The sequence below is a fragment of the Mugil cephalus genome, chromosome 19, assembly GCF_022458985.1.
Source record: "Mugil cephalus isolate CIBA_MC_2020 chromosome 19, CIBA_Mcephalus_1.1, whole genome shotgun sequence".
Taxonomy (NCBI): domain Eukaryota; kingdom Metazoa; phylum Chordata; class Actinopteri; order Mugiliformes; family Mugilidae; genus Mugil; species Mugil cephalus.
The window spans coordinates 8,105,935-8,343,824 of NC_061788.1; the positions used below are offsets into that span (position 1 = coordinate 8,105,935).

Here is a 237,890-nt window from a genome sequence, read left to right on the forward strand (position 1 = left end):
GTGCAGCCTCAACAATAAACATGTGTGGGCAAACCACTTTTTCCTGAAATCCTGAAGACTCAGCTATGAATGCTTACATCACAGTGCTATGTTCTTTCTCACGCACAGTTTTTAAATAGTTAAGCTCAAATTGCCGAGAGGGTTTGCAAGAGGCGGCTCACCAGAGGTTACCCAGGGTGAGGCACAATTCACTGGATCTGTAGCTCCATTATCATCATTATACGTGGGTAATAGTGTTCAATGCTAATTCTTTTGTGAACTGTGGCAACGAAAATCTGTCCATAGAGCAACAAAGAAGCATATTTATCTGACTCGACTCATTATATTTTCTATAATAATAACAGTAGGAATTCAATACAATTTACTCTTCTGTGGTCAGCCTATAGTCTATATAGTATAAGTAATGTAAATGTGGCTGAGAATAGTCAGCTTACATAAGATTTAACCAGATAAGTTTAATTCAAGCCCTACTTACCATCTTGTCTTTAGACCTACTTCTACAAGCCTTCACACAGCAGCATAGCACATACTGTACAGTACTGTTGTTTGGCTGGTCTTTCTATAACTGTGACCGCACTTCCAAATTCACTAGATACCAAACTGATCAAGTATCACGCTCAGAAGGTCCATGTCCATTCTCTGATGAGTCACAACTGCTTTGGAGGCACAAGAGAGACCTGCACAATATTAAGACTGTTTTTACATTCATAAAAAACAGAACTGTATGCTGTGACATGCTGAACTAAGGGTTGTGACATAATAAGCCAACTATGGCATGTTTAGCGACTGTTATGTGTCTTTAATCGTGGGCACTAGTTAGATGCCTGCCCCCTGTGGAAGAAGATGGATCGATCGGTTTAGAATGTGGCAGAAGACAAACAGAAGTGACAAAAGTAAACACTTTACATCTTTATCTGTATATTCAAATACACAAATGTGCTCTGATGATCATCTAGAATGAATACATTTACGGCCATACCACCCTGAACACACACGATCTCCTCTGATCTTGGAAGCTAAGCATGGTTGAGCTTAGCTAGCTCAGTCAGTAGAGCATGAGACATTTAATCTGAGGGTCATGGGGTCAAGCCCCACATTGGGTGCCATTTATGTAACGTAACTAAAGACCAACACATGTGTAATGTTTAAATTTAACTGGGCTCCAAACAGACAATTAAGTCTATCATTTAAAATCTCAGGGTAGAGAAAACACATTTAAGGCTTAAAGGAAAAAACAATTCTGCTACAAAAGAAATGAAGACAAAAAATCATTTATGTGCCTTTTGTCTTTTCTTTAACCAAACGTTCAGGGCAACCGAAATATAGGAAACACTTAAGGACAAGATTTACACCGACAATAACACTAACTCGTCAGGATGAATAGGGAGAGGCTTTTTATCTTGTAGCCTCCCAGCTAATAGGCGCTCTCTCTTTCACATGAGCAGACAGAGTTGAGGAGGTACCTCTGAATGACTCATGACCAGATGCATGATCTGCACACTTTATTTTTTATTTAAAAAAAAAAAAAAAGGATGGTTATCGGCTGTTTCTCGGCTAATTATCACACTAATTATAATATAATTGTGTGTTATTAATTATAACTATGACAGTTATAAATAATACTTTCTGATATCAGTCCTTGACAAGGCATGGCTATAAACTGTCATCAAAAAACAAATATTCTAATCCAGCATGTGAAGCCGAATAACAATTTTAATAATTAATGGTATAGGGAAAAAGGTGCATAACAGAGGTTACTGCTGCCAGGTTTCTCTGTTTGTTTTCACGGCTTGCCTCCCTTTTCCATATGCAATGTCAAACCAGGGTGTAATGAATACATTAGTAGGTCTAACTCCCAGCTCGCACCTGTCAACGAAGCTAAAACAAAATGTCTGTCATCCCGGTTCTCCTTTGTCACTTCCTTCCACTCCCTGTCAGTCATGTATGTTCACATTTAGGATTACTGGGAGTTAGCTGCTTTGAAATAAGTCTGAAATAATCATGCAGATTTGAGCTTGGCCCTCACTGATCCAGCAGTAATTCAAGGTTAACAAATATGATAGCTAGCTTATGTTATGTGTTATGTTTTGTCTCTTGAGTTCTTTGCATTAATCCACCTATGCGGCAATTCTGTGAACTTCAGTTATTACACTGAGGGAGAGCACATGCCTTCTCCTTGGCATGACCATGAAATGACTTGTGACCTACAACTAAATATACTTGTCCTTTAGATTGATGTTATCCAGTAGATTAAATTTATTTAGGGCTGCACATGTTTGATTTAACCTGCAGTACTAGGGTCAACAGCCGTATAAGTTAAATTATACCAAGGACGGCGAGGTGCAGTACGGAGCAGACACTGGCTGCATGTTTTTACTGGTAACCAGCAGCCTGAGAGTTAGTTTAGAATAACATAGACACAGGAGAGTCCTTCTGAAACAGTAGGAATTCAAAATGTCATTACTTTCCCATTTAGATAATGACTCCGTACCACAAGAGGTCATAACTTTTGATTTATTTGACAGCAGTTCACGGTTTATCAAGAGCTTAATGAGACACTCGGCTTACACTGCACCACGAACTTAACAGGGCTTCCACACATTATTTCCTGGAACCCTTTGAACTCCGGGAGGTGCACAAAAGCACAAAGAGCATATTTGCTCCACATGATGTTTGCTTCAGTAATTTAATGTAAAACCCTGTAGCTTCTCACCACAAAATTATACAGTCTGAACACTTCTGGTTGTGTATGTACTTAAATAAAACCAACTTAATATATGGCTTTAAAGTTGAATCAACAGCAGTTTCATTCACTTTATGTCATTTCTATTTATATATTCCTTTTTTGATCCATCGTTTCTCTGCATTTAATACATACATCCATTCTGTCAGTCAGCACTGTGTACGCTGTAGTTACATTGCCCTGCGATCTTTAGCTCTATAATAACAATACATACGCTTGTGAGAGATGGCCACGCAACTAGCAAGTGACAAATCTTGCGTTTCCTTCGTCCATTCCAGCCAAAACAATGCGTTGAAATATGCTAACCAGTGTTTACAGGCTATAGCGTTTGAGATCTTTTGCCTCCAGCTAAGCCCCGCCCCTCAAAATATGTCACATCGTTTACAAGCTGTGAAGGGGTCTATACACGTGGTAGTGATGAGGTGTTTTCTTCTTTTTCAACAGCTGACCAGTCATGCGAGTTTAATGTTCACTATGTGAGAACTCAGGTGGGAAAAGGTGTTTCCATCTCCCATTGATTGCATCAATTATTATGTAAAAAAAAAAAAAAAAAAACTAACCACTTTGCGAGAGTGTGAAAAAATTTTGGCCCACTTTTTGCAATTTTTCCCAAATGTACTATAATGCTTAAAAATAGGCATCATTACATAAAAACAGCTAATGTGCTCCATTTTAATAAAAGCCATATTATCTTTTGATGCTGCAAAAAACTTTTTGATGTCATAAATACATAAGGCTAATCAAGATAAAGCAATAACTGTACTGCCATGAATTTGGTTTTCTGTGACATTGGCACTAGTTAAGTATAATGTTACAAACTGCCAGATGCTCTCCATTTATCCTTGTCTGACACTGTGCTCATGTAATCAATTACCACGCGCACATCAACACCACAAACAGGCAACCCCTCCAGTTTTACCCCCTCTGTGTCGCTGTGATTGGATTTCATCAGGCTGGCCGAATCAATGCGAGCTTTAGTTCCTTCCCTCCGTTTCATTTTTAGTAATCACCTCGAGACATTCGTAACATTAAGAAACGAGTGATTGTCCTCACGTACAGCAAGGTCATATCCACCAAGAGACGATCGCAGTAATCCACGAGGTAATTTAATTTTTTTATTTTGTTGGAGGCGTTCTGATTTTAGATTCATTTTGGACTCGTCCATAGACGTCGCCTAATTATTATTCTTCTGTCCCACGGTCACTCGCCTGCTTTCATATCCGATATTTCCTCCCATCGTCCTGAGTCAGACTCAGCGTGTGTGCGTGCAAGCACAGACGAGATGCACTTTGTCCTGGGCCGCTGGGTGAGAGCCTTCTGGGAGCCAAAACAGGGGACTGATTACAATGCAAGAGTCGACCTGCTGCTGTTTGGCCTCTTCCTCTGCTGCTTTGTCTCCATCTGCCCACCCTGTTTGGCCAAAGCTCTCTCTCTCACACACACACACACACACACACACCAGCCAGTCTCTTTATTTATATGTGTTTTTTTTTTTTTTTTAACTTTGCTCTCTGGTATAAATGTCAGTGGGAGGAAAAACGAGATAAAACATGAAATAATCTTTGCATAATGAGAGTAAATATGTGGAAAGCAAGAACATCTACCCCTTAAAACTAGGTCAGAATAGTAATTCTTTTCTATTAATATGCTTAACCTGCCAGTGATGCTTTCTTAAAGATATGAAACTGTTAAAAAGTCTAAATGAAAAAAGAGAAAAGATTACGTGGCTAAATTCAGATAAACCCCTTAAACAAATATGGACAGCAAAAAGTCGGAGTTTATGCTCCGCAGCGGAAATCAGGAGTCATCACGTCACACATAAGAGGACACAGCAGGGGTAGGACCTGGGCTCAATATGGAAGTCTGCAGCAACAGAAAAGTCGATCGAGATTAGCCCAGTGAGGCGTCTGTCTGCCCTTCACAGGAGGCCGTTCTCAATATGGGGGCAGTTGTTCGGCCACGCAGAAATGGAAATTTGGAGAGCCTCGATCCCGGTTTGTGTTTAGAAACCTCCAGGGTCATAATTGCAACGTGAATTTTAAACTACGCAGCCAAAAGATTTCACATTTTCAGTGTCATTTAATGGCTTCGGATGGGATCTCATCCAGCCTCTGTAACTCAAGATAATCAGTTACTGAGCATTTTGAGAAAAAAAAAATAAAAGTTTCCATTTCATTTTCCTGGACAGATGTTTAGGAAAATTCAGCTCATAAATATAGGTTTCCCAAACCCCAAAATCTTTCTATCCTGCGGTTTCAGGAACACGTCTGAACAAGACGTGACCTCTCGACATGCTCGTAACCTCCCCTCTCCTGCTGAACTATCCTTTAATCCACAGTGCTCCACGGCTTAGTGGAAATACTGTTTGTACTGAACAAAACGATATCAGATTTAGATTAAAGGATTATTAGATTAATTAGACGCATACTTTTGCATACGCCACTGAGCTCTTGTACATGATGGATATGGGAGATTTGGGCGGGACTGCCGCTTTGTCCTCCGTCTGCCGACACATCTAGTTGCCGTAGCGTCAAATTTATATATATTGTATAACTTTGCGCTGCAGAATCTTTACTGAAATTAGGCTTTGTTTTGTGGCAGATGTGGATTATTTTATGGAGACAATTGCAGGATTAAATATTTCACATTTTTATTGTTTTACCCTGGACGGTTTCCAGCTAAAGAGAACTCAAAAAACCTCCAAACCTTTATCCTGCACTGATGAAATTGACAAAATAGCACATTTGTATTTTGCCATTGAGTCAAAAGCTGGTGAATCTTCCACCGCATGGATTTCAGAACACTCAGGAAACACACACATTTTGGTTTGAGCATACACACAATGGAAATCCACTGCACCCAGCGGACTCACAGCCTCACATTATGCACAGGCTACGTTCCACACAAGGCTGTCATCCATAAAAGGTGACAGTCGGGTCGCGAGTTGATGAAGCGAGCGGTAGTTTGCCACGCCAACGTGTACGTCAGCAAGACAAAAACATTGCAGGAGGACGGTGGGTGGGGTGTCTGAACTGAGGCTGAGGAATAGGCACCGTCCGTGATTTGAAACTGGTTTGACTATAAATCACCCGACACAGCACAGCCCATAGGAGAAATAATTGCAGATGGGTTGATGGAGGCTCTGTCTCCCCAGGGCCTGGAAGGAGGTGCGCATGACAACCGACAGTGGTTGAAACATGGTGCACACTGCTAAGTTACGATATTGAAATCCTCCGTCCTTGAACCAGTGCTCACATATTTTACTATAGTTAAAGTAGCAATACAAATATGCAAAATATACCTAAATATTTTATGTACCTTAACATATTGTATTTACTTTTATATAGTTTCTCTTGTCTCATCTTATTCTATTTATTTGTATTTCCACTGTTGCTCCCTGATGCTATAACATGTTAATTTCCCCATGGGAATAAATAAAGTACCCCTTTCACTTATCTTATCTAATCTTAAAGTACTCATTTTGCAGAATATATTACATTACATTACAGAATTAATTAAATGTTAATGGATAATGCATTAATATATCACGTAAATGCTGCTGCATGATGTTTTTTTCATTGTTCAGATGATCACAAGTATGCAAAATACATAAAAGCAGATGATCAGATGGAAACCCTCCTCTAATTTCCTAAAGAAAACCATCTTGTTTTAACTTTTGTGCCCTTGATTTTCTTTTTTATTATGTTTTGCTTGCTGATATGTTTAGCCATTAAATTGAGATGTACTATAGACCCCTTCATGGCCTACGTCCCAATGACGTCACAGTGACATCACGGTGTTACAGAGGGAAACTTGAGGCGTACGCCGTCACTGTAAACCAGAGAAATTTTGTCTTGCTGTATATTTGGGGGCCAAAACGGAAGCAAACTTTCAAGCAAACTTGAAATTTTATCATGTGCCAGCCACTGCCTATTGTAGATGACCTTGGTTGAACGCGATTAAAAGAAAGGATCAACAACTCTCTGTTTGCAGTCAGAGTCAACTTTTTAAAATAACTCTTATGGTCTCGGAGAGTGAATGTGTTAGTACATTCTCTAAAATATGTGTTTTCCTCATCCATTCACAAGCTGTTTACAAGCTACAGTGTTTGCAGTGAGATTTTTTTGCCTCCAGCTAAGCCCCGCCCCTAAAAAACACATAAGCCAGGCCCAAGGGGATAAGGAAACTATAATGTTCTTTCAATTCATACATGACACAAGTACATACTCTATCATGTTTTCTATCTTTGCAAGTGGCTAACATACTAGCACAACCTCAATAAACCAACTCCTAATATTTGCATAGCAATAGAAAATGGAATAATGAATTCATTTGCATTTTGCTTTGCTCATTAGTGGAACTGTGCTAAAATTTGTAACAGCGCATGAAACCTAGACTAACAGCAATTATATGGAAAAAAAAAATAAAATAAAAAAAAAAACATGTAACCTGCAAATAATTTGTTGACAATTAAACTGATTTATTTTTAACTGACTGAGCAATTGATCACTGCAGCGCCATGACAAGAGCTCTTCATATAACGGGAGACTTCTCCGTCACTTCTGTGTGGTACCCAGATGTTCTCTGAGTCCCTTTAACCTTTTACTGCAAACCTTGCTATCACATAGTGTTTAACCTCAGATATGACGGCTGGATGTCTGTGTTGACCTCATGGTAGAGGTTAGAGGCTGCTTGTTATGTTGTGAAGCATGCATAGACTCCCACACCTGCGCAGACACACACTTATATATATATATATATACACACACACACACACACACACACACACACACACACACACACACACACCTATCAGCCACAACATTAAAACACCACAGGACACCCTCAGAAGGCCCACGTCCATTCTCTGATGAGTCACAACTGTTTTGGAGGCATAGACCTAGACGATATTAGGAAGGTGGTCATGTGTGAGCGGTGTATGTGTGTGAATAATACCTTCACATCTACAGCTTTCACAAAAGCATTTTGAGAAGACAGCTTGCCTCGGAGAGAGTCTCACAGAAATGAAAGACGACTTGAGGGAGACACGAGGTAAAATTAAATGTCTCTTTATCTCCAGGGCCTTCATGTTTCTGATTCGGCTTTGCCTTCATCACTCAGAGGCCTATTGATGAACTGTCACTAGGTGGTGTTTGTCATCGCCTTCATACAGCTACACTTGGAGGCTTTTTCTTGGACATTCCTTCATCTCTATTCTCCCCTCTTGTCCTCCCTATAGCCCCCAAATCGACTGCCAGCAGCGTCAAAGGGGGAATAATAACAGAGCGCATGCAAAGTCAAGAATCCTTCAAAAGTGCGACTGAATTTATTGACGGCGAGGCCTTTACCGAGATCAAATAATGTGAGTTTATTCAAAAATAACAGGAAAGAAATGCAAGTCCTTGTGGGACTGTGAAGAAGGCAGCGTGTACGGGCCTGATTCATTTATTGTTCAACAATACACAACATTAGAAATCCGCCAACATCTAGGCAAATTAAAGTATCAACATGCGCCCACGAGAGGACTGAAATGATTAGAAAGTCAGGTTTGTCTCAATCCAATTGTGTTTCACAGACGTAGAAACTGATGACTAACTGCAAGGAGAATGATACCAAAGACGTTATTACATTTATTGAAAATGCTGGCTTTGTAGCTTTTCCAGTTACATTCATTACACAAATACAATTAACCCTCAGGCAACCTTTGGGACGTTTTGGTCCATTTGGGCAAAATTTTCATTTGGCTGTCATTTTGGTTGTTAGTGGATACAGGACAATTTTTTGTAACGAACTCTGTCTCTACACCAATTTTGAAATAATAACAAAAAAAAAAAATAATAGGTCAACAGAGCACTGTGAAAAAAATTTAAGACCCGCTCATAACAAAAACTGCTATAAAAACTTAACTCATTAATTTTTTTCTGCATAAATCTTTTAAACCACTTTAGCACTTTACAAAACTACCAAAAATTCAATCATTTTGAGGATTTTAATCCTTTAAATGCCAGTTTGATTACTTGAAGTCACTTTTTGAAGTCACAGTTTTTTTTCCCTAAATGTAAATAAAAATGAAAAAATTAACTATTTTCCATAAATCTAATGTGGCTGGGCCATTTTTTCCAGATCAGTCTTGGCTATGACCAAAATTATCTAAAATATTTACTTGCCTGCATTATTATTTTTGTGTAGCATCAGATTTAAAATTTACTACCCTCTTGTGGCCTTTAGCGGACAAAAATGTCCCATTGACTTCCATCATTATGACATCTTCCAGCCATGGCACCATAAAATCATTCATTACGCAACATTAGGGCTTTATGCTCAGGTTAGAGAATTATGCTCAGGTTTGTCATTTTTAGTGTTCAAAACTTTTTTTCATAAAAAACAACAGTAACTTTAAATAACCAAACTGGCATTTAAAGGGTTAAGATTTTATAGCAGTTTTTGGACGCATTTTTGTCCACACAAAGGGGTAGTAAATAAAACAGATGCCTGAGCCGTCATCTCCTCTCAGCCTTTGACACGAACTACGTTATGATCACACATTTTATTCAAATATCCTTGTTTTGTGCTTTTTCAACTCCACTACTTCAGCATCTTATCAGAATCCCTCTTGCCTGAACGACTCTTGCCTCACGCGCAGCGATCGTCCTCTTAAGGGGCCTCGATGTGCAGATTATCTCATAGCCGCATCAAGGACAACATACACCGTCCCATCACCAGACCCACTCTTCCGCTCTCCAACATTAATCCGTCTGAACAAACCAGGATTAACACTTTCCCAGAAATGCCAGCCTACAATATGAACAAGTAAAGGGACAAAAGGAAACCTGACCTGCCGTGGATCAGCCGGTCGGGGGTCTGGTATGCAACAGATATTGCACACAGATATGTGCTGTGAGAATGTCGTACAGCATGGGTCTTCAACGGGAGGTTCGCGCCCCCTATGGGTTCCGCTTAGGTACTGTAGGAGGGGGTCGCAAAGTCTTTGGTTGATTAAACATTCTTTATATACTTTTTTGTATTTCCCCCCACAAATTTAAATTTCTTTAAATACACATTAACCTGAATCCAACATATTTTAGTAAAGGGAAAAGGAATAGCTTAATATTGAATGCAAAATGATAATAATAATAATAATGATGATGCGTATTTATAAATAGCACTAGGCCAAGTTTAATATAGAACACATAATAGGGAGGGGCTCCATTTTTACAGCAGTTTGCTCCGATATTTTGTCTTCTTGCATACACAATGTAGAAATGTCGACCTCACCTCCATGTGCATAATGTAGAAAAGATCGTGCTGTGTGCAGACGGGAGTATTATTGAAGTATTCACCTTTGGATGCCATGTTAACAGCCTATTATGAATGTTCTTTTTCACAAAAGGAGAATATGTTTCTGTAACTTTTTCCTCCACATATACACATACATATTCTCTTATACTGTATATTCTCAGGTTAAAAATGTTACACTTCAGCCACAGGCTCTATAATCAGCCTTTACATTCAATATTATCCAAATATTTCTAGTCATCTCAAAACAAAATGTCCCTACACATTCTAGCGCGGTGCCAGACTGAGTGCAGCATGAGGTGCAATTAGCTCCAATATCCCAGGCGTCGCTGCGACGTGACACACAACACGCGCCGCTCTCCCCATCAGGAGTCTCTGCATCGTCAGTAATTTTGCAGCATAATGAGCTTCCACTTAACTGTGGAGAGGATATGTGTAATAATTAATTTCTGGATTTGTCATTAGGATGAGGGAGCACCACACACACACACACACACACACACACATACGCACAAAGGTTACTGACAGTTTCAGAAGATGAATGGTCATCCTGATTGGATTGCCAAAGTGGTAATCAGTTTACACAGTGTGGATTGTCTGGACTATTATATTAGACAACTTTTCTGTGCAAACATCGCAAACTGTATGAGAGGAAAGGCGTGACAGCGCACACATTATTTTGTGTCTTGACCTTCTTGCATCAGTGATGTATAAAAAAAATCTGCTGAAAGACGTTTATCATCATGGTACGTTGGTGAATACAGGTTTTGGATATTATACCAAAACTATTTTACAAGAAGTCACTGTTGCAATTCATCAGTGTAGGTAAATGAGTAATACATTTAAAAACTGTGCATGATCTGCCAAGTCAGTGTAAACACAATGAAGATGCTGCAGATATTCCTGAGGTCTACAGGTTTCTCTGTTAAACATAATTTAGGGTCTGGTAACCCTTTAGCAGTGGGTGCCCAGTTTAGTGGCTACCTACTCCATAGCCACTCAACACAAACCCCCTCTAACAACCTTCACTAGATACCAGAAATCCACCTTATTTGAAGAGATACACTCTCCAATAAAACTCTTGAAAGTTTGAACTGAAACTAATGTCAATGTGAATGTTGGGCGCGAGACAAAACTGTGATTAACTCGCTAAACAACGGCGATTACACCCAAACGAGACTCCTAGCTTGCATCAAACCACCAAAAATCCTCTGAAAACAATGGGAATAGGGAACTTTGATTCGCTGTTTACGGGAACACCCTAAGATTCTGGTATTTTTTAATCACGGATGACCAAGTGTAATACACCCCAAGGTCACTATCAAAACAACAGAACAATTGAAAATGATTGATTTTGGACTAATTCATGCAAGAAGAGTGACTGCACTAAATTGGAAAAATGTTGAACCACCATAACTTGGAACATGGAAGAAGGAGCTGATGACAGGTCTTTGGACTGGAGAGGCTGACGTGCTTTGTGAAAGGCAAACAGAGTTTTTATATATTTGGGACTCAATACGAACAATGCGAACTGAAAGCAAAACTTTTATGGACAATCTTTTTGACCTTGCCTTTTATTTTATTTTATTTTATTTTATTTTATTGCACCCAACAGCTTTGGTGTCTGTTGTTAATATTCATTTTATTTATTAATTTATATATTATTTATTTAATTATTTTAAATTATGAATGTTTTTTTTACGTACGTTCTGATATGCATTTGCAAAATAAAAAAATAAATAATATATTGTTAAAAACAAACAAACAGACGGTGGGAACAGGGGAATACGCCACGAAACTAAGCAAAAGAAAAAAAACTCAGCAGAATCTCAAGCAGGAAGTAACTGAAGTAAACAGTCGACGTCCTACCTTTGATAAGCGGCGATCCTCTGCGTTTCAAAACAACCATTTGGAAAGTTGCTGCAGGCCGAAGAGAAATCCGAAACCTGAAGAGAAGTTTCATCGTGCACCGCTCACCTGAAGCTGGAAGGAAAACCAAAAAAAAAAAAAAAAAGTAACACCCGCGGAATTAATGTATCCATCCGCCTCGTGATGATCGATCGCAGGTCAGGTGAGTTTTCTCATGACACATGATCCAGAAGAGTTAGTTAGCAGCCGGTTAGCAACATAGCATCAGCTGTGCAGCAGCAACAAGTGGCAGAAACTGCTGCAATAGCACTGTTTATCAGGTATCTGAAACTAAACTAAAATGAAATAAAATATTCATTCAGTTCATTATGTTTTTAATGTAAAATTAAAGCTATTTTGGAGAAGTCAACTGTGTGGTATTTTCAAGTGTTTAGTATCTATTCTACCTGTCAATCAATACAATACATTTGTTCAGTGGCAGCTTCTAAAATAATCATTTAGCTGAATCTGCACCAAATCAGCTTTACCGGAAGTTACTGCAGGACTTATTATTCTGCATTCATTTATCTATCAATCTGAACTGTTACAAATGTATCAGGAGAGCAACCTGAACGGTTGCAGGTTACTTTTTTTGAATTCAGACTAAAATCGACAGGGAATTATAATGGGTTGGGTGCAAATTAGACAACCGATCGATTCCCGGAGGGGAGTCACACGTGCTGCGGAGGCCCTGATGGTGCGGGAGCAGACTGGAGATGGATGGGAGATGCAGGGCGTGAGCACAGAGGTCAGCTTTTATATCCTGGAAGCTTATTTTCTGTCTACCGTTGAAGGATTCATTCATCCGTTAACTGCGACCGCTTGTCCTCTGGAGGGTCGCGCTGGGCGAGACGCAGACAGGCTGAGGGACCATCGCAGGGTTAACGCTTAGAGACGAACAACCGTTCTCACCCTCTACAGCTCTTTTCTTTGAACTGATTATCAAAAAAATTGCACATTGGCTTATTATTTGTTGGTTAACTAACCATTTCAGCTCCAGTAGGAGCCACGAGAACATTGTTCTCATTAGCTCTAAATTTATAGCTCTAATTATGTCGCTGTGAACAACAAGCAATTGACTTGCCCTGCTCAGCAGAAGTGTCAGATCACATGCGTGAGGAAAAATAGTACAAGTAAAAAGTCTGTGATTCAAAAGTAAACGACTGAATAAATGCGCCGTCTGATTTAATCCTATTTTGTAAGCGGATCGTATATTTTGCTGGTAAAATCTGTTCAGTTTAGACTGGTGCATCCTCACATCATCATATTCAGAGTGTATTTCCTGGCTCAAAAGACTATATCTTTACGCGTGATGTTTACACTTTGCCAGGATGTGCACTTGGCTCTAATGCAGGGAAAAAGGAAATTACACGGGATTACATAATTGCACCACAGATCATGACATTGTGTGGGTTACATCATGTGTTTACAAAGGAAAAGAGCAGCCGGTTGTTTAGGCCTTTTGAATCTTTTGCCGTTGGAGGACTGCTTACACTGTTTTAACAGCTACGGATGCAATGTCTGAATCTCATGTGAAAGGTCATATTATTTTGCTAATCTGCAAAGGAACGTACATCTTTAACGCTAGGATTTGCATGTTTTATTTCTCCTCCTTGGTTCGTGGACAGCTTTAAACAAACAATATTTTCTGGACACTTTGCTTGGCAGAAGTGTAGTGAGCCGCCCGTTTCCATGCACATGGCAGTGTCATTATGTCTGCGAAATGATGCTGCTTTGGAATTGAATTGGAAATGTGAGCACTCTGCTCCAGCTTATAAATGCGCAGCGTGGCCATGGCTGCTCTCTCTCTTTCTGTGTGTGTGTGTGCGCGAACGATTGCATTTGCAGGAACGCCGCGGTTATGAATTCGGTTCCATTTTGTGCCACAATGGACTCAAAGCCCGGTCATTCAGCAGGAGTTAGTCATCACTAAAGTAAACCGTAATCTGGTCAGCTGGAGGGCAAATGGATGTCAGAGGTTTCCCTCTGTAGAGTCCTCTTCCCATCCTAGACTCCACGGACATGTGACACCTTAAGCCTCCTGCGTAACAGTAAATAATCCAGCCATCGTTAAACCCAACCAGATTAAAGCAAATCCCTTATGAATTGACTTTTTGTTGTAGTTTCCATAACCACATTAATGATAATATTATGATTCGCCCCTCGTCTTCTCTTCTGTGCATCATCAGGACGGGAACGCGAGCGGGTTGCGTGCAGAGCGGGCTCGGGCCGCGTCACCTCGGAGGGGCCGGCGTGGACGGGCGGACCTCAAACCCGAGTGACATGGCGTGCTCGCATGTACGAAATATGTATTTGCAATTTAATGGATTAAGGAGCGAATGACCTCCGCAGCCCGTTAAGTCTAAGCTGCAGAATCCTGAACCGTCTGTTAGACGACATAAGCTTTTATTTTATTTTTTCCTCTCAAATAAAATAGGAAAGGGATCTGATGTAATTCTATTATGGTGCCGCTATGGCTGCGAGTTCCCGTGCTAGTGCAATTACTACTAATACATCTGCTGCTTCTTATGTCATGAACGCGACTGCTGTGTACCATCTTTCCTGGAATAATTAACTCCCTCCGATGTTAATAATGTTCACTTTTTTTTTTGTATCCTCCTAATGCACGGGGGTCTTTAGTGACTCCACAGCGGCCGCAGATGACAGATCTGATCTAGGAAGATGCTGATGAGCGGCCTGAAATGTGTGATATTGTATAACGCAGTAACATAATACATTGCTTTAAAGGGAAATTCTTTATGTCCAGGTCCTCGGCGAGTTCAGACTCCGGGCTGAGCTGTAGAAAGTCGCTGCTGCAGAGGGGAGGAAGGTACACGGAGGGAGCAAGGTGTTCGTCGCTTCGCACGTACACTGTGTTCTAATGGCTCTGCAGTTCATTGACACCGTGTGTGGGAGGGACAGCGGGCACAGTTTCCTCTGGCTTCAAGTCAGCGTGCATGTAAAGACATTTGATGCACGCCTGTTTAAACCAGAAATGCTTTTTATTTTTTTTATTTTTTCAAAAGGCTTCCCAAAGTAGACGCTTCCTCCTCGGATAACTCCCCTTTATTTCTGTTTTAGTGTGTCAGACGCATCTTACGACCGTCTCCCTCCACATCTTAAGTCAACAGATTCATTTCCTTCTCCTGCGACACTCGCATATTGTTGCGGTTTGCTCGGCTCCGTGCGTGGCAGATGTCTCCTGTAATCCTGAATATAATCTGGCTTTAAGGACGGACCAATAGAGATTTTGTTTTTTTTCCCCCAAAAATTAGTATTGTCATTGTTTTAAGTAGTTGAGATGTGGGGCATATTTTGTGCTCAAGCCCCAGATTCAGAGGAAGATTTTTTATCCTTCCCACAGTCACCGTAACCTGAACTCTGCTGTTAGGGACACTGAGCTACTCTTAAGAACAATGAACATTATATGTTAATCAATTATTTATATTTTTATAATAAATCATTTCATAGGATTGTAATTTCTATAGAAACATTGTGAATATATTGCTTTTTTCTTGTGCAGATGCTGGTTTATTTTAATATTTGTGAATCTAGGTACGAATCAATCAGACTGTAATCTCAAAAACTTTTTTTTATATTTTTAGGAAACTCATAACTGCTCCCTCAAATAAGGTTGGGGCCTCACAAGGGACATGAAAGCCTTTAAGCTCAAAACACAGAAAAATTATCCATCTGCATAACCTGATATCACCGGCATGTTGCAGGGCCTGCCCTCCGCTGCCCTCCGTCAGAGGCGATGCGATAATCAAATGGGAGCAAGTGTTACATCACAGAGCGAACGGGCACGTACAGATGTGGTGGGGAAAAAAGTAGCCAAGCAGACACTTACGATCAGCCCGAAGTAATAACGCAGCGGGCACACTGAGTGGCCATGTGGCTGTTACGCAGTCGGTCACGGCGCGTCAGCAAAGTTGCATCACTGAGAAGCCTGAAGTTCATTAAACCGCGGTTTTAAGTTTTAAGTGGATCACTTTTTTTTTAATGATCATCTAGGATTGTTAATAGAAATGTTGATTAAAAAAAAATGCAGATTACTTCACAAACATGCAGCTACAGAGCGTCAGAACAGTAAACCCCCGAGTCCCCGGTTCTGTGTCACCACCCGATCCCCACCCCGTCTGTTCAGATGGAACCGAGTGTGCCCTGACGATTTATGCAGCTGACACGTGGCAGCCATTAATCAGGTATGAGGTGGAGGTTGGAGGGGGTTTTGCTTTTTTTTTGTGTGTGTGTGTGTGTGTGTGTGTGTGTGTGTGTGTGTGAGATGCGGCTTCCCGGAGGGTTACCGGGCTTCTCGACATACACCGTGTCCCCAGCCTCACATGACCCGAACACGCTGAGCTGTGCTGCAGAGGACAAATTGGGTGATAAGCAGTAGACAAGGACGCTAAGCTTTAATTAATTGCATTATTCAACATGTTCTCTTTTTTTTTTTTTTTTTTTCCTCGCCCTTGTTGAGAATCACCTGAGCAGCACTCTAATCTATGTTTGTCTTGTTGGCTTACTTAAAACATCCTGACTAGTTTTCCTCTGAGGTGACTCAAGTCTTAACTTTTTTATTATTTTTTTGGATTATGCACAGTCAGAACTTGGTTTAAATCGCATTTGAAAGCTTTGGTTCAGCTACAAGAGAAGCAAAAAATAAATGGAAAAAAAAAACAAACACAGAGCGATGATAAAAGGAAGCAGTAAAACCACATATATAGTGTTTTGCTCATCTCCTGTAGCCTTGCAGGTTCGCAGTCGGGCGCTAGTGGAAGTTCCAGGCTCTTGTTGCCTAGGTAACCCTCTCCTTGTATATTGCCCACCCCAAGTGACTCCGAGCGGAAAAAAGCAGAACATAAAAATATTGCTAGTTCACTGATCTCTACATGAAAATACCATCAACGCCGTCGCTCCGGCTTGGTTCGCCGACTCTCTGAACCTGCTTATCAGGACGGTGAATTTGTAGAAGGAACCTGAGATGTGGACGGTGTCTCCCCTTGTGCCTCCAAAACGGCTGTGACTCATCAGAAAATGGACATGGGCCTTCTGAGGGTGTCCTGCGGGGTCTGGCAACAAGATGGTTGTTAGTCGGGGCCTTTGGGTGCGATTTGTTGAGGTGAGCGGCCTCTGTGGATGAAGCTTGTTCCAGTGCGTCTCGTGTCCAACGTCCATCTCAGGCAGCATAGTCAGTATTTTTTGTCGTGATTATTTAATTTCTGTGCGATTGGCTAGCTAAAAGCTCTTCTCTTGTTTATTCTCTTGTATGTTAAAGCTGTGGTCTTCAACGTTTTTCAGACCAAGGACCCCCAAACTGATGAGAGAGTAATTAGGGACCCCCTACCTACTATATGTGTTCTATGTTAAACTCGACCTAGTTAAACTAGACCTAGGCATCATTTTGCATTCAGTATTAAGCTATTCAAATAATACACAGGTTCAAATATTATTTATTTATTTTTATTTCAAATGTACAACAGTAAAGTGACCTTTATTTAAAATATAATAAAATATAAATTAAAAATATATAAAAAATGTCTAATCAACCAAAGATTTTGCGATCCCCGCAGCAAAGCTCAGTTTATTGTTAACAAAGCTATCAAGCTATCAATTACAGGTGTTTATTTACATGTTTTAGAATGTAGCCTTTATGCCTTTTGTCCTTAAACAGTCATGGGGGACAACCCGTGAGGACGCAGCGGAGGACAGAATATCATTAGCTCTAAACATAATGGTTCAAAGTCCATAAACAATATTAGAGTCAAGATTAAAATCATTTGGCATTTTGCCAGCTGAATATGTTGGCCAGAAATGCAGAGAGAGCTAAATAAATCAAATATCAGGCTGGCCACAGAGATAAAAGTAGCAGTGCATCATCTACCCCTCTATTTGCCCGGCAGTTACATTGCAAAGGGTCGTGGGTTTCTCAGCTCCGTCCAGCAGCCGAATCCTGATCAGAGCTCTCGCATGATTTTTATAGCAAACGAAGTTAATACCCTGGTCTATGATTGCTTAGACATTTCCTTCTCCTAGATCTGTTTCCCTATTTACAGCTTATAGTATCCTGACTTTTGCACAGAATTATTATTAATGATGACAATTTTGTAGTGATTTACGCTCGTCATTATGAGCGGGATGGAGATGCTTCATCATAACCCGCCCGTAAACACCGAGCGCTGGTGGAAGCGAAGCCACTCGAGGTCTTTCGAGGCCTCGTTTTCTCGTCTGTTTTCCGGTCTCCATTGTAACACACGCGACATAACTCAGAGCCCGTTCTGTCTCCTGTTATCGGCTTGCTCAGCAAAGTGCACAGGACGATATCCATTTTGTTCCTGTCATCTTAAAATTGGACAGAGGGTTATAGAACATAAAGCCCGCATGCCTTCGGGCAGAGCGTGAGAGAGGTGACAGTGTTTGTGCCGAGCTGAATGTGTGTGTGGCTCAGATTTAATAATGCCTCCTTCTTCTGAAATTCCAACAATAATGTAACTTTAATCATAGACTTGTAAGCGCCCAACTTAAAACTGTAGTTCAGACAGTGACGGTCATGCCAGTGCCTTGTGGTGCTAATAAAAGTTGCCTGGTTCAATCACTAAATAATCATCCTAATTAAATCATCAAGATAAACTAGCTAAGAATCTAAATATATAATGGAATAAGAAACAGCTGCTGAGTGTTTTCTTTGTCAAATTTTTTTTTTTTTTATGATTCACACACTGATCAGCCACAACATTAAAACCACTGACTTGACCATCTTGTGACAATACAATGTTCTGCCTGGAAACTTTAGGACCTGGCATTCATTCGTGTGGATGATACTCAAACATGTACCACCCACCTAGACCAGACCTAGACCAGACACCACCACCCCGTAGCACTGACACTCCTTGATGGCAGCACACACAAAAACGGTTTAGGAACAACTCAAAAAAACGTGAAAAACAGCATGAGGTGTTGACCTGGCCTCCAAATTCACTAGATCCCAAACTGATCATATATCTGTGTGATGATCCACAGAGGCTCCTCCCTTCAATCCATAGAAAGTCTCTTATTTTTTGTTTAGTAACACATATGGTCTTTGCTGAATGACAGTTGAACTGCAGCAAAACTGAAGCAGACACAACATCTGATCTACCCTTCAATGTGTAAAAGGTTAGAATGCGACTGGATCTCTGATAGTCAGAGTTGCTAGATCAAATCATATTTTGCTGGTAAAGATAAAATTGGACGGGTGAAATTTGGCCTATTTTGGGATAATTTTTTTATTTTTTTCTGCTTATTTTTTTTTAATGCTGATTTGAAATGAAACCAAAGTGCATGTATTTACTCTTTCCAAGACTGTGTGTGTGTGTGTGTGTGTGTGTGTGTGCGTGTTAAACTCAAAGGACTGAACAAAATATTAATCTAATAGTCTGGTCAGACATGCAGTTTTTTACGGTTGTAGTGGCTGATGTAACCCTGTGTCGCTGACCTCAAGCAGAAAACAAACAGTGTGAAGCTGAGGTCTGATAACCTTTTTTTATTTTTAAACTTTCAACAGCCCTTAATGCATTTCGCCAGATTTATTACAGCTCAGTGGAACCACTAAAAGGATTTATACACTTACACTTTTATAACAGTGCCTGAAAAAGACCATTTTCCTATATTTTATTTTATTTTATTTCAGCAATACGTTTTGCTCTGTGTCATTTTTATTTTTTCTGTATTGACTCTATTTTCTATAGCATGCAGATGTTCCCTATCCCAGTGCAGAAAATAATAGAATAAAAGAAGCTCCGTGCCCTCAGTCCCTCCGTGCCATAAGTCAATTTGATGCTGAATTGAATTTTGATGACCAGATAAAATGAAAGGGGGTCTTTTTTTTTTGTGCTGACACGGTGAAAACCAATCATGCATTCTTCTCTTGACCGCTGATTTACAGCCTCAGCCAATCTCATGGGGTCTCACTGTTGCAGCTGCAGCTGGACCTGGAATGGACGCAAAGTACCTCTCAACTATTTTTTTTTATTTGACTTTTTCTGCGTTATTTATGTCATTTTAAAATGTTACGAAGGACCAAGGAGAACAAATCTTTTCACGCTGTCATTGCTCGGTATGCGCCCCGCCCTGTTCCTTCCCTGTCATGTTCTGAATTTCAAGTTCGTCACCAGGCCTCTGTCCTTGAGCCTCACTCTTGGGTGATTAAATTAGCAGGATGACATGTGCGGGTGCATCAACCAATTCATCTCAAAAGTTAACAGTCCTCCAGTTGACCGGCGCTATTTGCTAATCAACTTTGCGCGGAGCTTAGAACGTGCACTGCCCCAGACGACCACCCCGGTGGAATAAAGAACAGCCTCTGTCCCTTTTTTTTATTTATTTCATTTCCTGTCCGAGCAAGAAAACATCTCTGTAGATATGACACAGCAGTATCAGATCATCATTAATTTCTCTCTTATACGGTTTTATTCCACTTGGTGCTGGTTCCCCTCGCCTTGTTAAAAGGCTGTTTGTGCGTAGGGAGGAGAAAAACTATTTCGCTGCTTATGAATTCCATTACATTTTCTGCTCCATCTCCCACATTTCAGCACGTCACCTGAATTATTGCCGTCCTATACCGAGCAAAGCGAATCACGCCACAGAGAAAGTCATTAATAAATGATAAACCAGCAGCTGTGAGTGTCAGCATTATGCAATCATGACCGACTCGTGTGTGCGCAAATGTGTGTGAAAAGGAGGGAATAGAGGGTGCGATGACTTGGCTGAAAAGCATCCAGGAAGCCAGCGACAAGGCTTCTGGAGAGTTATCCATATTGATGCCGTGTTTACCCCCACCGCCTCCCCTGATTGCCCTGAGACTTACTGTTTTAATGCATTATTGAAAAGGACTGAGGCCCCCAGGTGTTCTGGCCAGTATATAGGCTATGAGAAGGTTTTTCATATTTTATGCTTCGGCAGCATCCAGGCAGAGCACATATTTACCGCGTCATGCTTGCGCTTTTAAAGGGTTTTAAAGGCTACTCGATCAGGAGGAATGCCGGGAGTGTGAGACGCTTAACGTGAAACGCGATGTCCGTTGGGGCGCCGCGAGAATTGTGTATCGCGTGTGAAATTCACGACGCCATTGACGGAAAATCGAGTAACAGCCACTTGGTTAACCGACGCTGATGTAAAATATCAGTTGTTCCTCGCGTCGCATCAGTTGTCAGCGTCGGCCCGCTGTGGAAGAGGAGGAAATGACTGTAATAGTCGCAATTCAGAGGGTTTTCTATACAGTAGATTCGGGTCAATTTGCATTCTTTGCCACAGGACTATTAAGGCTGATTGTAGTCATTATGCTCCAGTTGTATTTACTGACCGGGGGTGTTTCCTGAAAGATGGGCGCATTTAATATTACTTGTGTTTGTGTGCTTTGGACCATGCTTTTTATTCCTCCATTTTAATTTTATGTTAAGTTTGCTTCATAACGAAATACGTCATAATTTAAAGTTTAATTTTTAAAATTTAAAAAAAAAGAAATTTGAACCTGTGTATTATTTGAATAGCTTAATATTGAATGCAAAATGATAATAATAAGGCTGAAATATCCTAACAGCCACTGGATGTTATAATATTCGAATGCATGATACCCAGAGGATGAAATCCAACGACTTTGGTGATCTCCCGACTTTCGCCCTATCACCAGCAGAGAGTCGTTTTTCATCAGCAGATGGTTTTAAGGTTTACGGTTCCCGCGGACAATCAACCCTAATGACTTCAGTGATCGTGATAAACATTTTTGTTTTGGAGGAGGGGAAACCTGACAAAAGCGGGACGAAGCTCTGAGCCTTGGCGCCTGTTGACGTTGCAGCAGGGAATGTTGGCTCTCTCCTGCAGAAGAGTCAACAGCACAAGAGGTTGTTATCTATTTATCGATGCACTCAAATGGCTTCCTAGTCAAGTCAAGCCAGCTTAGATTGGTGGAAATTTCAAGATGCCAAATGCATGCAGGATTCAGGACCACATTAATGATTATTCTTGTGTGACCGTAGCAGAGGACTTTTTCCTTAATGTGTCACTTGAACCTGGATTGAGGCCACGTGTCATAACTGATTATGGACAAATTGCTGTGATTGATTGAATGAGTCCCTGTCCGCCGGTCCCAGTTTGGGGTTGATATGTGTCGTGGTCGTATGAGCACAGCACGTAAAACCTTTCATTTGGACTCAGGCCCATATGATATTATGTCATACCAGATACACATTGTCGGATCTGTTACATAGCGGGAGCGGTTCGCTTGAGGATACTCCCTTCCTTCTTGGACCCCAGCAGCATTTGTCCCAATTGAGAACGTCCGGAGACTGTGACACAGCTGGACAGGGACCCACACATTCTGAGAAACGTTGAGCCGCGGCCACCACCTACACAGTCTTTCTGTTTACTTCGCTACCAACTGTTGCCACTGTACTGACATTTAAAATCTATGACTAACCAATCACGGACATTTCTCGTGGGTAAATCAATCAAAACAAGAAAGCCGTAACACGAACAATGATTGACAACTCGGCCGGCTCATGTGAAATGCAATCAGCCGACACAGTCGTCAGATGACCTCTCAGACAGGTTGAATCGCGCTGCCTGGCGCTATTCTGCATGAGCATGAGAACAACTACTGAAGAGTGAGCTGGAACGACAACACCTGACCTAAGTAGATGTTGTAATGTGCAAACCTGTTAAAAGCTCTTGGCAATAATCATAGTATCGGGCTTTGCAAGTGTTATTGATGAAAGCTGCCAGTCAGCTGTCGAGGTTATCTACAGGCTGCAGGTTCTCTACGCCAGCAGCCAAGTAAAGTATTTTCTCTCATTCTCAGATTTCTAATATCTGAACGTTTCATGTATACAGAGTTTCTTTTTGCAAAGCACCTCAGTGAAAGTAAACCTGCAATAGACACACTCTATATAGCTATGTGCCATTCATTTTAAAGGCAGGAGGAGCTTTGCACTCAGAAAATTAAGACTAATATGAACTTGCTCCAATAGCCAAAGGTCTAATTGTCAGACTTTTGGCAGTGGAAGTAGTTGGCCACCCTCCATACAACCATTAGCCTGTCAAAGTACAGCAGAGCAACAGAGAAAAGATTGCCTTCTAGATATTGTTTATCTGCAGCAACAAAGTAAAACTGAGCCTTGAGCTTACAAGGACAGTGCTGTCTTCTTTCTTAGAAACTAGAAAGAAGGGGAATTAACCAGATTTAAGTCTGCACAGTTACTGCAGGGGGTCGCAAAATCTTTGGTTGATTAGACATTTTTTATATATTTCTTTAAATAAAAACAAATTTCTTTAAATACAAATCAAACCAACATATTTTAGTAAAGGGATGAATGGAGGCAGAAGACATGATCTTTCTTTCAGCACTTCACTTATTTAGTGATACGGGAGCTGCCTCAACAGCGCACTGTTTCACTCAGAGCGCCACACTAGCCGAGACCTGCCAATCTAAGCCTTCTGTACACAGTAGGCCCCGCCCCTATCACTGCTGAGCCAATCACGAGGCTGCATATTACACACTGACTCTGTCAGGTTCCCCACATTTGGTCTATTCAGTCCTGAGGGGAAATCCCAGATGCACGCTGCTGTGTTTATGTCAGGTGTGTTTAGGTTTATGGCAGCTGGCCACCCTACTGTTGCACATGCTTGAAAAATTTGGGATTGGGAAGAAGTGAGCTTGTATCTGCTCGAGACTATTAGCTCAATGTGGTAGATCCCAGATTTTAATAATATTAATTAAAAAAAAGATCAGTGCGGCCGCCTTTTAATGCTACTTGTGATTATGACACAGGAAGTTGTGTACACTGTCTAGGAAACCGTCGGAGGAGCCAGTAGGAAAAAAAAAGTGATTAAGTTAATGTGGAAAAATGCAATGGAATAATGATAGAATGAGACCGTTGGGAATATCAAGATTATTACTTAGACATATTATAAACTTGGATGCATGTGGACATTTTTTGTGCACACACTCCCATCTGAAGGCACCAGATATATCTTGTTATTGTTGTTGCAACTGTCCATGAATATTTTAGACCCACCTAAAAAGTATTCCTGACAGTGAGGATACAAAATTAATGGATCCAATACATCATCATTTGATGTTTGTGCACAGGAAAATATCAAAACTTATAAAATGTGCATTAAGACACACAAAACTCTTGAGTATACAAAGCTTGCATACGTACAGAGAATACAACCTCCCTGGCTGTGTACAGTAATTGGAGATGCAATGATTCCCTACAGTAGGAAAGTCAATAGTACTAGCACACGCAGCTTCAAGACGAGACGGACAGGGAGGTAACCCATCCGGAGGCAGCACCCTCACCTTTGTGTTTACAGCTTGCCAAGAACGATCACTGTAGCAGTGAGAGGTGCGCCTCCGTGTGTGCGGGTCAACCTTAAAGCAGCCTCACAAATCAAACCGGTCCGCTCTGTTCTCCACAACTTAATCTTCTATAAACAGTTGCTTGGATGGAGAACCACCGGGGACAATCATAGTAACAAATGTGCATAATAATAGCTTCTCCTCTAAATTGTGAGGCTAGGTGAACCGGTGCGTTTTGCCAAAAACTAGGCCATAAATTCACTGATGCCCCGGCCTAATGTTTCAGAACAGATTTTAATGATGATGAGCCGTGCTCCCAGACTGTGCTGGCTCAGATCACTGCGTACAGTATTCTTTATGTACTTTTCTTCTAATTGTTTAGGTTATCACTTCTTTAACTTCATTTACTTGTTATTTGAAAGAGGAGAAATATTCTGTACGGTGCGTGTAGATCCAGATCGCATTTTTGTACGATTCTTAACGAGTGATTTGAAATGTCGCATCAGTGTTAAGGGCCTCCCGGAGAATAATAATCCTTTTTATTCACATTCCTCCCGCATGGGTTGCCACAGTCCAGCCATCTGCTCCTTGGCTCTTTATTTCAGCGCTTCCAAATCAAGCAATACAAAGCACAACCTTCGCGTCTAAATAAATTAAACCATCCATCTGACATGGGAACTGCCAACAGTCCTGTCAGTCATTTTACTGGATAATAAGAAAATGCACATCAATTAGAACAAATATTTGGTTTTTTACGACTTATTTTTTTTCTTCACCAGTCACCAGCACCATACCTACATGAACAAGTATCTGTACCCGATAGATTAAGATGTAAGGATGACTTCAAGGAGGGTCACGCTGAACGGCCCATGTGTCTTTGTGCATGTGTGTCTTTTAAGAGGAGGTGGTAAAAATGAGCCATGGGACCCAGAGGAGGGGGGGAGATGTAACAGCGAGGAGGGGCGGTGAAATGTGGCCGCTTCAAGGACACCGCACTGAGGTTATATTTATTGATTGCAGCTCCACAGTGGGGGCACACGAAGTAACATGCACCGAAGACGGAGTAAATTCCAATCTCCCCGTAATTGGTACTGCAGTTGTTGTTTTTTGTGTGTCTGTAGTAATCAACGGTGGGGAAATGCTTTAAATCGGCTTAGTCCAGATTTTGACCGTGTTCTCACGGACGCTGTGAGATTGTGGGCCTCAGACAAACAAATACAAATGAATACGACGCCTTTTGTTTTGTGAACTGAAGCGATGTTCTTTCGGACCTCGGACGTGCGTCGGGGCTCGTGCTTGGCTCCACGCGGAGACTCCTTATCCCAGGATCCCTTCCGTGTGGATGGGCATGTTTACAGCGGCAGCAAGGCTCCCTTGCGCAGCACATCTCCTTACACCTTGCGTGACTCACCACCGAACAGCTGGTGCAAGTGAGGAACGGGGAAGCAGGGAGAGCCACCGTGACATGTGGAGGGGGAAAATCGCTCTTGCTGAGATGACGGCAAGAAAACTCTATATTAACCTGCTGCCGTAACAGTGGGCAGCACAGCGGCGGAGGTTGTGCTCCGCTGGTCCTGCTTTGCCTTCCTGATTGGGTAACTATATATCATCCACACATGATATGTAGTGGAAAAACAAATATCCCAAACACCTTAAGAAGAGCTGCCTTCACAAACGCTATAAAACAAGGAGAATGTTTCCAGCAATAAGGAGTCGCGGTTGTTTGTTCGACAATGTGGAGCATTTTGCAGCCATTTGTGATTTTCCAGAGCCAAAACGAGCTCAAATGTATTTAAGGGTTATCCTCCACGTTGCCTACTCTCCGTGCCGTTTGATCGAGCACCAGAAATAGACCTAAACATCCAAATTTAATTACATCTTCCCTACTTGCTTGCGAGACTTCGAAGGCAGCTCCTCGCATCTACCGGAGACGACCAGCTCAACTGTAGATCGAGTAGGTGCCAGATGCTAAAAAAAAAGGAAAAAAAGGAAGAACACTGGATGCTCATAATGATGGAACAGATGCTTTCCGTTCAAGGGTGAACATCGGCCGGAAGTCTTGTGACCGCCGCTGTGAAAGCAGCAGCAACTGTTGGCATCAAGAGGCCGCAGAGGCTAACAGTTTAGCAAGACAGCAAGCAGACAGAGATGTAGAAATGTAATAAGAAAACTCATAAACTGCTTAAATTACATATTTCCTCCGCTTTCCTCAATCCTACCCATCCTACCGAGCCAAGACCCCCACCCCCACCCCTTATCGTTACCTTTTCATTAGTTATTATCTTTTCTGTTGTGCTCGTCTATTTCCAACCACTGAATAAAACAGGAAAAAGTTAAAGATAGTAGTAAGATACACACAGAATTAAAAAGAACATTTTGGAGATCTGAACAGGTAAAAGGATTAATAACTTATACAGCACATAGAGAGAAACTGAAGCTAAAATACTGACTAAAGAGACACCGTGTGATGCTGTGTATTAAAGCTTCGCCGACAATCCGCTGAAAAAAAAGCTTGTGGGAAGCAGAGTGACCTTGAGACTAAACACAACCCTCGGAGGAGAAAGTCACAGGTTTGATTCATGTAACGGTGAATGCGTCACTGGCGTTCTTTTTTTTTTATTTATTCATTTTTTTTTCTCAAAATGCGAAAGTATTCCTTTTCACTCTCCTCAAGTAAGTCTTTTGTTCCCCAAGGAGCGCACGAATGTGTCGGCGATGCAGGCGGTTAATATTTCTAGTGAGCTCAAACTTGCTGTGGCTCTCTCTCAGTCCCGTCTGGGCATGTGCAGAGCGGCACTGCAGTGCTGCACTGTGAGGATAGAGACAGACAGAGAGGGAGAGGGGGGGGGGCGGTTTGACAGTGGGGAGCTCATTCCCTGCAATATTCTCATTGTCGTCCCTTGTTTGAGGGAGTATTTAGAGGATAAAAGACTGTATATGTGTGTAGTCCTCTGCCGCAGCCCTGAATTACAAAGAATCCATTAAGCACGAGAAAGGTTAACGTCAATGTCAGCATCCGACAAAGCACCGAATCACTTTTCTTGGCACGTGGCGTAATTGCACAGCTCGTCAGTGTGCCGGGGCATGTCTCTTTTCAGGTTTTTTTTTTTCCTGCCAAACAAAAATAACAGAGTCCGTTTTGGTGCACTAAAAACCTTTAAAACTATCTTTTCCGCCCTTCTCCAGTTCAATTCAGGCCCTTTTTTCAGCCTCAGGGACAGAAACTTAAACGAGAGTAACAATCAACCTGTCCTTTCAGAAATAGTTTTATTCTCCCTGATTGTTTTTTTTTTCCATCTCCTCCACACAAAACCTCTGCCCACTGTGTTTCCTTTGTTTTTCTCTTTTACTTCATTTTGGGTCAATTTGTTCTCTTGCAGGTACTTATTCCGTCCAGGCAATGAAGACAGAGTAAGAAACAAGTTGTTGGGTAAGAAACTAAACGTGTTACTGGGAGTGGATTCTACAGCCGCATAAGTACGGATGTAAACAGAGTTTAAGGCAAAGATAACGGATATCGAGAGCGACGTAAAACAAGGTTAAATACTCATACACGGCGGCCTCACTGCAAAGCATTCATTTTAAAGTGACAACAAACTACTAAACTAAGCACTAAGTGGAACAAAGTACAGGATAAAAATGCTTCCTCTGTTGTTCTGTGTTGTTTTCCAGAAAGTGATGACCCGCCTCGAAGATAATTATTCCATATTTCTAAGGTAGATAAATGTTGTGAGTGAGGTTATTAGCCCGGTAGCTTTGATACAGTATCAGGCCGCGGCATTAATTGGGTGCTTGTGCTTCTGCAGGCATGATCTTTCTCTGCCTCTCGGGCTGCTGAGGCATCAAAACAGGTGGAACATAAATGGCACAGCATGTGCACCTCAGAGTCGTGACGCACCCTGGTATTTCTAAAAGCTGTCATCCATTTTGTGGGCAATGATGACGATACTGGCGAAAGCAAAGGGGAGGGGGGGCGGAGTGGGGTGGGAGTGGGAGGGGGTGGGAGGGGAAGAGGGTGGTTGGTTGGGGCGGATCTCTTGGTTGAAAGGGCCATCAAGTGGCCGGGAACTGAACTGCACCTTCAGAGGGGAAATGAAGCCAGCAGACCGGTGAAACACTGCTTTCCCTTGAACTGTAATGGTCACGGTTGAGCGCAGCCTTTGAATCCCGCTGCTAAATGACACAGGCAGAGGTGCAGCTCCCAGTCTCCAATAGAAAAAAAAAACTTTAATATCATAAGAGCCATTTTGTTGAATTTCTCCCGACACTCGGGCCATTGTCGCGGCCCTAATACCCCGAATAATGTTAAATCACACCTGCCTGACCTCACAGATAGAAAAGCTGCCATAGTGGCTGTAAGTGACACCGCGGTCCTCCTGTTTCACCGAGATATCCTTTACAGACTCCTCACTGACTCCGCTATCCAACTCCCTGTAATGACACACTGCATTCCTGAGAAACTGAAGAACTCTTGAGTTCTGCAGGTGCCGGCGAAACACTGTTTGTGCTCAGATAAGGCTCCGCCGGCGAAGGTCGCATCTGGGTCAAGGTCTTTCGGGACTAAAGTCAGCACCGTCACGAGGCTAGGATTTCTCCCCCCAGCCTCTTAGATCACTTAACCCAAAGCGTGGGCAGGATGGAGAGGTGAGCTTAATTTAGCAGAGAGTGCATCAGTGCAACAGCTTAATGGTGAAAAAAATGTAATAATAATAATAATAAAAAAAAACTAAATGGATTCAAAACAGTTCTGTTCATACATCTGTTCATACATCATTCACAAACTGTTCTCTTTCAACCTGCTGCTCAGCTTTGTTTGCGATGACTTGGGGGATGTAAATCCCCAATGTTCTGACACAGTGAATCGGTACGGTGATTTGTTTTGCACTACATGCATTTCCTCTCAGCTTCTGTATGTATAAGGTAATGAGATGCATGAACTGTGAGTTCAGTAGATCCGAGCAAATGACACTTTTTTTTTTTTTTTACGAAGTAGTCCACCATGTAAGTATTTGTTTTTAACGTCGTATTTTTCATTGTATTAAATTTTTAAGTAAATCCAGAGCAACTTCTCAATATTATTTTTTTAGCAAATAACCTGTTTTTAATTCTCCTGCTGGTTATAGCATTCTTTTTACTTTATGTAATGATGTTTGTCCCGCGGGGCTTCACAAACTCTGCTATTCTCTTTCAACCTGCTGCTTAGCTTTGTTTGTGATGACTTGGCGGATGTAACCCCCCTGTGTTCTGACACAGTAAATTAGTGCAGTAATTTGTTTTGCGCTACAGTCATTTCCTCATGGTTTCTGCAAGTATAGTACCTAATGAGTAGCATGAAATGTGACTGACTTAATTAGGTCTAAATGAACACCACTAGCTTATTTGACTAATTGGGAAATTGTAGACATTTTGCCAAACAGTAAAATAAAAAAAAACTCTAACTTCACCAGACATCAAAAGATGAAAACAGGAGTCAGATTACGTTTGAACACTATATCCAAGTAGTTATATTATATATATAAATATAAATACTTATATTTTGAACAAACTTTATTTTAAGCATTACCTGTCTATAAGTGTCTTGCAGTTAAGTATTACTCTGTAACATTGTTTTGGTATAAAATCACAAAAGCATACTGTTGCCACAACATTTAGTTTCATCTCTCTGCTGTTCTTACAATAGATTTTCGAACATTAAGTCCACAAATTCAAGTCTAGTCTTGTCTAGTCTTGTCTTGTCTTGTCTTGTCTTGTCTTGTCTTGTCTTGTCTTGTCTTGTCTTGTCTTGTCTTATCTTATCTTATCTTATCTTATCTTATCTTATCTTATCTTATCTTATATTAGCTTAACTTAGCTTGTCAACTAACACATTTGTGCCATCAATTCTGACTTCATTAAAGTTTAATAATTAAGTTTGAGAAGCAATTTATGTGCTTTATTGAATCTCACGCTGTATTTGGTCATTTCTGAGTAGTAACAATGAACAGTATTACACTGTTACAGAAAGGTGCTTCTTTTATTTAACATACGCTCATTAATAAAATGTGAGAGGTCTAAACAAAAGGAGCAACTCAGCCTGCACAAACGCTCACTGGATCATTAAGCAGACTCAAGAAAGTAAATACATTCTATTATAAGAGTCCTGCATTAAATCTTAGCTTCATGGACGTTAATGATATTCAGCATTTATTTAAAAATAACTGAGAAAACTGTTAATTCAACTGCATTGTGTTGCACATGTTTCTGGCTTCTGCCATTTTAGTCAGTGGCTGAGTAACAACAAACACCAAACTACATTATCCAACAATAATGATTGAATTGTAATGATTGAAGTTGAAATTACCTCCTTCCTTATGCAGCAGTCACGAAGGGGACGTTTAGGGCAAGACTGTTAAAGCAGAATGCATTCGTTTTCACGAGTGTACCTAATGTTTTGGCCAAGGTGTCGTTTTACTTACAGCCGCACGGTGGCAGCAAAGCTCGTGTCGCACACCGCGCGTCGACCACCGACACGAACTACTTCTTCGGGTGAGCGTGTGCGTGTGAAACGTACGTGCGCGTGTCCGCGTAATTGAGCGTTAAATTCTGTAACGGTTCTTTTTTTTTTCCAGGTCGGTTTTCATTGGTTTTTCACCGAGGAAATTTCCACGAGGTCTGTCTAGCCTGCTTATCTCGTTTCATGTTTAATTATTGATAAGTTCAAAATATTTGGTTTCTTAAGCCTCGTGGACTACAAAGGCAAGGGGGTTAGGGTGGTTTATTTATTTATTTTCACTTTTCTTGACAACTCGAGCTGTCACTGTCGAGATGTTCTCATAAGCTCAGTAGAAGTGAGTGGAAGTGGGAGGGTCTGTGTCTGCGTGTGTGTGCTACAACCACTTAACGTGACTCTGAAGTTGTATCTGCGGGGAGATAATCATTACAAGCGTGGACTCTCGACAGGAGCCGGGGTGAGTGGACCGGTGAGATGCTGTTGAAACACCACAGAAGCCCTCTTCTGCTCACCGTCACCTGCATGTGCTTCTCAGGAGGTCTGCTCTGGTCCTACCAAGAAGAGGATGCCAGCGACGGGTAATTTGACAGGGAGGACATCGCCGCATTCAGAGTGACTTGAAGTGCTTTATTTGATTTTCGCAAAAAATGCTTGTTTCACAGAGAGAAGTGCTCCGAGAATAACGTCTCTACCACGAAGTACCCCTGCGTGAAGTCGACCGGGGAGGTCACGACGTGCTACAGGTAGTCTGCGTGGTGATTGGTGTGAATGGATGCTGTGATACTGTAAAGACTGTCCCTGCCGCTGAGAGGAGCTCCACATGATGTCCAAGTGGACTTATTCATAGCAGTGCGAATAGAAAATGAACTGAAGTGAAAAGATAATTCGGCACAGCTCTGCCATAATGACAGTTTTAAAACAAAAATATTTGGTTCTTATGTCCCGTAGAGTAAATCTGTGGTTGGTTGATTAATGCTGGGAAACATCGAAACATTAGAAAATGTATTGTATATAAAAACTATATTTGTTGAAATGAATTATCAGAGATGAATGTGGCTTTTCCTCTTGACCGCCATCCTTATCGGATCATCCCAATCTTAATGTCCAGATTGGCCCGTTGCACTCGGATGCTGGCTTTAATCTTGACAGTTCGCAGACACCGTGGACACAGCGTCGCCCCGCAGCAGAACTCCTGTCAGAGGCCACGGATTAAGTTGTTAGAGCCTAATCTGTCTTCGCTGCATGGGGCTGCCTCGCAGGCATAATGAGAAAAGACTTGTAAATGCTGACTTTAAAGTTCTGGTGTTCATTCAACACTCGAATACAGCCTCTATTTATTGTATGAAGTCTGAATGACTTTGTGAACCGTGTGCCAAACAGTATAGATTTACAAGTACTGTGAGTCGCACACAAAGTCAAATCATTTGATTAAAAGTGCTGCAAACTTACGCTCTCATATCACAGTCCTGAAAGTCCTGAACTAAATTCCCTTTCATGACCGCTATGATGTTCAATTTACCATGAAAACACAGTAGAAAAGGTGGTTATTCAACTATAAGATCATTTCAGAGGATGTATTTTAACTTTTTTTTTAACTAAGCTAATATTTAACACAGGACTGTTATGTAAGAATGCATTCGTTTTCACTAGCATACCTCACAAACCAGCAAGTGAGTGTACTTAATTTTGCTAGAATTTATTGCTCTAATTTTAAGCACATTGTCATTTTTGTGGATGACTTTGCCGTTCTGAGTTTGGGAAACAAAATTGTAAAAACCTATTTAGGGAACAAATTCCAAACATTTTGTCAATTATCTTGATTTATAGCAAATCTATTTCTGCACATCCTTTTATGAGAGAAAGAAATGACAGCTCGTTGGATATTTACTCTGAGAAGTCTTTAAAATCTTGGCTGCGAACGGTTTCGATTTTGCATCTCTTGACACACTGCTGGCCCCGGTTCAAGCACACAGTGACATCCTCTTTGATCTTCAAGTCTCAAACACACTCTTAACATAATGATGTTGGTTTATGGTTATTGGCTGCAGCCGCAGTTGTTTCCCACAATGTTTATTTAAAGAAGAAAAATGGTTTCAGTTCAGAGCTAAGATAATGTTCCTGGGTGCATGTCAGTTCACCTGCACAGCGCGAGCCAATGAATGGTCAGCATGGACATTTTACTGAAGTTTCGAAAAACTGTTATAATAACTGGAATTTCGTAAGCTCAATGCAGACTATGCATACTGCATTTATCTTAAAATGCAGACACATACCAGTGCTATTATGCCTTGGCATGGCTGAGATGTTGTTCAAAGGGAACCAAGGGTGATTTAAGTTGGCAAGATTCAGTTGCCAAAGGAAAATATAGGCTTGAGGCGCTCATTAGGTGCTCTGTAAAATATCAGGGCGCCGGCACATCTCGGAATGTTTTGTTACCGTTACAACAATTAGTGTAAAAGTAATTGTTAGGTGGGCATCAGTCTACTGCTAAAGCTAACAATGCTCGTGGTGTGGGCTGCCTTTCATTGCAGGGTGCAGATGTTGTTATTAGCTCTTAGTAAAGACGTTTTCCTGCGCAGTTTATTTAAAGGATCCATCACCATGAATTTTGTTTTTGGAAACATTTGATAAATTTGACATGAAAACACGCACCTTCTGGTCATGGCATGCCACTGTGTGCGCAAGTTAACACTCATCCTGGGGGCATTTATCATATTGGGAAAACAGCACCAGAGGAGACACAGGAGACCCAGAGAACATATGTCACCATACGAGAGAAGTACCAGACCTTCAGAGAACGTATCTGTCTCAGTGCCAATGCAGGCGCTGTTTGAGTTGTTTGGCATGCTCATTGTCATATTTCAACTGGTTTAAAGGCCCTGTGTACAAGGATTCCACTTGTATATGTATTTCTACATTTTCGTTTTTCCAGGTCGTGGGGTTTAATATGCTTGGCTCATAATAAGATGTGAAAAGCTGCGCAGGGGTTTTTGTTCCAGGAGTTGTACTTAAATCACAAATGCCTGTGATTGCAACATAAATGCTTCGCTAAAAGCCAGAGAAGGGTTTGATTGAAATGATAAGCTATGAGCTGTTTGTCCCAATTTGGCAACATCTTCACTGGTCACGGCTGTGGTGCTTTTCCAATGTATCGCCCGGAGATCAGTTTATAATCAGCACTGCCAGTAGAATGACTTATCTCAGTAAAAATAGTTTCTGTTGATAGCTATCTTTTCTTTGTTGGCTTGCCTGGTGGTCATGGCTGACTCTGCTAACCCTGCTGTTTTTCTTGTAGTATATTGATCCTCAAACAACAGTTACTGCTGCAGAAAACATGAACCCATATCCTTCTGTGTCCAGAGAGTTTCCTTTTTGTGGCTTGTGTCACAAAGCTGGATTACTGTATTAGCTGAACGACAGAGTATTTTATATCAATGGGGATTTAAAGGTCTTCCAGGTTTCACTTAGTAGGTATCCAGCTAACTTGGCTTCTTGCTGTGTGAGACAGACCCCCTGAGGAAAACATACCTGGCAGCAGCTCTTAGCAAACTGCAAATGAAGCTTTCACATACTACTATACTGAGTCACCGAGTTGGACTTTTTTTATGTCGTTTAATTATGCTCGTTAAATTTCATACAGTCGAGTTGTTGACATTTTTTTCCCTGGCTGAGATTAAGTATCATATCTGACAATCCGAGATGAGAGCCAGATACACTGCGTTAACCATCGTAGGATCGAGACACATTAATAATCTTTGTTTATAACTCTTCTTAGGTGACAAGAGGCTACATGAAACAGTGATTACATTGGCTTGATTTATTGTGTATACAAGGGCGGCCTTACCTACCCCGTAAAGGAAATGCTTTTCTTGAGGAGAAGCAGAGCGCAGGCAGAGTGAGCCTACTTTCCACTCTACTGCTGTTACACATAATGTGTGGCATGTGTAAATTGTTGCTTTGTTATTTTTCCAAATAATTCTGGTGGTAGTAAGCGTTTTGTTGTGTTCTCCCCCACTTTCTTTTCTGCGTCCTCCTCCTCCTCCTCCTCCTCCTCCTCTCCTCCTCCACCTCCTCCACTCTGGAATTCAGAGGAATCTGGGGTTTACACAGTAACTTCACTGAGGATAACATTTCTTCAGCTTCCCTTTGAGACGTGGTAGTGATGACACATGCACTTGCCTGATCCAAAACAGCATTGTTTGCGTCCTAAATATACTTAATCATTTCCACTGCACTGCCCTGGAGTTTGTTCAGTTGTCCTTTAAGTGTACTCATTCTATTAACATTGTATATTTTGTCAATTTAAAAGATTTTGAAATTTGTCGAAAGCAATTACTAAGACTTTCCATTCACTGCGTAACTAGTAATTGGTTTATGTTGTAAATTCCAGTAGGACTCAGACACAGTGACTACTGCTCCCTTCCAGTGAACTGATCACGTCGGTGTTATTATTCAGCTTGGCTACGAGACCCAAAGTCTCTCTAGTTTCCTTTGTTTTCAGATCTGTTTTTCACATCACATTTAAATGTATTCTGCACCTTGGAATAATCCTCTCAGTTGGACCTCTGTTCCCTGTCCCAATTCAAATAACTTTCAACACACTCTGGAGTTCTTCCTTGCCATACTGTCGTCCCTCCTGTGATTGTAGCTCCATGAAGTATATACGTTGTGGCACGTCTTGAAGAGTTCAGCAGGCCCCAGTTATATTATGCTTTGTCCTTTTGGGCTACTACGTTTTTTGATGCTACTATAAATAATCTGGCCTGAAAAACAGAATCTAGCCTAGATTTATGGACAACATGTGTGTGAAGCATCTTTTAGGGGAACTTCATGGTGGAAAAACATGTAATTCATGATGTTACAAAGTGAAAGTCAACTCAGTCATTGGCAAACATCCACTATTGTAAAATACATTTACGTAATAGGCTTGAGTCCTCAAAATAGTTGCCATACTTACATTTCCCAATACTATGAATGACTGCTGATACTGAGGTGAAGCTGAACATACAGTACATTAATACTATTTGATGTCAGTGATTGCACAATAATTATTACGGGATAAGAGTCTGGAAACCCTCTGGTCTGGAAAAATGATGAAGGAGATGGAAAATATTGGACTATTTAAAACATTCAGTCTCGCTTTCCATAAATGTGTTTTTTATTACTTACTAACCACAGTTATCAAATACCTTATGTGTATTACTGGATATGCATCAGAGAAGGAGTTTATAGACTTGATCAGCTTACATGTCAATTCTATTTCACTTATTTATAGCCAAAAGAAAAATCACCAGTACAATCCTTGTTTTGAATGGAGCTCTGAAGCAAACCATTTTGGTTTAGCTTTCATTGGTTTCCAGACATATTTTTAGAGAGTCAAACCTGGTTACCCCAATAAAATATTTCAAGATTTGGGTTAAACCCATAATAACTTTTTAGGTATGAAAAGACAAAAATGCATCATGATAAAAGAAATAAGCTGTCTGAGGGATAAGCATGAAATAAGTCCAGGCTGTTTCTCAACAGGCCTGTGTGTAAAACAAGAATTTACTGGAATTAACCTCAGTAGATGCAGGATGAGATAACACAGTTGAAAACCGTGCCAATCAAAGATGCCTGAGATGACTTCGAGTACTTGGCGCCGTCTCCCTGCATAGTGATGTGCTGAGTAACAAGAGAAAGGCATATTTTCATCTTTTGGTGTCGCTCTATTGTTAAAATCCTCGCTTTTACATAGTACGGAATACATGCGCTGAAACAACTGACCCCGCTTTAAGGCTGTGGTCGGATATTTAACATAATCACAAACTAGGTCCCTAAAACGATACATAACATGCTGTCAGAGACATCTGTTTTCTATCAATACTCAGAAAGAGGATGTGAAGCATGCTAATAGAAGTATTACAGATACTGTTGTGTGGACTTGACATGAACATTTGGTTTTGCTCCTCAGTGACAGCTCCCACACTGTTGAACATTAAAAGTCACAGAGGAGGAGGTCAGCTGCCACGTTCAGCTAAAAATCCCCGTCTGATTTAAACGATGTTGTGAATCGAGTGAAGAAATGTATACAAATGTGTAGTGAAATACCGATAATCATTAGGTTAGTTATGTATTAAATTATATTTAACTTTGTTTGTCCTCGTTTTACTCTTGATCTCGACAGGGTGCAAAGTCTTCCTCCTCTGAAAATGACCTTTTACTGAATTTTTCCAAATAGATCAATTCAGTGTGTCAGCAGAGGTCAATGTTCCTTTTTCCCTTCACTTCTTCCAAATAACTATCCAGAACGAAGTATAAGCATCTGATCTGGCACCTTTATCAACAGGACAACAGTTTTATTTAAGTGTAATTCAAAGCCTACAAATCTTTACCAAACAAAATACATTTTAGGTTGTTCTTTCCCAGACTTGATGTGGTTAGGAGATAACAATGGTTTGGATTTCTGGTTAAAGTCGGAAAAACGTGTTGGTTTGGGTTGAAATTACTTCTTTGTTACATTTAGGAAACTTTGATGTTGTAATAACAATAATAACCTCTCGATTAAGGGCAAGTATTGACCATGGCTGTAGATAACAGAAATCTGTGCTCTCTATTGTGGGAAAAGGAATCAAAGAGAGGTTTGCTCCTACAGAGTCATAACTCCTACACCTGTGCCGATGTGTGATCTCGTGGAACTGTTTGAAAACAATTGCGCTTCGGGCATGTTTTACATGTAATTTCTATGGATTTTAATCTGTTCACATGATTTTAAGGGTAGAGATGGTTAGGGTCAGGACTCTTCACCTCAGTGTGTCAGACAACAGCACAAATAAATGGATATATTCATATTTCAGACCTTTGTGTTTGTGTATGTACAGCTCTGTATTAAAGGCCCAGAGCCTCCAAGTTCAATTTATACAGCTTCATCCACAGACATCAAATCGTACTGATGCTTTTCTGGTTTAATTGTGAGTCAGGTGCTTGTTTGGTATTAAGTTACTCTGATTCTGATTGATGCTTTTAATTCATGTTGTGTTGTTTGCCTCAAAACTATTCTAAATTTACTAGCTTTATTTTATTTGTAACATCTCTAGTAAGTCAGTCAGAGGCTGTTTTGTCTCAGTTCTTTCCACCAATACACCTACCTGTCAGGAAGTCAGTTGTTGCTTATATGGAAACTTGTAACAATCAGGTTATTGTGTCCATATCTCCGTTGTCTGGCTGCTTATTGTTCATTTACAGTCTCGATTAATTATCTCCTTGCGTGCCCGTGTGCATGCCCTACTTTAGTAAATACTCTTGTGCAGGTGGGACTGTTTGCACCTGTATACTGTGCAGTTCTCCCTTTGTAAATACATCATTACTTAGGAAAGGCTGTACTCATTATGGACTTCCGTTTTGATCTTTCGTTGCTGTGCTGCACTGCAGCAGGAACATTATGATTTCAGCGTTATTAATATTTATTTTAAAGCTTGGGATGAAATCACATATTTTTCCCAAATGCCATCAGTTTCCTCATCTGCTCTAGTCCATTTTCACTGTCCCATAGAAACGTTATTTATGCCTATGTAAATAATTCATACCACATTAATGTGTGTCACTGTAATGATGACACTTTGCAGCACATTGTGAATAATGTTCAAGAAGTAGAGCCAGTTGGCTGTGAGTGACTTCTGGATGTCCTGTCCTGTGTTAACATATAACTGTAATTGTGCTGTTGGACGTTTCTCACAGTCTGTGAGTCGAACTGAGTTGTTAGGGGGAAGTTTTTGCTTCACAGTCATTAACATATTTGCTCCCATAGGGGGTGATATTTTCCAAAGCATTTTAAAAGTTACTTTTAATGTTATATTTGGTTTTTATTTAATTTAGCGATGAATTATCTTCAGTCATACTCTTGACAACAGTTGATCTGACTTGCCCTATTAGGAAACGGATGAGTCCCTCATCCCATTCCTTAGCACTGAGGTCGATACAGTTGAGTCTAAGTTATCATGTTTAGAGCAGGGGAGGACATGTTAGTGTTAAGGAGCATACTTTAGTGACAGATGTGGAACACAAACAGCAACAAGCATCCGATCTCTTATTTCTTTGGTGGCTGAATTAAAGTGTTATGTCAGAAGCGTAGCTGCTAATAATTTAACCACTTCAGAAAGTCAAGCATCAGAACATTTAATCTTTCTATATGGTCAAATATCATTAAGTTCTCAATTAAAATTAGGAAAATCAAAGGCGTCCTTTTGTTTTCTTTGCTTTCTTTCATTTGTCTTCTTTTTCAACATTTTCTGCATTACTGGACAGCAAGTAATTTGATTTGGTTCCTCACATGCGTTTTGCCATCTGTTTCCATTTGGAAGCAGACTGTAATACAAAACATGCCTTTACCGGAAAGATCAAGACTTCAAATTCTTTGTAATGTGTCTTAAAGCTTCACATTGTTCAGGATAGGTTGACAATTGTGGAGAATTTCAACATATTGTAAACACTTCACTTACTGCAACAATACGCTGTAATTGGCAGGTTTAAAGCATAAGGAGGACATTTTCCTCTATCAAAGCCTAAAGATCAACATGTGCACAGTGCAAAACTGAAAGTTCACCAGGACATTATACCCTAGCTATGTTTTTCCTATAGTGTATTTCAAATCACGGTTAAAGAATTGGCCATTGTTTCCAATGATGAGGAGTGTTTTGATATTCACAAAATGTCATTAAATATATGTTTTTAATACACTCTAAATGGCAGCGCATACGTATAATGATTTGTGATGATTTATCTGGTGATCTCTGAGACCTTGTGTGGTCTGTTTCACATTCAGCTTCAGGTCACAGGCACTTTTTCCTTCTCTAAACCATGCATCAACAACTTTTTTTCTCTCGATATTTTGGTTTTCTTAAAAGAAACTCTTGTTTCTTTTGGCTGATGCTCCTTCACCCATCTGTTTTTTTCCGTGGAGAACTGTAGTGTGGTCACGCTTCGGTCATGCTTTGGTTTTGCAATGGTTAAGGGATGTGGTGATAAGTACACCACAGACTGCGGGTTTTCTGCTTCCATGCGTCTGCTCTGTAAATGTGCTCTAGTTTTATTCATCATGTTTTTTTTATCCAGAAACATGTATTACAAATGATACTATGGCTGATGGCTGTACTGTGCATAAAAACAATATTTGTACACGCATTCCAGTGAAATTACTTGACAAGTTAATCAACTAATTGAAATCAATTGGCAATGTGTCTCAACGTGATGTCGTTTTTTTTTCACAGCTATTTGTTATTCATCGTTGGTGAATATAATAACCTGCTAAATGTTCTGTCCTGAAGGACTGCAGCTAGCCAAAGGACGGGTCCCGCCTGCATCAGTGAACACACATTCATATACCATTTGAGTCATTTCAAATTGTAAACAGCTGGAACACTCATTGTTAATAACACAGTTTTGAAGAGCGGGTTCAAGTTTGGAGGTTTTTAAGCAGCACAGATGTTTCTCTTCCCATTGAGAATTTTGCTGCTGAATTTCGATGTCTCTGAGTCACTTGTAATTCTGTTTAACGATATTCACCACTATCAACAACATCAGGCCACATTATGCATTATGCCCTAATTTTTATGTGTAGTCCCTGGATACAATATAATATTTCACTACTACTTTAAAAAATAACATAAAAACACACAAAGCCCCATGTGGGCATGCGTTACTGTATGTCACATACCACAGTTAATCACTGCTTGTCATGAGAACATGAATGAATGAAACACAATATCAGATCTTTCACATCTACACACAATTACATTACAGAGCTTGTGTTACATTGGTTCTGGTCACTCAGTTACAGTCTGGAGTTTGAATCATAGATGAATCACGTTACTTCAAGACAAAACAAGGCACAGATGTTTACATGCTGGAAAACCTCAGTCAGAATATAGTTTACTTGTCACTTCACCTTATGTTTACGTGTAAGTATACACACAAACGAATTACCATCACATCGCATGGTTATCAGGCACTAAAAAGATTGTGTTAAGGTTTATACCTTATATAAATTTGGGCCAATCTGTTCTGACTGAGGTGGTTAAATGACTATGTCCATGTCAGCGCAGCATGTGACCTTGCTAATATCCTGATGTTTAGTAGCTATAAAGATACCACGTTGGTTTGATGAGTTCAAATGCTTCTAACAAAATACGTTAAATGTCACACGTATGGACCAAAGTGACAAACAGAAAGAATGACGTGGCCAATGAGAGCATGGCACATGCCAAATACTGTAGGCCCAATGACAAAACATGAACATTGGAGTCATAGATGTCACAATTATGCTAGATTTTGAGGACTCTGAATTATTCAGTAAATAAACTGTATTGACTCTTGCATGTACTGGCTTGAAGCCCGATGTTACTGTAAACAGGTTATTGAATAACTGAGAGGTCGTCTTTGATTTGAGAGACGTTTCATTGTACAGTATTTCTTGTTAAAACATCAGGAGGAGGTAGTAACACAGGACACCAAGAAAAGAACATCTGCTTTCGGCATCAAAATCTTTATGAGTTTTGTCGACCTTCATTCCTACAGTGGGATGAAAGATATTCCCCTTTAATGTGTCATAAACTACTGTTGATTTTAGATCACCTTTCAGGAGGGCAGGTCCTCGGGGACCACTTTTCTGAAAATACATTTTTCTTTGATTTTTTTTTTTTTTTTTTGGATCATTTACATAGTGTGGCAGTATTTATATAACGGTGTTTACTTTTTCGGAAGTATTTTTCCACACTGTTAACGCAATGAGCTGTTAAATCTGTGAGTAATAACAAAGGAATTAAATTACTAATAATCCCTTCAGGATTCTTTTAGCATTTCCCCAAAGTGGTATTTGCACAATTTCATATTAATCACAGTGTTTGAAGGGGATTGGTAATATCTGGCCTGCATCCAGCAGAATGGTTTTAGTTAGAAACACATGGAAGAGCCGCTGATGGTTGACTGTAACAGGCCGCAGACGGCCGTGCTCTGTGTAATTTCCTGAGGTGTCGGCATCGCACACATCTGCACTTGTCGTCATCTTAAGTGAAAGTTTATATAAATGGAAAGAAGAGTTTCTAAACGCAAAAGCGGAAAGATTTCTTTATCACGAGAATTAGTCAGAAAGTGCGTTGATTCTGTTACTATCAAGTGGAAGCTGAACACAGGGTCAGTTAACCTCATCGGAAAAAAAATTAAATGGATATTTAAGATTTGCATATTCCAACACAGCATGAATGCTGTACATAGTCAGTCAGAGAAGTCCGTACAGTATTTTAACAGTATTTTAGTACATATGACTGCATATTGTTAAGGCAGACACAACACTGGCAGGTACATCCTGTCACTGCTAGGGATTTTTGACCAAATCAGGTTTTTTTTTCTTTTAAGGTTTAGAAGGTTTAGAAGGTTTAGAAGGGTAAGGGTTAGGATTTGCAAGAAGATCATGCGAAGACACTGCTTGTCAATGTGGACATTAGTTGAATTATAGCAGAAGCTTGGACAATCTGGAGTGAACTGATGCTACCACTTTCACTGCAGACCATTTGATCCAATGGATCCCAAATAGAACTGCTGGTCAAGTCACAGCGGTTCTTTGTTGGTCAAAAATGACTATGTGTTGTATGTATGTGAGACAGTAGTTGGAGACTTTTTTCTCATTCCAATTGAAGGTTTCAGATCAGCTGTTTACATGTGAGGTGATCTTTTCCGATCTGATGTTTACATGCGCCACTACTTTCAATCAGAACGGCCGTTTACGGACGTGTGACATGTGCAGATTGTTCTCACACTATAATTCTTGAAGCAACACCTTGTTTTGAAAAGTCTGTGGGGTCATATTTGCTTTTGCGTTGCATTTTGTGTAGCCGGTCTTCAAGGTTTTCCAGCGGTTCCGAAATCGTTCCGGCTTCAGTCTATCCCGGCTTCAATTAATTTTTGATGGACCTTCTTAAACAGTTCAATATTTCTATTTTTTCTGCTGTCTAAGCGTGCGATAATATAGCTGTATTAAAAACAAACTCAGCCGTAGACTAGGAAATGTCACTCGAACATCACTGTGCACATCAAGACAGAGCATGTGTAGACAGAACGGAGCCTGACTTCATTCTGAAACTGAATGAAATTTCATTTGGTTTGGACCTGTCTGTCTATCTATCTGCATATTTAAGTCAGATAAGAAGATACCACTTTCATATATTTTTTTAGATGAAGTTGTAGACAGGAGAGAGAGCTCCTTAGTATAAAACCCAGAAATAAAAAGTCTGCTTGGAGTGTTTTTTACACATGGTTTTTGTTGTACAGACAAGTTCTTCCCTTTTTCCAGTCCCTGTAAACTCAAAGGTCTGCTAACTGTAGCTTCATACTTGAATATGCAGACATGAAAGGGATATCAATCTTCCCAAGTGGGTAAGTGAACTTCTCAAAATGTTGAATTTTTCCTCTAATAGACTATTAACCACAATGACACACGTTTACACAATTAACAGCAACGCATTGTTTTGCTACACACTTTGACAGCACATTTTCCTTATTTTTTTCCTGTAACATTTACCGGACCTTTCTGTTACCATTGTGTCACAAGAGAGAAAATGAAAACAAAAGGGAAGGAATTAAACGCAGGGTTTTAAATTAGTTACATTAAATTAAGCGATGCATTTGCACAAATTCAAACCAGACTGCTTGCTTGTTTTAAAATGAGAGGCCTTACCAAGGTACCAGATCTGTGCGGACTAAGAGCACAGAGTTCAAACTGTCATTAACCAATAGGTTGTGTTAATGTACCATGCCAGTGATCAAATGAGGCACCATTACTTTTCCGAGCAGACATACAGTATATGCACTCACCCTGGATACAGACAGAAACCGCACTGCAAAGAGCAGTTCATTTTAAAAGGAAGAGAGAGGATTTTATTCAAGTAATTCATGTAAAAGGTCCAGTAAATCTAGTCCTTGCAGTTTCTTGGTTTGTTGCTTGCTTTCTACATTTTATTTATCATACTACTGTGCCCATTCGCATTTATTTTTCTGACCTATCCTTTAAAAACGTAAAGTTGCATTTCCGACTTTGAACATAATTCAGTTTTTTGATATAATTCCACCGGATGTCTAGAATTTAGCTCAGTGTGAATGCAGGTTTCAACACTCCCCGTAAGCTCTACATTGTGCAGAATGTTTCTGAATTTTATAAATCTACCGTATATTGAGTTCTCCTACTACAAAACAACCAGACGACTGCATTTAATGTTCAAGGAGTCACTTGCTGAGATCACATGTTAGATATATGCTCATACTGTCCAAAAATGCATTGATGCTTTTCCAAGTGAATCCTTAAAAAGCAAATAACTCTATAAGCTTTCAGGTGTATATTGACTATAATATAATATATAGTAGTAGTTTTGTGTATTCCTACAGTATATATACTACAGTATAGTCGTATTTTAATATCTTCTGCAATAATCACTTCTGCACATCTGTCTTCTTAGTAAGAGTCCAGAAATGATGATTTATTTTATTCATGTTGCAGAGCATGAGGCTCTTAAACAGCTGAGTTATGTTTTGGACACAGAAGCCTATGAAATGGCCTTTTATTCTCTACAGGGATTTATGTTGCTAAGTGTTTTGGGTTTATCGCTGTTGTCTATAATGGCCTGCTTCCACCAGACAGATATCAGCGAGTGGACAAGCATATTTTTCCAACATACTTTATGACATTGCTAAACAATTGTCCATAATTACATTATAATTACTGATAATAATGGGACAAAATGTAGCAGAGCTGTAGCAACAACAACACGTTTAAAAGAGGAATGACTGAACTATGTCTAAGAGTCTGGTGTCTGGTCTGAACTGTTCCTGTACAGAAACTGGTGTTTTACAGCAACTCCTTAGAATTTCTGACTGTATTTTTTAGCAGAATAAGTCACCTCTCCAGAGTGTTTTGGTTCCTCTGCGTGGTGGTTTGGAAAAGCACAAAGGTATCCAGGCATTCGGAAGATGATCCCTCTGTAATTTTTTATGTGTTCCAATAAAATTTATTTCCTCCTTGGGTTGTTTTTTTGGACATAGTACTGGCAGACTTAACTGTCCCTTTTAACGCACTATTGTCTTGTCTAGCTCTGGAATCACCAATGCGTTGCTTAACTTTATTCCCTGTTTGTTATGACGACCGGTATGTCCTTACAGAAATAGGCACGTTTTGACGTGATGGTGTTTTTTTCTAACTGATATAATGTGAATCACGCTTGAATGTCCAGACCAGGGGGTCTTACAAACTGCGGAGCACCTTTGTGCTCCTTGAGGGAGTATGATGTTTTATCTTGTGTGTCTGCGCTAGTGTGGATGGGTTTGGCTGCATTTGTTTTTTGAGCACAACACTCTGAGGAGCACGGTATTCACATGGACTATAAAAAGCTGGACAGATGTCTTTGTTTAATCTGAAGTTTCTCTTCGTGTTTGGTTCCAGACCGATATTTTTTTTTCTTTGATATTACTCATCAGCCAGAAAAACGTATTCTGGTGTTTGAGTTTAACTTGCAATAGTTCATATGGAACATTAGGCATAATAAACCACAACAAAGTGTATGAAAACATCCCATAATTATGTCATGTTATTCCAGCTGGAGGAGAATCAACAGTTATGTTCATTATCAATACATATGATTATCTTTGTGGTTACTCAGTGTCTTGTTTGGTCTGACCATTATCTAGAATAGTTTACAGATGAGTATGAGCCTGTGTTCTTTTTTTTATTTAGCTGTGGAGCTTTCATAAGAGCTAGCATGTATCAGGATATACCGTCCAGGATGTATTTGCAGCACAAGGGCCAAACATCTGCTGTAACCGTAACTGTGCTGTAAAACTTGAGCTTAAATGTAAGGTCAAGTACAGATCACACACTGTGAACAACTCTGAAAGAAGAGGAAAGAAATCACTTCAGTTTTTCCTACTCTGGGTGCACTTTGTGTAGAGGTCATTTGTAGTAACTAAACAAGCTTTAAGGACTTTCTGATAACTGAGTACTGTAGCTGATCCAAGATGATCCAAAGAAATCTAACGATAAATAGCAGACATGTCATCTCACTCGACAGTCATGACCTAAAACATTCCTCAGAACGACAATCATTCCCAACAGTTCCCCACAGTAACATTAATATTGACATTACCTGCCATAGTCTTCTATGTTATTATCTCCGACTGCTAACTTGCCAGAATTATTACTCTCTTTGTGACACAGCAGGCAATAATTTACTAAGCTCTGGCTTTCTTCAAGATAAGTGTTAAGCGTGGTGAGCGTTACGCTGGTTGCACAAGATCATCGGGTTGATAAGTTTGTGACACAATTCTTGAGTTTCTACACTACCACCAATAAATTACTGATATCTGACTTTAGTATATTTTAAAAGATTGGAACACGATCTGAGCACCAATTGATAAAAGTGATATACAGCGTAAAAACAGGAGATAACATCTGGATAAGGTGTAGAAATTGGATGCTGGCAAGGAACGTAACTACAAGACACTTAAACAAGAATTTCAATGGTAATTTTCTAAAGCTCATACCAGATACTTAGACACCATATGTTTGCAAAAACGATATTAACAGCCAAGTTAGTATAAAGAGCGACAAGGTAATTGCTCTATTGTTTAGGCAACTGAACTATTCCAAAAAATAACGATTTGATCATAATAATCATTAAGCGCTAGCTACAAGGACAAATTTGTCAATCTGCAACGATCTCTGCCACTTTCTTGGCTATAACGGTGACTCCCCCCACCGCCACAATCCAGGATAGAGGAAAGCAAAGTTACGCAAACAGTTGTTTCAGGCGCCTTAAAAATTCAACTAGAAGTGCCATTTTTTTTCTTTTGAGGATCTATTAATAGAGCCAAGTTAAGAAAGACAAGAAAACGGATGTCTGAGCCCGAGAGGACCTTGAAACGAGACTGTGCAAGGTCAATAAACTTTTCAGCCAAGAAGCCACTGATAAATGGTCCTCACAATTTCCCAATACCTACATTTAATTCTCTGTTATTTTATTCATACTCTGTTGGAAACCTTTGCTTAAAAGTCTTGGAGAAATTAATGAGCTAATTAGTTTAATTTGGGGGAAATTAAGAGCATACAGTAGAAACTGAATACTTACACTACAAATGCTGAGTATGGAGATGTCTAGATTAGATTGTCTGGTTGCATAAGTGTTTAAAATGTAAAGCTTTTTAGCTTCTCATATTGTCAACATACTGTATATATTTTTTAACATAGTTATCAGGGCAGGACATAAGGCCATGCAACTACCTCTCGTTATAATATAATTTATAAAAAAATAAATGCTATTCATAACTTTTAAACCCCATAGAGATCTCTTATATAATATTACTGATTTAGTCCGAACACCTCTCCAAATGTATAAAACTCAGTATCTTCTACGCCCCAACAAATCTGGGTGTCCTCTCCTCCCGGACAAAACATCTTGTCTTGTGTGGAATGCAGACATGTTATTGTATATCACTGCCAGCAATGCTAGACAAATAAGCCTCCACTGAGCAGACCGCACGTGTTGTCTCACAGCTGTGTGCTTGTGTGTGTGATACCATTTAGTTTGGTTATTGTTATCCCTGTTAGTGAGAAGAGCGTGCTTGGACACGATGAAGAGCACGTATCTGTGTCTTCCTCATCCTTCCGCACGTTTCGCCTTCTGTGAAGCAGTGCGTTTAATTACAAGACAAAGCCAGGCCGAGCTGGTCCACCATGTTGGTTCACGGGAGGGCCTTTGTTTATAAGGTAGTTAGAGTGCTTATGGGTCGCACCGGGGTAACAGAGGTCAGACTACTCTATGTCTAGATTTCAAGGGGCCCCTTGTAAAATGATATGCATCCCTGACAAAATTAAATAACCCCAAGGTGAAAAAAGGCACAGGTGACAAAACAAACAAAATTGTCTGTGATGTCCGAATCACTCTGAACAAGTGCAGGCCTCATAGTCTTGTGTGTCTGAAATCAAACGTCAATCACAACGTGCTGGTAGTGTGTGTGCAGACATGTGTCTCTGCAAACTCATTGGTATTCTTGTAGAAAAGTGTCATGAAGGCTTTAGGGAAATCTTCCCTCCCTTGTTCTCTCGCTCATGAATATGAATGAAATCCACATGTGTTTTGAATTTGTTTGCTGATTTGCATGAAATACAAGAGCAAACAAGATGCTTGCACAGGATTGTATTCAGAGCTGTTTTTATGGAGGATGCTATCGTCATAACTCAGTGGGATTTCATTTTGTGTGTTGAATATCATAAAATGTTTCATCTCTAATTGCCACAGCATATTTTCTGTCTCAGTGTGGAGCGGGAGACAGGAGCTGAGGTGGATTGTTCAATAGCTTTTGGGGATTTGGTGCCAGATATTGTCTCTGAACACGTATCCGCTGCTATTTGGAAAGAATTAAAAGAATTAAAAACATTTCGACATCAGCATTAATGAACTAACTTCCTGGCAGTTTCACACTGTTCATTTATGCTATATTTATACATAAAAAAAAGTTCCTTCTGTAACAACTTGGTCTTTGTTATGGGGAAACACTGCTAATTTATCCCAAGTGGCTTAAGCAGCTACCGTTCTGGACTACACACTGGAATCACAGCCGTAACTATGACATGACAAAAACAACCTGACAAACATGAACCATATTAGTCTTTCTTCTGACTGGACAATTAGCGTTTATACAAACAAAAATACATCACTACCACCACTGTGATATATTATAAACTGTAGAGCACCTACTACACTATATGTAGAGAATGCTATTTTCATGAATAAGTAGTTGATCTCTAAGACCTCCCGTGACAGATTTTCCACCTCCAGGACATAAATTCTGATTCAGATTATAAATTATTGCTTTCGTGCACTGGCCTTCACCTAAGTATCCATCACACCGTGTCTTTACTGGCCATGTTGTTTTAACTCATTATCGTCTTGTTTCTCTCTTGGTTTGACAGTTTTCATGGCTGTGAGTGTCAAAATGTCAAAGGTTAACAATGGGGCATGTAAGAAATGTGAAATTAAATTGATTTATTTAAATGGAAAATGAAATATAAAACTATTATTTTATCTAAAAAACTGTTTTAATCTGCAAAGTAATCCAATACATTACATTTAAAACGTTGGATATCTTATGTACTAACATAATGACGGACAATACAATAAGGTAGAATATTACAGAGCTAATGAGCATTTCCCCGAATAATAAGGATGATAATAATAATAAAGATACAACCCAGGAAAAATGAACAGATTTGGATCCGGATTCCCTGGGATGTTGTTGCCTCTTTCATGATCCTTTCGAGACGGACACAGATGTTTGTTTTCTCATGATTGTTCAGCTAACACTGGTTATTTTGCTAAGCTGCTTATTTACTATAAGTGCCTCCTGTCCTCATGAGGATGTTATTGTGACATGAAATATTGGATCACACAGGAAACTATCCTAAAATCAACCCTCTCATTCCAAGATATAGCATCTCCCACCAACATACAGTTTAAAAATAAAACAAAAGCCATTTAAAAACATGCAATTCTTACCTGCTTCAGTGCATAGGTTACAGTTATAAAACTATAAAGGGTGTTACTAACCTTGAAAAACTACCTTACAGTGCATCATTCTGCAATTTCCCCATTGTGGGACAAATAAAGTTTTCTATTCTATAAATAAAACACATATGAAAGAGCCTCTTAACAATATTGTGGGTTTATAATCCCAGTAGCAGGTGAATTTGGAGTTGGACTCCAAGACCTTGGGCATATTTGTCCCCAAATTCACTCCTTTTCACAACCAGCGTTGAAATCCAGTCAGGATCTCACCAATTTTTAACAGATTTTTTGTGGTAATATGTTCACAAAATCGACTGTAAAACCTCCTGAACTGCTGGCATAATCATTGATACTGCCCCTACTCATACAGATTTTGTTTCAGATTTAGGATGTTTTGTTTAGATTTAGAAAAATGATGGTGCTTTGTCTGACTTCCAGACGCTAGCGTTTTTGCTTGCATTTGATTTAGTTAACATTTGGGGGGTGGTATACCAAATATAGCAGTGTAAAAATTAGGAATTACTGTCTGTCAACAAATATGTGATAGTATAATAAATATGTCTTCCCAACAATTGCTAAGAGAGGGGCACATCCAAAACATATGTCCTATTGAAGAAGGCTTATGATTACATCTCGGACAACCAGGGTTAGAATTCGGAAAGATTTTTGCTAGTGAATGCGGGTTAGGCTCTCTTCCCATGCCTCTTCTGAAATAGCCATACCCAGATTTCACTCCCAAGTGATGTCTAGTTTTATCCCATGTAACAGGCATTCATTCTTGTAGTTTTATATAAATTATAGATACCCGTTTCTTCTCAAATTCCAAAATTGAAAAAAATTGGTTGCTGGGTATGTTATGGTCCTGCCACAGCACAAATGTTACAAAATTACACTGGGTCACATCCTGTAATGTGAGCTACGCTAATATTTCCAAATCATGTGTGCAAGTTTGTGATTAGAGAAAGGAGTATCTGTGAAGTTTCCCCTGAAGTCTGTGATGCAAAATGATTTCAGCATGAGTCAACTATAGTCTGAGCCCAGCTTCAGGTTGCCAGATGCTGACATGGTCCTTCTGACGTGACAACGTTAACATGTTTAACATGTATAATATATACCACATTAACCATCTTAATCACCAATGCCAACAGATTACAGCTGAAGCTAGGAGTCTGTTAATGGCTAATGGCATAAATTCATACATATATCCAGCACACATGGCCTCCTCTCAAATCATCAAGGGCCTCCAGTGGTTTCTTTCCTACCCGCAATACCCACAGCTGCTGCATTAGCTGAGGTGTAGAGTGTCAGCAAAGACTTAAAATGTGATTGCTGCAGGTTAATATTCTTCAGTATGAGAAGTCCTTGTGGCCCCTTTTCAGGTAGTAAATGTGCAGTCGAGGGAGCGAATGACTACTTGGTTTCTGCATTTCCTGTACCCATCAAAATGATGTAAAAACAGTGGACTGCAGAGGGCAGATCTCAGGAGAATGCTGTGGGGCAGAGTCAGTGATTTACTTTGTTTTACTGGGACTATATTACACGATTTATGACCTTTTAGAGATGGTTCATTGATCCATAAATAAAACTGGAAGTCACAAATGGAAAATATTACTGTAATATGATGTAATAAGACAAACTGAAATTAAGAAATCGTTGGTTTCACAATTACTGTAATACACAGTGATCCTGCTCAAAGACTAATGGGCTGTTTAAGAGGGAGACCTCAGAAACAAATGACCCTCAATGGATAAGTGTTTCTTACTTTTTCCTAAATTCCAAACCTCTGTTATTATCCAACCATTTCCTTGTGTGTCTTCCCATGTGCATCTGTTTGTACTAACAAGCAGAGCCCGATGGTATTTCCTTTATGACCACTATGAGGTTTGTTTTGAGTTGAGTAAAATTAGACTCTTTACTCTGGTGTCCTGTTAGACAACCAGACCGAGTGCAGGAGTCAGTTTAGTTAACATAAAATTTGTCAATAAATTTAATCAGTTGTGCTTTAATGCTGGTGAGAAAAAGATTGAGAACTTTCATTATATGAAATATCCAGGGAATACCCCTGTCATTATAGCTGCTTCTGAAACTAAGCTGTAACGCATTATACCGTAATCGTTTTTCAGTACCTCTATCAAAGGCTTTGGTGCTATGACTTCATGGTGTAATTGGATTGTTCTATCATCCCCTCTTTGGAGCTAACACATGGTAGCACTTTTCCTTAGAGCTAAGTGTGATCAAGGAATGATAATACCTTATGATGACATGTCTTGTGTCATGATAAAATACTGCAGAAGATGCATGGACATGGTATTAATAAAACTAAACTGAAGGTGTAAGTGGAAATCCCACTGTTTTGTTGCTTCAGTTTTTCCAATGAAGTTGTTTCCTAGCACCAAAAAATGTGCATTTAAGACATTTAAAAAAAAGGAGAGAAAAAAAAGTAATTGTTTTGTGCCGTATATATAACATTTGTGACAGGAATCAGTTTTAGAAGTGAAGTCCAATTTTAAATGTTAGCTCTGCAATGAGGGAATCAGAAGTTTTAAGAGATATGGGAAACAACACAGTCAACTCAGTGGGGGATTTTAACTGTAATTCAGAGGATTGCTATCAGACATGAAGGAACACGCAACAACTCGTGTGTAAGTGTATTCTGGCAACGTTGTGAAGATTTCCCACAAGCGTAAGTGTGAAAGCAGAGCTAATCTCTGTTACACTTTCTGATTCGTACGTGTCAGGAAGTATGTGACCTGTCATATGAATCCTCAAGCATTATGAATTTGCCTTCTTATGTTCATGTCTATGTCTGTTTTACAGAAAGAAATGTTGCCAGGGCTTCAAGTTTGTTTTGGGCCAGTGCATTCCTGAAGGTAAGAAAAAAAAAACTGGATGTCTCTCTTGTGTTTTTGTGATGATTTTGGAAAATCAGGTCTTTAGTTCCATGATAAATAATAATATTTCACTCAACTTTCTGTTGTTGCCTGTTTTGAGTTAAAACACTGTAATGGATGTGAGATTATGTTTTGTGTTTTCCTCTGTTTACATTGATGAGATTTGTTTCCACAGACTATGACGTGTGTGCTGGCGCCCCCTGTGAGCAGCAGTGTACTGACCATTTTGGTCGAGTGGTGTGCACCTGTTACCCCGGCTACCGCTATGACCGTGAGCGCCACAGAAACAGAGAGAAGCCCTACTGCCTCGGTGAGACCTTTCAACGGGTCATCTGTAAAAATCCTGTTACAAAATAAGGCAATGCTTGACATTCCTTAGATTTGTTATGAGTAAAAAGTTCAGTTTTGACTTTCTGTCGTTCAGCAATTCTTCAGTACAAGTTGTCAAATTGTTGCACACAATGCAATATTGGCTTAGTCTCTTTATTTCCCAAAAGTCAGTTTGGCAAAATGCCTGTAAAAATATTACAGCAGTCAGATTGAATAATGTGCAGCTGTATGTTAAACTTAAATGTTGAAGCCTTTATTTCCTTAACTGCTTTGGACGTAACCAGTTCTGTAATAAGTAAATGGGACTGAATGTAGATATTATTTTTTTTTAGTTAATTTTGTTTTTAATCCGTTGGTGGCTAATATGTTTTAACTGTATTACCTGCTTTGTTTGTTATTCAACACAAAAATTAAAAACCATAGCAATTTTACATGCTGTTACCGTTTTCTAATATGTCAGTTTTATTTTTTGCATATTGTTGGTAATCTAGATTTATGGGATCTGCTGTCTATTTTCTCTTCCCTGCATCATATAGACATTGATGAATGTGCAGACAAAAACACCAGCGCCTGCTCTCAGACCTGCATCAACTCCGTGGGGAGCTACAGGTGTGAGTGTGAGAAAGGCTATTTCCTGGAGGAAGATGGGAAAACATGCACCAAGGGGGAGAGAGGTGAGAGTAATGTTTTTGCTGACATTTTCTCTTAGGTTTGAGGGCACATCGCATCTGACCGTGATGTGGAGCTGACCACACATTGTTATTTCTGCGTGTGCGTTTGAGAGATTGAAAGGGACGAGTGGGGGGTACTGCAAACATAGACACCTGGTAGTCATTAGGCATCCCTGCCCCTTGAGCATTTAGGTTCTGTCTCCCAAACATACTGCTGCCCCTGTGACTCCTGGTCTTCTCCGATTTGCTGGATGCACTTGAGGAAAACATCACAAATGGTCCAGGCGATATAAACCATCTTTGCGCCCTAGATTCAGTTGCCAACAAAGCGGTGAGGGGCTGCAGATTTGCTACTTCCTCCCATGAGTTTGTCTTCCATTACCCACTATAACATTTCAGGAGAAGCAGGAGAGTGAGAAACTGTGGCGCATATAATCATGTTCCTGGTTTATGTCCTGTTGATTTGTAACATAGTGGGGAAAATAGTGTCCAGACATTCACCTATCTATTAAATACTTCTTGTGTTTGAGGTGGACTCATTCAACCAGGAAAGGGGGGAGTGATTGCTGTGCTTTTTGAGTTGTTTTCTTGCTGTTAGATGGTTTATTGATTAAATGTCAGTGTTCTAGTGGGTGGGAAATGAGCAGAAAAGGACGTACAGTGATGTTTGAGTGTGGAAATTGGTTAGAAAATTGTAGTTTTAACTGAAGCAGAGAAAATCGATTTTTGTTGTGCACATTTACAGACTCTTCAAACTACCACTGAAGGTGCACAAAGCTATTATTTTTATCAATTTACAAAATGCAAAGCGAGTGAACAAAAGGAAAATCTAAATCACATCAATATTCGGTGTTACTAACCTTTGCCTTCAAACCAACATCAATCCTTACAGGTACACTTGCACAATGTAAGGGATTTTGTAGGTTTGTAGATGCAGTGGTCGGCAAAGGAAATTTAGTGCAGCAGATGAAAAACACATCAAACGTATTTCCCTTCGAAATCAGAAGATGTCCAGCAGTGCTTTCAGCTCAGAACTGGCAGAAACCACTGGAACCCAGGTACAGCCATCGACTGTCTGAAGAAGTCTGGCCAGGAGGAAGAGTTGCAGCCAAAAATCCAACCCTCTGACATGGAAACAAGATCAAGCAACTCAACTATGCACGAATTGGAACAGAGGAACTAGGATGTAGAAACATAGCAGCAGGTGCTCTGGACGGAGGACTCAAAATTTGAAATATCTGGCTGTAGCAGAAGGCAGTTTGTTCACCGAAGGACTAGAGTGTCTGCAGGCAACAGTGAAGCACGGTGGAGGTTCCTTGCAAGTTTGGGGCTGAATTCCTGAGTTCCGTCAAAAACTGCCTGCCTAACAGTACTGTATGTTTTAAGTAAGAACTTAAAACAAACTTGCCCAAAACATGGCAACTAGTGGACATATTTAGTAAGAACAGGGAGTCTCTGCTTTTCCTTTTTGCTGACAGTTTTCTGGTAACTCGTGTGACGCAAACATGTTTCCCATTTCCAGCAGTGCATCTCTTTGAGAAGTCCGATAAGGTCATGAATGCTGGAACATGCTCAGCCACATGTGATGATTTCCACCAGATCAAGATGTCCGTCCTCCAGCTTAAACAGAAGGTAAAGTAACTAGAAGGCGAAACGATCAGGCCTAACATTATGACCACTGACAGGAGAAGTAAATAACATTGATCATCTCGTGACAAAACAATGTTCTGCCGGGACATTTTTGGACCTGACATTGGAGTGGATGTTATTTAGACATGTTACCACCCTCAGCATTTACACTCCTTGATGGCAGCGACCATCCCCAGCAGGATGCAACCTGACACAGACACACACACAAAAATGGTTTAGGAACAACTAAAAACACATGACGAACAGCACAAGTTGTTGACCTTCAAATTCACTAGATCCAAACTGATCAAGTATCTGGAATGATCCACAACCACATTCTGTTGCCGGACACCACAGGACAACCTCAGAAGACCCATGTCCATTCTCTGATGAGTCACAGCTGCTCAACAGAGGCTCAACAGAGACCTACACAATATTAGTCAGGTGGTCATAATTTTATGCCTGATACACCTTCTCACTAGACTGTACTTTTCTAGTTTGCTGTGGTTGACCACAAAAATCCCCAATTAAACATCTCTTCTTGATAAAGGTGTATTCAGTAACTATTTCTCCTCTTTATCATCAGCCACAGGCTTCACTTTATCTTAAAAGACTTTATGCCTGACAGCGTATCAGAAGCAACAGCAGACAGGTTTTTACAGGTCTGTTGAGAAACATAATTGCACTTTATTCCCTAATAAAAAAAAATGGACTGAACCTGGTAGATTTCTTTGTCCATAATGGTGTATTGATGTAAAACTCAGCAGTGGACATACATTTCCCTCTGTGTAATTGCATACGTCTAAACCTAAGTTAGTCAGAACCTGTCAACAGTGGCATTCAACACCCTCCACTGTAACTCATGATATATTACTTCCAGCTGTGTGGTCTAGGTGCTCCCAAAGCCTTACTGTATATACTAAGAAAACAAAATGAAAACATGGTATTTGCTGCTCACTGTATGTTTTTACAGTATATGAATAAGTGTTTTCCCATTCTTCATATCACAGGACGTTAAAGTGTGAAATTAGGAACCCCCTGCAGGTCAAACACCTGTTCCCAAGGTCACAGGCTGCAGTCTTGCATAATTCTTACAGATCAGCAGGTGAACCTCAACCTTGCAGTGGACATATGCTTCATCATCCCGTGTGAATTCTGATTTGTAGTTCTCTAGGGCATAGTGAGGTCTTTCACGTGTTCCCCACGGGGATTGTCAGATCCACATGATGTTATACAAAGATCAAAGATAACTTTTCCCAAGGATGCCACTTAGCATACAGAGCAGGAACCCTCTTGGTCATGCTGAATAATGCAGAGGGGTTGCCTGGCCTTCCATCTGGCTGTGGAGTGTGGTGCAGATAGAAGATCAACTTTCATCTTTGACAGGGTGTACGGTTTTAGCATAATCTTACTTGATGTTGGCCCGCCAGTGTTTAATGTTCCTGTCCTGTTTGACATTGCAGACCTTTATGAATCGCGGTATACAAAGCCGAATGGTTACATTTTAACGGGAAAAACAGATTTTCAGTTTGATGTTTTTAATCTGTATTTGGTTTATAATTAATTTTTGTAATTTATCTATTTTCTATTTAGTCTTCTTCCATGTTTTTTGTTCACATCTCCTTTAAGATGGCTGTGCTGTCAAACAGTGCTGATGTCCCTGAGCAGATGACGAGTGAGAAAACTTTGACGTCTCCTATATTTTTACCGGGGCCTCCAGGTTCCCCTGGACCTCCAGGTAAGCTGACTAGAGCATCATCATTACAGAATGATGCAGACACACAAGGGCACAAATGTAAATGCTTAGTCATAGTGTGCTGAGGCCTAGGCTCTGTGTAGACCTGTTTCAGGTTTGTAAACTGAGCCTAAGAGTCAACAGTCGTACAGTATCATACTTAGACACAGATATACTTAGATGTAAATGCTAATATCAGCTTCCTAACATGTTGACACAGCGTGTGTGTGTGTGTGTGTGTGTGCGCTGATATTTGATTATTACTAGTAAAGAAAAAGCACAGAAACTGACATTATTTGTCTGTGAATCAAAGTATTGAACAAACTGAACTGACATTGGTGCTAGATAATAAGTGATCAGATTACAGCTTATCAGTTATTAGATAAATACAGGAGTGACTGCCCAGCATTGTACAAATACCACTAGCTGTTTGGGGATTACTTCAGTTGTCCTGCCCATATTGTTTTAGGTGACCCAGGACCACAGGGCCCTCCAGGACTTACAGGACGTTTGGGGGCCCCTGGCCCGCCTGGTCCCCGGGGATTGATGGGACCTGTTGGACCCACACCAGACCTGTACCACATCAAAAGAGGCCCCCGAGGACCTGTGGTGAGTTCACGTATACCTGTTTCTTAATAATTATGAATCACCTTTCCACTGAAAGTAAAACCTCTGGTCGTACATCAAAAGGATTCCATTTCACAGTTTGTGGATCATTTGTGCTATTTCTCATGTGTGAGAATGTGGCCTTCTAAAAAACAAATATTTTTGTCCAAAATGTGACCTCTTAATAATAAGTTGGAACACCTTCCCTTTGTTTTCTTTTTAATCACAGCTGTGCTTTGTGTCACAAGGTAAAATATTTAAATGAATATGAAAAGCAGTAAATCCTGCATATTCTCATTTTTATTCTTTTTTACTGTACTGCAGATTTTATGGGGTTCTGGTTTTTACTCACTAAAATTATTCAGATAATTTAGTAATCCTGCATCGTGAGACAGGCCCCCAGAGAAACACAAAATACATCCCATCACGCACCCCTCATAAAGACCTTAATTTCTGGAAAGTGAAAAAGGATGACACATGGTAATGGCAACAGAGAGGACGGAATCCATTTACAGCTTTAGTTGTTTTCTTTGGCTCTCTGCGTTATTGTGCAGCACTCAGACTTGCCTGCGAATGTAAAGCCTGCGTCATAATGTGTGGGATCTGAATCAAGAATGTGCAGGATGTGGCCATTGAGACGTATTCCTACTTGTGAAAGGTTTTCCATTTATTCAATCTTATTATTGATAAGTCTGACTATCAACACTTGTAATCTGTCAGACCATGAGCTGCATTAAGTGAAACTAAGAAGTCTGGAACCGTGTTTTTACAGTAGAAAGTGGTCTATTGCTTTGTGTGTGAGTGTTTTAATTCACACCCTTTATACTGACCAGAGCTCATGCTGGTGAGGTCTGACTAAGAGGGAGTTGTCCACTCTTCTCACAAAAAAAAAAAAACGATTCGATTCTAAGCACATTTATGAGGTTTGGCCACCAGGTCACATGTGTTTGACTGCGTGTCAGAGTTTCAGAGATGATGAATGAGTGACTCAGAGGTAATGATCTGAATATTGGCACTACTCCCTAGGTGATGTCTTCACACTTCTTAAGAGATAATTATCTCAAGGAACAGATCAAAGCGCTCTCTACTATTGATCTGAAGTCTCTCAGAAATGGCCCGGAGGCTGGTTCATCTCCCTGGATGTAGTTTTGCATTTAGGGGTTTTGGTAAATTGTTTTCCCGAGAAAATACTGAATGAAGCATTAACATGTTTTTGTTTGGATGCGAGGCCAGAAGGCATCAACAAGTTGGTTATATATACTGTGTTGTTGCCAGGCTAACATGAAAAAACGGACTATTCATTAATCAATGTACACATATTAACAATAGTTTTTTATTTCACAGGGGCCGCCAGGAGCACCAGGAAAAGATGGAATAAAGGTGAGGTCAGATGGTATTTTCTTACTTAATCAAGTTTCTTCTATGTATTTTAAGATACAACTTTCCTGTAAGAGGCAGATACTCTGGACAAGATTTGAGCTGCGTAGTACATTGCCCTTGAGGCAGCGGGCGTTCTTGGCAGTGGAAGCTTTACTCTTGGAAGGGAAAGTAGTAAAAGTTGTTGCATAAACTGCCAACGTACCAACTAAACAGACTTGCCAAATACTGTGCCTGTCAAAAGGCATCTCTCAATAGCTTAATTGGTTTTCAGTTGCTCCAGATGTGAAGTGAAATGAGCAACATAAGTGCCAGGATAGTTGCAGATCCTCCGCCGGATGGTGCACAGGCTGAGTTTGACCCTTCTGATGTTAGGATGACTTAACCGCAAGTTGCTACAAGTTCAGAGAGCAAAATCTCAAGCGTGCCAAATGACAGTTTGCACAATATTATTGTTGCATGTTTAGCCATGTGTAGATTCAGATAATTTGTTTCAAGTTAGGTAGTTTCAATTGGCTATGATTCAAGTCAAGAGATTTCTTCAGCATCCTGAGTAAGAAGTGATCCAGTTCACAAGGCCATCTCCCTGCCAATGCTAGAATATTAAGTGCTAACTCAGTCACTTCTTCCTGACCACCAGGGTGGTTGTCTGATATCTCAAGGATTTCGTGAACGGTGCCTTTAGATTGGCCTGGAGTTAACAGTTTTTCAAAGGACTAACTGGTATGTTTTGTTCCTCCTTTGCCTCCTTGGGAAGCCAAAGGCAAAGAGTTTGACCGAGGCTTCAGCCGAAGGTTAAGACTCAGTTTAAGGAGACACAGTGCATGTTTTTGCACTGTTCACATTTTTTGCATTAAAACCATAGACAGAGAATCAAAGAACAGCCAGGTCAGACGGAAACAGTGACATCTTGTTCTTTTGATCTTATGCAGTGTGTTTGAATCGCTTGCAGCTGAGTTTGTCCACTCTCGTTTAGCACTCTTGACACAAATTAGTTTCAAGAGTTGTTGAACTGTTGTTTTCATCAGTTATTGCATCAATTTGAAATGACTTCCATTACTTAAGACTGCTGCTGATAAAACGTTTAGCCACAAAGCAAAAGCCTGTCAGTCTTTGAGCTGACCCTCATCTGTGATAAGTATGGCAGGTCAGTGGTGCTGTGAATGAGGGGATGTTTCTTTACTTTCAATGGGAAGCTGAAGCTTCCTGTTCCTGCAGGATGTCAGAATCAATTTAGAGCAGCCAGCCGAGGTCGTTCTGGCAGGTCGTATCCAGACAATTTTGAAACGATATCAGACCTAACAGCAATGTGATTAGATAAGAGGTTTTGATGATGCCTCCTTTTCGAGCCTTAAAATTTGCAGACACGAGGTATTAAAGCATAAAAGATTCATTAAAAGATATTGTACTGCGGCTCACATCATCAAAGCCTTGTTTGCTTAGCTTGTGGACCGAATGCATGGAACGACTTAGGTGCATCTGCCCCTTTGACACAATACCTTGGTATTCTCTCAGCACGGCTCGGATGTTTGTGTGGATAGATTGGAGGGTGGTGGTAATCTGTCTCACTGAGTAACAAATCCAAACCATCTGCCAAAACACTCACAGCCTCAGCTTGACCCTGGGCCTGACGAACAACCACAGTAGTCAAGAGCAATGTGCATCAGTAAATAACATGCTGCCATGACACCTGATAGTCCATCTAACAGCGTTGAGTGTTTTGTATAGTGGGTGCAGTCTCTTGAGGAAATAGTTCAATATTTTAAGCTATAAACTTTTTTTAAATTTTTTATCTTGAATAAGTTAGACTGATTCACGATTTGGGTCCTTACACTGGATACATGGGAAACAGTTCGCCTGTGTCTCTCAGTTTAAAAATATACCCACTAACATTTTCATTGGTTCCAACTACAAATTGTGGTTTCACGGGAAGTTATGTCCTGGAACGGTTTCTCTGGCTCAGTGAGCAGTTAATAAGATATAGCTGTACCACCACTTAACTTTGTGTAAAGCCCCAGCTTGTGTTTCTGGGTAGGATTAAGTATATTAGATGCAAAATGTTATTTGTGAGATTTAGATGTTAGAGTTTTGTGCATTTGTCAACTTTACAGAGAGCTGTTCCCACCTGATTCTTGTTTTTATGCTAAGAAAAGCTAATAAGCAGCAATACAGCATGACACGCACAGATGAAAGCAAAGTTGTTCTCTCACCAAAAACACACAGAAGCCAGTCACCAAAAGCATTACGTCAAATGACCAAGGTAATAATATAAAATAGAATTACCCAGAGTGCATGTTTCTTTGAACTGTGTTCCCTGTTTAATCCATAAGGTATTTGCGGTTACTCTCATCCTGAGCTCAGTTCTCTCTCCCTTCTTTACACTCCTTCGAAAAGTTCCCTAAACAGAAAATAATGAATTTTTCTCATGCTTTTTCCCCCTCCACTGTAATTCATCTAAACTAAATGTTTGCTTTGTTTCCCCAGGGGGATAGAGGAGCTCCTGGGCCTGCCGGACCACCAGTAAGACTATGGCTATCTATACTGATGCCCCACTACTCTAACATGTAGCTATTAGCCAGAACAAGCATTAAACAGATTCAGACTAAATAGTATTATATATTAAATAGTCACTAAAGAGTATTATGTATGAAATTGTCACTATTATCCACTTAGATAAACTCTCATAATGCTAACATTAACAAATGAGAAAAAGCCCTGTGGCTAGGCCACTGATCAGCTGGACCCCTGCTGTGATCAACTCAGTGATTACTGAGTAAATACAGATCAGCAGAAGAAAGGCCATTGAATTCTATAAAAGTGAGATTCATATTACTTTAATTTCCCTTAATAATTCATAGGATAAAAATATAAATATTTGATAAATCTTTCTTTTTTTGACTTAACCCCCAGGGCCCTCCAGGCTCCTTTGACTTCCTGCTACTGCTGATGGCAGACATCCGTAATGACATCGCCGACCTGCAGAGCAAAGTGTACGGCCGATCGATCCAGTCTCCAGAGGAGGACTTTCCCGAGGTCCCCGACAGCTGGAGAGATGCCCAGGACGGCGTGGATACAGGCTCAGGCGAAGACTATAAGGAAACTCCACCTCGAACAGGTCTAGGGTCCAAGAGGAACAGGAAGAGGAAACCAGCGCGAGAGAGAACAGACTGAACAGACTATGTATGTATGTATCTATGTATGTATGAAGAGGGTGGATTTAAATATTTTATGTCAGGTGTAAATATTGCAGAGATTTGCCTTTTTTATTTAACTGATCTGAAACAGAACGTACTGTAATGCCGTTTGATCACAGATGTTTATTTTTGTATGACATATTATGTGTGATTGTTCTTTAACATAAATGCGCCGATGCACATCTCTGCACACACAGCACATTAAACAAGTCTCCCATGAAAGCCTTATATTATTACTTTATGACATGGTGTTATTCTTTCCCACGTAAACCGTAACCCAAACTGAGCCGACTGATATCCAAAAAACAAACATAATCAAGCTGAAGAGAATTCACATGTGGTAATAAAGCAGCACGAATGTTTGAATGGAGCGTTTAAAATTAATGCTCTAATGCAATCTATATTGCATTGTTGTCACGGCAACAGGGTAAAGATAAAAAGGAAGGAAACATTGAAGTGGTGCCTGAATTGGTCTCAGTTTGTAATTAATCTTTTAGTCACACATATTTATATGGAGCAGTAGCAGACGTACTTTTGGAACCTAGATATAGTCAGTCACTCGTTATGAGAATATGGAGACAAGTGATGTTGCAAGAAATCAGCCATTTGTCAGCAGTCAGAATTATCCAAGAGTTTGGATCGTTCAGATTTGCGTGGATGATTGACTCTTTCTCTCCACCAGAGGGAGACATTCTCACAGCCAATGCTACAAAGAACCAACATTTACAGGTTAAGTCAGTCAAGAGATGACTGACTTAATTATTAAGCACAAGAAGATCGTATCATTTAAACATGATTTAAAAAAGTCACATAGTATAACAAAGACAAATAAGTACAAATCTGACTCGTGCAGAACATTTACAAAACAGTTGGTCAAACAGGCCAAGCAGGTGATTAATTATATGTGGATGATTGGATCCAGGCTAAAGCCAAATTACTAATTAAAGGTGCAACTGCCACGCCTCCTGTAACCATTTATTTCAAGATACAGTTCATCTCTTTGATGGGTTTATTTCAAATCTTATATCGTGTTGAGAATGAAACAATTGCTATGCTATGAAAAGTGTTTTAAAAAATATGCTTAGAAATGTTGTTCTAACTCGATTTATACTCGGATTATATAGCGTAACATAACTCTAGTTGCTGCCATTACTGTTTGATGAAGTCATTGCTGGAACAGACTGGACGTGCTTGGATTGCTTTAGGTTAGACTGAGGTTTTGACGTTGGCCTTCCAGCTGAGTTTTGGACGTGTTACAGGCTTTTCAAAGCATAAACTTTGTTGTTTCATCCTTTTTTTTGTTGCCCTTTGTGTCTGGTACTCATAATTTCTTTACATCGGTCTTTATTTGGAACAAGTGAAGTTGCCATTGTAATCTTGGGAGCTTGACCAAAACAAGGTGATGTCATCTTTGTTTTCATCAATAACAAGACTAAAGCACCGAGGACGAGAAAATCTGGTCTGAGGCTTTAATATCGCTGTGTTTCCACGTTCTCCACCAACTGCTACAGCAGATCATCACAGCTGTCAAGTGAGTGTGAGAGCATCACGTCCCTACATTAAATCACTTCAACATCCGACACTTGTTTATTATTATTTAACGATGGCTTATTATTTTTATAAGTCACTCTTGTATGATATATTCACGTACCAAGCGAAATGATATATATGTCATAAATGGTTGTCAGGTTTTATGTTTCCACTCTGTCTCTGACTGGGTACCAAGCCAGTGTTATATTTGAAATCACCACCAGATGTGTCAGTTAGAGTCAAAGATGCCGGCATAAGGAGAGGTGAGCGAGTCCAGCAGTTGTGGAGCATGTGGATCCATACTTTGTAGTAGATGGCATCCTGTGTGGTGATGGTGACCGCTTTTCCAGTGGTAATCTTCTAGGCTCTCTCACAGATGGTTACACAGGTTACACAGATGCCAAAATAATCAGTTACCTGAAACTGAAGTTATCAATTATTGGCATTCTGCAATATCAAGGTGTTGAACTGAACCTACATGAGACGAGAGCTGTATAACTCATGTCTTTAGCCCATGTACTGATCAGTCATCTCTCATGTGCTCAACCACAGTCAACTACTCTGGGTTTATATGTTTTTGACATGTTTTAGCAGCCACATTTAGAAATGTGCTTTTTATTGTCACTCTTCTGCTCAAATTCATAAATGAAGTTCTGTTTGTCATAACACATGTTTATACACATGATACACACATGATACACACTACTAATTTTACTAATAATAGGTGTTAGCCCTGATGCCTCCCAGGCTCGGGCCTTTCTGGGTGGAGTTTGCATGTTTTCCCTGTGTCTGAGTTAATTTTCTCCAGGTACTTCGGTTTCCTCCCACCTCCAAAGACATGCTCGTTAGGTTAATTGGTGATTCTAAATGGTTGTTTGTGTCTGTGTTAGCCCTGCGATAGACTGGCCACCTGTCCAGGATGTACCCGATGACAGCTGGGATAGGCTGCAGTAACCCCCACAACCCTAGTGAGAATTATAACAGTGCAGCTGCATCCAATGTCTGTCTGAGTCCACTAGGTGGCAGTAGGTAGTCATTATACTGTGTGACTACAGTTTTTAAATGATGTTAGTGAACTCATTAAACTTTGGAGTGTAGTTCAGCAAATGCAGATAATCCAAATACAGACATGAACAAGGTTGTGGGAATATTCTCTCATGCTGTTTTCTTGTTTATTTTGGGACTTGTCCTGACACTATAATAGATCCTTGTTATATTCTTAAAAATGAATGTCTCTTTGAGAGTAATTAACCATTTTGTTATTGTAAGCACCTAAATCCACTTTACAGTAAATTATAGTAAAATAACATCCACAGTATTTGATGCCTACATTAGAGCGGTGATAATTATCAATGATATCACTCTCTATCATCATCATCTATGCCAGTTACAGAAAAACAAAAACAGACCTGCACGTTTTTTTCAGCACGCCGCCTTCATTAAATCACGCGTCATTGTTTACAATACACCATCGATCCCATTTTCAGAGAACAGTGCACGTCAGGATTCGCATTTGATTAAAGAGCGACCGATATTAAAGTGCTTTTGCGCATCCTTTTAACAAGCTGGGGTCGTCTCGTCCAGGAAAAGGCCGAAAGAAAAAAAAAACTTGGCAATATATTTCTTCAATATCCCTCCTGGAAGTAATTAATCACCGTCGTCATACAAGGACAAGCCTTAAAAAGATTTCAAATATTTACTGAAGTGCCCCCTTGTTCCCAATTATATCTCCCTGCTAGTCCCTCTCATTATTTAGAACTACCCACAAAAAAAAAGATGCAACACTGAATGGGAACACATACAGCAGCCCCTCCCTTCCCTCCAAAGAAAATGTTTAATAGAAAATGAATGAGTGAGTTACTGTGCTGCAATGCAGGCCCTAATGAGGTAATTTTATTAGTAGTGGCTTCCCAGAACTGTTGGAAACAGATGGAGGAAACAAACAGAGAGAGACAGAGTAGAGAAAATTAGTGCTACCCAATTCATTAATTAATGCATTAGTATGGGCAGCAAATTAACTGCCCCAAAAATCTTCTATTCAATGCAGATTATGAGGGGGGAAAAAAAACACATTGTTGCCCTTCAACGTAATTACAAGACAGTGCAAATTCAATTCTAATGAGGCGAAAGGCACCCCCTTAACATACATCCCCTATTTCCCCCCTCTAAAAGGGCTCGCTCTTGTTGAGGCCTAAGTTTAAGGAAGTATTGAGAGTGAAGGAGACAATAATGAGAGATCGGCCTGGGACTAAGTGCTTTATACGCTGCAAACAGGTAGAGAGGATTGAATGGCTCTCTTTCTGGGACTCCTGGGGGGCCTGTCTTCCCAGCACAACAACACTTGGCCCTGAGAAAAGGGTTCACTGAGGAGCCCGGGGAGTGAATGGACCTGTGCCGCAGTGGGTCAAACTCAATAGCCACAAGTTCTTCAGTGATTAAAAACTGTGTTGTGCCGGCCCGGGGGCTCCACACATGTACACAAACACACACACACACGCACGCACCTATGAACGGGCGCGCACAAAAAAACACACATGGCCAGCCCCTCGCCCTTCCACCTCTCCCTCTCATTGAGTTATCTTTACTCAGGCTTTGTCTCCTCTAATTGGAGCTGATGAGTGACTAATTGGTAGCTTTTTTACAACACCCAGTACTTAAGCCGAGGGAGGCAGCATGAGCGGAGTTAATGAGAGGCTTTGCACAAATAAAAGCTTTAAAATGGGCCTGTTTCACAGAATGGGAGAAAAGGAAAGTTGAGGATATCCTTTGTGTCCCCCACATCTTTCACTTACGTGCAGGTATCTAAAAAGAAGAGGGAGCGGGGAAGGGCGCCCAGCGGTTGCTGAAACGTTGAGCACTTGTCCGCATAAAGGGATCTGTTCTGTATTGTTTGGGGCCCATCGTTTAGTGTGTCTGTTAATAATGAGAAAGGGCTGCTCCTCAAATGAATGTGGCAAGTCCTTAGTGGACAATAAGTGTCCTCTCTAGCCTGGACCACACTGGACTGTGTTGAAGCAATCTGAAATAAAGGTTTAGTCCTTGCGACATTGTTCGGGGTGAGTATGTGGCCTGTGCGCACGGAACTGAGCCAAGAAATAAAACGGCAGCACAGCCGGTGTGGAGTAATCATTATCGTCTCAAATGATCAGGAATTGGATAGGATTGAGCTTCCTCGTCTCAAATTACGTTAATTATGTGTGATTTTACAGGTAAACTGTAATAAAACCAGACCCAATGGATGGTTTAAATGTAAAAATCACGCTCCTCTGATGGAAGTTTTGCATCATGGTGGTAAGAGCACAGCGGGTTCAGCCACAGGACGTTTCCTCAGCATGCTGTCGCCCCAGCAGACTTTCAGCTGATTTGATAATGGAGGGCTTTGTGCTTTTCAGGTATGAATAAACACAGCGAAGCAACAGGCTTCGTTTAACTCAGCCACTGTGACACACCAGGAGGTGACAAGCCACTCTCCCTTTCCCCCTAATGCGACACGGGTAATACAAACATCTTTAGATGCCCAAATCCCCCAGGGGACGACACAATGGGTATTTGTTTTATCCGTTAAGGCCAGTTTAGTTTAGGACTGATAAATCTCAAGAAGTAGTAAGTAAAATGAATAAATAAATAAATAACTGCCGGCTCAAACCCCGTTCTGACACTAGAGGCTCCAGTAAATGTCAGGTTCCAGTCACGTCCTGGATTACATTTACTACAGCATCGTAATCCACTGGCCAAATATTTGTGCTGACTCATGTGATGGGCTATTCACAGTTTCAGTGACCCATTAACATCCTACAGGTTGCGATTGTCCCCCTCTAAATGGATCCATTAGCATCGCCATTGTTATTCAAATCCTACGTTTCCTAACAAAGAGTGTGGTTTAACTCTCTAATGAGGACTTCCTCAGACAAAGGACAGAGGCCTCTATTTTCTGTGCCCCGCTGCTAGATTTCATGATAATTTTGCTATCACTCATCACCACTCCACTGGGCTTTTTGTGGCGTCTTTTAAGACTTTGCTTACCCCATTTCATGTTTCCTTTCTTTACAGGATTTGTTTATTGGCGCACCATCATAATATTTCAGTTAAGAGCATTCCTTTTCTAATGCTTTCCCTGTATGACTGTGTGCCCCAAAGCACCTGTGAGAGACGCAAGTATGTGCACAAGCGCCATGTTACATTCCCAACATCGCATGGAACTGGTTTGACGAGAATTAGCCACGTAACATTCATAACCGTCATAGATTGAATTCCATTATTGTGATGATGTCGAGAGGAATCAGTGTTTCCAGATGACAAGAAATATCACTAAACGTTTAAGGGATTGTTTGTTTTTGCATCGTTTTAATTTAGCATAAAAATGTTTGATGTGTAAAAATAACACATCAAAATAACAAAAAAAATGCAGCTATTACGATAGCGAGTGAGAAGTGAGTATAAAAGGCGATGTTTTTTTGGCTCGGTTAAAACTTTATCTGTTCATATGTGCATCTAAAAACCTGGACACTGAGTGTGTCTCCACTGTGGTTTTGTAAAGGCGCCAAAATGATCAGTGGTCCTCTTCCAATCAACAGGCCGTCTCCGTTCGTGTATGTTGCATGACTAAATAAACCTTCTCACATGTGCAGCTCAATTCTTGCCATTTGCTAAACATTTGTCTAAATAGATAAAATCCCCAGATTAGCGTCGCCACAAAAGCTTGTTTTGTTCCTGAACCCGTAATCATCAGTGACGCTGCACCTCCACAAGCAACAGGAGGAAGGTTGGGGAAAGTAAATAAAAAGCCAATAGCACATAATTGTGTCATCTCCCATCTCCCACTGAGGCTTTCAGGCTGCAGTGAAAGCTCTTGGAGCCACCACCTAACCTTTCACTGACCCTTTGCAGACTCCAGAAAAACTCAGAAAGTTCATCAACCAATGGGACTGAAGAACTAAAATCACATGGACAAGGTTTTTTTTGCAAGTTTTCTGCTAATTTTAACATTTTAGGATAAAACAGCCAGGTTTGAATGTTAACTTAAACTCATTATATCTGTCTAAAAAGGTCCTTACGCTATTATTTTAGGTGTATTTATGACAAGTAATAGCCTCTAAATTACCACCAATGACATATATTTTGGCTTTTATGTATGAAATGTATTACAGTTTCTCATTATTCATTGAAATTTCTCAGTTTTGGATGAATAAAGTTTCTATCTACTCAAGTGTCGAGCTGAATCAGGCCGGGCTCTGGACCTGGAACAGTTTTCAGAAGTGACCACATATGGAAAATATATTTACCATTCACTTCCACCATTTTTAAAATATCAGTGAAATTGTCCAGAAACGTCCATAGAACTTAAGAACCACAACAAGACCCGAATCATTTGGAGCGCAATACTCATGAGCACAATAAAGAGGACATAATGTAAATGTAGCTTCAGGCTACTTCTATGATCACTGTTTTGCATTAACATGCAAAATGTGTTCACATGTTGCATATCCCTAAATAAACATAGGGACTGTATCCCTGTACAGGATCGATTATTATGGGTTAAATAATGAAGCTACCACGGTGGTTAATCACAACGCATAAGAGATAATAATAGCTTTTTATTTTACCCTAGAGGCTGCTAATTGGTGGACTCACATTTGTGTATATGTGTGTGCATACCACACAAATCACACATTGCCTTCCTGTGTTAATATAATCCATCATAGATACTAAACTAATGAATTGGCTATATTCATATTATGCAATATATGTGTCATATATAAATATACTACTATTATATATCACCACAAAATACCAAAGTAGCAGTGCTCTTTTTTTTTTTGCTTTTTTGACTCTCCTTCCTCTTCTCCTTTACGAACATGTACTTCCTTCAAGACTTGATATTCACCCACACAACACAACAAACCCTTAGACACACAGTCACCCACACACACAGTGTGTACAAACAGCACATAACCTTCTATGTTTTGTAGATGTTCTGTACCAGTTATTTTGCCCCTTCTCTAAGTCTGCCTGCCTACCTACCTAGCTACCTACCTAGCTACCTACCTAGCTACCTACCTACACGATGGTAGTGTAACTGCTTTGATTGACAGTTGGGGGTTATCCGAGGTCACCAGCTGCCTGTCTGGGCGTCACCTGCCTCACAGCTCCATTCATGCTTCACGTCTTTATCCGTTTTTAATTAAGCAAGAATTAGGCAGAGCAAGACTCTCAGGTATGTATTTTTAAGCCAATTAAAACAAACACACAAAAACATTGCAAAATAATTCAGCTTTTTGTGCGTAACCATTTCCTGGTTACTACTGCAGTCTTTACAATTTTTTAAAGGCTATTATATATATATATATTTATTTATTTTTAACTCTGTGGTTATTGCATTGCATTGCATTTATTTATATACTAGAGGTTTCTTTCTCCATGTCTCTTATAAAGGCAATGATGCAGACAAGTGGGGGAGGAAGGGGGAGGGAGTTAAGGACAGGACTCAGGAGTCGACCAATGAGAAAACGCCCTGTTGGCCCTACAGGCTTCCCGTCATGCTCGTGGACTCAGCGCTACGTCAGCAGTGATACAGAAACATGGCGGTGTCCATAGCCCTGCGCCGGGCTACTAACCCTCCTCTCTTCTTATTAACTTTTCTCACCACGTTAATATTTCACCCCAGCGTCGCCGACATCTCCACGAGTGCCTCGACCACAGAAGAGTTCCCTCACCGCCGCTTTGAGTACAAATACAGCTTCAAAGGACCCCACCTGTCTCAGGCGGACGGCAGTATCCCCTTCTGGATCCACACTGGAAGTAAGTTTGTCTCCAGCTGTCAACATCCCCAGAACCGCTGCTCATCAAATGCACCGAACGCTTAATTAAAGTCGCGTCTCGTAATGTCACGTAGACACCTGAGGTGGGTTGTGTGTGCAGTTTTTGAAACTGACGCGTTTCCGCTCAGCGTGTTCGCAAGTGACAGCGCTTTGCTTTGTTCATTCAAAAGTACGTTAAGAAATGCTCGGATTTTGGCCAACCTTAGTAACAGTGGTACGTGGTCTTAAAAACATTGCATTAAAGGCACTGACTGGTGAGAGGGGTTGTGCAGACACACATTGCTACAGTATTGAACTCTCCCCTTGCAAAAAAAAAAAAAAAAAAATGGGCCTTTGGATTCTTGCATCACACAGTGAGCTGTCCAGTCCACTGATATGAGTGTTCAATGAGAGCTTGCACGAGATTACGGCACATTCATTCACTATCCGGCAACATTGATTTAGGACTGTGAGAATGATCAGTCTGCAGACTAATGTGTCACTGGTCTATCCTTTACAAGTTCCAAGAGTAGCAAGTAGCAAGGCACAGATGACCGTGTAGATCAGATTAGATTAGATTAGATTAGATCACAGATAGATAAACATAGAGGGAACAGTGATGCGAGTGGCCAGAGTCAAACTGAGACACTGTGACCGTAGTTGTTTGTTTTGACTAACTAACTGCTCCAAATCCTCCAAGGAATAACAGCAAATCCTCCCAATTTAAAATAGGAACTAAGTAATGTTTGGCAAGCTTGAATGTAAAAAAAAAATGTCTAGAACCCAAGATATAATGATGAAATAGAATACTTTTACAGAAAAAAAAAATCTTTTGCACTTTGTGATAAACAAGTTTCATCATTTAACTCACCCGCTGTCCTCTCCATTCCAGATGCCATTCCAAGTGCAGACCAAGTGCGCATCACGCCATCCCTCAGGAGTCAGAGAGGATCTGTGTGGACAAAAAACAAAGTCAACTTTGAGCACTGGGAGGCCGAGGTGACCTTCAGAGTATCTGGAAGAGGCAGAATGGGAGCAGATGGTTTGGTAAGAAGGGCTCAGACTTTGGTGTTACCCTTTCTGGGGATATAGGGTTGTAATATTTACCCACCCTGGCTCTTTAGCTGTGCACAGCTGTGTCAAGCTATGATGTGCATATCCATAGATTGCTGCAGCGTTACAGCCAGTTGTAACCGTGTTGGAGACCAAAGACAAATCTGTTTCTGTAGCTGATGAAGGAGTTACCGAAAATACAATGTGTTTACCACAAAATTAGGATGATTGCTTATTAACCATTTGTCAGTCTAATATAAATACAAAGTCTTGAAACCACATTAAGCCTCTAGGAAATGGAAATTAGTACTGAACGGCTGCTCATCGTATATCATATTCCCCAAACTGTAATCGTTTGGTCACAGGAATGAATTGGCTTATAAAAGTAAGATCCTGCTGTCGAACCCTAAATTCAATAATGTTACAATGTGCTTATGTGAAAAATACTCTGTGGATTTACTTGGAACCGACCTATTTCTGTCAGTACGGTTACATGCATGCGGAAAAATCAAATCTGACTTTACCTGGACAACTTACATGCATGTGAACACGTTACTCCTCTTAATTCTCCTTAGCTGATTGACATCTAACATCCAAGAATTCCGGTCGCAGAAGAAGAAGGTAAACAGAGCCGGTAGAAGAAACACCTGAGGGATACCGCGAATCTTATCTGCACCAAAAAGTAGCCGCGCACATTACGTACGAGTTTAAAAAAGCTGAGCTATTATCCATCTTGTTGTTGTTTGAAATGCCAGTCTTGGAAGACACGTATCGGCATCTAGTGTGGAGAAGGAGATGTTCCCGTCAGTTATTCGATTTTCTCCTTTGCATATAAACTGGGTCAAGCATGCACAGCGTAAACACACTGTGTTATAATATATGTCATGTTACACTGAGCAGGGCCACTTGAATGTGGAGAAACCTGCATTTAAATGGAAGGTGTACATTGCATTTTAAGAGGTGTGTCTTACCCACAGGCTGACATGACAAGCAATTTGTCAACCGACAAAGAACAGTTCAAACTTGTAAAGTTTGCTTATAACAGACTTGTTAAACGTCACTGGGCAGCCATGAATTATTATCATTTTTTTGTAACTCTCAGTCAGCCCTGGTTGTCATTAATTATGATTAAAAACTCAGTGAGTGAAGTCGGTTATTAGCCATTTTCAGGGTAAAACACATATGGTAGAGACGACCTAGTGGTCACTAAGGCTGCAGTGATAAATGGGCCAAACCAGTATATCTGTAGACATTAACTTATTATCATCTGTATATTTAAGTCATTTAAAAGTATATTTGAGTCATTTAAAAGTATACAATTTTTCCATCAGAGTGCTCAGATATGTTTTTAAAATTTAAAATGTCTCCATTAGTATGAATTATGGCTACATTGTGGCTACTACGGCTAAATATACACTCTCATTTTCTGTCAAACCAACACCTCCACACGTGTTTATTAAAGAATGATAAAAAAAAGCATGTGTATAATAGTTGTTCCATGTTTTTCTTTGTGTAACAGGCGGTGTGGTTCACCACTACACAAGGCCTGGATGGTCCGGTGTACGGAGCTGCTGATCAGTGGAATGGATTTGGCGTCTTCTTTGACTCTTTTGACAATGATGGAAAGGTTGGTGTCAACTTCTCAGTTCGAGTCAATGTTTACTCTTCACCATTAGTGAGTCTGAGGATTCTTTACATTTTTTAAGAGGAGGTTGTGTATACTTCACGTTTTTTTAAAAACGCCGGCTGCTGAGAATAACCCCTAAAGGTGAGAGAGTGAGAGGGAAGCATGATGGGAATTAACCAGCACAGAAGCCACATTGAAAAGTAAAAGTAAAAGCGATATTTCCATAAAGTACAATTGCGCTTTGTACTTGTTTCCATTCAAAGGTGTTTTGCGAATGAGCTGTAAGTCTAAAGTATAGTCTCACAGTATCCCATATTTCTCATCAATTCTCATCATGTGAGACTTAACTGTGGACGTAAAATTAACTGGTGACATAATCTCCTGAGTCAGTGCTAATGGGGAAATACGAAAAAAGTTTTTCTGTCACACTTTTATATCCTTTTATATCTTTATGTCTGAAAAGCCACTTCATGAGAGCATACCAGTGTTTTAGCTTTAGATATTTGACAGGTTTTTCAAAATGTAGGCGTTTCCAAGTTATAAGTTGTGCATTTCTCAAGGGAATAACTACAGCAGAGTGGAAAACAAATAACAAAGAACACACAAGTGCAAACAAGAATAGCACGGAAAATGGCAACATATTCAATTTTGCTTTTTCTCAAGCAGCAACTTCTGCCAATAAAAAATGCATCTTAAAAAATTGCAATTCCGCGAATGGCCACTTAAGGCGCACTCAACAAAGCGAGTTGATCCCCAATGACCGAATACTGTGTTTAACAGCAGAAATAACAACTTACTCATTTAAATTATATCAAGTTTTAAGGTTATTCACGAGTAAGGATGTTGATTCGTCACACTCTGTCACCATAGCGACGGCCAAAACCTCCACACTTGAACGTCTAAACTGTTTATCTTCAAAGAATTTCACTGTTTGGTCTTTAACACAGCAGGAGCGATGCTAACAGACACGCAAAAACACAAACAAGAGAAGCCTCCGCTTTCGGTTGTTCTGCGTATTCTTGACACTGCCCCCAAGTGGCAGCAGATAGGTACAGCAGGATGACCTACACCTGACACAGCCAACTTTAAACAAACAAATTTGATCATTGCCAAAACAATTTATTATAATTTATTTGCACATGTGCGGGATTGTTTTTTTTTTATATGATTACCTAAAATGCCACCTCCCGTCTTCAGATGACAAAAGGATTAATGTGTTTCTTTGTTTTTTTTTTTCATCCCAGAAAAACAACCCGGCTATAATAGTTGTTGGGAACAATGGAAACCTTGTTTATGACCACCAAAAGTAAGTAAACATTTCTTTTGCTCCGCTCTGACGTCACCCCCCAACTCAAATTTGAACAACTTAAAGAAGATTAGGAAATATGATTATATTTGCTTGGAAAGTAAATAATCCTCCATCTTTCCTAATCTCCCCCGAGCGAGTGAAAGCTTTAAATCACTTTTTCAGTGCCATTTCAGTTGTGTCTTAGAATTCATGGGTTTTACTGCTCGGCTAAGTAAGTGTTTACGAAAACATACACGGGCATTAATGTGATTCACTTATCTAATAAACTTGTATTTTCTCCACTTTTGAACAATGTTTACGTGGATCAGAGTGGTATGTGTAGATGTAACAGGTGTATGTTTGTCTTAAAATGTTGTTTTCATCCAGTGACGGCAGCACACAAGCCCTCGGCACATGTTTACGGGACTTCCGCAACAAACCCTATCCTGTCAGAGCCAAAATAACGTACTACAAGCGGACACTGACGGTAGGAGATGACAAAAACACACACATTTAGACCATAAAATGTATCTCATAGTTTATCTCCCTAATGTTTTTTTTATTACTGAATCAGTCATCAGTGCTTTGAATATACTTCCTCAGATCCTGATCAACAACGGTTTCACTCCAGACAGAGAGGACTATGAGTTCTGCACAAAAGTGGACAACATGATCATTCCTAGCGAGGGCTTCTTCGGCATTTCAGCCGCTACCGGTGGTTTAGCAGGTATTATTTAGCTTGTTGTGTTAAAAACTCAGAAAATATATAAAAATATACACAGGTCTTCAACAGGGTGTCCTATATATATATATATATATATATATATATATATATATTTCTTGTTTTTTTTTAAATTTTTCCCCCACAAATCTAAATTTCATTAAATACACATTAACATCAATCCAGTATATTTTAGTAAATAAAAATTGAAATAAAATTGTTTTTAATAATCTAAATTTAACTCTACAGTCCATATTGAATCAGTCACATTAGTTAATTGAATTAATTCTCTAGGCCCAGGTACCGGGTTTAGAGGCTCATGAGTCAAGAGAAATGATTGACTTTAGTTTGTCATTTTCGGAAAGAAGTGTTTGATGTGGCACAAGAATAACATCTTTGATATTTATCTTCTGCTGAAAAAAGAAGAATTGTATTAATATTATGTGGAAATACGTTATAATTTCCTGTATTATTTCCCCACGTATGTTAATATTATTATATTATCTTTACTTTTCTCTCTTTTTCAATTGTATATGCAATTCTTTCTTTTTAGTGTTCGAAATAAACAAACTTTATTATTACTAGTCTTTGAAGACATTTTACCAAATTAAAATCCTTAAAGATTTTAAGACTGTTTATAATCTTGTTAAAAGATATTTCTGTGTAAAACTTTTTGAATAATAGCCTAATATTTCTTAGCAACACAACCTAATTATTGTGCGACAGAGATTTTAACCCCATTATTTGTATTTTACGACCTGACAGTTTTCATTGGAATTTATTTTCATTGTCTTTGATAAAGTATTATCACCACATTGCGTTATCGCAGTGACGTAATGTAATCAGCTGCTGTATTTAAATGTTTTCATTTCTATGTGTTTCTACGTGACACTAATTCAGAATCTCTTTCCTCCGTCAGATGACCACGATGTTTTGTCCTTCTTGTTATTCAGACTCACAGAGCCGGGCCAGCAGCCGGTAACTACATTTTCCTAGAGCTCCTAAAACCTTTCCAATCCTGTGTGTGTGTGTGTTTGTGTGTCAGTGTGTTCTTTTCTCTCCAGTTGTGTGTGTGTGCACATGCATGTGCGTGCACGATATAGCCTAAGCGTAGCCTCCATTGAATTCAGTTTTTTTTTCCTTTTTTTTTCTTTGTCTTTCCCATTGAAGCCTCCAGTCGATTCTGAGATTCCTAAAGAGGAGAAGGACAAGTACCAGGAGGAATTTCAGAACTTCCAGCAAGAGCTCGATAAAAAGAAAGAGGAGTTTCAGAAAGAGCACCCAGACGTCCAAGGAGAGCCGAGTTAGTTTCCTAAATAAAAATACCCCAAACAGTGACGTAAAATTACAGCGAGTGTGTTAAACTTAAAACTATGAATTCAGCTTTATAGAGAATGTGTTGAAAAAAATAACAGGTCCAAACATTATGTTGTTTACTTTTACATCATGACAGGTCATCATGTAGATTTAACTTTTTAATCTTTTTCTAATGTTTGTATTCTCTTCAGTCGAGGATTTGTACGAGAGCGTGAACGACCGGGAGATCCGTCAGGTGTTTGAAGGCCAGAACCGGATCCATCTGGAGATCAAACAGCTCCACCGGCAGCTCGCTATGATTCTGGATGAGCAGCGTCGGTACGTCTCCGCCATCACGGACGAGGTCGCCAAGAAAGGGACGAACGCTGAGTCAGGACAGGTGAGAACATCATCGCAGGGAATCCAGCTCACACATGAGGCAAGAGATGTAGAGTTAAGGGCTACACGTTATCTCATGTTCTGTGTGGGTTTTGGGATTAAACATCCAGAAATGCACGTTTAATGTTTTGCATAAATGGAGATATGTGTTACACGCTGTATTTCCCTCTCAGGCGGATTCTTCCAGTCAACAGCTGGGCTCCATCCTAGCAACACAACAGGATGTCCTCAGAAATCTGAACGAGCTGAAGTAAGTGACAACGTTGTTGTTGTTGCCCATTGTTTCTTCTTAAAAAACTAGCTGTTGTTTTTGCAGCACGCGCATAGAGAAATGTGTGATACTTGAGGAAAACAAGAGAAATCCTGCCTGTTAAATCCCTCAAATCATATTTAATCTCAGGATGCGGTGGCGGCGACATCACAGGTGTCTGCCGGGCTGATAATCCAGCTGCTGCCACGGTTTCCTCCACAGAAAGTCGACTGAGTGCACGGGCTCACGACTAAATGGGAAAATCATCACTATGAATGGATCTTACCTCTGTTTTATTTCAGTTTGTTTCTATTGAGTCACCAATAAAATGTAGTGAGAGAAAAAGAAAACGTGGAATAATAAGAAAAACAAACAAAAGAGCCAAAAGGCACAATAGATACAATATACATATGCATATGTCACATATGACATATGCATACATACAAGTTTTTGCTAACGAAAAGTTTTTTGAGGCTTTTCACCTGAATCATGTATCTGATTTTTTCTAACTTAACACAAACCCAACGTGAATGGGCTCACTGTTACTACGGGTAACCCTGAATACTGGGATAACCGGATCCGGTTTAATTCTTTTTTGTTTTTTTATACAAATATAAAAGAATGTGCTGAAAATCTCTAACCAGAATGTGTGGAGCAAGTCCAAAACATATGTCCCAGAGTAGCAGGAGCCTGATGGCACCTGATGCAGTTTGAATCTGGGCCAGTCTGACTCCACAGAGGTGCAGGTCCTTAAACACAAATTGAGTTTGTGTGTATTCTTTTTAATAGCTTTTTGCCATGTTTCCTCAGAGAGCTCCATGTTCAGGTCTTTTCCCACCCTTCTTTCAGATGGTGGAGAGAATTACCTTCCATAGCCTGGATAGTACTGTATAACTGAGACACACTCTTTTATTACGAATGTGTTACACAATGACTTTTTCTCTTTTACAAAACTTTGTACGTATAGCTTTTTAGCCTCCCATTTATCGAGGACACATCAAGTATGGTTCTGTTCCGATTACAGAAAGACAATTCTGTGTCCTACAGTTTGTCCCTTGGAGTTTTAGATTTCTCATCTCCATGAATAAGACTCGTTTCTGATACATCCTGTAATTGCAGTCTGATAGATGTAGTAATATCCATCTGTAATCACCTGCTTCTTTAACTGTAAAAATAGTTTCCCTTTCCTCTCTCAGACGACCGAGCGCACACGTTCTTAGTGTTAAGATAAAGCAGTTTTAAGACATTTTATCATAGTTTGTCTCCATGACTAAAGTCTATAGTGACTGTTTAATATTGATCTCACAGTAAGCCTGATTAGGTCTACACAATGTAATCGCCATAAAAAAAAACCCTACTTATAGATTAGATTTTTCAAAGTTTGCATATAATTAATGTGTAATTTATCTAACTAGTTTCACTAATTTATTTACCTCCAGCTCTGCTACCAGTTGTGTTGAAAAATAAGGTCTTAGTTAATTCATTTGCTAAAGTACTGTGTCGTAGTCGTTCTGGAGGGACAAATGTGTCTTAATTTCAACACACCATCTGCATAAAGAATTAATCAGAATCACAAGATATTAAAGATTTTATTTTATGTAACATTAATCTCTCAGCCTCGTGTATCATAAAAGAATCAAGCTGTTTGTATGCCCTAAATCCAACAGGACATTGGTCCTCAAAAGATTTTGCATGCATGATTTTCTTTATTGTATCGCTGACCCCAAACTGACACGAGCCTAGACGCCGCGCCGCCCACGTGCAGCCTCCGAATTCTGTAAGTGAATTAAATCCCACAGCGAGCAAGTGACAATTGGGTTTCTGTGATGATTTTTTAAGAAAGCACGTTAGCGGAGTGGTAATTTTAAGTCAATATGGCGCAAAGGAGTAAGTTGACGGACGCGGTAAATGCGTTCAGATGCTGGCAAAAGGCTGCAGCTGCTCCGTCTAATGTGCTAATGTGAGCGACTGATCTGTATTACTTTGTAGATTAAGTCCTCAGTTTATCCTGACCCGTCTTTTAGCGCAGAGTTCAGGATGAGACTTCATCTCAGACTCTAAACGTACAAAGAAGGCTTTCTGCTCATAAATGGGTCACTTGTAGTGAATGAAGATTAGACGTAGGGTTTAATAAACGCTCACTTACTTTCTCAAGGGAGATTTTATTTTTTCCCCTCTCTGTGAAACAAATTAGATTTTGTTTATATGTCATCCCTGTTTCAGACCTTGGCCATGTGGCCGAGCAAGAAAAGGCCACATCTTAGCACCATTTTCTCCTCATCCGATTAGCAGTCTTTAAATACATCTGTCATACACAAGCAAAACATGCTTTCCCTCCAAATCATTTCTTGTCACAATCATCCGTCCCGAGAGTCTTTCCTCGTACTCGGCTGGAGCTCTGCTCATTTGTCAATTCACTTTTTTTTTTCTTAATCGTCTTAGATGTGTTTAAGATGATAAGAGAAACATATTGCTTTCTCCCTGTCAGTAATCAACTTTAAGAAATTTAATTTTGTTGAGAATTGTGATCCAGGCTTAGGTATTCATTCTCTACCGAGAGTGATCTACACTGTACTGTACTTTAATTTAATTTACTGGTGAAATTAAAAGTGGAAGTACTGGATTTCACATTCAGTAACTGTTGAGGCGGAGCAGTTGTATATTTTGACATCTGTTGTGAGCTTTTTTGGGTAAATTTGTATTAGTAAATTGTGATTTATGCATCCAATCCTATAGTTCCAGTACAAAATGGTTTATTTAACTCACTGGCAGCCTCTTAAAATCTAAGTGTTTTCTGAAACATAAATGTAAAGAAGAAGAGAATCATGTGAGATCCATGGGTTCTTCTCTTCTTTACCTCTGTGACACTAACTGAAAAGCTAAAAGTCACTGAACAAAGAGTTAGAACATAAATATTTTTTTAATACTCAGAACAGAAGTACAAATCATAACCCCCCCCACCGCCCCCCTGTGTAGGCTACGACATAGACTTTGCGTGTATCTGTTGCTGGAGTATAAAACAAGCTTCCTTATTATTCTTTAAGTCTCCTCTGACTCTCATGAAAACATGTACCTTGTGGCCTTAAACTGCATCACTTTTCCCCTCTAAAGCTTCTTAACTCAAATATAGAATGTAGCACATTCAGAGGGGGCCGCATTTATTATGATTCCAGCCATCGAGCGCTTTGTTAAAAATTTTCAATCAACATTTTAATTTCATCTTTAGCCTCATAGCTAGCCTCTTATAGATTTCATAATCCCGATAGTGCTCCCCTGTTTCTTAACCTACTGTACTTGTAATCTGTTGTAAGAACATGTTTTTATCAGGGATTAATTTAGCAATCATGACCTCTTTTATCAGATGGTAATTTTCTGTTTTTTGAACTTTGAGAACATGTAGCCTCCAGTGAATAGGGATTAAAGGATTAATTTTTGGTCACTTTATGTTACTGTAAATAAACAATACCGAACAGCATATTTTTTTTTTGTCTATCTTATGGTTTCTGCTTTTGGCTGCATTAGATTCCATGATACATGATGCCACTAAGTTTGTCTTCTCTTTGTCTCTGCAGAAACTCTTTTCATGACTCGCTGAAACAGATCGGCTCTGTCCAGCATCAGGGTAACGCCGGTGGACTGGGGTCGTACGAGACTATTCAGCACTTCAACGACATTAAGGAACATCTGCACACAGTCAAGAGAGACGTGGAGCACCTGGTCCAGCGTAACGCTCAGGTAGTTTGGAATTTAATGTCAAGCAGCGATATATATACACTCACCAGCCACTTTATTAGGTACACCTCGCTAGTAAAAGGTTGGACTTTGGCCTCAACTCTTTGTGGCATACTATCAACAAGGTGTTGGAATATGGGTCCACTGTGGTTATAAAGGGATGGACATGGTCAGCAACAATACTCAGGTAGGCTGTGGCATTTAAACCATGCTCAGTTTGTACTAAGGGGCCCAAAGTGTGTCAAGAAAATGTCCCCCACATCATCACACCACCACCACCAGCCTGAACCGTTGATACCATTTCTATCATCTCCAACCAGTCTGCTCATTCTCCTCTGACCTCTCACACCAACAAGGCATTTTCGTCCACACAACTGCCTCTCACTGGATATTTTCTCTTTTTCTGAACATTCTCTGTAAAACCCTAGAGATGATTGTGTGTGATAATCCCAGTAGATCAGCAGTTTCTGAAATACTCAGACCAACAACCATACCACGTTCAAAGTCACTTAAATCCCCTTTCTTCCCAATTCTGATGCTCGATTTGATCTAAGGCAAGTTGTCTTGATCACCTCTACATGCCTAAATGCACTGAACTGTAGCCATGTGGTTGGCTGATTAACTATTTATCTTAACAAGCAATTGAACAGGTGTACCTAATAAAGTGGCCAGTGAGTGTGTAATAATTAATTTATATAATTCATTTGGCTGATTCTCTTTTTTTTTTTCGTGAGCAGAATCCTGCTGAAAAGGTCATGAAATGCCCCGAGGTGCCTCCCATGCCCTCCTGTTTATCCACTGTTCATTTTGCGATCTTTGTCGTCATCCAGTCAGTCCTGTTCTTCTGCTACGTCATGTACAAGTAAGACATCGTTTCTTTTGTTTATCTTTGTAGTGGATGTTAATGACCAATTTGTCTAATCCTTTGCGTCTCTTTTCTGTTTTTTTCTCGTAGAAGTCAACAAGAAGCAGCGGCAAAGAAATTCTTTTGATGAAATGCGTTTATTAAACAAGCCTGTGTGAATGAGGGAATGTCCATTTTTCATAATTTTTTTTTTTTTTTGATTACTTTCAGATCGTAAGTTATTGTACTTGAAAATAATTGGTTTTGTTGAATACGTTTGTTTTAATTCATTGAAGAATTTTAATTTGATCAGGATAATGTGTATGAATACCAGCGTGAAATTTGTTGTTCTGGATTTTCAACAAGATGTGACATGTTCTTTACAGTATTTCTGGCTGGTCAGGTCCATTAGATTTTGTTTGCAAAAGCTGATTTCTGCCACAGTCCTATTTCACAAAAGTAAACCGACAACAAAAGAACCTGTGTTTTTGAAATGTGCAATTTTGTATAAAGTATTACAAAAATGCTGGTGGTGACGACCCAGACATCGGATTTCTGCCTCTGTTTATATGTTGTGATTCAGTCAAACATCCTCCATCTGAACAATTTACTTAAACAGTAAACACAAATTCCTCCAGTCTGTGCTTTTTGTTTGATTAACTGAGAAACATGGCACTCATACTGCGTCTTTTTCAAATTACTTTTGCACGTTACACGACATTCGTCATTGCTCCGAGTATTTTATTGAAAAGCCACACTGAAGGCAAATTGCACCACTAGAGCAGCTGTTCAATATGTTCATTTATTATTATTATGTATTTACACATGACACACCTTGCATTTACAAGCAGGATATAGACATTTTTGTATGACAAATTATGGTGGAGTGTGTTGATATGACTAAAGTTATAGGAACAGATAAAAAGCACAATCGTTATATGATTAAGAAACTTCCTGAGCACCCTGGACCCTGTTCTTTTTTCTTTTCTCAGATAAAAATGTTTATTCCTGTTTTTCTCAGTCCCTATCTTTTGCTGCATTCATAACTGATGGATTACAAATTAGAATGACAGCTGCATAAATACACACATATATGGATGGAGTCGTAGAAGAAGACGGCAGAGAGTCAAAAGAAGGAGAAGAAGAGACACAGAAAGGTGTCTAGTGACGGCGACGCTTCAGAAGATTTGGAAAAGCAAGACCTTCCCCATCCATTGCCTAATTTAAGAGAATTGATAGATGTTATCGCTCTAAGAATGATTCAAATGCGTGTTTTAACCTAAAATCCACGAATTTCTGCCGTTCAAGCACACAGAGCTGTTAAAACCAAAGCTGTTCAGTCTAGATTATTCTGTCAGAACTTTTTTTTTTCCATTTTGCAAGATTATCAATGGATGTATTGTTTCATTAATGGCAAAAAAACTTTTTTACAAAGTATATTTCAGAGCCTGTATTTTCTTATAGTGGTGTTCGATACCACCGATTTCCTTTCCGAGACGATACTGATTAAAATTCAGGCTGGTGTCAAGCGATACCAATCTGATATTTATTGTAAATACAGCCCAATGTGTTTGGTTAACCTAAAAACAGTCATTTTAGTAATTAATTTATTTTAAACTGTTTGAAACTATATTGAGGTAGTGGCTTCATTTACTATTTTGCCGAGCTAATACCAAAAAAAAAGAGGACACAATCATACAAAATATGTGAAAATGTTGTTTTAACTCTGAAAAAAGTCAAGTAAAATTATAAGACCATTAAAATAAATTATTGTTTAACTATTTAGAACTACTAGAAAATGAAAACTTGCATCTTAATTCTGATACTGGCCTCCTCATAAATGCCTTGTATTGTGTGTTGTGGTTTAACCTGAGGTGTTGTACCTGAGGTTTGTTGTGTTGCTACAACTCAACCGTTTAGTTACTTTCCACTGTGTTCTTCCATTACCTCAAATGACTGAAGTATCGAAGGTATTATTGATATTTTTATTTGAGAAACAATTTTAGAGCTTAAAGACCTGGTATCGGAAGTATCGATATTTCAGTATCGACCCACACACCGCTTCTTTCTTATTTTTACTTGAGTAAAGGAGTTGAATCAGTACTTTTACTTACTTAACCAGAGTATTTTTCTTTTTACACAAGTATCCAGACTTTTACTTCTGTCCATTAAATAGTTTTTGAGATATTTCACTAAAACCCCAAATGTGAGGCCGTGAAGTCAGTTGAGAAAAAGTCAGAGCGCTACCAGATCATCTTCTGGGACCATTGAATAATCAGCAGGGAGCCGTGGAGGTTGGCAGGGCGGTTGCAAAATCTTTGGTTGATTAGATACTTTTTGTATATGTTTTTTATTTTCCCCTAAAAATTTAGACAATTTAAATACACATTAACATGAATTCAACATATTTTAGTAAAGGGAAAAGGATGCATGCAATGCAGTCCTCTGGACAAAAAGAGATTAATTAAAAAGTAAGAAAAATATATGTTTTAGATCTTGTTTGTTTGCAGACCATCAAGTTTGGATATGTTTGATCGCTCCAAAATCTACAGGTTCCCCACCAAACCAGATACGATGGTGATGGTGACTGTGGGAGTTGTCTCCTCCCATCAATCATCCTCCCACTGAACAATAGCACTGCATGCAGGATGGCTTCATGGGGATAAACAAGCCTGTAATCCCACTCCTCTCCCTCCACTCTATTGGACTCAGCAGTGTAAGCTGCGCACGGGGCGGCCCGTACTTCACTAATATGATTAAGCAGCAGTGGGCGGAAGCAACACATGTGTGGCCACAAACCGAGGATTCACGTCTCCAAAAGTTTTTTATGACGTGCCCTGCTCCAAGTTTTGCCAAGAAAATGCAGAAGGAGTTAAAATAACACAAATATGATATTGACAAAAATGTCTGCATGATTTCAAAATAGAGAGAAAACAGGCCATCTGCCTCTTAGCATAGCGGAGTAGGGAGGATTAAATCCAGATTATGGCCGAGGCAAAACGTGTGTGTGAGTTTTTAAGTGCGTGTGTGTTTGTGTCTGTTGCTTGTCGTCAGTGTGTCCTTGGCTCTATGGACAAGCAGCAGGTTAGCTAGAGAGCTACCGCTGGACTTGAACGGCTATAGGAATCCACAGCGAACGGCGCCATAAGAGAAGCGGCATCATTTTCCATCTACAAAAACAATCCTCGTCCTCGCAGATTAGACAGTCACACAACTCGAGATGGCTTTCTTGATCAAGAGCATGATTGGGAACCCCCTGTCGGGAATGGGTCTCGGCGGCGGAGGCGACAAAGAGGAGGAGGCCACCCCCTCGGATCCAGCCAAAGCGGCGGGGATGACACGAGAGGAGTATGAAGAGTACCAAAAACAATTGGTGGAGGAAAAGTAAGTAGCAACGCGGACCGTACTCCATTTTGAATCGATGCCATTGGCCCATTGAGAGCAGTGTGGCCGCACACTCTGACCTTGAAAAGCTGCTTTCTGTCCCATCACAGTTTTCTCCATTTTCCCTCTTTATTTCATAGTTTGTTTTTGTTTTTCAAATCTAAACTGAACTAAAAGTACCAGACAATGTGTTTTTTTTTTTATCTGTGTAAGTTTAAAATCAATGAGCTGTGTTTTCGGCCGATGCATTTGTTGCTGAAGGTCACAGCAGAGCCACCACAATAGTGGATTCTTTATTTTTTCCACAATTTTCTACACAATAATCCACTGGGGCTAAATGTCACACTGAGGCCGGATCTATAATCCATCGTCCGTTTGTTTATCTTGTCCTGAATCATTAATTTATTGCTATTAAAGTCATCATTTTTTTAAAGGATCTACTTCATTCTTTCCTCACTATCATTTAAACACTGAAGAATTTTACTATCTAACATTTTATTTCTAATATTGCACTTTTATTTCTTTATTTCACTTCTTTTCACATAATTTAAATATTTTAAGCGGTGCTATACCGTGAAATAATTCTAAATGAAATAAATGAATAAAATATTTGCTTTTGAAAATGAATAAATGTGAACTAAAGCAGAGTAGATCCAGTAGCTTTGAGCAGATCCATTCAGTCTGTGTTGCATAACAAGATTAATCCTGCCTCTCTACTCCCCCGTATTTAAAGATTTAATTTGTTTGTTTTAGAAAATGACATTAATGTCATATGAGTGTGTGTTTCTCTTAATGAATTCAATTTGGCAGCCAAAAAAAACAACAATAAAATAATTGTCTGACTTTTGATTTAGACCAATAAAAGAGAACAGGAAAGATGGTTTCTCCCTTCTACAAACAGACGGTCCAGGAGTCTGTACAATCTGACTATAAAGAACATTTTTACAAATGTTTTTGTATTTTTTTTTTTTCAAAACTTCAATACATCGTTGCGTTGTTGTTGTTGTTTCACTATAGTTCAAGTTACAGTGTCCTGGCTTGATTTCAAATCTGCTTGACTCAGTCTGCCCTAATAATCCCATCTTTAATTGGCTATGGGAGAGTACGTGAGCGGCCTGTTCACGTAGCACAATTTACAGGACAGTAATCACTGATGGTGTTTACGGGAGAGAGTTGCCTTTGGCCGTTTGGAATCAAGATTCAAACACTGAAGCATGTTTGATCAGAAGAGAAGTTATATGCTATTTCTGTCAAACATTGCTTTTCCTATTTAACATATCTGCAGCCTTAGTGTGCACTTTATGATTCATGGATATGTACCTGAAATAAAACACTATGTCTGCAAACATGACAACGTCAACATGGATGTTCACAATACAGGTTTGTGTGTCAATAAAAAAAAACATGTAATGTAACCGTAATGCTAAAAGGAAAAATTACAATTTCACAGGAGAAACTGAAATTTGCTGTGACTGTGCTCTGGAAAAATACAGGTTTAACTCAACGTTAATTTGTTTTTTTTGTTTGTTTTTTACTAATATATCATCTTTGTCTGTCCAGGATGGAGAGAGATGCAGATTTCTTGCACAAGAAGGCGGAGAGGGCAACGCTGAGAGTGTGTCTGAGAGAAAAATACAGGCTGCCTAAGGTAATTAATCACATCCCTATAGGAGTAGTTTATTCAGCACGGGTAATTAATAAACTCCAAGATATAATGTTATGATGGTTTATTGTTGTCAAGGTAGCACTTCACTTTAAAACGCTACATTTAATTACTTAGCATTTAGCTATTTAACATGCTATTAATGTTAGCATAGGACTTTATGCTTGAATTTCTCATTTCAAATCCTTAGTGGCTTCAATAATACATTTTTAATTTAACATGATAATGTATTAATAATCAATCATAAGGACATGACAAATGGTCTATTATGTATTATATTATTATAACTATTAATCAAAAATCCCCCTATGATTGCACATTTTAACGACACATGACAAGAACTATAAAATGTATATTTTTATAATATTATAAAGCATTACTTAAATGCTTGTATACTATTTTTAAGTCATGTCACGATTCGCATTTATTAGTCATATAACGAAGACTGCTAATAATAATTGGCAGTGCTTTATTAATTGGATGTACCCACCAGTGGCAGAAGAAAGCTGAAGTGGATGAGCTCCCTGTCTGTGCAGGTAGAAATAGCTGCTTCACGGTTAGTGGAGGTTATCTTAATCTAACAGCAGCACTTGGCAGCTGCAGGTCAGACAACAGGAGGCAGAAGCCATGCCAGCAGATTAGCGCGAAAGACCGACGTCCTGGAGACGTTAGCCTACACGTCCCATATTGCACCTTCAGTCGCACAAAGCCAAATGCCACTGAGCAGGTGTCCCAGGCTCATTAGGCAGCGCCGGTCAGGGTGAACTGGCTCTGAGAAACTACGAAATCTACTTTAGTGGATGTAAACTGAGCAATTCGAAGATTTTAAACAATGGAGGGAGCGACAAAGGTATGTACGGATTTCATGTAAGCCGCTTAAAGAAGGTTCATAGATAGATTTCTGGAATCTAATGGTGAACTACGCAACTAATCGAGCTGTGCATTGTTATGGTGAATAGGAAAATCTACGGAGAGATGACCTTGTCTGCGGCTGGATTGGTGTCTTTTTGTTCTGCACTCTGTTTTAAACAATAGGCGCATTTGTTTTCACAGTTTTTCTTTTAAATAGAAACCGCACATACATTGTGGGGGTGACTGCTGGTAGCAACACATACAAATCTAATTATCTTCCTCACAATGATGTTTACATTGTGAGTCAGGCTGAAAGGGAAATGACAAACAAATGACAGAGGCCAAAGTGTATTCATTAGAGCGGGAATCTGCATTTTAAATTGATTTTTCTCTAACAATAGGGCCGCAAAAGGGATCCCATTATGCTCTTTTATATGAATGGGTAGGTGGTTGAGAACATATATATATATATATATATATATACTACCAGTGTGAGTCAAAAAAAAGATATATACATATATATACGGTGTGAGAATAAACAGGAAGTTGGTGTTGTTCGTGTAATGGAATTAGGGTCTCGTGCAGCACTATAGAAGATCTCTTTAGACTATCGTTGGGATTGGAAGAGGAAATGCTAAAGCAGGTCTGAGTTAATCCCACAGATTGAAGTTTAAAGTAGTCACAGTCCTGTGCCTACTGCAAGACCATTCCTGATATTAAGTGATTAGATTCGGTCCGTCGAAAAGCCTTTAAATTTAGCTTTTCTATGATGCAGTGACGCAAAAAATTGTGGCTGTGCGGATAATGAAGTCGGCGGAAAGTCGTACGCGCTTCACAAATGTTCAGAAAACCCAGGGCGCAGGAATATCCTCGAGTGCGGTTACTTGAACGTAAGGATTAAGACAGATCACAGAGTTCATCTACAGTATTTGCTCGCTGGCTTATTTGCTTCATCATATAAATTGTACCCATTCGGACGGATTAAGCATAAGTATTAAATATAAGTTTTGAACGTGTCAAATCAAAATAAAATCTACCATTTTTTAGCAATAGCTTGGCTCCAGACTTGATTCTAATCAAACTATGGCAGTCAAGCTACACATTAATCCTGTAAAAGGCCTTCAAGACATGCACAGTATTTGTCACACTCATGGTAGCGACAAAATATTGTCAGCCTTTGTGGTACTGGATTTTGTTGATGATTTATAGACCCTACAAATACTGCAAAAAAAAGAAGGTATCATTCTGTTCAGTCATTTGAAAAAGTGAGATTTCATATTGTATCAGTGAAGATTTTGACCTGAAGAAACATGTCTGAATATATTTTTATGAACGAGTTTAGGTTCTTCTTTGGTCTGACCTTTGTTTTCCGCCCCCGTTGTTGTCGCCCGCAGAGCGAGCAGGACGAGAACATGCTTGAGATGGCCGGGGACGACGTGGATGTGCCGGAGGAGCTGCTCAAGATGGTGGACGAGGACGCCACGGAGGAGGAGAGCAAGGAGTCCCTCATGGGCCAGATTCAAAACTTGCAGAACATGGACATGGACCAGCTGAAGGAGAAGGCCTCGGCCACCGTCACCGAGCTGAAGAGCAAAGCAGAGGAGAAGTGCTCCGTCATGTGAATGGTCGTGTGTGTTTGCAGAGAAGAAGACGAGAAAGTGATGCTTCCACCACTTTGTGGGAATCTACACATCAAGCTGTGGTAAAAATATCTCGGATTCAGTCACACTGTAAAATGCAAAATCCTATTTATGTAACGCAAAATAAATCTGGCGTCACCAATCTGTATCCAATGAACAATCTACTGTAACGTTTCCCTGTTAGCTTGTTACTAAATATAAAAGAAATCATGGCCATGGTGCCATATCTCTGTCACATTATTGTTTTTTTTTTGTTTTTTTTTTTAGTTGGTGATGTAAAAAAAAGTGAGTTTCCCTGACACATAACCACAAAGTTCTTATGGTCCACAATGATCTTTACAATTCTAATTATTTATGATATAATTTTCACATTGTTCCTCTATCTGTCACGAGATGAGACAATGTCAAAACGGTCTTATGGAAAACAAATCCTGTCTGAGTATTTCCTTTCGCTTCCATGGTTATTCTAGTTTTCTTTTGTACGTGGTGTTTGAGTGAGTTTTGACAGTTAGCTTCTTCTTCTCTTTTTTTTTTCTTTCAGTGTTACTACAAAGCAGGTAATCTTCACAACTTTTGACATATACATTTTAAAGGTAATAAAAACTGTTGAGCCTGAAATGTTTGCAGAGACATTTGCAGATTTGCACAAATCCTAATTTAAAAATACTGACTGAAATAAAAACGATGTACATAAACAATGACAATATATATATACATGGTGGTACTTCACACTAATAAAAACAAATGTATTGTTCAAATAAAGATGTATATTGAATACAAGCAATGTGTTGGTTTGTGAACCTCCCGAGACCCCGCGTCCTCATATGGGGATGTCAAGTTTCAGGTTTGTGGCAGATTATTGTGCTTCATTTAAACTTTTATTCTCATAACTAGATACTAGTTGATGTAAATACATGAGCAATCACGTTATAGCAGCTATAACTTTGCTAATTAGCAAGTACTCGATTGAGGAATTCATTATTTGCAATTCTCGTTTTGCACAGCAGTGTTCAGATATGAGAATTAACAGTTTTCTATTTTGTTACATATTGATGTAACATTTATATTAATATAATTATATGAAATAATCCGCTCATGAGGACATATTTTTTTCCAAAATCGACTTCCTGTTCAAAGACGTTGCTTAGATTTTATAGTTCGTAGGTCCTGCTAATCCCAAATAAAGAGAAATGGAGAAATTATAAATGCATAGCAAGCAACAGCTCAGGTCTCAGGATGTTAAGGTAATGTTTCTTCATGTGTCACTCATATTCTTTCTAGTTTTGGAAAAAAAAAATACGGCATGCTATAAATGTTATCATGCAGCTTTATGTTTGGATTTCTCATTTCAAATCCTTAGTGGCTTGAAATGGTCAGTCACACTCGAATTCAGCTGTACAGCCATTAAATATTTAAGCTTAAGTAACAATTAATCCTATCTACCTGAATCAGGGTTAATGCACTAAGTAAAGAAATGGGTCTTAATTTAATTGAGCATTATCCAAACAGTTTGTAATGATTAGGATGAATGCAATAGGGGTGGAGGGGGGACGGGGAGCTGCAACCTTCAGAGTTTCACATGAACCAAGTTTAAACGGCTGTGGATTTGTAAAGTCTGGAGATTACATCTAATAGGATCAACCCAGCCAAGGTTGTCAGCCTGTGTCCTCTCTCTGCGTCTCTCTCTGTCTTTCTCCCCAGATCATAATATCACAGGACAAACTAATGTATGCCAACAATAAATATATGATTTTTTTTTATTTATTTTTTTTTTTTTACTGGAAAATGAAATGCAAGGTAGGCAACTTATACAGTGGTGTTATATTTACCTATGTGAAACAAGTACTGTCTCTTTTATAAAACTGCAAAAGGTAATTGCAGTTTAAATAACATTCATTCTTATTCATGGTTCGGTGAATGAAATGGATAAGGGTATAAATAATCAAAAACATTTCAAATTAAAGTTAGCAGTAATGTACTGTGTACGTTAATTAGCCAAATGTAGCATTACAACGGTTAATAGTTTAGTGATGAGTAATAGATAAACAGTTTAAATGTAGGTAAAAAATAGATTCATGTGATGGATAAATGAAAATAGCTTGTCTGCTGTAACACAATAAAGGTTGAAATCGCTAGTTAAATTAACAAACTGTTAAAACAGTTTATGAATAAACTGTATGGGTTAAAGTAGAGAATAAATGAAATAACTTGCCCGTTGCAATGAATAAACCGTTGCTAGCTAAAAGTAACGTATACAGCTAAAATATTTAGCTAAAATGAACGGATAAATCAACTGTTGTATCTGTTCATTTTAGCTAGTAACTTAACTTACATGGTGTAGTGTTGCTAGCTCGAAGCATAAACAGTTCATACATTTTTCAAAAAGATTATGAATATGTTGAAACAACTTAAAACGACTAGAAATGGATAAACAGCCCAAAGAGTTAACCAAAAGTAAAACTCTAAGCTAGTTAGCTAACTGCTAACAGGTGGAAAGACTTCGCTAAACGTAAATGATAAAACAGTTCAAATAAATTACATAATTTATCATTTAAAAAGCTGATGACATTTGAAATTGTTAGCTAAAAGTAATTGAAATTACTTGAAACAATGGATAAATGTACAAATTTGATTTTAGCGTTACCTTTGGATAAAGCCAGGGTTGCCTCTGTTTAGCTTTTATGCTAAGCTAAATTACCTCATATTTACCATGCAGATGTGAACGTGTATTTTCTCAGCAAGAAAAACAAATTGCCAACTAATCCTTTTGAGTTTCGGGGTAAAGCTTGGCAATTTATTACTTATTTGTAAGATAAGTAGGAAAAACTCTCAAACAGTTGCAAAAAAAAGTTTGAGAAACCTTTGTCTTAGTGCTTTATTCCTTAGACATTAACACATTTGTCTTTCATTATTGTCCTTGTATTAGTGGTGACACTAATTCACATCACCACTAATGAGAAGCCTCATTCAAGCTGTGTGCAATCAGCTGTCAAGAGCTAATGAGAAATGAACTGAACATTCAGCTTTTGCCACAGGTACTAACTCAGGGACCTAAAAGAAAAGCAAACAAACAAGGTCCTGTTTCACAAAAGTGATGTAGAACATTAGAGCAAAAAACATGTTTACAAATAACAATCATTCACACGTACTGACAAATTTGTGAATTCTTCAACCCAACCTCAGCCATATCTTTAGTGTTTGATGAGTTAAAAGCATAAGATTCACAATTTCCCATTTTCACAGCACACACACAAAAAAACAAAAAACAAAACATGTGTCTCTTTAATATTTCATATAAGGTTTTGCGTACACTTGCTATGTTAGGTTTTACCTTAAATTCGGTTGGATCTCTGTGCGCCCTCCCTCCTCCTCTCTTGGGCAAACAAAGGATAAGGTCACCTTCTTTAATTAGGAAAAGCTAAATAGTTTTAGGGGTTTTAACTCTTTTGAGTAAAATAATGTAATCCCCTTAAGCAGGATTACCACACTGCTGCCAATCTTTGTTTGGTGTTAAGTGGCTGTAGCTCAAAATTGTTATTTTTTTTGGCCTTTGTTACCCTCTTTGACTCAACACCTATAAAAGCTGATTTCAAAAAATAATAATAATTAAAGTGATTCATGAATGTAAGTCATTTAATTAATTTATTTTTATGAACTCGTTAAAGTGACTATGCTGTTATTCAACATGTACTTAGAAGAGCACAGTCTTCCTTTTACAGTAGGTCATGATTCCTCAACTAAAATCTATTCATTTTGGCAACAATATCTTGACGCTTTGATTAAATATTAAGCTGCCATCTTGCAATCTCTGTCCCTCACCCGAAATCTTGTAATTATGATTTTGTTGTACCTTAATCTGCGGGCCTAATCTTCCTCATTTTTTTTTTTTTTTTTTTTTTTTTTCAGAGACTGACATGAACATGACATCTGGAGGAGTGGAAAGATGGTTTTAAGATTTATGTAAGTAGGTTTAGAGCCAGCACGGACTGATGCACTTGAGATGGGGAGGAGTTTAAGGGAGGGGTGTGGGAGGCTGGTTGCCTGTTTGGGCGCACAGATACCCCCCCTAAATCCAGCAGGGTCAAATCCAGCAGGACGTCCCTTCTCTGACGTGCAGCGGGGGTGCCGCATGAGCAGGGGGTCTTACAGCGGCCGCCACTTTAAAAGCCGCCTCGGAAGATGCTCCACAACCATTACGCAAGACACTGGCCAGCTCAGACAAGTTTGCCAGCATCATTTTTAGCCTGGTTCCTCGTGTAACTACAACTTTGCGAAGTGTGTGTAATTTTTTTTTCTTTTCTTTTTTCAAATTTTCTCTGGACTTTACCAACCAATGTGGCTCCTTGGATCAGCGTCCCAAGTGATGATGATGGATGAGCGCATGTCTCCCTCCGCACGCTCGGTCCAGAGCCCGGGGAACAACCCGTCCACAGTCCACAGCATAGAGGCCATACTGGGATTTAAAGAGGACACGCTTTTCCACAAATCGTCCTCCTACGGCATGACGGGAAAAAGTCTGGTGAAAGATGCTGAGCGCAGTGGGGATGTACTTGTTGCGCAAATGAAGAAAAATCACTACTCGGAGGGTTGTGACAGTAAGTAATTCAGTCAAAGCCGATTTAGTTTGTTTCCTCCGAGATTTATTACCTATAACTTCCGAATTCTCCTTTTCTTAAAAAAAAAGTAATTATATAAATACATAATAAATAAAGTTACCCATTAGCCCATTATTAATTCTAAGAATCGTATTTGAAGTTGGAGAAAACTTTTTTTAAACTTTTTTTTTTTCTTTGCGTCCTCACGCCACATCTTCTCCTCCTGCAGTTGTGTGTTGCGGCGGCAGCATCGGTGAAGCCTCCGTGTGTCCGGACTCACCGGACAGGGACGGCAAACTGTCCGACGACGAGAGCCACAAGAAGAAGCACCGCCGGAACCGGACCACGTTCACCACCTTCCAGCTCCACGAACTGGAGAGGGCCTTCGAGAAGTCCCACTACCCGGACGTGTACAGCAGAGAGGAGCTGGCCCTGAAGGTCAACCTGCCGGAGGTCCGAGTGCAGGTACACAACTTACTGTGTTTTTATTAGATCGCTTTTAGTTCGTCCAACAAGACAAACATGATGATGCGTGCTCATATACATTCAATATGTGCATTATATATATATAAATCGAAGGAAAAATATGTATATTTGGACAAACAAAGTAGATTTTTTATTGAATTATTTCATGTTTATTTCACTTTGCTATAAAACGCTGACTCTGCAGACTTTTATTCACACGTGCAATGATTTTTTTTATTTTATTTATTTTTTTTTTGTTGAAACTGCTGCTGCGGAACAACAATTCTACATTTTTATTTCTTAGGATTGTAAATAAAGGATAACACAAATCTGATTTATAACTTTTCTATTAAATGCTGAATCTGCAGACGTTTATTCACAAGTGCAGTGGGAAAAAAAAGTTAATTTTTTTTTAGTTTTTGTTGAAACTGCTGTCATAGAACAAAAATTCTACCTTATTTATACAAAGGATTATACAAAACTGATTAATTTGACATTCATAAATATATGTATATAATAAATATTAACTTAGGTGTTTAATATTTGTTGGGCGTGAATGTTATATTTGTTAAAATTTAGTGAATTTAATACAAATAATAATAAAAATGTTCATAAAGTGTTATATTTTACACATTAAAGGTTATTGTTTTTTGAATTTACTGTCTTAGGATGGATTTCTTTTTTTCTCACAGTGAAACCTACTTTTGCTGGAATAAACATTAAACTCAACTTAACTGAAAATTTAAAAGACTCCTTTTTTATTCTTCCTTTTTTTAGGTGTGGTTCCAAAACCGGCGGGCCAAGTGGCGTCGGCAGGAGAAGCTGGAGGTGAGCTCCATCAAGCTCCAGGACACCACCTCCTCCTCCCTGCTCTCCTTCACCCGCTCCCCCGCCGGCTCCCTCGGCTCCGGTCTGCAGCTGGACCCCTGGCTCTCGGGCCCCATCACCTCCTCCACCTCCCTGCAGTCGCTCCCGGGCTTCATCGGCAGCCCGCAGGGCCTCCCGGGCACTTACACCCCTTCCCCTCCCCCATCCATGCCGTCTTCCCTGCCGGCCTCCTTCCTTGGCTCCCCGGCCCTGGGACACAGCTCTCACCTGCCCCACATCGGTTCTATGTGCCCCCCGCCCCCGGCGTACCAGTGCTCAGCCGATCCAAGGAACTCCAGTATTGCCTCACTGAGGATGAAGGCCAAGGAACACATTCAGTCTATCGGCAAGTCGTGGTGATGCTGAGTGGAGTTAAAAAACGGACACCAAGAGCCAGCGTACGTCTTACTGAATCTTCTAAAGAGCTGGCTGCATTCATAACGACGGGATTGTAAAATTATGGATGTCTGTGTGAGCTCCGGTCGCCCTGTGGGATTTGAGACGACATCTTTCAGGAAAGATGTGACAGTAACGGTGAACTTTCTGTAAAAATGTGAAATTCATTCATAATGTTCTTGTGTTTTTTTGGTTTTTTCCCACTTTATCTCCTCTGAAAACAGTTTGTACTGTAAAGTTTTACATCCAGTCATCCCACTCTTGTCCAGTGATATATTACCAGTATAACAAATTCAAACTCCACTGGAAACCCTTTATTGTAAATGGAGCTGCATTTGTTTAGATTTTCTCCAGCTTCTCGATCTCGGTCATAAAAGGTGTATCAGACATGATTATTTTCTCTATACAATAAACAGTTTGTGTAGAAATCCGTTAACAAGCGTTTGAATACCATGGTTTTCCTTGAGAACTTGTGGAACATGTGATAGATTTGACATTAACGTCTGACACAATGGAAACGGGACAGAAACTTGTATGATTATATCAAGAATAAACGGCGCAAGAGAAAATATAATGAGTATGATATAATGTATCATTCTGCATATAAAAGACTACACAAAATCTGTACATTTTAAAAATCGAATTTTAAAAATAGCACCCCTTAGTGGTGGAAAATAAAAAGCATTTAAGTGTTTGTATTTTTACACTGGTGAAAATCTCTTTTTAACTCTTCATGCAAACATTTCATCCTGGAGGAGCCTGAGTCAACATGGTGGTGGTGTTATAAAGAAGCAGGCTTAAACTTCCAGACTTCCTCTCTGCGTTTTTTTTTTTTTTTTTTAGTGAATGCTTTTCTCAACCCATTTATTTCCTCCTCATTAACTCCTGTAAACTTTATCCCATTCGCCCCTGGGATTATACCCATAATGGGGGTGAAAGTGGCTTGTACCTCCATTGTCCGCCGATCATCCGTGACAAATGAGTAAAGAGAGACTGGAGTGAAAAGTTTCCTTTGGCTTTAAGAGAAAGATGTGTGTCACCAAATTGTTTCAATTAGCATTTCCTATTCCGTGCAACCCCTGAGGGCTAATAATAGCCTGCTCATCATTCACGCATCTTTCGTAAGCAGGCAGACAGTGGGGTGTTTATTTGTTTGTGTGTGTGTATGTGTGTAATGAACAAATTAAACTATTAACAATTTCGATATGTAACTGTGAACATGTTAAGATACTCATATGAAAGAGAGAAAAACCAAAAAGAAACCACATGCTCTTAAAATTGTGAAATATTTGGCGCCATCTAGCGGTATAAAGTAGTTACTACAAAACAATCAAAATCAAAGGTCACTGTTGTGTGCAAAGCATGATTTGACATCCACAGTGCAGTTATGACAATGTTGAATTTATTACAGGTTCTCAGCTCATGGATCACAACCTTCAGCCATCAAAATGCCACACGATAGAGAAACTTGACTGATAAACTAATGTTTGGTTCTTACAGCAGAGAAAAAAAAATATATATACATATTATGTGGATATGTGATTACAGAGCACCCAAAAATGATGACAAACAGAACTTGGTCTTGCATTCAGATGGAGTCACTGTCTTGCAGTTTCAAAGCCAGAAGGACACGGTCTGACATCTACAGAGCAGTGAAAATGGTTATTTATTCTTTACAGTTTGCACAATTACTAATAGAAAGAGAGGTGAAAAAGAAAGAAAAAAAAAAGAAAAATGCACGCACTGACCTCTCTCGGATACTTCCCTCTGTCCTCTTGTCTCCAGCTGCTGTGGAGCCGGTGCAGCCTGTTTGCAGTTTGTGGCGGCGCCTGTCTCTGGTTCTTTGGTTGCATCACAGCCTCCATCAGGTGCTCGTATCGGTCCAGCCCCGTGAGCCTGGCTGTTTCTGAGGGTGTGAGGTAGTCGGGGTTTGCCTCCTGCAGCTCAGGCGGGCTCTCAATACTCTTCTTTCCCATCAAATGACCTGTGACACGACGGGATGCATCAACCTCTCAGTAATAAATTTTCCAACTTTTTAACCAAAACCTGCCAATGATCTGTCACTGCACTGAAATTTCTATCACATTTTCAGTGCATTGCAATGCGATAAAATTAATTATCCTGATAATATAATTATTGTTGTGTGTAATTTTTTTAAAGCAATATTTTTAAAATAATTTAAAATCCTTCAGCATATTATCTGATGTTCTCTGTATGCATACTCTAAATAAATACAGTCTAAATGAATTAAAAAGATTTTAGGAAAAAGTTTCTCTTACCTACTGCCCAGTGATTGCCTCTTGGGTACATTTTTCCAACTACTGCTGCAGGACTCTCTAAGCAGTGCAACATACAGGGCACTGCAGCCAGAATAATGAAAACTGGCCACACTGGTCTGCAAGTGCACGAATAGCATAAACACACTCCGCCCATGTTATCAGGGGAAAATACCAGATCTAAACAGAGAAAAGGAGAGAAGAAAGAACAATAATCCTTCAGCTGCACGTCGGTTTAGGCTCTCGATTTAACTTGAGAAGATCTCCACCATAGTCGACTTTTATTTGGTGTGAGCCGATGCGGACTTGTTGAAGTTACGCTGCCGGTGCCTTTGATGGGAATGACTAATGATCAAAGTTAAATGCCCCTCCTGACACAGCTGCACGTCAGCGGCGGGGTTTAAAAGTATCACAGCAAGGCACCGAAATCAAAAAGGGACGATGGCAAATTATCATGTGTGGCCTGTAATTATTGATCGCCACTGTTTGTCCAGAGATTGCAGTGTGATTGCTGGACGTGTCAGCGTCATTTCTGAGACTAATTGCCTCCGTCACAACGAGCCGGTGGGGGGGAAGCTCAACGCAAGTTACCAGTAACCTAAAAAAAAAACTAGTTTGTAGTGTTATTGTTAAAATGTAGTGAACTAGAAGATGATTAAACCTGGACTACCTACAATTAATACATGAATAAAACTTAAAGACTACCCCACCTACTTATTTCGTTCCTCTATCACAATATAGGCATATATTATATTTTATTTCTTAAAAAATAAATAAAAGGATTGTTGTTGATCCCTTATTTCCCTGTGGTACAAACTCTTGCCTACATTAACCACGATGCATTGGGCCAAACAGTTTGATGTCAGGTGCAGGTGCAGCGTCGATGGGTGTTCGTGCATTCTGTCTGATCAGTATCATAAAACATCCTATAATGTATAATAATTTCCGTTATTTCAACAGTTTATTTTGTAAAACTTCTTCTTCAAATGGTTTTGGATATTTTGCGAATGGTTTATGGTACTTTACCGCCCCCTACTGTGGAGTGTGGATCGGTCGCGACATACAACGGTGGACTATATTCTCCTGAAGCTCATTCTCATTTCGCTTTAATAAAGCCCACGTGTGTGTAAACCTCCAGCTTCTGAGTGAGTTAACCAACCCACTTCAAAAAATGTTTGACAAATTATATACACTAGTCAAGCATGACATTATGACCACCTTCCTGATATTGTGGAGGTCTCCCCTTGAGCCTCCAAAGTAGTTGTGGCTCATCAGAGAATGAACATGGGGCTTTTGTGGGTGTCCTGTGGTGTCTGATGGTTGTTAGTGGGGGTCGATGGGTCCTATGGGTAGAAGCCCGGGGGCTCTGTCACAGATACTTGATCAGTTTTGGATCTAGTGACTTTGGAGGCCAAGTCAACACCTTGTGCTGTTTTTCATTTGTTTCTAAACCATTTTTGTGTATGTGTGTGTGTCAGGCTGCATATCCTGCTGGGGATGGCTGCCGAATTTGTTTATTTGTCACTCCACAGCTCCAAATTATTTTCATTTCAATCTTAGCTAACGAATCACACAGACGTCAACACACCAGACGGAAGCCCACAGACCCAGACAAACTCATGGGACAACCCGAAGACAAACGTCTGGGGTGCAGTTTACGTAGTCCTGATGTGTGTGTTATAAATGATTGTGTGCTGTCTGATGCATGACTGGGAACACTTTGGGGTGCTCAACTTTATTTTTGGCTCTAGAATCCCATTTGAATACAAGAGAAGTTTTAGCTAGTAACTAGTTAGCCTGGATTGGCTACTTAATTCACCACAATATCAGTTAATTTATTTCTGTATTTCCCTCTGTTATCTTTTAACTGCACTACACAAACTCTTACGGTCATATTCTAAACACTGCAATGTTTCTGAGCAAAGGAAATTACGCAGAAGTAAAGTTCCTGTAGCCAACACTTGTTCTTTGCTCAGCTACAAGAGTGTGCGACAATACGACATATGTCGTCTGGTTATGCTCAGTCCACACCATTTGTTGGCACTTATTATTACGGGACATTTGTGTCTCTGGAAAGGTCAACAGCAGTGTGAATTAAAAAGTCCTCGAAGAGCGCGGGCCGCCCTCGTACGAGCCCGTGTGAAATTCTCATAGTTGACTGATTGCTTTCATGACTATATTGACACACCGATTGCTGGAGGAAGAGAACAGACGAGGACAGATAAGAGTTGTACGCGGGTAAGTAACATTTTGTGCTGGAAAGGTTTCCTCCGCGTAACTTTCAGGTCAGAGCCCGAAACGCATCGCAGCCGGATATTAAGAGTCGCAACGTATCATGTCCTCGGCCAAGGGTGACCTTAACAAAACAGGATGAGTAACCTATGTTCAAAGGGCAGCAGCAAAGGTTTATGGGAAACGAGAAGATCTGGTGCCTTGAGAAACCATTAAAAACCAGAAATATATTATATTATATTATAGGTTTCTTTTAGTTTCAAAGTTTTACTCTATTTTACTCCGAAAATGTTTTCTTTTGGTTAATTATAACATTTCACAGTGAAGGTATAATCTTTTCCTGCATATTGACCAAGAGGCTTTTTTTTTTTCTCGTTCAGAGCCACTCACATCTGATTACCTGCCTCGGATCACCTGGAGGCCACTTAATTTTTATTCTCAGAATGCTTAATTAAAGCAAGCGTGCAATTTGCTGCGTCACTCATCCACGTTCAAGGTGCCAATTATAAGTTCTGAACGGGGATTTTAGTTTCATGCGGCCAACTGTAAAACTCTGCTCCCCGCGGAGTGAAAACAGCAGGTGGCAGTGTGGGGTGAATGTGACGGAGGCTGTGGTGAAAAACCTAATTCCTGCTAATCAAGCTAAAAATAACGCCCTCGTATTCTCTCTTTCTCGTGCCATTCATTCTTTTCAGACGTCACATGACACGTTAAGTGGTGCCGCGACATGCAATAACACCGACGTTATGATGAGTAAAAAAAAGAGAAAGGGAGACATTAAGGGAGGCCTTTCAGCCGGAGAAGTGTCAGTTCAAATGGATGATGTGCCATTATCAGGTGTTGGTCATTGAACGGGCAAGGAGATGGAAGGAATATTATTTTATTGTTTGGGTTTAGGTTGTTTTCTTCAAAATAAAATGTGGTTCATTTAACTTATTTGACTGAATAGCATCAGTTTCTACATATTGATCCGATCAAAAGGGATCGAAGGGGTTAAATTTGTGACCTTGATCTACCAGAGGGAGCTCGAGAAAAAACTGAAGGCTTAGAGGATGATGAAAAAAGAATTCTCATTTATTTGCCAGTTTCTTCTAAAATGCTGAACACATCGACCCCTTTCTTGCAGTCCCGTGGGAATGGTTTGCAACGAACTGGGCGCGATGGTGCCTTAGGGGCGTATGAGGAAACGGCCGACGCTCATCCACATGCTACACTGATACTGTATGTGAAAAAACGAATAAATAAATAAAAACAGGGAAACCCTAGGACATTTTCCAGCCTCCGAAGTGGCTGTGTTCAGCTTTCGAGTGATTTTATCAGGCAGGAAATGGGCCGAAGAAAGAGGGGACGTCCAGCTTCCAGTAGCTCCAGCATGAATGGGGGCAACGTGACGTCATGCGACTCGGTCCGTGTTAGGGGTGGGGAGCAACCTCAGCCTCCTCTCTCTGCACCGAGTCTGTCAGAGGCAGCACGGGGGTGGGGAGGGGTGGGTGGGGGCCTTTGTGTCAGTGTCGGCTCCGGCTTACCTTTGCAGTGTGTAAAGCAAATTTGTGTTTTGGTCTGATGAATAAAAATCTGCCGTGGTCCTTTGCACAATCCAGGTCAATTTACGCCGCACCACTCGCCTTTGGCAGATCTGCCTGATGTAACAAGGACTGGTAGGAGGCCAAGTAGAGTCAGTCTTACCCTTCTGAAAGCCTCTCTCTGCAGTCTCCCAGGTAGGTTATGAAATATTTGATATTTCTGTGTTGTATAGGCCGTGCTTTAGTGGCGTTAGCGTTTGTGTTAGCCTGTTTCTGTGTCTGTATGTTACTCTGTGGGCTATAAGGACAATCAACTCAGGGCAATTTATGTCATGTTTGCAGGCCACCATCGCACGTGTGAGTGAATCGTATCTTTACATGTGTGTTACGTCAAAAGAAGCAATCTTTGCCCTTTTTTTTTTTTGCTGTTATTTGCAAGCATACTCTAAAGTGACCTTCACATACACGTCATGAGGACAAACAAATGGGCCTAAACGGAGGCCTGTGCTACGTACACATTATGTTTACGTCATTAAATAGATGTGCAGGGCCGAGATTAGCTCATGTTTTCTGATGTGGCCTCAAATATGAACACAGTGTGCAGCAGATACGGGCCCGTGTTGTACACCTCTCCCGCTCATTTCCTTTTCCTCACATCTCCTTTGTCTCCCCCCCACGTCCTTCTTCTGTCCCTCTCTCTCTCTCCTTTCTCTGCACCAGCTGCTCCAGAACCTGAGTGGAGAGTCCCCCTCACACACCACCACCGCCCCCCTCTCCTCCTCCTCCTCCTGCACAGACAGAGACAAAAGGCCTGATTCGCCTGCTGAACACTGCCCCCTTTTCTCCGTCCATCCCTTCGTGCACAGCCGCGGCGGCGGCGGCGGGGGCTTCGGGAGAAATCGAGGCCTGGACTGGGACTAAAAAAACCAGGACTGAGTGGAGGAGAGTGGGAAGAGGTGGGGGACGGGAGGGGTAGGAGGAGGAGGAGGAGGAGGATGGATGGAGGCGGGAATGGTTAAGTGAAGGCAAGTGCCGAGGCCTCTGCAGGAAGACTTATACCCCTGAATATCTCTCAGAGTGGGAAACAAACCTGACAAGGGTATGCCACGTTTAACTCTATATGTGCATGGAAGTGCATGTTTACGTGTGTCTCTGTGTGGGGGTGTGCGTGGGCGAATAGTGGTGGGATGGGCTGAAAGTGGGGATCTCTGGAGGGAGGCGTGTGAATGGCCTGTGTTTGCACATGTCAGATCGTTGTCTTCTATTTATAATCTTCGCTGCAGAGACTGGGGAAACGCTGCACGTGTGGGTTTTAAGGTTTCAAAGAGACCACTGTCTTGTTTGAGGTGAAAGGGCTGGGACTCGGAAACAGGCCGAGGTATGAGGCCGAGCCTGTGCCACCATCACCATCATTTCTTTTGTTCAATGTATCCTGTTCTTATCATTACTTTTTCTTTTTTTAACAATAAATATTCTTCTGTTTATATGTGTCATTTTGTAAAATTTTCCCATTTGCAACCTGTATACCGCTTCATTGTTTGTATTTTTGTGGCCTAATTTCAAGGAGGTGCAGGTGACTAGACTTTTTTTTTTTTTTTTTTCTTTTACATGCCAGTATGCACCTAGCTTAGAGAGGACTGTTGCAGTGCTTCCTAGGAGGTGTTGCACACTGCTTCTGCTTGTGTGTTCCCGAGGCCGTGCTGCAGCAGCACAGGGCTTTATGTTTGGTGACCGGAACCAGCTGAAACCGGTTTGAGGCAGACGGAGGGCTGACGGGAACAATGCCGCCTCTGTGCTCCACGGGGATAGAGATAGCCGAGGCTGCTCCATGGCAGCCCTCCTTAGCTCAGCCCCTGGCTAACATGGCACAGGCCCTGCTGCTGTTGCTGCTGCTGCTGCCGCTGCTGCCGCTCACGCCGTCCCCGTACGCTGCTGCCTGGACGTTGGAGCGCTATGCAGCATGGCTCACTGTTCGGGGAGCAGGGAGATCTGGGAAGAGACGAGGGCAGGGGGACGTGGCTGCCTGGAAGTCTATGAATCTGCAGCACACACACACACACACACACTCACACACATAAACAGGAGCATGATCTATCTGTCTGTTAATATGTCTCTGTGCTGCTAGAGGTGCAGAGAATGACTAAGGACGATCCATACCAGGACCAACACCACCACTCACCAGATCCCTGGCTGTAACCTGACTCTTTATTCGGGGCCTTTGCGTGGTTGGGAAGAAACAAGGCTTTTTTTTTTTCCCAGGCAGGGTGGGGTGGATGTCTTTTGAGGGTTAGTAGTGTTGTGACTCTATTTGTTGCAGGATGGAAGGAAGGAAGGAAAGAAGGTTTGGCTAGTGGCTGGAGAGGGACGGAGGCTAAGAGGGTGAGGAGTTGCTGATTCACTTGCATGCTTCCACCATTATTTCACATACACTTTGCTGAGGCTGTAGTGGTCTTGCACATCGTGTGTCAGTTTCAGGTGCTAAAATGCATGTGCATTAAACTGCTGCCACTGAGAGGAGTCCTGCGTTGTGTGATTTTCATATTTGTCTGCATTTAATCTTCATTTCTGCTCCATGTCAGGCTGCTCTGGCTGTCATGGCTGTGACTAGCCGTTCTCTCCACCAGGCCTTTCTCTCTCCTCTGCTGCAGCCACACACAGCTCAGCAGCCATTTTTTCCCCCCTCTCACTGCATTTGTCGTGCTCTCTCCCCTCTCTGTCCATATCATGTCTCCTTCTTTTATGTCTGCCTCATGTTTGCAGCTATCCAATCATCTGGACTGAATTAAGGTCTCTCTTTTTTTTTTTTCTTTTTCTTTTTGCTTTCTGAAACCAAAGCTGAGGAAATGAGCTATTGGTCTGTGTGTGCAGATGTGGCTGTCAGGCATTTGGATCAAAGAGCAGCACTGGTGTAGCTGCACGTACGAGCAGGGCAGCTCCATGACTGTGGCTTTTGTCCCAGACAACAAAGACTATGATAATCCACATTATATCTGATGCTCAATAAAAACAATTGTTTGCAGAATTAACTATCAAGCACTTGCTCTCCATGCTAGCAGTTCATTCATACACTTCACATTTGATTCAGCTGAAATGACGTTTGCTTTTCATATTTGCCAATAAATTTAGCCGATGAGCGCCTATGTCATGATGGAAAAAGTACAGTAATGCCAATAATTTTCTTGACTATGTATCAGAAAATATGCATTCAATAAGTCTACATCGCTCTGATGTAGACAAGAATGATTGCTGCCATGTTGCACCAGCAGCTTTTGGAGAAAAGTATTATTTCATTACCTGGTGTTTTTCTCTGTGGAACAGGTCAGTGACTCTTCCTGATCACAATGTGCCAGTAATTGCACATACTCTTAAGTACATAATGTGTGTAATGTTTTTCAACTGAGCACACTTTGATTTGAAGAGGGAGAAAAAGAAAAGAGGACTAAATGCAATATCTAGCATCAGAAAGCAGTGACTCATACATTACCATCGTTGACTAACAGCATTGACTAATTAAGGGAACACTAGACTGCCATGTGGGAGCAATGAAACTGCGAAACTACAGTGTTGCCACAGTTACCTTGAAAAAGTAATCCGATTAGTGATTACTCCTTTAAAAAGCAACTTAGTCACTTTACTGATTACTTGATTTAAAAATAACTAAATTAGATTTCAAGTTACTTTATTAGTTACATTCAGCAAATGCCCCCAACCAAAAAAACTTTAATCTGATTACTGGTTTGGAAATAGTAATGTGTTAGATTATTCGTAACTCGAAAAAAGATGTTAGATTAGAGTAATGTTACTAAGTAATGTTACTAAGTAACCTGTTACAGATATCACTGCAAAACTACTGCTTGATTGTATGTTTCTGTGCTTTGACCTGCAAAGTTCACTCCCTATTAGAACTGTTCCTTTCCAGTGTGTCTGTTTCTATTGCAGTCGAGCACTATTAATATTTTATAGTGACTGTTACCGTGTTAGAGTGTATATCCACCCTCTAACATTAAACCTAGCTTTGAAGGACTGTTGTGTTTGTTACCTCGCTGGCACTAACAGTTTTATTTGTTCTTTTATCATCAAAAATGCACATGCAGATTTCTGCATTCTTGCCTTTAAGTCTCAGCATCGTGCTCCTTGAGATAAAATCTCAAAAGCTAAAAGGCTGTAAACAGAACCAAATCTTGATGAAGGCAAGAGTGTGCTTCCAGCTTGGCGAGCATTACATGGAGACTTTTCTTCAAAATATCAGCAGTGGTACAATATAAATCAGAGTAAATTTCTGGTCTCAGCATGAATTTTTTTGTAATTTACTATCACTAAAAGAAAAGACCTTATTTAAATCTAACCTTCACATTGCGTTTTACACTAGTATCAGGGTTTAAAGTTTGATGTGAATTATCCATTCAATTCCAAAGGCTTGGACATGTGGTTCAAGGATTTTTGTTGCGTGACAAATGATATGTTGACCATATTTATACCAACAACAATATCAACCTTTCCGCTGTGAAAAGTATGACCAATGCATTTCTGCAAAACCGAGGGTTAAGAGGTCAACTTTACACATGGGACATCTGAATAAAAAGAAAACCATTTAGCACCAATTCAGAAGGCATCAACCTTTAGTGTCAGTAGACTGTGTTGATCTATTATGTTGATGTTTTACAGAGATAAGTCAAACCTATTTTTTGTTATGAGACAGCGTTTGGTAGCAAAAATAATACACCCACACTAAATTCTATCTTTTTTCCATCGATTTGTTGCATTAGATTTTTTTAATCAAATACAAACTATTACACAGTGTGTGTGTGGGTGAAAAAGACTTACTGAGACTCCCATAATTAATACTTTTTTTTTAAATTTTTGTTTCCCAGGCGATCTCCTCACGGGAACAGGAGCAGGAACATGGGAGATATGAAGACGCCGGACTTTGACGACCTGCTGGCCGCCTTCGACATCCCTGACATGGTGGATCCTAAAGTCGCCATTGAATCTGGCCACCAAGACGACCATGATGGACAACCCAAGCAGCCCACTAGTAGTAGGGCAACGACCAATGAAGACAAGGCCCACAACCCATCAACAGCGCATGACATTGGCGTTAGTGTCATTGTTAAGAACATCCGAAGTGTAGACACTAGTGAATATGGTGGAACTGTATCAGAGAAGGATGGGCCTGTCCACTCCCGTTGCCTCTCCCATTTTGTTGGCAATGGACTTTACAATGGCTTCCTGCCTACAATACTACCCAGTGTTAATTATAGCAAGAATGGATGGAAATCTCGCAGAGAGGAAGGACAGATAATGATCAACCAGTCATCTACCTTCAATCAGTTCAGCCCAATCTCTAGTGCTGAAGAATTTGATGATGATGATGATAAAATTGAGGTAGATGACCCTATGGATAAGCAGGGTGGTAAGACTTTCTTTAAGCCTAAGAGGGAAGACCGGAGTCCCAAACCTACAGTAGTGGATTGTGTGTCTAAACCCAGAACAAAAAGAGGTCAAAAACCAGATAAAAATAACAACAACAACAACGACACTGTCACTGGTTGTAAGTCCAACAATCCATCTCAAATAACTCTGCACGAGGAGGAACTCAAGGACACTGTCCTCAAGTCTCAAAGTAAAGAGTGCAGGGAATCTGAGGAATCATCCGGACTTGCTAATGTGACCAGCGTCCCACAGGTAACAGCTAAGTCCTCTACAAAACTTTCCTCTTGTATTGCAGCCTTAGCAGCACTCAGTGCCAAAAAGGCAAGTGCTGCAGATCTGGGTGGTCCGGACTCTCCAGCAATACAGACCAGTGAAAACCCCAGAGCTACAGAGAAGGAGCAAGAGTCAGTAAAGAGGCAGCTGGCTGTACAGCTGGACAGTCCATCTAGTTTCACCAGTGAAGGCAGCAGCAAAGGTTCCCCGGCCTCCACCACAGACACCACCCCAGTCATCCCAAAAGTTAGGATCAAAACAATCAAAACCTCATCTGGACAAATCAAACGAACTGTCACACGAGTCCTCCCAGAGTTTGATCCTGAGGGTCAGAAAAAAGGAGAGAATAGTCCAACAGTCATGGCAACCGCCAGTGCAATATTCTCATCAACCTCAAGTCCCTCTTTGCCAGCGACAGTAGTGGCCACCACAGGAGGTCCTTCAATCGAAATAACCAAGCAAATGACTATTAAACCCGTAGCAACGGCTTTCCTGCCAGTCTCAGCAGTCAAGACAGCAGGTTCACAAGTCATCAACCTAAAGCTGGCGAACAACACAACAGTCAAAGCAACAGTCATCCCTGCTTCATCGGTGCAAAGTGCCAGCAGTGCCATCTTGAAAGCTGCTAACGCCATCCAGCAACAGACTGTCATGGTACCTGCCTCCAGCCTGGCAAATGCCAAACTTGTGCCAAAGACAGTCCATCTTACAAACCTCAATCTTCTGCCTCAGACAGTATCCTCTGCTGCCTGTGATCTCCAAAAGGTGCTGTCCTCCAAACAGCCCCAGAATCAACAATCCCAAGTCAAACAGCAGATGATTCTCGCAGGCCAGGCCTCAAAGAAAGTCTCCAGGGTTCAAGTTTTCACAAGCTCTCAAAGCTCTGTGGTGGATGCCTTCAACAAAGTCCTGAGTAGCATGAATCCTGTGCCTGTGTACGTCCCAAATCTCTCTCCGCCAACGTCAGCCTGTATCAATCTACCATCGCGTGGCTACAAGTGCCTGGAGTGTGGAGACTCATTCGCGCTCGAGAAGAGCCTGACACAGCACTACGATCGTCGCAGCGTGCGGATCGAGGTCACCTGCAACCACTGTGCCAAAAGTCTGGTGTTCTACAACAAATGCAGCCTCTTGTCTCATGCTAGGGGCCACAAGGACAAAGGGGTAGTCATGCAGTGCTCACACTTGATCCTAAAACCCATCCCCGCAGACCAGATGATCAGTACATCAACTTCATCAGGACCACCGAATGCAAACAGCACCACCTGCTCCACCTCCTCCTCCACCTCTCAAGCACAGACACCTACAAGTCAAAGCCAGCGGAAAGTTTCAGGCGGTGGTGGACCCAAAACTGCAGTGATTTCAGCCCCTTGCAGTGCTCCTCTTGTAGCAGCCATGCCATTGGAGGATGATGCATCAAAGCTCTGCAGGCACAATTTAAAATGCTTGGAGTGTAACGAAATGTTCCAGGATGACAGCTCACTAGCCATGCACTATCAACAAGCGCTGGAGTCCAGTAGTCAGGTGGGTGTACATGTAAACCTCTATGTAGCTACGGCTAATATAAATCATTACATATGATGATACATAAATCTAAAGCTATCTGCACATAATTCCCACTAGAACTATGTTCTTCTGTTTGCTTGATATTATTCTTTTTGTTAAAATGGTTGGTTACATACTTAATATAAACATTTCAAGACTTAATGAGATTTTTTTAACTTCTTGTTTTTTATTTCTTCTTTATTTGCCCCCTAGAAAACGTGCACTATTTGCCAGATGCTTCTCCCAAACCAGTGCAGCTTTCTGTCACACCAGAGAATCCACCAGCACAAGTCTCCTTATATCTGCCCTGAATGTGGTGCCAGCTGCCGCTCCGTCCACTTCCAGTCGCACGTCACCAAGAACTGTTTGCATTACACCCGGAGAGTCGGCTACCGGTCAGTCTATCTCAGTTTTTATGTTGAGATATAGATTCTGAAGCTTGAGAACTTTAATTTACAAACTATTTCTTAAGCTGAGGCAATTGTTTGGGTAAATCTGATTAAAACACATTGAGTCATGATTTTCTCTAAGTGGCCACACCCTGCCTTTAATGTCTCTTGTTCTTGCTTTTCTTCCAATCTGCCACTCAAAGTGTCATTTTAATTACACTAATTATCACATTACAGTGACAATCCCATATCTCTGATACAAAACATATTGGGAGAGAGTCACCCAAAAAGCAATAAAGCAATCTAATTAATTTGATCAATTATGGCCCAATTATAATCTCGTAGTCTATCAAATGTTTGGAAATGAACAGCACATCTTCAACTGTTACGCACTTATAGAACATTTCAGATTTTAATTTAAGACATATCATGGATATTAAGACATACCCATGAAAAACATGAAATTATCCAGTCAAAATTATTAACACAAGTCCATATACTATGTTCTTATAATATATTCTTGCAGAGAGTTAGAAGTTAAAAGTGAACACCGTAGTCTTACTTGCACCTAGCATGAGCAGCTGGTTAACTCAGCATAACAATTAGCTTAGCTATGGCCCACATGCTAACTGGTGTGTCTAGTGTGAGCAGCTGGCTAGCTCAGCATAGCAACTAGCTTAGCTATGGTCCACATGTTAACTGTTGTGTCAAGTGTGAGCAGCTGGTTAGCTCAGCATAGCAACTAGCGTAGCTATGGCCCACATGCTAACTGGTGTGTCTAGTGTGAGCAGCTGGTTAGCTCAGCATAGCAACTAGCTTAGCTATGGCCCACATGCTAACTGGTGTGCCAAGTGTGAGCAGCTGGTTAGCTCAGCATAGCAACTAGCTTAGCTATGGCCATTGTTAAAAATAATAAAAACTGCTTACCTACATGAGAAGTTCAAACATGTTAACTTGTGGTTGCAGGGACATTTATTTTCCTTCTACTGGAGCCAAGCTAGCTGTTGCCCCATGCTTTCAGTAAATGTGTTTAGCCAAGCTAACGATCCCCTGGAGCTATAAAAAAATACAACTGATTTTTGATAAAAAAAAAAAAAAAAGTGAGTTTAAGCCTCTCTAAGGTTTAATCCTTGTTCATCAGCATGCTAGACTCTCATAGCAGCAACCAAGTAAACGAAAATAGTATTTTTAAATTGAATCAACAAGCTGCCTCAGCCAGTGGTATGGGATAAATTAGTTTTTTTTTTAATCAGTTAAATGTTATTTAAGCCTGACTTTTACTAACTCCCACTTTCCACTATAATTGCTGTCCCCAGCTGTGTCCACTGTAGCGTGATCTTTGCTGATCTGGCGACTCTGAAGTCCCACATCCAGAGTACACACTGCGAGGTCTTCTATAAATGTCCTCTCTGCCCCATGGCCTTCAAGTCTGCGCCTGGAACACACTCGCACGCGTACACACAACACCCAGGAGTGAAGGCAGCAGAACCCAAGTAGGTTTTCGGATGCTTCTGCTATTTTTCATGAGGTACACCAGCAGCTTTGCACGCACTTTCTCGCTGAATAGAATGAGAAGGTGTGTCCAAACTTTTGACTGGTAGTGTATTTCAGCCGACAACAACACGCATCCACGTGATCCCTTTTTTCACATCCCCGAGTCCAATTCGCTTTTCTGTGGAAAATTGTGCTTTCCGCTTCAACAGTGGCAGGATGTAAAGGTCTTAGATGCGGAGGCTTAACGTGGGGTTGTTTTTTTTTTCCACATGACAACCTTCCTCTGACTAACATCGTTAGCAGAACGGATGATACAGGTGCTCAGGAGCAGGTGTCCTTGCACCTGGGTGCTGTTTATTCCATGACTGTCCCTCCTGATTGAAGCTGATTGCGTCAGACAGCGCGCACACAACTGATGCATTTCTTGTGTGTTTGTTGACATCTTAATCTGAAAATCAACATTAAGAAAGAACAACTGAATGGTTTCACACCTTGCAATCAACTCTTTTTTGTTTTTGTTTTTTCCAGGGTGATCTATAAATGCTCCATGTGTGACACAGTGTTCACCCTGCAGTCACTGCTCTACACACACTTCGACCAGCACGTCGTTAATCATAAGGTTTCAGTGTTCAAATGTCCCGACTGTTCCATGCACTATGCACAGAAACAGCTCATGTTGGACCATATCAAGGTAGACAAAAAAACATATACATTATTGAATATGGTTCATCAAATCTTCCAGGTATAACTGTGTATAACATGTGGCTCTTTTCCAGGCCATCCACGGGACCCTGAAGACCGTAGAGGGTCCACCAAACTTGGGAATCAACCTTCCTCTCAGCACAAAGCCCACTAATGCTAACAGAGCCAACAGCCCCCCAAAAAACATCAACAAAGATGGAGGAGGCGTCAAGGGTCAAGACAAGGGAGACAAGAAGCCTTCACCGTCACCGCTGAAGAAGACCAGCTGTTCGGCAGACGGGAAGAGCCCTGGTGGCTCAGGATACAAATGTGGAGATTGTGGCAGCCTCTGTAGTTCCAGGGAGCTGTTTGTGGCGCACATGAGGCGAGAGCATGGCAAGGTGAATGTTGGAAACCATCTTTGAAAAGGAAATGCTAGTGGTGTTGGGATATGTTCCCACTGTGGCCTGTTGAAAGGGTGAATTAACCTCACCCTGACGGTGGCATTTATCAGTTCAGCATCTTTAAATGTAAGAGAAACCACTTTAGCATTACTGAAAACAACTAGCTAAACACTGTGGTTTAATGTAGTAGAAAGACATCCAGTGGAGACACAGCTCATTCCCACAAGTTTCCAATTTGCCACATGGTATTATTTTGAGATTTTGCTCAGTTACGGTTATTTGAACCAGAAAATGTCTAGCACGACTCTTGCTTGTGGTGTTGCTGAATATTAGACATAATCTATCCTTGCAGATACTGAAGAAGCATCCGTGTCGACAGTGTGACAAGTCATTCAGCTCATCCCACAGTCTCTGCAGACACAACCGTCTCAAGCATAAGGGTCTGAGGAAGGTCTACAGCTGCTCGTGAGTGCACGCGAAAAATGCATTTTGCAGATAAGAGAAAATGCAATGTTCACGTCAGTCCTTCATGGAGTTCTAATTGCCATTTCATCGTACTCTGATAGGCACTGTCCAGCTCTGAGTCAGCCCTTTAGTAAAAGAGTGCTGCTGGATCAGCACATTAAGCTGATGCACGGCGTTAAAGATGGTGGAGGAAAGACTGTTAGCCCTGAAAATATGGAGGCTCCATCAGACATGGAAAAGGTACTGTGAAGCGAATCCTTTTTGATCTTCATGTTTTCCCCCTCAATCTTCAGCTAATGCTAACTGAACCTCTTTTACAGAGCCCAAAAAGGAAGGCAGACGAGGCCGAGGGCTCTCCAGGCCTGACCTCCAGAGGATCCGACTCACAGCCGCTGAAGCGGCTCAAGGTGAACATCCTCAAAGTTCACAAGTGCGCCGGGTGCGGCTTCACCACTGAAGACATCTCCGCCTTCCACGAGCACATTCCCCAGCACAAGACCGACGGCTCCTCCTACCAGTGTCAGGAGTGCGGCCTGTGCTACACCTCCCACCGCTCGCTGGCCCGACACCTCTTCATCGTCCACCGGCTGAAGGAGCCGCAGGGCCTCGCCCGATACAACGGGCGGGGCAGGGAGGACGAGGAGAGTCAAAGGGAGAACCAGATAGACGTCACGGACGAGAACGACGACGGCACGCCCAGCACCAAATGCAAGGTGTGCGGGAAGACGTTTGAAACGGAGGGACATCTGAATACTCACATGAGGACGCACGGGATGGCGTTCATCAGGTCGAAGAGACTGAGCAAGGCCGAAAAATGAGAGCGGGACACTTTTAAACCATTCCATGACAAAAAAAAACTGCAAAAATCATACGGTTCTTTAAACCTGCAGTACCTCCGACGGACGGCTGTAGATGTACATACATATACAAACAAAAATATGTAACATACAACAAAGCAACTTTATGTGTCTTTCAGTAAAATGAGAAAAATAGTTTTTTTTTTTACACATATAGAAGTTCCTATAGGCCTTGAATTGAGTCTTTTATTTTAGACTTTCCATTGTTGTAATGTATGAATATGTTGTTGTAATGGGATTAATCCTCATAATGGCAGCAGCGGTCTGAATGTTCCATGCTGCTAACGTCCGACAGATGTCTGGTTGAGAAATATATGGAACTATGGGAGCTCCGAGTTTCCCCCCGGGTGTGCAGGTTTGTTGCACCGACTTCTTTTAGCTTTTCTAAAATAAGACCCTAGATCTGGTCTCACAACGCACCCATAAACGACAGATCCCGAACGAAATCTCCGCAGGGAATTTGAGCTAAAGCAGAACATTCAGTTTCAGTAGATTTCAGGACAATCAATTGAAGGCGACGCCTTTCATCCACCTCATCCTCACGCCGCCTTATTAACGTTATCGCCATTTTACATATCACGTACACAGCGATATATAGCAGAAGTGTTTAGAGTTGAAGATGATTACATTATTCTATCTTTAGAAGACAAAACATGTGGGCCAAATTTGCTTTTTAAAAAGTATTTTGTAAAGGATTGTGAGTCTTTTTTATGCTGGCGTTTCATTCCTGTCTTAATATACTATAAAAATGGCAGCTCTTTCAGATTACAAGTCACTTAAAAGTATTTATATACATGAGTATTTAAAATATAGCACAATAGCAATACAGTTGTAATAAACCTGTATGATATCACTATATCAACATCATCTAATTTTCTGCTTTTTACAATTCGTCAGTCTATTTTATTTTTTTTTTGACAGATATTACACTGGGGAAAAGTTGCATGAATGTAAACATTGCCGTAAGTCTGAATCAGGAGACGGCACGTTCAATTAAACACCGTCTCAAGAGAGTTTTTATTTTTCCGTTGCTTTCTTTGTTCTGAGCTTTCCCAGGAGACGTCCAATCAGTTTATTTCTTATCCCCCTTCAGCAATGATAAGATTCTAAGTGTCTTGCACTGTAAAGCTGCATGCGAGAAGAAGCAGTCTGTGAATTGTTCGTCGATTAGAGCGTGTCTTGCTGCTGCTGCCGCTGCTGCTGCCACTTTTAGACTGTTCCGACGCTTGTGTACAAAGTTGTTCTCTATGTCAATAAATGATGAAAACTGCCAGGAGGAAGGTGACAACTGCACACGAGACGTCAACTCTTCTCTGTGGAAATATGTCAGAAGTCATGATTATCCGGGCTTAATTCTGGATTTCGATGAACGGTGTTTTAATTATCATTGTCAGCAGATAATTAATACTGTTACAGTTATAGATATAGGCAAATAATGGGTAAGATTAAAGTTTAAATATTGAAAATGTCCTGTTGCATTAAAGCTGCGCATATCAGAACCAAATACTTTCTGTAATCTGAAGAGAGAACAAAAACATTCCAGTTTTCCTTTGTTCTTAATTTTTACAGTCTTTCAGCTCCTTGTTTCAGTCTATTTCCCCCTTAAACTCCTGTTTAGATCATATTTTTGTTATTTTTGAAATCCACTGTGCATAAATGGGACTACTTGTGCACCCATAAATCTGCAAGAAATGGGAAGAAGAAGTGCTTTGAATCATTTCTTTTAGCATTAAATAATATACAGAGTATCTGTCAGATAAATAAAGAAGATAATTACTTAGACAGCAATTTGCCTGGTTATGGTAGTTGGCATAATCTGTGTATCCTGGAGCTACTTTTGCAACACCTCTCTATCTTAGCGTCACAGGGTGAAGCTATTATGAGCATCTAAACTAACTGTGTGTTATGTGTCAGAAGCAGTTATTAATATTATTATTATTATTATTATTTATTTTATTTTTTATTTTTTGCATGGGTTCTTTGGGCCACCGCTAAATAAGAGTGACCCTGAAGGCCAAATTAGAATTGATAGCTCCAGCTTGTCAGTGTTGCTCATGTTTTTAGGACAATTTCCCCCTCTAGTGGTTAATCTGTGAGGATGTGACATGTCTTCCCCTTTGCAGAAATGACATCTCGACAGAAGTGAAAGTGCAGGCGTCTTAGTTATGGCTGATTTCAGCATACTCTGGACTCTGGATCATTTTCACTTCTTAGGTTTGCAGTCATCCAAGTCATGGTATCTGAAAAAAAGCTGAAGGAAAGGATTGTTGTGTTTCTTCAGTACTAAACTGACTGGTGTGGAAATGAGGCTTTATTAGTAACAAGCACATCCCAGAGCGACCAGACAATCCAGCCACTCTGTGCGGATATGCAGATATAATATACATATAGTCAAATCATTCTAACGTTATTCCACAAAACACAATTCACTTTAAAGAAATGTAACACTGTTGCCTGTCACTATCGCCAGGCTTGCACTTTAATTATGTTGCCGATGTGCGGGAGAGAAAAAAATCCGAGGCCTGGATCTCTCTGTAAGCCTCTCATCCTCTTTCATGTAACCGAATCTTGTTCACACCTGATATGGAAAACCAGGGGAAAAGCAATAAAGCGGGTTTTTCAATTCAGCCGTGAAAGATGAATTTCACGCTTCTCTCTGGATGAAGATGTGCCCCCGCCTACGTTATTTAAACACCTTCTCTTTACTAAAGAGGTGCAGTCGGCTCCAAAAATGGCCCTGAGTTCGCTGGTGTTCCTTCTCCTCGTCGGGGGTGTCGTCTCGGGGGTCCCGACGGTGTCCCAGAGATGCGTGACGGATACCGACACTTTTCTGTCGGACATTAACCGGGACGAGCCAAAGGAATATGCTGTTCACAGTGAGTGTGTTTTTTTTTTTAGTGCCTTTTGCTTTATCAGTCTGGGTCAGTGGCAGCTATGGCTCATTTACCTGGGGGACGGTGGGTCAGAAGGGTCAGAATGAATCTTAAAGTCACATACTAACTTGGCTAAATGTTAATGTCAAATGCTGTTGCTCCAAATAGCTTCTGGTTAATTTATTATTATTATTTTTTTATTTAAGTGAAATTTTGCACAGCACATTGTATTATTTCATTATATTATAGCAAGTCTATTATGTTAGACTTGGGTGGATGCATGAAGTCAACCACATTATTTTAAACTGAAGCTTATTATAGGATGTGGGTGGAGCTTATAGTCGATTGGACATTATATTTAATAGGAAAGTTCTTTAATAGACACATTAGGGAAAATTAGCAAATCACGCCCCGCTTGCATTAGTTGCTAGAGACGGAGTTTGTCTGTTTCTGTGTGCGTTGCCAGTGTACGACGCATTCGGAAAGATGGGTAGCAACGTCAAGGGGGGCAACGCCAACCGGCCCGGTCTGCTGCAGCAGTGCAGCTCGGCCCGGGGCCCCAGCTTCTCCGGACAGTACTGCCAGGTGTTCCTTAGGCAGGTAACATCAACAACAACAATCATAAATCATAACTGTCACATACCGTTACATCCTTTTGACAGGAAGCAGATTATAATCAACATGTGTTTAATGACCGTAGGGAACAGTCCAGTACTTCGTGGGTATTTGTGTGCCTGATTCCTGCAAGGAGGAGGACGTGCAAATATTGGTGGTTTACGGTCAGTGGCTTTATTGAAATATCGTTCTAGTGTAACTTTTGATGAAGATATTATTAATTTTTTCTATTACTTTAAAACAGGCAGACTTCAGTTTAACCAGATGTCTCTCATCCCTCCATTGCCTTCCGTCCTGGTCAACGAGTCCACTCAGGAGATGATCATGACCCACTGTTTGTCGAGCGCGGTCGACCCCGACGCCTCCGACGTCACCTGCCTGTCAGTGCACGATTAGCCTCCCTTCGCCTCATTCTGTGCGCGCGTCCACGTAAACTGAGCCCTCTGTCCTGTAGGTTTGTTTGCTGCGTGATGGTGGCTCTTCCTCTGGCGGCCACCCTGTTTACGGCTATGATAAAGTGGCAGCGGAACAGGGAGGTCAGTCCTGCAGTGGAGGCGGCCCGTTTAAACTCCGGCCTCAACCTCTACGGGTCCATGAAGACCAACGGCTCATCCAGCAGGGAAATGAATAACAGCATCTCTGAAGGGAATAGTATGTGCATATTGATGCAGAATATATATATATATTGCATATTCTGCCGCTTTTTGTACATTTTGTCGATAATCAGCCTTTGTGAACACTGTCTTCAGCAGACAGCAGACCTGCACGGCTGTGTCTTCCTCAGAGCTGTGTGAACGGGTACCTTCAGGCGTTCTCTCTGCAGAACACCAGCAAGGGGGTCTTAAGCACCTCCCCATCCATCCGAGGAGGAGGTTACTCCTCGCTGAACGGCATCCGCGTTCTCAGCCTGTTGTGGATCATTTGCGGCCACTCTGCACAGTTCCCTGTAATCAACACCTTGGGTATGACAGAAAGAATCCACTGAGAAGACACCTGAGTATGTACAAAGAAGTTCATTTTGACCAGGTAAAGGGGAGGGAAAGGCTGGAGGTGGGATGGAAGGAAGATATAGAGACCAGGCGGAGGAACCCATGTGCCCTCAGTTCCTGCAATGAGATTATGAAGGAGAAGAAACAAAAGAGAGGGTTGTATAACTTTATCATGTGACTTAAATGTAATTTCACTTCATTGTTGCCATGTATCTGTTGCAGATAACTACAAAAACTGGAAGAAAACTGTTGAGAGCAGCCCTCTCTACGTGCTTACTATCAGCGGACCCGTTTTTCTGGCTGTAGACACCTTCCTGCTGCTGGGGTGAGAATGGAAAAACCGTGAATTTATTGTAGTGTGAGTTTTTAAGTGGTTAGTTTCCACGAGTTTTGTGTTTCAGAGGTCTGCTTAGCGCCAGGTCCCTGCTGGGCTCCATCGACAAGGCCGAAGACAAACTGAGCCCCAGCTTGGTTGCGGGCTATCTATTCAAGAGAATCAAACGGTACAATCGTTATTATTATTTTCCCCCCACGTCTGTGGCTACGTAAATATGAATTCTCCTCATTTGTCTCTTCTCTGTAGGATTCAGCCGCTGCATTTGTTCATCATGTGTCTAACCATTGGCCTCATCTCTGTGGTCCAGTGGGGGCCGTACTGGTTCCCGTTTGTAGACACAATGATGGACTGTAAGGCCTACTGGTGGGCTAATTTACTGCTAATCACCAATCTCCTCCCAGTCCACGAGATAGTAGGTTTGATTTAGACCCGAGAAACATGCGGCATTTAAAATCACTCTCTTTTTGTGTCCGCATTTACTCTGCTAATCTCTCTTCAGTGCATTCCTTGGACGTGGTACTTGTCTCTGGACTTCCAGTGTTACGCCACTACTCCTCTGTTGGTTTATTTTTACAGACTGTACGTCTTCTTAAACATGATTCGAAAACATCGTTAAAAGTCGACGTACCTCCACATTAACCGCTGCATTTTTAATCAGAAACAGAGGCGTGTTCACGGTCGTGGCCGGAGGTCTCCTGCTGATGACCACGGTGGCCGGTGCAGTCATAACTGCAATCATGCAGCTACCGGTATTTCAGCCATCAACAATGTAAGACAATCTAGCACTAGTGCATTTCACATTTAGGGCATCTCGTCTTTTTGCAGCCGAATAATTTGATTAAATGCATTTCCTGCAGGACATCTGAGAATTACGTTTTATACTACTACGTGAAACCCTACACAAGATATGGGCCATTCCTAATAGGGATCTTGACTGGAATATACTTGAAGACGAAGAAAGATCAGCTGTTGAAGCAAAAGGTGAGAGAACATCTGCAAGAGTCCTTGCAAATTCTAGTTTTGAGAGCTGTTGTTGGAATCCCACTTACGCGCTCGTTCTTCCTTTTCGCGGCTGGTGCAGTGGCAGGCGGCGCTTGGTTGGTTCTGCTGCCTGTCCCTCATGGCGGCTTTGGTCGGATTGCCCTACGTCCTCAGGGAGACCCCAGACTATCCGTCTGCGCCGCATGCCCTCTATCAGGGGCTGCACCGACCACTCTGGGCACTGGCGGTCACCTGGATCATCCTGGCCTGTGAGGAGGGATATGGAGGTACACCTGAAGTAGGGATGAACAAATGCAGGGAAAAAAAGTTTCTTCTGTGTTTCTTCTGCACTCAAAACATCTTCAGTTTAAATTTAAAGACATATAACTTGTATTTCCTTCTCTTTTATTCCTCCAGGATTTATCAACGACCTCTTGTCGCTGAGTTTCTGGGTCCCTCTTTCCAACATTAGTTTCGCCTGCTATCTGAGTCACCCCGTTTTCATCATCCTCTACATCGGCTTGCAAGAAACCCCAATCCACTACACGGACCTCAATTTTGTGAGTGTTGTGCGTTTCATTCACAGTGCTTTTAGAATCGCAAATTGACCCCTTGTCTTCATGTTGTCGTGTCGCTTGCCTTCTTCAGATGTACCTGTTCCTTGGGCACCTGGTGTTGACGTTGGTGGTGAGCTACGTGCTCACTGTGCTAGTTGAGAAGCCCTACCTCCTACTAAAATGGAGCAGCACATAAAGAAAACTTTATTCTTGACCCTTACTTTTGTTTGTGCTTTGTTCTCTTACTTTTGTAAGCGAGATAATAAAATCGGCAAATCAATGTGAACATTTAATATGACGTCGGCCCACCCTTTGCAGCTACAGCAGCTTCGGCTCTTCTGGGAAAGCTCTCGACATGGTTTAGGAGTGTGTTTATGGGAATTTTCAGCTCATTTGTGAGGTCAGACACTGATGTTGGACGAGAAGACCTGGCTCACAGTCTTCGCTCTAATTCATCCCAAAGGTTTTCTGTTGGGTTGAGGTCAGGACTTTGTGCAGTACAGTCAAACTCTTCCTCACCAAACTCACTCATCCATGTCTTTATGGACCTTTGCTTTGTGCATTGGTACACACTCATGTTGGAACAGAAAGGGGTTCATCGCCAAACGTTGGGAATATTTAGAAATTTCATGACTGGACTTGTTGCACAGGTGGCATCCTATCACACATTCATTCACAAATGTTTGTGTCATGGTTCTGTCTTTTATTTTGTGATCATGGTTTTGAGTTTCCTGTTTTATTTTGCTTAGTTTCGTAACTTCCTGTTGTGCCTCGTGTTTCTGTCTTGATGTCCGCCTGTGTCTTGTTTTGTGTTTCCTGTTTTATTTTGTTAAGTTCTGGATTTCCTGTCTGCGTTTCCTCATGTGTCCCTTGATTCTTCACTGGTTTCACCCCTGTTGATGATGCTCATGTGTCTCACCTGTGTCTTGTCATCATTAAAGCCCTCTGTGCATATATAGCACTGCCTTTCCATTAGTTCGCTGTTACGTCGTTAATGTTACTTCTAATGTTGCCTTGTCCTCGTTCTATGTCTCCACGCCATGTCTGTGATTCTTTCTTTGATTTTCTGCTTTTTGGATTTTCCTGCCAGCGCCTTTTGTTAGTTGTTAAATACCTTTTGTTTGAACTTCCATCCTCATCGTTTGCCCTGCACTTCAATTGTCCTCACCTCAACGCTGAAAACCTGACAGTCTGTGGCAGCAGCCTGCATGCCTAGGTGCTTGATTTTATGCACTATTCAGTTATACATTATTCAGTTATTTGGATAGTTGAACAAGTACTTTTGGTAATCTAGTGTATTTGTTACCGAATATTTGTTTTCGCATTGGTTTGTTGAGGTTATTATTTAATTATTTGACAATTTACAAATGGCTGAGGCAGAAAACACGTTGCAGATTCCACATTTACCTCATATTATGTTCTGTGTTGCCATGGAATATACATATGTACATATATATATATATTTGCATAGTTGTAATAACTAGGAAGTGTCCTGCAGATAATGTTTTCATTGCCCGTTAACCTTTAGAAAGCTCGGACTGTATAGGGCAGTGACCGACTGCAAAGGCTAAAATGGCAGCTGCGCATGTTGCCCTGCAGCTGCAAAAGTAATCGAGCATTTATGACTGAATCTACGATGCTATAAAATGCATTTATGGCAGCTGCTTTGTTCTTTGACTACTCTTTAATGCTCCTGCTCTGCAGTGCTTCTGCCAGCTAAAACCAGCAATGCAATAAATCAAAAGTGGTCCAGCTTGTAGATACAACAACGCCCAGCTAATGCATCTAGATCAGTGCATACACAGCTGCATATAAAGATGTAGGTTCGCCCCACACTGCTGCTGTCTTAGTGCAATGATGGATGTGGTTACACAAAAACAACCATTTATTTAGACTTGACTAGTTCAGTTCAACATGAAGACAACCCAAGTTTGGCCTCAGGAGGCAGGTAAAAGGGCAAAATCTGCTACATGAAGCCTCTCCAAACGATTTCATTGACCCAATCTTGTTGCTGGGAAACACAAGGAATACAACGGCATGGATGGCTTGACAGCAGGCAACCTGGCAACCTATTAGCAAGAGCGTAGACTGAAGAGGAATAAAAAAACAATAATCCATTCAAAATGACTCTACTTTGAATCGTGCTCACTTTGAAGACTGACTCACACATTACATTACTTCTCCGCCATCCCACTCCTTCTATCAACAGCTCTCGTGTAAGACAGTCATCTACGAATGGCTTGTGACGGTGGTTTCGCTGCGCTTTCCATGACGGTGAGCCAGAACTCACGAGTGACACTGACTCAGATGACAAGATCATAACAAAAGGTTTTCAGTTTCTTGTGACGCCAGAAGCACCACATGAACGCGGTGTGCGACGCACACCTCTTAGGAAATCGCCCCTGCCCTAGGAGTTTTGGGGAGGGAAGCGGACGCCAGGCTGAAGCAGTCTGTGTAACAACATGGTGTAAAAATATAACTTTGGTAAGGCGACACCTCTCTCTCCATGACTACACGACTCCATGGGGCCTCAGCCTCTCAAAAAAACGCTTAAGACGGTGCATCGCGTCTTAGACTGAATGTTTCTTTCACATGTTTGACAAAGACACAGTTTTTTGAAGAAAGATCCAATCTAGCTCACTTGCAGATCAAGAAGAACCAATAGATAGAATAATAATTTTTTTGCACCCGTTAAATCTCAGCAGTGGCTGCTTGTTGCCCAACAGCCGTCACAACCAATCAGCTGTTCCTTGTTTTGCTTCTGAGAAGCAATAAAAACCGCTCACATGCACAAATATGCAGCAGCGTAACAACGTGTCCTAACTTATTTCCACTCCAGAAATATTTCCCCCACGCCTCAGCAGATTGAGAACGCGCCTCAACAACAAGCGTGTCGAATAATGACACCGAAAGAATAAAAACAACATGACATAACAACGTTTCCTCGTCCGCTCATTCATAAATCCTGTCACTGCCTTCCACACACTCACTAACAATAGTCGTACATTGTTTTGCCAGCTGGACGGGGATCAGTGGTCTCAGTGAATTAGCAGATAAAGATAGATTATTTATTTATTTACAAAAAAAATAGACTCGTAGCCAAGTCGCTTCATTGGAGGGTCACTGTGCCCAGAGAACTATTTACAGTCTGCTATAAAACAGTCTGCTCCTCTCACCTGTCACAGGAGGAACAATGATGTAACAGCCATTAATGGCGTGGTTATAAAACTGTCTTTGACTTAAAAATAGGAGCCTGAGGTGAACACGGGAAAAACAAAATGTTTTGGTCTCCAGTGATTGGCTTTACGAGAAATAAAAACTAAAATAATAAAATAAAAACTAAAAACTAGCTTTTGCAAGATTCAGAGTAAAGTCTGTGCTCAAAAACATGAAGGAAAGCTTTAGGAAAATACAGTAACTTGTGTTCGTGCATAGAGCAACGAAAAATTTGGATATAAAATACAGAAAATAGAAAGATGAGAATAGAATAGAAAGAGGAGGAAACATTCGTCTTACACCACAATTCATCTTTATAGTGTTTTATGTTTCTTTAAAAAAAAATTAATGGAGTCTGTGTAGGCAACAAAGGCTCTTGTTTTATATTCAGTGTAGAGATACAAGACATTTTCTCTTTAACCCCTTCAAATTTATCTTGTAATAAGAAAAAAAAAAGAAAAGAAAAAAAAAGACCTATTGGGCCATGTGGATTAGTGGAAACTGGAATCCCAATTTTGGAAGTTGGCACTGGCTTCTGCTCTTTAACTTGTCAGAGTAAATTGTAAATTGTGCAGTAAATTGAGTAAATTGAGCAATCACTGAGTTAACTAATGACCCATAACTGAACTTGAAGGCCTCGTTGGACTGTTATGACTGTGACAGCAGCACACTGTTGCAAACTAGTTGGAGGGTTGTTAGTGAAATATGATCCCTATAGGTTAACACACAGAGAAAGAGATTTTAGTAATTTTATCAAACGACAAGCAACAACAAGAATAGATAGGATTTATCTGGAGCTGTTTTGTGTTTTAATTTATTCAGTAATCTGCACGTAATGAACGTAAGGAGAGTTTTTCATACGCATAAAATAAAAATAAAAATCAGCTTCTTCTGTAACGGTTGGAAAAATGCATGACTTTAATTAAATAACCTCTTTGTGAATTATGACCTCCTCCAAGATGATATCTCTTTATTTTCTCTTCTTTTCTGCAAGAAAGTTAAATATTGCACTATATAAGGTTGTTTCAAATCGTTGGACCAATAAATAAGCTGATAACTAATAAAACTAAATAAAAAAAATAAAAATTTGCTACACAATAGATGTTTTTCCCCGCATGCAGAAAACTGTGACAACATCACAAGTCAAGTGAGTAAAGTCATTAGTTAATTGTCCCACTGGCAAGAGTCAACATCGTTCTTGAATTAAAGACAAAATGTGTTTGAAAAGTAGGCCACCAGCCTGCAGATATAGATACAGCGTGTTAAATGTTCAAGATTGGCACATGTCCGTAAGATCAGGTAACCGACTTTGTACTAGTGGGGGACAACATCTAAAAATAGACACTCACCCTGAGACTGCCAGCACTGCCTGAACTCGCAGTGAAGCCACACTACATCATAGGTCTATATCCTCAACCACACGGCTATGAAAAGGGTACGTACCGCATGCACGGCTGGAAATCCCCTTCTCAGCCAGGACAACTGCTTTAATACCTTTTATTGGTCGTGATTCATGCGTTGGGTGGTTTAGGGGATTTGTTTGGGGGGTTCTTTTGGGATTGTTATCATTGCTTCATCTGCAGTGCTGATAGGTTTACACACTCTGCTCATCCGCTGCATGATGGCACACGTTGTTGACGAGTAAAGGCTGTGCCCTTTACTCCAAAGCAAATTAGCAGTGAATTCTGAGAAATACGAGGCCGTCTTTACTCGCTCATTATTCGAAACTATGACCAAATAGCGGCTGCTCTAGGACGAGAGTCGATCACACAGAGAGAGCTTCTTCTGAGGAGGGGGTGGTGGATGGATCTATTTTGGCACAGGCCGTCAAGATGAAATCAAATTACACTTTATTGCTCCCAAGTGCTGACAGCTTTATTGTTTTATTTTTTACGCCTGGCACAGGTGCATTAGATCAAGCCCTGTTTAATGCACCACTCATCAAGATTTGAATTAAGTCTGCACTGCGACTGACACACGGACAAATCTGCTCATCGTGATGAAATCCAACATTAAGAAAGGAGTCGAACCATCTACAGTTCCCTCATGAGCGCGGCTAAATGGATCAACCACGCTCATAAGAGAATTATTCACAAAAATTAAGATGAGCAACCTGACGCCTGAAAATAGCTCGAACGGTATTTATATTCCATGTGTTTGTCATTATACCCGGCGTGGCCAGGATTTGTAGTAAACACCTGATGGCTCGGCTAGGTGTCCTTCACTGCGGCGGGAATGTGACAAATGCAGGTCATGGGTGAAGATGCGCCGGTATTTTTCCAGTGTCTGTGCCACCGGCTCCCCTCCCTGCAGTCTTCTATATCACCGTGCGTGTTTTGAAGCCTCCGCATTCAACACCTTGCACCGGCGCTGCGCCTGTGCCGCTTTTAAGACACCGTGGTTTTACTTTCAGCTGAAGATCCGTTAGAAAAAGGAGAAAGATTCAGATACATAAGATATAAATATAATTGAGTTTGAGGCATGAAATTCGTAAATGTGTAGTGCTTCATCTATAGCGTAGCATAGACTGCACCCCTGTGCAGTAGTTTCATGGATATCAATATCAGATTAGCATTTATCTGGAACTGTAGATTCTCTTTGAATGGAGTCACATGAGTATTACACAGAATAAACCCTCTAGTTTGTACCACTCTCCCTGTCATATATTTTATTTCTGATATAAGATGAAACATGCAGACTTGTTCCAGCATATTACATGGTGTAATTATTATTTTTTTTCCTCGCAGCTTGAATATTTTTATAGGATCTTTAAATAGGATCTAGGTAATAATACGTTTGAAGTGCATTTTTTACCACCTCTGCTTTGCAGAGGTGGAAAACAACGGACACAGGAGAGTGTGGTCTTCGACTGGCAGCAATGCAACAACCAGACGGCAGACATTTTTATCAGCCGCTAAGTAATTGCAACAGGAAGGTTTCCCGTTGATAAGGTGCCTCTTAAAATAGATGAAACGCGACACAGAATGGGCCGCCTCGTGCAGTTTGGATAAACATGTCACACAAAGTGACAGCTAGAGGGAGATGGTGGGCTTTGTTTCAGATGCATGGAGGAGGCCAATTCACACTTGAGTGAAGCTCAGGTCGGGGCTCGCTCTGTTTATTCTAGTCCTGCAGATCATCTGAATTAACTTCATGTGTCACTTTTGCAGGTTCTGGAGATAAAAGCACAAGGATGTAGTTGTAATTTGGGAAGAAATGATGCCGGAAAACACACAAAATAACATGTCACTGTGCACAAAACTCCACCCCAAAAACCCGAGGTCGGTGTTTCACGGCTGGTGTCGGCTTTCAGAAAATCTCCCCGGGAAGCGGAACTAGAATCCTGATGGATCTGTCACTTCTTTTCACAGACGACCAAAGACAGTCGCCACCGGTTCTCGCAGACAGTCAAACTGGGGACTGTGTTTCTGTGTTGCACAGTCCCACTGTAAACATGCTGTCTGCACACGAGGCAGGAACAGATACTGTGTCCGATCTGTCAGTCAAGTCGACTCTAAACCTCTCTCAGGAAAAAAGCACAGACACCCTGACGGCTTCTCCGTCCCCCCCTGACATCCCACACTGCTTTCCAGTTTGCTCAGAGCCTTCACCAGAGGATGATAGTTTCAGGCCACGTTGCTGTTCGGACTCCTCAGAATCTGTGCTACCTCCGTTACCTCAATTATCTCATGACTACGCTTCACCCCAATCTGAAACTTTAGAGTTTTACAGCAATCAAGAGTCACCACTGTCTTTTTATTTAATGCAAGAAAAAAGTATACCTGAGTCTTTTGGGGCACTGCCATCCATATCTGAGGCTTTTTTCACCTCTGCGCACGGCCAAGCCACTTCTTTATTAAGGTCATTATCACCTCAGTCAGATAATTTAGACAGTGACACAGCTGTGGCGCCTATGTCAGACCTTTATATCTTTGAAAGCGAGACACGGGACTTCATCCTGAGCTCAACCGTTGATCCCCATGAGATTGGATGTCCCGGATACCGGCCGTTATCACAGACAGAGGTGGAAAAGGTGAACCGTGATGCACATGCCCTGATGTGTGATTCAGTAGACATTGTGACACAGTGTCATCACGGATCTAGTGAGGAACGAGCTATAGAGATGTATGAGTCAGACGTGAGCCAACACGCAGGGCTTGGACCACCTGCCGCGGATGCCTGGGAGGTGGACCTTGTGTCGGTAAATGATGTCAGGCGAGAGAAAGCGGAGGTCACTGGTTCACATGCGCAGCTACAGCGCAGTGACAGCCCCATCGAGCTCTGGCTGGACGCTTGCCAGTATCTGGCAGTCGAGAGTACGAAAGGTTGGGACGCTTTGAGCAAGCCAGGTAATTCTGGGATGCAAGGAGGGTTTTCAGCTACCGGTGACTTCTGTTTTCCCCCAGGAGACAAGCAAGTGTCAGATTACAACCCTGATGGTAGCGAGGGGATTGGCTGGTCGAGCGATGACACCAGAAATTGGGGGCCACCAGTTGAGAGGTGGTCATCAGTGGACAGCTGGGCTAGCGCACTCTCAGACTGGACTGGGATCATTGAGGCTCCACCACAGGACATCACAGCTGCCTTCGCTGAGATAGGGGCCGAGATAGATGCTTTGACACAGGCGCTAGCAGAGGTAAACACTCACATAGAGACAGAGACAGAAGCAGCCATGGGTGTCCAGGATCAGCCCATGAAGGCGCAGAGCATCACAGACAGCTCCATCCACTCTGGACAAAGCTGCCTCCCTTTGTGCCTTGAAACTAAACTCCGTGACAGAGAGGGCTCACAGGCTGTCACATCCTTGTGTGATTCAGAAGCTATATCACAAAAAGAGAAGGAGCCAGAAGAGTTGCTGCAGAACTCTCCACGCTCTGCTCCCCAGCACTCATCCATGTGTTCCTTGGCCTCTCCCGGTGGATACGTCGGGAATGTGGCGGCTTTCACGCTCACGCCTGGATCTGCACCTTCTGCTTCTGATTTGGACCTATCTCCGTTTGCTGAATATTCCCAGACGTTGGACTCAGACATCTTCATCAGCCGTGAAGAGGATCCAATCATACTGAATATAACAGAGGACACAGATTTGGATGCTCCTGAGCGGGTAAGATGGTCTTATTGCAGGTGAAAGTGCACGGCATGATGTTGAAACCGTGGATGTTATGCTTCTTAATCCACACTAATGACACACATACCCGCCTGTGTACACTCTCACATTCACTGAAGACAGCAATGGAAAGATTCACCTTTCACGCTGGAGATAACAGCAGTAACCTTTACATCTCTGGCCAGCAGACAAATTAGTCACGGTCTTTGGAAACACAGCTAGAACGTTAAGAGGCATTCCACCTTGTGTCCTTGTCATTGTCACCATACCTTCAGTACTGATGGCCGGTCACGAGGTGAGATCCGCGCATGTCACCACGCATGAGACTCGCGAGTATTGTCGGCTTGCTTTGGACTGAAGCCACCCAGTTTGCACCCAAGGAATTGCACCCATCCTTGATTCTGTATTATTGGATAAGTCGCTTTGGCCCAGAGACTGACAGCTGCCATGTGCTGGAGGAAACAGGAGTGCCCGAGAGGAAAACTTCAGATGGACAGAAATGGCATCTAATAATAGCCGGGAGTTCGATGATAATAGCATGCATCCGTGGCGTGTCAGGGCGGAGGGGTGAGAGGAGAGCACAGCTGAGGACTGAAACACGACCCCCTCCCTCGCACTCTCTCTCTTTTCATGTGTGCCCTTTAACACACCCATTCCCACCGCATCTCCTTTAAAAACCCAGGATCAGGACGCTGACAGGTCCCTGGGCCTAGGAGACTGTATTTGATTGGCTTAGGTGGGAAAAGCATTGCCGGATCTTCTGACTCTGAAGGTTTAAGTTGCATGTAGGACATATGCACGTTGGGGTTGGATACAGAAGCATGGTGGTTTATAAACGTCTGCTTTCTGGCTCCATAAAAAGGTATGTGAAGAGAATAATTAATGCACACTGGCTGCAGAATGAGCCGTTAATGTAATCACTTGCTTCTGAATCTCTACAGATTTTTCATTAACTTAAATTGTTATTTGTCCGTTTTAATCAACAGCCCTTTGGAGATGGACTCTTCAAAGTGACGGGCGAATGCCGCATCCAGCAGCTGGGCTTCGAGGTTGAGGCGAAAACTAAACAGAGATGTTTGGAGCCTTCCGTGGATGACCATGAATCGACAGCAAACCTAAACCTCCTCACAACTCTGACAAACTCCCACGTGCCAGGTGTGGACACGCAACCAGGCCTGCATATTGACACGCACACGGCGTCTGACACTTTAACAGACCTCGATGGAGCACGTCAGGTGGGGCCGCAGTTGGAGAGTCCAAAGTTTATTATGCCCTTAGCTCCTCTCGGTATCGGCTCCTCCCTCGTCTGCCGGAAAAACAGGCGCTTGGAAGTAGATCAGGCTTGCGCCCAAAGGTCTTTCAATGACAACAGAGAGCTCACTTGTGATCACATACAACGCTGCGACCTCCGGCCAAGTCAGGATGGAATTACTGCCAAACCATCTCTGGAAGGCGATGAGCAGTTGATTCATGAAAAGCAGAACACAACAAACACTACTGAGAAATCTCTGCCGGCCTCGCTCCCTAGTGACACAGTCGAGGGTCTTTACCCTGCCAGGAAAACAATAAACGAGGAGATTACTGACCTCAGTAGGGACCTACAAAGCATAGCCTTTTTCCCTGCAGATCACTTCGTCATCTCGGAGGAAAAGCGCGTCGCATACGTCACTCTAGATTTAAATGACCCGTTTCTTTTCAAGGTTCCAAAAGCCATCGCCCCAGCGGTAAAATCTGAAAAGATGCCTCACAAAACTCGCTCCAAAAAGGATAAATCCTCCGGTCATCAACATGGTGCGCAAGCTTCCAAAAAACAGGAGAGCATATGCCACCACGGTACCGCACAGCAGACATGCAAAGGGCAAGAAACTCATCCTGCTGCAGGAGAAAACCACACTGCTGAGAACAAGCCAACTGGGCTCGAGGCCAAGGAGACTAAATTGGTGATTGAGACCGGTCTGGTGACTGAGAAGAGCGCAGGCAAGCCGCACGGCAAAAAGAAAAAGAAGCACGGTCAGAGCGCAGCATCAGTGATCGGTGCGGGCGAGCATGAAGCGGAGAATGGAGCAAAACCAAAGACTGCAAAAGGAAGGATTGATATGTTCGAGGCCAAGCTGGGCGCTAAAGCCGGTGGTGATCAGTCAGAGGTTGCTGAGAAAAAGAAATCCCAGCAATCAGAGGCTAAAACACCCCAGGGAGAACAACCTCCACACCACACAGGTCATAAAGACCACACGCCGAACAGCTTCACATCCCCTCTGAGTGACGATGTGGTCAAAAGGCGACGCCTGTCAGAGGATAAGTTTGGGAAGATCGTTAGCGTTTTGGAGGCCAAGCTCCCAAAGTCAGACGTCTCAGTCAAAGCAAAGGGAAGCGAGCTCAAGGCCGAGGTCGGAGGAACTCGTAAGAAGGCGTACAGTGACGTGGTCAAACAGAAAACCCCACCCAAGGAAGGTGAGGCAATACAGCTTGTGAATTCAGCTGCCCTCCTTCGTCACAGCACGTAAACAGACGCCATAATAAAAGTACACGATCATTTCTGCAGACCCCAAGGTGGTGCAGCAGATCCAGGCCGCCTCGGTGAGCGGGGACCCCCAGAGTCTGTGCCTGTGGTGTCAGTTTGCTGCCGTCTTTTCCGACTACACTGTGAACTGGAGCAGAGACGGCACAGTCCTGTCTGAGATCAAGAGAAGGTATTCAGTCTCGCCACACCTGATTTTTACAATATTCTCAAAGACTCTGCACCTTCAGTCAAGTCATAAACCCCTATACTCTCACTATTTTATACATTTTTTCCCAATTTTTTCACTAGCATCTAGCCTGCATTAGCCTGGAAAGTTAGCGGGTAGTTACATGTAGAATTAGACATTAGAAAAGTAAAGAGGAAAGGTAAATCTGCCATGCCAGGCTTTGCAGGCTGAATTATAGATGAAAAATTAGTAGAAAATTAGGCCACGCCCCCCATTTGGGTGAAAACAAAGCACTAGCGGTAAATACTCCTTTGTTTTCACCCATAAGGGCGCGTTTTGTTGTGCAATAGTCAGTTTATTGTGAAACAAGGATACAGATTCTGAAGATAATGATTTAATCAAGTGATGCACACGTTAGTAGTTTTAGTTGTTTTGATTACAAGTCAGTAGTTGATTTTGAACTATGCAACACACATAACTGAGATTCGTGCACCTTCAAGTCTGGTGACTTTGATAAGTAGGTTTTAGTCTTGTGACATCTTACCTTTGTCTGAAGTGCAGGGGACGAGAGCAGAGTGTCACTGACCATCAACAATGCCTCTAACAAGCACCTGGGCAAGTACCAGTGTCGGCTCAGTAGCTCACACGGGTCTGTTATCTTGGACTACCTGCTCACGTATGAAGGTAAATATAAATATATATCAAGAGAAAGAGAAAAGTCTTTAAACTGGACTTCTGATTTAAAGACATTTATTCTTTTTGTGACTTCTTTTTGACAGTTCTGAGTGAGATCGTCATCCCTCCATCTCCAAAGACCGTTTTATGTGAGTTGCTTTCTAGGAACATAGTTTTATTACTTTGCGCAGCTGAGCTGTAAACATAAAATGCTAAATTGCACATTGTCTGTATTGTTCTGTTTCCCAGCCGCCCCGGTAGAGGTGAGCAGCGAGGAGGAGGACGTCCACTGCTCCAGTCTGATGTTCAAAGAAAACTTCCTGACTGATCAATACTTCGGTGAAAACCACCCCGCCAGCATCCTCACCGAGAAGGTCCACTTTGGGGAAGGGATGCATCGGCGGGCTTTCAGGACCAAGCTGCAAGCGGGTCAGATACCCCTGTTACTGCCAGGACACCCCTGCGTGCTCAAAGTACACAACTCAATCAGCTACGGGACCAAGAACAACGACGAGCTCGTTCAGAAGAACTTTACCTTGGCTGTAGAGGTAAAAACGCCACATTCGGTATGTGGATGGGCCCAGTAGTCCTTCATAGGTTAAGATATAACAGGTATAAGTTGTATAAGTTATATATAAGTTGGGACAATATGTTGTTCCTGACACTTGATAAACCTCGAATTTCTCTTTTGAAATCATTAAATTTTAGTACGTGTCACACAACAGGCAAATAGTCTCCAGCAGAATTCAGTTTAAAGCAAAAGTAAATATGTGAAATGTGTATACTGAGAAAAGAACAAACTTGAACAGAATGGAATTATAAAGTGATAAACAAGTGATTTTTGTCAATGTTCTTTTCTTTAATGAATATGAAAATACTGCCAACAGATAAATAAATAATTCCATCTGTGGATGGCATATGAGCAAACTGCTAAGTAAAGAATAAAACTGGTCTCAGACAATTTAAGATATAGTACGTAACGTTGAATTTTATTAGAAACCACTATTAAATGTTAACAAATAGAGCTCAACCCATGGAATTATATGTATCCCCCTAGGGGGTCACCGTTGTATTGCCTCTTATATGTCATTTTCTATTTTGTGGCTGTATTTGACCACCATATATGAAGGATAATGCAAAATGTGGCACTATCTACGGAAAGGATAAAGGGAAACATAGTGATGCGTATGAGCTGTGTTCTGTAAAATTTGCTCTTTTGATTTTCTGTAGATGCCTTAACGTCATGTGTAGAGATGTTATAATACAATTGCTTTTTTGTCCTGTAGGAGTGTCAGGTCCAGAACACAGCAAGAGAGTACATCAAAGAGTACACCACTGCAGCCCAGTCCGTCGAAGCCTTCGGAGACGTCCCAGAGTGAGTCATTAACAGTAACTCTTTGAGCCGACACTAGCCTGTTAATGTTACGATTTAACATTCTGATCACTTCATGCCTCCACCAGGATAATTCCCATCTACCTGGTCCACCGTCCATCCAATGACATCCCCTACGCCACACTGGAAGAGGAGCTCATCGGAGACTTTGTCAAGTACTCAGTGAAGGACGGGAAGGAGATCAACCTGATGAGACGTGACTCGGAGGCAGGACAGAAGTGCTGTGCCTTCCAGCACTGGGTCTACCACAGGACCGAGGGGAACCTGCTGGTCACTGACATGCAAGGTTGGTGTCTTTTACCGGTAGATTAGCGTGTTTAAATCACAATGTAGATTACTAAATATAGTTTGCTTTTAGGAGTGGGCATGAGGCTTACTGATGTGGGAATAGCCACCTGTAAGAAAGGGTGAGTATTTTTGGAGAACAAGAAAAAACAAAGACAACAAAAAAAAAGAGACGCAAATTAGTAAATGATCAGTTAATCATTTATTTCTTTGCAGATACAAGGGATTCAAAGGAAACTGCGCCACGTCCTTCATCGACCAGTTCAAAGCTTTGCACCAGTGCAACACGTTCTGCGAGATCCTGGGCCTCAAATCCCTGCAGCCCAAAGCCAAAAAGGCCGCGTCTGCACCCAAACCCAAACCCCAACCGTCGGCTACACCCAAGAAGAAAATGTTCGGGCCGACGGTGAAGGGCAAAACATAATAGGAGGAGAATCCTGGACGTTATTTATTAATTAACTGGCTTCACTTTCTTTGGACATCCGGAGAAATTAGAAGACGAGTGTCCACAGATTTAGTTTGCAGCGGGCCTGATCATCAGGGACACTTTTGGACTCGACTGCTACATAAGCAGGAGATGTGATGTTATTTGACCGTTTTCTTCGCCCCATGTTGAACATTCATTCTTTTGGCGAGGAGCGTTTGTATCTATTGTTTTTATTTCACCAGTTTTGCGGAAACTGGAATTATTTTAATGAACACTAGAAAAATGATGAGAGTGATGAACCGTGACGTCTTAGACTGACTGGCTGACTGACTGGTTGATTGATTGATTGATTGATTCTTCTCTACAGGCGTCGTCTTTTCTACTTCTGTGGTGGTGATGGTCAAACCACCCGTCCATTAAATTAATGGACTTTTTGATCGACTGACTAGAGGAAGTGTCTACGGAGTGGCTCGTGTGAGTGAGTGCTTTTTGGGTGCAAAGGTCAGCTCGGTGTTACCATAGCTACCACATTTATTTCGTTCATTTTTAGAGAAGCTGCAGATTTCTAGACGAGCTCTTGTTTATATTTGTACACATAAAGCTCATTTGAAGTCGACTTTTGAATTGTTGTGATGTTTTCTGAGCATTTATGTCTCTTTACACTGATTTCTGGCACCATTTCGAGGATCTGGACTGGTCTTACAGTCTTCTAGAGACCCGTGTTCAAAGTGAAATCAGGTCATCGTGACCTAACGTCCAGAGGAGACATGATCTCAGTAGTGTTGCAGCTATAGCCTCAAATCGTCTCCATAGCCGATAAGCTCCTTTGTCCTACTGTGTCTGACCTAAATTGCTGACATGGCGTCCAACCTGGCAAGTGGCGTGAACGTGGACTTCAGATCTTTGCCGCTAAAAGATGTCGGCCTCTTCTGCCACAGCTCGCAGCCTGTGTTTTTAATGTGTGATCGAGGGTCAATGATTGAAATGCGAACCCCCACGAGTTATTTAATTCTCGGGAGCGGCCGACGTGCGAACATCCACCCTGCACTCGACAGACACCAACACTCTTTATTAATGAAGGCACGCAGAAAGACAGCATGAAAACCAAGCGGCGCGTCTGTTTTCGTCTCGACTCGCACGCGAAAGGTCTCCGGGCAGCGAGTTAGCGCCTCGAATGCAAAAAAAAAAAAAAAAAAAAAAACTAACTGGGTCACACTCAACATTCAACAACATGTCTATTTCCGTTCATCTCCGTCCTCTCGCTCACCGGTGTAATGTGTCCCGGGCAATCGTGGCGCCACGTGCTCACTCTTCGCTGCGCGATCGAGGAGGAAAAGATTTGACGGGAGCGATGGAGCGCACCGAGGTCCTTTTCACACTGTAGCTATTTAGTGTGATAATGGCGTTTGATACACAGGAAACAAACACCATTGTCACACTCCACAGCTCTGGAGGACAAGGGTTGGTGAAGGCGCGCAGGCAGAGCAAACCGGCGGGTGGATGGATCGAACCTGGTGACAAAATAAAAAAAAGGACGACAAATGGAGTAAATAAGGAGGAATACAAAACTAGATGAATGAGTTTTATTGTTAATACAAAAAAAAAACAGAGATAACCACAGAAAAAGAGTCACCAAGCAAATATTCGCGGCTTATCCAAAGTGTCCAAAGTCCTTACGTTTCTTTTCTACCGCCTGTGGGGACGACTGCAGCTGTGTGCACATGCGTGTGTGAATGATTGTGTGGAAAAATGTGTGACCTGCAACCAACAGTCATGCCTCAAGTTTTGTAAAATGCAATAGATAAATAAAGCAGCGTATTAAGTACACGCTACACAAACTTGGAGGATACATCTCCATGAGTTTTAGGGTTTTGAATGTAATTCAACATAATTCTTTAATTACCAGCTTTTCAAACTAAACAGTTGTAACTTTACATATCGGAGCAACGACTCACCTGAAGTGTCTTTCCAGCTTCATTCATTCCCCTCTCCTTCCTGCCGCCCTTCTCTCTCTCTGTCTTGTTTTTTTTGTCTTTTTTTTTTAGTGTCAGTTTAAGTCCAGTGGTGCGTCCGGCAGCAGCACGCTCGTGAGGTGATCCGCGTTGCATTTGGGTTTGGTGGCGTCCAGTCCAAGTCTTTATGTAGACAGAGCAGAGTTTGGACAAACAGCCAGTTGCACATTAGTGATAAGCTACGGGGGAAGTATTGATCGACCCTGACCAGAGGTAGAGGGTGAAGGGTGGAGGAGGGGGAGACCAAAAAAAAAAAAAAAAAGAGTCACTGTGACTGAATGAATATATTATTAAGTATTAACACATGCAGCCTGGTGCAGTGAAGTGGTCTTACAGTGATGTAAGACTGGAACTTATCTTTTAATTTCACTGCATCATAGCAGCAGTTTGTCCTTTGTCGACATCAGTGATAGACACAAATATATAATGTTAAAAAAGTTTAGTTAAATTTTGCCTTATATAGTTTTTGCCTTATATTTGCAGTTTATGGTGAAACCATCAGAAGAATGTTTCAATGAGGAGAATAACAAAACTTTTCTCACCAAAAACTGTGCTATGGCTAATTTTATTTGTTGTAAAAATGATTTCATTTGAGTTATGTTTCACGTCAGTTTACTCTCATCCACATTTTGCTCAGTTTATGGCTTTAACTTGGCGTCATCCTAGGACTAAACTGTGACGTAACACCAAACAAAGGCTTGTGCGGGACTGTCAAACTTTGACAAAATTTAAATCTAAGGCCCCATTTTTTTTACAAGAACAGATTTTTATTTATTATTTATTTATTTATTTATTTTGAGAAAGTGGAATGTTTTAGAAGGTGAATCCAGAGACGAGTTGGCTCTCGGTTTGTTTGTGACCAGATCGAGGGTAGGACGAGCTTGATAAAATGTCCCCGCACTGCTAGGGTGGCTTTTATTTGCACGTCCTTGGAGCTGATAACTCTGAGATTGCTTGTGTGAATGAACTGGGGTCCCTTCACCACACCACGTGGACACACAGACACACCAACACGAGAGGCAGAGAGTGGAGCTGGAAATCTCATTAATTTGTCCACTGCGGACTCACTTATACTCCAGAGATGTTGGTGGAAGGAAACTGCGCTGAGGTTCGCCAGATTTCAAGTGAAGTCCTCAGAAGACGTGTCCCTCCACGTGGGATAACTGTATTTTTGAAAAACTTTGTACATGAAAGAAATATTCAATATATTCTATATGAATAATGGAAAAAAACACATATCTGTATAATGTTATTACAGTTAGGTGCAATTAGGTGTCAAACATATACTAATTGTGTACTGTATGCATGGCACATAATGGCCTCCATCATTGTAGTCTATTATAATTTAGCACAGGGGTCTTTCAGGCCACAAACTGATGCAGAGATTACATAATGACCGCCTACCTACTCTATGTGTTCTATATTAAACTCAGCCTAGTACTATATAGAAATATACATTATTATCATTGAAATAATACACAGGTACAAATATTTATTAATTTTTTTAAAGTTCAAACCTGTACAACAGTAAGGGGGGCATGCAACTGCTGTAAACAAACCTGCTCCAAACATACCTGGCAACTGCTGTAAACATGCTGGATTCATGTTAATGTGTATTTAAAGATATTCTAATTTGTGATGTAAAAATTAAAAAAAAAAAAAAACATATAAAAAATGTCTCATCAACCAAAGATTGTGACGCGGAAATATCACTTTACACCGCACACAACATTCAAATCAACAACACACAATCAAATATTGTTTGTAACTTTAAAGTTTTATCCAAATCAATAAAATTCTTCTTTTTTTTATTGCGACGATGCATTTCACACATTCAGCTTCTGTATCGTAACGTCTTCTGCCTCCATTTATCTCTTTATTAAAAGATGTGGAATTCATGTTAATGTGTATTTAAAGGAATTTAGTTTTGTGGGGGAAAAAATAGAAAAAAAAAATATATATATACAGTGGGGGAAATAAGTATTTGATCCCCTGCTGAATTTGTAAGTTTGCCCACTTCCATAGAAATGATCAGACTCTGGTTTTTATGGTTGTTTACTGGTTATGGGTATAGACAGAATATCAGTCGAAAATGCATAAAAAACACACAATCTAAAAGTTATAAATTGTTATGTATTTTATTAAGGGAAATAAGTATTTGATCCCCAAGCACAACACAAGTCAGTACTTTGTAGAGAAACCTTTGTTGGCAAGCACAGCGATGAGACGTTTCTTGTAGTTGGTCACCAGGTTTGCACACAGCGCAGGAGGGATTTTGGCCCATTCATCTTTACAGACAGTCTCTAAATCCTTCAAGTTTCTTGGCTGCCTCTTGGAAACTCGGAGCTTCAGCTCCCTCCACAGGTTTTGGATCGGGTTAAGGTCTGGAGACTGACTAGGCCACTCCATGACCTTAATATGCTTCTTCTTGAGCCACTCCTTTGTTGTCCTGGCAGTATGTTTTGGGTCATTGTCATGTTGGAAAACCCACCCACGAGGCATCTTCAGTGTTCTTGCTGAGGAAAGAAGGTTTTTGTCCAAGATGTTACAGTACATGGCTGCATTCATTGGCCCCATAATGCGGTGAAGTTGCCCTGTACCCTTTGCTGAAAAAGAGCCCAAAAAAATGATGTTTCCACCTCCATGCTTAACCGTGGGTATGGTGTTCTTTGGGTCATACTCACGTTTTTTCATCCTCCAAACACGGCGGGTCGAGTTAATGCCAAATAGCTCAACTTTGGTTTCGTCAGACCACAGCACTTTCTCCCAAGCCTTCTCTGAGTCATTTAGATGTTCACTGGCAAACTTAAGGCGGGCCTGTACATGTGCCTTCTTGAGCAGGGGGACCTTGCGGGCACTGCAAGAGTTCAATCCATAACGGCGCAGTGTGTTGCCAACTGTTTTCTTGGTGACGGAGGTCCCAACTGCTTCCAGATCATTAACAAGCTCCTGCCGTGTTGTTTTAGGCTGCTCCCTCACCTTTCTCATCATCATCCTCACTCCATGAGGCGAGATTTTGCGGGGAGCTCCAGACCGAGGACAGTTGATGTTCCTTTTATGGGTCTTCCACTTGCGAATAATGGCACCAATAGTTGTCACCTTCTCACCAAGCCTTTTGCTGATGGTTTTGTAACCTATACCAGCCTTGTGCAGGTCTACAATCTTGTCCCTGACATCTTTTGACAGCTCTTTGGTCTTGCCCATGGTGCTGTAGAAGTTGGAATGTAAGAAACTGATTCTTAGAGCAGGTGTGCTTTATATACATGACGAGTTAAGATCAGGAGTATTGGTAAATAGTTGACTGAGCACAGCAGTGTGCCACATGCGCACCAGCCAATCTGTAGGAGCCTGAATTCTAAGTGAATTGTTGGGGATCAAATACTTATTTCCCTTAATAAAATACATAACAATTTATAACTTTTAGATTGTGTGTTTTTTATGCATTTTCGATTGATATTCTGTCTATACCCATAACCAGTAAACAACCATAAAAACCAGAGTCTGATCATTTCTATGGAAGTGGGCAAACTTACAAATTCAGCAGGGGATTAAATACTTATTTCCCCCACTGTATATATATATAAATGTCTAATCAACCAAAGATTTTGCGACCTCCTTGTAGTACCTCCACAGCCCCCCTAGGGGTCACGGACCCCCTGTTGAAAACCTATGATTTAGCATTACTTTCAATGACAGATTCAATGAATTGTTCCCTGCAAAACTTAATTTAATTATGCACCTCAACAGGGATTTCCTATTCTGTTGTGTACGTTTGTCTATAAAAATAGATCAAAATTTACATGATGTTCAAATAAATGCTAGAGGAATGGATAATCTTGAGTGGAGTTCAGCAGCATTCGGGTAAAACGTTCGTCTTCCCACGCGAGGAGAGGTGATAAAAGTCAATGAATTTAAACAACGCCAATGTCTGAGAAGTTTCATTTTTATTCGACTGGAGTTAAATGAACCACAGAGAGTTGCAGAAACTGGTGGAATCTTTAACAAAAATGATATTTTTTACCCCCTCAATCATTAAAAAAGGAAAGCCCACTTAAAAAAAAAAAGAAAGAAAGAAAAAAGAAAATTTACTAATCTGCACCAAGTCAGTTTGAGTGGTGGGTGGGAAGAAACACAAGGGAGGAAACAGAGAAAAGGTAAAAACAGACAATACTAAAGGGTGTGAAGTCTCAGCTTCACGTGTGTTTCTACCTTAGCAGCAGATTTACAGACTATTAATATTGCACCAGGTAAGTGCTCTGAAAAAAAAAAAAAAAAGAATCACATTCAAGTAAATGACAAGACATACGACAGGCGGCATGACCTCAGAGTGATCTATAAAGTGCCCTTTAGGTTCAATAGTGTTAGAAAAAGGAGAAAGAGAACATAAAGAAAAAACACATTTTTCTTTCTTTGTAAGAAACGTGCTGTTTTATATTCAGTGGCAATCACAGCTTTTCTCTCAAACACCCGCGCGCACACACACACACACATACACACAAACACACACACACTCACACACACATCTTCATCTTAGTGTTGTTGATCAGTAATACTTCTGTTAAATGTAATACGTACATATATTTATATATCATGAAAGAACTTAAAATGTTTCTTCTTTTCTTTTGTCATCCAAGAACATTTTACAGCATTATGAACAGCAACAGGCGTGAGGATATTAATATAATCATGACGTCTCAGAGAAACTAACCCCCCCGCCCTCCCCCCGACCTTGATTACAAATGAATATGTAGTCAAAGCAAACACAAGGTACAGTTTCATGCTCTTTTCACTACAATAAAAACATTTTTATTCAACACATTTGCTATCACTGTAACAAGTGATTTAATCGCTTTTCCCAGACTAGCCGAATTTGCACTTCACACACCATGTCATATATAGTTGTCAAAGTAGTAAAGAACGTTGTTCATCAGTACAAATACACTGAGAGTACTTTCCTGCAAGAGTTATACCAATGATTAAAAGAAAATCTGTTCCATGAAGACAAAAAAACAATTAAAAAAATCGTCTTTGTGGAGTGTTCGATCCCCCACTTCTTGAATCCTTACCAGTAGCTAAAAAAAAAAAAAGAAAGAAAAGAAACTGTATTCTACAAAAGGCTGCAGCGGCGGCGGTATCTGATCACACGAGGCTCTAAGGAGGGGTGTGGCCGGATTTTTCCTGAAATGTGATTGGCTAGAATTCCTAAGGTAATCTGGTGTTGGTCTAAGGATTGGTGAGAGTTGTGATCATAGTGCCATTGCAGTTTCTCAGAGACGTAGTGCATGTAGGAGCCAGATCAAGGCCATGCTAAGGACCCTTCCACTTAAGGGTGCTCGAATACTGTGCTATAGTGTATATCGAGGAGCTATTGAAATGCATTGGTGTTTTCCAGCACTGTAGATTTTTTTACAGGACGAGGGGGGAGGGGAAAGAAACAGTGGAATCGGGGAGGGGGGCTCCTGTCATTCATTGCTCATGCCTGCAGATAATAAGCATTCAAACAGTGCAACGCTCCCTCTCTTCCCCCAGCACCTTGAAGGAGTGACCTACCCACACGGAAAAGATATAAAGACGTAGGCATATTGGCTCGACGAGTCGCTGTACAGTCTCGAAAACCACCGCGTTTGCAGAGGCGGCTCGCGGTCGGGCGTTACAGTACAACATGCTTGCACAGAACTGCTACGGCAGCTGGTTTCACATCCCCGTGGCTTTTGTTTTTAGTGTTGGGTGGTTGGATGCGGTCGGTCAGGCGGCGGCGCTTTAGTCGACTCCCTCGAAGCCCTGCGCGTTCTCCACAGCCATGAGGAGCTTCTCCCTCAGGTCCTCAAATGATTCGTAGGTGGGCAGATCCAAGCGGTTGAAACTGGGGAGAAAGATTAGGTTTAGTTTGGCAAATTATCAAAAAAAGGAAAAGTACTTTAAAATCACTTGGCTTTTTGTTATGCGTTAGCCAGTCAGTCCACTTTGGTTCTATCTTCGGTCACTTTTCCACTGAAACATCTCAACTTGTTCTACAAAGATTAGCACAAAGTTTGGCACAATCATTCATCATAAATTCACCTTCAGTAGAAGACCACTTTAATTGGTCCGATATATAAACGCTCTGGAGTCACGGGACGCACTGGTGCATCCAAATCACATGGCCAAGTTAAGACGACGTAGCAGCAAGTTTCAACTTTTGTAGAAAGTGCTAACTTCAAACTATATAACAGTGTTAAAACTAAAAAAGGGCAAGTAAAACTAGACTCATTATAAATAATTTACGCCACACTTTTTCCTGAATATTGCCGTCATGTTGATGCGCGTCTGGTGCACGCAGGAGAAACGGTGAAAAGCAGGACGCTAACAAGCGGAGATCGCTAGCCAGCCTTGAGTGCCCAACAGAAGAATAAAACCAAAACAAAACAAAATGACAGACCCTTTCGTAATGGTGAAAAACTGCATCCTATCAACCTATCAGGAAATGATGTGTCAATGGTTGCTAAGGAAGAGGGAAAAGTTGTGGGAGTGACGCTATGTTCAGTCTATGGAGCGACTGCAGCCAACGAGAAAGAAGCCAGAGATTTCGGACTTTTCGATATCATTACTTATTGTTACACCTGACAGTTTTGTAAATTGTTGTACTAAAATGTGTGATGCATTTCCTGTATTTTAATGGAAATAGTTATAAATAGCTAAATTTGTTCATAAGCATTTGGAATTTACACTTAAGATTTGCATTCTCAGTTATAAAAATGGTTTGTTAAACATGTTTGCGGTTTTTACAGTGAAAAATCCAACATTTTCCTACTCAAATTTTATGGTTTTAGTGTGGTTTTAGGTCCAATGTGTTAACACAGTTTGTCAAAATGGAAAAAATAATTGGTGAGGTTGTGTGGAAAAGAATGATACCAAACAACACAATGCAAATCATTTTAAAGATGAAATAAAGAGGTAAAACCAAAAGTAGTCAAAAACGGACTTTGTGTTTTGACATGCACTGTGGTTCTGGCAATTGCAGAGCACAAAATCTGAACAGAAAAGTAGGTTTTCTCAAATTTTATGGACAACGCTGAATTAATTCAATAGAATCAATATGACAAAAGTGGACAACTGGTTGTTTTGCTACCTCCTTGCTTTTGCTGAAACTTGGCAGGTCACATGTGCAAGTTAGCGAAAGTTAACACCACCTCTCTTAATCCGACTGAAAATTCCTTCCAACCAGGTCAATCTGTTCCTACCGAGGTGGTTACATGATGTATTTTTGTTCTAAATGGACCGTTATAATGATTATTAGTGGAATACTAGTATCCATGCAGATGCAGAAATCGTAAGCATGTTAGCATTGTAACATTAGCATTCAGTGAAGCATCACTGTGTGGCCATGTGCTAGCGTGGCTGAGGCCTCTCAGTCTTGTTCAGTGTGTGTGTGTGTGAGTGTGTTAGTGTGTGCACCTGTGACATACCATGTGTGAGCTCTCGGCAACTTATCTGGTGTTCCCCACTGTTCGATTGTGAACAGCTGAGGACCATTAGAACCTGCCAAAACAAAGAAACAATAATTAAGTTAAGACTGTTGAGTTGACGTCGATATGCTTGTGTCAGAACACAAATTCAACACAGCTTAGGAGAAGGGGAGCCTTTTTGGGTCATTTCTGCATTTTACGTACAGTGGATATAAATGTTTAGATATTTTAATCATGTAAGGCCATAATTGTACACATAGATCCCATGAAGAAAAGCTTGAAGTGAGGGCTGATATCATACTGTTTTAATAAAGATGGATGGAACATTTCTAAGTAGAATTCATCAAGTAAAATCCTCAATTCAAAGTTAATCCTGATACTTAACTGTATGTGTACAATAATGGTTTTTGGAACAGACACTAATACCGGTACAGCATGCCAGAAGGAAGTAAAAGGAACCTGAAGTAATCTGTTGAGTTCACATACCGTACAGCTCGGCAAAGCCGTTCATGGGCACTCGTGACGTTCCCGTAACAAACTGGAGGAGTCGGATTCTCTTTTCAGCATCCATCAACAGGACAACCTGATGAGATCAGACAAGTAAAGTCACTCATTGACAAATTGTTTAACCAAAAAGCCTAAACACTAGGGGCTATCACAATCAACGCATTAACGTGGATTAATGGACGTCTCTGGCAACGTATTTCGGGGCAGTTTATCCAAGTAGAGTCACACATGTGCAGTTGATCCGGTAGTGACAGGAATCAGAACCAGCTGATAAAGATAAAAGATGCTAAACAGCACATTGGCCTTCTGTATGGGAAATCTGAGTACAAAAAAACCCCAAGATGTGACAGTTGACCGACATGCACAAGTATTACTGCACACTCTCCAGGAAGTGAAGTAAACTAATGCATCACCCAGTTTGCAACAAACCAAGGCAAATCAAGACATAGACAAGCTGGCAATACTGGTTTGCAAATATCTGGTCACTCCTGCAACCACTGTTTCGTGTGAGAGACTGTTCTCAGTTGCAGCAACATTGTAAATAAGAAGTGATCAGCTCTCCTCTAGGACAATGTCGACAAATCAGTTTGTCTTATATATATATATAAATGAAAAACAATTAATGTAGATTAAAAATGAATTATCTGTTATCATGATTAATCGGAATTAATCCACAGCAACCCGGTGATTAATCTGACTAAACATTTTAATTGTTTCACAGCACAACTACAAACATAATTTGAATTTATTACTTTCCATTATCTCTACTCCAAAAAAGAAAATATTCCAAGAGAGAAAAATCTTTCAGACAGCTTCGCAATTTAGCCTGCGTGTGTATGTGTATTCTTGTGTGACTATCTTTGTGAGGACTAAGTGTTAGACGGTGAAAATGAGGACACGTTCAGTCGTTCATTTTGTAATGTGTAATTTATGCTTCTGCGCTAGTGTTCGCAGACCCAGCACGGACCTCGCTGCTTAGCTGACGTGCACCTCCACAGAAATTTAACTACTTGCTGCTGTGATGTACAACTTGTGTTCGGCAAAAGGGCTCAAACCGGCGGTAAATCACACGTAACGGATACTCAAAAGGTTTGAGATTTGGCTCTAAGGTAAAGGATCAAGAATCAATCAAGAATCATTTGAAATTTTGTGAGGCAGCTCCTAGCTTAAGTAGTGCAAATGTAAAAACATTCGAATAAGCACTATAAACATAGAGTCAGCATGTTGCTGGACATTTAGTTGGGATGGTTAAAAAAGAAAATGTCTGCACAAATTCAAACAGGCGGCTTGAGCAACACGCTGAATCAGACGACACGACGCTGCTTTTTGAGAGCGCAGCTTTGTACACATGCACAGATGTGTGTGTGTTTGAGCATATTTGATGTGTGAGAGTGTGTCAGCGCTCAAGTCAAGACAGATGATAACCAGGCGAGGTACAACTTTAGCCTCTTTCATCAGAGCAAACAAGCTTGTACTTCCAAACAGACTTTGATCTTCAAAAGCGAGGCCAGTAAACCTGCCGCAGGTCGGATGGACGGGAGCGATGACTGGAACCGGCTTTCATTATGAAACATCCAGCCACCACGACTAACCCTGCAGGTCGCATTCCTCTGTTTACCTTCGTGTGTGGGGATGTTTTAAAGACGTACCTTCCAGAACCACTGTATAACCGGATGGTTGGGACAGTAGCCGTTCTTGTAAACAGTGTGTTGTCTCCAGTCGTTGACGTCAACGTCACCCAGACCACACATGAGCAGCTACGCGCAGACGGAGGGGGAAGGGGAAACAGAAAGGAAGCAGTTAAGCCAGAGCTACATTCATCTCAAGCTGTTTCTCATTCATTAAACCCTACAATTAAATGCAACTACTGTTCATTTCAAATAACTGTCAATTATTTCTGGATTAACTGATTAAGTGAATAAAATACTGACAAAACTGTTTCCCAGAGTGAAGAAAACACATTTAATGCTATAAAAGCCTTAAAAATACACAAACATTTGCAGAAGGTCACATGGTATCAGTTTTTTTTTTGTAGGTTGCTTAAAAAAATTATTTAAACGTTCAACAAATGCTGTTTTAAAAACTACTTCAGGCGTCCGTACCTCCAGTTCATTTTCATCAAAGATCTTGATCAGATCTATCTGAATGAGTTCAGTGAAGCCCTGAAATTAAACAAAGGAAATTATGAGAACATGGATCTTATGAAAGGACAATCCAAGCAAGATAAACACAAAACTATTCAAACAATATTCAGAATATTAAGTTTTGAAAGCATGACCAAAAAAAAAAAAAAAGAAAAAAAGAAAAAAAAAAGGGAGATATATACAGAGGTTAGATTAGTTCTATACTAAGGGCCACGATGCCCCCAAGTGGAAACTGTAGTACTGTACATTAATACCTCCAAGAAGGCGTTCATCTGCTTCTGGACCCGATTGACAAACCTCCACTGGATGACCAGGCTGGTTAAAGGAAGAAAATTATTATTATTACATACTTGATTATGTAGATTTACGTTTATTCAAATATTTATAGGAATACTCTGCACAACTTATAGGTCTTACTCTATGTATTCTTTCTTGTTCTCATTAGTGACCACCATGTCAGAGCCGCTGGGCTTCAGGTCGACCTGATATGTCTGAAAAGGCAAAGTCAGGAATTACTTCACATCCATCAAAACTGAGATTTCGAATAATCGTAAGTGACTTTGAAGTGTGCGCACACCTGTCCAAAGTTGTCCTCGTCAATACAAAACCTCAGATCCAGCTCAGTGGGATCGTTTTCCAGAATCCACTTGAGGGAGTTGTAGTATTCGCTGTCCTGCAAGTGCAAATCAAACAATTAACCACGTGATCTTTGCTGGCAATTAATCGGAGAATCGTGTTAAAAGGTCTCAAGTCTAGTGGCTAAACTTCTCAATTAAGTCATTTAATGATTTAATGAGAATGAGATCTTACCACAGACTCCATGTCTTTGAGAGAAATCTGTTTTCCCAGCATCATCTTGTAGAACGGACGGATGAAAAAACCTAGTAAAGCAGAGGACAACTTGTAGCGGCATGTGTGACCTGAATCTGTGTCGTTAACACATTTTATAGTTTGGTTATGATATAAAGAGTGCATCCACTGAGCATCTTACCATCCAGTAGTTTTCCATGAAAAACGGCCATTCCTGCTACACGTCCGATGAACTTGAAATATGAGAGGTGGTCCTCGTTGCACAGGCCAGAGTTGGGATTGATTTGGAGTGTGTAGTTGTCCCTGGACGGACACATGACGAGATTAAGGTCAGAGAGTGGCACCAATATAACGGCAGTGGGAATCTCCTAAATATAGCGGATACTGATTTAAGTGGTTAAGACTCCAAACCAGAGGATTTCTATTCATCACCGTCTACTGTAGATAATACAGCGACTATGAACCCATACAACCTCGTAATTAAAACTTTGAGTCTTGATACATGACCAAACATGTATTTAGATTTAGTGTGGCTTGTTAACATGATCAGGTGTTAGCTGGGTTTACATGGAGCCACATATCCCGATTACAATCAGTTTAGAAGCCCAAACCGAATTAAAATGCTCCATATAAACACGATCGGAATAGACCCGGGGAAAATTCTCTTTCCCAAACTGATTGAAAGTCATGTAAACGTCTGAAAGAACTAGACATTATCGCACACTTAGACATCAGAAAAAATAGAAATATCGAACTGTTTAAAAAGGTCCATCAAAAATTCACTAAAGTCGAGATAGACTGAAGCATGGAACGAATTCAGAACCTCTGGAAAACCTTGAAGACCGGCTACTATAAGGCCTAACACTATAGCAAAAGTGGATATGACCCCACAAAAACCTCCCGAATCAAGCTGCTGCTTTAAAGGTGTACAAAAAATAGCAGCTACTTTGCCAACTGGATGAAAGATCATGATCATGTCACATGTAAACAGCTGACCTAAGAAAAAAGGTCTCCATGTAAAACTGGCTATTGTAAGTTAGCTCATTGCATCATCGGTCCCAAAAGACCGCCATGGCAAAGCCAATCCACGGAGCCTCCAAAACTGTGTCCGGGCAAGATTAGTTTGAACTGAAATCTAACCAAAGCTGCTCTGTTGTGCTCTTATGTTGACATTAAGATGATAGTTTGTGTTAAGTATGTCATGGTTCTGTTTCATTTCATCATGTGGTGACTGGAAGTACACATGTACAGTATTTCAGTGACCTAATAGGCTGAGTGAGTAAACTGATATCCTTGCATCCACTTATTGCAATGTGGACACAGTGTAGTGGCTGCGAAGTGCATCCCAGTGGTTACTAGCCCTATTAATGTGTGTTACCAGTTCATGTAAGTTAATTTTAACGCCCTGGTAGCCTTGTTCAGTGGCTGACCTAAAAGACCCTCTAAGGAGTGATCTATAAAAAGTATTACAGCGAGTAAGCTTTGCCTAGCGCCATTGTTTGCTGATAACCTGGCATTTGTTATGTTAAGCTCTTCAGCAGTTCTGCCCTCTTGACTGAATAAGGTCACGTCTTACTGCCAAAAAAAAAGTGCATTTAAGTGCAGCCGCATGATTAAAACTCAATGGATCGATGATGTATCATTACAACGGGTTTTCATTTCAAAAGTTGGACGTTTTGAACGCACTTTTTCATTAAGTGTTCATTTCTCCTTGGCACCGATGAAAGAGAGAGGACTGAATCACCGTGCACTGATAACGGTGCCAAGAAAATGAACAAAGCACATGACGCTATTGTCATGCTGACGTGTCAGCTATGTGGGAAACGCTGGTTTCAGGATGGCTTTTTGAATATGAGGAAAAGTTAAGCGAAGCAAAAGGAAACTTTGAAAGTCACACGGGGAAAACAACATGACAACATTGCCTGTTACTGCACCTCCATGGAAAAAGTCATATGAGGAGAGACGGATGTTTCCACGGCTCAAAATATAAAAGTACGGTCCCTTTACTACTTGTTCTTTGCGTAACACCGTGTCCTGTATCCAGTGTCACATCCTGGTAAATGTCTCGAGGGTTTAAACTTCTCTTCTTTCGCCAACTCCGTATATTTAAAGCAAGTACGCACAAACAAACAGAGACTGACTTACGTGGCCGAGTATTCAAACAGGCCGTAGTAAGGATTGAACATCTCCTTGGATAAGAGGAAGAACCACTCTCTGGCCACACCGCCGTAGTCCAGTCCCTTCTCTGATTCAAACTCGATCCATAGCCGCGCTTTCAGAACGTCCGGCCTCTTTAGGGACATGATCCGACGGTACGACTCTTCAAAGATGTTGTTCCTGTGAAGCTTCATCTCGAAACGGTTGGGGATGTCAGCCTGGAAGAGATTGACAAAAAAAAAAAGAAAAAAAAATGGCATTTATCTGCTAAATACAGACCAGATGAAATGGATTTTATTTTATTTGTTCAGGGACCTAAACACAAAGAAAACACATACATCCAGACATGATTATTACTAAATTACTACTCAGGCTGCAACAGGAATCCGGGAAACAGATGTAGCTTTAAAGCTGATAAAAAGGGTGCAGCACAAGACAGAATGCTCTGCCTCAGCCAAAAAACAGTGCAACAATCCATCTTATTTCAGCTACCATTGTTATTGTTCACCCGAGATTAAATTCCAGCATTAGAAAAAAAAAACCTAACAGCAATTTGCAATTTTGTACCTACTGCAACAAAGCTTAATTAGAAAGAAATGCGAAAAGATTGCCACGTTATTAGACTCAGTCACGCAGTGTCGCAACAGCGTGAACAAAGTTAAAGTATGAGAGCAGATGTAAGCAATCAAAACAGAAATTAAGACTGCTTTCTCGTGCATTAAGCTCTGGAATCGTTTTTCAAAAAGTTCCCCGGCAAGAAATCAGAGACTCAGAACAAAAAAAAAAGAAAAAAAAAAAAGACTTCTTACCGGCTTCTTTAATTTCTTCCTGAAGTAGTCATATTTCTGCTTGAACTCTCTGGAGTAGGGAACGGCCTGCAGAGATGACAAAAAGAAACACACACAGGAGTCAAAAACTAGTTAAAAAGCGTCGAGTCTATGAATATAGAGCGAGGAAAAGTACATAGAACTGAATATGGACAGATGACAATGAAGAGAGAGCAAAATCTGAAGTGGTACACAGCGACAAAGTGATTTATCTTGACACGCTGAGGCTAATGACAGAGAGGACCACTATGTTGTTTCCATTTAGTGACACTGCTGTGGCTCTCTCTGAACTAAGTGGGGCAATAAGAGGAAACTACTCACAGGTCCTGTGATAGCTGGGCTCTGGAGACGAGGGTCCTCCCACTGCGTGTTCTTTGTGTCTGGGTGGAATAAGCACAGTGGACTGTCATCCCCCACTCATTTAAGACGGATAAAATTCGAGCAAAATAAGTATTGTCAAGACGTCTTTAAAGTCTGAGGGATGCAAGGGGCACCTCTTCACCTAGCATGAACAGATAATCAAATAAATTGCAGGGATGGCAAAATTCCGCATCCATCCACTAAAATATACTTTTTTATTATCTGTCTTTATTCTTCATCTCATTACTTTTACTACATATTATATATTACCCATAATTACCAAGGTTATGACCAAACTCAATGGCTGCTCCATCTTAACCTCCTGAGACCTGCTGTCCTCATATGGGGACGTAATGTTCTAGGTTTGTAGCAGCTTATTCTGCTTCATTTAGACCACAGGTCTTCAACAGGGGGGTCCGCGGAGGGACTGCAATCGGGTCGCAAAATCTTTTGTTGATGAGACATTTTTCATACATTTTTTTAAAATTCATTTTACCCCACAAATTAAAATAAATATATATTTTAGTAAAGGTATCAACGGAGGCAGAAGATATTAACTTTCAGTCAGCAAGTCAAGTTAAAACTTATCTGTCAGTTATTTTCTTTATCTTTATCTCTATACACGGCTTAAGTATGTTTATGTTTACAGCAGTTGTATGTCTCCCTTACTGTTGTACATGTTTGAAATAAAAAAAATATTTGAACCCGTGTATTATTTGAATAGCTTAATACGGACTGTAAAACGGTGATAATAATGTATATTTATGAATAGCACTAGGCCCAGTTTTACATAGAACAGGTCCTACTAATCCCTAATACCTAAAGATCTTCAATCTTATCTTAAAGAAATGAAGATGCCAACCAAATGCTTGGGCCTCAGGAGGTTAAATGTTGCTCTCGTAGAAACGTTCCTGTATTAAATTTCTTGCTCCCACCACAGACACATCTGTCCAGCTTATTGGTCTGTTGTCACGCATTTTGGTTTGTTATGTGTGAAAGGAAACCAAGTTTGCAACTCTTCAAATTATTCAGACCGTAGCAAATAAACTATGCGCCGGGAAAAGCAGTTTAATCATCAAAAAACCAGCACGGGAGAGACAGAAAGTCCTCTTACTGTGGTCAATGTAGAAGGTGCGTCCGTCTGTGTGAACTCTTTCTTCCCATCCAGGCTGAAAAAGAAACAAAAGAGAAGAAGAGTGAAGGAGCCGCGTGAGAGCACCACTAAACAGGCCGTGCTCAAATAGTAATTTAAATCCATCCATTTATTTAGATTTTTTGTTCAATTTGTGTTTAATTGAACTTGGCTGACCAACTGAATGGTCCAAACGCTGACGTCCCAGCATCGCAGGCGACTCAAGCTCAATCAAACACCACGAAGGAAATGAAAGGATTTTCATTTATATTATTATTATTATTTTTTTATTTATTTTTTTATTTGAGTCAGGTCTGACACGTCAGCCAGGCAGGGATACGACCACAACATGAAGGTTAATCACCACTACTAGTTCAGACCAGTGACCAATCAGGACAGTGTCACAGGTCATACACACACACACACAAACACACTCGTTTGGCACCAGCAACCAAGCAATTTAAATAAATAAATAATAATAATAATAAAAGAAAATTGCCGTCGATCGAGAGGAACGGGGTGGGGAAAGGGACAGAGCCTGACAGTTTATCAAACAGGGCGTAGCTACAGCATGTACCGCGTAGGAGTCTCTAAGTACGCTGCAGCTGCATGAGCGGAGACTGGAAAAGCAGCATGCAGCATACAGCCAGTTCCTTCCTCTGACATACATGTATGGCTCCTTTTGGTTCTTTTTAAAACCTCCCTCCTTCTTTCAATCCCTTTCTGCCCTTCATTCACCCCATTTCCTCCATCAGTCCTTCATGTCCGTTCTCCTTCTGTCTCGATAAAAGTCTCCGACGTCTCTTGGCCTCGCTCCACTACTCGTCTAACTGAGCCTCAGACTCTGATACGGGTACTCAGACGTGGAGCGGTCTGAGGAGTCCCCAGGAGAGTAACGGGGTTGGGGCGGGGTTTTAATCATTAACAGAAGGGGTGGTGGTGGCGGTGGTGGTGGTGGTAGTGGTGGTGCAGGGAGGACGCACACACAGAGAGAGAGAGAGAGGAAGTGGGGTAAAATACTGAAAAGGAAGGGAGAGGTACAATCCATCCATGCCGGTTTTGAGAGAGAAAGAGAAAAGACAGGAAGAGAAAAAAAAAAAAAACAATATAAAAAAAAAACGCAAGGCTGTCTGCAGGCATTTGACCAGACCAGACTGGACCAGACAGGTAGGCAGGCAAGGCAGAGGGAGGGAGGCACCAACCAACCTCCTCTGGTAGGTGCTGCCAAACAGACATGGCCAGGTGTAGAAGAAGAAGAAGAAAGAAGAAGAAGTAGCATACATTAGATCCATCAGAACGAAGAGAAAAGAGAAAGAGGGAGAGAGAGAGAGAGATCACACACACATGCACGCACCACACAAGCCCGAGAGATGTACAAAACCATGGAGCTTTGATTATTAGCGACGAGCTACAGTGATGTTAGGTTTACTGGTCGGACGTTCAAATGCGTGATAACACAAGGTGGCTAAGTCCAGAGCTGTATATTAGAGGGAGTTAGGCCAACTAGAGTCTGAGCTATCCCGCTATGCTGATTGGTTCTGAGCTGGTCACGTGTTTCACACGCGCCATGTTGGATACATCTAACCGATATTCACCTACAATGTAGCATTGTCACTCTATCCACAACTGTTGTCACTTGTGTACTGTACTTTTTGTTGCCTGGTGTCCTATTTAATGTTGTGGTTCTCTGCTCTCTGTGTCCTATTTAAATTCTTTCACCGTTTTATTTTTCTGACTATTGCTGCTGTAACATTTGGATTTCCCCAATGAGGATCAATAAAGCATTATCTTATCTGATTTTATCTTATCTTATAAAGAAGTGGCAATAACAATAGTGGCAATAAAACTGGATTAAAAGTTAAAATATACCACAGGTCCGTGCTAATGTTATAATGACAGTAAGACTGGCTTAAGTTTCACTATTTCTCAGTAATTTCAAACTTTTAACGGCGATAGAAGAACACGGGAGATATAAGATATGTAAAGTAAGTAGAGACTGGGATATTTAAGTGAGAGCTTTTTACATATAGACAACATCCCTCCGATGTTGACTTGGCCGGACTCTCTCTAATAAACGCCTCTGGCTTAGTCTTCACCTCCTAATTAGGCTTTAAAACAGATCCCAGATTACACCTTCCTCTTAACCCTTTTTTTATGGCAGGAATAAAAACAAACGTCATATATACCGTCTGATCACAAGGTCACGTGTCACATCTGCTTAATTCTCATACTAAATGAAGCTAAATGGAAAACTTAGTGACTAAACCAAGCTATAAACAAGAAAACACAAAGTCACTGACAGTGAAGACGAAGGAGGATTACTTGTTCTTATTCCTTCCTTCGCTAAGTCAACAGATCACCCTGTTACAGACAGTGGTAATTGTGAGTAAACCAAGTTAAGCGATTGTTGTGATTTACGAGATTGTTATGAGCGCCGGGCCCAATGTTAAATGTGTCGTATGTCTAATTGTGACAGCACTTACAGGAAGAGGACCGAGGTCACCGGGCTCCATTGAGTTCTTATTCCTCATATGGACTGGATATTTCAACCTGGGATCCTCCTGGTTGTCGGCAGAGAAGGAGAACAATTTAGAACAAATAACAAAACCAAATATGTCAATATGCCTGCGGGTCAAGGATAAATCAGTTCTCTTCAATACAGCAAAGAGAAACTTCTTAAAGCTCAGTTTTGTCCGAGCAGCCCAACGTTAAACTGAATTTCGCGCCACCAGATGTCACCAAAAGATCCTTTAAGGCCGAGGCGAACCACTGCCCCACATATCTGTTACTACATTACTCAAAATGTCAAATAATTCACCAGCCAGTGACCACAGTGTCCTAAGCTCACCCAGGTAGTGTTTCTGCTGTTGTGGTCGATGAAGAACGGCCGTCCGTTCGGGGCTATTCTCATCTCCCAGCCCGGGGGCAGGAAGCTCTGCTGCGTCTTATGCTGTGACTTCGGCGAGCTGTAAGGGGACGGCTGGGGGGACTGCGGGTTTGAGAGTGTGTCCTTCACAGCCCTGCGCACCTGGATGTTGTTGGCTCCCTGGAAGCAGAGTGGAGAGTTTGTTTAAAGTGGTGGAAGTGAACATGGACGACAACAGGCTGACGATAACGAGGCGTCTTCACTTTGTCCTGACAAAATGAACAAGATTAAAAATCTTATCGGCGGCATCTATCACATGGTTCAACACTAAGGGAGTGTTATTATTAGAGGGTGGTATCCAATTAACATCCACGCTTTGTACTCCATCAACCTGTCGATGTTAGATGGTTAGAGAAGCACCGTAAGACAACTGGTATGAATCCCCGGGTACAGCATGTTCCTTCGTCTGGGTTAGAAATCAGAAAACAAGTTAACTCATGATTACAGAACTTGGTCAAGGCAACAAAAAAAGAATAATCACGACATAATACCTTTCTCTCAACTCTACCTTATAATCTTCTATAGCAACAACAAAGTGGTCCAGACTAATGACTGTTCCCACACTGCGTTACGTTTTTAGCCGTAATTATCACCCACTGATCTGATTTTTAGGCTGCATTAATTAGTCACACACCTCCCACCTCTTTTTTTAAGTTGTAATTACATTCCGCCGTGAGCATTTCCACTTCCGCAATCCCTCGTTAATGCACACTCGCACTTTAATTAAACTCCCTTCAGGTCTGTTCCCTCGGTAGTAGCGAGCGCAGCCATTAAATTCGGTGGAAGGTCAAAAAGAGACCGTCCTGGTCTTAATTAGTTTCTGGTATATTTGCAGCTATGGTGTGTAATTCAAAGTTAAGGATAAAAAAAAAAGAAGAAGAAATATTTGGGACAGGGAATGAATGTGCATCTCCTCATTTTCCTTGACTGATGATGATGATTCTAGGATGTAGGTCTTCGACAGGGGGTTCGCGGAGGCACTGCAGGAAGGGTCGCAAAATCTTTGGTTGATTAGACATTTTTTATATATTTTTTTAATTTTCCCTACGCAAATTTAAGCTTCTTAAATACACATTAACATGAATCCAACATATTTTAGGAAAGGGATAAGGGATGGCTCAACATTAAATGCAAAATTATAATAATAATGTATATTTATAAATAACACTAGCCAGAGTTTAATATAGAACACCCTGTAATAGGTACGGGGGTCCTTGACCTGAAAAAGGCCCCTGTCCTTGGACTTATTCTCTACTTTTATAGGTGACCTGGAGTGACATGTGGCTAACACATTTACCGCATGTGAGGTCTAAATATTAAACCACCTGACAAATAAGTAAGAGACTGGCTTCATGACAAGAACAACATGGCGAACACACCAGTCACGTGGAGGACGTGTGCAGCTCCTTTCTTAAGATTAGTGGTGGCAAGACGTGCAATGAGAACTGTGTGCCTCACAAGATGTGACAAGAAAATTGTTATTGTTAAACTATCCCCTATCCCTTTACTAAAATATGTGGGATTAATAGGATTATTTAAAATTTGTGGGGGAAAATGTATATAAAAAATGTCTAATCAACCCTGTTGAAGACCTTTGTTTTAAATCATTCATTCATTCATTCATTCATTCATTCATTCAGCTGTAAATAAAAAAAATCTTCTGTCTTGGATTTACTACGCCAGTTGCATCCTGTTTTATCTCATTATCTGGAGTAGAGCCCAGATGATTTCGTCCATTAACTGCTTTAGCTCTCAGTCACCAGCTCATTATTCATTGATGAGAAGAAAGACAGAGCAGCTCGAAGAAAGAAGATCTTCATCAATGGACAGATGGAAATAAGAGATTAGGAGGAAGGATCGATTGAACGATGATATTTACTTTGCCACGAGGTCGGCAAGGGGAGAAAAGCAGCATCAAGACAGCCTCAACCTGAAAATGGGAGAGCTTACAGATGGAAGTGTGACGCTGAAATGATGAACAGATTGAAGATTGTGAGTCTGTCGTCTTGGGCTGTGTGAAAAAAAAAGCGCAGGAGAAGAAAGGGGACGGAAATAGGTCGTCCTAAGGAGGCGAGAACAGGAAAAGGATGTGGGTATGATGGACAGGTAAAGGTGGGCAATTCTCACCTCGAAGGAGGTGGAAAGGGTGACGGTAGGGGAGCTGAGGCTACGAGGTCGTCGGACTTGGGGCTCATGGAGGTGGTTGTTGGAGGCATTGGAAGAGGAGGAGGGGGTGGATGCGGGTGGCAGGGCCGACGCTCCCCCTGACGATGATGATGCTGCTGCTGCTGCTGCTGTCGCTGCTGCTGCTGCAGAGGTGCTGGCTCCGTCTTCAGTCAGCTGTCGATGAGAGCAGCACTTTGGAGGTTAAGTGGGGTGGGGATTAAAGCAAGCAAAGCTTCGTCTCATCATGAGCCATGCTGTCAAAGATGCTTGTCTGCACCGGGAATGGTCAGGATGCAAGCTTTTCTCTCTGGAAATGTGTTCCTAAAATCTTAGAAGCAAGGGGTCATTTAGACCCAAGAACAAAAAAAAAACAATGACAGCTTGAATACAAATTTATTAAAAGTATGCGTCCAGCTAGAAAACAGGACGGCTAAAAAAAAAGTGTAATGCTACCTTCAAATGGAACTGAGCTTGTGGTTACAACATGGGAAGTCATGCACCGAGGCTAACGGTGCTAACGGATATTCCAAAATATATAAATAATGTTGTAATCTAAAATTACGATATATTAACTCAGATCTCTACAAAAATTTCCAGGCAAGAAACGGTGACGACCACAAGAGGGCGCCGCTCATATGGCGTATACAGCAAACGCAGCCCCATTTGAAAGCAGCATTACTTAATTACTTGCTAGCCCTGCTGGTAGGAAAAGTAAGGAAACCCACATTTACACCGGGCTACAACTATATAAATAACATGGCAGCATCCTCTCCGAGTGACAACAAAAAAAACCAGATGAGAATCAAGAGACCGCGTGACGATGACACAGGTACAACACGGCCAGCGGTGTGGGGGGGGGGGGATAAAAAGCAAACAAAAAAGCGTGAATTTCAAAGAGGAGAGACGCGAGCATCAAACATACACCCAGTCCCATGTAGCAGCCTCCTCATGAGCTCAGGGGGAGTTGCCTCATTTGAAGACAGAAAGACAAAGGAAGACGAGAGGATAATCTGGGGTCGAAAAAGGGGGGGGAAAGGGCAGAACAGTGGTTGCAGCTCCATGCCAGAGTTTAGAAAGGGCGCGACCGAAGCAGAGCTGCACTCCGTCCTAATATCAAACAAAACGCTAGACGAGAAGAGAAGGAAGACGTACAGTGAAGTTGGGCAGAACAGGAAACGACACAAAGACAGAAAAACAAAACAAACAAAAAAAAGAAGCTGGCGTTTCAGAGCCGTGTCCCTTTCCGTCATTTTTTTTTTTTACAGCTACACAGAGGAGAAACACAGAGGGAGGAGGTGGGGTGGGGGGGAGTAGAGTAGAGGAAGAAGAAGAAGAGGTCCGACACACAGGACAAGGCCGGGACAGAGGCCAAGGTAACGTCGAGTCCCATGCATAGCCTCCAGACAGCCCCGACAGCCAGCCTTCAGACCTGCTGTACCTGCACAATTGGCCTAGTCCAAGTAGTGGTGCGGTTGTTATGGTTGACGTAATAAGTTCTTCCCTTGGCGTCCTTCCTCTCCTCCCATCCAGGGGGCAGGCCGGGGGTGGTCAGGGAGTAAGCAGTCGGTGTGGGAGACTGACCGAGTGTGGGGAGAGAGCAGAAGCAAAGACAACAGCTAATCAGTACAGGCTAATGAGCTCAAAGACACGCGGAGAGGGAAAAGACGCCCATATAAATTGGAGTTTTTTTACTTAAAAAAAAAGTTTTGAACCAGCCGTATTTTATAGCGGCAACAGAAACTCTTGATAAATCTTTTCCCATGTTTGCTGCGCAGCACATTTCAGCTAAAGGAGAAGTGGGTGAGTGCGTACGGAGTCAACCTTCACACACAAAACTAAAACATGTAATAAAAAAATAAATACATAAAGTGGATCATTACTGCGTTCCTGAGTGAACGATTAACCATTTGTTTCGTGAAATATTAAGAAACAGTCAAACCGAATGATCACAACACAACATGGTGGTATTTTTATATATGAAAAAAATGACACATTTTATTATGCTTCTTATCAGGTGACCTCACAGACAACAGCTGTTCTAAACTCTTATTGTCATGACTGCAGTCAGAGAAGTTATTTATCTATGTATGGCTGCACCTGGAACCGATCACCAATCAGAAATGATGTGCACATTCTCTTTTCCCGAACGTTTTTAGGTAGGAACATGTCAAAAAAAAGGGGGGAACAATTACGGGTCTAAATGAAAGTCAGGCGACACATTCAGTCCATCCTACATGGTGTCTGGGAGCTACAAGGTGAATTACTCATTGGGTTGATACTGTACATAAACTGAGGTATTACCATGGTCTCCTCACCACCTGAGACAGTTTGAGCTCTCGTTCTTCTGGTCTGGGAACTCTGCTGATAGTAGACAACAATGGAAGACGGTCTTTAGTTCACATTCTGTTTTCACAGCATACGGCGGAGGCAAAAAAGTGTTCGGGGCAGCAGCGAGAAGCCGAGTGAGGTGGGGGTGGTGGGTGGTGGTTCATTCTTTAGAGGAGGTGAGGAGCGGAGGAGAGAGACGGGTGATTCTTGTGAGCATGGGCCAGGGTGAGGAAGTGCAGTGGCAGTGGTCGCCAATGTGAGTATGAGGACAGGGCAGAGAAAAACCGCTGTTGTGATTGGATGATTTGATTAAAAGGAAGAAAAAAATATTTTTTTTTGTAGCAAAAGTTGCGATGGTGGCGGCTTTTGGAAAGTGGTTCAATTTTAATATTTGGAGGAAAAAAAATCAACAGGGAGTTGAATCCCAAGTCAGTTTAGTTGGTTAATTTCAAAACACTGAAGCTTCAAAACAGACAAAAACAAGTGTTTCCTGAAGATAATGGAGCAGTGACGTGAAATCCAAATCCGACAAAAATCCATTCCGCTTATTTAAAAATTAAAGCCACCTACTATTTTCTTTTAAATCATATCCAAGTCCCTGCTCCCTAAGAACTACTATTTAACTCACAGGTGTCAAACATACGACCCGCGGGCCAAAAGCAGCCCACCAGTGGGTCTAATCTGGCACGCAGCATGAATTTTAATTAATTAAAGACCGATTTTCACTGAAAATAACTTCTATTCCTAATGTGTGCACTCGAGACTAAACAGGAGACAACAATGTGCCCAGATTACACTTAATTTTCTAAAGAAATTTCATTTTTTAAAGGATATTTCTCCTAATTTACTTGTTCTTCTTTGCATTAAAGCAAATGGAAAAACATTGGGCTGTATGTGGCCCCCGAACTAAAATGAGTTTGACACCCCTGATTTACTATTAACAGAAAAAAAATATCCTACTCATTACTATGCTTCTGATTTTTATTTTATTTTTTTGCATTGGCCACTTGAAGCGGCACCAGTCCACCTGCGTAAACAACTACAGGAAAACATTAACCCCAGAATAAACAGCAAACAAATGCCGGCTTCTCAACGGCCGCCCAGTCCCGAGGGACTCGTCGTTCCCCCGATCAGCACCTGCACTTTCCCTCGGCTTGACAAACCTGACTGCTGTGACTCAGATGCATGACAGTTATCTGATTCAGATCTGGTGACAGTTTGCTATGACTCAGGAGGAGACTCTACGGGGGACGCTTGAACTGACGTCCTTCTGTCTTTCGTCCTAATTCGGACTCAAGCCAACAAACATTTCAGCGACACGTCGGACACGGTGGAATGTGAAATCGCATAGAGCGGGAATGAGAGAGGAGGAGGAAGAGGAAGAGGAGGAAGTGTGGTAATCCTACAGACAACCAACAACAAAAAAAAAATGTATATTAGGTAGAGGAAGGTGTAAACTTGGCGGAGGGAGAAAATAGAAAGTGAGGAGGTGTTAATGCCTGCCGAGTATGAACAGGTGGAAGTTTTCAATGCAAGGAGGAGAAAAGTAGGTGCACTGCACATACACTGAGACATGCAAACACAGAGGACACAATGCCAACTGGCTGAGGCAACAAGGGAAGGAAGTAGAAGAACAAAGAACGGGACAGAGGGGGGGGTTTAAAAATATGTACCATAAGAGGAGGAGCCTGAGCCTGGTCGCTGACGCCGTCCGTCATGCTTGAGGAACGGAGACGGTTGGACAGCTGGCCCTGTTCAGAGTGAGAGACTCTATTCGACTGCGCGCATTTACATTTACTTCAAAGACTTTAAATGTGCTTTTGGGGTTTGGGAAAGTGACTGTGTCTGAGTCTCACCAGAGCGGAGCTAGGGCCTGGGACTTCACCGTTAGTGTCGGGGGTTAGCGACAGCCTCAGATTCAAATCTTCAGAAAACTCCTGGGTGACGGGTGTCGGCGGGTGCTGCGGCGTCAGGGCGGCGGAGGCGCCGGGCAGAGACTGGGCGGCGCTGTCGATGGGCTCCTCTTCAGTGATGAGCTCCCAGGACTGAAGAGACAGCGATTGAGATAACGCGATGTTTTACTGACCTCATCGACAGAAGCCGCACATGCGGCCACACATATGTACTAAAATTTTTTTTTTTCTCTCACGTTGTCAATGTCCCTGGGCTCAATGTGTTCGTTCTCCAGGTCTTCGCTGATGTGGCGCCTCGAGCGGAAGACGCGGTGCGCCTCCTGATGGATTTGCCGCTGTTGATTGTCGCTCTCGGTCTCTGAAATCACATCTCTGAGAGAAGAAGTGACAGCATTAACCGGATGCCACTATAACATGACACGTGACGCGCAAATGAAAAATGCAGCCAACACCTGAGTGCTGATGTCATGTGTGAGATTATACAAGAAACAAGGACTGAAAACTAAACTTAGATTCAGCTCATTTCAGCTTTACTCTACAACCAACAAGGACATCATTTCTGTAGCTGAAGTGTTTATCAAGATATCGTTTAGTCTAATTTGAATCTTTTTTTTTTTTAAGGAATAATTTGACATTTGGGACAATATTTTTTGTCCTAGCTATATGAGAAGATTAATACCTGCTCCTTATCTCCTAAATAGAGTCAGAAGGTGATTAGCTTAGCTTAGCTTAGCTTAGCTTAGCACGAACATGTTTTATCGTCTTTGATGGATTCAAATCTGAAGTGTTAATAAGTGAGACTAGAGTAGAATTTATAACCTTTGGAAAAAGTCAGGTTCTACATATTTGTGTTAAGCTAAGCTAAGCTAAGCTAAGCTAAGCAGCTAATGTATGAAGCTTCATGTTCAGGATTGGGAAAATTGATATATATAAATATATTGCAAACAAACTAACTGACAGATTCATATTTTAGTTTACTAGTGTGATGCTCCACTGGAGAAGAGTATGAAAAATACAGATCAGCGTATGTTTACCCAGTGTTTTATGGGATCTGTGTACTTACACACCTACATATGTAATAAAAAGCACACATGAAATAAACTGAAACTATATTCTAAGAGCTCAGCCTTACACGGTGGAGGGGCGTTTCCACTGCGTGCTGCGGTTGTTGTGGTTGACGTAGTAGGTGCGTCCCAGGTTGTCCACCTTTTCTTCCCAGCCTGCGGGCAAAGGCGGCTGCAGCTGCTGGGGCCGCTGATTGCCCGAGTCCGCAGACTCATCCCAGCCCTGAAAGAGAAAGTCATGACCGTCTGACTAACCAGTAGCTCGGGTTAAACATGTGGCCGTTCACATTTCTCCTGACTACCGTCTGCTGCAGGTGTCTGGGACATTTCTGGCCGCGATAGAAGGATGACCTAATATCTGGGCTTTCATATCACAAGCAGTCAGCATCTCAGCAAAGACGTTAGTGAATCTTGCCGAGTCGGTTCAGGGGTTCGAGATTTTGTTAGGGTTAGGGTTCACGTGAAGTGGAGGGAGGTCAGTCAAGTGGAATCCGTTTTTTTTTTGTTGCTAAACGTCACCTTATCTGAGGAGGCTTTCACCTTCTTAAAAAAAAAAAAAAAACCTAACACTTCTCTCCAGCGCTCTTTCAACGTCCGCTTGAGTGCGCATACACATGCAGCAACACACACTGGAGTAAAAAGAGGAAAAGCTCCCATTTCTCCAAATAACAGGCCGCGTTGTAAATGGTTTTTCCAGACCCTGACCTGAAAAAGACTTTTGCCAGATTCTGGCAGCGGGATGGTTCTCAAATTCTCAGAATAAAGACTAGGAAGAAGAAGAAGACTCGTCCTTTTTCTTTTTTTTGTTTTTTTTTCTCGTCTTTCCCCACTCTCAGTAAAGAAGGCTCTCTCTGTGTTGTCTTTGTGTGGAGGGAAGAAATAAAACTAAAATCTGGTTTGGCGTCAGGTTAATATGAAAAACACAGTCAAAAGAATGCCTTAGGTAATGCTCATTCAGCAGGTTTCACTAACATAACAACAATAGCGGCCAAAGCCTTACCTCAGCTTCCTCCCTCGTCTCTCCAGCCTCCTCCTCGTGTCCTCCTTGCTTGGGCAGATAGGCCATCTTCAAGCGCAGGTAACCCTTCACCCTGGACTTGTGACTGAAAAGATAACATCTGCTTGAAGTGCTTTGAAACGCTGGGGAGTTTCCAAACGGCCTATTAGTCCCAGATGGTAGCTCAGCGTTCAACTCGCAGTTTAATGCACTTATGACCAGAGTCTCCAAACCGAAATAAAAACGGTCAAAGACCAAAATACTGACCTTCTTGGTCGCAAAAGGAAGTCTTTGAATGTGTAGGGACGCTCCATGGCGGGGTCCTCCGTCTGCAAATTAAGAGCAGATTGGTGGAACGTATCCAATTGAGCACACAAGCAAACGGGCACGTTAAGGTGCTATCAAAATATCACAGCCACCAGTTTACAGCGCGGCCTCTGGACGGCCACCCAAGGATCATTATGCAAAAAGCCCGAGCTTCTCCCGTTACACGCTGAACGGCAGAAAAGGTCTTTTGTAATTCCCAGCAATCTCACGCTGTTCTCCAGCCCCGGGTGAAACCAGTCCACACCGGCCTCTCACCAGATCGCTGCTCTCGCAATATCAAAAGCGGGATCTAAAAAGTTAGAAACTCGAATAAAAGGGAATATGGAATATGGCGCCTAACGTCATCCTATGATCGGAAGATGTATAAAACAAGCGGCGTGTATGAAACAACCTGCCAAAAACAGCAGCCCCTCAAATGACCAGAGGCAGTCCACAGACCTCAGTGTTAAAATGTCTGACTTTACAGCTAAAATAAACATGTTTATAACCTGGTACAAAAAAAAAGATAATTTACCATACGTATAAGTGTAAATATAACCAACCCCTTTAAATTCTATCAGGGCTTAAAGATTACGCTTCGAGCGAAAGATGACCCACGTCACTGAAGCTTTCTCCATGTGCAGTCACTGAAACATGAAACTGTGTTTGGAAACGGCAGCTCAAAGTCCAATAAGACAAATGTAGCTAAAAGGTCACGTCCTGATTCACCAAAGAAGACGGTTATTACGAGAAGCTCGAACGCAGAAAAAGTTGATGACCGAAGCAAAACCCACCAACTGTGTGAATGAGTAATACCTGCAACATGTTGTCACGTTTAAAATGAATCATAATACGCACATGTGACATACATTAGACGCACAGTGGCTTATTTCTTGCTTAACCAGGGTAAAAAAATAAGAGTTTCAACATCTGCTCTACCGGGAACATTTTCTGTTTTGTCCTGCAGGCTTCGCTTCTCAACATGACTCAGCTGCAGTTTTTATCTGCTGAGAATTTTCTAGGCCGGCGGGACCCAAAAAAGGTCATTAATAATTAACCCCAACAACTTTCCCTAATAGGCTTTTAAGGCTGACAACTTCAAGCAGGTTGGCAGCACACTTCTAAACTTCCTCTTTTTTTTTTTTTTGCATTTCAACTGTCAAGAAACTCACAAGCACGACACACTGTTTTTTTTTTTTGTGTTGTTGTTTCGAAAAAATCTGATAAGGCGCAGGATTTCACACTTTTCCAAATGCGTGCCAGGGCGCGCGTAGTTTTTTCCGTTGGTTCTCGTGAGGGCAGCCCGCCCTCAGGAGCTCGGGGCAGCCTCTCTGTTTACGTTCTGGGCGCCCCGCTCCGTATTTCTAACAAGGAGCGCGCTTGTTTGATCACAACAAAAACGCCACTTGTGCGGGAAAGGACTTTCTCACACTCAAGACGGGCACACGGTGAAAAAACACACACACAACACACTGACCTTCACAGAGGTTAATCGGGCACAGCGAAAAAAAAAAGTGAAGATAAGAAACAGCTGAGTATTCAAAACAGTGTTAAAGCACTCAGTCCACACACACACACACACATGTAAATAACTCACCGGCAAATGGCTGAGAGGAACATCAACCTGTCCGAGGAAATCATCTCTAGTCTAAGGGAGAAGAAAAACAAGATTACCTTAAGCAGCTTAATTTTAAGAGTTTTTTTTTTTTCAGCCAAAAATCATCCAGCAGGGGTAGTGAAAGGGAAAAACCACAACGTTGGAGGAAATTACCTGGTGCACCAAAACGCCCAATGAGTGTGCATTTATTACAGATAAAGTGAAAGATTTCATGGCCAGCCCCATTCAGTAAATAACACTGGCCTTATTTCTGAACACCTGAGGAAATCTCAAATTGTTGCGATGCATTAAAGAGCAATTTCAACCACAATTTACAAACTATCATGTTTTTTTTGTTTTGTTTTTTTCCAATTGCAATTCGAGTACCGGGGCTGTTATCTTCTCCACCAATAAGCACAGATTTCCAGCAGTGTCCAGACAAAAGGCTCGGTGTCGTGTTTTATTTATGGACAGGCCCTTCATAGGAATCACGCCATGGGAGAAAAACCTGTGAAAACCAGCGAGGAAAAACACAACATCCACTGCCACCAGAGAGAAGCCAAGTCAATTAGACAAAGGGAGAGATGTGACAGCAGGGAAGAGCCGGGGAAGGCTTGTGTTTCAGATTCATGAGGCCCAAAGATTTTTTTTTTTTTTTTTTTGTCCACGATTGATGGATGATTACCTGTCCGATATGGAAAAGCCCATTCTTGGAAGGAGCCTGTGTGTGGGACAGAACTTATTTAGACAACAGGCACAAACTAACAATTGTGTGTAATTGCTGACACTGATTTGACAGGGAAGGTGGGTTGAGACAATGTGCTGTGCTTCTGTAGTTGGTTTGTGGGAGATTTTAATGGTTCAGAAACGGAGAGAAACTTCCATCGACTGTCAGACGAAGAATCTTTTTCAATAAAAGAGCAACGCCGAAGCCGCATCTTTTGAAGACTGATCGTTCTATCTAGAAGCTTTAATGTAGAAGAAAACATTGAGGGATCTGTGAACGTCGCTTTACTGCAGCGTAAAGTGTTATGGAAACAATTTCACTCAAAGTGTGGGCAACCCGTGCACTGCATATATTTTATTTGACACTGAAATTTAATAATATCGTGTGGTTCCCGTCTTTAACTCCGAGTCAGCAGAGAAGAGCTTTAAAATGAAACGTATTAAAACCTCTGCTTCAGCCCTTGAACCTCATCAAAGGTAGTTTTTGCCAGAACAAACGCGGTCGCTAAAGTCGAGCTCGTGTAGTTTTGCTGATCTCCGGTGTACCAGTGTTTTTCCACACAGACTGCAGGAAAAAGGCGGGAAGCGAGCGCAGTCCGCGGACCTGGAATTCGACGGTGGAAGGTTACAAATGAGTCACAGAAAAACACTGGCTCATTAATGCACCGGCATGCGCGCAGACACCTGTGGATGCGCGTGTGTGTGTGCGACCTCTCGTACGCCGACGCTCGGGACACACATGTCGAACTGATCCTTCTGGGAAATGCGCGAGTCACTACTGACTACGCCGCCGGAGTATCTGCTTTCATTTCCCAAACCGATTAGACGATTCATTTACTGCTGGTGTAACTCTTCAGCACTTTCAATCGGTTAGTCACATGCTTTCTCTGTGCTAGGACAGGGGAACAAAGGCAACCCGGACCGAAGCATGAGGGACGCAGTATCCTGTTACAGACTTTCACATGTGAAAAACTTAATTAACGTTGCGGCCGGCTCGCTGTTTAATCTTGACTAAAGATGGACTGATATACACTGGCCGATGGAAGTTTTTGGTTAAATTGAGACTTAATATGTGGTTAATATGTGAGAAAAAGCAGTACCAGCTCCAAATATCGGCTCAGAAAAGTGTAAAAAACTGGTATCAGCCCTAAAAAAAAAAAAAAAATCCATATCGGTCAATCTCTAATCTTGACCCGAGATATGAAACTATTTCAGTGGCAACGTCATCGCCGTTTCCTTTCTCTTTTTTCTCTTTTGATGTCCATAACTGCAACAAACATTTTAAGCTTCGGGTATGTGTATTCAGAGGGATATAATTGCAGAGTCATGAAAGGGTCACATTTGAGCCTGCAGCTGCCTCCCAGTACCGGGTTTCACTGTGAGAGGGAGCATGCCATGAATGATCAAGAGGAGGAGGAGGGACAAAGAGCGGAGCCCGAGGCCGATGAGGGACGGCACTCTGGCTGGATCAAAAAATAAAAACGGGTCACTTCGTCCAGGTCGCCCCTCGCACATCTCCAGTTTTGGTTTCACGAATCGCATAAGGCCACGACACGAAAACGCCGAAAACATCAACAACAATATTTTTCCCAGGAAACGTGCTGTTGTTACAAGGAAAGATAATCTGCCCAAAACACAAGAGTATTCTTTGTGTTTATGGAAAGAGAGGCTGCTGTTCAGCTAGGTCAACTCATGTGTTCTGGATCTGAACAAAGAAAACGTACCAACGTGCCGAGATAAAAGATAATAAGTTTTTCAGTCGTTTAAGGCTTTAAAAGCAGATCGGAAGATAAGAACTGGTGATGCTTAGTGTAGCTGAACAGAAATGCTATGAATCTACAGGAAGAAGTGGCAACAGAGTGTTTACGGTGTAGGGAAACCTGGACCGGGTCCAGGCTGACGCTGACGTGTGAAAAGTTCGCCTCGCCTACTCGACGGCCTCCGTGCTGACACAACGCCGCGCGACTAACTCAGAGATCAGGGCCGACGGAGAAAAGCCTCTCACGACAATAGCGATGCGAGTCCTTCTCACATTCTGCTGGTCCAAAATAAATGGGACAATCCTGCCTCAGGTAAATATAGCTGGACAAGTGGCCCCGCAGGAGCCTCTTTGTGAATGACGACTGAGGGGGGTGTCACGGCGCGGCTGTAACAAGGGCACGGCGCGGTGGCATAGCTGTCTGCAGCTAGTCTGTCTGGCAAACACAAATACGCACTGGTGTTATCCCATGCTCGGCTTTAAAAAAAAAAGGGGGGAGGGAGGAGGGGGGGCGAGTCCAACTCCGGTCGACCAGTTGGGGAAGACCTGTCATTATGATCTAAATGAGGATTTCCTCGCTGCACTGGAGGAACTGGATCCTCCGGAGTCACACGGCCCCACGTGTCTTAAATGTGGAGGTGACGCACAATGCGAATTCGAGCGCTGTCAAAAATGATTACGCCACACAATTATGTACGAAACAGTTCTGCTGGCTGCGAAACAAATTGCCCCCCAGGGGGATAATAACGTTTACTAAGTGCCCCGTGGTGTTTGCTAGTAACAAAATATATAATTACGTTTAATGTCAATTACCAGAATACACTTGAATGAACTTCCTTCCATTGAAACCTTTGACCACATGTTTTTGTAAATACTTTAAAAACTACATCGTTTACACCAACAGGAACTTATAAATGGTCTTATTCATCAATACCTTCACTTGTGGAAGACTATATCATTGGGATGATATGAAATGATTTGCAAGACCCGTCTGTAAAAGCTGTCTTATCTTGACTTTGACTCGACTGAAGTTTGCAGACACACACACAGTAAAAAGAGGCCACAAGCCGCTCTTTCTTCTTTTTAATGTATAGCTCGTCAACGGCTTGGGAACCACTGGTGGGGTAGATTAAACGTTCAGTCAAACAAATTGAGAAAACAAATGAGCTGAGCAGATTATTTCAGTCTCTATTTTAGACATGTCCCTCCTGAGCCATATGACAATCCACTGGGGGTAATCCTCATAAAGTCACTTTAAAACAGCCGCTTAGTGTAAATTATAGCAATAAACATCACATAGAGATACAGCTTTTCAAGTTCAGTTAGGTTCTCCAATCACAAAACTGACAAAAAAAAATGCCTGCAGAACTTATATCTTGTGTGAATAGTGTAAGAGACAATAAGAATAAATTTCAACCCTTAAATCTGTTTTGCCTCTGAGCTACACACAAAAAGACGGCAACATCAAAAAAAACTTCAGTTAACATTAATGCTGCTTGTGGAACTTCCCGATCGTCGTTTGGTCTGTAATGACATCTCAGTTTTTAATCACTCGCAGAGCAGCTGCAAAGACACGGATCCATACCAGCCCAGAACGAGAGAAGACACGCTGCCCGCCCGCCCGCCCTCAAGACCAACAACCACGCTCGAAACGGACTAAAGATAGAAACAAGCTCTTAAAGAACACCGACTGCTGCTGCTGCTAAGGGTATTATCCAAACGTTAAGTGCCACATGTCTGCGAAACAGAAGGCAACAAGTGCAGTGGGACGAACTATTAGGCCGTCCGCACGCCTGTTCATGTTTTCCCTTTCGTAACTGCATTGGCCGATGTGTGTAAAATGTTAAATGCCTGTGGTTGGAAGTGAAAGAAAGCCAGTGTGTGTGTGATATAGCTCAGCAACTCTGCTTTTTTTCGCTTCCCAGAATGTTACCACCCTCTTCCTGCACTGCACAGATTTCTCCTCATCTGGGCTGGATTCAGTGAGAAAAATAAGTTAAATATGAGCAAACTCTGCGACTTCAAAACAGCACCGCAGCTCTAGCTCGCGTAGGTTACGTGAATCACTACCGCCTCTCATTGTTTTGGCCGCCACCCTACCGTATATATATATATATATATATATATATTTTCAGCAAAGTGTCGCATGAGCAAGATCCATCCACCATTTCTGGATTTTCCATTCATTCTCAAGTGATTCATTTCTTTAACAGGAAAAACATCTTTCCTAGTAGAAACCTTTCTACCGTTTTAGAGGCAGACTATAGCCCAATAAACTTTACCTTATTTGTTTGTGAGTCATCGCCAAGGATAATATCCTGATCTCCAACTCCACCCGGGGTAAAATATATCCTGAAATGTGGCTGCCTTCTGGGTGTTTCCCCACCGATCTTAAAAGTGCAACCATTCGATTGGTTTCTGGCTTCCGTCTCCACGTCTGTCTGATTCTCCTCTATTATCTGGCTGTCTGCCCCAGCTTTCTGATGTTTGTTATCCCGCAACAACCTCTGGTGAGATGAGCTCCTCTGCAGTCGGATTCTGGGGTAACGCACCGCATGGCAACCTCTTGGGCTGCCGCGGCCAACATCTGCGCATTCGTCCTGCGATGCAGCAACCTGTTGTTGTTGTTGTTGCTGCTGATCCTGGTTGTGATTTTGCTGGAGCTGAAACACAAGCCTCTGGGTTGCACCGTTGACACCGTCGCCCTGGTCGATGCTCTGCTGCTGGACGGACCAGCCAGCACCACCACCGTAAGGCAGAATTCTGAAGTGCTGGACATCGGAGCCATCCGAGTTCCTACGGATGCAAATGGCACCAACGCTGACGCCGGGTTGGCCTCTGCTGTACCTAGGGTGGCCGCCGGAACCAATGCTAAACACCCTGCGTTTGGGTAGGTTCGGCTCTGTCACAAAAGGCTGCGGGTTTGAAGAGTCTGGGCTGTAGTACGGAGGCGGCGGCTGTAGAAGAAAATCTGCTTGCGCTTCGGCGTACGGCGGCGCCGGTCCTGGAGGCGTGTAACACGGCGGCGGGACGTCGTCAGCGTGGCCGCTGGTGTCTCCATTGCTTGACCCGCCGGAGCGCTGCAGGGAGATGTGCATGGACGAGCTCTTGGTGGGACGCGGCTCGGTGTAGGGGGCGAGCTGCGGTATGAACATGGACGAGCTGCGTTTAAGCGAAGGCTCCGAGCCCAAACGCAAAGCGGCCGACGGGACGCGCTGCCCAGAAAACTCCGGAGGAGGCCTCGGTACCAGCTGCGTCCGGGGCGCCGCAACCGCGTCACTGTCTCCCTGCCGCTCCTCAGAGTCTCCCTCCAGTATCTCCGGGGCTGTATTACTGCGGCCTGAGCCAAAGTACAAACGCAGACGCTGTGCCATTTTCACCTCACGTCCCACGACTCCCGTTCCCTCTCACTTTCTGTCTGCCTGGCTGTAGGTTTCACTCCTCTGGCTCCTGTCGCCCACTTCTCCTTGAGCTGGCTAGATGACTGATCCCCTTTTTTCTTCCATAACGCCCCCCCACCCACCCTCCTTCCCTTCCCTTTCCCCCTCCCACCCTCTCCGAGTCTCTTCCACAACTTTCCTTCCCACACTAAGCTGAACGGAGGAAAGAAGGAGGCAAAACTAACATCCACCGCTGAGAGCTTCGCACTGCACACTCAGAGGAGAGGCAGCGTGAGGGCTGAAGAGGGGAAGGGGAAGGGGGGAAAACAAAAGAGAAAAAAAAGAGAAGAAAAAGAAAGGAGGATCGCTGTAAGTCTTAGCACTAGCCGGCGCTAGCGACAGACAGCAGAAATAGCCTAAGCCAAGTGACAGCCAGCATTCCTGACATGATTGGATAAGAGCGCCCGGCGCTCCTGGTTTCCGAGGTGACAGGGGGCTGCCTGTCAGTCATGTGACCACAGTACAAATGGCCCCACCAACTCCCGTTACAACTGCCCCCAAGAGCCAACTGGTCCCCCGGCCACATCCGAGCTTCTTTCTCACCCTTCCCACCCTTCCCTCAACCTCCACGTCGCTCATCAATGTCCTAGCTTCTGTTCCACATACCTCTTCATTTAGACTAACAGACACATTAAATACCACGTGGAGAAAACCTGATCAAATGTGGCAGCCAAATGTTGCCCTGCTTTTTCCTGTAACTAGGAAGGAGAAGCATAAGGACGTTGTTGCTAAAAATGGACCAAAAAAAAAAAAGAAAGAAGAGAGAGAGAGAGAGAGGAAAAAAAGGCAGTGGCAAAGAGGAGAATATCTGACAGATTGCAGCTTTGATATGGCAAACGGCTCAGTCCTCTCCGGGAGAAGATGTGTCTGCTTAAGGCAGAATAGACATACACTGTCTCCCAGACACAGCCAAGCGCTTAACTGGCTGCCGGTTTTGTAGGTCATTCCGTCAGCATCCAAAATCCGCCCAAGATACAACTCAGCTGTGACGCTACTCTCCGGCGCTGAATGAAATGAGGCGTACGCGATTACTAGATGATTAACCGTTCGTAATAAACTCTTTGACGCGAAACAGAATGCGCTGTACATTCACAGGAGAATGCTTTGCACTGTTCAACAGCAGCGTGATTCACTAAATGCATCAGAATGAGAAAGAGAAGGGGTGAGGCTGCTTTGGCCTGAAGCTAGAGTCAGAGGAGGAGCCGTCCGCCTCCGTGCAGCACGGCTGACAAAGCCTCGGTCATAATTTGGCATTTCAGATTTCCAATTTCTGCGACTGGGTTGACCTACAGGCTCTAGCATCACTTTATCTGTCTCAAAAAAAAAAAAAAAAAAAAAAAAGAAGCAGGCTGCAACGAGCCAGTCCTGGCGGTGTACCACGCTGACAACGGGGGCACAGAGGAGACGAGCAACGCCGACTGCAGAAAAGACAAAAGGAGGTTGATTGTAGCACACGGAGAAACCGTGGCTTGGCAGCGGGCAGCGTTTTGCGATGACACACTGCCTACAGTGTTAGGCGCAGTCAATAAATGTGTGTGTGAAATGTTATGGAGAACGTTCTGTATAACAGAAACAAAATACCAATGTGTGGTCGAATGGCAGCAAGCCCAGCTCGCCAAATGACATAACACGCCTGCTTCGAACTAGACACTACTGTAGCGTAGGTCGTTTAAACCTTATCCTTTAATATACAGTATCATATGTCGTTCTCCCACTGCACACACAGCGCACTGCAGACACGGTTCAGATAGCATTTACCGTATCTAGGGCTTTCTGTGAGCTTAAGTAGCCTTAGTCTATCACACATGCTGCGGTAGAAGAGTTCACCCCATCTGACAAATAAACCACAAATTAATGGATGCAAAAGACCTAATAGTCCCTTCAATGAAACGCAGGCCGGTGGTGGAGGAGCTCCTCTGGCATGCACCTAGAGACAGCGAGCACCTCTTCAGACATATAAGGAGAGGACCGCGCATGAGGCCGCCTGTGCTGCACTTTCTCGTGTCATCCTCTTCTATACTACAGAGAGCTCCCGCTGTATCGGAGCCAGAAATTCCCCTGCGCAGGGGCGAGCGAAACATCACCAGAACGAGCTCTGATTTTTATCACATGTGAATTATGCACGTTAAAGTGCCTGAATGAGTTTAATCTAAAAAAAAAAATAAAAAACCCTTAATAAATTTGAACAAAAAACTACATGCTGTGATAAAAAAAAGACCTACCTGACATCTTTAAAACCACCCACGACGGCCTTCCATGCACAAACCTCCTAAACCTGTGAGGTCCTGACATAATGTGCCTTATTCAACCGACATGACCATATATGTGGGTCTGTCTCAGCTGTTTGTTTTATAAACTATCAAACTCCAGTGTCAAGAGACAGGGGGAAGACACTGCCAGGGAAGTCCTTCACTGCACATTGCACAGAACGGTGTCTGTCTCGGAAGGAGTCAACAACCACGTCCCTCACCTCCGTCTCCTCTGCAAAAACACTTCACCAAGGTGAAGTGTGTGCACACAAGTGTAAATTAGCAAAGTGGTTATCAGCGCCTGCTTTTTTTTAATTTATTTTTTTTGTCTTTTAAATTGCTGCAACACTTGACACTGGCTGGCAGCACTTAATCTGGTTGTCACGGCAACCGGAGGGCCTAAAACGGGTTTAATTTCACGAGTCAAGGGAACTAGTGTTCTCGTCTGTCGGGGTGGGGTGGGGTGGGGGGGACTAAGAAATTTGACGTAAGAGGAATGCTGGCGATGTTAGCGGACTACAACGTTTAAACAGAGTGTCAGACTGCGTCGTGTGCGAGGAAATTGGGTGCAAACAGATATGAAATCATCATATTCATGATCTGTTTAAAGGATGCACAGCCACGCTGCGTTTTTACCAGGCGGCACATTATGTTTTATTGGCATAATTGAGCCTTTTCACCAAAACAAATCAGTTCAGCGAATTAAAAAGTGTCTGATGATTCAAAAAAGGGGGGCAACTAATTTACTGAAAGGCATATATTAGAAGCTAATGAGGGCTCATGTGAGGCGGGGAGTGATGAGATTATGAAGTGCGAGTCTTACCAATCTGTTTTCGTCAAACACCTCAAAGAGCAGCCTGTGATTCTGAGGACACACCTGTGTTGGCAACAAAACGACAAGGATCATGTTACAGTCTATGCATTTGCTTTTGCGTCACGACAATTCACAACTACCGTGGCTCGGAGATGGCGACGCTTTTAAGCATCGCAGCGTTGAGACTAATTCTTTTAAAAATAACCAGTGAGGTGCTATAATACGTATGTGGCTCAGCTCGTAAACTCTGATAAGGCCTGTTTGATTGCAGAGGTGGAGGAGGTTGTGGGTCTAAGTTAAACTGCGCTCAGATGTTAAGTAGAAGAAGCAAAGTGACAGAAAAAAAGCAGAACTCACTCTGAAGAAGAATTCTTCGTTCCATTTGGGGTTGAGGGTCTGAAACACAAAACACGGGCTGTGAATTAACAACTGTGTATTTAATGCACAGTGAAAACAGAGCAGATGTATGAAACCTATCCAAGTCAGAGAAGTGTGAGAAGAGAGACCAAGTGAGAAATTAGTCTCCGTCTAGTGCGTCCGTGATCCTCTTAACGTTGCTGGAGGAAGTTTCCAGCAAACATCACGTCCCAGTGATCGGCATTAGTCTCCAGATTAGGAGCCACGAGGATTTTCACCCACGTTCCGGATGCATCGGCTGAGTAGACGGTCCCCTCCCCGAGACCCCTCTCCACATGCCTCAAGGATTTTTATTATAGTTTATGGACTGAGAACTAGGTGACACCTCTCATGAAAATTCCTTCTGTGACTGAAATGACTTAAACACTCGAATGCAAATGAAGTCTTAATTTCACAGGTCGCTCTGATTATTAAAGCACGAGATTTTACAGCAGTGATAAAGTCCCTGTTAAAACAACTGCTGAGATACCACAATTAAATGAACCCCCTGCACTTTGACTACGGGTGGGAATAAAAATATATCGATATGGCAATGTATCGCAATACTTTCTCTTCTGACGGAAGAGCGATTTTGAATGTGTCAATATTGATTTTAAAAGGATTAAATTGGATTAATATTGTTTTTTGACTTAATTTGTCCAATGATTTATCAGTCATCAGATATAGATACCTATATACAACTTGTATTTTCAGCTGCATTTAAAATTCCTCAGTGAACTATGTAGAATTTTGCAATATCATAATATCGCAATAATGTATCGTATCGTGACTCAAGTATCGTATCGTGAAGTCCTTGCCAATACCCACCCCTGACTTTGACAATTCATTACAAAAAAAAAAAACAAAACATGGACAAATAACATGAAAATATCAAGTGTTATATTTTCTGAGGGTGACCTCTAGATACCGAGTCCAGCCCCAGACCAGCTCGTCACTTTCTAACATGCTTTCCATCATTTTTCCATGTCACTCCGCCTCAAGCCGAACTCTCGAGCTTCAACAACAAAGATGCCATCAAAGGTGTCCCACTTAAAGACACGTGAAGCTCACAGAAGAGCGGAGCGGCGATGCTTCTTTTTCTGCTCCACATAGCAGTGCTTTGTCAGCTATTTATATCCCATAAAGCAACCATGGCCACTGGCAGCATATGTCAGCCCGCACGGAGGCCTGAGCTCTCCGACTCCGACAGAGGGTTTCGCTGGCAGTACCAAAAAGAAAACAGGACCAAAACATAGGGATATGCTGAGGATGGTTATCATGTGCTGCTTTTCCACAAATCCGTGGAATGTAGTTCAGTAGAGCACATAGTATAGACTGCATTTAAACCTGGAAGACTTCCACCATGTTTGAAATGTATGTGGACTTTTGCTCACAATAACCTTCTCAGGAGATCCAAATATCTCCTGAGAGGGGTTTAAATTAGTAGAAGTAATAGCTCCCCCTGCTGTGAACACATTTCCTCCCCCAAAATAGGCCACTAGGGCAAAAGTGCTTGGTCAATGTCTCCCTCTAGATTCTCCTGAACAGAAAGTGGAAGCACTGCCTTCTTTCACATGATGGCTTTGATTTGCTGGAAAAGGTGACCGTAGTCGCGCGGGGAGGAGGGGGGGTGCTATAACGAGGATCGGTTGATCTCAAACCTGTGACCTAAAAAGGGAGTGAACAAAGCCGCATTTAAGTGGCGGAGAAGCCGACGTGCGGCGCAGGTGTGGGAGGAGATTACCGAGGCTGCGAGCGGTCAATCTGATACCACACAAACACGTAAGAGCTCATTAGTGCTGAAACTGTACGAGGCAAAGGTCTCGGGTGTATCCAGAGCCACTTTTTAAAGCTTAGGGACTTACCTTTTTAATTGTTTTTGTCTGGACTAAGGCGAGCTCTCGGTTTTCATCCGCAACATAGAGCGAGAGTTTGACATAAGGGTCACTGCAAAAACAAAACAGAAAAACATTTTTTTGGTTAATCTTGGGTTATGGTGAGCATTTTGCAGCACTCACTCAGCAACAGCATATCAAAATTCATACCCAATATATTATAGATGCCCATCTAGATGAACTAAACACAGGCCTGAGCTGTCTTACTGAATGCTCCTTCTATTCTAACATCACATTAACTGTGGACACAGGTGCCAGAGCCTATAATGTGAGGCTACACTCTAACCCTCTGCTCTTTTCCAGGCCTGAAATCTGAGTCTGCCCACCAGACAAAAAAACGGCTGCATTTGGATTCTGCGAGATAAGACCGTTAACGTCTTATTGACAAGGGGCGCTGAAAATAGAAACAGCGAAACATTTTTGAGTTGAGCAGGGCAAAAAAAGGCAGGCCGAGCATTTGTGGCTGAGCTGTGTAAAAAAAAAAAAAAGAAAAAAGAAAGCAACAAAAAGAAAAAACACAACCAAATGGCGTATTTGAGATGCTGACAGGGTAGGAATCTGTGATTGGGCCTGGACAGAGAGGCAGAGCAAGACCAGCAGGTAAGACGAGGCATAGTGTCAGGTTTTAGTTTACATAATCTCACTCTGAGGGAAGAAATAGTGAAATAAAACGAAGAGTTGCAAAGTCAGACTGCAATAGTATCCCTTTTCTGGACTGATTATTCAACTAGGATATAAATACACACACAAAAAAAAGCAAACTAACAAATTAAAGGTTTGTTTATAACACGATTTAACAATTCATCTATCTACCAAAAAGAAATTAAAGTTATAATCAATTACTACTAAGTAAGACCAAATTACAGTAGTACAATCAATGTGAAACGACTAAGCGTTTTATTTCTTCATGCTTTCCCACTTCTTAATTGCCTATTCTGAAATAACTTCTATCAATTTACATGAATATAATATAACTGGTGCAATTCTCCAGTGTGGATGTAAAGCAGGAAACTACAGAACACACAAAGAAACTCATAATGTGTTGGCTTGAAGGAGAATTGGATTAAGTAGTAACAAAGGTTTCAATGGTCATACATGACGGCAACAGAGAAAATATGTTTATAGAAACCTCTGGGTGAGAATTCATGGTTAAACTGCTGTGGCTGGACTTTAATCTACTCTGTATTTATTTAAAAATGTAAAACTTTTTCTAAATAAATAAAGTGTTGTCGAGTGTTTGGAGTAAGAAGACTGAAACTCGAAGAGGAGAAAGAATAAATGGTGCGAAATAAACACAGTGGAAGGAAGCTGGCTTTTACCCAAATGGTAACTTCTTCTAAAACATGTTCACTGTCGTGATGAAGCAACAGTTTGTCGGTAATTTCACATTTTTTGCCATTGCTGCTTATGACTCCTGTTGGACGGGGGGGAACGGTACAAAGTAAAGAACCGTTGGAGCTTTATTCATAAAAAGCAAATTCACAACCAAACTACCTCATAGTCATAATGTTACCATGAACAACAACCTCATGCTTTGCCGGAGGCCCCTACAGTGACGTGGAATTTATAATTTATCAGTACGGTTGCTCATAAACTTGTTATCTCATCAATATGTAACCTAGTTCAGAATCAGGTTACATGGCACGCTCATGTTCAGGTTAACAGCTTTCAGGCTGTTCTCGTACATATTGCTTCGAGAGATCTGCGAAGACTTGCAAATGAGGACGTCATCAACGGAGCAAATATACACGTTAGCTGCACCCGGATGGTATTTCATGAAGCCAAGGATATGGACCGTGAACGACTTGTTGCTGCAGCTTCTGCTGAGGCTTCACCGAGGCGATGACGCTTCCTCGGAATTCACTCAATCAGCGTAAACGTAGCACCCTAACAACTACACTTAACGGCGCGGCCCCTTGACGATACCGGTCACAGCAATCAGATCAGCGCACGAGTGCTGTTTTGTGTTGAGGTGACCGGTTTTAAGCATGACCGATTCGTAGCTCATGTTCCGGCACAGTTGGCGCCTCAGGCCGAGGCAGAAACAGAACCGAACGCCCGAAGTGTCCGGCAATAACCGCTCGTGGCTGCAGGAGCCGCGGTTGCCATTGTTCAGCAAAAATTACACAGTTTGAGGTTTCAAAGTGGATTTGAATTATCCATTTATGAATGGGTTTAAATCTGATTTGCAATTACAGCTTTCAATGGGACCGTTTGCCTCCCAGGCTCAACCCAAACATCAATCCAATTCCACTTCAGAAATAGCCAAAATTTGATTCAGTCCGCCAGCTACAACGCAACCTTATATTCATCTGAAGGAAGCAGCTGAGAGGGAGCCAAGGAAAGGGCAGGAGGATGATGATGGATATTTCTCAGCAAATCGAGCCGTGGACGGACTCCAAGCGAAAGTGCCGTTTCTTGATTGCTAATTAACGTCTCCAGGAACCCCACAGCTTCCAATCGTGTGTTTGTGTGCGCTTCTGTGATGTGACTGTGACTAAACAAAAACAATGAGGCTACTGTATCTCGGCTGCACTGAGACGTCTTCTTGTCTCCTCTCCCTATTAACGCGAACCCCGCTGAGGGAGACAGACGGGCCGACTCTTCTGGTCAACAAAAAGATGAGGCATACCACGGGCTCAAAATGCGGCACTGGTCCACTTGCAAATTCTTTGGTTTTCCCCATCAACGTTAGGTGTAGACAGGGGCGCCACTAGGTTTTGAGGACAGGGGAGGCCTCAGCCCAATAAAGGAGGCAAAGGATGTGAGCAAATGTAGCGCGTTATTTATTATTGGTATTATTTCAGTCTGTTTTTGCACAGATTGCAACAGTTCCAACAGTAACTATTAATAACTGATCAACATAGAGGCATGACTCTCGCTCACAACAGAATAATTGTTTGTTCTAAAATATTAATATGAAGTCGCACAGATTATATATGGGACTAAAGTAGTTGCGATTTCAAGCCGTGAAAAATGTTACTTAATTATTTGAATTAAATTAATATTAATGAGTGGACAAAGGTGCAGTGAAAGGTAATAAACCGCTTTATAACCGATATTCTGGCCATTTTATACTGAATTTGTCAGCACTTTTTGGCAAAAATAGAAATAAATAAAACACCAAAGCATTTAGGGAGGGGGGGCTTAAGGATATTTTAAAATTGGCCTAACGACGCCGGCGGCTGTAACGCAGCAGCAGCAGCAGGAGCATGTTCGGAGCGAAAAGGAGAAAGGAACAAGGGAGGAACTGTTTGAGCTTTTTATGAGGTGACAGACTGCCAAGACAGCGCTGTCTCCCGCGGTAGCTAACCACGCATCGAGACCTCATTCAGTGTTTCTTCATTACAGTTCGTCTCCCTCCTGACCCAGCCTGAGCTGTCCCGCCGGCAGGGCATCAGGACGCTAACACATGCACTCTGGCATGTGAGCAGCATTCACACAGCGCTAAACACGCCGCGATGTCCACGTTCTAAAAAGCTCAGATACAATGCATTACTGTAACCAACAGCGGGCACAGTGTTCAAATTTGGACGAGGCTCTTGTGTCGAAATCAGTCACATATGAGCTGAATGAATTAGTTTTTCCCCCTTCATTGACTTCTTTCATGTAGATGTGTCACGTCGTCTCCTGTATTTGGGCTCAGAGTTTGTGCAGAAGCTGCTGTTTAGTGTACGTAACGTGAGCTGGTTCTCACAACTCCCCGGAGGCTATTAGTCATGTACACAGACCTATTCAAGACGTTTAACAACTCAAGAGCTTTAAAATTGTCAACTATCAAATTAGAAACAGACACATATCTGATTAATCGTTCCGGCTTTGCGTACGTTAATAGTTGCTGGTGTCACTTGTTTGAGGATGTAATCAACAGATAAATTGATAACATAAACAGTCTTTAGTTAAAGCGCTACTATTCCTCTAAAACTGACTTCATATTTACGGTTTCTTCTCAAAAACACATTTCGTTCCGTGTGTCTTGTTTGGGATTAACTGTACAAGGCGATGTGCAATTTCAGTAGATAAGAAGGAACCTATTTATGAGAACGTTGCCATTTACCACAATATAAAGATGATAACTGATAGCAGGTGGTAGGAGACATAGCAGGTCACCGTGTATCGCCTCATTCTATCACTGCAAGTACAAGGTTATGGGTGATTAAATTTTAAGGGTCAGAGATCGCATTGCTCAGCAGTAAAAACATATAATAACCGAGCAAAAACCTGAAATACAATCCACAGAAGGATGCCGTTTAACGCGTTATAAAACGTACGCCGCAGCGTGTTATGCTTCCCAGAATCACATAGGGACATTTCCAAAGTCTGACATCAGTGTGTTGTCACATGTGAGAAAGTTTGCTGCCTGTATAATTATTAATAGCACAACTCTTTGATGTGGAAAAACTATAACAGATTTTGGTTATGAGTGGAGTAGGAGTGGCTAGTGGGTAATCATTGATTAACACTTGGAGTTCAAGGTCTCGGCACCTAGAAGGAATGACGTGATAATGCAAAACACTGTGCTGTCCGAGCCGGAAAGGGCAAACTAAAGGAGAGGTTGAGGAGCAGGACAGCAGAAAGCAAATTCTGTGGCTTAAGCTCCTTTACTTGATCTTGATTTTTTTTTCCCCCGGAGAAAAGTGAAGGTTGTTACGTTGTAAATACTGCATGTTGCAAAACTGAGCAGAATCTCCTGGCGCGTGTCCTGAAACATCCCGTGAATCTCACCTGGCTCCAATGATGTCTTTCTTCGCCAGATCAATTCCTGCAATGACCTTAACCCGAAGCACTCGTGTTTCATGCTGCAGAGGAGAGAAATTACAGATCAAAACACTCAGTCTTACACATGGAAATGTATCTCCTAACCTCAAAATCAACGCGGCGTCTCATATATTTCAGGCCGCCGACCCCACTAACCTGAATTTTTTGAGTCGATAACCCTGACCTAGAAATGAATGAGTGGAATCAGAAAAGCTCTTCTAACATTGCAGACATAAATAGACCGTTCCAGTTTATTTTTTTTTTCAGCAGTCTGTAGTTTCTTTTATGCCTATTCCGTAACTGCTTGCATATCTACAGTATATCCCACAGCATCTCTTATAAATAGATACAAATATTCTCACAGCATTCCTCTAATTCACTGCAGCTGAAAGAAAAATCACTCACTGAGATGCTGCTTCTTGGCATCCTGAGTAGACGTAGTGACGTCTACATAAAGTCTCACAACAAAGTCTGACTTAATTTTAATTACAGCCACAGTGCTGGAGAAAAGAGCAAAGAAAGGGGTGGGAGCAGGGTCCAGAGCAGCTGTTATCTCGGCCATGGTCTCGTTCGAGGGGTGTAGCGTTACCGAATGTTTACTTCATTGTTGCAGGAAATACATTGTCTCAAGGAATGCAGGCTAACAATTTGGGCTTTTTCTTCCATGCTTGTGGAGATTACGTAAGCTGGTGTGATTTCTGCAATACTGTGGATGCTATTGAAAAAAAAAACAACTATTCCCAAAGTCCTATGTGTTGGATAGAAAGAGCTCCACAGCACCATGAAAGTGTAACAGGGTCATAGATAACATCTTGATATAATTACACATAATCTGTATACTGTCAACAGACTTTATCAAAATGTTAGAAGCTGCTGATTTCCTATTCTGTGCCTCTACCCGTTTGGTAGGTGGTACGCATTTTAATCTCAATTAATGCCTCATTGTTATAATTGTTTTTGCATATATTCCACCTATTTCTGCCGTACCACGCAAAGATTATGATATGTCGGTAACGCTAGAGTAACTTTTGATTAAAAGCTAAAAAAGTTACTGCGGGGGGAAGCTAACATTCCTCCCTCGATTCTCCTTATATTTGTTTCATTTGCACATTACATGGTCTCGTTCTTTAAATTCTCCAGTTGCTCACATAAATGGTGATCACCACCAAGGGCCGACCGGCTACAAAAGCAAAAACTGCACAATCATCTGTTTGGACCTTAACGAAGGACAACTGTAATCTAAATTTTACGCCATATCAACCATGACACATGGATAAATTGAAGGTTTAGTCTCTTCAGCATCCTGATCTGAGTGACAGCTAAGTCCACAGAGGACAAGCTCAACAATCACAGGCACAACCCTGTTTTCCTCCCTACTCCTATTACTATTTCTGACTGCATTACTAATCCCTGCCAGGTAGTTGGCAGATCTGACATCTGCTCAATTCTCACTCGTGATTATGATGCTGCCATAAGAGAAAAAAAAACGTTTGCAGTTCATCCTAGAATACATTATTTATGCAAGTATGACTGTAACAGTGCAAAAGTGGACGTCGACCTCATTTAGCAGTGCAGGAGCGACATGTACAAGCATGTGGTAGTGGTCAGCTCATCACCACACAGCTATGACAGGACAGGGTGTTCAGGTCTGACGGAGTGATTACCTGGAAATGTCCATCCCACCGTGTGAGAAAGTAATCAATTTCTGCACAATCTGATTTTCGACAAGATACAAGATAAGCTACAAGTCGTTCATACATTAAATCCTATAGATGATTGACCGAGGCTATAAAGCTTCATCGATCTGTGTGGGTTCATTTCCAGACTCCGAAAACATATAAGTGGGTTAAGATGAGTAAAGTAATGCTTACAAAGAGACGTTTTTTTTTTTTTTTTTGCAGGAAAGTGACAGCTGGGTGAATGTTACAGTGGGTGAGGGTTTGTTAGCTCGGCTAACAGCTAACGTTATCCGGCTGAGCCCATGGTGAGAGGCACCCACTCGTGACTGCAATCCCGCAAATAAAGCTCGACACTGCAGCTTACCTCATCTTCTGACAGTCCGTATATCGGCTCGTAATTCGCAGCCATATAGCCTGCAGTCCACGCTATACAAGCACAAAAACAAGCCGCCTCGCAAAGCTAGCTCGCTAGCCTCGAACAATAAAGTCCCACTTTCCTCTCTCTGCCGTGCGGTGGTGGTAAAGTCCGGGATCGAGTCCTCGACACGGGGCTTGGTTCGCAGCCGGAGAGCGTAATCCTCGCCAGCGTGGTCCGTGGAGGACACAACTTTGAAATTGTAAAAAAAAAAAAAAAAGAAAAAGTGTGTCCAAAAGATTTCGACTCAGACAGATCGCTTTTGTCAACTCTAAGCTGCTCCTCCGAAATGTTGTGACACTTGACTTCCTCCTGACAGCTTAGCCAATCACATGTTGAGCCGAGGTTGATTGATGTCAATTTCAACCAATCACAAGCGTCGGGAACTCCCTAACTCTCAGGACCGTCCAATCAAAACGAGGAGGGTGTTGAACTGATGAGTCGTGTAGATTTTTTTTTATAGTTTTGTATTAAAGTATGCCTAATAGGGCAAGTTAAGTTATTTCATATGTTTATACTTATTTTTAATATCTGTATTTTCACAAAAAACCCGCGCGTTAACATAATGGGCGGGGCCTGTGACACTGACAGCCAATCACAGCCTACATACCCAGAAAGAAAAAAACAAAACAACCGCTCCGGATCGGGATCACGAATTATCACAGTGATGATGAAGTCTGCAAAGCGTCGAAAGTTAAGGTCAGTCACCGTGGGAATTTAAATGAACTCCAAGTTTCTAAGGCTCAGCATTTGTAGCTGTTACTATAATACAAAGACAAATGATATAAAAGTAATTAACAATCTTATATCTGGACGTTAACAGACAGCAAGTAATGAAGAACTCACAAATGGTCTTCAAGACCACAAGTTTTCCACATAAAACACACTTGTGCATGAGACCACATATTTTTATTTAAACATGGCGATAATCAGACGATTAGAGGACTTGGACACGTCAAAAAAAGTAGTTATTACATTTATTAGAAGACAAATTGATAATATTCATTGGTAATTTGTAATATTCACTAGTTATTCGTCTACAGTCAATTAAAGCAAATGTTTGTCATTTCGCATGTGTACTTATTTGTTGTGTGGCCTACAAACGGTCATTCCAAAAAAAACAAACAAACAAAAAAAGTAATAAAAGCTACTTACCGGCTCTGGCTAAGAAAGTAATTATTGGCTGGACTCCATGTCCCTGGGCAACAATAATGGCTCATTAAAGCACCACTCTCTGGGGAAGGATAGCAGTTTCCTTCAATTACAGGTAAGTAGCTGGTCGTTAACAGACTCCTAGTCACGTGAGTTGAGATGGACAACACCCAGATGTTCCTGTTTAAACCCAAACTCCTTACCATTTTCCCCCCACATTTCGAACTAAAAAAACTGCTTGGATGAGCAGTAAAATGTCCTCACGGAAGCCCCTCTTTCAGCTTGTTTGTTGTTGACCTGCATGACTGGGAACTTTCACAGACATACAAAATATCACATTTCACCAAGACACTCAGCATGTGAGTTTCAGGTGTGTGTGTGTACCAACCACAGCATTTATAACTGAACAAGCCACCCGGATAAAATGAGAAACATCCTCAAGAAAACTCATCAAAACCAGTTGACTCTGTTTGAGGTTTGTTTTGTTTTGGGGATTACACGAAGACCTGGATGACTGAGAATTCTCGGAGACATATGGCAATTGTTCATTGAACATGGCTGTGCCTCAGCTTTCCAGCAGAACATTGCTTATATAGCGCTGGGTGTGCCAGGCTAATCAGGAGATGCACACATGTAAGGAAAAGAATAAACCACACCCTTGGAATCAGTTGCAGTAATACTATTAGTGTCATTGGGATTCGCATTTGGGGTTTCGTTACGTCATGCTTTCGGAGGATTTTTCCAATCTGGCAACCCTGGCAGAGTTCTAAATAATGCCTTATAGTTGATCTATAAAATTATGAACCCATAATAAATAGTGCCTTATCAGAACTTATTGTTAGTTATTAACAATGCTCACGACTTGACTGATTTGTTATTTATGTGAGGCAGACACTAATTAAATTGTTTGTCGTTTATGTAACGCGGACTCTAATTAAATTCTACCAAACTAAGAGACAGGCCTTTTAGAAATGCCTAAGTTTAGATCGGTTTAGTGGAAATTTTAATTATTTCTCCAAAGCGCCGCTAGGTGTCACTATAAAGCCATGAAGTGTTTTGACCCCGTTTGTGTGAATTCTGATGTGTACAAAAGCAAATGTCAACCGAGCCTATATGCTGCTGACGGTTACTATAGATCTCACCTCTGATTTCTGATCGTATCTATTCTTTTTGTTGTCGTTGTTTTTCAGCAAGAACAGCCTTTAAAACTGGCCTAAAATCACTTCTACACGCATACAGATTCACGCACACACACACACAGACATACAAACCGAAACACAGCCGGACACAAAAACGAGTGAAAAAAAAAGATGCAAACATTTGGTAAACATTGCTATTGAGGTCATGGATCAAGTGCGTCCTCGTTCAAGTGTGCACTGGCATTCCCATATGGCCGTGGGGCATGATGCTACCTTTAAATCAAAGGGAAAGAGCAGATGGCCACGTTATGTAACACTATTGCTTCTAAGCTGCTGAAAAGGGGGAGGGCCAGAGATTTTCCAAGCCGCACTTGATAGAAAGCCATCAGTCACTCTGCCCGAAGGCACAATGTTTTCCATCATTACTCTCAAATAGCTGTATTTATTAAAGATATTGGAAGAGATACGAATCAGCGTCTGTCAGTGAGTGAAGCCCAAATGTCGAGATAAGCTTCGTGTTGCTACAGATATTTATTGAGCAACAGGAGTTTAATTTTCCCCAACACATTGAACATAGGCAAAATCCTTTGCTGAACCCTTTCTTTATTGTTCATTGTCCTTTTTTTATTAGCCGTCATCCTTGACATGCATTCATATGTGCATATGCGTGACTCTAAGATCTTCCTACTGACGTGGCTTCCCAGAAAGTGCACACAATGAGCAAGAAGGAAGTGTGCCTCAACAAACAATGATCGGATGCTCAGACGGATCCCTAAAGATCCTTGAAGGAATCTGTCTCTGCCTCCTTCTGTATCCTCCCAGGCGTCTGAGTTTCCTTGGAAACAAAGTGCGCTTCACTTTCTATCAATCTGCGATCTGTTGTTGCCTGTATGCTGTATTTCTATAGATAGATCTTGCAATTTCATGACCGTACAGTTGCTAGCTGTTAAGTGAATTGCCATCCAACCCACCTGTTCAAGAGAGCAGGATGTTCTGCTATACACACTGGGCGAAGACTTTCCAATGTGGGCATCATGTTCGGGACTAGACGCTGTGGTAAAATCTATTAAAAAACACATCCATCTCTCTATCATGGAAGCGTGTTTCTGTGTAAATGAGGTATTTATTTCCTTTCAGGAGATTAATTAGCCATTAATAATAATCAATTCAGTACACTTACAAATATTTCAAGTGGCGTTAAGCTCCAGCACGATGCATAAATAAGAGAGACGGAGCCCGGGACTCTGTGCAGAGGAGGAGGAGGAGGAGGAGGAGGAGAGGGACTTGAAATACTGAGCGACCTTACTATGTTTACAGCTCTCAGTAAGAGGAACCAACAAAAGGATAAACATTGTTTAAGCAGGACACATCGTTCTGATTGTCACAATATGTTTTACAATGTTTGCTCATACGTAGAGCGAGTAAAAGTTACTAAGGTAGCGGGTGCCATGTGTTGTCCCGAAGACAGGCGAGCTGTGTTGTTTTCCAAGTGCATATTGTTAAGTTTTCATACGCATCCAATACAATATTATAATTTTAATCATTTTTTTTCCAGCCTCCAGATGAGACTCGGTTTTCATAAAATCCCGGATGGGATACATGTTGACCCGCTAAAAGTCGAAGGGGCGAGCAGAAAGGCCAGACACCACGGCCTCCGTTTAACTCCCCCGAAGAGCCACTAACCAACCATTTCTTCTACCAAGCTTTCCTAATATTCTCACTCACTCCATGTCTCTATCTCCTTCTCATTCTCCCTCTGTAATTAGATTCCTGGAAAGTAAATCAGTAAAAGTCAGTATGTCAGTTTTATTGGCCATGCACATGCAGGCGTACATACAAGGAATTTGCTCTCTGCATATAAACCCACTATTTGTGCGCACGGAGGGAGTGAGCAGCCGTGGACAAATAAACGTGACGAGCCGATGACCATACAGGCCCAAATTTGACTTATCATGAACCTCTCTGAGAGACACGCTCTCTCGCACGCAAACACACGTTACAAACTCTTCCGTGTCAAACTCGTAACCATCTCAGCTCAGAGCCTGGTAAACTTTAACCCTATAAGTAGGTCTTAACAGGTTGAAATCGTCAAAAAACAAACAAAAAAAAATAGAAATAAAAATAAAATAATATTGTGGGGCCCGACAAAAAGTTTTGCGAAAATGTTAGGCTCACACTCTCTCTCTCTTTTACACTCACAGACTATTTCTTTTATTTCCTGGAGAGTTTACCTTCACCGGGCGTGGCCCTTGTTAAGGTAACGCGCAAACAATCTCCCACACCCACACGAAAGCTCTCTCATTCTCTCTGTCATTCGTTTCGTGGAGGGTTACCTTCACCAGATGTGCCCATCACCACCACTGTGGCACAGAGAGTTTTAATGTTTTTTTTGTTTGTTTGTTTCGTCTGAATGAAACAAATCTCTATCCCCCCTCACCACCTCTTTTAAACGATTTTACGCACGTCGGGTCAAACTCGTCCGCGCAATCCTGGAATCTCGGATCTTGTGGCCACCTAAAGCCTGGGCGGGGTTTACGGTGAGGCTGAGCTCCTCTGCCCCGCCCTCCTCAGGATCATAGACATGGATGTTGTGCCGATTTGCTCTCTCCGCGGAGCGGCCCGAGCTGCACGGTAATGCGTGTGTGCGCACTCGTCGCCTGTCGTCCCGGTAGAACAGTTCCAGGTACAGGTCGGTGACGCTATTCAGGGAGCCAGCAGCGGAGTCACCACGGCTACGAAACTAGAAACTCCTGTCGGCTGCCGGTAAGTCACAGTTACAATGCATTTGACACTTTTTTTTTATTACCAGGAAGAGTGTTAAAAAACTCGTAGGGCATTAATTGAGTTTTCGGGATCTGCCTAGTTTGAAGTTAGAACAAGTGTAATGAAATAAACATATTCTGATAGATACTGTTTGTCTGTAAAGTAGGAGGGAGATGGTGTTGGACACTTCAATAACATGCTCCATGTTTATTGGCATTTAGGGAGAGGTGAACGAGTCTATTGCGCTTTACAGTACCAAGCTGATCAACTCAATACTGGATTATAATGTTATTTGCCTGCAGCTTACAGCCTCTTTCCACTGTTAGTTCAGCACACAGCGCTTTATATATAGACCAAGCCTGGGCAACGAATGCTTATTGCTGCTGCAGGTGTTAGTCATTATTAAAACATAAAACATTTGATTTAAAAAAAAGAAGAAAAAAAAAGCTTTAAATTATATTTTGAAATCTTATCAGCAATCAAGATTTCTTTCTTTTTTTCATTTAAGAGGAGAGAGATTTAAGAGGTGATCTACTTTTGATTGTCAAATAAAAGTGTCTCATTTAAAAGGAAGTACGCTGTAACCTGAGTACTCTCTGTTTAGGTGTATGTGCACAGCAAATATCAAGTGACTTTCATCTTATTTATTAGCACTGCAAGTCGACGTGTAGTCAGCCTCGTTGGCCTCACACTCATAACGAGGGTGCGCCACAGCAACGAGATAACCACAACATTGTATTCGCAGCTTTCGATGAAATAATTGCTCACTAAACAACAGCGGGTCAATGAATATATTGTGATAGCCACCGTTTCACGTGTTGTGAACGTACAGCTCGGCTTTTCTGCCGCGTTTAGAGCTTTTCCATCTCATTAGGAACCAGACAGAGATGAACTGAGATGTTTGTACACCCACGATTGGAAAAGCACATGCCTACAGCAACAATTAAATCCTGACGGAGCCACCTACATGGAATGACTCCTAGGTGATTCAGGAGAGTTGGGATTTTCAATTATTTTTCTTGCTGGCTAATTTGTCATTCAGGCTAATGGAATACCCTCAAAGGAGTCATCTCAGAAACTACAGCAGGTGTAGCTGACTGTGCATATTCATACTGCCACTCTCTCTTATCATGGGCTTTTTTTAGGATAAGGGGTGCGTTGGAAAGGGTGTGTAGATTGCTGTCCTTCAAGGTCCTTTTTTTCCTCTCTGCGTGACTGCCTCAAAAAACACAAGAGGGCACAGGATATAGGTTGGCCAAGAAAATGAGAGGAAGTACAATTTCGCAGACGCCACAGTCACATTCAACAAAGTGAAGTAAAAAGTGTTGCAGTTGTCGTTGCTGAAATACAGGAACCGTGATTTTGAAGTTGACGGGAATGTTGATTTTTATGAGCCAAATTTGCGTTTAACTCATCAATGGCATCTTGAACCTTCAAACCCCAGGTACAAATTGTATTTCATGGAGCTTTAAAGTGGTAAATTGTGAAATACGCCTGGGTTTACCCTTCGCTACCTGCATGAGAAAAATATGCTTCCTAGAAAGGTGTTGGTGCCACCGTCAGAACTGGTTTTACACGATTCCAGGAAGTGTTTGGTCTGTACCCGTCTGAACAGGAATACAAGACAACATTCTGACATGAGTGTTGTCTCTTATATGTTTTACGTATGCGCTCGACTGAACTACATAACAGTCTGTGGCGAGAAATGAGAAATTTGAAGTTAATTTTGTGCTTAAAGGCGCCTAAGTAACTGGACTTTCAGGAACTATTGCAACAATGCGCATTATGTTCCAGTAACGCCAAACCTGCTGATCTGCTTTACGAATACAGGATGTTGCCTCGGTGCAATCGCTGAAGCATTTAAATATGCCAGGGGCTACAGGGCAACAATCCCGCTCCAGGGAAAGGTACACTTCCACACTTAAATTCGAGAACAATACATAAACTGTAAAATTAGCTCCTTTTATTTGCATGAAACCCGAGTTAATATAAAACCGTAATATGTGACCGTGCAGTAAATGATTGAGGATATATTGTGTAGTTAATGTGCTTGTTGTCGACAGCCTTCCAGAAGAGAGACGCGGGTTCTTAGAAACACCGCCGCTGTAGCTCAGCTGTGTCGGTCGTCCCCTTCTGAGAAAGCTTTGACCCCCCTAACATGTGAGAAAAAACACAACAAAAAAAACATGCCTTATTTGTCTACTTTTACAAAAGGCGACCTGTTGTAGTATAAAGCTGTTGTAAAACTGTGCCACAGGGGATCATCTTGCTTGCTTACCTCAACATGTCATATGACACATCCTCCGCTCACCTTTTGAAATTGAGAGGCCACTGACAAACACAAATGATGAATGATTCATATTCATTAGTCTGGCTGCAGGTCTTAACCTCTTGAATATGCAGTTCATTTTATTTCGCAGCCTGCTCTTGATATTACAGATAATGCCAACATTCAGTTTATCAGGCATTCATTCATCTGCGTTACTCGCTTCATAGTGCGTCAGCCTTTTTGTCCTTTTTTCTTTTTTCTCAGCCTTTGAAAATAGTAAGCTTTCGCTCTCAGGACACACAACATTCTACATTACCGACTTATGGTTGGTAGCCATTTCTCATGTGTGTATTTGTAATGGTAACAGTGTCATACACAAGGTCACCGTGTTTATCTGAGCTCGACTTAATCAGACAGCGAGTGGCTAAAAAGTATGTTAGCTTTTTATGGTGGTCATAAATAAGGGAACTGCTACACGTGTGTAAATATTTTTTAATAGATCGCACAGTCTTACTGAGAGTCCGTCGTTCAAAGGTAATATTCACACCATTGTTATCTGTGACGAAAGAGTTTCACTCTGTTGACCAGCACTTTCCCAGCTTAGCAGCTTATGCAGTTCGGCCTGCTGATTACGTAAGAAGGCTATATGCAGCTGGAGGCTAATCCAGTGCCTTGATCTTAATGCCAATTATCAGATCACTGTGACGGTACTGAAATTAAGGCACCATAAAGAAGACATGGTGGCGATCACTTGTTGAAACTATTCATGACACTAACTGCCTTAAAATGACGTTGTGGCGCAACTTGCTATTGCGCAAGTCAAACCTAAAGCCCAATCAGCCACAGTACCTCTGACTGTGAGTCTTGCGGCACGTCGTAACATTTACCTGGAAGCCGGCTTCATATTTGACAGCGAGTGTTTGTATGTTGAGACTTGTCTTAAGGGATGATGTTGACATTCTTAGAAATGCCAGAAACATTCTTTGATGTTACTACAGTGCCTCCACGTTACCACCCAAGCTCCAACGTTAATGTTTTAGACGGAGTTTGCATTAAGAAACGCATGGAACCAGCTGTGGAGGACCAAGCTCGGGGACCTTCAAGGGCCAGGTGCCTTCAAGTAGATCAGGTGCACTGGGCTTCAAAAGCTCACTGTCAAAATATCAAAACACTTTAGGCAAAAATAAATCATTTCTTTTTAAGGTAAGGCTTAAACTCTAAGCTGACCTATCGCTGGCTTAATTCACAAATCCAGTCACAGAAGAGAACGTAGCTTTGATTTTTTTTCTTATATACCATTTACATGCCCGTGCCAAAAAAAACAAAAAAAAAAAACAGTGTCTTGCTCAGTCTCATGCAAATAATAAGCAAATTGCCAGACCTGTGAAAAGCATCCTGTCAGGTGACCGTGTTGCTTTCTATCGCTTCTCGATGTTTCCGCCTGGAACCTGTTTTTGACAGCCTAATGCTGGCGCTGTGTGGGAAGAAGTCGTTGTGCGCTGCCCATGAAACCTAAACTCTCTCTAATGATCTAATTCGTCTAGGTGGCATTATCTCATCTTCTAGTCCTACTTGAACCTTAGTTAGTGTTGACCATGTCATGTCCTTTGATTTACACGTAGCACAGGGTTCAAGGGCGGTTTGTATTTTTTAACTTGTGCAATGTATCGTCAAAGTTGGGAGTATCTGGCCTCGATGTGATAGTGGAAAAAAAGCTTTGGACCATTATAATTCTTTATTATCAGCATGTCCAAATTTAATATCCAAAACACCAAAAAAGGGAGTGCTCTGACGAGAAAGAGACAGAAGATATTTATCATATTTAAGCTGTTAAATAAGGAATAGAATTCTAAATACTTCACATAAAAAGGTCATGCACTTCACAGTATATGGTACTGCGAGTGTTACTCTGAGCAGAGCTCCTAGTTTGGGTTAAGGAGGAAGACACATGCTCTACTTTTAGGATCAGACCTAAATCCTTCCTTTCGTTTTAGATAAAGCTCGTGTCCCTTTAGATCGCTGAATCATTCATCCCAGCCTCCTATGATGCGTGCACATATCGCATGTCATTGCCTTGTGTCTTCTCTCTCTTGTTCCTTTTTTTTTCCTTTGTGCATTTCTGCATATTTCACTTAATTAAATGCATGCAAATTTATTGATTTAGATTTAGCATTTAAGCTGCAAACAGCACTTGATGTGTTCAGTTGACTCAAGACTTTTGGCACTGAGATCAGCCTATCATTGTGTGCAGTCTAAACTGATATTTCTGCATCACTTGGCATTGAACTGGTTTCAAGTTCTGGAACTTTGAAATGTGCTTTCCATCCGTTTCCGTCATGGGCAGCCGTGACTACTGTGGTGGTTCACCACCACCAGGGTGTGACTGTGTGAGCGAATGAATAATGTAACCAGTGTAAAGCGCCTATGAGTGTCTATGATAAAGCGCCATTCAAAACTGATCTGTTATTATTATTAATAATAATGAAAACGTCTAATTGGAACAAGTTAATTTTAAAATGCAGGTCAACTTGAAAAAAACATGTTCATAACTTTGGTAATTAAACACATAACACCTTCTTAAATAATGTGAAGAAACTATTTGGAACAACTTAATCTTTCTGAGTTATCGGCTTAAAAATTATATTAAGTATAAGACATAATTAAAAACACTTTTGATTGTAGAAGAAAAGATTATTCCAATGGGGCCAGGATCCTTTAATCTTTGGTTTTGAAAAAAGAATTGTAACATCTTATAAAACGGGGCTCAGACAAACGGCGGCCGCTGCTGCCTATTGCTACCAAAAGATGTCATGGATGTAACTGTCATATCTTGCTTCCACTGTTTTTTCCTATAGCTGTGTCTATTCACCTAACGCTATTCTTTTTTTATGTTTTACTTGTACGAGGAACAAATTTTTACAGTTGAACAACGCCCTATGAAATTACGCTCCCAGCACTCATTGAATTCATATGAAGTCAATATCCACCTCACTACACCCGTGTAATTAATCCCAGCAGGTATTGATATGATTGTGTTGATGTGAGTGTGAAGTAAGCCCAGGCAAATACGGCCTGATCCAATGCAATCAGAGCTGGGCACTGGTAGGGCGCGATGCCGGGCCCTGAAGAATGAATCAGCCATCACAGCAGTGTGGTACGGCGTCCATCCAGGGAAGCAGAAAGACGATTACCACCGCAACAATCGGTCTCATGGCGCGTTGCCGCAGAACCCCCCCCTAAGAGCCCCCCCCTGCAGATGTGAGGCAAATGCTGCATATTCACTCCATAACAGGGCAACGTGGACGTCCAACCCCAAAATATGACACCGATCATCAGCATTTCTGAAATCATATCGGCCACTACACAGAGATTTACATGAGATTTTATTTTTGAGATATGAAAGTAGAAGTAAGAAGTTCATTACGCTAAACCGCATACATTGATGTATACAGTGATAACAGCTCGGCTCATGGCTGAACTGACCTGCTTGCACTTTAGAAGGAAGACAACGATAAGATTGTATTTTTTTAAATTATTTTTTTAATTATTTATTCATTTTGGGGTCAAATATTTTGTGCCATTTTTTTGTATTGGGCACTTTACAAAATGTGCCGCCTTGAGCAACCAAACTGCACGATTATGTGTATTATTTACACGCAAGTATTTCTGACCAAATTAGTAAGCACGCATTTCACTATACCACTTCATTTCTGCTTTATAAGGGCCGACCCACATCAGGAAAGTACTTTGTTTTAGCTAGCTTAGCTTAGCCACCGTTCCAGCAGACCGCGTCGGTCCTTATAAAGCATAAGATAAATTTAAGGTTGCAAGGTCCTACGTGAATAACATATTTATTGATGGTTGGGGAGCTCCAGGCGAACTGGTTCATCGCTCGGTAGCAACAGGCAGCAACAGCACCAGGGCCACAATCCTCCCCTCCACGCCACAATCCTACCAATAAATTGACATTGAAAACCAACCATTGAAACTGAAAATAACAAAAAAACACCGAAACTGAAAACCAGCGAGATTGAAAAAAAGATAGACAACTTTTGTTTCAATGCCGAAGATTAACGACGGGGTTCTGGCCTCGTAAACTCAACATTGTCTGTTGGTTAAAAGTAATTTCATGAGGAGTTGATTTTTATTTGTTGACCCAAAAGATTTCTTTTTTTAGAGTGTACATAAAATTAATTCAAGGACAGTGGTGAACAGTCCCAGATTGTGAACTGAGCTGTCGGTGTTTTTACGACCTTGGTGGACCGGGGCCTGTCACCATCAGTGAGGGAGCATGCGATAGGAAGTGTTTTCTCCCAGCTTTCAGTGTTTCTGACGTAACTTCACCTCCCATCTATTTAACCCCCCCACCCACCCCCTCTTGCCTTGACAGTCGGCGAACAGATTAAGGGCCGTGCAGAGTAATGACTAATGCACCTGCACTTGGATATGCAGATTTCCAAATCGTGCACGGGGAGGGTGAAGCGTGCCACGGGTGGCGCAGATCAGACCCCTGCTGTGTGTGTCTCTGCTGTGGAGGCAAAAGCCTGAACTCAGGTTATGCAATCAGCTACGCCGCATGTGCCAGCTGGTAGAAGTTGTCAGAAACTGGAGAGGACGTTTTTTTAATCCTTAGTGAAACGGTCGCTGCGGGAGCGTTTTTCCCTTTCGGTTCATCACACGTACTCACGTTAATTTAGATTTTCTTTCTTATCATATTTGTTTAGGTGTCACGTAACAACTTTGACATTACTGCACGCGTTTCATGCGCATGAATCACTCTTTTCCTCAGTAATTGGAGTAGGCCATGTCTGATCATGTTTGGTTTCTTCTCCAACTTTAGCTCTAACCCGTTCGCTCCTTTGTTACGCAAGCATGTTGCGATTCAACACAAGATGCGGCGCGGATTTTGAGTCAACAGATCGGACAGTTCCCTCGTCCTCACCTTTCTTTTGTTTGTTTACTTTTTTCAACAGCCAAGACTTTGTGGTGCCATGATGAAGAAGGTTGGGGAAGCTGTCCCGCTGTTGTTGCTGCTTTTCTTCATGCAGCACAGAGGGGGAACATGTGAGTGTTCGGCCGAATCACTGTTTCTTCTGACAATGCATCCCGACACCTGAGAGGTGTCTGGACAGGGACTGGCTGTCGACACAGGAAACACAATCCTCGCCGGCGCAATTAATAAGTGATAAGCTACAGAGTGACTTATCGGAAGATGTTACTTTGTGGCATATTATTCACACTACACACTAAAGTGTAATTTATTATATGTCTATTATTTGTGTTGGTCAGTTGTTTTTTTTTAAATGTTATAAGCCAAGTTTATCTTGAAATATAGTAAATGCTTTAATTTCCTCTTTTGCATGTGCTGTTTGTCTTTAGGCTACAGCCTGCCAGGGAAGCCCACGCAGATCAAGTGTCGCTCTCCCGAAAAAGAGACCTTCACCTGCTGGTGGGAGCCAGGCTCCGACGGGGGACTGCCCACAACATACGCCCTGTACTATCGCAAAGAAAAGTGAGTGGTTTTAACTTTCATGCGGTGATGTCGTCACTCCCCTCGGTTCAATTTTTATATGATCTTTGGGATAGATAACAGAATTGTTAAAGAGCTGAACTTAAGTAGCCGGCAGAAAGGGCATCAGACAGGTCGAAGAGGAGGAAGATTGCGAGGGGGGGTTTCTTTTGCGGCTCCGGTTGCCCGTGGGACTGAAAATTTTTTGCAAGGTTGAAAGGAACTGGAACGTTATTATCAATCCATAGAGTATAATTATAATAATATAATCTGTCGGGCAAGGTTTCATGTAGGCGCGGGAGGGAAGTGGAGACAGATGTGTGCATTCAGATGAGTGATAGAGAGGGCCGTGGTTGTTAACAAAACCAACAAGAATATAGATTTAAAAAATTACACCAACCAATAAATGAATAAATAAGTACATTTTGCAGTTTTGCATTGCCGCTCCATTACGATGTGCGTTTCAGTATAGCCTTAGTCCGAACCAGTGATGTCTGTGAAATGTCAAGGTGTTGGAAATGAGAAATCGTCTCTGCAGCCTCAGAAACCGTGACAATGCAGAGAATGTCTGTTTCCTTCCAGAAGTGCATTAAATGTTTGATGTGAAAACTTAAAGTCATTTAAGTGTGAAGTGTGACACCACTTAGTATAACAGAAGTCCCCTGCAGGTGAGGAACGCTCACGGAGATATGCTGCCTCGAATACATTCATCTTTTGAGCCAATGTCTACTACTTTTTCTTGTTATATTTTTCTCATTCTGATATTGTGCTTTTTCCCCATGTCCACAACGCTACATAATGGTTTATTCCTCCTTCGCCATCTCTTGCTTTGTCTTCCACCTGGCTCTCAGTTGTAGTTGGAATTAACTCTCACTAAAAGACGGTATAGTGTTTAAAGCGACAGCTCAAGTAATTATCTGATGAAAAACAAGTGCTCTGCAGTACATCACATATGTCCTTTGTACCAGCTGACCATACTCTCTGGTCATGCTCGAAGCTAACAGGGTTCTGTAAGGGTTCAAGATCATATCAGAAGTTCTAGGTATAGCTATCTCTTCCTGTCCGCTCATTGCTATTTTTGGAGTTCCCTTTAAACTATTCTGAATTCAGTAAGCAGACATTAAATGTTTTAGCATTTGCCTCTCTGATTGTCCGCAGGCTAATGTCATTCCTTAAATTAGAAAAGGTCATAGTTTTACTCCCAGAGTAAAGAAATTTCACACTACGTGGCAGCCTCTTATCTCATATTTCAATAATGTAGCTACAACCCCTACGGTGTAGGAGTGAATGACACATTGTGTTTTTTTTTTGTTTTTTTTTGTCTAGCTGTGGTCTTACACCAATATGAATGTACAAATATAAAGTGGTTGATGAGATATTCTGTTTGAAAAGGGAAGTCCAACTGCGGTGTTGGGTGGGTTTTTGTTTTGTATGTTTTCTACTTGTTTGTATTACTGTATTACTACGCATGCATTGGTAAAGTTCGGGGAACATGATGTGATGTGTTTCAGTAAAAAGATTTATAAAAAAACCCAAAACATTACATTGTAACAGTTCGGAAAGGGTTTTCCAAACATCAAACTGAGGGCGCAGAAACTCGACGGTAAAAAATGCGTTATTTTGAAAGCAGAACAACTGCCCACTTATCATTGTTGCTGTAGTTAATGGCTCAGAATGTTTTGTTCCGCTTCTGCATGCCACTCAGAAAATCATGCCCCCCATTTATCTTGAAATCAGTCCTTTCTGTCTCATGTTGTTCCAGGCACACACAGTCAGGGCTTCAGGAAGCAGCGTTGGGCTTCACTGTAACATTGTGCATGCAGACATGCGATAACGCGCCGTTCCCTTTCCCCTCTCGCAGCTCGGAGGTCGTGCACGAGTGTTCCGACTACCGCACGGGCGGAAAAAACTCCTGCTTCTTTAACAAGAACAACACGTCCATCTGGGTCAACTACAACATCACCGTGGTGGCCACCAACGCCCTGGGCAGCACCTTCTCCGACCCCATGGACGTAGACGTGGTCTATATTGGTGAGAGTAATTCACACTCATTCTGGGTGAACTGTGGCTTGTAGAAATGAATGAATCTTTCCTTCAACTCACTGAAGGTAAAGTGAGTTTTCTTATGCGCAGCTCTGAATACAGACACAGTCAAGGCCATTCAAACTGTGTCCAATTGTGTTGAAACTACAGAGGGAAAACAGAGGAAAGAAAAAACACAATATATCATACATATAAGCAAAGTTATATCTAAAGGTGCCTCAAGCTGCCAACCACAAGAACCAGTCCCTGCCCGTACACCCAGTTCGTGTACGCCAACAATCCATGCCAACAGTGATTGGTCGTGTTAATTTAACCAAATTCTAATAGACCTCAGCTGTTATTGAGTGACCATTAAAAACACATAAAAGTGTCGCACTGCTGCACCGGATGATATCTTCTGTCAGTCGAGCCAGCCCAATTTATTTTACACACTCGCTCCACGTGCTAAATCACGGCCGAACATGGTCCCAACAACTATCGGGACATAGACTAACATAGTGCTTTTTTTTCCCGAAGTAATTTCATCTTTTGTTTACTGAATTAAGAGATCCAATTAACCATAAATAGTGGGCAGATTCACTTTATATCATGTCACAGTGTGAAATGAGTCTGCCAAGTTGAACAGAAAAGTTGCGTAAAACGGCCATGCAATATCCACGTATCGTTTGACTTGTTGTTTTTGTTATCAGGCTTAAGCTGTACTTGTTTCTTTGTCTTACCTCGGATAACCTTAGACACAGATATCTTATGACAGATTTTTGTGGACGCGCTCCTGTAAAAACTGATTTCTACTGCGGCGCTTTATAGTGACGCCTTTCCATGTTTCACTTGCTCTCAGTCCCGTTCCTTACGTCCTCTTTGTTGTGCCGTGTCTCTTTTTCCTATCGTCACTCTCTCCCTCTCCAGTCGAGCCTTATCCTCCCGAGAACGTGACAGTGGCTGTGATGGGGAACAAACGTTGGCCCTTCCTTCGAGTGTCATGGGAACCGCCGCGTATGGCTGACACCGCCTCCGGATGGATCACTCTCATCTACGAGCTCCGGGTCAAGCTGGAAGGGGAGCACGAATGGGAGGTAGGAGAGTTGTTTAAATTGAAATACCTGTTCAAATGAAGAAGACACGTGTTTTTTGTTGTTTGCCTTTCACTCGTCCAGCTCTGCTTGCCAGAAAACCAAACATAGCCTTGCCTCAGCTATAATCTGCTGTAGACGGTGACAGCCTGAATGACTGACTGAATTGCATCAACTGTGTGTTGTTTTTACAGGTGCACAGAGCCGGCCAGCAGAAGATGTTTAACATTTTCAGCCTGTCAGGCGGTACATACTTTATTCAGGTGCGCTGCAGGCCCGATCATGGCTTCTGGAGTGAATGGACTTCCACATCCACCATCGAAGTTCCTGACTGTAAGACATCCACCAGCAATAATAAATACACGTCACATTGTTAAACGCAGGACACGTGAAGATGACTCATTTATTAAAGGGGCGGTCCAGCATTCTGTGAAATATGCAAAAATGTTTCTACTTCTATGCAGCAACAGCCTTAGCCTTAGCATACATATTCGAGGTTGGTAGTTTTAATTAACATCAGACGCCTGTTTAATCCAAACAAAAAAATACTTTTATGCAGGTTGTTTGCCAGACTAGTTTGTCACAGTGATTTCTCAGACACTTTACATGTAAATGAATAACCTTTATGATTCATTAGTAACCTTCTCAGGTGACAGTAGGAGTATTTTTAGCTTATACTAAATGTACACACTGAGTCAGAAGTCTTTGTGGTCTAAACCTTTTAGTCACTGCAAGCATATTTTACACAGCATGAAGTATTTTCTCAAAAGGATTATAATAATGTAGCATATATTATATATTATACCGATCAGCCATAACATTACCGGAAAAAACACACAGGTCAGGGGAAGGGAACAGCGGGTGGGATGTGTTATGCAGTAGGCGAACATTTTATTCTCAAAAGATGACAGCAGTAGCTCTTGCGGGGCGTTCCCAGTCTGCAGCCATTAGCACCTATAAAAAAAAGGTGGTGAACCAGCGACGGGATAATGTGCAACCAGGGCTTGTTGCTGTGTGGGCTGATCTAACATATGCAGATCAAGTCGCATGGCAGTTTGTTTTGCATGTGACTGCATATTCACAGACCAGTATGTGACAATGTTCTGGTTGTGTTACGGATGAAAGGGGCGTCTACATCGGCGCCAGGATTCCTGTCTCCCAGAAGAACAGTGCATTGTAAAAGAGATCATCAGAGTAACACTGGTTCTAATGTTATGGCTGATCGGTGTATGTGCCGCTTTCCATAGTGCAAAACCGGAAAGATTATGTGACTATACAACTCCTTCAACATCCTTCAACAGTAATCATGTATCTAATAATATAACTGAAGCGTTCACATCGTTCTGTTGTGTCCGTCAGTTTTTAACAGGGAGACGTCAGTGTGGATCCTCATCACCATCTTCATCGTCTTCATCTTTGTCGTCCTCATTTGGCTGATATTCATGAACAGCCACAGGTAGGAAGGATCGTGGGGCCCAGATTTGTTTGTTTCACACTTATCTTGATATTGCGCCATCAGAATCAAATTATTATTTTCATATTATTGTTATAAAGGCATCAAATTATTCAGAACAATTAACACTTTCTGCTCTGGTGCTCGTAGCTTTTACCTTTAATTACGTTGTTTTGTAGAGATAATTTATTTGTTGGTATGAGCACAGAAAGGTTATTAATGACATGTTATAAATTTCCATTAGGAGGAGAAAAATCTGACTGCACGTTACAGTGAAGAGATAATACATTTTCCATAGTTTAATATCTTGAGGTAATTTGATGCTGGGTGCAATAATAAAAGGTTTATATAACCACTGCCACTCTGGACTCTCATAGCATACAGCCAGTTAAACATTGATTTTAATTATCTTCTTGTCTCATTGATATTCAACCGCTGCTCATAAACCTTGATCTCTTTCTCTCTCTATTTTTTTATTTATTTATTTTTCTTTATGAAGTTTGAAGCATTACATTCTGCCACCGGTCCCTGGTCCTAAAATCAAGGGATTTGAAAATCAGCTTCTAAAGGTAAAACCAGCAGTATAATGTTTCAAATTTTAATATTGTCTCTTACGCTGCGTGAGAAAAGACAGTAATTTTCCTCTTTCTTCGCAGACTGGCAAGTGTGATGAAACCTTCAGCGCCCTAGTGGGGTCTGATTACCCCCCAACCTCAATGTCTAGCTACGAGGACTTGCTGGTGGAATACTTAGAGGTGTACGTGCCCAGCGAGCAGGAACTGATGCTGGAGGAAACCAAGGACATGCACGACGGTTGCCTCAAATCCGAGAGCTCCGCTTCCGACAGCGACTCTGGCCGGGGCAGCTGCGACAGCCACACCCTGCTGATGGATAAGTGTGGCGAGGCAAAAGAGGCCGACCTGCAAACGGAGCAGGAGGGCAGGCAGGTGGAGGCGGAGGCGCAGAGGCACCAGGCAGCCTGGGAAGCGCTGACGTATGCCCACGAAGACATGGTCAGCCCCGACATGTCCGGCGGAAGGGTGAAGACGTGGCCCTCTGTGTTTTCTCCGCTGCCTCAGTACAGCTCGAAACCACTGAATCCGCTGGGCTCGCTGGAGACGGCGAAGCAGCACTGCCTCTCTGACAGCCAGCTGCCGGCAGACTGTTTGTCCTCTTACCTCGACCAGCCTGTCGACGACGTCTCGCAGGTCCTCGGCTCGAGCTACTCGAAGTTCTGCTTGAGCAACAAGGAGCCTCATCTGCTCCATCCCGCGGAGGCTCGCCGGCACCTCCAGGCCCACAGCGACGTCAACATCTCCGTCGTCGGCCGCAAAGAAGCGCCCGCAAGCCTGAAGCCGCCCCCTCCACAGCCAACGGAGTACGTCGAAGTCCAGCAGGTCAAAGATGAGGATATAGTGCTACTCCATCCTGTTTCTTCAAGCCATGGAAAATTTTACTCCAACGAGGGGGAGGATTACAGCAAAGTGAAGGGGGTGGACAAAGACAAAGTACTGTTGCTCCAGAGAGAGGTGGTGGAAGAAGACATGTGCCTTTGTGAGAGCCAGGAGACAAATGGAGCAACCGAGAGCTGCTACGCAACGTCCATTATCAGTGCTGCTCAGAAACCCACAGCCTGCATTAATCCCACACTGCCTGTCCAGGCGCTGAACGGGTATGTTGACAGTTCCACTATGTTCACCCTGTCTACATACTAGGCAGATGGCAGGTGTTGGAAGAAACTGAGTACTGAGACAAAAGACAAAGACACTAACACTGGATGACTCGGACAAGGGCCGCGAAGACTTGCCGTTATTTAGTTTTTATCTTCGAGTAAAACACATCTCGTCACCGATTGCTGTGCAGTTACACAATCAAGAGTTGATTGAACGATGTCAATAAGAATCTTTACGCAAGCTAAAAAGTAATATAAGAATGAAAGAATACATATACACTACCACCAGTCAAACGTTCGGACACACCTACTCATTGAATTGAAAGAGAAGGTGTGTCCAATCTTTTGACTGCTAGTGTACGTATATATACATATATATATATATATGATTGTATAAATTAAGTGGTAATGTATATATCTATGTATCTGTGCGTTCCTGGGCACATATAACTTTTTTTTAAATAATTATTCTCATGAAACATGTAGTGTTTTGTCCATTGCAATTATTTGTATAAAATCAAAATTGTAGAAGTCTTTTCCATGGGATGTTTTCGCTTTATTTCAGATTTTGTATTTCTCTATTCTCCCTTGCACCTGCAGAAACCCCACTGATATATAAGATATAAGAAAAATAAAAAAACTTTGTTCTATTTTTCTTTCAGAGATTATTTACCAAATTAAAGAAACAAAAATGTTTTTTTTCTCTTTTTCTGGATGAGAATATAGTTTTGTGATTATACCATTTACGACACTGTGCTTTTTACGTATATGTATCTGTATTGCTACACACGTATAGCTTTAACAGTGCAATTTGGCCTTCGTTGAGAATCTTGTCGTGAAAATCCTGTTCATAATAAATTTAAGATTTAAGCTTTGGCACGTTGTTCATTTTGTGTATATGTGTGTGTACTGATCATTACACTTCTGTTGATGATGTTATCACACATGATTGACTAAAAAAAAAAATAATAAAGCAAACTGGTGTTGTTTGTTGCTAATGAAATTAAATCTTTGTATACGTTTTTAAATCAGCTGTGTATTATTTTTCCCTTATTACATAATGCTTTAATTGTTATCAGCTAAAGAATGTTCTTACTCGTGTTAAATAAATTATATTTAAAAAAAAAACTTTTTTTAAACTTTTTTTTTTTTTTTTTAATCGTTGTTGTTTTTGCTCATGCGTCCTGTGACGTAGTGGTCGGTGGGGCGGCTTGCTTCAATCAGGATCACAGCCTGAAGTTTCACCGTACCGCCCCCTGAGTGTGGACTTTGTAGAGCGAGAAAAGAGGAAAAGAAGCAGGAGAGCTGTCCCCCCCGTTTTAGTGTCTGTTCAACATGTTTAAAGTTGTGTCCCGTCTCAGTGCAGGACAGTCCTGCTTTTGGCCCAGTTTCGCCAAATTCCACAACTCCGCAACCGGTGAGTCACCATGGTGACGAACATGGTCTGTTTTTGCTTCTTATGTGTTGGCTTTAACGACGTGTGCAGAGATTGTTATAACACGACCTTCGTTTGTCGTGCTCAGGTACAGCAGAGGGAGCACATTTGTTTGTTTGTTTAGCTTTAGCGAATTAGCTTCAAGTCTTCGAACTTTCAAAAGTTGACGTTCATTTTTTGGTCACGTGACTTGCAGTGAGTTCTCCCTGTCACCGTTTTAGTCCAAATTAAACTCACCAAGTGTTGTTTTTATTATTATTGTTGTATATTCTTTATTTTATGTAGTGCGTTGGTTTAAATTTCAACTTAGGTCAAACTACCTAATGCTAAAATCTGCAATAAATATTATAAAGTTTGCACAAACTAACAAGAGATTTTGATTCAGCCGTATGGATTTTATAGTGGGCTGTGCTATTGGATTGCATTGCCCGACAGGTTCGTGTTGTATCGATGAGTACCAATACCATATGGGTCTCGCTGAAGCAAAACTGATCATTATAGCCTTGCAGACTGCATTGCTGTTGCTGTTGTAGATGGTATTATTTTTAACCAGGTGTGCCTAGCAAACCAGCAGCAAATTAAACTGCAGTACAAGATAAAAATTGCTTACAGTACAACACTTTTATCCACTTTAATATCACCTCATTTAAGCCCCATTCTAATTGAATGTTTTTCTGGGGTGGAACTCATTTGCTTTTTTTTTTTTTTTTTTTTGATCATACAAATTGCACAGGTGCCATCCAAACCAGCGCCATTTAATGTGGTTAGAGTGGAAGACGTGATTTAAAGCGATCACATGCTAAAAAAGAAAATTCTAAATGTTAAGAACCCATTACAGTCATGCCAAAAGCAGTCGTACGTGTGTTTGTCTGATGATAATTACTAACAAGGAGAAAGACATACCATTTGGGCAAATGACAACCAAATGCCACCGGAATGTCACTTAATTACTTTTCCCTCACTACCTCAATTTGACAGGTGCATTATGTCAGAAATCAGCCTTCAAATTCCCTCCTGCAGACTTGCCAGAGATGCCATTGTGCAATTTCACTCCAGAGGAATACAAGGTCAGTGCAAACTCTTCTATACACAGAGCGCCTCTGTCTTGCATTGGTGTGTGTATAGTATTAACCTCAGTAATAAGTACACAACGCCATTGTTTTGTCATGTTAGACAAGTACATTCCCTTTTGTCATTTACATTTAAGTTGCACCGATGAACGGACAACCTATAATGAAAACAAAAAGATAAACAAATGCTCCAACTATTGTCTTATCTTGTGTGTTTGCCCAGGGCATGTCAAAAGAGCAGATGATGGAGATCCGCAGACTGAACTGCAACCCTATGACCATGAAGGTTACCTATTATAAGAAGCCCGTGTTCATCCACCAGGGACACATGCAGTGGCTGTGGGACGTGGATGGGAGGCGGTATCTGGATCTGTTTGCTGGTGTGGCTACTGTCAGTGTGGGCCACTGCCACCCGTAAGGTGTTTTTTTTTTTTTTTTTTTTTTGTTTGTACACTGATTTGTTACAAACCTTAATAGAAAACGTTTATCTGCTATGTGTGTGCACAGGAAAGTCACTGCAGCTGCAGAGAAGCAGTTGAAAAAACTGTGGCATACTACCAGTATCTATGTCTATCCTACTCTCCACGAGTATTGTGAGAAACTGGCTTCCTACTTCCCGGATCCTCTTAAGGTACGGTGAGCGATTTTTGTTCTTGTATGAAATAAATGTTGTGGAGTGCAATTAAGATGGCCGCTGCTCTGTGTCCTTGTACAGGTGGTGTATCTGACCAACAGTGGCTCAGAGGCCAATGACCTGGCGATGTTGATGGCTCGACTCCACACAGGCAACTTTGATATAATCACATTCAGGTTAGTTCTAGGTTCAGGTTTTTTTTTTTTTTAAAATACATTATTGCATTAGAATTAGAGTAACATTACAAGCTCATAGGCAATGTTCAGTGTTCTTATCTTATTAGGGCAAAAATTGGTAGATAGACACAAACACTTAAAAACAGTGCAGGACAAAGTTGATGATTTGAGCTTTTACAAGGAATACAAACATAAAAATTTGTCTTTCAGAGGATCATATCATGGTGGCAGCCCACAGTCCATGGGTCTTACTTCCAATGCAGCGTACAAATACCCAATTGCCAGTGGTTTAGGCTGCACAAATGTATGTATTTATAAGCCCATCTTTGATGCTTGGCATTTTATTTTCTATTTTTATGAAGGTGAATATTTGAAATGATTATATGCTGTATGTGGATGGTTATGTATGATAAATGTCTCACAGAAGACAGAGGAGAAGCTGTCTTTCATACGGTATATTTAAAGCTATTTTTGTGTCTTGTATATATATTTATCTTGTGTGCATTAATTGAACTTTTCTTGCGTTCATTGTATAGATTCAGTATAGGTAATTGAAAAACAACATAGGTGACAAATATCATGAACTTTTTTGATGATTTCTTTGTGCCTTTTCAGTTCTGATTAATTGTTGCTGTCAGATTAACCCAGATAACTTGGTTTCTGCCCAAAAAACAGACCATGTGTCCCGATGTGTTCAGAGGTCCATGGGGAGGAAGCCACTGCAGGGACTCTCCTGTCCAGACAATCAGAGAGTGTAGCTGTGCCCAAGGTACGCAAACACATGGTTTGTTGCTTAACATGCTCAAACGGCTGTCATAAACAGGCGAGAGAAATGGCACATTCATCTGTGAGGCTTTTACAGGCTATTGTTAGAGAGCGCATGTTGGAGCATTCAGTCTTTATCTGAGCTGAAAACATTTGTTGAAGTGTTTAGACAGTTTTAATTTCTCCTGCATATCTCCATGACCACTTAAAACATGTTTTTTTTTACTGTATACGTAGGGTTTCAATTTAAAACTAGTTTTTATTTTTTCAAAAACATGCCTCAAAGTTATGAGAGTAAAGTAGAACCGTTGCAACCTAATAAATTAGTTTTATAAAGTTCAAAGTTCCCTACGGTCGATCATTTACCTTTTTGACCTTTTACCACTTTCAGGGAATGCTAGTTATATAGCGTGCCTGTGTTTTAGCTGGAGTTTACCTGGAAATGATCAGGATGTTAGCATTTTTATGTGACGTTTTACACAAAATAAACAAGCGTTATGCAACAATATAATGTCACTGTCAGTCAACGACAGACTACTCGTTATCACAGCCCTGCATCAGTATCAAAATGATGAAATCTGCCCTTTGGTAAGGCTGACGTTTTTGATAACTTGAATTTTATGTGAAGATGGGAAAGAAAATGCTGAATATTTTGAGTTTCCCCATTTGTATATTTTGTTTATCCATCCCACAGGCCAGTGCATGGCAAATGAACAATACATCGGACAGCTCAAAGAGACGTTCGCCACCAGTGTTCCAAGCAGAATCGCTGCTTTCTTTGGCGAGCCTATTCAGGTGCTGCATTGCGTTGTTGAAATGTTGAAAACTTACAATCAGCATGTTGTAAACGTTACTCATATCCATGTATGATCCGCAGATTTTAATTTATAATGATTTTTGCTTTATGTCATGGATGCATGACGCTGACGGTTGGATGTGAATGTGTTTTGGTTTATTTATATATATTGCAGGGGGTTGGAGGAGCTGTGCAGTACCCCAAAAACTACCTCAAGGAGGCTTACAAACTTGTAAGGGAGAGAGGAGGAATCTGCATTGCTGATGAGGTTAGAAACATTTGTTTTAGATTTTGAGATTGATTTTCTAATTCCAAAAATAATTAAAACCTCCCACAACTACATCAAGTTTTTAGCACATTTGGCTTTGTAACAACTTTGTTATACATATATGTACAATAATAATCAGTGCTGCTTTTAAAACATGACTCATGCACTAACAGTTCCCTTACAAAGCTGTTATTTTATCCTTAACATACACTAATTGACTGCTAAGCTGACTTTTTATCATTCTTTTCAGCTCCTAAATAAAATAGAAATAAACTTAATGATCTGTTGTGCACCTGCCAGGTTCAGACTGGATTTGGGCGAACAGGAACCCACTTCTGGGGTTTCCAAGGGCATGACGTCATTCCTGACATGGTTACAATGGCGAAGGGCATCGGCAACGGATTCCCAATGGGAGCTGTTGTTACAACACCAGGTGTGAACGATGATAATGCTTTTAACTCTGCTCTGCTCTTAGATTCATTAACCTCCTGAGACCCGAGCTTTTGTTTATTATGCATTTTTAATTTCTCCAAGGTATTTGGGATCAGTAGGACCTAAGAAGTATAAAAACTGAGCATCATCTTTCAACAGGAAGGTTTTAAAAAAACAAAAAAATCAATGTCCTCATATGTGGACACTGGGGTTATTTTACTATTTATATTATAATGAAGTCACCAATGTGTGAAAAAATATAAAACTGTATATATATATAAAACTGTGCAAAACCAGTTTTTGAGTAATTGAGTAATGAAGTCCCAACGTCCTCAAACGAGTACTTGCTAATTAGTGAGGTCGTTGCTTTTGATAAAATTTGTTAAATTTGTGTGTCATGTCAAACTAGAAACGTTAATAAGCATAAATAACTGTAGAGTTTGATGGGGTTTTGTTCCTTGTCCACTTTTGTCCTGTGATAGTCTGTAGAATGAATCCGATGCCATGCCATGGCTATCATATTTTCACCGACTGGCGTATTGACCCTTTGCTACCAATAGATGGCAGGCTAAAGTGTCCACTAACGAGGACGACGGGTTTAAATGAAGCAGAATAAGTATATGCAATAAAACCTAAAACTTAATGTCCCCATATGAGGATGCAGGGTCTCAGGAGGTTAAAGATTAAATATAAATGAACAACTACAGATGAGAAGGCATCTGTCATGTTTCCCAGGCAGCAAGTGTGAGTGTGGCAGTTTCTTACCCATTTTATATTTTAACCTTTTTGAAGTAACTGCCTCATGCTAGACAGACCAGAGCTGATCGCTATATAACGTGTGTGAGCTAATTAAATGGTAGATTTTTCAGGTTGTGACTCACTGCTTCATCCAAGCTATTCACTGGACAATGGGCAATGAAGAGAATATCAGTTGCTTGTGATTTGAATTGCTTGAGGATTATAAATGTGCAGGTTATTTAAATGGTCAATCAATATAACTGGGGACATACAGTACAATGCTTGTACTCAGAGAATTACTGATGTGTTGATTACCATAAACGGTATCCTGAAGCCTACTGACAAGAGCATCTATTCGTGACTGGGGACATATGATCACAGCTTGTTTATTGTATTATTTGTTGGCTAAACTAGTTGCCATAGTGCTCACTTCAAATGCTTCTTGGTAACATTTTATACCAATAAAACTTTCCTTTAAGGCTTGTAGTCTGAATTGCACTTTGGCTGAGGAAATAATTTAAAACTGCAGTGGTGTCAGCTCGTTTATTCGTGTGTTTTTCCAGAAATTGCCGCCTCATTTGCTAAGGGGGTCCATTTCAACACCTTTGGAGGAAATCCTGTGGCTTGTGCCGTTGCTTCATCTGTGCTTGATGTAAGAGCTCTTCATCCTCATCGCTCAGTCGTGTTATTTACCACACGACGCCTCAGTTATTTTTAAGTTCATTTATTCAAGCTTAGATTGACGGCTAAATTGTTCTTCTTCGCAGACGATTAAAGACGACGGCAGTCAGCAGAACAGTCTTCACGTTGGCACTTATCTGATGACAGAACTAGCAAAACTCAGAGACAAGTATGAGATCATTGGAGATGTCCGTGGAAAAGGCCTCCAGATCGGTGTGGAAATGGTCAAAGACAAGGTACTGATTCTGCACTGTGCCTCCTGAGGGCATGGTTCACCCCAGTTAACCATTAGCCACAGCAGCCGTGACCATCTATAATTGTGAGCAGAACAAAGTCAGCAGCTGCGCATGTACAACACCTGTGTTTTTGAAAAGAGCCGTCAACCTATTTTCGAGGCTACTGCAATGCTGCTTGCCAAATGTTCTACTGTGTGGACCAATGTCTGTTGGTGCGTGTGCAGTTTTCTGTGTCTGGCGGATGTACCAACAAGGACATATTGTGCAATTGAAATGTCAGTGTGGGAATGTTAGAACAAATTAGTCTGCTCGGCCAGTGGGAGCAACTCTTGGCTCCTCTAAATTGCTTTGAAGATGTGGAAAATATTCCCATAGCAACTTCCCACTTCTAGCCTGCAAACATTACTGCAGCTTTTTAAAATGGCAAACATCAGGTTATCTCAGCAGTTGCTAGCTAATTAAACAAGGTGATCTTGCGAAAAACGGCTCGTTGAACACTGTTGAAGTTCTCTAGTAAATCCGTTTCCACTTCATTGTGTAAATACATACGCTACTTAATAAACACCGGGTATTTATCTCATATATATTAAACCTAATTTCATAAATCTCCTCTTTGACTAAACATTGACTAAATTTGACAATAAATTTGATTGAAGACACATCAAGGCCACAAGATATTAGAAAAACATTCTGTGAAATGACAGTTACGATTATATTTTACAGAAGAAAGTAATTATTCTTTCACTTAGCAATTTTTCATCAGACGTCCTTTTAAATCATTTTATATAATTAGTTTGGAAACCACAGCTGTGGGTGTTTAATAGTGAGAATTGTCCAGTATTCACATACATTACTATATCTCAAGCCAGATAGCAATTAGAGGGCAGGCGCTACGAGCCACTATCTGATAATTATTGTAGACAAGTGGCTGGACAATGTTCACATAGCAGGTTACCTTAATTACTATGGTTACCGCCACATCCAACTTTCTGTCATCCACAGGCCAGCAGAGATCCGCTGCCTCCTGATGCAATGGCTGAGATCTTTGAGGATGTTAAGGACATGGGAGTCCTGATTGGAAAAGGAGGAATATACGGACAGGTAACAGCACTACACTTTCAGTCTGGGCTTTTAGCACTACATCTAAAACCTAAGCTCGCTGTGCTCTCCACACAAACAGTTTAACATTTCAGTCTACTTACAGCCTTTTCACATTTCATCAGTAATAGCACGTGTTACTTTTGGTAGTTGTTTGACAGAAAGATTCCCTCTGGTAAATAAACTTTGGCTCGGCTGGCCTCGTAGTAAGACCATCTTCATCTGTGCTTAACACATCCCTCTGGAAAAACCATCGCTATTTACCAGCTATTGAAAAATAATAAGGTGGACAATAATTATGCTTTTGCTTGATTTTGAAATGATGTTTTAGCAGCACAGTGATAATTATCCTAGAAGAAAAACATCAGAAATGGGTCATGTGTTTTAAAACCAGAGTCAAAATCTGCTCACGTCTTAATGTCCGGTTAATTGTGAAAAAGTACGTCTTAAGTACATGAAAATTGCCCTAAAAATATAATTTTATTCTGAGTTTCCTCTTCACTTCTACGTTTCAAAGACTTCTCGTGGCCTCAGCCCAACCTCCAAAAGCATTATCTGTAATTTCAACTGAAATTAGAGATTGAGATATATATTTCTGAAGACATAACTGTTTTATCTCTTAGCTGCAGTAGTGCAGAATTAACTCTAGAGCACAGACCTGAAATGACGTCCAGTAACCAAAGTCAGGCCAAACCAAAACCCATCAGAATCCAGGTTGAAGAGATAATCATATTTATTTTTATTCTCTTTACAATTAACTTCTGGGTTATTAATGTATCTGTTTCCTGCTCTAACCTTCAATACACCTTGCCTAATTTTTTATTTTTTATTTTTTCTCCCATCAAAGACTTTCCGCATCAAACCCCCAATGTGCATCACGATGAAAGATGCTGCTTTCTTCTTGGCAGTTTTTGACAAGTCCCTCCACAATTTCATGGAAGCCAAGTAAAGGTCAGATGGATTTCTCCATGCCGAGCCCCAAAACCCGTAAACATGTCACTGACTTCAGTTCTTTTAGTTCTTTGAATCTCACATCACTGGCTTTAATTCTTTTGTATGTTTTGAATCGCAACTCTTAACTTTATTACATTCCCAGCACCAACTACCTCTGTGATAAAATAAGTATTTTAACCATGTATAACTGTACACTTCAGGAATCTTCAGTAGCAGTCTTAAATATTTCCGTCCTGGCTGATGTAGGAATAACCGTTAGTACTAGCTGTAATAATACCGCAACGAAAACATTACCATTTACCATTCAGTTTAACAAAGACGTTGGGCCATAGTTGGCCTTTTTTGTTCTGTGAGCAGTCTGCATCTGTGATGTTTTGTGTTGCACTGAAATTGCGTTGGGCTATTGTGAACTTGTGCCGCAGTCTTCATCTAACTGCTCAACTGTGTGCTGCACTTTTTCGTTAATCGCTGCATTTATTTCATGACCCTATTTTCAGTGCACACATTAATGTATATATTATAGATATATTTTATATATATTATATATATATATATATATATATATATATGAAGAAATAGCCACTGAATTGTTTTGTTGGTGCATTTGTGGGGAGAAATTTGTCTGAGCAGCATTCTCTAGTATTCTTTAACATTTATATGCAAATATACTGTGTTTACAATCACTTATTGAGTCTGTAATAGATACTGACAGCAAAATAATGTAACAATTTTTCTTTTTTCTTTGTATCAGATGGAATTTTTAATTTCCGTAATAATGAATGTAGTGCGCCACAGGCTTATTCACCAATGTGTTCAGACATGTGTTAAAAATGTTGGAGATTGCCACTTTAACACGTTGCACGTAAATGAGCTGAAAACAAATGCAATTTGTGAAAACACGCTTTGTCGCTGTTTCTAGATGTAAAGTTAAAGAGCAGCTTTTTGTGCTATTGTCATGGTTCTATCATTTATTTTGTGCCATGTTTTGTGTTTCCCGTTTTATTTTGTCAAGTTTTTTAGTTTCCTGGTTCGCGTGCCTCCTTGCGTTTCTGTCACTGTTTGTGTGTTTTGTATTTCCTGTTTTATTTTCTTAAGTTCTGGATTTCCTGTCTTGTGCTTCCTTGTGTGTCCCTTGATTGTTAATTGGTGTCACCTGTCACCTGGTCCCACCTTGTCTCACCTCATGAGTTTCACCTGTGTCTTGTCATCCCTGAGCCCGTGTGTGTGTGTGTGTGTGTGTGTGTGTGTGTGTGTGTGTGTGTGTGTGTGTGTGTGTGTGTGTGTGTGTGTGTGTGTGTGTGTAGTCCTGCCTTTCCCTTTGTCCTTTGTCGTGTCATTGATGTTTTTTTTTCCCCCCAGTGACTGTGTTATTTTGCCTGTGTGTTTTTGATTTTTGTTCATTTTCATTCAATACTTTTTGTTTGATTGATTGATTTGTTTTAGTCCTGCACTTGGCTCCTCGTGTCTACACCTCTACAAATCTGACAGCTATTGCATTGTATGTGTTAATCAATCATCTTTTTTAAGTCCGGAGGTTATTTTCTGTGTTTCTTGTTATCGCTAGAAATGAAATGTTGTCCTCTGGAGAATCTGAGTTGAGAATGCTACTTTTTAAAAGGAAATTTGGGATATGGGATAGAGAACCAGTGGTGTTAGGTATGTTTTGGACCTACCAAGAGATTGAGTGGACGCCTGCCACCTCTCAGGTGTCAAAACGGCTTTTTTTTTTTCTTTTCTCCAGGACAGAACAAACTTACACTTCTTCTTGCAACAGGCAAAATCCAGTACCAACCAACCATTAGAAATATAGTGGCCAGACGTCCAGTGGTTAAATATTTGTGTGTGACGTTGCAGAGAAATTATAGCAGCTTGGTGGGCTCCGGGTACCATTGGCTGCAGAGTGTCCACCCATCCTTTTTAGAGAACCTCTTAAGCTGCTGCTGAGTAAGACGCGGCGAAGGGAGAAGAGCTTCTCTGGGCGTTCTGTACCTGCTCAACATGCATAAAGCTGTATCGTGCGTAACTGACCGGTGTGCAGTTTTAACACGACAGTTCAACTGTTTACCCAGTGTGGCCAGATTTCACCTGGGAAGTGGTGAGTTACCATGGAGATGAAGGAAATAATCTGTCAGTCATAATCTTGTTCTAAATGGGAGGTATTTTGTGAATTGATTAATGTAATTACCTTAAGTTACCGCAGCACTCGCATAAATTTATGTGGCAAAATGTTTCTAGTAGATTTTATCATGTTATTCATCTGGTAACTATATAGCTGTTATAAATAATAGCTAAAAGAGTTACAATTTCAAAAGCAGTTTAATGGAGGGCGCCTAGTGAGGCTTCTCTCAGAGTTTAAGAGAGATGTTTCTGTTGAGGGTGATTCATTACGTTACAGGGTGTTGTTGCCCCTGGGACCAGCTCTAACTGACATTTTCCAGTCTTGGACAACATACATACGCTTCCTGGGTTGCGTAACGTGATGTTATTGTGGTTAAACTGTCAGCCAGGTTTAAATGTGATTAAATATTGACCAGGTAATTAGGAAGGTGTTGAAAACAACTGAAGGTACCACAGTAATTTGAAGTGTAGGGTCAGATTTCTGTATTGTTGTTTATCTGTGTTTTTGTTTTTGTTTGTTTGTTTGTTTTTTTTGTTTGTTTTTTTTTAGGACAATGACAGTTTGATGGTTTTCAGATTACCACATAGGGTCTAGAATAGAAACAATAAAATAAGACTGAAATGTCCCAAATGGATTATCCTAAAAAAACTACTGTGGCTGGCTCATTGAGATCATTCTTCACTTAATCCATTTTAATTTAATTTAAAACCGTGTCTCAGGCGCAGTATGTCAGAAATCAGCCCTCAAACACCAGACCGCCGACCTCCCAGAGATGCCGCCGTGCAATTTCAAACCGGAGGAGTACAAGGTAAGAAAGTTGTGGCACTCGGAGAGTGTTACGCTGCAGGGTACTGTAATGGCTTTGATTTCTTAGCACATAAAAAAATCTTGAAGGCAGAAAAAAGGGGAAGTCTAGACACTGGTGGCCGTGGAGCAGCAGGTGGATTGAGCCGATGGCTGATGGAGACTCCTAATGAGGAGTACCAGGTCAACCAGGAAAAGGCTCTGCGCGGAACGGGGATTGATTGGCTCAGTGAAGGTGGGGAAAGAAATCATTTGACGGTAGCGGTGACGTAGACGTTGAGAATGAAGTGATGGTGTGTGAAAATAGAATGATTAGCTAAGAGAGCACCCCGCGTTCACCTTAGAGGAAGAGAAATGGATCAACATGCTGCATTACCCTGAGTGTTAGGTTAAGAAAGAAACTGAACTTGGTAAGTCTGTGGTTCAGATGTGAAGCATAAAAACTGAATTTATTAATGTGCATTTGTCACACTATTATGTTTTGACTATGGGGACAGTCAAACTGAACTGGTGGCAGCAGGGGAGTCACTGGGCTTTAAGGACAGGCCTCAACAACACCACTGGATAAAATGATATGCAGTTAATTTGTACTTATTTTAACGGTGAACATAGAAGAAGAAACGATGTCTCAGATCCATGCATTGCTTCTACGTCCATCGAAATGCCTCTTCCTGCTTTTGTCCATGAACCTACTGGCCTCTTCGGCTTTTCTCAACTAAATCTGCATGTTGAGCAAATTTATTTGCATTTATTTGCATTATTTAACTATCAAACACACTTCTGATTTTTAGTTTGTTAAATCATTCTTTCTGTGACAAACAAATGTCTTCTGGTTAATTTGGTTGTTTTGAACATATATTGCTCACCAGTGAAAGCCCTCACATCCTAAAGATCTACATGACACAGAGCCCACACACAGTACAGTTTAAATTATCTGTGACGATCTGTCCAGTAGCTGTGATGCCATTGAATATCCAAAATCAAGAAACACACAGTAGTGATTATTCTATTCTCTACCGTCTGTCCTGTGTGTGTATGTCCTTTCAGGGTATATCCAAAGAGCGCATGATGGAGATCCGCAGGCAAAACTGTAACCCCATGACCATGAAGATTACTTACTACAAGAGGCCCGTGTTCATAGACCAGGGATACATGCAGTGGCTATGGGATGTGGATGGGAGGCGGTATCTGGATTTATTTGCCGGCGTGTGTACCGTCAGTGTGGGCCACTGCCACCCGTAAGTTTTTTTTGGGGTTTTATTATCATATATATATATAAAAAAAAAACAAAGACTTTCATACTTTATTCGTGTGAACAGAAAAGTAACGGCAGCAGCGGAGAAGCAGTTGAGGAAACTGTGGCACACGACCAACATCTACGTCAATTCACCGTTCCATGAGTATTGCGAGAAGCTGACCTCCCACTTACCAGATCCCCTCAAGGTGCCATGATGGATTTGGTTCATCAGAACAAGAACCAAGAGGGTTAAATGTGAAGGTTTGAAATGTAACGACGGTCTGTTTCCTTCTCCAGGTTGTGTATCTGACCAACAGCGGCTCCGAGGCCAATGACCTGGCGATGTTGATGGCTCGGCTCCACACAGGCAACTTTGATATAATCACATTCAGGTACGGAATTCGGGATAAATCGTACAGCAAATGCGCACATACCAAAAACACGACGACAATCGCGTGCAGGTCGCATGCCCCGTCCTCATGTCTGTCCCGGACAAGGCCTATTTTTTGTCTAGATTCTGAAGAAGTTTGTCCTTTCCATTAATTCACAATTCCACTCAGACGAAAATAGACCTTTTCGTGGGCCAAACACATGGTAAGCAGTTGATGAACGGGGAGGTTGATGATTCAACTTGAATCACATGTTGAATTTCACTATAACGTTCTTTCGATCCAGTCAGAATGTCAAAGTTCGCAGAGAATCTGGTCAGTTTTACTTCTCTCCCTTGCAGAGGGTCTTACCACGGCGGCAGCCCACACACCATGGGCCTTACCTCCAACTCATCATACAGATACCCCGTCGCCACGAGCTCAGGATGCACAAATGTATGTATACATTAACGCACTGCAGTCCAGCACCATTAAAGCTTAAAATACACACAATATAATGAGGTTGAATGTGTAAACTAACATGGTGTAACATCGTTTTCTAAATTTATTAATGACAATAACAACCCTGGCTTTCTTTGGTTCTCTTGATGTAGAAAGACCAGATTTATTTTGGGAGTAATATGGAAGAGAAAGGCGCAACAAGCTGAAGCTACTGTACGTGCATCTATTTGCTTTCCCTGCTCTGGGAAAACAACACTATCCTGCACGTTTCAGTCTTTGACAGCAGCACCATATCAGCACCACAACAAAAGCAAACTGCGACTCTGTGAGGGCTGTATCAGTGGCCTACGTAATGTACAGAAAGCTGACATTTGCATGTTTGTCCTCCATGATAGCATTGGTTTTGTCTCCAAAGGAACAGATTAGATTCACAGCGGACTTTTTTTTTTTTTTTTTCAAGGCTGAGGGTGACAGCTTCTATTGAACTAGAAGCCTTTTTTTTTTTTTTTTTTTTTGCCTGTCCTTGTCCATGCCATTTGTAGTATAAATTCATTACCTTCTCTTTTGGGAACATATTGGGCGATGGGCTGAACTTTTGCTTGACCTTAAATTGCAAAATAAAATGAAAATCTATTTTGAATCTTAGACAAAACTTTAAATAATAATAATAATAATAAGCATAACTTTAAATACTCCGAGATGCTCCTGCACCTGTTGCACCATGAGCTGCCCTTAATTTATCACAAACTACTATTGAGTGCATGCATTCAGTTTGTACCCCCAGCATTCACATGTTTGCACACTACAGTTTCACGATGCCTCTGAAAACGGGAAAAAGTGCAAGACACTAGACATGCTGTAGTATGATGTGTGAGGGTTGCATCTTTCATGCACGGTCCATCAGCTATGTTAAATGTATTAAAAAAATGTTTAAAAAATGTTGGTATGTACAGGGATGTGTAGTGCAGTTCCACACTGAAGATGGTGCATAATAATTTCTTTCAGACCATGTGTCCCGATGTGTTCAGAGGCCCGTGGGGAGGAAGCCACTGCAGGGACTCTCCTGTGCAAACAATCAGAGAGTGTAGCTGCTCCCGAGGTACGCGAAAACAGAAAACATCCATTTATTGCTCAACACGCGTCGGCTGTCGCAGCAGCGTCCACGGGATTATGCATTATGATCCCGTCTCCAGTAATATTACACCAAATTAATGCGGTGACATGCACAGGAAAGGATGCTGCCGAAGATACTCTGGATGTTTAGCACATACCTTGTATATATGCAGTTTTGTTGCAGTAAAACAATCTTTTGTTTTGACTGGAGTTAATTCACCCTCAGCTCATACGCAATAATCTGGATTCATATACATCTGTGAGCCATTACCGCCAGAGCAACTTCTCTCTAACCCCACAGGTCAGTGCGCGGCAAATGAAAAATACATCGAACAGCTGAAGGAGACGTTCGCCACCAGCGTCCCGAGCAGGATCGCCGGTCTCTTCGGCGAGCCTATTCAGGTACCAGGGGTTGACTTGGTCACAAATTAAAAAAAAAAAAAAAAAATCGGTTGAAATAAAAACAGGAATCGATTGAGCAGCCTGTGAATCCTGTGACGTGACATGAATATGACTGGTTCATACAGGGAATGGGAGGAGCCGTGCAGTACCCCAAAAACTACCTCAAGGAGGCTTACAAACTTGTAAGAGAGAGAGGAGGAATCTGCGTCGCTGATGAGGTTAGAGACACCTGCACCAGTGTGATGCATGAATGGCCGAGAGCATAAACTAACGGCTCGTATTATAGAGCGTTTAAGTGTGAGGACACAATAGAATCGTGTGTTTCCATATCCATCGTGCATTAAAAACCTAATGATCTATTGTTTACCTGGCAGGTCCAGACTGGATTTGGACGAACAGGAACCCACTTCTGGGGTTTTCAGGGGCACGACGTCGTTCCCGACATGGTCACAATGGCGAAGGGCATCGGCAACGGGTTCCCAATGGGAGCTGTTGTTACAACACCAGGTGTGAACGATGATAATGCTTTTAACCCTGCTCTGCTCTTAGATTCATTAACCTCCTGAGTCCCGAGCTTTTGTTTATTATGCATTTTTAATTTCTCCAAGGTATTTGGGATCAGTAGGACCTAAGAAGTATAAAAACTGAGCATCATCTTTCAACAGGAAGGTTTTTTTAAAACAAAATCAGTGTCCTCATATGTGGACACTGGGGTTATTTCCTTCATTAATTCATTCCTTCTGTAATGACACATCAGTGAAAAGTGTTTTTTATTTTCCTCGTCGCGGTCTCTGAAAAAGATTAAAAGCATTAACGTGACTAAGACAATGACCCTCAAATAGTGTGTTTATTTTAGGGAGTGATGTGGCTGGTTGCCACGGTTCCCTCGTTGGTAGTCAACCCTTAGATGAACACCTGCGTTACTCAGAGCAACTGCTCGTCCTTCCAGGAGAGCAGAGGAGGGCATCCACTGAAGGATTTGTGGTTGGAATATTAAACAAGTGTTTGTTGGTGTTTTTTTTTTGTTTTCCAGAGATTGCCGCCTCCTTTGTGAAAGCCTTCCACTTCAACACCTTCGGAGGAAACCCTCTAGCCTGCGCTGTGGCGTCATCGGTGCTTGATGTGAGAATTCATTTAGCCTCTCTATATGATAGTGCTGTCTATTTGCACAAGAGCTGAACCAAAATCCACCCTTGAAATATCTGTGAGCCTGCAGGCGCGTGGATGTGACTACATATCTGATATGCAAAAATAAAAATTTTTTTAGTTTCATTTTTACATTTATTTATCAGGGGAATAAAATGGGCACCTCAAGGTCTGGTGAGCTCTAATTATCGCATGCTCCTTCGACCGAACGATATCTGCACACCGCACAAAGTCCAGTGTTTATTTCTGAGTGTCAAGAGGCAGAGGTAGAGCTGGACGACGTCTAAAAACAGGGCTGGAAAATTAGATTCTCGGCAGTTGATTCATGTTCACCAGTTCAAGTGACCTTGGACAAGGCACTAGACAGGAAATTGCATCTGATAGCTAAGACATCATCTCACTCTTAGCTCGCTGCCATCAGCGCGTGTGTGTGTGTATATCCTTCATGTTGTCCATAAATGTGAATGACGCCTTGTTTCGAGGCGAGGTTCACGTTTGTCCGTTTGTAAGCGTGGAATATGATAGAGCAGCCATTTATCAGCTCCACCGTGCTTGCGGGTTCAAATACATACATAGAGGAAATCTGTCATGTAGTAAATGGGTGGGGGGGGCTAACACCCTGTAAAGGTATAGACAACACAGTAAAATAAAAATCCTTGAATTTGTAGGCCTCTAATGTAGCAGAAATCCATATATGTACATTCGGTTATTTCTACACAAAGACACGTTTCAAATAATTGCCTTCTTCCCCATCTTTAACGAATGACTTATGCGTGCAACCGTAACTCGTTTTCACCCGACAGACGATCAGAGAGGACGACACTCAGCAGAACAGCCTCCGCGTGGGCACGTATCTGATGGAAGAACTGGCAAAACTCAGGGACAAGTACGAGATCGTCGGCGATGTCCGCGGAAAGGGTCTGCAGGTCGGCGTGGAAATGGTCAGAGACAAGGTACCGACTCACATGCTCGCACACGTGCAGTACGACGTGCCACTCATGAACACACGTGAACAGCAGCAGCAGCAGCAGCAGCAGCAGCAGTGACCACGTCTCATTGTACAGCACAGGATCTGCCTCGAGTTGAAACGCGATATTGAACTTGCAGAAAGGGAACTTTTTCTTAAAAACATCAGCACGGCTCCGGAGGACGCACGAGTGTGTCGGCTGTGCAGTTAGTCACACGTCTTGCTGTGTCTTTCCGTCACCGTTGGTTAGTGTGTAATTTGCCCCACTCCTCTCCTTCCTGTGAAGCATTTTCCTCGCGACTTTCTTTTTCATTCAGTAATTCTAAAGGGCCATTAAATGCAGTGCCAATCATCATTTCATCCTTGAAACACTTAGCTGTACTCATAGCTGCCGTTGTAATTTGCAGTGGTAGCTTATTCTGCGAGATCTGCTCGAGCTGGACCAGTCTCCGTAAGAAAAGAGGATTCGCTGTCAAATCACACATTCACAAAGACTGTAACTGAAGTTATTTTTACACTAAAAAAAATATAATTAACCATTAAACGAATGTGTCACACCTTTAGAAAAGTATGCTCTAAGATAAAATGCCATTAAGTGTATTCATTTAAACTTCAAATTGGAAATTGATTGAATGTGAGGAGGAACGATTGAGAAATTATTGTCTGCTTTTAAGTCGTTCAGGCTCATTTTTAGTCTCAGCTATTATTATTATTATAATAATATACGAACCTGGGATGATGGAGACCAATGGAGGTTTTTTTAAAAACCCGGACCCTGTCAGTCCATTAACGATAAGCGGTTTCCTGCTTGGACAAAGGCTGGCAGAGTGCAACCATGATGTTATTACACATCCACCTCCGTCTCCCTTTCTCTACCGTCCACAGGCCAGCAGAGACCCGCTGTCTCCCGAGGCTATGAGTGGGATCTTTGAGGACATTAAGGACATGGGAGTCCTGATAGGGAAAGGAGGAGTATACGGACAGGTGAGCACGCTCGCCATGAAGTCAGCCGTGTCAGGCTACATAAAAAAAAATAAAAAAATAACCTCATGTAATCCGCCCCCATCTCGTCTCCTCAGACCTTCCGCATACAACCTCCCATGTGCATCACGATGGAAGACGTCGATTTCTTCCTGGCGGTTTTTAACAAAGCCATCCTGGGCTACATGAACAAAGAATGAGCAGGTCAGAGATGTAACTCGCCATCATCAAGGACTCAACCTGAAAACTCTGATGCTGATTTTTTATGTTTTTTTTTTTTAAATGATGCCAATATACCTCATAATCATGTCCAATCAATAAACCGCTCGTTTAATGAGGACGAATACGCATCAGCGAGGTCAGTCTGCGCCCTGGCACATGTATATATCTGTTAACACATTGTTTGATGAAGTTACTATTGCTGCTTTTCCAGATTTAATGATGAAATGTGTACTGAGTCGCTGATAAAATAAATTGAAAAAACCTCTCGTGCAAAGCGTGGGTGTGTGTTTTCTTCGGGGAGGCATTAGAGAAATGATTCCAGGGTTGAATAAATACCAACATGTAGCATCACCTTTATTAGTAACACTACTACAGAGCTCTTTGAGACAAACGACAAAATGAACTGTGAAACACACACGTGGTAGTGAGGATAAATGTATCCTGTTTTTGGGTCATTTAAAAAAAAAAAAAAAGCCTAATCATCCAGCACAGTCCGCTTAATACCACTTCGAAAGGCTTTTTTTTCTCCCCCCGTGTCCCTGCTGACTCGTTGTGCAGAGGTGCTATCTGTTCTTCCTCTTGTCTTTTTTGCTCTTGCTCGTGGAGCCGTGGGCAGCGGAGATGGCGATGGCGTGGCCGCTCGTCTTCAGGTGGTCGAACAGCTTGTTCCTGGTCGGGAACTCGTGGTGGCAGGTGACGCAGCAGAGGATCACTTCCTTCTGGAGGCGGAAATGGAGATGGTGCCATTTAAAAAGTAAGCAAGCCAGTGTGGCTCCCGTTAAAGGCCGTAAAAGCAAACATGTGGGCGTGACGTATTCCCGCCGATAATGCTAAATGCTAATTGATTGCGCTTCACTGTACAAACCTCAGGAAACTGTTCTCCCGTGGGCTGCTTGGCGCTTTTCGGTTTGTCTTTTCCGCCTCCCTTCTTCCCCTTCGTCTTCACAGAGCTGCTGCAAGGTAACACGCAAATTGCATTTTAAAACCCTCACGTTATACATGACTTCCTTCGGGAACAGACTGTGCGGGGAGTCCTCCTCGTTCCTCGTGCTCATCACGACTGTCAGTGAATCATTAGCAGTTCCCATAACATCCTGCTCATTAACTAGTCTAACAATCTTCGATAAGCTGCTGTTCCTGTTTTCCAAAAACGACGGTTTCCTCAGCTTTTAGGGTGACGGCGACAGTTAAATCAACGTTTGAACTTTGTGTTTGACGTAGTTTTCAATCAGTTTTTGCCTGAAAACAGGAAAACCTACTTGAGTTGGAGAGGAAACCAAAAGGCCTGTGCAAGACTAGTGAGGGTTAACGTGAGATATTCTGTGACCATCTCCGCACTAATCAGAAGTATTATCGGTAGATCTAGTGTGAACGATGTTGCGTAATGGGCGTAGAATCAGTGGCTATTAAAGCACAAATACCAAAAATATCTAAATGCGATTAAATGCAAACATTCAAACTAATCAGACAATGGAGCAGTGACTTTTACACAGACGAGCCAACGCGCTGACCTCTTGACTTCCGTAGGAGGGACGTCCTCCTGGTTCTCTGGCTCTGCCGCCTTCTCCGGAGGCTCTTCCTCACAGATGTTTGCGGTTTGCTGCTCCTCCTGGTCCTCCTCAGGTGTACTTTGCTACGGAGGGAAAAATAATTAGTTAAAAAGGGTTTTCTAACACTAAACCAAGGAGATGGAATAAAAGGAAAACCTGTTACTCACATGTATCACTTTCTGCTGCTTCTTTTTCCTCTTCTGTTTTTTCGAGAGCCTGCGTGGGTGGAGCGGGAGAGCGAAACAAACTTCACATGACGCCGTCACGGCTAAATGCTCTTTACAGCCTGGTAAAATAAATGGAAAAGTATCACACGAAGACTCGACAAACTTTTGCCGCGGCTGTTCCTCCTCTTCCTCCTCCTCCTCTTCTTCGTTCTCTCCTCCCTCCTTCCCATCCACGTTCAACCCAAGTGAATCCTCTTCCTCCTCCAGCTGTTGCCGCAGCAACGCCACCATCTCCCGGTGCTTCTTGGACTTCTCGTGGTTTTTCATGCTGTGCGGGGACAACGAAAAGGAACGGTGAGAAGACGCGCCGGCGGCGGCGGATCGGGTGGCTCGGAAAACATTTACAGAGGGAATCTGAGAGTTGTACAGCACAACAGCAGTAAACTCACTGATGAGCCTGGTTATAACTAAAGATATACCCGCATATCCTGGCAGGATCATTCAGGATCTAACTTGAATTCTTTTCTTGAAGTGAGCCGCTTTAAGTATAGGTTAGTGAGGGACAACTTCTAATTACTGAAAAGTCAAATGAAAACAATTATCATGCACAGAAACGTCAACACTAGAACAGAAAACAATAACACTCAAGTGAATAGGCTGGATTTTGTCTTTTGTGGTTAAATTATTCAAAATGAGGAGGAAGGATGTGTGTGTGCGCGCGCGCGTGTGTGCGTGTGTGTGTGAGAGAGACTCACGCTTTATCTGATTTGAAGGATTTGTCGCAGGCTGGGCAGTAGAGATCATCATAATCATCAAAGTCTTCTCCATCGGGCTGATCTGCTTCTGTAAATGAACATGCACCACACGTAACATCTTATTCTTAATATCACCTTTATATCAAAATGAAAATAAGTTCATTTAAAGTGTGTTGTAAACTGAAACCAAACTAGGCTGATACAGAGAGTTCTGAGAAAAACAGACAAAGAACAGACTTGTTTGTTGGTCGGTGTTAAAGCCCTCCATGTAAACAGGATCCCTGCCACCGTTTTTAATTTATAGCTCAGCCCCGAATCTCTCATACTGATAACATGAAGATGCATCGTATATCATCTGCTTTATCGTCACCCCCTGCAATTAATGTGCTTGCATTCTTTCATTCATTTACTGAGCGATAAGAGCGACGGTGGGAAAGCGTCTGCTGTAATTTTACATTTTTATATACGATGTCACATAAAATTGTGACAGGCATCGATGCAGCCATGGCAGGGTGCAATGTCTTGGGTCAGTCGCGATGCAAAGAGCTGAAGATCGCTTTGAGAGTAAACAGAGGTCTGGCATTAGCGTGTGTTCTGGTGCACCGATGTTAACAAATATTAGCCAACACTGTGTTAATGGCCGCCCTATCTGAGATGGGCTGTGCAAACAAAGTTTATTTCTCTGTAGTGTGTTTATTCCCACGCTAGCAACAACCGAAAGCCTGAAGTCCACCTGCTTGTGAAGCTGCACCTGGACGTCTGGCTTTGTAGCACACGCTAAACGGTAAATCAAGACTGATGTCCTCCTAATGCTAACAAAGTACTGAGCGTCTGTATAAACGCGGTCCCACTGACCTCCCTCTTCGCTGTTCTTCTCTCGCGTGTCCAGCTCTTCGTCCTCGCTCTCCGATGACGCGTCTCCGAACTCCTCTCCGTACTGAGCTTCTATCTGCTGCAGCTCCTTCTCGAGTTCGGACATGGCCGCCCAGCTCTGCTCCTGGTAGTCCTCCGCCAGCCTTGGGAGGACATAAAATTCCAGTATGAGGAAAAGGCACAGGGGAAAATAAAAAAAAGTCCCCATCTAACCATCCTTTCTCCGCTCACTTGGCGTTTTGGAGCTTCTGCTTCCGCCTCAGCTCCTCCACCTTCCTCGTCTTCTCGGCGTTCTGCTCCTCCACCAGCTTCCTGTGGGCCTGCACGCGGCGGTCGCGCTTCCGGATGAAGGCCACCAGCTGCCGCACCATCTCGTTGCGCTCCTTTCGCCCCTTTTCTCTGGTCTTCTTGTTTTCCTTCTCCATGGCCCTCTTCTCCCAGCGGTTGGAGGCCTGCCTCGTGTCGTACTCCTCCTTCCAGGCGAAGTTCTTCCGCGTGCAGAAGCTCTGCCAGTAGCCGTAAAACACATGCACGACCTGTGAAACGGGAAAAGGGATACTCATGAAAGGAGCCACCTTGGCAAAGATCCACCTTTGCTACTATTAATACTTCAATCGTCTCATTTCTAAAGGTGAAAACCTCGTGCCAAGCCTGGGTGCGCCTCACCGTATCATAGTCACTTTGAGAGTCTCCAAAGGGAGGAAACTCCTCCTCGTCGTCCTCATTGTCCACCTTGCTGTGCTCCATCTCCTCCTTCACAATGGACTCGAAAAGGGTCCTGTACACTGTATAAAAGCCCTGGGGACAGAGAGGCACATAAATATTCCTCCCATGATTCTCAGGACAATTCTGTGAGACGGTGTGGACAAAGCTGGCTTTATTTATGAGCCAGTGGAGGTCAACGTGTCTCAAGAGCTGTCTCTGACTTTCCATTGTAACCTCGGTGTTGTAGCAGAAATGTAATACTAGAGGGCAGTCTAGCTCCCTCAAGACTGTTCAGGAGCCACTAATGCTTGCATTTGAGTTTAGTCTGTCTTGTGCCAAGTGGAGGATTAAATTAAGCGTGACATTGTACTATTGCACATGAGGACATGGTGATATTGCAAGTGTAAATACAGGTTTACAGGCCAGTGGAACCTGTCCAGACTGAAAAAATGTATTAATATTGGCATAAATTACCGTCAAGCTGACTTTATGCTATAACAGCCTGAAACTTAAGCCTGCACCAAACTGCCGAGCTTGAATTCTTGCTTGAAGCGAAGAACGGGAACAGTTTTCTAACTTGCGTTCACATGCAATGTGCAATTTCTGAGCACGCTGCAGTAGAGGTGGAAGTGAAAACCACGATGGCCACTCTCTGGTCTTTTACTGAAGACTCACTCCCACACTCCCACACTCACCACCACCACATAAAATGCCTCCTGTGGACTCTGCTCCACCTTCGGAGCCGTGAGTTATCTTCAGCCAGGTTTATTAAGGCTGTGCAGATCTCTGTTAATTGTCTACCAGCATGAATACGATTCTAACGAGCCTCTTTAATCACAGCGCAGTTCCTCGGCACACTGGAAGTGAGAACTGACTGAGGGCATTTCAGGAGAGTCACACAAGTACCCTCCTCCTCCTCCTTCTGCTTCTCCGTCTTCCTCTGCCCAGCATCAGCCAGTGAAGGTCCAGAGCTCCGACTGCTGGCGTCAGTCGGTGGCTGTTGGTGGAGTGAATGTTGGGTAGTGTGCACGCCACTCAGCGGTGGCCTCAACGTTAGTTAACTTTGGCCACTTTTGGTAAAAACTGTTTATTTGTGTTACCTGTCTAGCAAGTGAATGCCACGCTAACAAATCCCTTTAGTCACAGTGTAGTGCCTGAGTGTGGTATGAAGGATGTGGGATGGAAAAAAGGGGATCGTCACACCCGAACACCTTCCTCCTGAGTCTTCAGCTTCTTCTGCTCCTGTAACTGTTGCTGGTCCAACAGTCTGATGCACCTTCAATGGTGTCAAAGCAAGTTAACTTTAACTTTAAGTCTCTCTAATGAGCATTCTATGCATCCTGTTTTTAGTTATTTCCATAGAAAGTGAAAGAGCGTGAGCCAGGGTGAGAGTGGTCCATACGTGAAGAAGCCACGAAAAATTTCTGTGATATTTCAGAAGGAAGGAGGAAGAGAGGCCTCGCGCTGCAGCAGCCGCACTGGACATCGGCAACAGTGTGGAACCAAACACTGTCCTATGCAAGATTTAGAGGCAGTGTCTCGTTCTGAAAACGTTTTCATAGAGCCTCAGTAGACTGATGAGTTTCTTTTTCTGAATCCGAAGACGTTCCACAAAGAGCCGAGAAGCAGGCGGCTCAGATAGAGTCTTCTACCTCACAGTTTGTCCTGAGTTTCCCTTACGCTGCCATTCCTGTGACTACGTGGTGCATCTTCCACCAACCCCACGTCCAGTACTACACCCAGTACTACGACGTCTATTAAACATGCAAACTAACTGAGTTGTTCCTATTTATATAATTTGACATTATCAATTTTGCATGTCGTGTCCAAGCTTCAAGGCTTTGAATGTCATTGTTTTGTAGAGCAAATGCATTCAACAGACTTTACAGGGTTGAAGTTTTACAGAACATACTTTAACAACCAAATTTCACAATGAACCATTTTAAAGCTGTTGAGATATTTCAGTAAAGAATGCAATGGTTAACCTCGCTGAGGACATAAAAAAAGATAAAGCCAAAGGATACGTATGTCATCTGGCACTGTAGTAGTTTGTGTTAAATCATTAAGTAAATGAAGAGATATCTGATGACGATAAGTGAAGAGGTTCTGCCAAGTCAGTGACTCAGCGTGCACCCAAAGGACCTCGAGTATATGCTGTTAAATTCCACTTAACATCTGTCGATATCCCCCTCATCGTCGTGCGTGTGCGTGTATGTATGCACATGTATGTGTGAGTGTGTTTATACGTGTCTGTATGTGTACATATGGGGTGGTGATTCTTGATTTTGTTATCACGTTTCATGTTTTTATTGCGTGAAGCACTTTCGGTTGCATTTTTTTTTTTGTAGGAAAAGTGCTATATAAATAAAGTTTGATTTGATTTGATAATCCATCTAACAGTTAGAGAACTGTATCTCAATCTAGTGGCAAAGTGTTGGCATTACAGAAACCTGAGGGGACAAAGTCATTTCGGTTGTTACTCTAGCTCCAGTGGTGAAATACCAAGACACTACAGAAAAAATATCACATGACATAATTGATTTATCCTCCCACAAATAAGTCCTGGGGACTTTTCTGTTTACAATGCACTTTTCTGACTGAAGAAGAAAATACCTTAACAGCTTTTGTTGATGCAGCTGCTGGTGAAAAACAAGCAAAATGTAACTACTAACCTTCTCATCGTCTCCGAAGCCAGAGTAGCAGGTGACCGTGAAGTATTGCAGCAGATCAACGCCGTCATCTTCATAATCTCCACTGAGGCCCCCTTTCAGCAGAGCCTCCCTGTGGTTGTCATACCTGGCACACAGAAAAGAAAGAAATGTATCACTAACAATAGAACCAGTCACACGGTTTGGACAGAAAACAGTAAAGATATTATCAGGACGCACCAGGCTCTCTCCTGTGGATCAGTCAGGACATCGTACGCTGCCTGGATCAACTTGAACTGCTCCGCCGCCTCCTCTGCATTGTCCAAGTTTTTATCTGGAAAAATTTCAGAGAGAGAAGAGTAGCCATGTCAGCTGTTGTTGTCTTAACACGATGACACAAACTCAATGAGCCCAGAAATATTTATAAAGCCCTTTCTCGTGTAATTTCAGAGGGTAATTTTGCATTTTAATTCAGTTGATACATTTATCTGACAGGTATAGCTAACAGAACGTGTTAACAGGATCATATTTTAAGGACATTAGTACAAAAAAAATCACTCAGGGCTTCACAGCAGAACCACAAATACTGACATCCCAGCTGAAGACTCAACCACAACTTACCCGGATGCCACTTCAAGGCTAATTTGCGGTACGCTTTCTTCAAATCATCGTCACCTGCGTCTCGTTTCACACCCAACACTTCATAGTGACACTTCATGGTTCAAATAAATACGGATAAACGGTAAGAGTCTTCACGTCGTTTCCAAGTGAAGCTAACTTTAGCATTCAGTTAGCTGCGGCATGTTAGCGACCGGTAGCATATATGCTTTATCTCTAAAAACAAATGGATTTCTAAGCCGGTAGCCACAATATCGGGATGTTTGGGACTCACATATTCAAAACAGCGCAGTAATATTTGTCACCGACACTCAGCTTCTATTATATTCATATACTTTAAGCCGGTTCTTTTGACCGATAACACACGGGTAAACTAAAACCTGTATGGATGCCTCGACATCTCGCGAGATTTGTTCTTCTTTTCTGAAGCAACTCGTCAAACTTCACGGAGCAACTCCGACTTGTTGCCATCTACAGTTCAAACTCAATCACTTCAAGCATTTACAGCAACGCACATTTTGACCTTTGACTATCAGGTAATTATTTGTGGGAGTGTGTGTGTGTGTTTTGTCGTGGGAGAATAAAACGTGTGTTTACTGTTTTATTACTTCAAATCCTGCCACCTTAATAATGTAAAATGAAACACAACTACCACACCCCTGTATTTTATGCGCTCCTATTCCTCCCTATTAGTTGTCCCATGGTGTCATCCAGTGGGCACAGGAAGATTTGCAGTTGTTTTAAACATGCTTTTAACAAGATAAACAAACAAACAAACAAAAATGCTTTCAAATAATCTCCATTCACTATTAGTGTAAAACTGCTCAATTGCACATTTGTTTGGGAAAAGTCATCCATAAAGTGTAACATCAGCCTTCTGTTTAAATCGCATTGTGAGACCTTAAATACTTTTACATGCTTACAATTTGATCCCAGAATACATTTCAAAATAAACTTTGATTTAAAACTACACAATGCCATAGTCAGCCAGAGAAGTTCTTTCAGTGACAGGCTGCTGTCTCTGTCCTGCTCCATGGACAGGTTGAGGAGGTTGTTTATCCCGCAGTCCGTAAGATTATATGCCTCTCGGTGGGTAACAGCTGGACATTGGTCATTGCTGCCACTAATGTATATTTTGTTTTACACGGCATTGTATATTCACATTACTACATCACTTAAATAACTCTTTTATATCCCTTGGTATACGATGAAAATACTAGACACCGAATTTCCCACGGGATAAATAAGGTATCTATCTAATCTATCTAATTTGGGAGCATGTTTTTATTTTTTAGTAAATGCCTACACCTTGAAACCCTGACATGTTCATGAGTTCTGGATGCACATTATTCTGGTCAGGTCTCACAAATATTTTATGTTGTATAACTTTTATGAATTTACTGTACATCTATTTCCAGATGCGCCACTTCATCCCGGTGTCCGCAGTACCACCTCCTCTCCGCCAGGGGGCTCTGTGTCCGCTCCGTCTGCACGTGTGTCGCGGGGTGTGAGGGGAACCTTCTGGTGCTAACGCGAGATTTGTCTCCGCGTCCAAACATGTCGACGTTCAAGAGAAAACGTGGAGGACAGGGTGCTCAAGATAAAAAGGCGAAAAAAGTCAAATTTGTCGCAGGCGAAGTAGAAACACCTGGGGAAGTTGAACAAACGGAGATAAATGAAATCACAGTCCCAGCACCGGTCTCGTTGGTGAGTTCTCCGGCTTATTATGAGCTCGTGAAGTCAGTTAGCTACTTAGCTTACCATAGTTTATCAATACAGAGTATTTGGCTTGAGTGAATGTAAGCTGTTGTTGTACTGAAACTGCTCTTTATATTACTGAGTGGTGTTATTTAATGTGTAACATAGTCAGAGGTAATGTATTAGTTTATTTTGATGTCATGTGGTAAACTTTCTTGTACAGGGCAAATGGACCAACAAGGAAAGGGTCCTCATTTTCTCCTCGAGAGGGGTCAACTTCAGAACAAGACATCTGATGAACGACCTGAGGACCATCATGCCTCATTCAAAAGCAGGTTAGTGTCATGTAACGTTCAGGTACATCTTTCTTTCACGCCGATGTTCCTTGCTGTATGTAGCAATGTTAACAAACAAACCTAATTTGCCTAGACACCAAAATGGACAGGAAGGACAAGCTGTTTGTTGTTAACGAGGTGAGTCTGGTTAAATTCTAAATGTGTGGCATTTATAATCACATAACGCATTACTGCAGAGCTCATGGTTCGTGATGTTTTTGCAGGTGTGCGAAATCAAAAACTGCAACAAATGCCTCTTTTTTGAGGCGAAGAAGAAGCAGGACCTCTACATGTGGTGAATATTTAATCTTTGATTTCAAAAGTTTTGAAGCTTTTCTGTCAGAGGGTGGAGCTTAAAGTGAATTCAATGCTGTTCTTGCTGTGCAGGATATCAAACACCCCCCACGGACCTTCAGCCAAGTTTCTTGTTCAGAACAGTAAGTAAAATCTCTAGTGCAAAACTTGTGTTATGTATGATGTATTTCAAAAAACAATTATCAAACTTATGTCCAGATTTTTGTGCAGTCTCTCATTAATGTCCACTGGTGTTGAAGTCTGTATGTTCGATGCATCATTGTATCAATGATTTGTTTGCACTACTTTGCACCTGCATCTGACTCTGCATAAGATTTACTCTCAGACGCAGCTAGATGGTGCAGTCAGCTCTAGAAGTGCAGCACGACTTGGCACAGAAATATAATTCTTCTGTTATTGTCTCCCGCTACAGTTCATACGCTGGCTGAACTCAAAATGACAGGAAACTGCCTGAAAGGATCCAGACCGCTGCTCTCCTTTGACCCCGTGAGTAGATTAAGACTTTGATGAATCATTAGTACAAGCTTTGGAAACTGAGCCACTACAACGCTGTACCAGTAATAATTACAGTTCTGTTTGCATGTATGTTTCCTGAATGGTGATCAAATAAAGTTAGATGTAATTCTGACCTGATATAAGAGCTAAAGTTTGTTTCCTCCCACAGAAATTTGACAAGGAGCCCCACTATGCTTTACTGAAGGAGCTCTTCACCCAGGTGTGTTTTAAATACACAAGATCCCATCTCATTGTGAAGAAATTACTTCTCTTTCTTTTAACATTAGTTGGAAGACGCTACAGTAGATGTTTCTACTTTGTTGCTTCCCCCTGACAAGCTGATCAGATTGCGTATCTTTCTGATATGAAGTAAATATTTATTGTGTTTTCACGTTGCAGACTTTTTCCACTCCGCGCTACCACCCCAAGAGTCAGCCTTTCGTGGACCACATCTTCACATTCACCATCGCAGACAACAGGATATGGTTTAGGAACTACCAGGTGATGTTTAATTCTACTTTTTACACTTAAATTATTAGTAGATGTTATCGTTTGATAAAAGTTTTGAGTTCTCTGTATTTATTCTTTTCTCTTTGTCCACTCTTTCCACGTCCAGATCATTGAGGAGGACGCCTCTATAGTGGAGATCGGACCTCGCTTTGTCCTCAACCTAATAAAGATCTTTCAGGGGAGCTTCGGAGGGCCGACTCTCTATGAAAACCCGTACTTCAAGTCTCCAAACATGGTATAATTCAGTGCATTCCAGTTGAAATAGTTTTTTAACGTGACGTTATTGAATCACGTCTAATGCGTCCTTCTCTTCATACTCCTGCAGCACCGGAGAGAGCTCCGACTGGCAGCCGCAGCCAAGGTCCGCGAGAAGCAGATGGTGAAGGAGATGCATAAAATGAAGAGGACAGAAACAAAGGAGGACTTGAACAAAGACGTCACGGCCGACGTCTTCCTCACGCCCGCGGAGGAGAAGCCCGTTCACATCGAGACGGAAGCACCTGCGCCCAAAGCGACGAAGAAGAAGAAAGCTTTCAAAAGACAGAGGATGAAGATGGGACGCAGGTAACTGGACGGACGAAGCTGCCGTGATTCCAGTTTGTCTCAGTATAGTGTTGTAACACAACAGTGCCGTCAGTTTCTTAAGTCCTATGTTGTTTGAGCTTTTTGTCAGGCTTGTAGTTACCATCATTGTAGCGTGACATGTGTTACAGTCTTAGAGAAAAATCATCGATGTGAACGTGTTGAGTCCCTGTTGCTGTAACTGTTCCTTCATCATGAGGACTTTAGGAATTAAACTATGTTTTTCTCATACTTTTTGATAAAAGTAAATATTCCTTTCGAAAAATGTTTATTGAGTTAAAGTGAATACATTTGTTTTTGGAAATGACAATAAATAAGTTTGCCGTCAGTACTGTGTGGTGTATTCTCCAAACAAATGGCTGTGAGAGGTGTTGATATGGTTTAACATAGAACTGTAGCAGTTTGCAAAGCTGCAGAACTCAGGGCTGTGGAGACGGGTATGTATCATGTGTTATTTTTCAGAAAACATTAGATCTCTATAATAAACATAGGCAAACCATGGCCACTCTTCCACTACTGACAGTGCTCATGGAAACAAGCCTTCTAACTTCAGGTAGTTGCATCTCCACAGTTGGAAACAACACACAAATAGAAAACATTTTCCATACCCAACTTGCCGAACTAACGAGTATGAAGCAGACGGATAAATATCAAGCTGCGTGAACCATTTTCCACAAGTTAAGCAACAATACTTGGATGAGTTCAGAAAAAGACCAACGAGTCGCTTCCTCTTCTTGATGTTGCGCTCAGTGAAGTATCCCATCACCGCTGACGTTAAGGAGCTTCTTTAAAGTCAAAAACATCACATATCCTCGTCCACCTCCTCATCGGGGCAACAGTAAAACTCCACGAAGCAGATCTGTCCGTCGTCGTTCCTGACGAGGTACTGCAGAGACAGGAAGCCCCGATTGTCTGTCCTCACTGAGACTTTGCAGGATAAAGCCAAGGCCTTGGTGGTCGGCTTCAGCAGAGACATCTTGTATCTGTCACAGTTAATAAAGAGAACAAGACAGAAATTCATTCTGGGCAAATACAGCGAAAATATTCCTCAGTGTTTCTGTAGCAGGCATTTTAAGATGTGCATAGATAAGGGCACTATTAATTTCTGCATGTTATTTTCTGTTTGCAAGTTCTCAGGCTCAGTGCAATCGTTAATGTTATTAATTACCAGTCCTCCTGCCACAGCATGTCAAATGTCTCATGTCAACAAGGATTGGTTCAAAATATGTTACAGTATAAAGCCCCATGATTAAAATAAAAAATAATACTTTAAAGCTTTTAAAGAGAGAGATCTTTAAGGGACCAAAAACGTAAAGAGTGAATTGTGTTTGAAGGTCTTGAACGCACACACAGGGGCTTCAACTTCAAAATTCACCAGAAATAAAACATGTTCATGACATTAACATGTTGGGAAACAACTAGATTTTCTATTCCTTATTCTACTACTCTCTGGGGTTAACATTCTACCACTACAGTCTCTTTTTGTTCTTCTATAGTTTTAATAATGCTCTCCTCTGTTCCTGTCTGTACTAACCTGTTGGTTTGAGTCTCGTCGCACCGGAACAGCTCCATCATGTCTGAATCTTTGGAATAATCGTAATGAGCATTTCCAGCGTTCCCAAACGTAGACAGTCTGGAATGTGGAACAAATCGAAAATCAGTGCATTGAAAAAAAAACACATGTGAGCAATAGTTTGTGAAACTCAACCAAATCTTTTGTATTTGGTTAAATGTAGACAAAACAATAAGTGGTTCACTGTAACAATTAAAAGTAAATTTAAAGAACAGCTATAATTTGTCACAACAAAATGTTGAACCTTTGAGTGCACGATGGTGACGGGCGGCAGTCAAATAAAGTGGGCCTCCTTCACCTTGAAAGAACTGGCTGTAAGTTTAATTATTGTAAGTGAACTGCCTCCTGTGTTTCATTCATTATCATGACTAGTGAGCCAACATGGCGCTCCAGAGCAGGCGGTGTAGTTTGTCAGCCCACCTGAAGTACGGCTGGTTGGGAGACATGGTGATCTGTAGCACCTCACTGGTCATGTCGAGTTCAGAGAAGGCTTCCTTCAGACTCTCCGACTGCAGGATCACCTTTGAGAAGAGTATAGTATAGTAATCAATTAAGTGTAATGTTTCCATAACAACTGCAGACACGGTCATATATATTCCTAGTTGATTATTAATGCATGTAAGGAACTAGAAGTTTCACTTTGTTAATATATGGCAACTAAATATGTATGATCATGTTAGTTTAGTATTCCAGTCTCATTATATAGAACAGGGAAGAAAACCTTGTTTGTGACATTTGCGCTGCAGAACTCAAAGTCAATCGGCTCCTCTGGTTCTTGTGTGTTAATCTTGCAAACAGTCACCACTCCACCCTCCTCCAGGAACAGCGTCAGAGGGTAACCATAGCCTCTGTAGCACATCCGCAAGGCTGTCGATATCCCTGTAAGGTCAAATGAGGGAAGTGATAAAAATCAGCTCAATTATATCGCTTTATTATTCAAACATTCTCCAATCCATTTTCTTTACCTGGTGATGTGCTTCCTCCAAAGATGTTGAGGCAGTCCATCAGGACAGTGAGGTTGATCTGAAAACCCACCAGCTCTTCCTTTATGGTGAACTCTTGGAAGACCTCGGCCTGGAAGAAAACGGTAACAAAAAACAAAAAAAAAGACTGCTCATATAAAATAAATGAACGTTTAACTTTGCGCATTAAGAACACAAATGCACCTGTATGAAGGCGTTGGCTTGCAGACATTTGGTTTCCTCCACAGTGACTTTCAGCCCGTTGGTTGTGGCAGTGAAGATTGCATGGTCTTTGAAGGTGATGGCTTTCAGTATGTTGGAGAGATTCCGAGCATTGTCCAGACAGGCCACCAGCACGTACTGTTCATCCTCCCCCTCAGACTGGGTGGACAGAGGCATCGTGGAGCTGGAATTAAGACACATAGGAATGTAAACGAAAAATGACATCGTCCTATGCGATTTTTAACAGGCACATTGGTATTTTTGATTGATATTGTAACGATATTAATTAAAATGACGTAGGCAATTATGCTATTAGGCTAACTATAACTTAACCTAGGCTACGCCGATGATTACAAGGGTACAAACGACCTGAATAAAGAAGCTGCAGCAAATTTCACTGTCACAGTCAGTACTATCTACAATCTTCGGGAAATTAACTTGATTAAAACGTGACTAAAAACTATCATTATGAGCCTGTCACTTACAGAGTAGTAATTCAGCAGCTCATATGGTCGTATTTTTGAAGAAAGGCGCCCTATGTGCTACAACGAAATCACCCATGGAGAAGTAGTAGAAGAAGAAGAAGGACTTCCGTATGTTCTTCTTCTTCTTCGGTGGAAGCAGGAAGTGCGCATATAAACTGACGTTCCAGAGATTTCGAAGAGCACAGAACACAAGAGAGTTATATAAATCCCCAGCGGCGCAGCTCTTGTAATTTGACAACTACGCAGGTGAGGATCTTTACTCAGCTTTGGTCATGTGGTTGTCAACGTATATATTTATATTAATCCTCCATTTTGGGTGTGGTTATATATGTGTTATGGTAGCCACCGAGCGATAGCAGGACGCTAGCATGTTAGCTGATGGCGTTGGAGGAAAATAGTTCCTGTGATCATTGACAGATAATACATAACAAATTACCCATTACCAAAAGGCAAATAATTAACATCACGCTTATATATACCCTTGGAATGACGTCGATGAATATAATAAATACTTGTTGAGGTTGTTAGGATGAGTTTTCTTCTTCTCTGGTTAATTAAAGTTGGTTAAGTTGACAGTGATGTTCTGGTGAAAAATAAGACAATACAGTCCAGATTTTGACACGTTTATTCGCCTTGTGCTAATCTGTCTACTCTGCAGTTAACTACTTCTTCTTTTGCAAAACATTGTCACAAAAACGTGAAATGCATTTTAATCATCATCTGATCCACAACCTACTATCAACACCTGGTAACAACACAGTAACCGTCACCCTAGTCATGCCCACAGTGTTCTCCACATTGACAGATCACACGCATTGAAAAAACATTTAAACCTAATATGTGGACAACAGCCCTGTGGTTACAGAGAAGACGACGCATAACTGCATATTTATCCCACCAATGAATCTGTGTCGTCTTTCTCTTTTTCAGTTTTTGTCCATATCCGACAGCCATTCCAAGCCGCAGCCATGGTGTGCATTCCCTGCATTGTGATTCCTGTCCTTTTATGGGTCTACAAGAGGTTCCTGGAGCCTTACCTCTATCCAATAATTTCACCCATAATTAATACATTCTGGAGCAAAAAAGCTGTCCAGGAGACTGGCACTAGTGACAAAAAACTCAGCGAAAATAGTAATGGGACCTGCAAGGTATGTTAATGCCAAATGTATGATTTAGTTATAACTAAACAGCGGTTAAACCATTTTGCTTTCTTTATTATACTATATTATTGATGGCTTTATTTAGCATTGTTATTATCATGGAATTTTATATGAGGTATTTGTGATACATTGTTTACATCATATTGATCATATTGGCTGTAAATTCACCTACATCAGGTGGGTTTTCCTTTTTTTGGCAGTGGTGAAGAAGACTGTGTCACAAAATGATTGAACTGTTATTGTTTTGATTGACAGACTCCTAGCGGAAGAAATGGCATACACTATGTACTCAGCGTGAATGTTTCATGATTGCTGATAACTGCTCTTTAAAACCATTTTCTTTCTCATGTCTTTCAGCCTGAAAGCAATGGCGAGGTGACTGCCAATGGATCTACTATAGCAGCAGATAAGAAGACAGACTGAAGGCTCTCAATGTTAATAATGTGTTTTAAACAGTGTACATATTCTATTCATATGATGTAGAGAAACTATGAATTAACTTATCTGTCTTGTTCGAATGGAGTGGAATGGAATTTGTTTTTCATTGTTCATATATTTTCATTGTTAATCATGAGTTGATACATTCGTTGACTGTGTTTAATATTTGGTTTAACTGATGTAGTTTTTCTAAGACAAAATAGCAGTTTAATTAAAGAATAAAAAGAATCCTTCAAATACAAAATGACTAACTTACTGCTCCTTTACCAAGTTAAATTGCATCCTAAACTTATTCAGGAATGTATTTTACTAGTATTTTATGAAATTTAAGAATTTCTTAACGTGATAGCAAAATATTTCAGCAGGTTCATGGCTTTTTTGACAAGGAAATAGATAAGAAATTAATTAATCCCTCTAGTGAAAGTCTTGTAAGTTTATCAAGAAATGACGTCACCAAATGTTTTTACAGCACAGAAATGCAAGTGCAATAGCAATTAATTCAGATAAATCCTTAATAATTTGAATATCACGCAGTTTAAAATAAAAATGCAATATTTTCTTTATACATAGATCAGATTAAAAATAATTTTTAATCCCCTTGTCTTCAGTGAATCCTAGACCTTCCCTCTAGGTCTTTAGGGGGCACTGTAGAACCTTTTCACTATCATATCGGGTAGCTCCACATTTACGTCATAATTTAGCACAAAATATGGTATAAATAGTACCAGATAATATACTTAGCCTCTGTCTTTGTTTCCTCCATAAAGTTAACCTGTTAGTTCTTCACTGATTTCTCAGCAGTTTATAAGTTTTCTATGTAATTTGGCTCACACGCTGTAGCAAACAACTGGCTGGACTGTTTGCTAACCCTAACCCTCTCACTGTCAGTCTACTATATGTCCAACTGTTGTGGAGATTTTCCGTGCATCCTAAATGTGTAGAAGCTTTAAATAGCTCTATCGGGCTCCTGTGAGCTCTGAGAGTCCCGTGTAACGTGGCCATGGGTTGATAGACTCTATATAGTCCCTACATATCCTCAATCAAGTAACATCAAGCTGGACAGTGTGTTACACTACACACACTGCTGACACAGTGGAGAAAGCCTAAAAATGGATGAACTACATCAGAGTGCGCACGAAAGGCTGGGCTGAGCTGCCGTCCTCTCACCCCGGCCTACAGAGGACGGATACATCCTCACTACTGGCATCACCGTGTGATACGGTAACACAACACAAGCAGAAAGAAAAGCTCTCCAAAGAGTCGTTAAGGCTGCAGAGAAAACCACTGGGACTAAGCTTCCCTCCATGGACAATCTGTACTCACAGCACTGCAGAAAAAAGGCAGTTGAAAGCATGAAGGACGCTTCCCACCCTGTTCACCCTCTGATCAAACACAACGAATCAACATACAGTCTCAGGCACAACCGAGCAAACAGTTTTTATCGCAAATTGTACATGTTTCCACAACAGTTTTCCCCAGCCACAGTGAGTTTCATGGCAAATACTTGTTTTATTTATAGATGTTAGACTGTTTTATTTATTGATGTTTGTCTTTTGCCTTCTGTGTGACTACATTACATCATTTCTTTTAAACTTTTTAACCTGACTCCTGGAGAACTCTGCACAAAACAGTATGTTTACATTATCATCAAATATATGAATAAGCGCGTTTGATTTCTTTTCTTTTTTTTTTAAAGATAAAGGGGTTGCACATTAGTCCAAAACAAAGCAAATGGGTCAGTGAAATAACAACTAAAACATTCTTTCATATTGCCTAAGTCACATGTATAATTTATTTGATTAATTTATATTTAATCAATTTTTATGTGTATGTCCATTGTTAAGATTCCTGTTTTCTTTTTGACAAGTTTTAGGGAATTAATATGCGTCTCAAATTCAATCAGAA

At 41.5% G+C, this 237,890-nt stretch overlaps 15 protein-coding genes and 2 long non-coding RNA genes across 39 annotated transcripts; 11 read left to right on the plus strand and 6 right to left on the minus strand.

Annotated features, from left to right (window-relative positions):
• The first annotated feature begins 11,945 nt into the window (after nt 1-11,945).
• ccbe1 (collagen and calcium binding EGF domains 1) lies at nt 11,946-62,026 on the plus strand. 4 transcript variants are annotated; one of them, XM_047569077.1, is made up of 12 exons: nt 11,946-12,110; nt 31,224-31,352; nt 31,437-31,517; nt 52,170-52,222; nt 52,419-52,553; nt 53,110-53,247; nt 54,767-54,876; nt 56,503-56,611; nt 57,078-57,217; nt 58,559-58,594; nt 61,076-61,111; nt 61,502-62,026. In XM_047569077.1, the coding sequence occupies exons 2-12, from the start codon at nt 31,249-31,251 to the stop codon at nt 61,760-61,762; spliced, it is 1,203 nt and encodes a 400-aa protein (XP_047425033.1). In that variant the 5' UTR covers nt 11,946-12,110; nt 31,224-31,248; the 3' UTR covers nt 61,763-62,026. The 4 variants fall into 4 exon arrangements, with proteins under 4 accessions (XP_047425033.1, XP_047425035.1, XP_047425036.1 ...); XM_047569079.1 differs by lacking the exon at nt 11,946-12,110 and adding an exon at nt 30,838-30,933; XM_047569080.1 differs by lacking the exon at nt 11,946-12,110 and having other exon boundaries at nt 31,007-31,352; nt 54,770-54,876.
• Nucleotides 62,027-69,855: 7,829 nt separating this feature from the next.
• lman1 (lectin, mannose-binding, 1) lies at nt 69,856-82,759 on the plus strand. Its single transcript, XM_047570402.1, has 13 exons — nt 69,856-70,113; nt 71,005-71,159; nt 72,685-72,792; nt 74,037-74,098; nt 74,468-74,567; nt 74,684-74,807; nt 75,721-75,779; nt 75,972-76,104; nt 76,310-76,497; nt 76,670-76,746; nt 80,319-80,481; nt 81,216-81,340; nt 81,434-82,759. Exons 1-13 carry the CDS (start codon nt 69,894-69,896, stop codon nt 81,468-81,470), a joined length of 1,551 nt encoding a protein of 516 aa, XP_047426358.1. The 5' UTR covers nt 69,856-69,893; the 3' UTR covers nt 81,471-82,759.
• Nucleotides 82,760-84,326: 1,567 nt separating this feature from the next.
• cplx4a (complexin 4a) lies at nt 84,327-89,641 on the plus strand. Its single transcript, XM_047570771.1, has 3 exons — nt 84,327-84,706; nt 86,267-86,354; nt 88,616-89,641. Exons 1-3 carry the CDS (start codon nt 84,543-84,545, stop codon nt 88,841-88,843), a joined length of 480 nt encoding a protein of 159 aa, XP_047426727.1. The 5' UTR covers nt 84,327-84,542; the 3' UTR covers nt 88,844-89,641.
• Nucleotides 89,642-92,810: 3,169 nt separating this feature from the next.
• rx3 (retinal homeobox gene 3) lies at nt 92,811-96,385 on the plus strand. The gene is made up of 3 exons (XM_047570061.1): nt 92,811-93,456; nt 93,686-93,921; nt 94,699-96,385. The coding sequence occupies exons 1-3, from the start codon at nt 93,195-93,197 to the stop codon at nt 95,146-95,148; spliced, it is 948 nt and encodes a 315-aa protein (XP_047426017.1). The 5' UTR covers nt 92,811-93,194; the 3' UTR covers nt 95,149-96,385.
• A 179-nt stretch (nt 96,386-96,564) lies between these two features.
• On the minus strand, nt 96,565-97,913 carry LOC124996875 (gastrin-releasing peptide). The gene is made up of 3 exons (XM_047570249.1): nt 97,464-97,913; nt 96,933-97,168; nt 96,565-96,826 (listed from the first exon to the last, which is right to left on the minus strand). Exons 1-3 carry the CDS (start codon nt 97,615-97,617, stop codon nt 96,773-96,775), a joined length of 444 nt encoding a protein of 147 aa, XP_047426205.1. The 5' UTR covers nt 97,618-97,913; the 3' UTR covers nt 96,565-96,772.
• A 4,248-nt stretch (nt 97,914-102,161) lies between these two features.
• On the plus strand, nt 102,162-114,049 carry znf532 (zinc finger protein 532). Of its 3 annotated transcripts, XM_047570475.1 has the most exons (10): nt 102,167-102,314; nt 103,533-103,594; nt 106,087-108,445; nt 108,680-108,861; nt 110,172-110,348; nt 110,878-111,040; nt 111,126-111,431; nt 111,787-111,899; nt 112,001-112,139; nt 112,220-114,049. In XM_047570475.1, exons 3-10 carry the CDS (start codon nt 106,118-106,120, stop codon nt 112,715-112,717), a joined length of 3,906 nt encoding a protein of 1,301 aa, XP_047426431.1. In that variant the 5' UTR covers nt 102,167-102,314; nt 103,533-103,594; nt 106,087-106,117; the 3' UTR covers nt 112,718-114,049. The 3 variants fall into 3 exon arrangements, with proteins under 3 accessions (XP_047426434.1, XP_047426431.1, XP_047426433.1); XM_047570478.1 differs by lacking the exon at nt 103,533-103,594 and having other exon boundaries at nt 102,162-102,314; XM_047570477.1 differs by lacking the exon at nt 102,167-102,314 and having other exon boundaries at nt 102,342-103,594.
• Nucleotides 114,050-114,762: 713 nt separating this feature from the next.
• oacyl (O-acyltransferase like) lies at nt 114,763-120,066 on the plus strand. 2 transcript variants are annotated; one of them, XM_047570004.1, is made up of 15 exons: nt 114,763-115,632; nt 116,096-116,229; nt 116,330-116,408; nt 116,489-116,624; nt 116,699-116,895; nt 116,994-117,206; nt 117,456-117,558; nt 117,635-117,736; nt 117,817-117,982; nt 118,070-118,149; nt 118,229-118,339; nt 118,428-118,551; nt 118,652-118,838; nt 118,969-119,111; nt 119,200-120,066. In XM_047570004.1, exons 1-15 carry the CDS (start codon nt 115,488-115,490, stop codon nt 119,302-119,304), a joined length of 2,025 nt encoding a protein of 674 aa, XP_047425960.1. In that variant the 5' UTR covers nt 114,763-115,487; the 3' UTR covers nt 119,305-120,066. The 2 variants fall into 2 exon arrangements, with proteins under 2 accessions (XP_047425960.1, XP_047425961.1); XM_047570005.1 differs by having other exon boundaries at nt 116,997-117,206.
• Nucleotides 117,210-122,031, minus strand: LOC124996724. Its single transcript, XR_007110886.1, has 3 exons — nt 121,275-122,031; nt 118,620-118,844; nt 117,210-117,350 (listed from the first exon to the last, which is right to left on the minus strand). It is a non-coding gene; the product is annotated as an uncharacterized LOC124996724 (long non-coding RNA).
• A 1,632-nt stretch (nt 122,032-123,663) lies between these two features.
• alpk2 (alpha-kinase 2) lies at nt 123,664-133,514 on the plus strand. 2 transcript variants are annotated; one of them, XM_047570002.1, is made up of 11 exons: nt 123,669-123,759; nt 125,495-127,428; nt 128,418-129,882; nt 129,974-130,121; nt 130,675-130,802; nt 130,898-130,942; nt 131,043-131,341; nt 132,080-132,168; nt 132,255-132,472; nt 132,545-132,593; nt 132,688-133,514. In XM_047570002.1, the coding sequence occupies exons 2-11, from the start codon at nt 125,671-125,673 to the stop codon at nt 132,893-132,895; spliced, it is 4,407 nt and encodes a 1,468-aa protein (XP_047425958.1). In that variant the 5' UTR covers nt 123,669-123,759; nt 125,495-125,670; the 3' UTR covers nt 132,896-133,514. The 2 variants fall into 2 exon arrangements, with proteins under 2 accessions (XP_047425959.1, XP_047425958.1); XM_047570003.1 differs by lacking the exon at nt 132,545-132,593 and having other exon boundaries at nt 123,664-123,759.
• Nucleotides 133,515-133,952: 438 nt separating this feature from the next.
• Nucleotides 133,953-136,804, minus strand: LOC124996723. The gene is made up of 2 exons (XR_007110885.1): nt 134,854-136,804; nt 133,953-134,409 (listed from the first exon to the last, which is right to left on the minus strand). It is a non-coding gene; the product is annotated as an uncharacterized LOC124996723 (long non-coding RNA).
• Nucleotides 136,805-138,837: 2,033 nt separating this feature from the next.
• Nucleotides 138,838-182,027, minus strand: nedd4l (NEDD4 like E3 ubiquitin protein ligase). Of its 11 annotated transcripts, XM_047569510.1 has the most exons (33): nt 181,670-182,027; nt 179,594-179,667; nt 174,839-174,920; nt 172,935-172,973; nt 172,587-172,640; nt 164,275-164,310; nt 163,590-163,640; nt 161,954-162,015; nt 161,690-161,792; nt 160,758-160,912; nt 159,862-159,997; nt 159,569-159,757; nt 159,386-159,463; nt 157,686-157,745; nt 156,823-156,960; nt 155,346-155,558; nt 153,141-153,338; nt 152,776-152,853; nt 151,499-151,513; nt 150,275-150,329; nt 149,122-149,180; nt 148,783-148,848; nt 147,962-148,191; nt 145,998-146,119; nt 145,817-145,887; nt 145,584-145,679; nt 145,424-145,497; nt 145,261-145,321; nt 144,965-145,024; nt 144,512-144,619; nt 142,842-142,938; nt 142,356-142,428; nt 138,838-140,773 (listed from the first exon to the last, which is right to left on the minus strand). In XM_047569510.1, the coding sequence occupies exons 1-33, from the start codon at nt 181,712-181,714 to the stop codon at nt 140,671-140,673; spliced, it is 3,081 nt and encodes a 1,026-aa protein (XP_047425466.1). In that variant the 5' UTR covers nt 181,715-182,027; the 3' UTR covers nt 138,838-140,670. The 11 variants fall into 11 exon arrangements, with proteins under 11 accessions (XP_047425466.1, XP_047425468.1, XP_047425467.1 ...); XM_047569512.1 differs by lacking the exon at nt 164,275-164,310; XM_047569511.1 differs by lacking the exon at nt 151,499-151,513.
• A 4,541-nt stretch (nt 182,028-186,568) lies between these two features.
• Nucleotides 186,569-201,818, plus strand: prlra (prolactin receptor a). 2 transcript variants are annotated; one of them, XM_047569769.1, is made up of 9 exons: nt 186,569-186,774; nt 194,017-194,107; nt 194,423-194,555; nt 196,315-196,583; nt 197,502-197,668; nt 197,860-197,998; nt 199,025-199,121; nt 199,618-199,687; nt 199,775-201,818. In XM_047569769.1, exons 2-9 carry the CDS (start codon nt 194,035-194,037, stop codon nt 200,831-200,833), a joined length of 2,007 nt encoding a protein of 668 aa, XP_047425725.1. In that variant the 5' UTR covers nt 186,569-186,774; nt 194,017-194,034; the 3' UTR covers nt 200,834-201,818. The 2 variants fall into 2 exon arrangements, with proteins under 2 accessions (XP_047425725.1, XP_047425726.1); XM_047569770.1 differs by having other exon boundaries at nt 186,578-186,774; nt 196,414-196,583.
• A 202-nt stretch (nt 201,819-202,020) lies between these two features.
• LOC124996590 (alanine--glyoxylate aminotransferase 2, mitochondrial-like) lies at nt 202,021-210,455 on the plus strand. Its single transcript, XM_047569771.1, has 14 exons — nt 202,021-202,207; nt 203,204-203,292; nt 203,519-203,709; nt 203,803-203,926; nt 204,011-204,105; nt 204,316-204,409; nt 204,781-204,874; nt 205,565-205,665; nt 205,842-205,934; nt 206,235-206,367; nt 207,668-207,756; nt 207,872-208,021; nt 209,024-209,122; nt 209,967-210,455. The coding sequence occupies exons 1-14, from the start codon at nt 202,126-202,128 to the stop codon at nt 210,066-210,068; spliced, it is 1,536 nt and encodes a 511-aa protein (XP_047425727.1). The 5' UTR covers nt 202,021-202,125; the 3' UTR covers nt 210,069-210,455.
• A 168-nt stretch (nt 210,456-210,623) lies between these two features.
• Nucleotides 210,624-220,351, plus strand: LOC124996355 (alanine--glyoxylate aminotransferase 2, mitochondrial-like). Its single transcript, XM_047569253.1, has 14 exons — nt 210,624-212,168; nt 212,912-213,000; nt 214,044-214,234; nt 214,316-214,439; nt 214,531-214,625; nt 214,964-215,057; nt 216,069-216,162; nt 216,478-216,578; nt 216,704-216,796; nt 216,953-217,085; nt 217,612-217,700; nt 218,528-218,677; nt 219,577-219,675; nt 219,771-220,351. Exons 1-14 carry the CDS (start codon nt 212,072-212,074, stop codon nt 219,870-219,872), a joined length of 1,551 nt encoding a protein of 516 aa, XP_047425209.1. The 5' UTR covers nt 210,624-212,071; the 3' UTR covers nt 219,873-220,351.
• On the minus strand, nt 220,219-227,363 carry dnajc21 (DnaJ heat shock protein family (Hsp40) member C21). 4 transcript variants are annotated; one of them, XM_047569252.1, is made up of 12 exons: nt 227,214-227,363; nt 226,833-226,926; nt 226,617-226,740; nt 223,906-224,037; nt 223,471-223,775; nt 223,222-223,382; nt 222,367-222,454; nt 221,775-221,939; nt 221,612-221,660; nt 221,406-221,527; nt 220,760-220,844; nt 220,219-220,613 (listed from the first exon to the last, which is right to left on the minus strand). In XM_047569252.1, exons 1-12 carry the CDS (start codon nt 227,308-227,310, stop codon nt 220,458-220,460), a joined length of 1,578 nt encoding a protein of 525 aa, XP_047425208.1. In that variant the 5' UTR covers nt 227,311-227,363; the 3' UTR covers nt 220,219-220,457. The 4 variants fall into 4 exon arrangements, with proteins under 4 accessions (XP_047425208.1, XP_047425207.1, XP_047425206.1 ...); XM_047569251.1 differs by having other exon boundaries at nt 220,760-220,847; XM_047569250.1 differs by having other exon boundaries at nt 221,612-221,939.
• On the plus strand, nt 227,294-231,473 carry bxdc2 (brix domain containing 2). 2 transcript variants are annotated; one of them, XM_047569254.1, is made up of 11 exons: nt 227,294-227,334; nt 228,629-228,917; nt 229,132-229,243; nt 229,338-229,381; nt 229,468-229,538; nt 229,631-229,680; nt 229,971-230,044; nt 230,223-230,273; nt 230,453-230,554; nt 230,670-230,798; nt 230,889-231,473. In XM_047569254.1, exons 1-11 carry the CDS (start codon nt 227,309-227,311, stop codon nt 231,129-231,131), a joined length of 1,191 nt encoding a protein of 396 aa, XP_047425210.1. In that variant the 5' UTR covers nt 227,294-227,308; the 3' UTR covers nt 231,132-231,473. The 2 variants fall into 2 exon arrangements, with proteins under 2 accessions (XP_047425210.1, XP_047425211.1); XM_047569255.1 differs by lacking the exon at nt 227,294-227,334 and adding an exon at nt 227,640-227,746.
• Nucleotides 231,397-234,629, minus strand: rad1 (RAD1 homolog (S. pombe)). The gene is made up of 7 exons (XM_047569256.1): nt 234,388-234,629; nt 233,885-234,086; nt 233,684-233,792; nt 233,440-233,597; nt 233,139-233,239; nt 232,680-232,778; nt 231,397-232,128 (listed from the first exon to the last, which is right to left on the minus strand). The coding sequence occupies exons 2-7, from the start codon at nt 234,077-234,079 to the stop codon at nt 231,948-231,950; spliced, it is 843 nt and encodes a 280-aa protein (XP_047425212.1). The 5' UTR covers nt 234,080-234,086; nt 234,388-234,629; the 3' UTR covers nt 231,397-231,947.
• Nucleotides 234,630-237,890: the final 3,261 nt, after the last annotated feature.

Coding starts and splice junctions, on each gene's coding strand:
- nedd4l (XM_047569504.1), bottom strand. CDS start 169,448: ATGGCACAGCGTCTGCGTTTGTACTTTGGCTCAGGCCGCAGTAATACA. Junction 155,559..156,822: donor GGACTAGGCCAATTGTGCAG/GTACAGCAGGTC, acceptor TCTCATCGACAG/CTGACTGAAGACGGAGCCAG. Junction 148,849..149,121: donor GCCCAGCTATCACAGGACCT/GTGAGTAGTTTC, acceptor TCATCTCTGCAG/GCCGTTCCCTACTCCAGAGA.
- rx3 (XM_047570061.1), top strand. CDS start 93,195: ATGTGGCTCCTTGGATCAGCGTCCCAAGTGATGATGATGGATGAGCGC. Junction 93,457..93,685: donor CTACTCGGAGGGTTGTGACA/GTAAGTAATTCA, acceptor CTCCTCCTGCAG/TTGTGTGTTGCGGCGGCAGC. Junction 93,922..94,698: donor TGCCGGAGGTCCGAGTGCAG/GTACACAACTTA, acceptor TCCTTTTTTTAG/GTGTGGTTCCAAAACCGGCG.
- oacyl (XM_047570004.1), top strand. CDS start 115,488: ATGGCCCTGAGTTCGCTGGTGTTCCTTCTCCTCGTCGGGGGTGTCGTC. Junction 118,839..118,968: donor CTGTGAGGAGGGATATGGAG/GTACACCTGAAG, acceptor TTATTCCTCCAG/GATTTATCAACGACCTCTTG. Junction 119,112..119,199: donor ACTACACGGACCTCAATTTT/GTGAGTGTTGTG, acceptor TGCCTTCTTCAG/ATGTACCTGTTCCTTGGGCA.
- znf532 (XM_047570478.1), top strand. CDS start 106,118: ATGGGAGATATGAAGACGCCGGACTTTGACGACCTGCTGGCCGCCTTC. Junction 108,446..108,679: donor CGCTGGAGTCCAGTAGTCAG/GTGGGTGTACAT, acceptor TTTGCCCCCTAG/AAAACGTGCACTATTTGCCA. Junction 111,900..112,000: donor AGGAAGGTCTACAGCTGCTC/GTGAGTGCACGC, acceptor GTACTCTGATAG/GCACTGTCCAGCTCTGAGTC.
- LOC124996875 (XM_047570249.1), bottom strand. CDS start 97,617: ATGGGCGGAGTGTGTTTATGCTATTCGTGCACTTGCAGACCAGTGTGG. Junction 97,169..97,463: donor AGGCAATCACTGGGCAGTAG/GTAAGAGAAACT, acceptor GTCGTGTCACAG/GTCATTTGATGGGAAAGAAG. Junction 96,827..96,932: donor GAGGGAAGTATCCGAGAGAG/GTCAGTGCGTGC, acceptor ACTGCTCTGTAG/ATGTCAGACCGTGTCCTTCT.
- LOC124996355 (XM_047569253.1), top strand. CDS start 212,072: ATGCATAAAGCTGTATCGTGCGTAACTGACCGGTGTGCAGTTTTAACA. Junction 213,001..214,043: donor TCAAACCGGAGGAGTACAAG/GTAAGAAAGTTG, acceptor ATGTCCTTTCAG/GGTATATCCAAAGAGCGCAT. Junction 217,086..217,611: donor AGCTGTTGTTACAACACCAG/GTGTGAACGATG, acceptor TTTGTTTTCCAG/AGATTGCCGCCTCCTTTGTG.
- prlra (XM_047569769.1), top strand. CDS start 194,035: ATGATGAAGAAGGTTGGGGAAGCTGTCCCGCTGTTGTTGCTGCTTTTC. Junction 199,122..199,617: donor ATATTCATGAACAGCCACAG/GTAGGAAGGATC, acceptor TTCTTTATGAAG/TTTGAAGCATTACATTCTGC. Junction 199,688..199,774: donor TTGAAAATCAGCTTCTAAAG/GTAAAACCAGCA, acceptor CTTTCTTCGCAG/ACTGGCAAGTGTGATGAAAC.
- rad1 (XM_047569256.1), bottom strand. CDS start 234,079: ATGCCTCTGTCCACCCAGTCTGAGGGGGAGGATGAACAGTACGTGCTG. Junction 233,240..233,439: donor GCGCAAATGTCACAAACAAG/GTTTTCTTCCCT, acceptor CTCTTCTCAAAG/GTGATCCTGCAGTCGGAGAG. Junction 232,129..232,679: donor GACGAGACTCAAACCAACAG/GTTAGTACAGAC, acceptor TAACTGTGACAG/ATACAAGATGTCTCTGCTGA.
- alpk2 (XM_047570002.1), top strand. CDS start 125,671: ATGGATCTGTCACTTCTTTTCACAGACGACCAAAGACAGTCGCCACCG. Junction 129,883..129,973: donor GAAAACCCCACCCAAGGAAG/GTGAGGCAATAC, acceptor TCATTTCTGCAG/ACCCCAAGGTGGTGCAGCAG. Junction 132,594..132,687: donor ATAGCCACCTGTAAGAAAGG/GTGAGTATTTTT, acceptor ATTTCTTTGCAG/ATACAAGGGATTCAAAGGAA.
- dnajc21 (XM_047569249.1), bottom strand. CDS start 227,310: ATGAAGTGTCACTATGAAGTGTTGGGTGTGAAACGAGACGCAGGTGAC. Junction 226,927..227,213: donor AGCCTTGAAGTGGCATCCGG/GTAAGTTGTGGT, acceptor AAATTTTTCCAG/ATAAAAACTTGGACAATGCA. Junction 223,383..223,470: donor CAGAAGCTCCAAAACGCCAA/GTGAGCGGAGAA, acceptor TGTCCTCCCAAG/GCTGGCGGAGGACTACCAGG.
- LOC124996590 (XM_047569771.1), top strand. CDS start 202,126: ATGTTTAAAGTTGTGTCCCGTCTCAGTGCAGGACAGTCCTGCTTTTGG. Junction 202,208..203,203: donor ATTCCACAACTCCGCAACCG/GTGAGTCACCAT, acceptor TCAATTTGACAG/GTGCATTATGTCAGAAATCA. Junction 209,123..209,966: donor AAGGAGGAATATACGGACAG/GTAACAGCACTA, acceptor CTCCCATCAAAG/ACTTTCCGCATCAAACCCCC.
- lman1 (XM_047570402.1), top strand. CDS start 69,894: ATGGCGGTGTCCATAGCCCTGCGCCGGGCTACTAACCCTCCTCTCTTC. Junction 74,808..75,720: donor CGCTACCGGTGGTTTAGCAG/GTATTATTTAGC, acceptor TTCCTCCGTCAG/ATGACCACGATGTTTTGTCC. Junction 80,482..81,215: donor TGGTCCAGCGTAACGCTCAG/GTAGTTTGGAAT, acceptor TTTCGTGAGCAG/AATCCTGCTGAAAAGGTCAT.
- ccbe1 (XM_047569077.1), top strand. CDS start 31,249: ATGCTGTTGAAACACCACAGAAGCCCTCTTCTGCTCACCGTCACCTGC. Junction 31,518..52,169: donor GAGGTCACGACGTGCTACAG/GTAGTCTGCGTG, acceptor TCTGTTTTACAG/AAAGAAATGTTGCCAGGGCT. Junction 54,877..56,502: donor TCCTCCAGCTTAAACAGAAG/GTAAAGTAACTA, acceptor ATCTCCTTTAAG/ATGGCTGTGCTGTCAAACAG.
- cplx4a (XM_047570771.1), top strand. CDS start 84,543: ATGGCTTTCTTGATCAAGAGCATGATTGGGAACCCCCTGTCGGGAATG. Junction 84,707..86,266: donor AAACAATTGGTGGAGGAAAA/GTAAGTAGCAAC, acceptor TTGTCTGTCCAG/GATGGAGAGAGATGCAGATT. Junction 86,355..88,615: donor AAAAATACAGGCTGCCTAAG/GTAATTAATCAC, acceptor TGTCGCCCGCAG/AGCGAGCAGGACGAGAACAT.
- bxdc2 (XM_047569254.1), top strand. CDS start 227,309: ATGGTTCAAATAAATACGGATAAACG. Junction 227,335..228,628: donor CAAATAAATACGGATAAACG/GTAAGAGTCTTC, acceptor ATCTATTTCCAG/ATGCGCCACTTCATCCCGGT. Junction 228,918..229,131: donor TCCCAGCACCGGTCTCGTTG/GTGAGTTCTCCG, acceptor TTTCTTGTACAG/GGCAAATGGACCAACAAGGA.